Consider the following 258847-nt stretch of genomic DNA (forward strand, 5'->3'; position numbering starts at 1 on the left):
TAAGTTTCCCCCCGCATCCAGTAAAGGATGGAGATTCTCCTTAGTCCTCCTTTTTGTGTTGATGTATTTATAGAAACGTTTTTTGTTATCTTTAACGGCAGTAGCCAGATTGAGCTCCAGATGAGCTTTGGCCTTCCTAATTTTGTCCCTGCACAGCCTCGCTACTTCTTTAAAGTCCTCCTTAGTGGCCTGCCCACTTTTCCAAAGCTTATAAACCCTCTTTTTCCTCCTAAGATCAAGCCACAATTCTCTGTTGAGCCAGGCCGGTCTTCTTCCCCGCCAGCTCGTCTTTGGGCACGTGGGGACAGACCGTTCCTGCGCCATTAAGACTTCCCTCTTGAAGAGCGCCCAGCCTTCCTGGACCCCTCTGCCCTTCAGAACCACCTCCCAAGGGACTCCACCAACCAGTGTCCTGAGCAGCTCAAAGTCAGCCCTTCGAAAGTCCAATACAGCGGTTTTACTGGTCCCCTTCCTTTTGCTTAGTTGGATCCCTAGGTGATTACTGAAACTGGACATGCAAGGCAAAAATTGTGCCTGGAGTGTCGACAGCCTTGGTGGTGAGGCAGGGTAACTTGCACCTCTGTGGTTCTCATTCAGGATATCTTGTTTCAGATGGATCTCACCACTTTGGTAATTACACTTTGGTAATGCTCAAGAAAGTAGAGTCAATCTAAAGATGAAAACTCAGGTTGTTGAATGACAGCTGAGTGGCTCCTGCCAAGTAGATGACCAGATGTGCACCCATTCTAGGGGTGTTCACAAATATACAGAGATATTGTGTACCCTGTACCTGGATACCTGGTTTTAGATCTGGACAATCATCCGACTGCTGCAAAACCTTCCAGCAAAGCTATGTCTCTCACTTTTTTGGAGGAGAATGTGGGATATGATGTACAACATATAAAAGCCCATATTATAGAAGATGCTTAAGTCTAGTGTTGGCAGGTGGATCTTGTAAGCCTGTATGTTGTGAATTCACACCTTAACACCAAGCAGATCCAGCTTCTTGTAAGCCACTTCATGCTAACAATGACTGCAGTGATACTGCTTTTATAAACCAGAACAAAATTGTTTAGTTATTTCAACTTCTCAACTGTAATTCTGCACCTTTTAATTTAACCTGCTATGGCCTCAGGAAAAAAAAAGAAAAGAAAAACAACAAGAACAACAAAAAACACAGGAAGTGTTAAGTCCAATGTTGGTAGAAGGACATGCTCTAAAAGCCTGATTATCCAGATGGAACAGATAAATCTGTTACTCTTTCTCTAAATATCAACACTGCATAATTAGCAGCTGCTAAAATAATGGAATCCAATTGAAGAAAAACATGGCATGTTCTACATCCATTTATTAAATACCTTATGTTTCCAAACAGATCTTTCCATATTTGCTGCAAAACTCTGTGGCTTCATCCTCTAAACAACTGGGCAAAAATGACAGCACTGAAATGAGCTATTACTATTTCTATCAGGAAGATATGGGGAACTGTTCTGTATCTTTGAGGCAAAAATATATATTCATCAAATGGAAAAGCTTTAAAAAGCTGCACTATCTAAGATATCAGCATCCTGTCTCCCTTGGAGACAGCTAAACCCCACATTTATCTAAATTATCTTGGTAATATGACAGAGTGATTGCTCACTAATGGTCAGTAACAGTTTTCTTTGTCATTTTCCTAGTCATTACCTCCTCAGAATGAACTCCAGAATAAACTGCTGATGCATCGTGACTGGAATATAAAGCATGCTTTACAACAGAGACAATTTCTATTAAATTCACAAACCTGTACATTGGACTTCTGACATTTTCATTTACAAAAAATAATACCCCTCTATTACAAACCCTGATGAGCTTGGAGATATTTTGTGCTTAAAACAGAAGCAAAGCAATATTTATTTTGCACAGATGTCTTTCGTTTTCTTCCTTTTCTCCCCACAGCTATTACTACACAGGGGCTACATTCAGTGCAAGGTGAAGAGCACTGTTCAAAGAAGACTGGTTTTGTAGATACTGTATTTTATGGCCCATTCAGCTCCATGCTTTAATTTGGATGTTTAAGTCTATTTGCCCTTTTTTAGGAGCTAGAGAGAGTCACGCTGATTACAGAGTGAATTTCATTTTGCGTGCTGAGTCTGAGAAAAGCCCTTGCAGAGTGTTCATGCACATGGCAGCTGATTATCAGCTCCTTCTGCTCCTCTTAAAGGGTGGAGATTTTCCGTGCTGACCTCCTTTGCCTTTATTTCTAATTAAAAGGGGCTGATCTCCATGCAGGGAGGGAGGAAATGAAAAACTCCAGCAGAAGTAGCAAAGGAGCCAATGTGTGAAGCTGCATGATTGTGAAATACCACACCAGCCCAAGAAAGCTGATTTAACTAATAACATCACAGTGACCACTCAGGGGGACTGTATCTTCACCAGTGTCACAGATCCTTCAGGATGTCTGGGAAACTGTGTGCTCACTTTTGGCAACCATCGCCACAACCTGGCATTGCAAGAGGTAAAGCCACTGGACCTGAAAAGATGGAGGCCAGTACAGGGCTACCACAGAAAGCGTCACCACAGAGCTACCTCAGTGCTATTTATTAGTACAGATTCAGTCCTAAATGCTGAAGAGTTGGAGAAATGCTATGGAACATCTACATATGTCTTCTGACCTTCTCTACAGGAGATTCTGCCCACTTGCTGTAAAAATGGGTACCGAAAACATGGGCAAGCATGGGCAGTGACTGTGGTGCATCAGCCTGTGAGCATATCCTCACCTCACAGATCTCAAATGCACTTCCAAACTTGAAAAAAAAACACAAAACAAAACAAAACAAACAAACAAACAAACAAAAAAAACCACACATGCACAAATAAGCTATAGATCCAAAATATATATCAATACATTTTTAATCTCTGTTGTAATTAGGAAGGAGGATCACAGAATGATCTAACTCCAAAGAAAGTAGGTCATCAGAGCACAAGGTCTGGAAGATTTAGATCAAACTTCTCTTTTTCTTAAAACAAGCCACCAAATGACATAATGTCCCTCTTTTTACAGAGAATGCCATGCATATTTGCTAACCTGGTTTAACCACTGAGTTCAGGTCAAGACATCCATCCTCAGTTTAGCTAACCCAGAGGTGCACAGCTCAGAAAAGGAAAACAAGACATAGGTCATGCAATACATTACAGAGCCTTCTGAGATGCCTTTGATAGAGGACTCCTAAGAATGGGCAGCATTTATTTAATAGCATTCAAGTTCTTCCAAAAAGTGCCGGCCATTGTTGTCAGTTGTAAGGACATCCCTATCCCTGGAGAGCAGAGACTGGAGAGGAGCAGCGCCAAGCTGCAGTTCAGTGCTGAGCCATGCCCAAGGACTGCACAACCCTACCCTCATTGAACTTTTGGCTTGCTCATGGTGATGGATGGATGGATGCAGCAATTTGTTGCCAGCAACTTTCAGGTAGAACTTTCCAAGCAACCCAGTTATATTCTTCTTTCTCAAAAAGAGAGAAGGAGACATGGAGCTGAAGTCTGGCCATGTTTAGATGTTTTGAGTCGAAACTGCCTCTTATTTATTGCCTTCCCTGAAACACAATGCTGAGGATTTGCATATCTGTGTACATGTTAACAGCGGATCTCCTTGGCAGGAAATGTGTTTACCTGAGAGGACAATAAAGGACTGGCACAGAAATGAAACATTTTTCCCTGCCAAAATGTCAGTGTGTCACAGCTTGTCATGTCTATTCAAATTCTGTTCTCTTATTTTCAAAAAGCCACTACCTTCTGAATGGGATCAGTCTCCTTGAGGGCTGTGAAACAGAATGGTGCATCTGTTCCATGCACTGATAGATACATTGCAGGAGGACAGGGCTGGGGAGTCCTCCCAAACCATGTGAGCCCTGGCCCAGGGGGTGAGGGAGTTAAGCCTTTAGGATATATGGTAAGAATCCCCACTACATTAATGTTTTAGCATGGACTTAATTGTTATCTAGTATTCTGAAACTAGATGAAATTCTAAATTTTCTAGATGCAGAGTAAGAAATATACCAAGAATCTGAGAGTGTGAGAACCAACAGGCTGAGCCAGATAAAAGCTCAGAGCAGCTCATTATCTTATCCCCAGTGCCCAGCACTGCATGGACATTCACATTTGGCATTTTGTGGCAGCAACTGAGTTCCACAGTTTAATTAAGCACTTTATGTCAAATGCTTCATTCTTTTAGACTTGCTGGAAATGTCATTTAATGCCCTTTAAGTTTCTGCATGGTGAGAAACAGTCACTTAGTTTTCACCTTCTCTATACTACTCTATAAGCCTTTATTTCCCAAGTCAATTTTTTTTAAGCTGATATTATATGGAATGTATTCCCTTAGACAAGATTTGAATATTAAGTAACTGATTTGCAAATCAAGCAACTTAATGAAATGTTTTAAAAAATAAAGCTAATATCCCTAAGAAGAATAGCTATTTGAAGGTGGAGAACAGTTCAGATAGTACTGAGATGAGTCAGATTATTTTCACTATTTTATCTTTTACTCTTGAAACAAACTTAAAGCACACAGAGATTTGAAAATATATATATTGCTGTAAGGAAGTAGTATAAATATCAGCAAGAACCACCCAAGTATGTGGGAGAGGTGAGAGGAAGCAGGAAGAAAGGGAGAAGGAGATTAAGCTAGCATAGAAAATTCCTTCCCCAAAATCATTTGAATGCAATAAGAAATTAATTTATTGTATGTATTTCCCACTACAATTATTATTTATTTATTTTTTTGACCCAGGTTGCCAATCTACATGTATTCTCTTGATAAGGACCCCAAACCTTCAAATGGCCTGCATCATGCTCTTGCAGGAACTGAAAATCTGCACATAAACATAAAAGAGGGTTAGGATGAGATACAGCAAAACTTTGATAAATCAATTGAAAAGAAAACTGTCAATGGTTAATTTATAAGAAAGTCATTTAATTCTTCAAGGTGACTGAGTCTTTCTGCCACTTACCACCGTGCCTCAGAACTTGGCAGGCTACATAATTGTGATAGCTCTTTTCACTATGCAAAAATATCAGACAGATGTTTTGACCATTAGTGAGAGTTTAATCCATGCTGGGGCAATCTGAGACCCAAGACCTATAGGATCATAGAATCATTTATGTTGAGAAAGACCAATAAGGTCATCAAGTCCAAACACAGCTGTCCCATGGTCCTTGTATGAGGGACACATGGGGTAAAGGAAATAGTAATACTGCAAAGAACAGCAGTGGAAGACAGAGAGGAAGTCTGGTAAGAAACTAACAGACCAAATCATGTTCCATTCCTTTTGCTCAAACACAGCTGGGAGGCTAACAAGGACTGGAAACTGAGGACACAACTGGCAGGGCAGGAGCAAGCAGAAACATTGGGTGGTTAGGAGGTGAAAATGTGATGCAATTAAGAGGGGACATGGAGAGTGACAGGACCCATTCAGTAAGTAGATTCGTGGTCAGATGAATACCACTGAAGAGGTCAATCTGCTGCTTAATGGACTGGGAAAGCCTTCAAGTATTACAGGATTTTTTTGCACCAGGGTTCACTGCAGCCAAATTGTTATCACAGTTAATGCTTGTGACAAAAAAATGCTAAAATGTCAGCTTAAACTAAAGAAAGAACCATCTGGAGAGCATGGAGTTTAAGGGAAGAGGGGAAAGAAGGGTTAAGGAGTTTGGGTTCTCCCATTAACTGCTGTGCCATAGCTCAGGGCAGTGGCAGAGTAATGCTGCAAAGCATCTCCAGCCCTGCTGCAGCTGCACCCAGCCCATGCAGGATCCTTGCTGTGGGACCAGGCTGCCAAGGGCCTTGAACTCAGGAGCTGAGGGCTGGGGGCACCTCAGGACACCCCTCTGGAAGTAGGAGCTTGAGGCAGTCACTGCCGATCACGCACTGGGTAAGTCCCTTACCAGGCCATCCTCTGAAGTGGACTAAGGATAACTTCATTTTCAGTGTTACACATATACTTGCACTGGCGTGGAAAACAAATTTTTAAGAAAATTTGGTATTTTGAAAAGGAATGGGAGGCCTTTTTGACCTTAAATGACATGCACAGTTCTCTAATCCTCTCAGAAGCAACCTCATCACATCATGCTGACAATTTAGAGGAACTCCAGGCCACTCTAAAATCAGAGGGCATATGATTAGCATTAAACCGAAAAGCATTTTAATCCTGCCGCAAGATTAAAAGGGTGCTGGAAAACAAAGGAGCACTCCCGTCTGCCTCTAAGTGAAGTATTTCAATATTTTTCAGTAAAAGAAGGGAGTTATAGAGAAGAAACGCATTGGGTGGATGGCAGTGTGGTTTGAGTGCTTTCCAGATTTTACATCTGTCACCTTTGGGACATTGCTGCAGAGCCACACCAGTGTCTGGTCTGCAGCCCTCAGCCCTTGCTCAGTTCAGGAATGGCTTATCTGCAGCTCCCTAATGGGGAGGCTTACAAATAAGTGGCTCAGCCCAGTAAAAGCCACTTTATAAGCTGTCTGATACAATACAAAGCTTCCTTCTTTGATTAAAAGGAACTAGATTTATAAGAAGACAGCAGTGGTAGACCTTCCCATCAGTTAATGAGAGCACACTGTTTTACTAGAGCAGGGAAGCCAGTAAAAAATTATAGGTTTAGTCAAAAGTACTTTGACAGAGAGAAAAAAAAAATCAAATTTTGATGTTTTTAAATAATTAACCACATCCTGGATCTAGAGATACAAACTTAATCTGTCTTTTTTTCTTGGAGCAATAGGATCAAAAGTGCTCCAAAGGGTGCTTATTTCTTTAGGAGGACTGAAGGATCCTGGGGTGATGAGGCTCCTAATTTACACCACACATAAAAGTACCTGAATTTCCAAACTCCAGGCCATAGACTGAAAATACAAAGAGCTATTATTTCCATACTGCCATTCCTTCTTTGCTTTATTTGTTTAGTTGGGTCTTGAACCAAGACTGGACAGGATTTTCCCTTACCATCCATCTGTTTGTACAGCGTCTATCACACATGTAATAAGAAAGGAAATCCAGAGCACTGTGCTAAGATAGAGGACACACATTTATTCTCTCATCCACATTCTGTAGTTCATGGCAAATTTGCGTTCCAGCATGGAAATTATAGTATGTTGATAGAAGATGACAATTCAAGATCTTGAAATGGATGAAGCAGAGAAATCAAAGGGAAACTTGCAGATTCATTATCCTTATTACAATATAAAAATAACTGAGTATATTTTTTCTTTTTGAGACATTTCATTAACACATTACTTGTTATAGATTCTTGGACTTAAGAAAAAACATCTTCACCAGCACATGATGGGAAACGTGCTGCAAGAGGAGCTCTGATGGTAACTGAGTGGTGCACCTATATGAGCAGCACTGACGTGAGAGGAGTGAAATGCCAGCTCTGTTCCCGTCCAGTTCCCTGGGGAACTGGATGATTTCAATGGACCCATGATTTCAAGGGTCACAAAATCACTCCCTTTCTTGCTGTGTCAACGAGGGACAAGTCTTCCCTAGATATTTCCCTTCAAATTAAAATATTCAAGGGAATGAGCATACAAATGACATATATTGAATTAACTTATTTGAAAGGGCTTCATTCATTCAGGGTTGGTTGCCCAGATAGCTTCTGCTTCAGTTGCATATTAGTTTTACTCACATTCCTATCTCTGTGCTTTGCAAATAGTTTATGAAATGTAAGGCACAAAATACATATGCTAAAGATTGAATCTGAAAAACACATGCACATTGGCCTGCATTAACCAAATCTGCATTTCTAAGGACCGAATTCAAGCATCATACTGGGGGTGCAGAGTCAAGAAAGCAATTCCTTACAATTAAGATTCAATGATCACCACTCATTTCTGAAAATGAAAGCTGCTGACTTCATGTGTGGAAGTGCTAGTGGGTTCAAGGGCTGGTTGTGACTGAGAACAGATATCTTCAGAACAGTCCCCAAAGCCTTAAGGAGGTTGCCTGACTTGAACTATAAATCTCTTAATTTATTTCTCAATCTTCAGGTACTTTCACACCCTGGGTTAGTTTTACTGAAAACAAAGAACCAAACAAACCAAGGTTGCTAATTTTAAATTGATTGCAAATGCAACAGCGTGGCTAATTATATTTAATGTCATAACTCGATAAGTGGATCACAGCAGAGAAGAGGAAGTGTATCTGGCAGCTCAGTATTTCTAGGGTAAGCGTGCGGTAGATTTAGCCTTTGCTTTAGGAATGTAATTTGGGGACCAAGTCCCCAGAATTTTAGTTGGGGTTTGGCCAACTTGTCCTGACTTCTGTATCCCCGTGGAGGAAGGTGCTGGAGCTTGAGACCAGCATACCTCACTGCACTGGTCCTCCAGCTCCGTATAGAGGGCCATGGAGGAGGACGGCTGGGTCTGTCTGCTGTCTGAAGGGGTCGCCTGGGGGCCTATTTCTGGGCTGTTTTGCTCTGGTTTCACCCAAAGTCCCATGCAGCCTAGGACTCCAGTGGCAACCACAACAATGGTGAGCAGGAGATAAAGCATGACTTTATTGCTGCTTTAACACACCTTGTTAAAATGAACCTTACAACCTAATGATTTTAAAATTACTCTAGAGAACGCCTTCTTTCATCTACTGCCAGACAAGATAATGATTTTGCTGTTCATTTTTATTTGTGCTCTTTAAAAGAGGAAGCCAAATGCAGACAGTGCAAATAAAACTAATGCCCTTAAAAAACTGAAGACATAAATATTGAATCGATGGAACAACACTCTTAAGCATGTGAAACCCATCTCTAGCATAATAATAGAGACAGCTAAGAAGTGAGATTAACTTGAGATTATTATTTTTTTTTTTTCTGATAAGTTTTTTAAAGAAAATTAATCTATTTTCTGTTTGCAAGCTGATACTTCAGAGGTTCTGGCTAGGCCTGCATGCAAGGCAGCTTTCTCCTCAGACATAAAGTATGGTTCTAGTGAAAAGGTTTACACATTAAATCAGCAACATAGTGGGTAACAATGCAGAGGTGCAAGACAATAATAGAACATCGCTCATGAAACTTCTTTCAACTGTTTTTGTGTCATTATAGATCAAAAGTTCATCTCAAAGACTCTGGTGGGACTTTTCATTTGCCAAAACCTGAGCAAGTACTAGTAGTGCAGCAACAATCGGGCCCATGTAGAAAAAAAAATAAAAAAAATATATGGCATCTTGAAGATTTTTTAATGATTTTCCAGCATTTGAAATCCTCAGATGACTGTGGGATTTTCTTAAGAAAAACCAACATGAATTGAAGAACAAGCAGTGCTCTACTGCAAGGAACTTTCATCTCTAGGAGCACTCAGCATGACAGGGGACATGCAGCTGTTTTCCCAGAAACTTTTCCCTCAAGAGGGAAGCATTAATTCCAACGTGACTGTAAAAAAGTCAGAAGCATGAAGATCTTGCCCATTAAAACTCAGACCAGAACAGCTCATGCCTCCTCTGTCATTCCAAGTGTCATCCCTTGAGCAATCTTAGGAGGATTGGCACTAATGCTTATTTCTGGCTATGCAAGAAAATGCCTGCCACTTAAAAATATCAGGAGTAAGGTGAAGTAGAATTGCACGGTGGGGTTGTCCTTCAGTGCAGATGGCTAACTTCAACCATATAGAGAGCATCTGAATTATTTAAATGAATTAATTCCTTAGAAATTCCCCATAAAAAGCTTGCATGTTAACAACATGGATGAATAACTTTATAAAAGGCAAATCTCTGAAAATTAAAGCCAAATTAAAAAGGTATTGGGAGCTTCAAAATTAAGCTCATCAAGCACTTCAGTAAAGTTACATGATCTGGAAAAAAAAAAAAAAAAGGCTTCCCAGAGCTACAGAATTATTCACCTCTTTCAGAATTAGTTAAGAAGGGCAATTGAAGATTGACCTAAGCAGAATAGAAAATGGTTATGTCAAAAAAAAAAAAACAACAAAAAAAAACTAACCAAACAAAAAAACACCTTGATGTTGAATTCACAATGTTGGGTTCACAAGTAAGGTTGGTTGGTTGGTTGTTTATTTGTTTTATATTTTTTAATTAAAAAGAAAAAAAAATCTGATAAGGAAAGCAATGCCACGATGTTTGAGTGCTTATGGGAGGGTGGCAGAAGAGCAAATCCTTTGTATGGAAGCTTATGCCAGGCCCCTCCTGCTGCCATGAGCAAGAGGAAGAAATACCACAGGACTGAATGATTGTAGAGAGAGGGAAGGAGCAGGGCAGAGGAGAGCTTTGATCCCTTAAGGTCTCATTCAGTAAACAACATTCCCTTGCTTGACCATCCTCCTTTTCTTAGTCACTGTAGATTTAAGTGACTTTTTCTTATTAGAGCTACTTGGGCTTTTCAGCCCTGCCCATGTTTATGGCCAGGTGACTGGTCATAAACATATGTCATTTCTATTCCTGATGTCTTCAGGACCCCCCTTGCCCTACCCTCCTTTCCTCCTGCAGTGCTCAGGCATCCTTCCCTTTCCTGCCTTCTGGGCACCACATCCCCATAGCAGGCCACACAGATCTGCCGAAAGTCTCTTCAAAAAGGAGCAGCTGTGAGCAAGTTCCCACCACTCAAACATGAGCCTGATGCACTGATCTAAAAATAAGCCTTCACAGCCTGTGGGATGTGACAGCCCATTACAGCCCTCTCCTTTCCCCTGCTGGCTGCGTCCCCATGTGTTAGCAGTGGCACAGCTTCAGAGGCTGCACCCAGCAGACCAGGCTCCATGAGCCTGTCCATGCCCCAATATAGGAAGCAAGCAGCCACTGAAAAATGAAGGCAGATCTTTGTGTACCTGTGTGTGTAATGGCTCAATGCAAATAGTGGTCTAGACAGCAGCCTGAGACAAATCAATACCTGCACTGAGGCTCATCGAGCCCCAATAACTGCTACAACCTGCCTGGCGAGGCTCCTGCTGGACAAAGGGGGAACCTGTGCTCCTGAGGGAAAATGCACTCCAGAGTAAATTCTCATTAAGTGAAAATTATTTGTTGATGAAAGGTTAAGCCAGTTGGCAAGTGGACAAAAGAGGGATGTACACTAGGGAAAGAGCAGTGTAATGGTCTCTGATAGATGCAGAGCTGATGTTGTTGTGGTTCAGTGTCAGCAGCAGAAAATACTGCAGCGTGCTGCTCCTTCCCCATTAAGCACAGCTACTTCTTACTGCATTTTTAAGAGTGTGTCCACGAGTCCTACAGAAGAAATGGAAGAAATTTATTTTTTATCAGAAAATGAATGGAAGGATCTTTTTTCCATCTTTAATTAAATATTACAGAGCTAAACATTTCTGAGAGAAATTCTAGTCAAGTAACAGTGTGTCCGCCTCCTCTCTCCCCCCCCCCCCCCCCCCCATTAAAAAACAAGCAAACACTACCACCAACAAAAAAACACACCATATGATTATATTCTGATTTTCTTATCATATTAGATTCAAGAACATTCTATATAGATCTGATGAAGCAGCTTTTTCATTTACATTTCAAAGAAAAAAAAAAAAAAGGGGGACATGTGAATCATGCAAGAAAACAAAAGTAGTAAGACAATTAAAAAAAAAAAAAAGAGAGAGAGAGAGAGAAGAGCATCACATATCTATAGATATCTCTCAGAGATACCCTGGAAAGAAGAGCATTCCCATCTCACAGTAGCTTCACGCCTGACAAAGGCAAGCCCTTTCGACCATATCACTTCAGAAAGCAGAGCGCTCACTACCTCTGTTTGAAGGGTGAGATGAGGGCGGTTTAAAACCTTTTTAACCACTGTGTGCTGGCATCACCCCGTTAGTTTGTGCTTCTTCAGGTGTGTTGATGGAGCCCGACCACTGCCCCTGTTCCTGGGGAGGGGGATTGGAGGCAGACCCTGTCCCCCCTACTCTGCTGGTGCCGCCGATCTCCCAGCCCCTCGCTTCCAGCCGCCAGCAAGAGGCAGCCAGAAAGGGAACAGCCCAGCGGAGAGACAGCAAGCACGGCGATTTCAGCAGAGAAAGTCGGTCAGTTGTCAGTGGGAAGCAAATGGGTTGGAACCTAAAGGTGACTGAAAGAAGAGACCCAGATTACCAGCACTGTAAATTGGATTAAAATGAAGTCCTGCGAAGAAAATCAATGCAAAGCAATAAGGGAGCCAAACCGAGAGCTTCTGAGACAGGCACCCTTTGACAGCCGATTCCAGGGAACAGGTCAGACGTAGAAAAGAAAAATAAAGCGAGTCAATGCAAAACTGAATGATAGACAAAGGCAAGTGGAAATTGGAAGAGATTAGGGAAAATGTCAAAGGATTTTATTTTTTATTTTTTTATTTTTTTGAGACAGGTATAAGTCAGCATACAAAACAGAAAATGGGGGAAAAAGTAAAAGAAAAAGGCAATTTTATTTATGCCTTACAGTGAGTGAAATTAAGTATTTAATTGCTTAGGAATCATTTTTATACCATGAATTTCTTTACATGGAAATAGACTGATTGACGTGCAGATGTTACTTTTTAGAAAACAGGCTGATTTTTTATTTTTTTTTTCCCAATGCATGTGCACTCGCAAAACCTCTGAAATGCATGTGCTCCCACTACATGCTCAGAAGAAAATGTATTTTTTTCCCCTCTTTTTCCCCAGGCTCGTTGGTGCCGGCAGGCTGCGGGTGGCCGTGCCGGGAGGTGTCCCGGGGAGGGCTCTGCCTTCCCCCGGCGGCTCCCGCAGCACCGCTGGATGTCACTGTTGCTTCGTGGAAGACAAAATCTTGCTGACAGCCCTTTGACAGCTGACGCTTAGTAAACAAACGTAGACGTATTTATATTCCCTTCCGCACAACTGTTCTGCACAAGGATGGAAATTACAGAAAGACCGGGCAAACCCCCTGCCTCCCACACGCATTTCTGATGGATGTTTTGCAGTGATTGCAGTTATGGGTCCTTTTCAGGCTTCTTTCTGCAGTCCCAAAGCCTTTTTTTTTTTTTTTTTTTTTTTTTTTTTTTTTTTTTTTGTGTGTGTGTGTGTGTGTGTGTGTGTGTGTGTGTGTTCCCTTTCAAGTAGCTTGAGGTGTTATTCAGCTGGCCAAATGAATACACGTCACTCTCTTTAAAATCAGTAGAGAGGAACAGGCAATTCCAGGAAAGTGATTCATCCCACATTAATGAAAATTGTAGCACATGGCTCAGATAGGTGAAGTCTTGCAGGCTGCGGTTTCTCCCCACTGACCCTGCAGGAGCCTTGGGTGACCAACTGAAGGGCAGAAAATCAGATGAGATGAATCCCACCCATTTTACTTGATGCTGGGACCTCTGCAGCAGGGTTTTCTTGGAAGCAGTGTCTAGATCTTTCCAAAATAAACCTCTCTCTGCTATTAAACATCTTCTAGCCAGATTACTACACCTTCCAGGATGGGGAATGGTTTGAGAGAGCCCTCAGTATGCCCTACAGAAAACAGACCAAGAGCTGATCTGATATTTCAGTAGCACGGGCAGTCACATTCCCATGCCCAGCAAGGTTTCCATCACCACTTACTTACCAGTGCTGCAGCCTATGTTTAAGAAAATATTTCCTTTTGCTATCAGGTACATAAAATCCAGTTGGGTGTTAGTTACCCAACCCAACACGAATGGCCCATGTCATGAACTGGCAGAGGTGGAGCTCTGTACAGAGGCACAGTGACAAGTCCAGGTCCTCTTCAGAAGTCAAGCAAGTCTGAACAGCATAAATAAGGAGAACAAGAAATTTCCCATAGTTGCCTGAATCACTTCATGGGAGAGAACTAAAAGAAGATGTGGATCTGGAGAATTAAAATGTAATTATTCCCACAGGAAGTTAACAAATTTGGGACTAAAAGTCATGAACACATGGCCTGAGAGATTTGCCGATTTCAATTAAAAATGATGGCAAAACCACTAAGTGGAATAATGCTAGCTGTGCATAATGAATAGAAACACTCTTCAGTCCCTGCTATTTTTAGCAGTGCTCTTTTCATTTTGTACCCACAAATAAAGGTTGTAGAAGGACTGGTGTGGGACAACCGTCATTTAACATGGCACAGTCAAGTGTGTGAATCACCCAGTTAGTTTCAGGGAATCAGAATGAGTTTCCCAAAGGAAGGCTTCTAGGAGCAACCACCTGGAGCAGGGCTCCTCAGGGACATGACAGCCCATTTCCACATTTTTCCCCAGCAGAAACCTCTACCATTGCCTGAGTCTTTGGGCTATTGATACCTACAGGGATGGAGGAATGAAACTTGCCTCCCTGGTACATGCACAGACACCCCATTTGCATCTTCTGGCTCTTATTTCTTTGCTGTCGGTAGGTTTGTGCCTGCCAGTGTTCTCTTCAGCCCATGGGCAGCCAAGCACACTCCACCACATCTCCCAGCCCACCCTAGTCACCTGCCTGGGCTTTTCCAAATGGTAAGAGGCTGCTGTGCTGCCTGCCCAGCCAGGGCAAAGCTGCCCATCAGCTGTGGGCAAAAAAACAGAGAGTGCTCAGAGGGATGCTGCCAGGTGTGGGGAAGGATGAAATTACAGACCTCTGCCTCTTCCAGTGCTGGGGTGCTTGCACCAGACTCCACAGGTCCATGGACCTGAGTAACATCACTCCCTCCTGGGACTGCTCTGAGCAGCACGCAAGGCTAAAAATGTCCATTTCTGCAAATGGACCTTTATAAGTATTTTTTCCCCTGATTTGCTGCCTTTATTCCCATTACCCAAAATGTGACTGGTGATTTATAGAAGATGGGGTAGGCCTGCGTGGGAAAATTATGTCTGCTTGCTTTCTGAGCTCTTTCATGGCGTGTCCCTCTGGTGGCTGAGGAGAGTGGCCTAACTCATGCTCATGGCTCAGGCACTTGGAGATCACCATGGCAAGGAGCTGGAAAACATTTTTCATTCACGTTCCATGGCACAGGGAGGCTCGGAGAACAGCACAGCCCACCCCATGCCACGTGCTGGGGCACCCCAGTCATGCTGGAAGCACTTTGGGGAGGCAGTGACAGCCCGAGCAGCGAGATAACAGCATCACAGTGCGGCATCCTTTCAGAAAGCTTTTTGCATTTGCTCTTATCTCCGCGAGTTAAATGTATGCAAATTAAACTTGACTGGTAGCTGCTAAATAGGTATTTCTTGCCAAGAATATCTGCTCTCTGGGGTCTCCACCTCTCTTGCGTTTGCAAACTGCATCAGATGCCGCATAAGTCATCCTCCAAAATATGCTGACACTGATACCAATATCAGGCAAAAAGCTCCCAGCCCTCCCCGCTTTTTCCCTTCTATCTTTTTTTTTTTTTTTTTTTTTTTTTTTTTTTGCATGATTTCAGGCTTTGGCTTTTACATTTCTAAAGCAATTAATTTTTTGGCTGCTGTGCAGGATCAACAGGTGTGGGATGACTGGCATGGCCCTGATACACTCCATCTGTTTGCTGCTGATAAGGTAATCCTGCGGGCTGAGGGGCAGTATCAGCAATGAGCTTAAGAGGCAGCAGCCTCATCTGCTTGCAAGAGAGAGCAGGCCCCACGGCCAGCATTGTTATTCCACAGGAACAACTGGGTGCAGACTGCTTTCGCAGCACGGTGGGAAGGCTTCCACCCATGCATTGCCCCCCTGTGAGTGATGATTCAGCTGGTGCAGTTGTACCGCTCTGTCAGATGATGGAAAAAAAAAAAAAAAAAAAAAAAAAGCCAAAAACCATTTCTTTGTGAATCTCTTTCCCCCCAAACTGTGATTTCTGAATCAACCCAATCAGTTGTTGCTTTGCTTCTTTACCTCCATAGACACAGAGGTCATGATTTCATTTTCGTCGTTCAGTGGGAAAAGATGACTGCCTGCATGCACATTTGGATTTGTTGTTACCGCAAGGAATTGTGAAATTTCAGCCAACAGCTTTTGTGGTTTCTTCTATTGATTGTTTCTGCTCATAGCTTTCATTGTGTGCTCACCCAGTGCAAAGACAACCTTTAGCTTCCCCCCCAGCAAATGTATGCTCGGCCTTAAGGCACGAGGCAGACCTGACCCAGCTCCCTGGAAAACCACAGCAGTTATGAGCTCGTACCCAGCCCACTGGGATGGGGAAGGCCCAGAGGGCACTTCCAAGCCACCAAACACACTATAACCCAAGTGGGCAGCACCAGCAGCCACATCAGCTGCATACAGGACAGGTTTTCTTGCTGCCCCCTGAGGAGGCCGGTGTGAGGGAGCCGCTGCCATGTGCTGGATGTCGTGCCCCGAGCATGGGCACAGAAAATGACGCTGGTGAGCAGGGCACTGCTTGGATGAGCAGGAGTTATCAAACACATTGCAGTTTTGGGAGTAATTAAACGTGTATTTGTGTGTGCATGAAGGGAAAAGGAAGCTTTTTTATGCCTTGAGCAGCTGATGGTGCTAGAGACTGCACCATCTGCTGGTGACATGAGCAAAGGAGTTTCCAGCAAGGAAAAGTGAGGATTTTTCAGGTAAAAACTGGGTGCACACAGTTGATTCTCTACTCAGAGAAAGCTCCATGTACAATGCCTCCTCTCCAAGGTCCTGAGGCATACCTGAGCACCGGGTTAAGGTTCCTCAGTCAGGAAACCAGTAGTGCCAGTGCCAACATTTTTACAACTGGCTGCTTGGACACAAAAGTGACTCTTACAGCCCCAGGGAGAGGGGCTCCAGCTGCATTCACTGCTCTGCACTGCTGTCCTTGGGCCCCACTGACCCTCTGCCACCACTGAGCCTGTGCTCACACCAGGCACACAGCCAACACACTCTTGTTTGCACCGAGACGGGCAAGTAAGCAAGTGAGCACTGGTAATTACATGGAAGAGTTTACACGAGGCTTCCATACATTGCCTTTTGAACAAGCACAGGGCCAGCAGGTGATAGGATAGGTGTGAGTGCTGTCATCCCATCTCAGACACATCTCAGACATCTCAGATAAGCCTCAAATTCCAATTCCTTCTGTACTTGGGAAAATACATTGATGTTAATAAGTGGTGCCTGCAAACAGAGGATCCCTGTAAACAAGATTCATATTGGACACCAGTATTTAGCTCTGCTTCAGATCCTTACAGAAGTGTTTCACAGCCCTATAGGGTTGCTTCTGTCAAAATGAAGAATGAAACCCAGAAGGAAAAGCATAAATAGTGATTAATGAAGGACAGTCTGTATTTAGTCACAGCTTTCAATTCAGGCTTTATAATTTAAACTTCACTAATCGTCCTCATGATTTTGGCATCTGCTTGTCCCAGCCTACACACTATCTATGAAGTAACAGAGCGGCTTGTCTTTGCAATTAAGCATTCAATGTAGCAACAAATCTTCAATTTGATGTGAGTCACACAGCTGCTAAATCAAACAATGTGTCACTAAACAAACCAGTTTTCTCCTGACCTCATATGATGATAATGATGACTTGTGAAACTGTCTTGAGATTTCTTTGGTATAATTTGCTGGCACTTTCTGACACACTCGTTTTCATAAATATAATTGAGTCCTGTGTTGGAAATGGGATACAGCAGTACACAAACAGTTGATGATAGTCATCGTGGAAACGAAGACAATCCACCTCAAAATCAGTCACTGAGAAAGCAAAATAACTTTCTAAAAGTAATAGATGTAAGTACAGGGTAAGGCAAAGTTGCACCCAGATCAGCTCCAAGCATCACAAGCATCTGTATGTGCACAGACATTTTTAGAAATAACCCATCATCTTCAGTTTAATGCAGTCAAGGTGACCTTTGGTGACAAAACATTACTTAGAAACTCCATCTCTGCATTCAGGGACATAGGCCAGGGAAGAGCAGTGCTGAGGTAGCTGGGATGTGCAGTTCTGGGGCAGGCTGTGTTCCTAAAGCAAATACTGCTGTTACACACACTGTTATTTCACACTGCTAAAATTTCACAGAAGCTGGCTTTGGAGCCTTGATGGACACAGCCAGTTGCTTTGATGTCCACAGCAAATAGAAATTGGTGGTGCCCTTTTGTGTGCTTAGCCTTTTAGTGCTGTTCTGGAAGCCACCAGATCTCTGCAAGCCCAGCAAAGGGCACAGCTTTTTCCCAGCTGTAGCTGAAAACATACAGGAGCACTTTCACTTCAAAAGTACAAATGTGGACCATGAAATCACCTCTGTGCAGTCTTTGCTGTTAGCTGCTGACACAGTGTGGTCAGTGGTCATCCTTTCAGGCGGCAGAATGGACTGTAGGGTTGACCTGATGCTATCTCCTCCCACCAGGGTCTGTGCCCCCATCATACGCCTGCTGAGCCCAGCTGCAGAGAAAGCAGCTCTCCCTGAGCCACCCAGGGTAACTTCCCCTTGGCAGGGCTCTGGAAATCTTGATGATGTGTCCCAGCTGTGGGGACAGGCCAGCTGAGGTCTTCTTGGCTAGTTGGGTAATTTTCAAAATAATGGCCTCAACTTTCTGCTTCATTTCAACTCAGAGGAGGGGGCAGATGTGTGTCCCCTGCCAGCTTCCCAGCCCTGGCAGAGGCTAAACCAGCAGATACTCCACTGTAATGTCCTAAGAAGCTTTCACGCTCTGTAGCTGAAGGGGTCCAGCTAGAAAGTCAGTCACCTTCGTTCCCATTTATACCTCTGGTACACCTCTTCGTCCCTTGGCATAAGTTCTTGACCCTCTTGTAGTGAACATAACATGCCCAGGCAGCTTCTCATGTCCACGTCAGTGTCAAATGGATTATTTAGCACAAAATGAACTCAGCAATTTGAAAAATGGGACCCAGAAGCTGTGCAAGAGTCAAGATGTCACAGTCATGATGGTCTCCTGCACTCAGGCTAACACATTAATCTAATCATAGTATTTAATTAGCTTAATCAGCTTTTTCATTGTTCTGCACCACTTTACTTCAGTTCTAAAAATAATTTCCAAGGGTAAAAAAGCTCACTTTGACAAAGGAGGAACTTGTATGAAGCAAGAGAGGATTCAGCATTAGATACGGGTTGACCAGGGAGGTGGTGGAGTCACTGTCCCTAGGGGTGTTTGAGGAAAAGAGAGGTTGGATGTGGTACTTAGGAACATGTTTTAGTGGCTAATATAGGGGGGCAGTTGGACTGCATGATCCTGGATGTCTTTTCCAACCTTAATGATTCTATGATTTTATATGAGCCATCACCTGCCTGAATGGACAAATGAACCCTATTAAACAGGCAAGAGAGAGCCAAGTACTAACACAATTTCATGTTTCAATCAGTACATCAAAGAGAATAAAATAAAGTCGCTCAATTTTGACAGCAGTGCCAAGAGAAATAGGCTTCATGCTCTGTATTCTCTTTAATAATTGTCCTTGTCTGGCTCAGAAGTAGTAGTAGAAGTAGTAGTAGTAGAAGTAGTAGTAGAAGTAGTACACTTCATGTACTACATGCAGTACAATGCATGCTATAAACAGAGCTGCTGATCAAAAAAAAAAAAAAAAAAAAAAAAAAAAGTAAAATAAGATGCCAGCAAGGAAAAGACAATAGTCAGTTGTTTCTCACTGAAAGAAAACAGAATTCAGAATGGCATTTGCCACAGAAAGGCAACCACTTAGAGAAAACATGAAAGATTTACAAGCCTCACTGTTCATCTGACATCCCTCTGGCAGCAGAGGCTTTCCCACCCAGCTACTGCAAAGCTGGAGATGTGGCTGCTTCCAAGCTGTCTCATTAACAAAAATCAAAATGAACCAACCTATTCCTTTCATGATGAAGTCATGATATGTATTTTCAGATTTAAATCTACAGACTGTTCTTGCAACATACTTTCATGTCTTCACAACTGCAGTAAATTTTTAAAAGGTGAAAGCTGAGATGCTCTCATATCCTACAGCTCCAGGAGCTGGAAGGCACACAGCTCAATCCCAAGGCTTGTGGTAAAGACAGGTCACAGAGTTATGGGTATGTTCATACCATTGTGTATAGTCCTAAGGAAGGAGTAACACTTAGGAAGGAGTAATTCTAAGGAAGGAGCCTGCTGCAGAACAGAGACTGTGTGAGGGGCACAAACTATCTTGAAGGATGAAGCAGGATGTTCAGACACTCTCTAAAAACCCTTGCCATTGCTTGTGTCCCACTACTGGCATTCACTTATAAATATCCACCAGGAAGATTTCAGAGGTAGGCAGATCTCCCCACATAGCCAGTAAGTAAATGGCAGGCCTAATGCAACCATGTCTTCAGAGTGTCCCTTCCGCTGTTTCTTAAAAGAAAATTGGGTCAGATCTAGCAGCTGAAGTGTTCTGGGAGCTTGACTTTAATAACAGTCTAAGCTATCAGCACACCACCCTCACACAGGCTGCCGCACGTACAATGGAGTGGACTTGCCGCTGTTACCATTTCAGGATGCAAAAGCCTGGAGAAGGGAGCTCCTCTTCCCTGCCCACATATCTCAAAATACACCTAAAAGGCACTTTGAGCATTATGACTCTGTTCAGCTGATACATAAATTATGTGCCAGCTGGAATGATGCTAGCAGGGCTTTTCTTTACACTGCTGACCAGAAGAAAACTTCCAGGAGGGAGATACCAAGCAGGTTTGCCTCCACAAAATACTTGGCAGCCAGCCTCCTCGGAAGTACCTATGGGGGCTACTGGGTCACTGCAGGCCAGGGGTGAAACTCAGTCCCCAGCCCCTCAAAAACTGGTATTTCAGTACAAATTTCTATGGCAAATATGTAATAAATGGACAGCCAGGAGAAGTATGGGAGTGAAGTGTCTGAGGGCAGTGAAAGGCTGATGGGGAAGAGATGTGTGGGATACTGGAACTGGTATGGCAGCTTAAAAGATTTGAAACTACTTTGCACAATTTATTTTAATTTCTTACCTTGCCAAGACGGCACTTTTCTCAGCCTGATAAGTTACTATGACTGTGGGTGATTGGTTTTGTGGTATCCTACCTGCACACTATTAACTACCACAAGCTTTTTAGGGTTCTTTTAATCTTTTGTATTCTAAGGACTCATTTACTAGAGACAAGGGGCAAACTCAACATTTTTGTTCTGCTTTATTTTAAAAATCTTAGCTGAAACTATTTTCAAAAATCCTCAACCACAATATTTAGCATGCATTCTCATGATTTGCAAGATTGCTGCTTATTTTCCAATATTTGACCTTCAGAATATTATATTGATGCTTCAGAAAGGACTCAAATGCTCAGATGTTGACTTTCATGCCAAGTACAAGTTTCATACACTGGGTGGCATACACAGCCCTGTGCAAGCATTACTCTCTGTCTAGCCAGTCTGATCCAAATGTTTGTGATTGCATTGATAAATTTCATTACTCTGCAGTTTTTAATTATCCTAAAATTCTTCTCATTTTGAAGACCTTCATTAAATATATTCAACACTAAGATGTAGCAAGCAAGCTTGAGAGTGCCCACAAATACAGCAGTAAATGCCAATTTTCATTTCTTAGCCAGAGCAAAAGGGAACCACCAATAAGTCAGGACTAGCAGCAGCTGACAATAAATCCACCGTCTATAAGAAACATATAGTTAACTAACTGGAATAATCAGATATGTTTAGTTAATATGCAGTTAAATAACAATAACGTTAAAACAAAGTAGTAACTACAACACTGACTCTGAGATCAAGCAGGTTCAGGAAGGACAGGTTTTCCTGTAACTAGCTGAAAACCAGAGCATCATGTTTTTAGCACCATTTTATTTCTCCTTTTCTAACCAAGATATTTTCTCAACGTGCAGTTTTGACCCCTGATTTCTCCAGAAGGTTTGAGAGGTGCAGAGCTGCAGGATGGTTTTGGTCTCATCCCTGTGGGAGGCAGGATTTTGGCACCCTCAAGCCTGCTGTGAAATGGATGTGCCATGCCGTGCTGTAGCTGTGCCTCTGTGCAGGCTGGGTGCAATTTATCACCAATTTCACGTGCTCAGGAATCCAAACACATACGTATAATCATACTTGTCTGCTGTGGTTTATCTTCAGCCAAAGAGCAAACAGGTTAACAATATCAGCATACTGAAAGAGCAGCCAGCAAGGACAGCATTTATACACCTGGGTGGTATAATACAGGAAGAAAACACAAAAGCATCATAAATCCGCATTTTAGAGCCGTAAGGGACTCATGCTTACAGCTGGCACATTGCAGGATCTCAAATTGCTTATATTAAATACCCATGAGGATAAGCAAATTGGGGATTACAGCGTCTGGTTTACACTGTCACCATGCCACATGTCCTAGAACATTTAGTCACCTGCTTTCCACTTGTATAGACATGCACCATTTTTAGGAGCAAACATGTAAGATGAAGTATTTGTGCTTTAAGCAATGCAGGAAAAGGCACAGACTGTCAACAGGAAAATCTAACTAGTCTGGCTCCATCTTACTGGTAGCAAAGAAAATATTTCAAAGAGAAAATGGAATTTTCTATCTCTGGGAGCTGCTTTAAAATGAAGATTTAACAGCTTGCATGATCACAATGTACTTTGAGGCCAAAGTACATCATCCCTGAGGGCTCCCTCTTGGTCCCTTTAGCCCTGTACAGCATTTCTGAATCCAGCCTTGTTGTTTGTTGAGCATTTGGTGCCATAGGAGATTTCCAGTGTATTTTGCAGCTGGGATCACTTACACTCAGTTGGCAACTGAGTTCTGGCCATGCTGGCATCTCCTTGGGCTGGCAGCCTGCCTTGGTCTCCTTTTTCACTGCAGCTCTTCCATGAAGAAACAAATTGCAGATTTGCCACGTGAATGCAGGAGCATCACCAAGGCCAGCCAAAGAGAGCTCAAACCGTTATCCTCTGACCATCGTGCACCATCTGGAAGTGGGTTAGCATGCATTGTGCAGCACTAATGTGGTATTTCATGATATCCCAGTGACAGATGAAGCAATCATGATCTGGCGTATCCTATATCCTATGCAACAGAGAAAGCATGTGACGTAGTCCTCTAGGAGATGTCCTCAATGCAGAAAAAAACTGCTTTTATTGACTTTTGGTTGGAGGGAAAATAAGGGAGCCTTTACAGCTCCAAAAAACAGTTTCCCCATCCTTTAGCATGGCATTCAGTCAGACTGTTCTAGTATTCTCTCCCACATTCATACATAGCCCTGTAGATAAGCTGGAAGCCAGTGGATTTGTTGGCTTTGACCACATAGTCCTTTGGGGATTTGGGACTTGGTGAGAGATTTATACAGATACAAACCTAGATACCTATATACATGCATGTGTGTGAGCTAAGTATGTCAGCTGCGTTACAGCTGGTGGAATCAAAGTGTCGGTGAAGTGTAGGGGGACTGAGGCCATCAGCCAACTGGTTTCTCTGGTAGAGGGGGCTCTTAGGCTCCTCGGGCCATACTGCCTGTTATTGTGTTGGCTTTTGGGGATGGCGGTTGTGGAATGTATACAGGATAAGCTGCGTAGCTTTCACATTTAGCAAACAAAGCCTTTTGCCAAAAAGAAACAGTTTAATGGAATGATTTCAACAGCAAACACAGAAAATGCTGCCTAAGCAGAAATTAAACTATTTTAATTCTTTTAATGAACTTTGCCATCTACAGTGGTGCTTTCCCAGAGAGTCACCTCCCTGCATCATGGCTTTTATAGAATATTATATTTTGTGAGGAGCTCTCAAAAGCTGTGTAATTACCATAATTTTCTCTTCTGTTTCCCTGATGTTTGTTTAGCTCTTTTGTCAGTAACCAACTGGCAGTAAAATGGCCCGGGCTCAACTTCCAAGTATTCCAACTGAAAACACTTGATTGACACCAGCTCAAGCCTCCATCTGGTACTCGGGGAAACTCGCAGTATGCTGTCTGTGTGCTCATGACAGAGCAACACTGCTCACTTGCCAGCAAGGGCTCTGTTAGGAACGCAGCTGGATTGGGAGTGCATTTGCTGAGCTACTGCCCGCTCCCTGCTCCTCACCCATGGGGCACCAGCCATCACCTGCCACCCATTACCAACAGTGTGGATGGGGCTGCAAAGGCATAAATACCTGTCTGGCTCTGAGAAGGGATGTACAATATGAACTTTGTTTCCAGAAAGCCCTTATGAATTTCCCCTGATGGCAGGCAGATTCAAGATTGCATGACCTTATAACAACTCTGTCTGCCTAGAGCTTTCAGGGTAATTTATGCTTCCTACCAGACCAGGCTAAATGCCTCCTGGCTAGTTTGCTTTATTGTATCAGCAAAGCCTCCTACACTGCTGAGAAAAGCAATGTTAGCCAAAATGGCCTTTTTAGTTACCAAATCTGGACCTACCTGCTTCTTTACCTCTTATGACCCTTCAGAACAATCAATGTAGGAAGATGTGGCCTTGTTAAGTTCAAAGTGCCTACACTAAATTTTCAGATCAAGCAGAATGTCTAATGATATTGTCATCAACTAGTTTTGGAAGAGGCAGCAGCCAATGGAGCAATCTCATTGCTTGTCTAGTACAGGAAACCACAGGTATACAACTTTAGGATGCAATGGACCACTTTGATGATTTGTGCTGGGTGATGGTAATAGAAGTATGAACGATCACCTATAAATAGCACTACAAACATAAATATTATTTCTGTGTGTATTGGTTTGGGCTGGGATGGAGTTAATTTTCTTCAGTGCATCACATATGGTGCTGTGAATTTGTGACCAAAACAGTACTGATAACTAAACAACATTTTAGCTATTGATCAGCAGTGCTTGCACGGCATCAAGGCCTTCTTTGTTTTTCACGCTGCCCCATATGGTGTCATGTTCAGCAATAACAACTGGCGAAAAGAAGAGGGAGACAGTGTTCAGAGTGATGACATTTTGCCTTCCCAAGTAATTGTTAGGCATGATGGAACTCTGCTTTTCTGGAAGTGGCTGAAGATCTACCTGCCAATGGGAAGTAGTGAACAAATTCCTTGTTTTGCTTTGCTTGCGCATGCAGCTTTTACTTTACCTAGTAAACTTTTTAACTTAACCTATGGGTTTTCTCACCTCTACCCTACCAATTCTCTCCCCCATCCCACTGGGGGGAAGTGAGCGAGCAGCTTCATGGTACTTAGCTGCTTGTTGGAGCTAACCCACACCTCCTTGCCAGCCAACATTTCAGAGGACTCAGTTTCCCCACTGTGTGAGAGCTATGGTGTATATACTAAACCTTACCTGGGCATTGCAATCCATGCAAGACTGGAAGGCATGCTTCCAGTCTTCTTTCAGGTCTCTTCCTCTGGAAGAAACCTGAAACCAGCAGGGACCTGGGACTTCATTGTTCATGGTGATCTAGGAACAGGCAGGACATGAAGCTCTGCCACAATAGAGCAAGGCTGAAGTGCTAACAGGTGGATGCTACTGCTCTGCCTTTATGTGTTCAATACATACTGAGAGAGGCAGAGAGCCATCAGTACAACAAAGGACACATAAGCTAACATGGGCAAAATAAACTGCATGGAGAATTTCTTGGTCTTTACCAGCCATAAGTATGATCTACATGAGGCTGTGGCTGCCCAAGAGGAGCCTAAGGTACAGTTCCTAATGAAGAGGAAAGTAAACATAGTGAATTTTAAAGAAAAACAAGAGGAAAATGCATACAAAAAGGAGAAAATTGTTTTGACAGCTAGGGAGATAACTGAATATACCTTGGACACTGAATACCTTGTACAAAAACAATGCTGAAGAGATTGCTTCTTTTTTTTTTTTTTTTTTTTTTTTTTTTTTTTTTTTTCTCCCAGCAGAGCACTTCCAGAGACAACTTTTTAATTTAACTTTTCTGTTTTCCTTGGCTGTAAACAAACACTTCTGAATCAACAGCTGAACAACTTCTGAGTTTGTTCTGTCCCTTTCCAATTGCACCCATCACAGCAAGGTCAGACCACATCAATCTGTTACCCTCGCGTTTCCCCAAAGAGGACCACATCAACCTTATTAGCGCTGGGAGCTTTCCACTAGCGCTTGGCCAAAGATGTCCCCGAGCACTCGGGCTCACCATGGCAACCCACATTACAGAGGAGAGCCTTCAGGAGGGCACGGAGGATAAGTCAGGCATCGCCCTTGATGTATGCTTCTGCTCAGCAGTCATGCCAGCTTTCAATGGGAAGGGGACTAAATTCTGGCCTCATTTTCTCCACTGGAGATTTGGAGTCATTTTACCAGTCGCTAAGATTTTCAGTGTTTAATGAGGGATTTTGGCTCTGAGATCTAGGTCTCAGGTGCAGGAATTGATGGGCTGATCAAAAAAGAAAGAGAGACCAGATATATATCTCAGATGGATGCACTTGCAAAGGTCTGCTTGTCAACAAAATTATAACCTTGCACCTCTATCCACATTGACACCTCAAAAAAAATTAAGTCAGAAAATGTACTGAAACCTCAGATCTTTAACACTGCTGATAACAGCGTGGGTGCAGGAGGAACCCAGTGCTGGGGCTGCCAGTGACCTCAAGCATGAATAGCAAATGCTGTGTGGTATACATAAAATGCTGTATTGTATACAGCATTTCCTATATGGTGACTCCTGGACTTGCTGTGATCTGCTGAGTTTTATGTCAGAGCTTACCTTGTCATCAGTTTGTCAGCTCCTGTAAGAAAACTGGGGAGATGGATTTGATGGGTTTTGTTATGCAGGTTTTTTAAACTAAATAGAATCAAGTCAGTGTCAGCAAAGAATAGTCCTGTGCTTGCTGACATTAGTACAGTAGTGTGGTAACCTCTACTTAAAAGCATACAGTAGAGAAAATCAGCAAATATTCTAGGCTAATACATACTTTAAGATGTCACTTTATCTCAAGTCTGTGGATCAAGACAGGACTTCTTAAGGCAGTTCCTCTCACCTAAGGCAGGTATTTGTAGAGGACAGCTAGCTAACTCCTCACCACAGACAGTTAAGGTTTCGAGGACTAGCATTAGGTGAGATGCCACTCAACATACAAATGAGATTCACCCTGTCCTCCGCATCTTTCTCTGTTCACCCACTCATGAGGAAAACGTCCTCCCCCCTGAAAAAAAGAAATCAGAATGTGCAATTACATCTGAATTTTAATTCCTTGGGAGCCGCTTTGGGAATGGGAGGGGGGTGAGGCAGGTTCATGCATTGTGAACTATATCATTTAAATAGCTTCATTCACAGCAGCAGGAGACAAAGTTAATCTTCCCCAGGGGAGAAGAGGGCAGCAGATGTATTACCACAGCTCATTAACATCACCTTACAAGGGTGAAGTCCACCTGTGATGATAGAAAAGCGGATGAGGCATATATTGTTAGGACAAAACCATGTCAGATCTGGCCAGATTTCACCTTCTAAATTAGAATTTGCTGTTATTTGACTCCCATCTTTTCTTAACCATTGAAACAGGAAGGGTAGAAAATGGGCACGTAAATGGTATGGGGACATAATTTTCCCCTGATCCAGAGCACAGACAACTCAAGTTTTAAATGAAAACTAAAAGTAATTTTTAATTTTAGTTTTAAATATAGAAGATGACTCATTACAGAGAGAATTTGTCAGCCTGCAGAGACAATGGCAGATGCCAACAGGAGAGCAGTCTCGCTCACTTGCACAGTGCCCAGACTCACGTAGGAGAAAAAGTGAAAAAAACTCTCTGGAACATCAGAACTGGTAAAAGGGCTCTGAGGAGGGTACTTGGGCTGGAACCCAGCTACCAATACCAACTGGTCCCCCTGGTCAAGCAGCAGCTCTCCGGCCCTGTGCCACTGCCAAAAGCTATGCTGCAAGAAAGGAGCTGACCCTGGCACGTTCGTTCCTTCCCCAGGGCACTGCATGAGGCTCTCCCAAACCTGTGGAGAGATGAGACCTGAACTGGATACCCCAGATGGTATTTGCTATCTAGCATATGCTTCCAGAGCACACGTTGTTTCAGTCATTTCTCACTCTGCAGATTGGTGGAGACTGGCTTCAGGGAAACACCTTGCACCTTCCCTGAGTGCTCACACACATTTCAAGTACTTCCCCTGTCTAATAGCTGCCACCCATAAGGCCTGGGTTGTAGTGGTCATTTAAAACTGCTTTCTTCCAAGTATTCTTGTTTGGTGTCAGAATTCATAAGGGTGAAATATGAGGACTGTTTTTAGGTTATTCTCACTCCTACTAAACTTCTCAGCTGAACACCTCTCAAGGAAATCTTTATTTAAATTCATTTAAAGATGCTGTGATCTGCCTTGGAAACATCTTTGAATGCTGGGAGCAAGACAGGGAAACTATTCAGATCAACAACTGTGCTGTGGTTTCCATTTCTATGCTGTAGGTGTAGGACATTTTTTGTTGCAGCCTCCTGACACCCCCCATTCAACTTCTGGAAGTCCCTTCTTGGTGAAGTGATGCTGTGATTTTATGGCTGCTCAAACTCAGGCTTTTGTACACAACCCTGCAGCTTTAACTGAGCATTTCTTAAACCACACATCCTTCTGAGGTATGTTGATGCCTTTAGATTTCTTTTCATAAATGTTTCCTTGAATAAAACATCCCACAACCTTTATTCCAGTCACATACATGATTTATGCCTGCCTATTTCTGAGAGGAGTGAACAGATGCATTCTGTAAGGGGACAGGGAGGGCAACATTTAATGTGTCCTCCAGTGTATATTGAAATCAAATCTAAAAAGTGTTCTATATTTCGTTTACCACCATGTTACCTTCTAAATTGCATGTGCATGGGACATGTAGAGACTTCCTTCGCTTGTTTTAGTATCTTCCTTCCTCTCTTCCTGTAAACTAACGTGTCTTGGACACTTTGTTGTTTCCCCAGTATAGAAAATAGCCAGTGTATTTTTAACTACATTTTTGGTGTCTTTTTCTCATTACATGGTTTACATAACTCTGGGTGGGAATTTTCAATAGGGAAGAACTTCTACTGGAGGAAGCAGGCTCCAGCCAATGCCTGTTTACTAAAAGACAATTTACATATTAGTAGATAAATAAAAACTTACGAATGACTAATTTGGTGGCTTCAGGCCACCACCCATACCTGATGACCATGAGGAACTATTACCTTTGTCCTGGGGTGGAGCCCCAAGAACACTGTGGTGCCTCAGCACAGTGTAGCAAAACTGCAGGCTCTTGCAGGCCTCTTCCCAAGGCACAAATTTCCCTTGGAGGAAGAGACTCAGCAGAAAAAAAAAAAAAAGCTCTAGTCCCTATTCATATACCTTTGCCTCCACACTTTCTCCTTGGAGATATGGAAGGAGAGAATGAGACTGGCCCTGTATCTCCACCTCACTCTCACGCTATGATGGAAATGCTCCCAGAGTAAGCATCGACCTTCATGTATTGATGAATTTATAAAAATCTGTGTGCTGTGTGAGCCTCACTGGTTAATAAACCAGCTTTACAAAATGAGAGCACATTTTTAATCCTGTTCTCAGAGAGGAATAGAAAGGAACACACGAGTCATAGCAAGTCATAATAATTTAGACACTTAGGGACAACCAACAAAACAAACCATGCTGCAAATGCTATTGAATAAACTACTGGCATTGAAATCAATCAAGCAAGCTGGAGCTGTTCATAAATGGACAGCTGAAGGAATTAAAATTAGGATAGTGTCACAGGTCAGCTACCTCTTTGCAAGCATTTGGTCAGGAATAAACATTTTTTATCCACAGTAATGAGCAGTTCTCACTGTACCTGTATTAAATAACAATCTTCCCTCAGTGATCCTGCAGGGATAGGAGAATTGATCTGCTGAGAACAATTTGTAGATTTGGAGTCTGACTTTGAGGGCATACTAGAGGAAAGTGAATACTCCTCAGGATTTTTCTGTGGAAACTCAACTTGAGAGGTAACTGGATGGGCTCAATCCAAGCATGCAATTTTGCCTCAAAACTTAACTGAAACACAGGTTCCCTGAAAACTCATAATCCCATCATGTTCCGTTCACCTTCCTGAGGGAACCGAGACCCACACAGCAGGTCTTTAGGACAGCTATGTAAAATAGTCCCTGGCATGTCAGCTTATGATTTATCTACTTCTGTGTGCCCAACGCTTTAAATGCTTTGGTTTTGTCCTATGTGATGAACTGTCTTGGAAAGGCATAAATAATACTGATTCTTACATATTCGCTCACTTATCTTGCACCTTTCTTCTCTATTATTTTGCAAACATCACAGAAAAGAGGCATTTTCCCCTTCACAGCCATCCACTTTTTTTTTTTTTTTTTTTTTTTTTTTTTTTTTTTTTCCCCTGTTGCAATGGGCTTAAAAACCACTTGGGGGAACTTTTTACATTGCAGTTAATTATAGATAAAGAAATTGTGCTGTCATAAGTACCTACCGGTCTGACTCAGTTGCTTTTATGAGCACTGAATGTAGTAGAAATCCAGCTGATTTCACTGAGAGCTGTCGAATATTTAGGACACTTGAAAATAAAGCATTCTTTAGATTTTCTACTGTGGTCATAGGGTTTGGGAAAGTTTGGATTTAGCTAAATTCCCGATTGAACAGCAAACTGGCATTGAAACTAATTATTTATTTATTTATTTTAAGTCTTGAACTGTATATTGATCTAAAAAAGCTGGGAAATGTTATTTAGTTGCTAAACAGGATTTTGTAGAGCTGTTAAGATAACTATTGTGGACAGTTAGATTGAGGTCGTGCTAGAACTGGTTCAACAGATAGCAGCAAAAATCTTGCAGGACCTTCTCCCCTTAAAGCTCTTTCATTTAAAATAATGTTTGTGTCCTCATAAGTAAGAGCTGGGTGGGAGCAGAAACGAGCACAACAAACTTTCTCCAGCAGCCAAGAGCTGCAAAGCCGTTCCCTAAGCCCAGGCAGCAGTGGCAGAGACACAGAAGCAGCACCAGGTGGAGCTCGGCCACTCTTTTCGCCTTGAAAATCCTCCCTATAAATCTCACCTTCCATATGTAAGGCTATACATTTTACAAAATAGATTTTTTTTTTTTTTTTTTTTTTGGGGGGGGGGGGGGTAGGGGGGGAAGAACGGCCTTTGAATTTAATATTGAATGCTAAATAACATTACACTGTGTTATGGTGCTGCTGTACCTGTGCTGGGAGACAACACCATGTGCAGACAACCCCAAGAGTGGGGACAAAGCCCTAAGTGATGCTCCCGTGTCCCTCTTACTTACAGCCTTGTGACTCAGCCAGCTGTGCTGGGTTTTCATCACTGCAACTGCTTCCACCTGGTTCTGATGACCTCCTGGTCTCAGCCTGGCTATCAGGCACTGGGCACAGCTCCTTCATCCTTGGCCAGTTGATCAGTTTTGCTTCAGGGACGTTCTCCTCTCTCCCTGCAGTGGTCCTGGAGCAAGCAGCCCTCTGCAGCCAGGCTGCCCACAGTGCTCTAGGTAGCAGGACTGCAGCATTTCCCACACTGTGCTTTTTCACACAACACCGAGGCATTAATCCTGTGTGCTTCTAAGGATGCGAGAAATGAAAGATTACCCAGTGAGGGACACAGTTATGCCCTTTGTGCCTCAAACTGCATCTAAACCCAGGAGTACTTTTATTTAAAACAAATGGACTATTAGGGCTCTAATTTGTGCATTAAAAAAAATAAATGTCTGAAACCCTTTATCTGCGACAAATCATGGAAGAATCCGTTTAAGTCCCAGTGAAATCAATGGAACTGAAGTCCATATCTTAGTTTCATCCTGAGGCTGGTTGCCTTCCAGGCAGAGGCAGAGGCTGGTGGCAGGACAGTGACCAGCGAACACTGCCGTGCCCCCTGCTTCTCCTCCTCCTCACCCAGCAGAGACAAGGGAAATGCTCTGGGCAGAAGCATTTTAGGGAAGAAATGAAGCAAAGAGAGAAACAAAGCAGAGCAAGGAGCGAACAGAGCTATTCCCAAGTGACAAACATGAGGCCTGTGAGAAGGTTTTTTTTTTTTTTTTTTCAGATGCTAGAGAACAAACAGAGCACTTGGTAGTCCAAAGCATGCACATAGATAGCTGTGTGAAAGGTTGGTGGGGTTGTTTTGTTTTGTTTTTGTAATAAATATGATCTTGTGGTCTTTGGCAGGTCATTGGATAAACCTCAGAGGCTCAAAGTACAGATGCTGAGGTTATGCAGCTCCCCTCATTTAAAGGTCATCACTGGGATTTGTGGAAATTTACACTATGAATGCTTGTCTTTGACAAAACCATCAGGAGATTTCTCCCCAAGAAAACAGTAGATTGGAGTCTGGTATATCCCTGGTATGACACAGCTAACTAAAAATGTGATAGCTCAGAGGCACAGCATTGCCAGGTGAGCTCCCACTGGAGCTCTGGATTGCCCAGCACCGGTACTTTGGGAGAACTGGCAAGCAACCTCTCAGCTTCTGACTGGGACATCTTGGGAGCCTAAGGATTTATATCACCCTTTAAATATTTACGTTGCAGCGAAAGTTTTATCTATTATGACAAATTTTTAAATAGAGATTGAAATGATCATTTTTCTTCTTGCTGTAGGAGTACACGTTTTTCTTTGCCTCCAAGTCTAGAGGCTTAGGGTTGCCTGGTTACTCTGACTCAGAAGCTCTGTGAGGTGTCTCTTGATGAAGAAGCAGATACAATTTGGCAATTAGAGATGCTTGATTTGTCATCTAAATGTAGAAATCCTTAGGAAAAAATAACCATTTGAAGAGCAGTTGTACAGAACCAGCAGTGAGAAACTCTTATAACATACGTTGGTATTGAACATGACCGTGTCATTTATCATAGATGCAGGAAGGTCATCAATAATATATACAATAATTAGTTGTTTTTTTTTTTTCTTATTTTTTTTCCAGTGTTCAATTAATAGAATCCTGTTTATAGCATATATGAATTGCAAATGTGATCAGAAAAACATTTTTGTTGAAGAATTTCCCCACAGACTAGTACTATAAAAAGACTGTTCAGCTGGCAATCTATTCATCTCAGGCTGGAGTTAAAGACACACAGTGTATTCAGGTTAGGCCAGAGCACAACCATCACAGCAAGATAAAAGCATCTTACATGCTTAAGTGTGTGTGTGTACATGCATAATTGTACATACGTTATATGTATGTATAAATTCATCCAGATGTTCTCGTGACTACACCCTTGTGCTGATTTGGGAAATCTGTGGTTGCAGAAATGGTTTTATTTTGCAAAGTATTTCATTTAGAACTGAAGCCATGTTGTTTTACTCCTTGCTTTGTAGACATCCTTTCCTTGCTTGCATGTTGATGAATGGCAGCAAACAGTCTGAAAGCAAGGATGGGCATTTAATGGTGGGGAAGGTTTGCGGGAAGGTGCCATCTCTGGACCGAAGGTTTTGCTTAGAGGTCCAGGGAGCAGAAAGGCTCTGCCAGTGTAAACTCCAAAAGGTCAAAATTTGATTTAATGAACTTAACCTTCAAGAAAACAAACCTGTTTCAAGTAGAATATCCCCTTAGGCTTACTTGATTCAACTAGCAATAAATGCAGAACAAACACAATGAAAAAGTCCCATTTTGTAAATCCTGCCATGTTTTTAATCAAGTGTAACCAACTCGTTTTATAAAGCCTAAGATTAAATTTGGCTACATAATGCTAAATCTAGTAGAGGTAAGGTAGATCCATGGCATTATGATGTTTCCTTTATACACTTGGTATTATGCCTACCGCTATAAACCTACATCACCTATGTCTGAACAATCATTTGTAACTTGTATATCAGATGTGCTGCCATAGACTCTCTTTGGATACTGTCTAGTTAAATGGAGCAATTCGCTTAAATATCTCCATGCTGTAAGGATTTCCTACTTCTTATATTATCTTTTTTCAGCTCTTAAAATGCAATGGCTTTGAGAGAGAAACAAACAACTATAGGTGTTTCTTCTCTTGTTATTATAAAGGATAACTCAGGAAAAAACATATATCTCGCAGCCTTATTTTTGGTAATATATAACTGTCTTTAACAACCATTTTAAATATGAAACTGTGAAACTCTTAGCTATTAATGATATCTAGAACTTCTTCAATGAACATTGGTAAAGAAAAATTGCACCTCGCTGATCTCTTAAAGACTTTTTAAAAATTATTTTCATTTTTACCAGAATCAGCTGCATAGGTTATGAAGCAAACCATTAGAATAAATGCCAGTTTTCCTCAGGACATGAGGTGAGCCTGATGGGTACATCAGGAATGATAAGTAATTTACTTACTAATTGCTGAAGGAAAAGCCCACCCCTCCAAAAACAAACAAACAAACAAACAAAAAACTTGCATCAAAATATCAGGAATTGAGAAGATGTCTGGAAGTTAACACAGCAAAGCTGAAACAGAGCCAGAAAAAGCTTTCAGATCCAAACCCAAGTGCAACAAATTTGCAGAGGGAACAAAGATGACCCAACGTGGAGATGACTGCTTTCTCAAGCCCCAAGGGACTGATGCTGCGGCCTGAAGCAGGTAGGTACAGCTGCAGCAGCGAGAGTCTCAGCCACAGCCCTCAGGAGGACCAAGCTGGTGGCAGGCTGCGACTCGTTTCTGTGCTTCTGATTTATTTTTAGTACAAAGGAAAGGATTTCAGTATTGCTCCTTCTTGCCTAATGAATGATCAAAATTTTCCAGATCTTTGGATGGAAACATGCTGGGCCCAATTTTGTTATTTCCTGGTTTCCCATACGATGCATTCACAGCCTCCCAGTGGAGTGGCATTATTGGCAGCTCAGAGCAAGAATAAATAAATTGGTGAGAGACAGCTGTATGCCATATACTTCCACGTATCTCGCTGTGAGGTTCTGGGCTCATGCTCAGAGCTCCTTTTTGCAGGATAATCCATATTCCGTATCCCAGAACTCTTCTGGCTTCCTATTGTGAACTAGAGCAGTTTACCGCTTATTACTCACTTCATTACATATCTAGTGCATAATATTAATGATGTTGTCAGCAAATGAGAAGAATTACAAACACAAGTGAAGGCAGAGAAATAATCAAGGAGAAGAAAGCTTCTCATGGAAAAATGGAACCTCAAATGGAGAACTCTGCTTAAAACATCTTCTTTTTCTAAATGATAGGGCCCTTGGTGTTGGGGATGCTGGTGTTTTTTTATGTAATTTTGGTCATGAGGTCAAGGAATACTTAGATATCGAATGTGAAGTGTTTTTGTTTATTTGTTTCTTTGTTTATAGCAGTGTTTTTACAGACATTTTACAGACCCTAGAAATTCAGTAGCCAATGCCACCAATGCCTCAGCTGTGTGGGAAAGGACTGGGACAATACAGTTTTGTAACCTGAAATGGCCTGAATATTCACACAGCTTATATATTCACTTACATATCACATATTCACTTCTGTGTGAAAGAAAAATTGTGAGGATTGCCTAGACCCTTATTTCCCAGAGACCAGTTCTGCTGACAGAGGAGGGGAAGATGAGCAATGGGGCAGGTATAGACCCATATGAATATTTCTCAAACAAAAAGTGGAACAGACTAGGTTTCTGGGTTTTCCAGGCTCCTCTGAAGGATTAAGCATACCCTGCAGTGGATTTTCTTGAGCCTGAAGCTGTGAATGCAGAGTGACAGTATTCAGGCAGGACCCCTAGGGACCCCTGGATACATTGCTGACAAAAAGTAGGCTGTGTGTATGTGTTGCTGCACGTAGGAGTTAGCTGCTCCTCTGCCATGGAAGTATCCTCCTCAAAGATATTTTTGTATAGCTGCTCTTCCTCCCAGTACATGCAAAGCCTCGAGCTTTAATTGCCTTCTGATGTTTGAGTCTTCAGGCTTCATGTTTTTATGATCCTCTTTGCAGCTATTTAATTCATATAAATTGGTATAAATTAAAGCTGACTTTTTCTACCTAATAAAGTCCCTGCATTTAAATAAGGAAACTAAAGATACACATTTCTATCAAAGAGCTATTTCAGATGTTTTCCTGAATTATTATTTAAGGGTGTAGGAGGAGGGGGAGAGGGAAGAAATGCGTTTCTCTCTGATTCAACCACAGAGGTGCAAACCATAAATGAGGCTGATCCTCCAACTTCCTTCCTAGCAAACAATGGGTCTTGAGGCCACTTTTCCATCCTACGGTTTATTTCCTCAGCATTAACTTTGGGAAAGAGAAGTGATGCCATGCAGCATTCTGGCCTAGCAGGAGCTAGCAGCAGTATCTACAGGAAGCTTTTAAAAATCTTTCTGAAAGTATCAAAGGCCAAAACTAAGCTACAGAGGACACTTATCGAGATAGGACAGTATCTCAGATGCCCTTAATGGAGCTGGTTAAGGCTTCTTTTTTCCCATTAAGCTTTTTATACTGCTGCCAGAAGCTGACAGCTAGGTGAAACTTTTCATGGCAATGTACTGATGTATCTTTCCATAGCAAGAGCTTCCTAAGTCCTAACATACACCTGGGCAAACAAAGATGCCTCTCCACAGTGCACCAATGTGGTCATGATCTCCAGGCTGCAGTCACTCATCCTAGATTTTTTAATTAAACTTGAAAAGAACCACATAAGCAAGCAGTGACACTCCCCATGGAACAGAATTTTAATTTTCCAGCTTCCCTTAGTCCTCCCCTAATAGCAACACACTATGTGTCAGCTCAAAGAACATATGTCTTGGAGAAGCTCTGCCAGGAGGAAGGAAGTTGGATTGCTGTTGCTAGCGGGGCAGAGCTGAGGTTTCTAAGGTATTTTCTCTGTGCATTTCCTCACTTGCAAAAAGGCTCACATTTCTTTTAGATTTAAAATGGAAACTGAATGCATAAGTTGCTACAGGTTTTCTTGTAACTTCAACATTTTAGCTATCTGTAGGTTGCTGCCATATATGATGAAATTTAACTGTGTTTAATAAGATCTTGCAAATGTAGGATATTGCCAGCTTCAATATAGACTACAGCTGCAGTAGCATAGTCATCCATAGCACTCAGGTACAGAAGGCAGAAGAACATTGCACATCTGAAACCTCTCTTTGAATGGGAATATTGACACCACTAGAGCATTTCTCTACTCTGGGGAGAGTATTTCCAGATAGTAAAACGCAATAAGCCGAGAAGGTTTGGATTAGCATCTCATGTCAGGGCAGAATGGAGTAGACTGGCTTCTTTTTGTATGAAAGGATTTCTAGAACAAGGATGATGTTTCAGAGCTTCTTGATGTTTCATAGTCTCTTGTCTAAAGGTCTGCCTGCAAAGAGAGGCAGTTCACTCCATAATGACTCACTTTAGCAGATAGAGCACAGAAAGCCTCCTGATGGCACTTCATTCTGAGTCACATTTCTCCAGTGTGGCATCCATTCAATGTACATGGACTGACAGTCACCTTACACGATCAATTAAAATCTTCAGCACTGTATGAACATTGCTGGAGTGAAGGTATATCCTAATAGATTTGCAACTACAGTGGTCATAGAAAACATCTGCATAACAATAAAGTTAACACACAGCTCACTTATCCTTCTTTTAAAGCTTTTGTTTGTGTTTTTAAAATAACTGCTTTTATATGTCAGCATCCTAGGTGAAAAATCAGGGATAGTTGAGTATCGTTGTGCATTTGTGTCTATGTGTGTATTTAAATGCATACATAGAAGTTATGGGTATATATGGATATATAGAGACATGGAAGTTAAATGAAAGCTTAACAATTATAGTTATCGACAAACCTCACATACACAGGTTACTCATAGTTAAGTACTAATCTTGCTTAACACTGTTGTGGGAAGAAAAAATGGCTTCCTCAGCAAAGACAAGAGTGATGGCTCTCATCTGAGTTATATTTTAGACATCCACAAGGTCAACATCAATGTCTGAGCTAGTCACCTTGACTCCCTCCATATTCAAGAGAAATTAGTACTTTGGGGTGTGTGATTCATTTGATGTCTCAGATACTGGGTTTAGCAGGAGATGAATTGTGTCCCAGACTCCATCTCTGTTTATAAAGGGAGCCTAAGGGGACTAGCAGATAGAGATGTTGGCTTAGTCACATGAATACTATTTTGAGTAGTCTTATCAAACAAAGTTGCTGTTACTTCCCAGGTTTTCTTGATTCCCTCCTTCATCCCTCCCACACACCTCTCACAGTGGAGTTCTCTCTCACACATTTTCTTTTTTCCCCCCACGAACCACAGCAGTACCAGGGAATTGGGGTTCTTCTTAATTCCTGGACATGGATTTGGCTAAAATGTGGTGTGAAGGACAGTCATCTTGGTGAACCATTGTGATATCTCCTCTACGTGTTCTACAGAACAGGTATAATTTCACCTGGGCTCAACCCATTCATCAGGACATGGCCCCAGTGCCCCTGTGCTAGATCTCCAGAAGAGATGAGAGGAGACTGGGCAGTCACAGCTGAGTACCGAGATGAAGGAGCACACCCCAATCTGTAGAGTTGTGTCGTGGTTGGGAAACGCTGTGACATTACCGTGCTCCTGGATGAGGGAAATGACACAGGAGCAGCGTCCTTCACATTTATTTTGGAACTAAGAAACATGTGAAAGGTCAGGTCTCACATGTGCTTGAGTCCTGGTGTCTGTTTGTTGGGTCAAGGATGCCATCAAGGGGGACATGGGGTCATGGTGCTCAACCATAATGTATTATTGCACATCATTGCCTCAGTGATGGAGGCTATGGTCTACACAGTTATAATTCAGGGAAGAATGCAACATGCACGGAGAAATGTATGGATATTCATTTCTCAAAGAAAGGGTATGGTATTTAGCTTAGTGGTGTAAAAGTTTGGCTTCAACAGCAGGCAGGCCAGCTATGTATCTCGGGAGGTGTGATCACGCTGCATATATCACACCTGTGCGATGGCATATAACAGTTTTTGAGGAAGAGAAAGAACTTAAATGGCTAAGTAGATGTGCTGATTTAGCTCAGTGCTAAGTGACATTTTGGGGGCAGAAAGAAGGGGTGTGTAGATTTCTGAGTGGGTTGGGGTGCGATGTACCATTTGCACCCTCACCATTGATGTGGCAACTCAGGGACACACCTCATAACTACAAGGTTATTGTCCAGCTCTCTGCACTTGCTTGTGCACGGAGCACATTTTAAGACTCCCTTTGTGTAAAATATGACCTGCCACAATGTTAGTGTTATGATCAATACATTTCAAGGACACCCATTTTCATTGTCATACAGATTTCCAAACCTGGCAAATTATGGACGCCAAATTCATCGTATCCACATTTAATAGTTTCCAGTGCTGGAATACTTCTGTACTATCTAGCACTTAATACCTATGATTAATAACCTCATATTCACTTCACTTTACACATATATTTTACCTGATGCTGATACTACACTGCCACCTTTAATTTCAGTAATTTAAGGTATTCTATCAATATTTAAAAACTGTATCAGTTTCAAGTGAAATTACAATCCATATAATATTTAAATCATTTTAAGCATCAAGTCACTTTATATGACATCTTTTCAATTACATCCTTGCTCAATATATAGAGCACTTACTCATAAAGTAGAATGAGTTAGTCAGATGTACAGAGTTTTCAAGGTCACTATATTGTTAATAAAACTTGTTAACTGACACAGGCATTAGTCATAAAGCTGAGTAAATGTAATGATTAAGCCACTCATAGTTCCTCACCATTCTGTTACATCCTGCCTTCTAAAGAGAGAATTTTTATTTTGGGGCCTGATTTAAACCTACTTAAGTCAGTGCAAAAACTCCCTGTGGCTTCATTGGGCTTTGTACGAGAGTGCCAATAAATAACAGAACGACACTCACGAAAGGAGCAGACAACAGGTTGATAACTTGGGCAGACTCCTACATACCAGCTCCTGGCACAGTTCGGAGCTGTAATGTTCATCTCAGAGAAACAGATGGAGCTTGACCAAGCTCTAGGTGGAACTGTAATTACATTTTAGTCCTTTAGAGATCTCTTACTGTAGGAAGAAGAGAATTTCCCTGCTGCAGAAAAAAAAAAATGAATGCATTGAATAATCATTGCTTGGACTTGTCAGGGGCTTGTTGAACTTCCAGTGGTGAGCTGGTTTTCATTTGCTGGGTGCAAGGGTCCAAATGAGAGCATTCATGTAACAATACAAACTCTGCAGTAAATATAATGATCACTAACCAAATGGAGACACTGCACCTTAATGAAATCCCCACTCCTGCCTTGACTCCTTGAGGAGATAAAATAGATCTGCTCTTTTTAAATGATAAGGAGTACATTATCCCTGTATACATTACCACTCTATACTGAATAGCAGTGAATACTAAGTGTAAAATTGTAGCTTTTTGTCTGGCCTGTGTCTGCTGTGCCTTACTCAGACAGTCATCCGTGCTGTAAGATTAGGTATTTGAATGATTCTTGCCAGATGAAAAGCTGGGAGGCTGGAAAGGCAACTAAGGCATGGTCAGTGCCAATATGTACAATGCAGGCTGAGTCACATCATATGTGGGATACCACATCTCACCTAGTATGAAACAGCTTGGATACTTTGAAAACTGAGCCAGTCATCCTCATCTCCCTTTATGTTCAGTGGGAAGATAGCAACTTCAGGGTGCCTTTTAAACCACCTAGGGTAGGCATTATCTTCAGTGTGGAATGAACTATGCTATAGACTTTAATGACTAGCCTGAATAAATCTCCTTTGGCCATAGAGAAGACTCACCCATACATGGATTTCCACACAGTGAGATCCATCCAGAGCAGTCCCACAAAGCATCTGCCACTGGGAACCAGGAGGAGGCAGCTGGAAGACCAAGTTGTTGATACACTTTGCCAGCAACATGGGCAGAATCCCTGCCTGGCAATCCTGAAGCACTGCAATACATCCTCTTCAGATGCAGCATCTCCCACAGAGACTAATGGAGCTTTGGAATCCTCCATCAGGAGACTGTGCACTGCAACCCCACTTAGAAGCAATGGCCTGCATACAGGAGGAAATACCCAGTCAAAGAGAAATCCTGCTCAAGGAAAATGTACAAATTGGGTAAATAAGTTTGCTACAGTCCCCAGAGTGTGAGGAGTTAAACTGGAAAGTATTTGTGGGAAGTAGTATCTCATCCAGAAAGCTGATCTGGTTAGGATCATCAAGGCACAGAAGTCTTTCTCATCAGAGAGCTCTGGAGGAAACAGAGTGCATGAACAATGCACACCATGCAGCAGTGGGGTAAACAACAGCATGGTAAAAGGAGTCCTCCTCCTTTTATTATCTGTAGTAATAATAAGGGAGCATTTCATTCAGAACCCATGACACTAGAAGGATAAAGAGTATCCAAAAGGTACAATAGAATGGCAGTAAAGTCCTTAGTGTGATTCCTTTATTAACACTACAGGCAGAGCAAGAACTGGACACTGGGCATGCGAAAGGGCTTATAACGAAAACTGTAGCCAAGGGTTATAAAGAGGTGAGTCCAGGACACACCTGCACAGAGTGTATTGTTGTCACTATGATAGATAGTGAACGAGCTCATTTTGATTTCTCTTTGTAAGAGAGAGGAGAGAAATGTAATCTTTGAAGGAGATCAATAGAGAATGCTAGAAAGGAGGATCAGGAAAAGTACTTAAAGGTTTCCTCAAGATCTGGGTTGACTTTGCATGAAGAATGTGACAGTGACATTAGATACAAATAAACTGACTTTTTCATAACATTGATTTCTACATTGTGCCACAAATCGCCTCTCTTCTGAGCACATTCAGCTCTGTTTACAAAGTTAAAGATGCAAAGAGGAAGAGACTTTGATATTATTTCTTTGAATTTACCTGGCTCCATGGAATTAAACAGAGATGAAGATCTGCTGAAATCAAACAGACACACAAAACTGTACCAGACGTACCAGAGACACAAATACCAAAGACCGTCCCTGTGACATTTGGATAGTATTTGGAGAAGGAAGGAGGATTTTTAATTCATTCTTCATGTGTACACAGGAATGCTGCTATGGCAGCAGCAAGCTGCAAAGGTGTGCAAGGGAAATTCTGGAGGACTCCTGATGCCAGTGATAAAAACCAGTAAGTATTCATTTCCCACGTTTGAACAGCTCAGAGACCATAAAAACTTTAATGCAGGAAAAGGTCAGGACATTTCAACTTCTGATTTGTTTAGTTTTATCTGTTCCACTAAGAACTGCAGATTATAATATAAAAGAGCCAAGAAGAAATTTCACGTAGTACAAAGCAGCTTCCCTTTACCGAGTGTCCATAACTTGCAAAGTGATAATCATGTACTTTATAATCCTTTGGGAATCTGTACCCACTTGACTGCCATTAGACAATGCATAAATCCACTGTAGTATAAAAAGTGAGGAGCAGTATCATGCTTGTGTTTGCTAGTGCCAGCAACAGTATCTGAAGACCAAAAGATGTTTGGCTTTATCTTCTTTTATACCACCTTTCACAAGTAGCCATGTCAACCCCACACTGATGATGGAAAATTAGGGCAAAGGGAGCAGCACTTATGCAAAAACTCCTAAATCTACACATGAAACTTACAACTAGGCAGAAAATGGGGTGAGTGCTCTGGACTGGGAGGTGGTGGGGAAGTATTTTGACAAGATGGCTCTAGTCCATAGAGCGGTATGCGATGTTAAAATAATGTAGGGTGTTTGGAGAAGGTTAGAAGAGCGCTGCCAGGGTTTCAGCTTGGGAAAGTAACCTCAGGGGATCAAAGGGAGCTGAACAGCCCAGAGAAAAATCTGGAAAGAGCTTTAGTTTGCAGCACAATGCTCTGGCCTCTAGCTGAAAAGAAAGTAAAACCAAGCATAAGCCACTGTGACATTTCTAACAAAAAGTTGAACCTTTTGTACTGTCTGCAGGGTGGCAAAGAGCTGAAGGCACCTGGTGGGACCCCCCAAGGAAAGCAGGGATGTGAAAGAGCCAGTGGCAGCTCTTGCAGCAATGAATGTTTCTTTGTTACCAAAGAATTTTGTATTCAGGGGATTGCTGACTGCATATTTCTGTTTTCCTGATGTGAACGTGATCCAGATCCTGACTTAACACGGGCCAACTCGTTCAGTGGGTTAATTTAAATGAGTCTGTGGCCTCCCTATTCAAATCCAGGTGAAAAGATGTCTGTGTTGTCAAACATGTTACCTCACCTGTTTGGTTTTAACATCGCATTCCTGGTAGTCCTAAATGCATTAATTCTGGATATAGTTCATGTGGTCCCATGTGCTGCTCAAAAAAGCTTCCCATGTCAAGGATCTATCTGACTTAGCATGGGCCTGTTTCTGCAGGGGACATGAGGGCACAGACTCTGCTGATTTTGCAGATTTGGTCTTGTTATTTGTAAAGATCTGTCACACCTTCAAACCATTAGCTTAACTCTTTGAGAGTGGAGTTTTCAGAGAAGTGCTGAATTCATAAAGGACTGGAGACCAAATTCTCTTTTTTAGTGGCTTTGAAAATCATTGATTTCTGTTCTAATCATTAACCAATTAATAGTTTGCATCTCAATCAGTGAAATAGTACCTGTTTTCTTCCAAGTCTTCTCTTGACTCTTATTAATCCACGCTAGAAAATGTATTTCCCATTAGAGGAGAAAAGAAACAAGCAGAGGAAAGTACAAAATGTGCATGAATAACCTCCAAAACTGCACTGTTTGTTTTGTTTCAGTATATTTCCTTTTATAACCTCCTGCTTAATGCTCTAAACATGCACACACTTTTGATGAAACAATATCCAAACAATTTACTTCTACGGAAAGACAATTTACTGGGAGGTAAAAGCAGGAGCAGGTTAACAGCATAAAACTGTGTCTTATCTAAACACAACCATATGCAGGCTGTGGGTTCTGCATCTTCGATTGAAATCCCTCCCCCAAAGGTCAAATGCAACTATTTAAGGGCATAAGTAAACTTGAGTTTTGGGCAATAACAATTGATCAATGTTCTCAGACACATGGTCTGATTTTTGGGTGGTTCTTTGGGGACCCAGGAGTTAGAATTGGTGATCTTTGTGGGTCCCTTCCAACTTGGGATATTCTGATTCCAAGAACTACAAGATGTGTACTTGGGCTAACAATTTAAATAGGCAGAATGTACAAGGCAATATTTGATCAATCAGAAATGTAGTTTTCTCTGAGCTCCTTAATACTAAAAATAATCATTTTTCATGAAAAAGTAACAACAAAATTCTCATTGCGCAGAACACCAAAGCAAGTAATAGTTTAGTTTGTGTGTAAAACTATTTCTTATTCATTGATGAAATGATAAATTAAGAAAGAAAAAAGAAAAAAACAACACAATACCACAACAACAAACCACAATCTACCTAAGAATGCTAAGAACTGTATTTTTGTCATATTGTTATTCAACTGGGAATTCCAGTTGCAATGTAGACAGCAAACAGTTGAATAGAAAGACCATGCCGTGCACAATGGCAATCTATAATTAATTATAAATCCTGGAAAACAAAACAAAACAAAACAAAACAAAATATTCATATAGTACAACTTAGTAAGGAACATAGCATTATTCTTACTTATGGCAAGAATGGTCATTCAAACAGAATATATAATTGCAGAATATATTTTTCAAAGTTGTCTTTTAAAATTTTCTACTATTTTTGAATGAAAATTTCACAACCTGTGAAACTATTGCCTTCTTATTTCAACCACAAACCAACTTATGATGCTGGTCTTGCAACAGAGCAGCTGAGATGCAAAACAAAACTTTGTAGCAAATTCCTGTAAAATAATTGAAAAAAAAAAATCATAGAGATAACAAAACTGCCACCAGCAAAGAGAAACTGATATATTTTAAAATAAAAACATTGCAGCAAGTAGAAATAAAATACATTGGTTACAAAGCAGAACTAGGAATTTTTGTTAGCTTATACAAATAATGAGCAGTTGCCAAGTACCTCACAAAATGCAATGTGGGAAGAGTTGGACAGGTGTCTTCTTCAGTGCTGCTGTGATTTTCCCTTGATAAAGTCACCAAGATCATTTGGAATGTCATGGTCCTTACCACCCTGTAGCTTCAAAATTTTTTCATGCAATATAGACATCACTATACAATGCTATTTTTAACACTGAAGTGTGTTGCATCAGCCTGTTTCTCATCTGTAGCATGTAGCCAGCCTAAATTCCCTGTCAAGTAGCACAGCTAATAGCATTCAACTCCAAAGAGATCCAGGTGGCCTCCAAAAGAGGGACTGCCCCAATTGTCCCCCTGCATGTCCACAGCACACAAACCCATGTCTTCTTCATGGCTCTTGTCAACCTGTGTGAAACAGCAGGGCAAAAGACATGACAGAAAGCCAACACCATTATGGGTGTTTGCCAAGCAGATTTTTAAAAATGCAGGTTGTAAAATATACTCCATGATTCCCCATCAGAAGCAGAAGCAAGTCAACAGCAGGCAGGAAAGCAAGAGGGTGCACACGTGGGCAGGATAGCCCATGCCATGGTGAGATTGGAGAGGTGTCCAACATCTCTCCGACAGCCAAGAAGCAAACACATTATTTATCACACATTTTAAGCTGATAGATCTGAAAGACACCCAATGGGCTGAATTTCATCCCAAGACTCCCATTCACCAAGCTTAGCAATCCTTTCTTTTATTTACTTCTAAGGCCCATCTATTGGAAAATCTTTTCTTTTGCAGCTACAAAAGTGTAATGATTCTGTATATTTTTTGCCCCCATGAACAGTAAAAAAAAAAAAAAAAAAAAAAAAAGAGAGAGAAATAAAAATATCAGGAGAGGCCCTTTGTTCTCACTCAAATGAATGGAAAATTAATAAAAAAAAAAAAAAAAAAAAGAGAAAAAAAAAAGAATGGAAAAAGGAGAGTGGCAGCCAGAAGAGGTGGTACCAGCACCCTATGCTCACTGTTGTTTCCACAGAGATTTATAAACTGATTTGGAAGTAATTTATCATATGCAAACCTTACGCTTCATTTCATTTTGCAAATAGAAATGTGTTGATTTGTTTCTAATGGAAAAGAATGAATCACACTACAGTTTTTCTGCAGTGTAAATCAACATGTAGATAAACAGGTTATTTTTGTACATTATGAATAGTCGTTGAAAGTATTTAAATGGATTGTATATTCATGTTGGCACACTTGTGTGTACAATATGTATATCTATATTATGCAGAAGATCATAAATGCATACTTCAAAAATATATAGCTATTTTGGGTGCAATGTACTCTTTTCCATGCTTGAACACAATGAAAAATTAGGCCCAACTCAGATATCTAGAAATCTAAAATGCAGTGATTTGAAGGCAAAATGTTCAGCGTTTGATTTGTTTGTATGCTTTCAGTGACTTAAAAGAGCTAACATAAATGGAAAAAAAAATCACCTGCATAAATGGAGAAAGTTCAATTTTCCAAATATTAAAAAAACAGAGGATTGAATATTGCAACATGACGAAGGCCTGCCAAACCAACTGAAACAATCAATTATTACCTAATATCTTTTATTACATTTCTAGCACTGTTAAAGCTAATTTCTGAGTTGATGAGATTAGCTCTTTTAGAACTGAAAAAAATTAGCTCCAATCTATCAGAAATACTATTTTATTACGGGGAAAAAAAAAATGTTCAGATTGAAGTAATTTCTTTGCAGGTAGATATGCCACCATATAATCCTGAACCAAATCAAATGCCATTTTGAAGAGTTATAATAGAAAGAAAAAAATATTAAAAATTCTTTGATGGTTCCTCCATATTCTAGTATATATATGTGTATATATATATGGTGGAAGACACTCTTTCAGTTATGCAAAAGTTCAAGCACTCACTTAATGTACATAGCTAACCCTGTTCTCTCCAGCCAGTTCTGGTCAAAATAATTTTGTTCTTCACATTGCCACTATGATGAGGCTACTCTGCTGAGGGAGAAAAACTCTGGGCCAGTGCTCAGTGACTCAGACAGTAAAGTGCTTCCTGAAGTTTAGACAGAATCTCTTGTGTTCCAGTTTGTGCCCATTGTCTCCTATCCCGGCATTGGGCACCACTGGACAGTGCCTGGCTCCATCTTCTTTGCACCCTCCTTTCGGGTATTTAGAGACATTGGTGAGATTCCCCTCTGAGCCTCCTCTTCTCCAGGCTGAACAGACCCATCTTTCTCAGCCTCTCCTCACAAGAGATCATTTTGGTGGCCCCACATTGGACTCTTTCCAGTAGGTCCATCTCTTGTGTTGTGGAGCCCAGAACTGGATTGGCCTTACTCCTTAAAAGCCATGCAAGTGTCAGAAGTGGAGCTCAGAAGACCCAGCTAGTTATAACACCATGTCTGAAAGCCTTAGGTTTGAGATTAACTCCATGAAATAGTTCAGAGTAAAATGTCTAGGCTATATTTTCCAGATACCCAGAACTGTGCACAGTTCACTTAGTGAATGTACATAATTCCCTTCCCCTTCTCTCCCACTCATGGTCATGGCCCCATCACTCCTCGATATCATGACTCAGGATGATTACAGAAACTGCAGTGTTTCAACTCAGGAGGCACTCTGAAAGTTATAAGTGAATATGTGCCTGTGCAAGAAACTACTGGAACTCCTACATGAATAATGGGACAATAATAAAAATGGTATGACAACTGAAAATAAACTAATTAAGCCTAACTATTTATACAGACATAAGAATATACAAAGGCTGTGCTGGATGAAAGGCTCTCTTAGCCCCATATCCAGTAGTAGCTGATTATGGAAAGAAACCAGGGTGATTATGTAAAGACAATTCTTTAAGCAAACTGCAAATTAAGAGTTTTCATCCACCGTTTTCAGGCATCTTGATAAATCTCTCTTCTATGACCTGCCTAATGCTTTTTGAACTCCTGGTATCCACAGCAATCTGTGAAAATGAGCTCCGCAATTTAATTATGGCATATGTGGAAGAAAACTTCATCTGTTTTAAAATGCTGCATGATGGCCACCCTGGGTGTTCTGTAATTCCTGCAGGATGAAAACCAGCAAATACCAGTTTTCTAATCACCTTCAGACCATTTTTTATTTTATGTAAGTATCATCATGCTCTGTCATCTCTCTTCCAAGTTAAACAAGCTGCAGTTGATCTAGTCACTCCTTACACATCAGCCATTCTCTGTTTTTTGATCATTTTTATTACCTTTTCTACATGTTTTCTAAATTAGATAGGAATCCAGACATGCACATACTGTACAGGTGACCTATAGGCTTTTACAATGACATCATAGGCAGCCATCTATTTATTTCCTAATCTTTTCTAATGTTTTAGTTGTAATTACTTTCAGAAGAATGTAGTGCCAATCCTACAGTTTTGGTCTCTAAATTGTAGTGACTGAGAAAAGAGAGCTGTTGGTCATGCTATTTCTATAACCTGAAATCCTGAACACAGTGTGCAGCTAGTCCAACTGTTGATGACAAGAAAACGTAAGGAAAATCCTGAAAATGCTGATGTTGTGATCAGATCATATACCTGTAAAACTCATTTTTGATTGCTTTACAGGTTTGATGCTTAGTTTGTTTAATTTAGATCAGCAATGACTTCAGAAAAATCACAACACAAAAGGCTGTAGACAGATTTCATATAAATGTGCTTTATTGCAGAGAAGTTACATTATTTACATGCTGCAACACATTACAACATAAATCTATCAAGTAGTTCATGGTGGATGCTGTTGGTTGCCAGATAACATTGTTATAAGAACCACATTATAAAGTGAAGAGACTTACAGCTTTATATACTCTACAACTTGGAGTAGCTAAAATGTTAAAAGTCAAAAGGCAGTGTTTTCTCAGGCCTGCCTGTTGTCATATGCATGCAAAAGCCTAAGGAGAGCAAATATAAAAGTATTGTCCAGTTTCAGGTCTATGATGCCACCAAAGCTGATGATAGGTGTGTACTGATTTATATTTTAAAGCGTATAATCTTGCATAAATTATACAAGTCTAATAAGATTGGTATAAATCTAATTATTTATAAACCATGGCTTAGAAATAAAGGAGAAATGCAGCTTACACATGCATTTAAAAGGACAACCTAGCAAATGTTTGTGACTTTAGTGTTTATTATCTTTTCTCTTAACAGATCTGCTAGAAAACATCTTAATTCTAGAGTTGCACTTCTCTTGGCTGAATAATGACAATGAAACTCCAGAAAAAGACAACTAAGCAATCTAGCCAATATATGCTGGTGGAGAAAAATCTATGAAATACAGAACATTATTTATGTCTAACTTAGTATGTCTTCATTAAGCAATGTTTCTAGCAGCATCATAGTGAAATATAATAGTTGAGTGAAGTTTGGCCCCTCTTTCTTAAGTGCAAAATAATCTAAAGTACCAATTGAATCTGTAGCCCAAATATCCATTGCTAAATAAACTGGGGAGAGCTTTGTTGCTTTCTCAAGGAAAGTTCTCCAATTGTATCAGTCTTAGGATATGTGACTACAACAAGCCTAAAGAACCATAACAGACACTTTTTAAGAAGTGAGGGAAAGGGTCAGGATGAAAGAAAACAAAACCAAACAAGAGTACACAAGCCAGTGCTTTCCCTGGTCAACCAGCCTTCATTCTTCTGCTGCCAGTGCAGCTGGGCTGATGTACACCAGCTAAGGAATGGACTTTGTTTCTGTGTTTCTAGTGAGGATATCTTTAAAAAAGAAATAAAAAAATAAATGAGTAAGGAACTGTAGATACAGAACAGCGGCACAGATACAGTCATGCATGAAGGGCTGGATCCTGCCAGTGCAGCAAGGGACAGTGGTGCTGGGTTGCTGACATGGATGCCCTCATTCCTGGTGGATGCTGCAGCATCCACCAAGCAGCAGTGTGTCCTCGAGGTAAAGAAGGGAGATGAGGACAAGGGAGGGCACCAGGGCTGGTGCCTGCTCCTTGTGAATGTCTTCTCTAAGAGGCAGTGAGGATGTACAAAAATCTCTTTTCATGACACCCCTACAGATGCCCACTTCTAACCTCAGCGCCTTTGTGAGTAAGGGCTACCTGCCGTAAGCTGCCCTCCTTCCCCAGTCATACCAACCACCTCCTGAACGTGCTGCAGGACCTTCTTCCAGGGGTAGGAGAGGCACAAGGTGATCACCGTATTCAGCAGGTTTAATTGTGTATCTCTCTGGAAAGGGTCAACGTGCCCCCGCAGGACTTCCAGAGAGCTGTGTTCTCAGGGTGGACTTCTTCCCACACAGGGTAGTTTAGAGTTACTTTCCCTCTGATCAAATCCCACTGAAGCTGATGGAAAAGTTACTGCCAAATTTTGTGAGTGTCTGGGATTGGGGAGGGGAAATTTGGGCACACGGGCTCTAACCCCAGCTCTTTTCCAAACTAAATAGCAAGCTGAATTTGGGCTGTACATGGGTCACCACTGGCACTGTTTGGGCAAAGTGGGTGCACAGATGGCCAAAGTAAGGGTCCTGGCCAGATGTGTCTTGAAGGTAGAGACCAGGTCTCCAAGGCCATGACTACATCCTACAAAAGAGGAGTCGGGGAGTCAGACTAGCCCAGGATAGCAAAGACCTAAGTCAGCATGTCCCCACGGTGGAATCGAGCACCATCCAGGCTCACCAGGTTGTTTGGGGCAGTTTGGCCACTATCATCTAGAGCTAACAAGCTCTTACTCTTGGTAGAATTTACGAATGAGGCCAATGTGTTCAGACAGCACTGGGACCTGAGCTGACTCTTTTCCAATTGGCTTAGGCTTCTGCATGTCCCAGCTTTGGGCTTAGCAGAGGCAGTAGGAAGATCAGGTCTGTCTTGTTCTGTCAGCGTAGATGGGCCTGTATTCTCCTGTCCTTTCCAAAGGACAAAAATATCCTCCCCATGTCCAGCTTGTCTAAGTCCCTCCAATTGTTGCATTTTATCTTAAGCCACTTTTTCTATGATGCCACAAAAATCAGTTTATACTACATACGTGTATGTGCATGTGTGTATTAGATATGACATGTTATATATATATATATTAAACATATATAAATATCTATTATATATATATATTATATATATATTAAACAACACATTCTATTCAGTCATCCTCATTTCGTGTTCTTTCATTGAATCCCATCACTTCTCTCAAATTGCACAAGTTCTTTAGGACTGAGCTGTCTTTATTTTGGAGTACTGTATGTACAGCCAATTCTAGTGAATAGCACTTCACTGGTACTACATTCAGATGGGCGAGGGTGGAACCTAGTTTTTATTATTAGTGATGCACAGATTCTCTATGATACCTCTTAGGCCCTGGTGGTATACCATGAGTGTTTCTGCACTAAGACTCATAGTTGTAAATGGGCCACCTTTGAATTAAGCTCATATGCAGGATGAGGACTGTAGCTATTACTGAAAATTAGTACTGTATTAAATACTAACTTTTACTGTAAATGTATGTATAAATTAAACATAAATAAATAAAATATAAACTTTTGGAGAGTGGGAGAGAGATGCCACCATTTTAATTCCTGCTGTATATTACAATTGCATATATAGGGGAAGAGAAATATTTCAGATTCTCTCTCCTCACTTGTGTATCTCCAAAGGCCAATTTCTGGAGGTTTGCCAACAGGGATAAACAGTAAACTGTTGTTCCATATGAGCTAGCTAATATATTTCCCAGGGTTGTCTGGTTTTAGTAAAAGCAGGTCATCATTTCTGGGGTATATTTGTTGTCATTCTTGCTTGTCTCATTTAGAAATATATCCTCAGTATGAAATACTGAACAAGATCATCATTATGGATGTTTAAAATTGGTATTCTGGTTTCTTAGATTATATTTTCCAATTTCTAACAAACAACAGATAAGTTGTCCTAAGACTTACCAGAATATGCAGCTAAGACGACTGGATTTCCACTATTAACAAAGTCTATGAGCATTAACAGGGAAGTGCATAACAAATAACTTGCTGTGTATAAAACCCCTGAATAATACAGTATCAAACTATAAATTTAAGTAACAGAGAATAAAACAAAAAGTTCACTATATAAATCACAGGAAAGGAAAAAAAAATCCCCAAAGCCCAAAGGAATTTCCCAATGAGAGTTACGGCTTCCACAGCCAGTGGAAGATTACTGTAATTCTATATATTAACAAAAAGTCTATAGCAGGTATTTTAAGTTACAATAAGAAGAAAATATCTGCAGATTGCATAAATGTGTTGTTGTGTCACATAATATCAAAGTTATTTGCAAAAATTATACAATCTGGAATGCTTTAATATGAGACACAACAATGTACTTAAACACACAGTAATAAGAAAATGAGAGCAATCATTATATAAAATGTATTTTTGGGATGCATTGAGTTAGCAGTGCTATCAAGATTAAAATATGCAAAGTGAAAAGTCGTCATTTTAACAGCTGCTCATTGATACCCCTTTTTGCCATCAGGACATTTTCTGTGCCCTACTTCTGTTGGATCTCTAAAGTCCCAAGGGCAAGTTAAAGCCAGTTGTGGCATTCAGAAATAATTCTGTTAAGACCTAGTGTGCATTTTTTACCACCTTTTTTTTTTTTTTCCTTTTAAAGGAGAAGTGATTTCACAAAGGCAGGTTACTTTCATTGACACAGTACAATCCTTGGAGTTGGGAACACATTCTGGGCACTGCTAATCACATTGTTGGCACTCAACAAATAAATAATAATAATAATAATTTGCTTTGTTTAATTCCTACTTTTTTGTTGTGCTGATTCCTTTAATTAAAGTGATGCTCCTTAGGAATTTTCAGATCCTTTTGGCCTAAGTCCCCTCTGTCTTTCCTGTTGTCTTTCTTCTCAATGTTGCTACTCTCCTCAGTCCAAAAGCCTCTTATTTTCGAGGTGTTGCTGTTTTATTTGCACTTATAGCAGAGGTGTTCGATAAAGCTACACTTCTTTCTGCATTTGGTAAATCTGGTGTATCATACTCCCAAGGGCAGACTTCAGCTCGAGATGCTGAAGGTTGCTGTAAGTAACTACTTGGCTTACGGGAGTCAGATGAAAGCACATTTCCCTCAGAAGAGGCATTTTTTTTCTGTTCCACCAATTTATTGATGTTTTCCACTGCTTTCGGGGGTAGCTCATCATGCTCCCCAGCACAAATATTCGGTGCATATCTATTAAAGTTCTCACACTTCAGCCCAGGTGAGACCTGAGGCTTGGAATTTGACTGTTTTTTCTCATTTTCAAAAACCTGCTGCTCTTGTGCCTCCCGAGTGGCTGCCTCCACCCTCTCTGAGCTCTCTTGATGTGACTGTTGATACCCCTCAGGTGTCTTCTGCTTATGATGAGATTTCCCCTTTGGCTGGGAAGGGTGATTTTTCTCTGGCTCTGAGGAAGCAATAGACACATGTTTTTGAACCTTAGAGTCAGAAGGCACAGGACCAGGAGTTTGGTCATATATCTCCCAAGGACAAACTTCTCCTATGTCAAAAGTGTCCTTGTGCAGAGACTTACCTGGGCCTGTGTCTGGATTTGTGGGTGTTTGAGCAACCCTTTGCTGTTTCATAATTCCAGACTTATGGGTTTTCTTTGCTTCCTCAGAGTGGGTAGAGTTCTTCCGATGAGAATCCTTATGCTCCCCTTTATCAGAGGCAGAGTGCTTTCTGCTGGCCTCCTTACCCTTCTGCTGAGATTTATGAGATTTAGTGCTCTCTTCTAGACTTTGCGTTTTACCCGTTAGTCCCAGAGTCTTTTCCTTGGCACTAGCAATAACACTGAGGGATTTTTGTAACACGGACGTTCTTGGATGCAGAGGCTTCTTATCTGCACTTAAATTATGTGCACTTACTGATTTGCACACCAAAGGAACCGATTCAGTGGACACTGCTTCAACCTTTTCAGGAGCTTTTTTGGTTACATCATTACCAGTCAAGGAATCCAGAAGTGAATTCTCAGCAGCCATAACGTCTGTGCTTTCTGTAGTTAAGCTGTTAGGTTCTCCTGTTTGATCCCTAACATGATCGTAAGTGCTGTGGGACTTTTTTAATGAAAAGACTCTGTTTTTGATAGTCTCTTCTTTTGGCTTTACAGAACTGGTGGAATCCTGTGGGTTTTTCTTCAGTGTAGACGTGTTCTTCACAGCACTATGCTCCAGCAGGTCCTTCTCGTCCCTGGAGCACTGCCTGGTGACTGTCTCTGGGATTTCCGTAATACGCCTCATTATCGAGCGACCCAGGCCCTTCTTGGAGCACCTTTTTTTCTGAAGATGTGGGTTATTAGCAATCATCTTCTTCCTTTTATAGATTTCAAGCTGGGCATATAGTTTCTTCAACTCATCCTGTAAAGTAAATAGCAAAAATAGTATGTAGAGTGAACACAGTCAAACAAGCAGCCCAGTGAATGCATTACATATTGCTCTAAAAATGACATTAAACTTATTTCACCCTCTTTTCTAGTTCTTGAATATGCCATTTCTCCATGAACTCAAATTTCATGTTCTTCTACCTTAAAATTAAGTTCAACCTTGGTGCACAAACCAGTTACCTTGCATAGTTGTGCATCATACAGCATGCACAATTAGTTACATTCCTACAATACCCTGTGCAAGCTTTCCTGCTGACCCCTACAGATATTTAGTATTCTGGGATTGTAAGAAAAGTTCCAGGCAGAGTTGCCCTTTTACTATTTAACATAGGAATAACATAGTTTTGTTTCTATTTCCTATGTTTGTTAAAATTATATGTTATATAGTTATGTATATATTATGTACAAACAACTAATCACAGTGACACCAAATGCTGTTTCTGCTTCAAGGTAATTTGAAGAGTCCACGTAAACTGATAAACAACTCTTGCTGTGGATGCTTATTCCTCCTCAGCCTCCAGCATGACTTCCACTACAACTAGTAATGTGGCTTCTCTTCACACTAGTGAATTCTTCCTATGATATTTTACATGACCTGATTACCAGAATCATTGAGAGACCTAAGCTGACCTGTTTCATCTGGTATCTGCAAAAAAAGTTACACGGATGTGATTCAGAGTTTACTGACAGGAAAAAGTGTTATTGAAATAAATGATATTTAAGTGAGTTATATATACCCGAATATCTTCAGGATCCAAACTGTGCTCGCTCCATGCTGAATTGATACTGCTGTTCAGATAGGATCCAGATCGACCCATATCAAGCTCATCTTCATAAGCTTCTGTAGCTATATCATCTCTTGGGTTATTGCTTGAATGTGAAAACTGCAATAAGCATTCATAACAAAGATGTTGCCATCAGTGCACTGCAAAAATTTACATCAACAGTTTTTATGACATAGTCAATCACAACAGATTTCATATGGTTTTCTAAACTCAAAATACTACCCATAAGTTCTACTGGTTTAAGTAGTGTCCTATAGAATATCAGCATTGTATGGAAGAAACTCATATTCATGGTGAGTTAACTTCAAAGGTTTAGAGATCTGTGTTAGAAAAAACACAACACCTTTGTACTCATTTTGATGCTTATTTGAGCCTCTTTACAGTGCATTTATATTAAGCGAGCATGACAAATATATGGGAACAGTCTTTCAGTGAGAATTAGCAATTAGGCTGCTAAAATCATGACTGTATTTTATATTCCATGCAGCTGAATAATCCTGCAGAAAGCAGTTCTCCCATTTTAGATCCTGACCCTGGAAAAGAAGAGATAAGGTGGCCAACGTAAAAAAAAAAAAAAAAAAAAAAGGAGGGGGAAAAATTGAAAAAAAAAAAAAGAAATAAGATGATCTTTCTCTTGTAAGTTTTAGCAAATGCCCAGATCAAGCATTGCAGGGAGAGGTTGTGCAACCTTTTTTTTATTCATATGGATTCATTCATCTGTGGTTACTATTGCCTATGTAGTCATCTGGCCTCGGGACTTTATGAATGGAACTAAACCTTGTGAATCTTCTAACTCCTTCAATTCTTCAAGGTGCTGGAAGAAAAGTCTGTATAGTGTTACACAGAAAATAAGCTAAAAATTGAAATGAATATCCTTAGTTATGAGTCAGTTTCAGAAAGGTTAACAAATTTTCTAGGCTAGTCTAGAAAGGTATGTCTGAAGACATAATAAAGCATATGGATAAAAAATAAAACTATTGCTAACGACCAGCTGAGTCATTAAAAAAGTAACAAGGATATTCAGTATTAAGGCATCAGTGTGTCCCTTGCTTATGACTGTTTAGTATACATATATTTGAGAGTTTATCAGCATATCCTCTCCTGACAGAAAGGCAAAAGATAGGAATAGCAGCTTCATTAAACTGAAAATTGCATTAACTTGAACTGCTTAGCATTCTTCCTTCATATGCAACTTTCACCTTCATTGTTCTCTTTGACTCTTGACTTTTTGATTGATGCTATTGGTCATTCCAAAAGCAATTATAAAATCATGTGTTTGCTGGGGTATTGCATTAGAAGAAAGCTACATTCAAATGATTCAGACTGGTGCTAGGGACAGGTGGAGCTACCTGGGGTTTCCCTACCCTGGTGAGACTGACATATTGTCATTTCATTCTCGGAGCCTGCTGGGAGCTGAGCCGCAGTGCTCAAAGCTCATTCTGTTCTCCTCCCTGCACCCTGCCATCCTGCATCTTCTCACGTCCGGCACACATTCATCTTCTCACCCTGGCTCCACATCATGGGCCAAGTCTCTCCTGAGTATGCAGGACATGGATGTCCCAGGCTCTGACTTGCACAGAATTTTCCTTTTCCAGCCAGTAACAACTGCCTGGTTGAAGTCCCAACCACTTCTTCTCATGGCTAGTCTGAGCTCCTTATGCCACTTTTATTTAACAGTCCACCCTAGTCTTTTTATCCCCTTGGCCAAACTCTTTGTCTGATCACCAATAGCACAACAGCACAGTCACCAAAGTACATGAAGTAAGCATTATCAGGCAAGATCCTTTACTTCTCATATGAATCAAATCATTTTTTGTTTAATTTAAATTAAAATTAAAAGTCCTCTAAATCTCTGGAATTTTGAAAGTAGAAAGAAGGAATTTTTCAAAACGTGTAAGAGTTTTTAAAGAAAAAAACATGTTTTTAGGCATTACAGCCAAATTTTACATTTTCTTTTTCTACCAGTTGCTTGCTAATTTTATATAGAATTACTTCTGCAAGACATTTATGTTCCTTGGTCTTGGCAAAAGAAAAAAGGCAGGAGAACCAAATACCTTAGGGATCAGAAGTAGGCCAACAGTGACAGTCACAGTCAAGTGTGTGTGTGCAAAGAACAGCATCAGCATCCAGTCAGACTGAAGTCTCGAAGCAAGAATGAATCTGAAAATAGAATTGTGTTGCAATTCACTGCTTTTTCTCCAGTGCATCAGATTTAACATTTTTAACATTCTTTAGGATTCTTTTCACTGAAATGCCAAACACAACTATTTTTGTTCTGTACAGCTTCATACAGACCAAACATTACATGCACATGCTTTACCTACATACCACGATTTCAAAACGAATCAGAAAAAAACAAAAAAACAACAACAAAACAAAACACAAGATGGAACAAAGTATAAAAAGAAACAACAGACCTTTGAGGACATTTCTCAGTCTCGTGTTTTCCCTCTACTTAGCTGGTGTTTTTTTGGATGGTGTAAATCATCAGTTTCTTTAGAGTGAATTGAGTTATGGCAGTTTACATTAAGGATCTGAACTGATGATTTTAGGTTAGGTAAGCACGTGTACTATGAAAATTTGCAGTGCGCTTTGTAAATACAAGATGTCCAGAGATCACAGCTACAGAGTGTGGCTGATAAGCCCTCAAAGACATAACTAACTGAAATGCATTTTAGTGGGGAGAAGAGAAATGGTCTTGATTGTAGGACCAGTCAGGGTCTAAGAGCCCCACAAACCCTAGGAAATGAGTGGCTGAACGTCCTACATGAAGCAATTCCTTGCTGAGCTTTCTAAAAGAGTGGCAGGACAAACACTGCAGTTAAAGTTAACGGAAGCATGCTTGGCTTATCTGCTTTACTGAGCTCCCAAAGATATCAACTGTAAGCAATGCAATGGATGAACGGATTCACCACTGGCTTGTAATTTGCAGGTCTACATAAATCATTCAGATCGAAATGAGATTTGCAACTTACCCAAGCCCACAGAAGCATATTTTGCAGAAGCTTTTGTTAACAGAAATAGTCTGGCATGAAACACTGCCTTATATGCCATAATAATGTATTTATCATTTCATGTTTATTACTTTGTAAATGCAGTGCTTCATGAGCACAATAAAATGTTATAAATTCTTCTTTCTGACAGACCTGTTGCTGTTAAGGTGTGCAGGCAGACGACGAGGCTCAAGCCTGCGGTTTAGCTATCTGAACACATCTTGAGAGCTATTGGAGATGACATGAGAGACTGCTGGATATAACAAATGACAGAGCAAAAAGCTAACAAAAGTTACAGATTGTGCCGTGAGGAATGGCACGATTGGACAGGCAGTTAAAGGGGAAAGACAGCAAAACTGCAGAGGTAATTGAAGGGAGCACTGGGGGCTTTGGGGGGAGCAGAACTCGCAAGGTCAGGGGTACCAATGTAAGGGCTTGTGACTACCTAGGTAATGAAGCCAGAAGTACCAGATTGAGTACTGGAACCAACAGAAATGACAAAGTAATGAGGGGTGTGTTGTTTACTTGGGAAAACACAATGACAGAGAAGGGCTAAGGTGGATGGCAGAAGAACAAGCATGGAAAAAGAGAAAGAAGGGACAATAAGAGGGGGTAGTGACACATATGCAAGTCACTAACTGAGCCCTGTATCTGATCTCTGTGGAGACAGAGTTTCTATTCAAATGAGATTTTCCCCATTTACATTTTGTTCTTCTCAATAGTACTTTTGAGAAGAACATTTTGAGAAATGTTCTTTCTCAATTTTCTCAAGAAAGAGCAAGGCAGGAATTTAATAATATGCTGATCTGAAAACAATCAAGAATCCTCTGTTTCTGAAATGGGAATCACACTTTTAAAGAAGAACAAACATAAGCAGTTTGAGGTTTTATTTAGTGCTCATATCAGTCTTCTATGAGCTTCAGGGTTTTTCAGACTGGATTGCTGCCACATAATAGTATATGTCCTTCAAGATTGTGGCACTTTCAACTTCATGACAACTTAGATATAAGTCTAACATTACAGCTCTTTCAGTTTCATGCAGAGCTTGGCAGGGAAGACAGAAGAAAAAAAAGAAAAAAAAAAAACACAAAAAACCCCCCACACACAACAAACTCACATAAGGAAAAGTGAACTTGAGACCAGGTTGGGACTTGTGTATAAAGATATGGACATAATCTCAGGAGGGATCATGTATTTACATGTATTTTGGTTAACTTCAGATACTGTAGGAACATCTTGGAAAAACGAATAAAGTCTGGAAATCTATTACTGAAAACAAACAAATCACTGGCCTGATCGGAAATGCAATAGGACCAAGTCTATAAAAGAGAGCTCAATCCCTCCTTTTCCTCCAATTCCGAATGCTTTCAAGTAAAATCCTCATGGTTGAAGGGAATGAAAATGTTGCATTTTCCCCTTTCCCCTTCCCTTCAATCCAAGGTTTCTTTCATCCTGTCCTATTGCTAAAAGAAATTTCTTAGCACACCTCTCCTAATGCACTGAACTGTATCTTCTACCATAGGCCAAAGTATAGTTTAGGAACATCAATTAATGGGGGAAAAGTTTGACTGAAGGGCTACCATATTGGTTATAGCCAATTCAAAAGTACTGCAAGCAAATTTTATGTCTGCTCTATCAGAAATTGAAAGATACTTCAACCAAATACAAATTTTAAAAATCGTGGGTTTCTTTTTTAGATGTTTGTGTTAAGGAGTAAAGAAGATTTTGAATGTATGTGGATGATACACACATAAGGGGCTAGGAGAAGGTTAAGGAAATAAAAAGTTGCAGAAACATGGAAGAAAACATCAAGAAAGCACAGAGAAACATGAGCTCCAAGACAGACCAAGAAACTGAGAAGAGTATTTGAAGACTGTCAGTGAAGTGCCGTTAAAAAAATATCTGAGTAGATATAGGATAGGGTCTGTCAGGAGGCAAAGAAAGGTGTAAGAATGCCATAAGAAAGTCCTAAGAATCTCTTAGAGAATGAGATGAAATTAACGCTATCTTGCTATTCTGAATTTTCTAGGACCAATTCCTTATTGCAAAGTACTCTGCAGCAAAACATATATGGTAATTATCATGTAGCTCTGGCAAAGACTGTTATTTTTCTGTTACTATTCTAATGATTTACAAGTATGAAACATAGAGCTCATTAGGAGTTTTATAAGAAACACATGCCTTATATGATTGCTGCAGCATAATGACTTTTTATGTCAGCATATAAACCACTATGCTGCATGCACAAACCAGTGCAATTATCTCAACATACAGCTGCACTTTGCCAATCTGTTACACACCAGGACAAGTTCATATAAACCAACATCCTTACCTGCTGCTTTTCTAGGGATACAAACCAATGAGCAGAGTGTAAATGATTCAAGACAGACAGTATTTCTGCTACCTTTAATTTATCACATATACTGATATGTACATATATCTAATTTATTGCATCTACTTTCATCCAAGATCATATTAGCTAGCAATACTGAAAAAAAACAAACAAAACAAACAAAAAAAAAACCACTAAATATATGATTTACAAGTTGACTGTACATTTTCTTGAATCCTGTGGGAACAGTTTTAAGTTTAGTAGTTACTTAATTTGCAGAATTAAATATTTATGAGACCTTCCATTCTTCATCCTATCCCATTTACCCATTTTAAGTTGCACCATAAGAAACCTGAAAGATAAATAGTTAATTACTAGATCTACAGATCACTTGCCTAATTGTATGGAATATAGCAGAGATAATGAGCTCATTGTGAACTGCAACAGCCATATAACGTGGCTCATGAAACGCTGATGGGACTGTCCGCACTGCATAGCAGAGATAAACACCCCACAAGAGGAATAAAAATTCAGCTGTGAGAAGAACAAAAAGAAATAATTTGCAATTAGTTTTATAGATGAAAAAGGAAGGAAATTTGAAGCACTATAGTATCTTCTGTATATATGAGCAGATAAAGACAGTACACACTTGTAAATTTATATGTGCACACACACAGAAGCAAACACTTTCAGATATTGTTACTGTGCATCATGCATCTGGTTTTAATTTTAAACACCTCTTTTTTCCAGATCAGGAACCTTTGCATTCATGGTGTTTCAGTTTTTCAATATACAATCATTAAGACAATGTCTAATAATTTCTCGCTCATTTTTCAAATCGGGACTATAGCAACTTGATGTTATTTAAAATAACAAAATATGTTTATCTGTAGCTTTAGTTCTTGCTATAGAGGCAGCTACTGGTGCTACTACTAGACTACAAGTTTCTAAGTCAACAGTTTCATTTCAAAGGTTTGTAATTTAGATTAAACAATACATTTTGGATTAAAAATTTTCCACTGTTCATGACAGTTAATTCTGCTGGTGCCCATAATATTATGAGTCATTTCTGAGGGCTTAATGTAATTATATGAAATGACGTGTTTCTCTCTGTTAGGAGAAAAATGAGTAAAGGAAGAATGGAGGAGTAAAGGGTCAGGATCAGTTCAAACTATCCTGTTAGAGCTCATTCATCTGCACTCACTAGTCCTCTGGCTTCGTTTCCAGTAGACAGTCTGCTGTGACATCATTCAATTTGCTTTTGATATGAATGAAATAATTTCATATCCATCTCGAAAAACCTCCCCTTGCAAAAAATAAAAGCCTCAGCTCTGCCACATAGCTGTGAGTACAGCTGGCACCTTTACCTCTTGCCTTGTACTCTGGGCTGATGATGGCTGGAAGTGGTTATGTCTGCCCAGCAAGGTGCAATTCCCTATCAGACCCCTGCAATAATGGCACTGCTCCAGGACAGATTCAGAAATTGACTGTGGTTCTGTTGTTACTCATACACTGCTTTAGGCTTGGTGAACTTTTGCATCTAATCCAGTGACTGCTGTATTTTGTTAGTGACCCTCGCCTACATTCAGTTCTCTTGAGAGCATGTTTGTACATGTACTCGAGAGGAAAAAGAAGAATGGGAGGGATGGGATTGAACTCACCTATACTCAGCTACCGAGTAGTCAGGTGTCCAGCTCGGCCAGTGATCCTCCTGCTGCCTATGAACAACAAGCCAGCTCTGCAATGCAAATCATCACATACTAACATGGCAGGAGGTGCTGTGTCTCTCCTTAAAATTGAAAGCACTCCAATGATTACCCTAAGTATCTAGACTTTAGATGTCCTGGTAGGTGAGCTGAAGCCTACCATAGCTCCTCTGCTCTGAAATGAATTCGATCAGCTGCCTGCACTAAAGAAAAGTTCCTTATTCATCTTTTTGTTAGCTGGAATGGAAATTTGGAAATTCCATACTTTGTTGCTAGATCTTAAATTGCCACTGATTGTATGTAAAGAAACAAATTACCTTTACAGTAAAAATACAGTCAAATGTAATATAATAGAAAATCATTTCTTCCTCACACCTCTTTTCACAAATACATCTTATTATACTGTAACCAGAACAGGAGACCAGCAATATCACCCGATGGTAGTGATCATCAAATCATTATTGGTCTGGTTTGGATAAATGTCCAAATATTTGTGAACCCCCCATTATCAAAAGATTGAAGTAAAATATCTGCACTGTATAACTTATGAGATCAGTTCCTCTGGTTGCTTCTACTTATAACAGCATGTAACTGCTGCAAAGTACATACATTATCATAGTGTTACAGCATTTCAAAGCTTCTAATATCATATATGTAGTTAGATATGTTACCAGTGGAGTCTATTACTCTAGCTCCTTAAAAACACCTATGCAGGAATCACCTACAAAGCAATCTTGCTCCTGAAGTCCTCTCTGAGCAAGTGGAATACAGATTTTGCTTCAATGAAAAGAGATTAAAGGCTCCTTTACAAATGTTAGCAGTTTTGTTTTCTCGAGGTACACTTGTCTCGCATATGCAGAATTGTGGCACTGAGAGGTACTGCTCTTCAAAGTAATGACATTCCTTGCTCTAATTGCTCTGTATTGATTTCAGAAGAAATTGGAAAGAAAAGAATGCATTCACAGGATTAGGTTGCTAAAGCCAAATCACTGTATTGCACTGTCCTATGTTCTACGGATCCCCATATTTCAGCAGGCATCACAGAACATGCCACATAGCACATTACCTCTCATTTTGCCTTTCATCCAAACTGCTCCACAGTGTAAATTAATAAATGAATAAATAAATTATCAGTAGAGTTGCATAGATAATATAGGAGCTAATTATGAAGTAAGAGGCATACTACCCCAAAACACAGTTCATTTTTCTTTCTCTTCTACAACTGAAGTGAGAAGAGCCCCATGTCTCTTATTGTTAGAAATGACTAGTTACCATTGCTAATACAGGTGGAGAGTTTGAAAAAGTTGGGCTTTTAATAGCATGAAAATCCATGTGCTAAAAGTATTCCTACTTCAAATAAACAGGATGGGACAAATTTTGCTTATTTTTACCAATAAAAAAGAAACAAACAAACAAACAAACAAAAACCACAACACTGCTGCAACCTTGAAGATGTACGAGAATTATTATTTTTTTGTATGCAGACTGAAAAAAAATGTATTATCAGTATTTCTCAGAACACAAATGAAAGTGAGTAAGTCAGACCCAGATAGCAAGATGAATTACAGTCAGTGAACTGCATTAAGTAGGAGTGAATGATTCCCAGATCTGATTGCAAATTTCCCTGTTTTCATTTTCAGACTCAGTCACAAGGAGTTCCTAAGACAAGAGGGGATTTCAAAGCATTAGCATACTGGACCATAACAGTAGTTTGCACTGTTTAATGCATAATGCTTTAATGCATAATGCTTTGCACTGTTTAATGCATAATGCTTTACATTTAGAGCAGAACTGGCATTCCTGTCTGCAGATAATAATTAGTGTGACATCTGGTAACACAGATAGGAAATAGCTTTTGAAACACAAGGTAAAATAACAGAGTTCCTATAGTTGCTAAGCCCAATGATACAATAATTTCATTAGCAATAACAAAAAAAATCTTGCTTGAAAAACAATTAATTATCAAAACCACTAATTACACAGCTTAAATGCATTGTGCAGAAGTTGTGCTTGAGGGGGAAAATTGAATTCATATAATTAGCTACGGACTACTAGTGCATGTTGTAATGAGAAACTGAAGATGTTATAAAATTTTGCTGTATTATTTTCCAGTTGGTCTTTCTGGTTTCTCAACATCAAATAAGTTAGTTATATATTTAGTATACTTATGACAAACACAGGTGTAGCTAACTTTAAATTGGTAGACGGGATAGGCAGACAGTTAAATAGGTAAGAGCAAGATTCTTAAGCACCACTCATCTCTGAAGTCCTACTAGTTTTGTTTGTGGCACACTAATGACTCTCTTGCACAAAGTATCTTTTATGATTAAAATCTGGCTTGCTGAACAATTTTTCACCACAAGCCTGGTGTGAGAAAAGTGACTTCTTGACAATTAAAGGACAACATTAGCATAATGCAAGCCCACCAAGACCAAACTCAAAGCTCAAAATGCATAATCTTGTTCCTTTAAATATGATTTATCAAAAGGCCTAAAAAATATTCCATTTTTACTTATTAAGCAGAAGAACAAAAAATATCTTCTTTTCTTACTTTGAAAAATGATGGAAATTTCTAGGAGAGACAGCTGTCAACCACTATCTGGACAGGAAATGTGAAGTAAAAAAAAAAATAATAAAAAAAATAAAAATCAAGCTTTTAAAATACTCAGAGTAGCTATTTTGTAACTGTTCAAACCAGGCATTTCAGATTTTACTTACAAATCTGTGAGAGATAAGAGACTAAGAAAAGGAATAATTAAAGACACAAGTAGATGCACATATGAATGGAAGGTGAGATGAAAACATAATATGGCCTCAATATGCCATGTGCAGGGATTAATTAATCTTTAAATATATCTCTTGCTAGTTATCTATTTCTTATCCTTAGAATATTTTATCTGGGCTTTGCACTATCTAATGAACCTACTTATTTATATTTCTTGTTTTTTTTTTTTTTTTTTTTTTTTTAAAAAAAAGATCATTCCTTTTGTTTGCAATGTCCATCATGTTTTTTAAAAAATGGAGCATTTTGGAGCACTTAGCTCTGTTACCCAACACACCAGATGACACTGGATACAGCTGGCCTATTACTACTAACAGTGCACTATGTCTGCTCACCTGGGATTTCTTTGGGTCACTGTTCATACTCCACAACTTTTGATAATGAGGGACAATGATACGTTCACAGTATGTGATATGTTTCTGTTCTGTAAAGAAGGACACGCTCACAGTTGGTTTTACTGACTTAAATTACCTGAAGATCTGCAATAATATATGTACTAGGTTTTGGTAAACATTCAGTTGTCTGTGCTGTCAATTATTCTTTCATATTTAAAGCCAGTACAAAGCACAGCTCTGTCCAGAGACAGTCACAGAATCACAGAACTATGGAATCATTTGGATTGGAAGGGACCTTAAAGATCACCCAGTCCCAATGCCCCACGCTCAAAGCCCCATCCAGCCTGGCCTTGAACACCTCCAGGGATGGGGCACCCACAGCTTCTCTGGGCAACCTGTGCCAGAGCCTCTGCGACATCTTCTTGCATATGATGCAGGCTGCCCCACTCCTGCCCAGCCCCAGCATCTGTGAATTCTCTGTCCTCATTCACTGTGTACTCTGCAGATGTCTGTACTTCAGCTGACTGTATGGGACAGTGGAGTGAGATATGGGGAACTGAAAGCCATGATCAGAGTGCTGTTCCTGTCCTTTAGGATTTGGAAAAGTTAGACCTTCCTTACACTTGAATGGGCAACAGAAAAACACCTGCAGATGGCAAAGGGAGAAAGGTAGTAAGGGCATGACATCAAGCGTGGTAAGAAAAAACAGATTCAGAAAAGCAAAAATCACATAAGAAAACCTGAAAAGTCAAGAAATGTTAAACTCCTGATTTTTGAACTGGGACACTAACTCTTATTAGAGGCCTTAGGAAAGTAATCCATCTTTACCTCTCCACCTTTGTCCTCTCTAAAACTTGGACAGCACTAACATAAAAATATGTAGTCTTTATTTGCCCTCTTTTGCATGTGTAACCTTCAGTTAACCATACCATTTCTTTGGAGACCAGACTCATTTACAGCACTTAACAGAGCAATTCCAGAGATAAATCAAGGATGGCTAATAAAGAAATCTTTATAATTTGTTGCAAATGACATTTGGATGCTTAGTGAAGGAGAAAAAAGTATGCAGAGGGAAAAAGAAAAAAAAAAAAAAAGTGGTCTTGAGCACATGCAGAACAACTGAATTTTAACTTTGCACCTCAGTACTTCAGAGTTAAATGTCCCACTCAAGCCATGCTTCAGAGAGATGATCACAGAGCATGTTTTTCTTGCTAGCTGGGGGCCAGCTTCGAAATTTTTGCTGCAACTGGCAGCAGAAGTGAGCACACAGGGCTGTATTTGCAGCCAGTGAGACCCTATATAACATGTTCTGTACAGATTTGACTAAGCTCTGTAACTGAGCCAAAAGCATTGCAAAATGGACACCCAGATTAAATGGACCACATAACCCTAATCTTATTGCGCCTCAGTGCTGGCTGTGCAGAATGGGGATAATGCCACCTTGTCACTGAAGAATGGCAGTGGAAATAAATTTACCCAGATTTGTGAACATCTTAAATCCTAAACTGTGAGTTTCCTCCCTGCCCTGGTCTGGGAGGAAAGAGTTATTTTAGGCTGTCCTGGTTGATGCTCAGCCCTCCTCCCCTGACAGCAACATTCTTCTCTTGTGCCTCTTCAGGCCAGCCCCAAGGTAGATGCAGCCATGGCCTAGAGCTGCTACAAGGAGCTCCCTTGAGCCACCATCCCCATCCCCATGCTCACTTGCACTCTGTTGTCCAAAGGCTGCCTGCAAAAAGAAGACAGCCCTGAAGGTTTGAAGCCAGTTTTCATGACTTTGTATGATGTTCCATGTCTGACCATGCTGATTTTGCTTAAAAAGCACTACCACAGGACAAGAACATGACGCTGCTCTCCAGAGATGGTGAAATATTTTGCAGGCTTTCATTATAAGTATTTAAGAAGGGAGAGCCTTTTACAACTATGACCTTGACCAAGTCCATTTGGCATCCTGAACTTTACAAAACAGTATTGTTCCACAGCTGCACCATTTTTTCTTCAGATTTTGGATACAAACTATAACTCTCACTAAATCCACAGCATAGACAGGCTACAACTCATCTTCTTCTCCATCCCATTTCATCTCATCAAACTAATGTATACATTTTAAATGCCCTGTACTGAAACAAACTGCTCTGTAGATCTGGAAGCACAGCTCTTCCATCCATTTCCTCACTCTGAGTGCCTTCCGGAGCTGAGAGAGCTCCACTGTTAAACAGAAAAATCATGTCCTAGATTGCTCTCAATTTCCAGCCAGTGCAGTCTCTTTCTGCTTCACTGCATTCAATCTCCCACCTGGAGAGCTGTGCCATGTCATAGTAGAAGCTTTTTTCTTAGGCTGAAAGGATTTTCCTATATTTCAGCAAACTCTGGTTACATGCATAAGTCTTCAGTGCTGAATTATTCAAAGCAAGTTATAAATTATCCGTCTCTCTCAGCATACCTCAGGATTATTTCAATTAGCCAGGCACAGCAATAAAGAGACTTCTATGTGGAGTAAGAGTTGGTGTCAAATCCTGACATTTTTTCTCTACCAGAAGTTGGATTGTCTGTGGCTCTGCATGGTCCCCATGGTTTGAGGGTGACCTAGAGATGCCTTTTCCTGGCAATGGAGACATTGGAGACATATCCAGTGACCTGAGTGTGATATATATCCATGTGCCCCTTCCATAGGTGTCTCCCCACATGAAACTTAAGGCCTACAGTTTCCAGGAACTCCTCTCGTTTCTGCATGTTCCCTCTCTTATCCTTTATACTCCGTTTTATTCCTTCCTCTACCCAGATGTGCTGCCTTTCCTCAGTCTTTCCACAGGCCGCTGTTATTAAAGCCAGCTGACCACTCTTCTGGGCCTGTCATCCTCTTCACTTTTGTGTTGGTGAAAGAGGGAGAATTAGAATCAGAAAGATTTACCACCAGCAGCTGAAAGCAAGCTGAGTGTGGGACCTCTTCTCTCACAACTTAAAGAGGTTGCGATCGAATGCCAACAGGATCCAAAATACTTGAAGGTCTGGAAAGACTTCAAAGTACAAACGAGTGCTGCAAAGACAAGACGAAGTCATGGCATCTCCCAGCCTCTCCCAAAGCCACATCCTCCTGCAGGTGGTTCTGAAGAATCTTAAATGTGGTTAAGAGAACCTGTACATGGTTTCCCTAGCAGAAACATGTTGTAGAAATGGTGCACAAACAAAGGCTGTTGGCTTTCATCTGTGATGTAGCAGGTACAAAGAAAAAGCAGTGTTAGAGCAGGTGGCAATGCAACCCAAACTGCTCCAGCCATGAGTTCCAGCTACTTTTGAGAAAGGGAAACTGAAGAATGATGGCTGCTAATTGATAAAAAAATACAAACAAACAAAAAATGTACTTAAACAATGCACCTTCTGAGTATCTAATACGAGAACTGAAGCCAGATCTTTGCTGGTGCTGAATTCTAGCAAGTTCCTCCTGGCTAGGCTTTCCACACAGAGGAGGCTATAAACACTACTTGGAAAAATCAGTCCCTAGATGTCTCTAGACAGCACCCAAAAGGGATAGCTGCTCTTGACAATTTTGGCATTAAACTCTGTACATTGATGTTAAGGAGAACATGGCTTAAGAACACCCATTTGGAAATTAACAATTCTTCATTCATTGCATACTCTGAACAATGTACCCTAAATATGGCATAGGGCCACTTCTGATGGGGATAACAAAAAGAAATAATAATCACTCATTTGCTGAATACAGCAGAAAGCCTGTAGAAAATTTAATAAAGGGCTTTGTAAGGCTGTATTACAATGCTCTAACTCGGAACCGTATGGATGGTCTTAATTCCCAATCTGTCAGAGCCCATCCTGGCAATTCATCCCGTCTTTAGATGCAAAGATTATATAGGTTAAATATTATTAAATGAACAGGAGGAGGGAACTCTTGGGAACACAGACTGAAATGCTTACTTTGTTCCTTTTCCTGGCTGAGGGCATTCAGTAATCATGATAGAGCCTTGTGTTTGAAACTCTCTTTATAATGAGGACCCAAATCCTGAGCTCCCAATTAGTGTGCTGGTGCAGCAGCTGAGCCAGAGGAGCACAGCTCCTGCCAGCTGGGAATCACACAAGTGCCAGGGAAAAATACCTGGCTGCATTTGGTTAATACCTGCCTTTTACTTCTTGTTTAAGTAAAACATTGGAAAAAAAGCACACAAGGTGTATGTGGGAATTTTTAAAAACTACAGTTTAAATGCTATCTGCTTTAGGTAATACCCTGGCTCTAATGAAGTCAGGATCATTCACCTGCCAAGACCACCTCTGTTTTTTACTGGTGTTCGTGCATGCATGTTTACCTCTCTGCCTAGCTTTCCCTCTTGCCAGGGGCTTTGCACATTAAACTTATTTTGCAGTTCTTCCAGATTGTAAGAAACTTTTTCTTTTTTTAAGGACTGTGCTGATATTTGTTTTGTTTATATGTATTTTTCCTCAGGATAAAGAGTAATAGTCTGATTTGTGACACTGTCACAAATTACATACCACAAGTTTTTAAGCCGCTTTTTTCTAATTTGGAGTCAGAAATCAGGCTGTGGCAGGTAGAGGTGTAGAATATACCCAGGCCATAACAGAAAGGCTTTGTGGATGAGCTTTTTCAGGCCCTCAGGTCCTTCTCTAAAATCTGAGGTTGTGATCCACGCTGCCATGGCTTGTCAATGAGACAGGTGCCACAACCTCTAAAGTGATGCACAAACAAATACAAAGGAAATAAAAGAATCTAGGCAAGTGACAAATAAAATACCCACAAGCATCCAATCTCGAGGAAAATGCATACTGACTTACATTACATTACATAGATAAAATAAGCATTTACTGAATGCCTATTTCTCTCATCGGCATAGCACAAAGCACAGAGGGTAATGTTAGAAATGGTGACAACCTTTATGTCTAAGTCCTTACTTCACTCAAAGAGAGCATCCTCTCAAACTTAATGGAAATGTAAATATAAAACATTCACTGCCATAAAAGTTTCTCGAGATGGAGCCTAAGTAGTGTGATTAGTATGGAAAATGCTCCATAAATCCTAACTCAAATAATCTCTGGTAGCATAAAGGCTTCATCTCATTATGACTTTTTAACAGAGCCTTGTTAATTCTCACTTCACTAATCTGTGACCTTGAAAATTCCCTCTCCTCATTTCAGTGAGACATTGACAGCAGAATGAAACAGTGAGGTATTGGAACCGGTATTTGGAATATACTCCAAAATATGCAATAGTTTTGTATAAAATCTTGTGCCTGGCTAAATTAAATGAGATAACAAGCCTTTCATAAATTAACAACTGGCATTTTTATTTTGGTATTTTAAATGAAATATCATAATCTATCAATTAATTTGTAACATAGAATCTTTTCCTAGGCTGCTCCCAGTCAATTGCAGAAATAAAAGGAGTTTTGCATTACATGTATTTCTCCTGACATCTCTTTGATATAAGTACCTGTTTTTGGAAGTAGATCCTACTGTCTGTAAGCTTTTCAGACTGCTGTTAACAATAGACACCTGAAAGTGCACATGCACAGATATGTGTAGAGGCACACATATGTCAGTACAGACCTGTAGCTGTACAAATCCTGGCAGCACTCATGTGACTCTGCAGTTTACTGAAGACTTGCACAAATGTAACTCAACTCTGCTTATAAGGTAGTTTGGGTGAAAAGGCAAAATGCCAGAACAAAAAAAGCTCTGTCCAATTTTGTTCAGGCTTGAGAAACAGTTTTGCCTCTACTACCCCTGAGTATATTTTGGAAAAAAAAAAAAAAAAAGAAAAAGAAAAAAGAAAAACACTTTAAAAACCCGTCTAGGTGTAAATAAGTCTTCAAAAACAGTCTTTGTTCTTTCCAACACTAGGCATACAGCAATTTACATCATTTCTTACAATAGGGGACTATTGGTACTACTCAGCCATTAAGATCTGAGTTTTTATTCAGTTTACTAGCACAGCTGTAAGATCAAGAGAATAAAAAGATTTGTTTGCCATTATGCAACAACCACCAGTATCAAAGTTTTAATAATACTACACTGCATTACTGGCTGTGAAATGCAGTAAAATTTTCATCCAAAATGGCTCAGTGCAGATGACATCATGTTCTACATTTAATTCTCTCCTGTTATTAATTTTACAACATCTCTGGTGATTATACTGTTGCATTACAGCAAGGCATAGCTATATTTTATCAGCATACACCTACAAAAGGATCCAGATTGAGACACATTTCAAGATGTACTCATTTATACTCTCTGTGTGGTTTACCCATGAGTACATTCACAAATGAGGTAGCCTGAGAGATCTTACATGAAGGAGGGAAGAGCAGAGCACAGGGATGAGAGGGGAGACAGAGCAGCTTAGACCCATGGAAAGTCCTTGGGGAAGCTGGAAGCAGTGGTTTGTCCTTTAAAATGGCTGTGTGTTACTACGCACTGGCCTTCTGTACAGAACTCAGAGAAAATACCCCAAATACCCACAGGCTGCTTCTATCCATCTCGCCTTCACTTTCACAAGGAGGATACCCCATTACCTCTCCCTCATCCTCAGCTGCAGAGATCTGTCAGTGGGATATCCATAGGGAGGAAAGGAAAGGGCAGAAAGGTAAGTTTTCACTTCAGATTTCAAAACATTGACATATTTCAGATGGTGGGTGGCACACCTATGTAGTACTGGAAACGAGGGCTCTAGGCGCAGATGCTCTGAAGTTGTCCAGCCACCAGGAAAGGGTATGTTACGCCATATAACTGAACGCTGGCATGGGGAAACCACTTTTAAAATAAAGGAAACAAAGGTGTGTCATTTTTCTCCTTGGTATGATGGATTTCTGCAGGGTGGCATTTTTTAGCTCTTGCCTATCCCAAGCACTGACAACACTTCTAGCAAACGTGTTAAGTTGGGAAGTTTGATGGGCATTTCCTATTCCTGTTACTTCAATACTAATTTCTGTGCAGTTATGAAAGAGTGCTCTAGCAAGTTCTTCTCTCCACGTGACAGCTCTGTCCAGTTCTGTGGTGCAGAAGCACAAGGCCTTTGTTATTTCTGCCAAAGTTTCTCATGTGTAATAGTGTAGAATAGCTAGATACATTCTGCCTTCAAAGATGACAGCTCTTGAGCACCACTTTGTTACTACAATCCAAGTTACAAACCTTTGAAAGTCATAAAATTCTCAGTATATTTTAATTATACTTCTCAGACCATTTAAAAAACACCTATGCCAATATTGCATTCTCCTCAATGTTTTTCAAGTGATGTTATGCATCCTGATAAAGCTTTAAGATATTCTAAAAGAAGGAAAATGTAAAGAAAAGGCAACTAAACCTTAGTTTAGACATTAGAGGATAAGCTAGAAAATGAACATACCAACAGCCATCATGTAATCCCAGCGGTCTAAGAGGCACATATTGAAGATCAGGTGGTCAGATGTTTGTCCTTGGCCAATGAGTGGAATGTTTCTCTCCAAATTTTGGGTTATTGCAGAAGTCCAGCCAACGAGGAACCAAAAGACTACCAGGAGAATTACAGCCAGCATCCTCATCACTCGCCCACCTGTCATGTATGGAATACGCTGAGCAGTTCGGGACAGGAATACCTTTAAAACCCTGAAAAATTCAGACATGGCAGAATTAAAAAGAGAACTAACTGTGTTGCAGGAATTAGATTTTCATTTTATTTCACTATCAGACTATTAAAAAAAATATATCAACATTCTCTCCCTTGACAGTATATAGAAGAGTAAAATTTGAAACATTATATAGTTTCATATTCATCATATTTAAATGGAACAGATTGCTGCCCAGAGAGTGCTACAGAGCACTAATAGAAAATATTAGCTATACTTATGCTAGAGGCATGGATTCACATGCTGTGTTGTCAGGCTATTTTCTACCTTCCAGCTCCCAGTGGAAGACTTCTGTCTTTGGAAAAGGGAAGGTCATATCCATAAAACAGCAACCATGTGTGAGATTTTATTTTGTTATGATGCTGTCTGTCTGCTCATCCCAAATCATACAATTCCCCTATTTGATATTCTTCCCATAGACTCTGATGCTTACAAGACAACATCCTGTTCCTTGTAGAGGTAACTGTGGAAGGCACTTTCAAAGTGAGGGGTGAACTGTTTCAGTGATTTTGTCCTCAAAGCCACTCCACTTCTAGATTCCTGAGCATGAGCATGACTACTGAATACTCTTGATATCCACATGGAATTAATTATCACTGAGGTTTAGAAAAAAAATAATTTTTTAATAAAGTTGAGTTTTTAAAAACCCTCAAATATTTGCAGTGTACCAAGCTCCTCAGCCAGATCCCAAATCATTTCATGGCCAGGCCTGCACTTTCAGCAAAAAAATCACACTCCAGTTCAATATTTATGCTTATTTTTGCCTAAAAGGAAGCAGAAGCAACCGGCACTGTCTCTCAGACAAACAATAATGCAATGTCTTTTAAGGCAAAAGCACAAAGTCTTTTCTACATCCATAAAATGAATCAGCATTTGACTACAAACACAGCCCTCACAGTGTGCGTTAGGTGAAGCCAGAGATCTGAATATGTTCAACATTATTCAGCTGTTTCCCTCCCAACAGTCACTCCACAGGGAGTCACAGGTTTTGATCCTTCCACGTCTGATTGATGTTCTCCTCTCCCTTCCCAGATGCTAAGTGTTTTATATCTGAAGTAGGTTCCCAAAGACTTTGGGAAGGACAGGCAGAAAATTCCACAGAGGCGAGGCAGACAATTTCCTTCTGCCTTTATCAGCCATAGCACTGTTGTTCCAGGCAATGCCAGTAAATCCTCATTTTTTAGAACACTAAAATTCAATATGAGCAAAGTTTTTCTCCTCCATGTTGTGAATGACAATCAATACTTAGCCTCTTGGAAGGAAGGAAAGAGATACTCTTTTTGTGATGAAATCAGAAACATCATCTTTTCACTGCTGTTGTTTGCCATTTGAGAAAAACCTTACCACACGTTTACGAAGCTTTAAGAATTTGAGAAATCATACAAGCTATCTGAGAACAGCAATAAACTCCTAATTCCTTTGTATTTTGGCTCTCCAAAGGCAATTCTTGGTGATTCTACTGAACTGTGAACCTTTTCTGAACATAACAAGCCTGGGCTCATTAATTTTTTTCCAGTACTAGCTCATTAGCTGCTGACTGTGAAACAGCTTTCATGGGGAGTGGGGTGGCCTGTCTACTTATTGATCTAAGTAGAGTGAAACAAATAACGTGCTGCAATAGAGCAGTCAAAAAACCCTCCAATTTGCGTTTCTTTTTTTTCCCTCATCTTTTTCACAAAAACAGGCATCCATCACCACCACCATTTATATCTTCAAAATATAGGCCTACATGTAACCTAACCTCTAATTTATGTAAAATATATATATATATTTCTGAAGAGCTATCAGAAAAACTGTGTTAGACTTGCAATGTTGAAAATCTCCCTTCCAAAGGCTGAGGCGTGAAAGTGCTCAACCAGAACACGAGGTCCAGTGTTGCAACTCCCTTGTCTTCCTGTGGCAATATGAATCCAAACCCACATCGCTCACCACCTCATCACTGCCAGACACATCCTCAGTCTCCCCTACATGTTACTGAGCCTGTATTAAAGCAGAGACATGTACCCAGGAAGTTCCCCTCCTGAAAACATCCCTGCTCACCAGGCTGGAGCACCATTCTCCTTCCTGTACCTCTGACTCATATACTACCTAAGTTCACCCCCAAAGTTTAACTGTTGTGATATGAGACCAAATTGCCTGGGAACTGTGTGTTGTCTGATGACTGGTGCTTTCCATCAGAAAGGTGGTTCAAATCTCTGCCCTGAGTTCTTGGTAGACAATACTCAGTCCTCCTTTTCCACACTGTATCTATATATTGGGTTGAAAAAGTTATTGAGCAAATGAGAGAGATTTCTCACAGGGAGGTAAGATATAGAGCTTCTGGGCTACATCTATATTAAGAAATTAAATATGCCCAGATGATGGAGTTCCAGCTCCCAGAAACATTTTCAGATGCCACTTAATTTATGAATATGTATGTAGCCATGGATTCAAATTCCTGAACAAATTGATGTTTAATCATGAGTATCAAGTAAAGCAATGCCAACTGAAAAAACTCCTCTTCCTGTCTATCCCCAGAACTCCTGATTGTTAGAAGCATTGGACACTGTTTGAGAGGTATTGCCTCTGATCTAAGGCAAAAGAGGAAATATAAGCATCCTCCTCAGCATCTTCTAGCTCTATTACCAGATAAAACTGTTCAGCACATGCGATGCACTTTCATGCACTGCTGTTGAATAATCCAATCATCATTTTCAGTGAAATGTCGTCAGCTCTGTTTACAGGCAGATCAGACATCACACTGTGATGTGCTCTATCTACTTTGCTGGAAGACATTAAAAGCTGCCTTTAAGCAAAGCTTTGACCTACAGACAGTACAGACAACATTAAAGCCAGTTTGTGATAGCCATCCTTTTAACAGAGTAAGAAGACAGTTCAGGCTGAATGAACTGTCTGGAAACTACTGAAGGTAACCCCCAACTCTGCTGCCTGCACCACCAAGTCATCTGGGGAGAATTAAGCTCTGTGATCTGAGGCCTTGGGCTTGGGCTTTTTGTTTTTTTTTTTTTTTTTTTGGCCTGGATCTATATAGCTGGATGATGTGAGGGCTTGATTGCAAACATTGAGAGCAGAGAGGAGCGGGCAGCCCAGCAGACAGGAGGAGAAGAGGAGAAGTGACCAGAAATGGAAGGACAGAGCACCCTGGTTCACAGATCCAGCTGGGATCGCCAGCATAGGGACTGCAGCCAAAAGCATGTGGCTGCTGCTGTAAAAAGTATGTCCTGAGACATAATGTATAATCTTAGAAAATAAATAAGATCATACTGAATTTTCAGGTCATATCAATAATTCACCCTGTGAACAGAAAGCGTGGTCCTCAAACCATGAGCTGACTCCATAAGTGGAAGGAACAACAGGTGAAGGGTCCTGCTTTGACAGCAGTGACCTGGCACGGTTTGTTTGCTTTTTATTTCTAGTTATCTGTCATTTTGTGGCTTTACTGAGTCATCCTGTCAAACTGTTCTGTTCCAGACTGATGATTTTTATTGTGATATGAAAGCTACATCAGAAAGATTAAGGGTCAAGAGCTCTTATGCAGTATATTGACTTCCTATGGGAGAGGGATTACGCCTTATCTGCTTCTTCTGGAGTAACAGTGAACAGGAGACCAGTTACTAGAGCTTGCAAACTGATGTGATCCCACTGAGAACAGAGAAGAGGTACCTATGGCCCATGTACGGCACCATGCCAATGCAAAGAAAACTCACACCTTGCACTTGACACATACATCCACACACACAAATACTGAGTGTGGGTTTTTTTTCCACATCAGGGAAGATGACTAAAGGAAGAACATCAACACTGAAGGCCCAAGACCTCACAATTTGTATTTAGATGCACTCATACCACAAGTCACTGTCTCTTGGCTATAAAGGATAAAATCTTGCTAAGAGATCCAAATAAACAGCTTTTTCAAACACACCTCAGCTCAAAGTCTCCAAATCAGTCTTGTCTAATTCCCAAATAATTTCTCAAGCCCTTAGCATAAAATAGGCATGAAGCCCAGCATGGAATAAACTTAATGAAATCAGGGTGATTTTTTTCTTTATTGAATCTGGCCATCTTAAACCTGAGCAACCTGGGCTGAGAGCTGCACCATGTCAACAGTGTGACAATGGCATGGTGAGACTGTGTCATACACACAAAATCACAGAATCACAGAATCATAGAATGGTTTGGGTTGGAAGGGACCTTAAAGATCACCCAGTTCCAACCCCCTGCCATGGGCAGGGACACCTCCCACCAGACCAGGTTGCCTAAAGCCCCATCCAGCCTGGCCTTGAGCACCTCCAGCGATGGGGCATCCACAGCTTCTCTGGGCAGCCTGGGCCAGGGCCTCACCACCCTCACAGTAAAGAACTTCCTAATGTCTAATTACTGATTGAATAGTCTTGTGTTCTGAGTGATCAGAGAAACAGTGATATCCTTTTTTCCTTAACAAATTATATTTACCTTCAAAAGTGCAATTTTGAAAATATAGTTTCCTTGATACTTTCCACACAGTTTTAAAGTAATTTTCTATTACAGAAAACCACTGTAATACAAATAGTTCAGATATATGGCTAGAAAACAAAGCTGTGAAGAACTGTGAATATGTGTTAAAAATATATTTTATGTCAGTGCCTGCTAAAAACTACCATTAGTAAGCAAAGCAAAGACCCATAGGTCATGACATAATGCTAACCCACTCAATATAGTACTTTCCTAGATTATTTTTAGATTTTAGATTATGTATTGCACTGTGCCTTTAAAAATAGTCATATACCACATGGAGGAAGACTGGACTATATATAATGTGCCACTGAAATGTTATAAAGGTCATTCGCCAGTGCTTTGATGAAAGTCCCAGTGCTGGATCAATATATAGGAGATAAACCGTGCTGCCATAATTTCCAAGAGTTTGACCAGACTGAGGAAGGTCATAAATTACAGGAGGGAAATCACAGGCAGTTCAAGGGAAGGCTCAGGGTATGAGGGGCAAAAAGCAGCCCAATAGTTCCCCGCTGCAATCAGAACCACTCACTCATTCCCATATGAGCACCACTGGACTCTCAGTATCATGTATATTTAATAATACAGAAAGAGTCTAAAAATATGACTTGTTTTGATGAAAATGTATTGAGTTGAAGTAGCTTTTGTCTGTCAGTATGTGGGTAAGCCTGGAATGAGCTAACTTAATTATTTGTGGTTTCTTTAAATGTACCCAGATTCTAACACTTTTCGTGCTCTACATATGCTATATTTTCTTCTTTCACCTGCAAGTCTAAATTCCCACCTGAGGGAAGCTCAGTTTCCTGGCAGAACATAGATCAAAAAGTTTTGTCTGTCTGTGGCTGATTCCAGGGATTGTAGCTGGAGTCTTTTGACAGATCAGCTGGCGCTTGCCGTTCCCCTGTGCCCCCTCGCTCCCCAGCTCACTGCCCTGCTGCGCGCATCTGTTCTGCTTGGCTGCTGGCCCCCATACCAGGAGGTGCTGCAACTGTGTGTGTGTGTGTTGCTTTTGGAAGTGCTTTTGTTCATATCACCATTCAGGTAGGTCTCATCAGCCACGGCAATTCCTTAGCTGGACTTGCCCATCCTGGTGGATGCACCAAGCACCAGGAGCTGAGAAGTAAGAAGGCTCAGCTGGGGACTTGCCGTGTCACGTAACCAGGCTTCAGTGATGCAGACCAAGTCTCCTTATTTACAAAATCCTCAGCTGCTTTGTGCTAATTATCTCTTCTAATAAACCACTTAATGCACTAATGCCCCCAGGAATCCTGCTGAGATTAGCAGAACTGCAGAGTGCCAGGGAAGCATCTGACCCTCTGCTGTCAAGTCCTGACCACGCAGAGCTCCTACAGAGCACTGTGACAGTAACTACGTATGCTATAAGGGCCCATCTCTCTGACCCCAGACAACTAGCGGTGGCATGTCTCGTGTTTGCCAGTTACTCATGTTTAAGGTTATGTCACACAGTTACATTCAGGGCACCAAAATCAAGAGCTCATGACCACGGAACCCTGTGTGAGATTCCTAAAATGCTGAAAATCCAGGATGTTGGGATAGGGATAACACCACCTCTTCCTGAATCTGCTACTGAATGGTTAATAAAACCATTTCAATAATTTCCTCCTGGTAGACAGGTTTAAATAATTACATCCCTCACTTGTTAAAAATGAGGTCAGCTCCTCAGACATTTTTCTCCATAAGCAAACCAACCCCGTTGAGCTCTTCTTCATTCAAATTCGAGGTGATTCTGTGGCAGAAACGTTAATTCATATATCGTTAAGACTCCTGCCGCTAGGACTTGAGTCTGGAGATCATAAATCCTTCAGGCTACACAAGCTTTGGCTAAGCTAATTATTTGCTTCTTAAAAATCATCAAGTGCTTATTAACTTTTTGTAAATCTAAAGCCATTCAGTTCTTTACTCCTATCAAAGACTTTCAGAATAGGCAGCAGAAAAGATCTCAGAGTCACAGTTTATCAGGAAGCTTATGCTGTGAAAACACATTCAAGCACTGCCTGCCAGTAATCCTCTCCTACAACAGGTCAAGCACATTTTCAAGACGATCATTACAAAATTTGCTTCACAGGGTGTTGTGGAGTTGAACTTACAAAGCCAACGCCCCTCCTGCTCCAAGCTGACAATGTTTGCTTTAACAAAGGCTGATGAGTAAAAGCAGTGGGGATGGCACAAATCCCCTTCCTTGTTAGTGCTGCTCCACACAGGCATTCACTCCTGCTGAAAACACTCACGGACGATTTCAGCAACCTCTCTGAATGTCAGAGGCATTTTCTAGTGACCAACAATAAGGTAGCCTATGTCAAAGCTTGCATTTTAGTTCTCAGATAGGCACACTACAGATAGCAAAAGTCTTGCCATGGATAAAACCCAAATCCAGACGAAAATAAATTTGGGGGTGGTTACATGTCTTGATCCAGAAAGACCTTCTTTCCTTTCTGCTCCTTCTTAGTTCACTGGCAAGCACTACACTTCTGATTAGAGAATGATAAGCCCAAATTAAAAAAGACAGTACTTTTTCAACATTTCTAATGTGGTCATGAAAGCAAAATACCTCCTTCCTTTTAAGCTAATGTCAATAGATCCGGTGATCCATTTGCACAATTTGAAGAATTGCTGCTTTAAGAAAAACAGTACTTATGAGATCTTCAACTGGACTGGACAGTTTAACAATCAAGATATACACTACATGTTACACCACTCTTATAAATTTAACTGATTTGATTATTTCATTGAAGTAATATATATGAAGAATGCATGGCTTCTCCCTGGATCAAAAAACAGTGAACAAGAATCTGCCAAATTTGAGGGAATTACAATTCACTCTCTTAGCAGTGTTTTATTCTGAAGACTGGACTATATATTAATAGCATAATTACAGACCACTATATACTTTACTTTTTGAGCAATGCACTAAACAGTAGTCAGCAACTGAAGAAAACAACATAACCATAATTTCATAAATGAAATATCTTACTGTTCAAAGATGGAGGTATCATTGTTTTCCCCTTTGTATCCCATGGAACATGTGGCTACTAACTCTCTTCTTGAAACTATTAGTTCATGTGTGCTACACTGTGGATTGGAAAAGGTTTTCAATAAAAAGACCTCATTAATTTATTGAGTTTTTATCTCTAATTTCATAGCAAATTTCTATACTAAAGCACCAGAAAATCAAATTTCCTTTTATGCGATCTCCTCCATCTTACTAGCTACTTTAACAACATTAAAAACTTTTAATAGTGCTTTTGCAATAATATCATGTGATTCTGTTATGAATTTTCCACTGCAGGATCTGAGATCCCATAGCCTGAAGGCCAGATGTGGCTCTCTCTCCATTTCACATGGACTGGGGCAGTTACTGGCTACCATCACTGGGAACCCATTAATGTGCAGACCAGTAGAGGTGTTTGAAGCATCCCCAGCCTCAGCAATGAGAAGGTTTCCCATCCCTGCTCTAAAGGAACAAACTAGTCGACTTCCAAGATTTAAGAAGAGAGTCTGAGTTTGGGTTTGTCATCAGTGACCAAATGACTTCTCTGAAAACTCTTCTTGTGGGGGGAGATGAAAATTAATTTCCCCTTAGGAGATGAATTATTTTCTCTGTAGACAGCTTCTCAAGCTGGTGCAATTTTCCTGAGGATCTTCATGCTGTATGTCATATCTGGTGTTAGTTTTACATGTAAGATAATAAACATACAATTATTTAGGAAATGTTGATGTTAGTAGACTTCTCTGATGGAAATTACATTGCTCTGTCTGTCAATGAACTGCTGAGCAAGCTCAGGAAGAGACCTGAGAGACAGCAGGGGGTGAAAGCAGGAGAGATGGAGTAGACCTGGGAGCCCGAAAACAAAATTTCCAAGAACCGTTGAAAACTGTGGAGAGCATGATGCAACTTCAAAACTCACTAGGTTAGATCAAATCTAGACCTCCCTGCAAGGACACAGTACACAAGTGAAGAATTAGGTATAAATACTGCTCTTTCCAGTCTTATTCATCTATTTGTCTCAATTTTTATTTATTTATTTATTTTTTTCCATTTAAAAAATCAGTCACCTCAGCTGTTCAGAGAGAATGTTAATTTTCTGACTCTTCCCTTTGCCTTTTTGGAGAAGGTTCCTGTAGAGAAGGTGCGTGGACTCAAAGCTGTAGCTGGCTGTTGGTTTAACTGCATTGTTGGAGGACATTCAAGAGAAATATTTTTCAAAATAAACTGGTTCTCTAAGATAAAAAGCTGGCAACAGCAAAACAAAGGATCAAGTTTGCTTTGCCTGGATTTGGCATCAACACATTTGGTTTTAAGTATGTTGCCTTCAAAAAAGTTTCAGTGGGAAGAAAGAGACGAGGAGAGGTGCTGTGTCTGTGGAGTGCTCACTAAAGCACTCTGCAGAGCATTGTTTCGCACAAATCTATCTCCTCAAATGACTTGCAAGCACTTGTTTCCTTTTGGTTTCTGAAATTACGTTAATAGGCACCACTTAAAAATGACAATCCATTATTAAAGATGCAGGAAGCAAACAGCAGCAACTGAAAGGACAGGAACTTCTCCTATCTGTATATACATCACCATTTTTTATGCCTCCTATTATCTTTTGCAGCATAGTTTTCTCCTTTCTCTTTCTCCTTTCTCTTTCCTTCTCTCAAAATGTTTCAGGGCTGAAAGTTACTTTGAACTGGCTGAGAGAGGCTCACAGAGCTGCTTCCATGTCAGATGGCCAGGAGCATGTGTGCCTTTACGTGTCCAACCAAAGCCATAAAAATGTTGACATTTTTCATCATGACATCCTCCCAGTTTTATTGCTTCATCACTGATCATATGCAGATATGGAAACCTGGTTTTCTAAAGAAGAAAAGTTCCTGATTTCCAGCTGACATTAATGAGGTCTACATGAGTACAACTTCCAAGATTTATGCTTTTCTCACAAATTAATACAGTTAATATCTGGAAAAAATCTCTTTTCCTACTAGCCCATGTAAGCTAATCATGCAAAGTTCCTACATATCATCTCTCAGTTAAGTAGCCACGAACAAGAACAACCCAAAAGAGCATTTCCTTTAACCCACAATGTGGACACTGAGAAGGAGACCTGACAGTACATTAAAAGGCCCAGCCTCTGTGCTCTGCTCTCATTTACATACATTCACAACGATGGCAGGCAGTTAAACAGCCCAGATGTAACAAAAAGAGCCTGTCCTACTATATTTTACTAGATACCTTGAGGCATAAGAATGAGTAATCACACCCACTGGACACAATTTCCTACTCAAATCCAAATAGCAGGATTATTATATGGTGTAAAGCTGACAGAGATTAATAGAATGTGGTATAGAAAAGCCTGAGGAGAGAGTTGGTCAAAAACTGTCAAAAGAAACACATCTGTAATACTTAGAAAATATTTGTTGAGGGTTTTGTGCTCACTTTAATAAAATCAATGTTAACCATTTTATAATATGATTGACAGGTAGCAGTGTTTTATATCAACTCTATTGAAAATGAAGCTCTTTATCAGCATTATGTTCTCCTTCCACTTGTGGAATAAATATTAAATTTATCTTGTGGTCTGTGCATGCAGGTATCACGGCTAAGACCTTCATGTGTATTTGAAAGGAAAGTTTATTCTTCAGCTTGTCTGCAAATGATAAGATTCAAACCATTCTTACAACAGATTAAATCGGGAACATCTCCACCTGTCATGAGATACAGCAGAGTCATCACCAATGGAAACTGAGGCCATAAACAATGCTAACTTCTTTGGATGAAATTTCCATGTGATAAAATATTGTTATTATTAAAAACAGTCCTGTGCAAGTAGATTACACTGAAGGGAATGAAAATACTGGCAAGAGCACAAAAGCCCATCAGGCCTCTGGGGAGTTATTTTTGCTCTGGTCGATTAATTCACAGGATGCCAGAATAGCTGAGGTGTGAAGGGAGAGGTTAAGAAATTGTCTAATCCAACCTTCATGACTGAGGCTGCATCCACTACAGCAGGTTACTCAGGACCTTGTCCAGATGATTTTGAGTTTCTTGTCTTTATTAAGCATCTCCCACAGCAGGGAGAGGAAGAGCCCAGTTGCTGGCATGGAGGAGCAGTGACCTCATATAGAATAAAAAGCCCAACATGTGAGTTAAATGCCAAAGGCTCCTGCAGCAGCTTCCTGTGCAGTTCCCAGGGTTACAGGAGATATTTAAGATGCAGGAACAACATCAGATATAAATCTCCCTCAATATAAAGGTGTAGATATTTGGCTTTAAATGTTGCAGTACTACCTGCAGCCCTCCCCTCCATTGGTAGTCTTCTTATTTTACATTAGCAAATTCTCCAGTCTCAAAAAACAACAATGAAATAAGGTTCCAAGCCTTAATTATTTCAAAACCACTCTTTTCTTCTGAATGCTGATGATGCAGGGGACAAACAGACATTAGCTGGTAGCCAAGCTGCTACTCACATAAATTCCCTGCCATATTGCCCAACTTATTCATGCTTCCCTTTTAGCATTCGTTAAGAACATTAGAAAAAAAGGAAATTCTACAGTACAGGCAAACAGACCAAAATAGAATTTTTTAGACCCAGCCTCATTCACACTCCAGTATTTGAAAAACTCCTACTGGTAGAAGAACAAGTAGAGCGATGACTGTGTAAGAAATGAACATCAGCATGTGCACAGCAGTTTCTTAGCTAAAGCAAAAAAGAAAATCTGTCCAAAGTCAAATACAGAAGAATGAGAAGAATGCATCTCTTCTGTTTATAATAGTAAAATAAAGGAACAAATAACTAAAAAAAAACCCAGCAACTAAAAAGCCCCAGCTGTATAAAATAGACATCTGATAAACTGTTGAAGAGGTATGGAATCTTCTGCTCTGATTAGCCTCAGCTTGGCTTGTGCAAGCAGCACTGCACACAACAGTGCAGAATGTCCCTGTGCTTTTCCATATGATATTTCTGTATGAATCCAGCATGCTACTGACTGCCACTATTGTTATTTAAACAGATCGGTTATATTCACACTTTGGAGGAGATAAATTACACTATGGATGATCTTTTTCCAATGTTTCTGTTTTAGTTTTGGCCAGGATAGGGTTAATTTTCTTCATAGAGATTCATATGATGCTCTGTTTCGGATTTTTTTAACAAAATACTGGTAATCATTCACTGGGGTGTTTTTAGCTGCTGCCCTGCCAGCTGTGAGGGGACACAGTCAGGAGAGGTGACCCAGGCTGCCCAAAGGGATGTCTCACACCACATGGCAGCATGCTTGGCTGTAACAGCTGGGGGAAAGAAGGAGGAAGGGGGGAACATTTGGGGTGATGGAGTTTGTCTTCCCAAGGAACCGCTATGAGTGACGGGCCCAGCTCTGCTGGGAGCGGCTGACACCTGCCTGCCGGTGGGAAGCAGCGACTGGATTCCTTCTTCTGCTCTGCTTGTGTGTGGCTTTTACTTTACCAGGTGAGCTGTCTTTGTCTCAACCCATGAGTTCTTGCACTTTTATGATTTTGATTTTCTCCCCTAACCTACCTAGGCAAAGCCAGCAAGAGGTTGCATGGTGCTGAGCTGCCTGTTGGGTTTAAACCACAACAGGTTCATGTAAAATACAACATCTAATTAAAGGAAGTTCAAATAATTGTAGTCCAGAATCCTTGTAAAGTGTCAGCAGTATCTGAATAAAATTATTATTTTCATAAACTTCCACATTCTATTGCCAGGTAAGTGCTCATTCAGTTATGTTTACTCTCAGTATGTGTAAATATGTGTGGCAATCAGAAAAAAATGCTAATTAGGTCAATCATGAGCACTTCTAAGGAAGCTACAGCTTCTTGTAAACTAGCTTCTGAATGTCTCTCTGGATTTAAAATTTGTGAAAACAATTGAATATATTGCATGTATTGAGAAATACATGCTGTGGGTGACCCCCCACACTCAACAACCTCACTTGGTGCCTTCCCAGCCCTGTATAATACCATACTGCTAGGAGTGTGCCTCAACAGCTAGAACTGCTTCCTGAATTAGACATTGTTAATGGTGTCCTTAAAAATGACTGCTGATGACTGAGAACAGAGCTTATGGGTCAGGAACACCAATGTGGGTGACACTTTAGTGGGTATCTGCTACAGACCACCTGATCAGGAAGAAGTAGATGAGGCCTTCTTCAGACAACTGGCAGAAGCCTTCTGTTTGAAGGTCCTGGTCTTCATGGGGTCTTCAGCAACCTGCTCAAAGGGCAACATAAGAGGGCATAGCCAATCTAGGAGGTCTCTGGAACACACTGATGATAACTTCTTGACACAGAAGAGCCACAGAGGAGCCAAGGAAGGGAGGCACTCTGCTGGAACTAATACAGACAAGGAAGAACTGCTGGGGCCATGAAGGTCAGGGACAACCTTTGCTGAAGTGACCATGAGTGGTGATGTTCAGGATCTTGAGAGAAGGGGACAAAATTTCAAGCTCCTCCAAGCTCAGGAAGGTATCAAAGGTGCAAGAAAGGTATCACAGGTGCAGGAAATCAAGCAAAGGTGGCAAGAGGCCTGCATGGATGAATAAGGAGCTCCTGACTAAAGTCAGAAGAAGGAAGTGTAAGAGAAGTGGAAGAAGGACCCAGGGTACCCAAGCAGAATACAAAGACACTGCTTGAGCATGTCTCAATGCAATGGCATTGGGATTAGGGAAGCCAAAACCCATCTGTAGTTGAATCTGGTAAGGGACATGAAGGGAAACAAGAAAGACTTGTACAGGTGTATCAGCAGCAAAAAGACTAGGGAAAATGCAGGCCGACTGTTCAATAGGGTAGGGATCTGGTGGTGACATGGAAAGGACTGCAACACTCAACCCTTTTTCGCCTCAGTTTTTACTAGTAGGACTTGCCTTGAGGAATTCTGGGTGCCCAAGACCACTGGGAAAACCCATAGTAAGAAAGATTTAACCTTTCAGGAATCAGGTTAGGGTACATTTAATTGAACTAGACTTACTGATGTCCATGCATGCAACATGGTAAAATGTCACTGACATCATTGTGAGGCCACTCCCAATACTTTAAAAGGTTGTGGTGACTGGGGAAGGTTGCTAAGGACTGGAAAAAAAAAGCAAATGTCACTCTGTCCTTCAAGAAAGGCAAGAAGGAGGATCCCTGGGAATACAGACTGGTCAACCTAACCTTATCCCTGGGAAGATGATAGAAAAAAAGATCCTACTGGACACCATTTCCATACACACAAAGGAACAGAAGGTGATTGGGAGCAGTTTGCACAGCCTTAGGAAGATGAAATTGTGCCTGCTCAACCTGATAGCCTTCTGCAAGGAGATGGCTACCTTGCTGGACGAGGATAGAACAGCGGATGCTGTTTATCTTGATTCAAGAAGGCTTTCTGTAGCATCTTCATAGACAAGCTGATTAAATACAGGCTAAATAGTGAGTTCAACTGCCAAGCTGAAAGGGCTGTGATTAGTATCAAGAAGTCCAGGTAGAGGTCAGTTACTACTGGTGTACCCCAGGAGTCAATACCATGTCCAGCACTGTAACCTTTTCTTTAACAACCTGGACAACAGAGCAGAGAACACCATCAGCAAGTTTGTAGTTGACACAAAGCTGGGAAGAGTGGCCGAGAGACCAAATGGTTGTGCTGCCATTTAGGGGGGACAAAAACAGGCTGGACAAATGAGCAAACAGGAATCTCAAGCTTCAACAAAGAGAAATGCCAGGTCTTGCACCTGGGAAGGAATAACCCCAAGCAGCAGTACATTCTGACTAGCTGGAATGTCACTTTGCAGAAGAAGACATGGGGATATTGGCAGATGCCCAACTGACCATAAGCCAGCAGTGTGCCCTCAATGAAAAGAAGGCCAGCAGCCTCCTTTGGCAGAGTATGACTAGCAATTTGAGGGAGGTGGTCCTATCCCTCTACTCGGCACTGTTGTCACATCTAGAGTGCTGTGTCCAGCCATGAGCTCCCAGTACAGGAGAGACATGGACATACTGGATCTGAGTCCAACAAAGAGCTGGTAAGATGATTAAAGGACTTGAGCATATGGGACTGTTCATCCTGGCTCAGGGGGATCTTATCAAAGCGCATAAATGCCTGATGGGAGGGATTAGACAAGATGGAACTGGGCTCTTCTTAGTGGTGCCCTGTGACAGGACAAGGCAATGAGCACAAACTGAAATACAAACAGGACATCCATAGAATCATAGAATGGTCTGGGGAGGGATCTTAAAAACCATCTAGTTCCAACCCCCCCCTGCCATGGGCAGGGACACCTCCCACCAGACCAGGTTGCTCAAAGCCCCATCCAACCTGGCCTTGAACACTTCCAGGGATGGGGCATCCACAGCTTCTCTGGGCAGCGTATGACACTGCCTTTATAGTAATACAAATCTAAAATCTCATCTAAATCTACCCACTTTCAGTTTAAAGCTGTTACCCCTTGTCCTATCACTACAATCCCTGATAAAGAGTGCTGCTCCAGCTTTCTTGTAGCCCCCATAAATTCCATTTAGACACAATAAAAAGCTTACTTTCTGTGCATGTGGTCAAACACTAAGTTGCCAAGAGAGTTGTGGAGTCTCCATCCTTGAAGTTATTCAAAACCTGACTGTACACGCCCCTGAGCAACCTGCTCTAGCTAAGCCTGTTCTGAGCAGGAGGGCTGGAGTAGAAGACCTCCAGAGGTCCTTGCCAACCTCAACTGTTCTGTGATTCTGTAAACTTTGTGTAGTTAATATATAGTTGCATAGATGGATGGAAGAAACAAAGCAGTCAGTAATATTTTCTTAGTAAGCTTTCTGCAACAAGCTTTTTATTCAGACCTTAAGATTTAGCATGCTTGAATATATTAGGATTAGAAGCTTTTTTGTGTAATTTGTTCTATGAACTTCAGAGCTTTGACTGAATATTCCACAAAGTATCATAAATTCTGATCTCTAGGGCCCCTTAAAGTACACCTTTTTAGTTTTATTTTCAAAATTTATTATTGGACAATACCGTCATCCATTCTAAAGAAGCAAAGCAAAACTCACACTCCCCTGCAAGGGTACATATATATCAATGCAACATACAACTTCAATAAATATGAATAGGTAAGTAATGATACATTTTGTTTATTTGTCATTCAGAAATGAAATGTTCAAGTTCAAAAAGTGAACTGTAAGAAACACTAACTCTCATCTATGCTTCCTCTCAGAAGCACAGGAGGAAATATCATCAACTGACAAGCTGAATTCTGTAAATGTTTGCCTCATGTTCACCATAAGATAATGAAAAAAGTGACAGAAGCATACTTGATCATAAACTAGTGAACGCCAACAGGTACAGGGAGATGACCTGGAGGCTGTTTCTCTTATTTTTGCAGCACAGCAGTCTATTCTTCCTGTTCATTAACTTAACCTGGCAGTTGACTTCTACAGCACGATGGAAATGAGCTGAAGGTAATAGTCAGGGTTTGGGTCAGAAACTGCTTGGAGACATTTGTCCTTGTATTGGCTTGCTTTTGATGAAAACATTTTCTCCTACAAATTCTCTCTGCTGTTGCTTTCACTGAGAAATGTGAGGCACTCAGCACCCCTGAGTAGTAGATCATTTATACATATGCTGAAATACAAATTTCAGAGTGCTGTTTAAAGCACTCAGTGTTGTGAATTTTTGCTAGCACACTTGTCATACTGAAGACAAACAAAGTTAAAACTCTCAGTGTATTTCACTCAATTTTTCTGATATTCAGATACCATGGAAATGAACTTCAATTAAACATTAAATCACTCAGCTTTTCACTGATCCATGCAAAACTGATCTGACAGTAGCTGTTGTGGACACTAACACTGGGGCTGTATTGCAACTGCCTACTTGGAGTTCTCTGTATCTAAACATTGGCAAGTCAGTCTACCTCGTCCTCAACGTGAAAACAAAGGCTTGGTATATCCGTGTCCTAACACAGTCATGACTTGTGTTACATAATCACAGAATCACAGAATCACAGAATTTCTAGGTTGGAAGAGACCTCAAGATCATCGACTCCAACCTCTGACCTAACGCTAACAGTCCCCACTAAACCATATCCCTAAGCTCTACATCTAAATGTCTCTTAAAGACTTCCAGGGATGGTGACTCCACCACTTCCCTGGGCAGCCTGTTCCAATGTCTAACAACCCTTTTGGTAAAGAAGTTCTTCCTAACATCCAACCTAAAACTCCCCTGGCGCAACTTAATGTCACAGACCATTTAAATTATGGTCAAAGTCTTACTTGTCAAAGGTTCAAAGCCAAACTAGAATAATGTGTCTATTTTAAGATAATCTAAAATAAAATATTTTTCCTGTTCTGACAGAGTGTTGCAAAAAACAGAGGAGAGATAATATAAATAAATAAATAAAAATTCAGGAAGAAAGAGGGAAGTTTTATTGCTATCAGACTGATGAAAAACATTTGAGATTCTCACCCAAAATCCAATGTAAAAGATCATCCTTGTAGACCCACGTAATCTAACCTCATACAGCAATGAAACCCTACTGACAACAAAATTAGTAGGAAACACAGTAAGTTGAAAACTCAGTAAAAACTGTGAAGATGAAGCAAGCAGAAAGAGTCCCAGCTCCACTCTGAGGTCACATACATATTAGAAAAGTGTGGATAATTGTGATTATTTTTAAGGAGAAGTTGTTTAAACAGAAATGCTCCAAACAGTGGGAAATCAAAGAGTGCTAAGAAATGCCATGGCTGTGGCTTTTCTGCACAACTAAATAATCCATCCCCAACACCACCAAAAAAAAAAAAAATAGGGGGGGGGGAGAAAAAAAGGGGGAAAATTAAAAAGATTTCTTTCCAACTAATAGTCAGATATTGACCCAATTTCAGACTTGGTGACAAGCATGGAATGAGAGCTAATCACAAAAGAAACAGATTTGGACTCTGGAATATAGAAAACAGCTTCAATGTTCTTCTTCATATACCATGAAGGAGATAAAAGAAATCAGCACAGTCTAACTGAAGAGACAAAAGGGAAGAGAAAATGTGTTTTTACTTAAAATAGTCTTGGGATGCATCATTTGGTTTCTGTATTCCTTCTGACAAGTCTTGTAAATGACATTGATGATTGTGACTTTGCGTGGTAATGCAGATGCATGATGACAGACCTGAGGCTTTCCAGGGCAGGGCAGGCTGCCAGTTCTTCCTACATCCGACTGTGCTTGAGCTGCATGCAGGCTGCAACAAGCTAGAAAACAGATAAGCTCAAAGGCTCCTTGCTTTCTGAGAAGATGGGTACAAAATCTGACTTCCTAATTTTGATTTTCAGTACCCTTTAGGTCACTCAATTACGCTAATTGTGACCTTCCTATAATCATTATGGATGTTAGGAACCCACACAAGGAACACTTTTGGGATTTGGAATAAATAGTAGTATTTGGATTTGCAGGATGATCTCTGTCAGTGGCTTTAATATAATCACTGTGCTTTCAGTGACAAGGTGTGGAAAACAACTACCAAGTTCACTGACTTGGTTTATAAGCTCTACCTTCTTTCTTATAAAAAAACTCACAGATGGAGACTAAAAGGGCATGCGTTTGGTTGTTCCAAAGTTTATACAATTGCTGGGGTGCAGGTTTAACAGATACAAAGCATTTTAGCTCCTAAACAAGTCCTTTTATGAAAGTGCTTGTGGGAAAATGCAACTTAGGAAGATCTAGCAGAAAGTGCCTGGAACTGGCATTTGTGCCACTTGCGCTGTATGATGCTGGTTGGATTGTAACCTCTTAAGTAAAGCAGATTTGGGTTCTGTATGGTTTCTGTAGAACTTGGTAGCATGGTTTAGTGGTGGACTTCAACCTTTCGGTTAAAGGTTGAACTAGATGATCTCAAAGGCCTTTTCCAACCTGAGTGAATCTATGATTCTAAGTAGTTTAGCCATTCCATGGTTCCTGGAGTTGGAACTGGCAAACCCTTTGCATCCAGACAAATGGCAAATGCAGCCCGGAGCACTGAGGAACAAGCAGCAGGCAGGGACAGTAATAAGCCAGCTACAAAATTTTTACGCTGAAATTTTAAAATATGGGACTTTTTTTCCTAACAGAGAAACACTGATATTTTAAACAGACACCCAAAAGGAGGAAGGAACAAGAGAGTTTATGATATCCATAATGAATAATTGGTCTTGTCATTTCAGGTGGACTAGCTGGTTAGTAGATCTGGTTGTGGCTGACACCTAATAGAAAAAAAAAACAACAGGGAACCACTGGGATCCCAGAATTAGCCCTTTGAAAAGCCACTAAGATTTGTTTATCAAATAAACCACCTAAACGGATCTTGAGATAGGTAGTGGTTCATCATGTATAAAATATAAAACACTATGAAAAAATTATGGGACAAAAAGGCATCTGGAGGTCCCAGAGTACCTACGATCAACACCGCACTGTACCTAGTGGCGCTACACGAGATAGTGCCTTGTGTTTGAAAAAAGGCTCAAGTCTGCCAGCTCCAGGAGAGCAATCCCACCATGCCCACATTTTCAGTCCAAAACATAAGAGTGGTTTGTTAGCACAAAGAACATTAAACTAGGTAAGCGTAATTTTGGTACAGGAAAACTAAAGAACAGTTTTCTGAGGCTCTCTGTGTCTTTGATGAGAGCAAGGGTTCTGGGCAACAAATAAATGAGTATCAGAATGACAGGTAAGAGAAAGAGCAAGCCCAAGAGCAAAGTTCAAAGAGGACATAAATAGACAGTGGCTGTCACCACCATGTTTCCCACCCTGCAAATGAGAAAAGGATATTAAAAGTGACAGAATGGTGAACAAGGATTTTGTAGCTCGTCTCTTGCCCATGTCAGTGATCCTGATGTGAGTGCAAATCTCAATAAAGAATGTGAAAAACTGTAAGAGTTTGTTCATTCCCTGAGGAATCATCATAGAAAGCATACAAAATGAATGGAGCATGAGCCACTGTTTCCGAGGAGAAGGCTCTGACAAAGTTTTCTTACAAAATATTGAGTCACAGACAAAACTGAACATTACACAATGTATGTCCCTGCAAAAACCCTGAATTTTAATACATTAAAATGTAAAATGGCCAATGTCTCTTTTTCATGGGTGTAATAGGTTTTTATTCATCAGAGGACAGTGTTGATACTCAGCAGAAGCCATCAATTGCTATTTCTAAAAAGAGTTTGACAGTCACCACCTACAAGGTTCTCAGAGCAATATCTAGGCAATTTTCTCAACTAGCAAAGTGTGATTTGCAAATTGAATAAAAACTTGGAAGAGATTTGGTCACTGCAGCCATATTCTCCAAAGCATTTGGAAAAGTGCAGGAAAACAAAGTCCAGAGCTGGATTATGTTAATTCGATTTAAAAGAAAAAAAAAAAAAAGTCTGTCCAGTCTAAGATAGAAGGCAGACTATTGATGAGGAAAGATCCTGCATAAAATAATTAAGGCCGTTACTAAGGGATGGATGGGACAGTGTAATTCCAGCCCTTTTATCAGTTTTAAGGCTCTCAGCACTATATGGAGTTGTGTTCAAAGCAAATAAGAGAATGATTTCTGAGGTACCAGAGAAATGTGTCAGAAGGAATATATGGTGGTCATTTAGGGACTGAAAGAAATCATAGGAGAGCTGAAAACCACACGGTTTAATAAAAGCTACTATGAAATACAAAGTTCAATACACAACTTCACAAAACAAATATGAACAGTGGCATGGAAAAGAAGTTCTAAAAGCTTGTCACATACGCCAAGGCTGCAAAGATAAGTCAAGCAAAAGGACAGAAGATCTCTTGCAAAAAAGGGGACACAGATTTCTTCACAATATCTGGGAAAAATAGCTGATACATTTTTAGCCTTATTTCAGTGAGACAACAGTACCAAAAAATTCCACACTTATACACATATCAGCTTGTTTTTTAATAGCCCTGGTGAAACAGTCGTGGTACCTTCAGGCACTGGCCCTTATCATAGATCATGAATTAATGTAGCTTGAACTGAAGGATGATTTAGGATATTTAATGCATTTTGCTTTATTCATAATTGAACAGTAGAAAATTATGTTAAAGTAATGTTGAAAAACACAAAAGAGAAAAGACCCTGGACCATGTAGAGCAACAAGGCAGGACCCATGCATCCCTGGCTGCCATCTGATGTTCTGTACAATAGAAAACTGAAAACAAGCACACCTGCACTGCTGAAAGTTGATGCCAAAGTCAGACGGGCCTAATGGATGTATAAAGTGATAGGCAAGGAGAAACAAAAAGCCTAGCAAGATCTGTAGCCACAAGTTAGCTGCCACTTCATAACAACTCTGCAAACAGACACTAGGAGGCAAAGGCTTCAAACAGCAGGGGCTTCACCACCAGCAGCCCTGCGCTCACATCAAGTTTTAACCTGCCTTAGGAATATCCAGGAAGAATATGTGGCATCTCCTTAAAATCTCAGTAGGGGAGAGGGGGATTTCTTGGCTCAAGAAGATCTCAGAAAAGTAACATGTTGCTGTTGCAGGGGCCAAGACCAGAATATGGCTCAACCAGAACGACTGCACTGCTGTTATCTTCCAGAGCACAGCAGCAATGATGGCTGGGAAGAGACCCAGGGCCCCCTGAGTAGCTCACCACTGCGAACTGATTTAATTCATACATAAAAAATAGGCATTCAAAACTTTACACTGATTATTAACTGCTACTATTTTTAGAGTTGGCTAGACATAGAGGCTGCAGCTTGAACCATATAGAGCTAATTGCAATTACGTACACAGGCTCACGTTGTGCACATAAAGGGGCAGAACTCAAATCAAGAAAATCCAAAACTCAGCTGACTCCATGTGTCAGTGGTTTTATGTGGCATTAAGCCATGTAAAACCTGCCGGTCCACTGGACTAATCATCTCCAATAGTAAGGGTTTTATTTTTTGATACAAACATTTTGTGGTAATTCTTAATTTAAAATATTACAGATTAACTCTGAAATCAATAGCTTGATACTTTCAGCTGAGTTAATAAATAATGAAGCTTGCTTCAGGACCTATTGTCTATGCATTCCTGAACATATAGAATCATAGAGTCATAGAATGGTTTGGGTTGGGAGGGACCTTACAGATCACCCAGTTCCAACCCCCCTGCCACAGGCAGGGACACCTCCCACCAGACCAGGTTTCCCAAAGCCCCATCCAGCCTGGCCTTGAGCACCTCCAGGGATGGGGCATTCACAGCTTCTCTGGGCAGCCAAGACAGAGCTGTCTTGACCTTCCCAGTTCAGATCATGGACTTCATTATTGCATCTAAAGTTCTTAGACAAACTTGCCTCTGTTTCAGAGAAGTGTGTATGAGGCTAACCCATACATGACGGCTCTGTGTTAACTCACCAACGTACAGACCAGCAGTACAGTGCTGACAAACTTTATCCTGTATGTGTTAAAGAGTGGTCACATTTCCCAAAGAGGTTAACTTACCATAGTTACATGATTTCCCATCCATCAGCTGAATAGCCGTTAATTTTATATACTTGCTTAATTATCCCCAGTTGCAAAGTAAAACTGGATCATTTAAGTCACTTCTATTCTTCCACCTTGGCAATTAGGTCATGCTAACAGATCATTCACAGTCAGCTGCCATGGCATAACTCAATTGATCTAGTGATTACATTCACGAATGGCAACATGGTGTTTTTTTGTTACGAATGGTTTGTTACCGCTGGTCAGATGAAGACTTTTTTTCAAGCACATAATGGCAATTTTTAGTCTTCAAGATAATCCAGAAAAGAGCAGCTCATATCTAAGAATATTTAGTTCAGGCACCAGTTATCCCAGTACTAAACATCTAAACTGATCCATACTAATACGGATGCTATAATTTCTATTGCATATATGTGGGGAAAAAAAAAAAAAAGAAAAAAAAAAAAAGGTCAAGTATGGGACTAAATCCTAAATTATATACTTTGTGTAAAATTATATAAATAATTATATATAATTATATATTTAAAATTATATCCATTGTGTAAAAAGATCATTGCATTTTTTTCTATATAAACTTAAGTAATTTGCAGTTGTACTTAACTAAACCGTATCTTCCAAGACAGGATTAATTCTTGATTTGAAAGCAATACAGAAAACTTCCCATGTTTCTTGTTACGTTTTTCAATGGCTAAGCACCTTTGCTGAGAAGAATCTGTGCCAGATTACTTATTCAAATTTCTCTGCCTTTGGCTTCCAGCTACCAGATCCTACTAAGCCTCTGCCCAACAGATTAAAGAGTCTTTCATGTCTGCTTTTTTTCTTCCTGCTTGTTTATACACCACACAAGAAGTCTTCTCTCGGTCTTTTTGCTTATCTAAACAACAGATTAGGTTTTACAGTATCAAACACTTTCAGTAGCCCTCAGATGCTTACTGAATTATATCCATCTACTGCGTACCTCCCTTAAAAAATGCATCTCAGGAAGAGGGCGTAAGGCAATTGTATTAATCTCAAAGATGCCACCTCCTACAGCAAAATGAATTCCCTACTGATAACTTTTGAAACTGAATTTGGTTTCTCTAACTAGTCCGCAGCCATAATTTCTTTTGACTGCATTCAAGTGTATCTCTTTGACTAGGCTCAAGGTATCAAGCAATAAATACTGTTTTTCATTACTATCCCTTCTCAAACAAAATTTACCGTTTCACCAAGCTTTGAGTTTTCCACAAATTTTATGAGTAATCATTTTGTGTTTGGTTCTTCATTGCTATTGAAAATGCTGAATAGTATCAGGCTTACTGCCTGATAAGACACGAGCCCACTAGAAGCACTCCCATGCAGTCATGATTTTTCACTGACAATCAACGTATGTGATCTGCAAATCCCTCCTTCTTCTTAGCTGTGACAAAGCCCTGTGTGTGGAGTGTGACTCATATACTTAACTCCCTCTTCACACTCCTCCACAAATATCCTGTAACTCACGTAATGCGGAATGATGCCTGGCTTCTCTGTCATGCCATAATCCCACCCAGCAGACAGCTGGGCAGCAGGTACCTTGTTTTATCAACCAATTCTGTTATCCCCATGGAAAGAGAGATGAAAGAGATGAAAGAGAAAAAGAAAAGGAAGAAAGGGAAGAAAAAAAGGAGGGAGGGAGGGAGGGAGGGAGGGAGGGAGGGAGGGAGGGAGGGAGGGAGGGAGGGAGGGAGGGAGGGAGGGAGGGAGGGAGGGAGGGAGGAAGGAAGGAAGGAAGGAAGGAAGGAAGGAAGGAAGGAAAGCCCGTAGAGCTAGTTTATTTGTATCACAAATGTGCACATGCCAGCCTACCTGGAATGAAAACGCAGCTATATTGCACAGCAGCACAAAGCTTTGCCACCTGATGGGGTCCTGTACTCAGCTGTGGTCTCTGAGATGCTGTGTTCCAGCTCCAGCTTTGAAGCCCTCCTGCCATCATGCAATCTGATGTGCAAAACCAGTCCTTTCTCCTACTCTCTGCCATGGGGCTGTTGCATGCCATCAAAACGAAAGAGATCTGAAGGGTCTTATGACACCTGTGGATCACTGCAGAGGGCCTTCCCAAACACTACTTTTTTTCCTAATCGTGATAGCAAGATAATTTAATATCAAAATGACATCTTTTTTATTCATCTTCTCTTGGTCTACTAAGATACAGCAGAATGTGCATTACCTTAGGTGATTAAAAAAAGCAGCCCACGGAACTGTATAGCCATACAGCTGTATCTACATTTTTTATATAAATTAAATATTAATAGGAATATGGACAAATAATATTTTCAGGATTATAGTTGTCTAATAATCTTATGTATTTTAAATGTTGCTGATATTTGTGCTCAAAGATAATGTTTAATAGTCCCATTTCTGTGCTGTGCTCCGTCAAGATTAATTGTGTTCCAAGTGTGTTTATAACAGTTGTGCTACATTTTATTAGTTTATACATATAAAGTAGATATTTTAACCAGAAATATGAAACAACCATTACGCTGTCTAGTTAAGGCTAGTTATTGCTTGAAAAAGGCAGGGATATAAAACATCTAAATAGGATTTTAATAATGCAGATTTTATTGGGAAAAAGAGCCACAACAAAACAGAATATGGCTCTGTTATTTAATCTAGAAGAACTACCAAAACAAGAATTTCATCTTGAAAGTGCATCATACAGGAACACTATACGGAATTACTTAACTCTTAAGCCCATTTTTTATTTATAACATAAAATAAATAGCAAACAGGCAGATTTGCAGGAGGCAGGAGAAATTAATTATACTCAGGAAGTGAATGAATTAGGTTAAAACATGGTAACAAGAAAACAGATTTTTCCACGACCAGTTTAATTAGTGAAACTTAGTTCCTTTTTTACTGTGTGTGCAGAGATTTTCTGCAGCAAGTCCAACTCCCTTTCTTCCTTGCCAAACGGTAGCACCCAGCCTTTCCCTCTGCCCCCAGCCCTCAAAGCCCCCATTTCTCTCTTATTTCCTCTAACAGCCTGGCAGCATGGGGGTGCTGACTGCTGGGGCACAGCAGCCAGAGGTATCTGCTGGTGGTGTGCCTTTCAGCCTCCTGCCCTGTGGGACCACTCAGAAGACCTGTTTTCTGTCCCAATAGCATTTTTCACAAAGCTTGGTAGGATTTCATGTGTATAACCTCTTATTCTCTGCTATCTTTGGCTGAATTTGGCTAATGGGTTTCAAAACAGAACTGAGAGATAAAAACAAATCCCTGTTCGTTTGGCATTGGATGCAGCAGTTGACGGGGTGCTGCTTTGGAAGTTCCCATCATATATACCAACAACCTCAAACAACCATTTTTTCTGCCATATACCCAAGACATCTTTCCATAGGACTAGAACTACCTCTTTTCTTATAAAAGAAATACCACTGATGTGAGCTACAAATAATGCAAGTGACATAGAAATCCACATACGTTTTCCACGCACTGCTTTACTTCTTTTTTAAAGAGAGGTAATGCATTTTTAAAGATAGGTAATGCATATGGCATCGAACTGCTACATGTTGGGGGGAAAAAACACTGGAAGAGGACACAGATGTATTGGTCTCACTGATTTACTTTGTCTTAATTAAATTAAAATCATAATAAAAATAAAAAAGTACCCAATTCCTCTCCTTTTCCCTCATGTCTCCCTTTTAGCCAAAACTAGGTGCCTCCCTCTCATCCAAGTCATCACTACCAGGAAATGAAGCTCAGAGTGAGGTGATACTAATGCAGAAAGGCTCTTTTTTAATCCTTATAGATTCATTAGTGCTGCTGGCTCTGATATTCAAAGCAGCATTATGGAGCTCTTACATGAACACAAATTGAAGAGGAGAGACAGAAGAGGGATGTCTGTGAGAGGGCTGGAGAGGGATGGAGCTCCAGCAGCCCACAGCAAAAGCTGCACGGCTGTGAGTCCCTCTGCCAACCACTGGCAAATTTTGGAAGCTTCTTGAGTTAATTTTCCCTTTAGAAGAGAAACTGGCAGTACAAAATAAGTATCTTCTCAGTGCAGGATGTTTATTTTCAAAAGTCCAGCTGCCCTTTTCCCTGAAGCAGGAATGATAATAAGCAGTGCTCACACAACCCTGTTCAGCCAAAGCTTCAGACCAAGCGTCTCTCCCTTCTCCAGAAAAAAAACATCTTCATGTCTTCATCTGCCTCTCTCCAGGGATCTGCACAGAAATGTGTGCCAGACGCTGCACTTACTGCTTCTTTTCAAGAGTGACTGATGGTGGCTTCATGTCTGACCACATACTCCTTCACTTCTGCTTAAGACAACGCAGACAGAGACCAGGCAAACTGCACATCAAACCTTCCATGAGGATGCATGGAAGATACAGAAAGATGGTGTCACTGAACTTCATTTGCCTTATTAGGAGGTAAAGTTAATGAGGAAACCGAGATTACTCCTCTGCTACATAACTGCACAAAATTAACAAGAGTTTTTACCTGTTTAATCCAAACCTGATTCCTGTAAAAAGACATCTCACTCAAGACAGGAGTACTCCAAAGTTTATGAGTCTTGGGTCAAATCTAGCCCAGGCTGCAGGCTGTCCACTATAGGGAGGATGAAGCAGTAAATCACTCATTTGCTGACGGTTCCACAAATCACTTGGAAAGAGAGGCAGACAAATCCTCCTTCCAGGGACTGGGGGAGATTTATAGCAAGTTTCAGCACAAAGAACCATGGAATACAACATAAACCCATCGTGTTCACAGTAAGTTTGTCTCAGGGTGGTTGGTCTTTAAAATGGAGTTCAGAGTGACAAGCCACTTGACTTTTTAGGCTGATGCTATGATTTAATGGGAATATAATAAATGGGGATAGCTGCCCCCAAGCATTTTATAATAAAATCACATGAATTGGATTCACAAAACAAACAGAGATCCACAAATAGAACACAGATCAAACTTCTCAGCTGTTAACCTGTAGTCTTCCAATGAAGAAATATACAGAAATGGTCAGAATGGTTATGGAAAGCCCCTGAAGTGCAACCGGCTGTGTAGATTGATTAAACCATCCCTTTTCTTGCCTACAGGCTCCAACTGCCACAGCACCGTCTGTACCTTTCTGCCCCATATTCCCACCAGCCTCTTCTAGATGGGATCTGTATGTTCCTTCTCTCACCTAGCTACAAGAGGAGGTTTCGCTATGTCCTCCTCCCCTTCTTTCCTGTTCTCACAATCAACACACACCTCCTCCCAAGAGCTTCAAAAAAAGCAGCCTGACATCTTTCTTGGTTTCTCTGCTAGTATGAGTTTCCTCTCCTGTAAAATACTGAACCATGACACATGACATGCACTGCCCACCGCTCACACTCTTCCCTCTCCTTCCGTTATCACCTGCAAAGATCTGTAGGAAGGGCCACCGCTTGCTCAGATGCCTTAGAAGTGTCACACTGTACCAGACAGCAAGGCACAGCAATGTAATTGTAGCACAACTTTTAGACGAAGTGCAGAATTGCCTCACAGAGTCACATCTTCCTATCCCCTCACTAATGCCCCCATCCCAACTAATAAAAAAGCCACTCTGTGTTATTGTCTTGTTTTCTCTACCTGGAACAACACCTTCTCCACACCTTCATACTCTCCTCAGCTCCTCACTCTCCTCTTTTGCTCTTAGTAATATAAGAAAAGGAGGCTGCTGTGAACTGGAGATCCCATTCCTAGACTTGGAACTGATAGCCTAAAGGAAGGAGAGTCTCTAACTCATCACTCTCCTAAAATGTCTAAAAGCTGTCCTAGGTGTAAAGATAAACACATACACACACACACATATATATACATCTATTGTATGTATTTACCTATAGCTTTCTTCCATTGTTATGCTTTAATACAGAATTAAGGATTCTGTATTAATCCTGAACCCAAATTGGCAGAACCTCACAAAATTTTAAAAATAAGAAGATAACCTGTTTATAAAATATAGGGTTTGAAAAAGGATACAAAGTGTCTTCAGTCAGAGCAATATACTGAAAGATACAAAATCAGCTGCTCTTTTAAGCCTAAAAAGTTAAATTTGAAACATCATTATTTCTTGAGGATTACTTTGAGGAATTCATTACTGAGGAAAGTACTGAGTCTTCTGTTCATTGCTCTACAGTTAGATTTCTTAAATTAACCTAATTTGCTTACCCCCACCCTCCCACCCCCATAAACATCATCTCATTATTTTAAAAATGCACAATGAATAAGAAAGAGGCAATTTAAGATGAGGCACTTTAGAGATTGACTGTGATGGGTGTTCAAAGAATGAATCAGTACATGAGTTCCCTGTTCTTTTGCTCTTCCTTAAGTATCTGATCTTGGCTACTTTCCTGATTTTTCCCTGTTTTCTGACCCTAATAAAACCTCAAAGTCTTCCTTGGGAAGTGGGGAGCCAAGGGAAAAGAAAGCCACAAAGCAAGAGTTTCCAATGCCTCCTACCTAGCTCTGGATAACTAACCTTCATGCTCCAGTGCTATTCAAAGCACCTCATTTGTTGAGAAATACAGCTTTAGACTTTCTAGTTATCATTAATAGCTGCTTATAAGCAACACTGGTATTTCCATTAAACTTAGAAAAATCACCAGTTCCTTGCTAGCATCCAATTATTCCCCCAGGCAAGACACAGGCTATCTGCAGGAGGGAATCAGTGCTTGTCACGAGTATTTGTGGTGTCTACAACAAGCAATTCTTCAGCCCTGTGGTGACTGCAGATTAAATTAGATGTGCCAAAAATTTCTACTAAATTTCTACTAGCATCATATTGTTCTTAATTAGCATAATTGTTGCGAATATATACAATAAAACTTATCTAACTTGACTCAGTCTTTTGCAAGGCACACTCCCTAAGTGATATATTTAGTACTAAAGTAAAGTATCATGAATGTAAAGAATGAAAAGGAAATAAAGAAGAAAGGAAAAGAATGATCATGAAACCTTAGTGGAAAACAAAGATTCCTAGAGAACGTAATTCTAGATTAGTACATGAAATATTTATTTTATTTTCATGTATACATGAAATATTTATTTTCTTTTCATGTTTCATATAGAAATGTAGAATCAATCAGATTGGAAACGGTCCCATGAGGTCATTCAGTGCTAAAAGCAAGGTTAACACTGAATTCAAACAAGTGCTTTTTACTCAGTGCTTTATCAAACTGGGCCTTAAAATCCCCAAGTATGGATGTTCACAGCCTCACTGGCAACTAATTCTGCTGCTTAATTACCCTCGTGGTGAAAACGTTTTCCTTGGATAAAGTTGAACCTGAGGATAATACTGTATAAAGTTGAAAGCTCCCATTTCAATTTCTCAATGTCTTTTGTTGTCCCAACATACGTCACTGTAAAGAGCATGGCTCCGTTTTCTCAGTAAAATCCTTGTAGCTGTTAGCTAGCTACTGTTGTGTCCCTCCTAAGTCATCTCTTCTCCAGGCTGAACATGCCCTGTTCCTTCAGCCTCTCCTTGCACAGCAAGCGCACCAAGTCCTGACCATGATGGTCCTTCACTGAACTCACTCACTCAAGTTCACTGATGCCTTGGGTGATACCAAAATTGGACCCAGAATTGTGGATATGGCCAAGGGGAATAATCACTTCCCTCAATCTACTGATTGGGCTCCCTCGATACAGCCTAGTCTGCTGTTACCCTTCATTGTACGGCACTGATCAAGGATGAGGATGTAGTTCATTCTTGGTTTCTTATTCAGTCGTTGTCCCATTTACTGAGCCTGTCAGCACATGTGCCAAGAAACACCAAAGAATGAACAAACCACAAGTGCAAAATTTTCTGCTGAATTTTCCAGCCTTTTCTCGCTTTATATAAGCAGAAGATCAACTACCCTGTTAGGACACTGCTTCCGCACACTATGTAAAATAATAGAAACAACCTGCTAGGTTAGCAGAACTGCAGTTATGATAGGAGTCTCCCATGGTCTTAAGACTGTTTCTGTCTGTATGTGAGCTATAGATAATGAATCATCCAAGCAAATCACCAGTTCTATCCTATCTTTTCTATAGTGTTCTAGTTATTCTTTTTTGCATCAGAAATTGTTCGTCCTGGAAAATACCGTGAGTGTGTGGGATTTTCTGGATGAATTTCAATGAGAAGACGTGGCCAGACATAGTGTTATATAGTCAGGGTTTACCAGCCAAAGTGTACACTTGTAACCAGGAACACAAATGCAAGAAGTCCAACAGGATAGCAGGGGTTTCCACCTAAAATGTGACAAGTCAGTTGTGCACCATGAGCAAGATATTCTTAGTCCTCTTTCAGTTATGAGCATAATATTGAACCTTACTTATCTAACATGCCAAAACTACGATAAAAAGATGAGCAAGCTTACTTCATCCAAGGTGTTTAAGTACCAATAGATGCATATTGTACTTCTCTTTACTTCTACAAAAATACTTAAGGAATGTATCAGTAGTTTTTCTCCATGGAAAATTAAAGAGGGAAAAGCATTAGGATTTTATCCAGCAAAGGTTTCACTTTTTAAATGGACTGCAGAAATGGGGTTTTAAGCTGGAACTCCGAATCTTAATGCCTGAATCGCATTTGAATGCATTGCCAACCCATTGGAACCTCCCCCAGTGTAACCCAGAATTTCCCACACATTTTTTCTGGCAGGCACCAATGTTCGTGAGTGTGCAGCCTGTCAGCTGTGATTGCCTGAAGAAAGCAGCCCTTGACTTATGAGCCGTAAGAAATCAGAGTATGTATATTCACCATAACGTATTCTATTTCACCCACCAACACTGTATTTAAACACTTAGAAACACAGAGTATCTCTATGAACACTTTAAATGGAAAGCTTAGACGTTTTACTTCATCCTACGTTCAAGGAGAATATATTCACCTTCTTTGAAAGGTGGCTCTTGCACAATTTTACAGTTGATGTACATATTCTTCATCAAATCCTGCAGCTCCAGCTCTACACCTCTCACACTCAGCCCCATTGAGCAGCCATCGTTATCTCTGTCTGCATTCACAGCTCTCTACTGGGATTAGGAGCATGCAATTGCAGCAGGAATAGTGTGGAGAAATACACAGTGGCTCAAAAATCAGAAACGGCACTTGTTTATGGTAATATTTGCAGCTCTTCAATCTAAGTACCCACACAGATTGCACATACTCCCACAGAGATGGAAATTAATAACATGTGAAATACCTGTGTAGCTTGAGCGTCACAGTTCCATAAACAGTGGCAAAGCCCAGAAGACGAACCCATCTTAGGAGAACACAGCGAAATACACTTGGCTCAAAATACAAAATGACAACCTATAGAACAGAAAGATAGAGAGAGCTTCAGTACCTCTTTAACGCGAAACTAGATCTTCAATCAAATGCAGAATAGTTGCAAAACAGGACAGCAGACATATTTCAGTTCGTCCTGCTGTATATTTAGATTTTCTAGTAAAGTGACAAGATGATCAGATCAACCAGCTGGCACAGTTCTAGGCACCAGCTCCTTTTGAAGGGAGCTGGCAAAAGCCCTGTGACAGACTGTGAAGTGACAACACTTTTAAATGCAATTCCTCTGACTTTTCTTAACTGAGTGAAAACATGTACCCAGAGAAGATAAGAGAACAGACAAGGACGTTTTCCTTGAGCTATTCCAGTAATAGGCAGCTGGCCTAATTCTGGTTTGATGGACTGTATTTACTAGGTTACACTTCAAAGTTCCTCCTTCTAATAAACCTAGCAAAAAGTGAGCTGCTCTTTTTTTCTCTCTCAACCACTTTCTGTCAAAAACGACTGCACTAGCCTCTCCCTGTCTGAAACCCCAATATCTCAATGTCATATTTGACTTTTTCCTCTTCTTCCCCATATGTTTTCACTGAGCCATACCAAATCTGTCTATACATCAACACTTTCTGAACAGGAATAACATTTTTGTTCACTTATAGATTTCTCCAACTGCAGCAACAGGAAGGTCCTACTGACTGAGTTCTGTTTCACTTCCCTCTGCTTCCCAATGGATGCTCCTCAGTACTCCAGCCACACCTTCTTTCTTCCAAATGCATTGCTGTTTTCTTCTTAAGTATTTCACTAATTTCTGTTTTGTTTTTGTGTGTTTTGTTTGTTTGGTTGGTTGGTTCCCATCTCACTATCAAGGCAGTAATGTATAACCCAGGCTGTGGCCTATCTGTCTAGGATTCCTCCCAGACAACCCATTGAAATTCTCCTTTCAATGCTGCCCTGGCCATCTTCCAGCTAGCAGATCTTCCATCTTTCAGCTGTGCTTGTAACTTACACTTATGCACACATGATGCTGCCTGTTCTCCATTCTCCACCCTCCCCCCTCCCCCCCCAGCTCATTTTAATGTTACAAGAAAAGCTTTCAATTTAATAACCCAAGAGATGGGTAAAAAGATCTGTCACACTCTTAGGCTGAATTCTCAGCCTTGGTGCTGAGCATCACATGTATGCAAACCGTAGCATCTGGATGTGACCTAGACTGCTCTAGAACTGCTTGTAAACATGAAGGAGGCAACACTGGAGACAGAAAGGCCTTTCTCTGCATCTACCATGTACCACACATGAGGCCAACACTCAATAAACAGGAACATAACACCAATTCTGCAGGTGTCCTATGCCATCATTATCAAGTAAAATGCCACCCTGATCTAAAGCAGGGCTGCTCGGATGGAGGACTCGGACACAGTGTGAACCAGGAGTACATTTCTGCTGCCTTTAACAGATGTTGTCGCTTGTAGGGATGATCCCATATTCCTTCCCACTCTCTTGGCATCACCAGGAGCCCACTGTCCCAGGGATTTTTTGCCTTTCCCCACCTGCAGACCCTGCTTGGTCCAGCAAAGCTAGAGACGATGCATCCCACCTGCCTGACCAGAACCTGTAGAACACCACCATGGACTGTAGTACAAATTAATTGCATAATCCTGATCTAGAGAAAGAAAGCGCTGAAACATTTTCGGCCATCTGCCACAGCCTCATTTAGAGTCACTACATTCTGGCAGTAGAGGTAGTATTGTGACTACCGGCTGCCACATGATATTATTTGCCTAAGTAAATGCTTTTCTATGTGGGGATTCAAGCCCAGGATATTGGCCAAAAGCCCAGGACTAGGTCCTCTGGGTGACACAGACATAGTTAGGAGAGCGGGGGCAAAAATGGCAGATGTGAGCTGAGACAGAGTGAGCTAGGGGAAGCTGCTGTGCTTCACTGAAGTGTTTGTTTGTTGGATGGATGGTGAGTTTTTGCAGCAGAATCAAGCTATTTCTTTAAAAATAAAAAATAAAAAAAATTGCTTGTTGAATCAAACCGGGTTGGAAAATTTCATCTGCTTTTTTTCACTGCTGTAGGACTGAACATGTTTCAAGGTAGGCATTTTCTGGGAATCTGATGAATTCTGCATGCAGCAAAAGGCCCGCCTCTTGGAAGATCAGATGGAAAAACAAATTACATCCACACACCCATGGACACGCTTGTGTAAATAGAGCATCCAGCAAGAAGTTGCTCAGAAAGACTTGAATTTTAGTAATGACCTCTTCTCCTAATATTCAGAGCCAAGTCTGAAGCATTAACCTGCCTCCTGAGGTTTGCGAAGGGGGTAGAAACCATCCTGTTTCATCTTTGATTCTTCCAAACTAGAAAAACAATGCCAAAAAAAGACAGACATGCAGGGACTCTGAACATTTCAAAGTGGATCTGAAAGCAGAAATTTTCAGATGATTGAAATGGGAAGGTCTGAAAACTTTCCAGGCACACAATTTTCTGAACAAGGGCAACAGCTCTCTCTGCCATGAAAACTGACACAGCAATTTTAGCTGCAGTTGCTTGTTGAAATATTAACTGCTTGTGTCTAGAAAACCTCATTGATTTGCGCTGAACCATTTGTATGAGCAGCTGAGGCATTTGGCTAGCTATCAACCAAGAAAGAAGCACTTCAAATGCATCACGGTGGGAGCTGGCATGTGGCAGCCAGCTAGGAAGGCTGCAGAGGCAGGATTCTATTGGTGAAAACTGTTCTCATTTCCCAATTTCAATGTAGACGTATTTGAAGTACTCCTTTGTCCAGTGGTCAAACACATTGTGGAAGTTGACAAAGATTCAGCTCAAGCTCGACTCCCTTTTGGGTCTTTTGAAACTCTCTTCCTATGTTTGTATGATGGACAACAGTCACAGTGCTCTCCCAAGCTGCCAACATCCATTTCTACCTACTCTTCTGTAAGCTACACGTGGTCTGGTATGAACCAAGGCTTTGAACAGCAAGAATTATTGCACTTAATGTTTTTGCTTGCTTAGGCTTTCCAGAAAGTTATTCTAAGAAAATGTCAGCCCCATTTCCATCAGAGCTAATTGGGATGTTCAGCTGACTACTGTCTCTAAGCTTTTGTCAGCATTAAGTCTCTTACAATCACAGTAAATTTTGGTGGCACAATATTAAATTGGATAATCTTTAAAGGATCAGAGCCAAGGGGCTACAACAGCACTGTCCTGAATGCTCAGTACACCAAAAGCCATGCTCAAGCTTTTGATTCAAGTGGGATCACATTCTTTTAAAGAATATATGTCTGGTGAAATGTCTGGCTGCTGTAATCCATCCATTGCTCCTTCTTGCTAAAGCAAACAAACAAAAAAAGAAACATAACACAGGGAAGCCTTGGTTCATTTCATTACAGCCTTTTCTATCTTCTGATTACCAAAACACCCATTCCCTTGTGTTCTTCCCAGAGACATGCCTTCCTTACCATGACAAACAATATGCAGCAATGGCCTGCTTAGCTCCAATGAGAGGTATAGGATAAGCATAGGATTCAACCACTTGCCCAGGCTGCTGTCAACAGCGGAGGGAATCCCTTTGCAGTTCTAAAAAACTACTCTGCCCACCAAAAATCTAACAGTAATTCATTTCACTTTTTGCTTTTATAATGCATCACACCATGCTGGCAGCAAAAATCTCGCCAAAAGTGCTGTGATTTTGCTGATGGATGCCACAAAACCTATTTAAGATCCATAAGGAAATGTGATATTCTTTGTTTCACCAGCTCCTGAAATCTATTTAAATACTAGACACCAGTTTCTGTTCATTAAAGAACAAGGATTTGAGGAAAAAATATTCAGAAACCAGAAGAGAAATCAGACAGTGCTTGTTCATATACTAGATACTGCAGCTGTGCATGAGACTTCATAAAGTCATGTGGCTCACGTTTGCCATTTGGACAAATGGATTCAGGTTTTTGCTTTTAACCTCAACATGTTTTGAGCTTTTATTACCCTTGCCAAAACATTGTCATACTACTAACATCGTCAGTAGTCATACTACCACTTCTGAAGTAAGAGATGAAAAGATTTTCTAAGGTCACCAGGCAAGAGTCGAGAGCACTTAGAGATGGAGAGATAGAGACATGGAAGAGAGCCTTAGCTTGCTGACACAGCACTCAGCCAGCCCAATCATTCAGCTGGCATGATGAACAGATACATGCACTGTCTAAAAACAATGCCTAAAGTCAATACAGGATCCTTACCCACTGCGGTAACTTTTTGTTATCAGGACAGATAGGAAATAGCAGTGCAAAGAGAACCTACACTGAACAATTTAATCTTCAAAAGCATACTAGATGTGGTCCTTATGAAAAAAGAACAAATACATGAGTTTATAGCTTTAGTGTCATTGTTTCTTGAAAGAAAAACAGCATTTAGAAAGATTTGCTAAAACAAAAGAAAAAAAAATGAAGAAAAAAACCCACCTTATAAGACCTCTGCAATGGTAACAGTGAGCAATATTTCTTTTTTTTTTTTTTTTTTTTTCAGATTACCATTACTGTGCACATTGTGAGAAGACTAACTTTGCTTTCACCTGGGGTACCAGACCCAGGTGAAAATATTTTAATACTGTACAGCTCCACAAGGAACACTGACTGGGAATCAGGCATAGATTTTCTGCCAAAATTATAGGTGACCAGCAAATCAAAATGCAAAAGTCCCCTAGATAACCCATGGATAAACCTGGTACCCTTGAGAGCCTTGAAGAAATTCAGAACTTCAGTTTCTTGGACAGAATCTTGACCTAAAGGCTTCAGATACACATCTCCACTGACTAGAAAGGTACTTCAGCATTTATTTTATAAAAGTTGCTTCATTATATGTCAATTAAAAGCCTATACTAGAAGGACTGAGATTATTGTAGATAAATTGCATTTTACTTCAGTTCTTAAGCCATAAAAACATCATGGATAGATCAAAAACTCATTTTCCTTTGCAGTCATCAAATTTCTATCATTCCTGTTGAGAAAGAATGTGCAATACCATAATAACTCAACTGATCAGAAGTCATAGAACAAATAATTTTAAAAATATTAGGAAGTGACAGTGCTATGAAGCCTGAACCTAAATATTAAAAATGTTGAGTAGGACCTTAACTCAAAAACTCCAAAGAGAGAGGCTAGTTCACCTTTCAACTATTCTTATTTTTGCCATGTTAGATACATTAGATACATGGAGATAAGTTATCCATGTTAGTTACATGAAAATGAGATACAGAGCTTAGAACATAAGCTAGAGCATCATCTGGTTATGGATCTGAGGTGAAGGTCACCTACTTTAGAAAAAAAAATGATGCAAAAATATATTTTTTTCTTATTTTCAAATGACCAAATTTCTCCTGTGTCAAGTTAACCTTTACAAAAACCCTTACCGGAAGATTACCTATTTTTATTTAACTTTTTTTTCTTTTTCCCTGAAAGTAGTCTGCCCAGTTCAAAGCAGGATGTGACACAGCCATTTAAGATAATGCCTTTTGGGCTAATTCCATTAACAAGCATCCAGGAGAAACTGTGAAGAGATCTATCCGATCTGTTCCACTGCCCAGCACCATCTGCCCTTGCCTGGCCTGTCTCTAGGCAGTTCTGCAGCAAAACAAGCCACCAGACACTCCAAGAGCTCTTTCCGGCTCCCACACTTGCCTTTGACACGCAGCTCATCCTCTCAGTATCCTGTTGTGTCTTTGAGATTGGCATTCTTTTTTCTTCTGCCATGTTTGAATAGTTTCTTTCAACATAAAATAACCTTTGGGATAACCTACTATATCAAGTTGTCTATTAATGCTTCCGTGCTAATCGTGAGAAGGGATTTCCTGCATCAGAGACACTGTTTGCAATATTAGATAAGCTTGCCATCCAAACTCATAACAGTCTGGCACTATGCTTTCTAGAAAAGGGACCCATCCACTTGTATGCAGGCAAGTTGCCATCTTCACAGATGGGCATGAATGAAGGCATTCATGAGCCTATGTACACTATGGGCATCACATACCACTGTTCAAAACATGATTCACAGCTCAGAGCATCTGCTTAAATATTAGTGAATGCACAACTCATTATCCAGTCCTGGACTACCAACAAATATTTCCGGTGCAACTACACAAAACGTTTTAGGGGTAGGATAACAGCTGAATATTTTCCTAGGCTAATTAAATAAGTGCACTTCCTTCCGTCTCTATCCCATTTTTCTTAAACCACATGTACTTTTTAAGCCATAATATTTTACTCTACTAGACCTATGGACACACAGTACCATAAAACCCTGTTATCCTTGCAAATCTATAATTTGAAAGCAGAGTTGTGCCAGATCATTAGCTCAACGTCTCTATAAAGCACACGGCTGCTGCAGGAAACCACAATTACTACTCAGTAGGTTTTCTTCTTGCCTCTGAATTGGAATGGAATCAATTCCTCAGTACAAAGTGTTGGAGACACTCTGCTACTGGGGGCAATGCATTTCAGATAATATGCACATCAAAACCAAAATCCTTATGGCCGTGTAAGATGTTTTGGTTTTCATAAAAGAAGACAAGTTCTTCCTAGCCACCCACACGGTCCAGCTTGAAACAGTCTACTGAAATCCTTTCAGGACACTTTCAGCTGTGGCTGTTTTTTCCCATTTCCTGTCTTAAAACATATGAAACATCGAGCTACATTTCAGCAAAGACAAATCTTGCCTGTATAGTCATTTGGAAGACCATGATGCAGTGTAAGTACATGTATATAACTACCAGCACCAGTGTAAGATGCAAAGACAGACTTCTAGAACTTGAGTCATCAGAATGTTTTGCTATAACTAATTTTTATCATACTTCAAATTCATCCTCGTCAGGCAGTAACAGCAGATCTCTAAGGCTCTTTATGGAACTTATTTTTTACAGTGAAGCTCATTCTGCTTCCTGAGAGATTTATTTGGTGATTAAGTAAACAGAACCTTCAAGAGAATTCTGATTTGACACAAGACTGTATACATAGAATATCTTTTTATTGAAATTTATCTTCAATTATTTTCCTTCTGTTTTCCCCCCTGTTTGTAAGCCAAATCTCAGCTAACCCTGGACATGACACCTCTAAGTTATTCTGAAGAAAATAGATGTCCATGTGAACTCCATGTGCTGCCATATCTTTCCTCCAATTTGAAAAGAAACAGTGGAATGCCACAGATCCTACCAGGTCTGGAAATATCTATATCTAACCTGAATGTATAGTATCACAATGCATTCATTTGCCTCGTGTTCTTTAATACAGTTATCCTAACAGCAACCCAAACAACCTCAGAAGTCATTCCCTGAAGGTTTGAGAGTTGTCTACAGCTCAGAGACTGCGCTGGCAAGATGTAGACTTGGCTGAACACGTAATCAACATATAACCAGAGAAAGTTTAAAATCTATTTAAATGAAGATTTTTAATATGAGAAACAATTATTTTGTCTGAAAACGTAAAGCCCTCCAGAATCCATCTAGCTAAATGTGCACTGGGGAAAAAATAATAAAAATCTTACATATGTAGGTTACACACACAGCCTTGAAGCACAAAATTAACGTATAGTACAGTAAATATTATAATTGAGCTGGTTCTGTAGGTATTTAGGAGCTAGCCAGGGAGGTAGGAGCTTATGACCTCACTGAAAGGCAACTACTCGAAAAGTATCTGGCTCCTTGCCTTCAAAAGAGGAGTTTAAAGTGTTAAGAGCAGTGTGGATCACATAGAAGCTCTGCACTCTTTTATTTGATGTTTCTTCTTCCTAAGACTAATGCCCAAAGGCCTTGGATTCCTTTCCAGTTAAATATTGCAATATATGTGAAAATGTGGGTTTCTTGGTCAAATTGTCAGATTTTGAGTGCAGATTATTTGACACACTGTTAGCAGCAACATCAGTAAATAAATAAAATAACCAGGTGGGACACTTCCACAAGAAGTGATAAGCAGGCAGGAGCAGGAGCTCCAGCCACATTCATTCTAAGGATGAGAAAAGAAGCACAAGTGAAGTGTAGAGAAGCTGAACTTCTTAGCCACTCAATAATTCTATTTTTATGGGTTTGCATTACATTCAAAAATATAATTCAAAGTAAATAGAAGTAATTTAATCAGAATGCTTTATATAGGCAACAGGTATGTATGTACAGGCAGGTTTCAAAAATTGTTCACGGCAATACAGAATTAAAAAAAAATCAAAGGAAGTTGCAAAGTCAAACTATCATCTAACTAAACTAGATGTTCCCTCCACCAGATAACTTCTGCAATCCAATGATTTCTTTTATCTCTTCATATGCATTTTTTTCACTGTGACATGCCACTTGGGTACATGACAACAGTAAATTGAATGCCCTAGTTTACTTACTTCATATGTGAAAAAAATAGAAAATGTTCTTATTGTATACACTGCTCTAATCTTTTCTTACCAAAGATCTGGTGACCTGAGAAGCAGAAAGAGAAACATCTTAAGGAGCTGAAACGTCTCAAATGAAAAAGCCATCTATTCAGCATAGTCATCTGCCAAATACTTGACACGCATTAACAACAGGGTTAAGAGTATACAAGTCTCATTTTATGAATTAAAAAATGCACCATGCAATACAATATTTTATTGAAAACAAGGAAAATCTACCAATTCACTCTAAGAATTGAATCTCTGTGATTTTAAGAAAAAGGAACCTTTTAAAAACATAATGGTAAAGTAGCCTACATTAAAATAAATCTTTCAGGAGCTGCCGCTATCTTAAGACATAACAGACTAAATTATTCAGAGTAACTTGCCAAGTATACTTAATGCAAGACACAGGTCATAAAACAGACCTGCACAGATTTTGCATTTCATTACAATAGGGCTGAAATCTCTACAAATCTAAGGAGAAGAGTTTTATGTGAACATTTTCAAGTAGTGACCTCTACTTGGGAAAAATTAAACATGCAGCTATTTAGAGTTCCCAAATACCTTATCTCCTACAAGAGTGGTTCTAATATTAATCTAACAGGTCAGTGCAGCATTTAACTCCAAGATTGTGAGAGGACACTTCTGGATGGTTTTAGTTCTTCAGGAACTCCTCCTTCCTGGCTGCATGCTCTCTCTGAATTACACCTTAGGCAGGTTTACGAGTCCAGGCAGAAATTTTATTGACACACAGTTTTAAGATGGTGACTTGGAAAAGATAATGGGGGCAGAGCAGGTCTTCGAAACATCCTGTTAAACCACAGCAAAGAGGAAGACACAGGACTGGCTGTTACCCTCTGCAGCAAAGTTTTTGTTGGTATTTATTTTGACATTAATTTAGAAAACCTCTCTCCACAAAATACCAGCCGGACATCTCCAGCCAGCCAGCGCTGATTAGTTTACTGCAGACATCACTGCTGGAACTATTGACTTTTCATTTTCAGCTTATGTATCTGTAGCGAGAACAGCAGCGGGGACAAGCCAAAGGCCACAGCGTAACAAACCACCAGAGGAAGCAGCGGGAACATTCCTCCTCTTTATGTTCCCAAATCAAGAGTGGACACCTGTCTGGGAAATCTGTGTCAGATAAACTGCAGCTATTGGCTTCAGTAGAGAAGTTAACTGGGTAAATCGTGAAAATGAGTGACATATAGCAGCTCAGATGACATGATCTATGATAGCACTGGTCTTAAATCTACATTAACCTTTTCAAAAAAAATCATGTCATTAAAATTCTGTGGAATTAACAAAGTCCAGAAGAAAGCAGCCACAGCTGCAAACTCAAAATTCACACCATAACAGAAACAATAGAAATAGAAAGGAAACACAATTTCTCTTCCCATTGACATTCTTTTCTCATATCATAATGATATGAACATTGTTGCCTTTCAAAAAAATTGCAGACAAATGGCTTTGCTAAGAGGGCCAGAGCACTCAGGCTCTTTAGCTCTAGCCAAAAGGAAAATTTTTGTTTTGAATAAATCCAAACAAATATTTATGGTGTGTTGAGCAGATACTGAAAAATTATTATGATAGAGAAATGAAAAGAAATTTAGAAAATTAAATTTCTAATTGATTCAAAATATCAGACTCTCTAAAGAAGCTCCACTCCTCCCTGCAGCACTGGTGCAGAGCAGCCTGCAGAACCAGCCCTCCTCTGCACAGAGCGTAGGCACATTTGATATCAGTCCTCTTCTCTGGAAACAAAACCATCCATAGTAAGCAACCACATACTTATGGATGGCTCAGGGATGCTGCAGAGTAGCAGTTCAGTGGTGGCCTAATAAAGGAGAAGCCAACATGATAAATTTATTATTGGGATTAATACCATGGTGGTCTGAAAGAGCTGGGGACTGAACTCAGTGATGGAGCAGACCTTTCTTCTCATATGTTCCCAAGACAACTCTTCTCCAAACTTTCATTAGCATTTTTTTTTTTTCACAGGGTTTACGTTCTGTGATGTATTACTGCCATTCTGGTTTTAAAGTGTAGAAAGAAAAGAAAAACAATCATCTCTATAATTAGAGTGCAGCTGAGTTTCACTGGAAGCACTATAGACAGAGCATTTTCAAGGAAACAGGCTTCTCACCTCCTTACTGCATTTAGGCTACAGAGTGCAGGTAAATGAAGACTAGAGCACAATTCCTGTCTTCCTATTTTCATTGTCAGTAAGCCATTGAAAACATACTAGAAATAAATTCTGTCATAGCAAGTTTAGTGTTTGTAAAGCATCCAGCACACACCTGACCATTGCTTTTGCTACCTAAGAACTGCTGGGATTTTTAGACTATTTAGGAAAGTTATTTAATTTCTCAGGTCAGAGCTTCCAGCTCTTGGCATATCAACTTGAATACAGAGATAGCTGGCGCCTTACACTCCTTGCCATCCATATGCAAGATACTGCCGGATCAACTTATAAATAACATTTACTCTTTTAGGGATAGGATTTCCTAGCTTTCATGAAGTTTAAGCAGCACACTTAACCCTTAACTGGAGAAGTCTGACCCACCAGCCTTTTAAGTCCTTGTGTTAAGGTGAACAAATAAGTCTCAGGAGACCTGAGTTCTACTTTTCCACTTGTCATGGAGTTTCTGAGGAGGAAAGTATTCTTAATAAAAGCAGTGTAGAAGCGAATATTTGGATGGCACAAAAATCAATGCTTTCACAAAACTTTGAGATCCTATAGATTGTAGATATATATAATGATACTCTGGTGGTCCAGAATTTGATTCTGTGTGTATGGTTATGTGTTTGCTTATGAGAGGATAATTGTAAATAAAGCATTAAATCTTTTTTGATGGAAGTTCTACATGTATAAATGTTTCCTACTCTTTTTTCCATTTTATGCACTTCTGTTTTTCTACATATAAAATTAATCACCTACTTGTATGAATAATTATATATCACTACATTCCCAACAGAGAAACAGCTAAACTGTACGAGATTCTAACCCGAATCTAACAAGCAGCTTCAGTCAATAAGATAGAGAAATCATGTGTTAGCTCATCAGGTAATAGCTAATAACTAGGTAATAGTTATTATTCACAACACTAGAACAAGGAACACACACACACACAAAATAAATAGATTTATAGATTTTATCCATTTTAGTTTGTTTATCTAGCTTAGTTTAACAGTTACTACTATTTTAAACTGTGGGTCTCAAGGGAAGCAAAGACCTTTACAAGAATTCAACTGATGAAATAAATGGGCCTAAAATACAACATATGTTTTGTAGATTTTAAGTTAATAAGGAATGCAGAAACACAAAAATAAGATGGCAATGAAGGTAACACAGATACTAGACTATCAAGAGCTTTGCTGTGAATGGAGAGGTGTTTGTTCCATTAGAGACGAAAAATGCAAAAATCTAAAAATGTAAAGCAATGATCTCAGACAAGCCATGCTGAATACAATCTGTCAAGAAGCTCCCTAGTGTAGCAGCAGAAGCTATCTATCAGCAACGTACCTGGATAAACTCAGAGAAGCCTAAGAAGGATTATTTACAGATCTCAGGAGGAAAATTTCTTCAATAGTACAAGAAAAGCACACTCAACTCTGAAAGAGCAGTCTTCAAAAGCTTCAGCACATGTAGGTGGCAACCAACTAAAGAGAACAACAAATCAGAACAGAAACCTTCCCCTAGGAAATGCTGTGTTTAAGTGGAAAGTAGGAGAGACGGATCTCGGAGCATATCTTCAGGAAATTGTGTGTGGACTTGAAAACCTTTAAGGAGTCTGTGGAGGTCACCAAGTAGTTGGTGAGAAGTTTGAACTATAATTGTGTAGGAAAGATGGGAGTGAGATGAAAAGGGAGTTGCAAAATTTGAAATAAGTGACTGGGGGAAAATAAAGGTGATAAATTCTCCTCCTCTGGAAAACAAAGTTTCATTACACCTCAACAATTTGTATTGCTGCTCATCACCTGAAAAATCAATAACCGTAAAATCCCTAAGGGATAATAGGCACATCTCATCTCCCAAACATCGTATCTGCTAACCTTTGCATGCATTCTGGTTTTCCATAAAACTGTATTGGCAAATGCACAAGTGAAACATATTGATGAATTCTTTATTCTCTGACATAGGCAATTTCTTTTTTCAGAAACAGATAAACCACAAAAACGTTTGAGATGTAAGGTTGCATTTCATGGGCCTATCTTTGATCTTTAATGTCTTTTTCAGTTGTCATTAAAAACTTAAATCCTCTCTCTCACATGATATGAAGCCTTTTCAGGCCCTACAGATTTGAACCGAAAAACCCAGAGCAGTACTAGCACCTGAAGATTTTCCTGAAATGTGCTTTCTCTTTGCATAGGGTTTAGGGTTTTTTGATTAAAATAGCTTTTTATTTCAAAGATATAAAATAACTGTAGATAAATAAATTGTGGGTAAGACAAAGTAACTCAGAAGAACCATTTTTCATTTTTAGGAGGTATCTAGGAAAGTGCTTGATAGTTAAGTCTGTCAAATTGTAAAATAACCACATTCAAGCTATGCTGTTCCAGTGATAACTCTTCTTGTTTGCTACTCCAGGGTTATGTACCAGTTGTTCTGAACTTTTACTCAGTTCTTCATTTATTTTGTGATTGATCTTGTGCATTGGTGATCAATAATGCTTGGGCATTACTTAAACATTCATTGGAGCAGGTATTAGAAACCAGGTCTCCCCTTCCTCCATCTAAGTAACCTTGCCAATAGGTAAAATACCTTCCCTACTACACTGTAATATTAATATTTATGTTGTGCTTATAGCTGTACCCTCTACTGCTTAGTGAAGAAACAGAAAAGAAGCAATAGCAGCATAAGAGGCTGAAATGCTTCTCATGCTTGAACATCTTAAAACCCTAGTGCTAAGACTTTTGGCAAGATGGTAGAAGTTGGTATCTCCTGAGACAGTGAGGGGAGCTTAACTCGAGTGTCACATCAAGAATGAAAATACTGACAAGTGGGACATTAGGTAAAAAAACCTATATACTATAGGTTGAATTTTACCACCCACACTTAGCAAAAAAAAGGGCAAGGTTTGCACGGTTCACCAAAAAAAAGGGCTCAGATCTGCATGCCTCTGTGAAAGAAGGCATCTTCACAAAATCTAGGCCTTGTCTGAGAGGCAGATCACAAACTGCAGATCTTTCTTCAGCGTGTCCAACAGCCTGAGTTAGCTAGCTCCAAAGTAGGCATGCTGGCTTCTGTGTCTCTGGCTCTGAGCACACACCTCTTTACCATCAGGAGTACACAGGCCCCACTGACCTCAAGGCATAAAAATTAGGTGCTGCAACCTGGAGTTGCAAGGCCTAATGCCATCGGAAGTTGAGTCCTGAAAAGACTTTCCCTGTTAAAAACTGAAGCTGTAATAGGAAAACAGTCCATGCAGATGGCTCAACCATTCAACCTTCTTGGTCTCCTCCTTTCTGAAACACTGTACAAAATAGCTCAAACCAGTACCTGCCAGGTTCTCACTTTTTGTTGTGGCTGTACAATAAAGCTTAGAAATAGCACTCTTCCAGCTCTTATTTGCAGTCCTGACACATCTCACTTGCGCAGTCCACAAAATGTGCTCATTAGCAGATTAACATAAAACAGCAGAAAGAGAATTTCTTCAAATGTTTCACTCCTTTCTGAGCACAGGGGGAGTCCTCCAAACAGTCCAACAATTTATCAAAGAAAAGGTCCTTCCTCTACCATGACGGACATATTCTGCTGCGTTTTGTTGCTAGGCAGTCCTCTGCATTTTTATTAGTATTAGTATTAGCATTAGCATTAGTATTAAACACGAGCCAGGCTGGTAAAATAGATAGTTAGAAAGATAGTCAGAAAGGAGATAAAATACCCACGTATGTAATATAATACCCTATACCTCAGACTGGCCAGAACAGACATCTACAGACCTGCATTTACAGGAGGTGCTGACAGTACTCAGAGGGCCATGACCTCCCTTTTCTTCAAGGTTCTTGAACACTCACTATATATATATATCACAACTATTTATGATTTAAAACAAACTCATTCAGGCAAAATTTGACAGGATTGTTTGTGACATGTCTGAGAAAAATGCATTACTTCAGACTGTCTAAGGAAATGAACTTAGCAGACTGCCCTGTGTTACAGTACAGTATTTAATCTACTATAGGAAAGACATGCATGGAGGAAACAAACAAACAAACAAACGAACAAAAACAGTTATTTGAATTTGCTTAGGTGGCCACAAAATCTCAAGGAAGTGTGTCATGGTCTCTTAGACTTACACAGACCAGTTACAACTTTCTTTTCTCCTGTTTTCTAACCTACTTCTCAATCAGTTAAAACTAAACCTTACTTGAATTTAGCTCAAGGTTCCACATTTCTTTTCTTTTCATCTGTTGAAAATAACACAGAATGACTTTTCCCAAATTTACTGTCTTCTCAATAATTCATCCTCCATCAAATTGCTTGTTTGTTTCATCTGAACAGTGTCGGGGGGTTTGTCATAATGTAAACAATAATATATTCTAATTATGGTATAAAAATCTGATTAGTTACCTCCTATGAAATTAATTTCAAGTCTACAAGTTCTTGATCACCTCTGATGTCTGCTATATACACTGGAGAGTCAAAACAGAAATGATAACATTATTTGATATGAAAAAGCTTTTGACATTATCAGGTTAGCAGCATTACTAGACACTTGAGGAAAGCCTAATATACTGGAGGTATCTTTTCCAAATACAGTATATATTGATGGCACTTACCCTAAACAGAGAAGATATCATGCCTAAGAAAAGAAGTGCTTGTTATTTTTGTGCTATTCTCACAACCAACAGCAGTAACAGAAAGTCATCTCAGGGTTGGGGTCAAAACAGATCAGGTCCCTTTGCCTGTAAACCTAATAGTGTTCTGTGTCTTTTGGTTCCAGAAAAGTCACAAAAAGAACAGCTAAAAAAATAATTTAGACTTTATTAAAATTCTTGGTGACATCTGAAATTGGCAGATACCTTTATGTTACCAACATAATAAGCAAATGAATATATGTTACTAAATCTACTAATTTAAGATTTATAGTGTAGGCATTTTTGGTACTTTCTGATTCAGCTATCTTCCAAAATCCCTGGGCCTTCATAAAATGGAGCATACGTGCATAACAGTGCAAATGTTGAATTGATGGTTGATACACTTAGGGTTTAAAAAAACTTGTTATGGCAGCATTTTGCCTTCTCTTTTTGTAGCAATGACTGGTGATTACTTGAATATAGAGTGCCTGCTACAATGGTACTTGAATATAGATTGCCTGCTACAATGGCAGTAACTTATTTGGATTATGATTTCAAAGATGTAAATATGCCTCGAGGCTTGGAAAGTAGATACAAGTTTAATAAATATGGATATAAATAGCTAACTAAATAACCCAGCACACAGATTTTTGCAGATTAGCTCTTTATAGGTTTCAAGGCAATGCCATCAATAAAGAGAGAAAAAAAAGGATCAGCTGACTGCATGGGCCAGGAAACTCTGCCAAAGAGTTTCAAAACAGCATTTCAATGATTCAGCATGCTGGTGATTTCAGATTAGAAGTTTGAGATAGTGAACTGAACATTAAGAATACTTGATCTGTACCCCAATACATGTTATATTTGAGAAGGATTAGGCTAGTTAACAAAATAAACAACATTAGCAGATGTAATAATGGACTACTGTAATATATAAAATTATTTTGGACTCTGACTAATCTGACAACTTGCACACTTGAACGGTCATGAAGAGACCTGAAGATCAAAGCTACAAGCTAATTTAAAACTAGTGGTTATTTTAACAATTTTCTTACAGAAAAATCCCAAATTTGGAAGGAAGATCAAAATTCTGAACAAGATTCAATACTTGAAGGAAAAGTGTAAAGGACTTGCATATGACAACAAAAAGTCCTTTTTCATGAATGTCATTGAAGCCTGTATGCATACCAGCATATACTATACAAAATGTACCTGCTGAATATACAGATAACAGCATTAATTTCTTTCAGTGAAAATGGCCAAAAATGTCTTGATCACCCAGGAAAAGAAGTAAAAATATGCTCTCATAAAAAAAAAAAAAAAAAAAAAAAAAAGCCAAACCAAGAACTTAAGATGTCCCTTTCTCCAAAAACGCTTCTACTACCATAGTTGCAGAGGCTACAGTTTCTTGTGACAGATTCCTACCATAACTTTATTCCACCACAAACCACAGGGATTTCAGTACGTCCTGCACAAGCTGCATTCACAGTGGATCTGCACATGTGCACCCATCTGATGCACCCAGAAAGGTCAGAATTAATGTGTATGGACATTATGGCTACGTTTTGCATTTCCACAGGCATACTTTTAACTTTTTGGCTATCCACAAGCCAATCTCACACTGAACATACAAAGCGAGGACTGTCTACTGTCTGCAATACATAAAAGGAAAAAAGACAAGTAGCTGGTAGTCCTTTATCACCAAGGGAGATAAGATATTTGAGGAATTACTTTAACTTCAAGACTTATGCTTTACTGTTAAGTTTAACTGCAGGTTAAGGCTCTCTAGTGAGAGTGGTGGATTTCCTTCTTACTCCAGCATTCCTCACTGCTTTGTTCACCACCTAACTTCTCATGATGAACTAGATAGAACTTAGTAGAGTACACCTGAAATATAGTCCTTGTGGGACTGGAATCTGACATTTTTGTTAGTATAATCTGACATTTTTGTTAGTATTTTTATGGTTTAATCTTCCCCAACCTAAAACAACTATCCTCAGATCTTTCCAAAAGTATACCTAACTTCTCTAGCGATATAAAAATACTTGCATATTACCAGACCTTTGGGAGGATAAGAAATTTACCATCAAACATGTCCTTCCTCACACCTTTAATAAAATATTTTTAAACACTTTCATTGTTATTATTAGTAACAGCCATTTGTCATGTGATTCTTATTCATTGATCAGGACCCTGCTTTGCAAAGCACAGCTAAGTCAAACAACCCTGGACCAAGGAGTTCATAATTTAAATATGAGATGAGAAACCACATGTCAATACAGTGGAAGCACAAAGAAATTATATAAAAAAAATATCTTTTACAATTATGTAAGTGGTGGTTCAGGAAAGGAGAAGAAAGCTTGCAAGGAGCAGGGAGAAATAACTGTATCTACACGAGCAAAGAACAAACACATAATGTACAGTATTTAGGTTTACAGATACCTTCTATAACGTGTTATTGTGCCAGTGAAAGAAAAACCAGAACTGTATCAAGGTACAAGATGTAATTTCCATCTTGCTTTCATTTCTATACTATTTAGTTACTCAATTTTTTATTAATTTTCCTGTTGCTATGTTAGATTTTCAATCATGTTTTAACTCTGAAAGTTCTCTACTCTGTTTTCTCGTTATTATCCTTTCCTTCTTCTCTTTATTACATTGCTTTAGCTTACCAAACAATATGCAATAAAGCTAAGAGTTTTAGCACCCTGGCCTATATAAAGATTAACATCAAAGAATAATGAAACTTGTGGATGATCTAAATAATTTAATATAAACTCACTAAGTGATACACTGTGAGAGAACCGTGTAAAAATGTTATTTTTTCCACATGCAGTTTTGTGAGTGATGAAAGAAGGTCTCATTTCATCCTCTTATTTTCAGTGTTCTTGGAATTGCTTTAAATATTTTGGTTTTGAAATCCTCCCATTTATTTCCAATTGAGCTTTGATTGAATTGACATATTTCTCTCTTTGCTCCTTTTTTTCTTCCTCAAGAACATGCAAAACTTAGTGTACTGTATCATGCCATTACAAGAAGTCTAATTCAGATTCGGATTTCAAAGAAAGAACACTATGTGGATGCTCTATATTGGCTGTGAAGGACATGATATTCCGTAACAGCCTCCTCAAAACTTGCATATATTTGCAGACCTGTGCTTAGTCCCACAGATACAGAGGATCTCAAAATGAAATAGTTTGTATAAAACAACTTTTTTGGAAAATACTATTGCTTTTTCTATGTGGTCCTAATATACAGTGCTATGCAATGAATCAGAAGGTTTGCATCACATAGCAAAAGGTTGTTCCTTGCAAATACCTTATTCTTGTGAACACTTTCTATTCCATCCTCAGTACTACTGCTATTTCTATGAACACAAAGCTAACCTCTCCCTTCTTGGTGTGGTGTAGCTTTAGACCCAGGGGCTACTCTATTCAATGTGTCATTTTCAGAAATCAAATTCAGTTACACGGTGAACTTTTTACCTCTTGAACCCTAACTCTCCTTTTTTTTTTTTTTTTTTAACCCTGGCAAAGATGTTATACACGAGTACTTGCTGATGGATTTGGATCATTTTATAGTGCACCTTCTATTTTATGTTGTAAATTTGTCCGTGCTCTTTTAAGTATTTATGTTATTTAAGCTTTTAAAAAGCTAATTTCTTATTTACATCAGATGATAAGTGGTTCAGGGGCACTGATTTAAATCCCACAGATCTCTTGTCCCAGAGTTTAGAAGTTTAATTACAGTGCTACGCTGAAATGAAAACTTTCCACTAACACCATCATAATTCTCTAAGATTTTTTCCATGTAAAGATTTCACTAATTATCATATCATATTGCCTGTATACTGGAAATTGCTTAACAATGTTTAGCAGTTGGTATTAAAAAAAAACCACACACATTATATCACTATCTGCATTGTCTGTATTCACGGCATGCAGAATGACTTGAATGAGAGCAGTCTCATCATTGATGGATGAAATCTCCCTTCTTAAGAATTTCTTCTAAAAGCATCAACTTTTCTCTTTCTATTTTGTAATGCATTGACTTTCTCAACTCTTGTAATCATTAACCATTTATCATCCTGAAATCATCACTTTAATCATTACTTAAAGTAGATGGTTAGGAAGTTTGTAATACATTCACATGTTGAAGAAGAGGGACTGAGGAGAAAAACCCAGTGAGAAAAAAATGCATGTCTGCTACTGTAATATACACAGTAACAGGCTTTGAGGTGGAGATTCTTTCTGTTTTCCTCTGTCTTGACTCAGAGGTCTCTGTCAAGCAACCTGGAACTTGATAGGTAAAATACAGTGTTTTAGCACTCAGTTGTACATATCACACCCATTTGTGCCTTACCTTCTATATCTCAACCTCATGTTCCAAGGCATGGTGGATTACCACAGCATGCTTTTCACTGGCAGCACAGGTTTATAACTGCACTCAATTTCATGTAAGATTCAGTTTGGTAGTATCAGATTATCTAAGCAAAGTCTACCTTAGGCATGAAATGCTTCTGCTTTCATTTTCCTCCAGATTCTTGTTAATGCAGACCACAACAGCTCTGAACTAGGTAAGCAGACAAGAGCTGACTTGTACAGGACTTTCATTGACCACAGCTGTTGCTCCTTTGGTCTTAGGCATGAAAACATGTATAAACAATGAGAAAAGACATTTGGTGGAAAAATACAAACATGCCCCTGGCTTTCACTGAAAGACACTTGGGTAAGTGAAGAAGAATGACAGAAATTTATCTCCCACCAACACAAGGTCTCTCAGGTGCTAAACTAATTAGTGAAGGTAAATCACTGACATCAAGACTGTGTCCTACTGAGAATACGTCAAATGTTGATTACAGCTTTTAATATTTTCCTTTCTGGCACAATTAATTCCTGGCATATCTGTAATATCAAAAACTCTTGACTTTAGTTTTGCAGTTTAATAAAAATGTAGTATATTACTTTTTATCACCTTTTCTGTAAATGTTGTCACATTTATATTTTGAACTAATATACGAATTAATTCATGAGAACCTTTATTCATGTATTGATTTTTCATATGCTTAAATCACTACAGTAAAATTTAAGCATTTTCTAAATAAACATTGTGCATACTGACTCAGTTCACCTGCCACCTGCCCAGTCATCAGTGTGATCATTAAACTGTTTGCCTGAGAAAAATGGTTCCTATCATTTCTAGCCTATACTCTACTGAGATTCAACAAGCGTTCAAGTGTTGTATAAAATAATATGCATGATCCTTCAATAATACTTTTTTTTTTTTTAATCTACGAGATATTATTTGGTATTTCTTTGGCTTGCCTATGGCAGTGTGGTCTGCCACCCAAGTACTAGCCAAGCCTCTAATGGATTCACTTTGGAGAGCAGAGCAAAGACAATGGGTTTATTATAGCATGGTTCTAGGCAACGGTAAGGTGCATACCATGAACATTCCCAGTATCGTTTTCCTCTATACAAATTTACCCACATTTTACTCTTTGATCATTTCTGTATCAACACATTCTATGATCATAAATCAGCTCACCACAGCTTTTACTTTTCAAATGCAGCATATTTTTAACATGTGCACATGGTTATACAGTTAATACCAGTTAAAAAGCCCTGCTGAAATACTGTGCATTGTTTTTCACAATTGTGGTCTGTTTTTATACTAATTTGAAGCAACAAGACAAGTGACAAGTAATGTGGACATTAACTTTGGGTCTTTACCTACAAATTCTTACATATGCAAGTCACTGTATTCATGCGAGTGACAGTGGTATTACAAGTAAAGGGAAAGGCCTTACCATTCTGACCACAAGATTGATGTCAATGAATGAAGGGCTGACAAGACTGAAACACTGAAGTCCAAGAATCCAGCAAGAAAGTCACTTAAAATAAAAAGACTGAAGAAAATCCAATGCAGCAATTGGTTCAGGTCACCAACTACTGCCTCTTTCTCTCTAGCTCTCAAGCCTCTGCAGACACACTTGACTATTCAGTGAAACTAGATTCTGACAAATGTGTCCTTCAAACTCAGTTCTCAAAGAAGCTTTCAAGAGTTGTAAAAATAACGTTGCCCTCTTGTAATCCTGTACTGCACCTTTGGATTCACAGGAAGAAGAGACTGGGTTTTGTCTTGGTATCACAGCCAGTGCCACAAGTATGAGCATGGGAATCGATGACATGAAAGAATTGCAACACTTCTACCTCTGCCATCACTGACCTATCTACAGCCTGCCATTTACAAAACCCACTCAATGTTCCAACTGTGTCACATATTTTACACCATAATTCAAAAGTTACAACCACATCACTTTTCAATAAGCCTGCACACTGCCTGGATGGATGATCTCTATCTATGTTTTTAAGACCTATTTGGATAAAGTCCTTAGAAACCTTGTCTAACAGCCAGCCTAATTGCTGACCTGCTTTGAGCAGTACATTGTACTACAGCCCTCCTGAGGTCCCTTCCAGCCTAAGGTACCCTATGAACACAGCACACAGGCAAGCACAAACACACAGAACAGACTCCTCACTGAGTTCCACCTGTGTATTTCCTATGATTTCCATGATGTCATAGCTCAGCTGAATTTCCAATACACCAAACATTTGTTATCTACATGGAGATACCAATCATGAGACATATAGCTGTGGCTAATCACAGTTCTAGATGTGGATAAATATATATTAAACAGCTTCTAGTTATATCCCTGAGAGTAGGTACCAGATTTTTTTAGGTTATCTATGTAGACTAGTGACAACAGAACCATGAAGAACTATTTCCTTCTGCATTTTGTTTTTGTGCTATTTCAAAAAACAGTTATTCAGAATGCAAAAATTTTTCAGTGCCTGCTTCCAGTTAGTAGAAAGCATCATAAACATTTGCCTTAAGAACACATCTCTTCTTAGCGCCTATGGGTCTTCTGTAATTTGAAGCAAAAGCTTGTAATGTGGAAGCTGCATGAGCTCCATTTGGGCTTTTGCGTTCAAATCAAGCTGTCTCTCTCAAAAAAAGCTGTTGCTTTATTGGTTACATGTTAACTCCAAAAAGTATGTTTGTCTGCCAATTACAGGAAAAAAATATTGGATAAACCTCCACCTGGTTCCCTCACTCCTCTGCCCAAACAAGACAATTTACATATAAAATCCTCATAACATGATATTTTAAATCCACCTTTTACATTGGCTGGACTTTTAACCTACTGTGATCCAAGTAAAACAGGAAGACCCTTTTCTAGAGTACTAGCAAAATTTGTGGTGATCATCCCAGAGCAGAGAGCTATGCTGTGCCCTTAGGCTTAAGTGGCACAAATACTATTATTTAGCAACTGTGAAACAACAAAAAAAATGATGCATGTTGATTGTAAGAGCTTTAAAAACTATTTTATGAGTAAAGAGGATGTAGAATATACTGAAAAGCTAAAACACCTGAGGTATGAGAGAGAGCTTAAAGCCTGAGATTCACCCCAATGCATCAGCATGAGCAGAGCTGAATGTGAAAAAGGCAACATCTTTCAGCTAGCCTCAGTGAACAACATGTAAAGAATAAATAAACAGTCACTGAGCTCTTGTAATGGATCACTTCTAGGCATACTTGAGGGACAAATGCATAAAAGCATTACACATTAACCCATTTTCACATTCATTAATATCAAAAACTGAGCTCTCCAGTGACCTTGTTGCTCTGCTCAGGGCTATGACTAACAGAGCTACTGCAGACTAGACCCCACAACATTCATGGCTCACTTCTCCTGTGCTAATGTGCATACAGATGATTTGAGGGGAAAAAAGCCCACACCCACATCAATGTTACAATACTTCCCACTTTCTATTCAATCTCATAACACTAAAGTCAGTCTAGCTCAAGTGTGAAAGAGGGAGTAACACAGTCCCCGAAACAGATCCTAATACCTACTACATGCATCAAGATATCTGAGTGTAAAGAGTCTGTTCCAGGCTTCACTACTCACCTGCTTCATGAGTGTCAGTGCACTGCAGCTCAGCGTCTCTGTTCCCCTAAACAGAAGCCAATGCTGCTTTGCTATAATTAGAGGTTTGGAAATACAACAGACAGCAGGAAAGACAAAGAATTTGGATTTTTGAGCCAAAAGAAGAGAAGTCTGAAGGAAAAAATCCAATGGTCTTCAAAAAGATGCACTACAGCCCCTTCAACTAATCCATCTTATGGCCTAATGACCTCACTATTATAAAGTCACCCCCTCACCGTCTAACATAACTTTCACTTGCTAGATTTTAAACCCAGTGCCTCTCTTCTGTTATATCAAGAACATGGAGAAGATATTCCCTGACTCTTTTCATCATGGTACCCACTAACTTTTATCACTGGCTGTAGGAATGATATCATAATATTGCATGGATTTTGGAATGCATTCTAGTGTTTCATTTTAAGTACACTATCAGATAACCCACAGCTGCCTGGGTAGAATTCTTCACCATTCAAAACATTTGATAAATATTGTAAACATTACACTATTGGAATAGAGCAGCCCTAGGCTTCCTTTATAGTCAATGGAGCTAAGACCATGATTCACCTAATCCTCAAGCTAAAGTCTAAAGTGAGATGTAAAAGGCCCAGTTTCTCATCACCAACTACTTGGTGAGCACAGGATAACTTTTATCAGCTGTGGATACACACATTAGCAACAAAGAATACTAGAATAGTTTAGGTTGCCAGGAACCTGCAGAAGGGCTACGAAGCTGGTGAAGGGCCTGGAACACAAGTCCTGTGAGGAGCAGCTGAGGGTTGTTTAGTCTGGGGAAGAAAAGGCTCAGGGGAGACATCATTGCTCTCTACAACTACCTGAAAGGAAGGTGTGGGGAGCTGAGGGTTGGCCTCTTCTCACAGATAACTAGTAATAATACTAGAGGGAATGGCCTCAAGTTGCACCAGGGGAGGTTTAGTTTGGAAATTAGGAGATATTTCTTCTCAGAAAGAGCAGTCAGGCATTGGAATGGGTTGCCCGAGGAGGTGGTGGAGTCACTGTCCCTGGGGGTGTCCAAGGAAAGGTTGGACGTGGTGCTTAGCGACATGTTTTTTAATGGGTGATATTGATAGTAGGGTAGTAGGTAGTAGGGTTGGTCCAGATGATCTTGGAGGTCTCTTCCAACCTTAATGATTCTATGATTCTAAGTCATCTAGTCCAAATCACTGCTCAAAGCAGGTCTAATTAGGTCAGGTTGCTCAGGGCTGTGTCCAGTCATCTTAATGCTTCCAAGGATGGATATTCCACAAGTACATGTAATATGGGCATTCTGTTCCAGCACTTTCACGTAGTGAAAAAGTATTTCCTGGTATCTAACCAGAATCTCCTGTTTTCCAAATTGTGTCCATTACAGTTATCTAAAATCAGCTGATATCTCATCCCTCATGAAATTAACAGGCTGATCTATTAAAATATTGTAATACTTACAATATTTATGCAACCTATTACAATTATTATCAAGATTGGAGTTAGGAAAGGTCTAAAAGCTTCATCATGGTATTTCTGGAAAAGGAAAGTAATGAGAAACCTCCCTTCAGATGCCAAGTATAGAAGTTAAGAGACTATTGAAAAAGACATTCAGGTTTTGGCCCCCTCTTCAAAACCTAGGAACAAAGAAATATAATGAAAATCGATCAGAGAGCACAGCATTCATTTGGAGGAGGTCTATCAATAATTGGAAAGACTAATTAAAGGAAAGTCAGAGATGATACTGTGAGAACTACAGAAAATGTAAGAAATTAGAGCCTCGGAAATGACAGCTGCCCAGCAACCATGCATTTGTAATAGACAAAGCTCCTCTGCCTCTTTGTAATTCAGGAAAGATCAGTGTGTTGTTATCAATATAGCAGAATTTGAATAATAAATTTTGGTGGAGACCATCATTTGCACTCCCTGTTTGGTTCTAAGGGCATTATAACAGCTGTTTTTCTCACCAAAGGCAGCTGGCTGGTGATACTATTTTTCAATTAATGACTCTATACTATGAATAGATTACAGCATGTAGACATGTAAACAGTAACAATTAGTGAACGAAATTAAGCGATAAAACAAAACAGGTTTTGGTTTCCATTTAATTGGAGGGTAGGGAAAGGCAGAGATGCAATAAAGCTCTTCTGGACACAGTAAAATTGGTATGCTGAAGGCTCTCAAAGCAATCTAAGACAGACTGTGTGAATGGATAAAGAAAAAGACAGAACTAGGAAAGCACAGGGAAGTGGAGAATAAAGATACAGAAGACTTAAGCAGCGTGGAGAAAATCTAAGTGGAAATTTTCATTTTTACATGAGAATGTGATTTTGCATTGAATCCTTAAATGAACAGAGATTTGAGTTATTTAGAATTGAAATTCTGTCATTTTTTCTCTTTACATTGTATACGCACTAACACAAGCTTTCTAATTCTGCACTTATTTGAGCATGAAAGTTGAGCTTTTCAGTTTTACATTCCAAGTCACAATAGAAGAGGAGATGGGACAAAAAGAAAAAAAGCATTATGTTAAACAGAAACACCATGCTGCAGTGGTGTCTGGACCATATTGGTGAACTTCATGTCATATTTTAACTTGCATCTCATGTCAGCTGTGGAAAACATATTTGAACATGCTTATTTAGGATGTATAAAAGGAGAGATTTATATTAGCACAGCATAGCATAGAACAGAACAGAATAGAACAGTTGGAAGGAACCTACAAAGATGATCAAGTTCAACTGCCTGACCACTTCATGGCTAAACAAAAGTTAAAGAATGATAATGTGGGCACTATACAAATGCCTCTTGAATACTGTTAGGCTTGGGGTACCAACCACCTCACTAGGAAGCCTCTTTCAGTGTTTGACCACCCTCATGGTAAAGAATTTTACTTTATATCTGATCTGACCCTCAATTGGCACAGTTTTGTGCTGTTCCTCCACACAATATTCAAGGTGAGGCCACACCAGCGCTAAATACAGCAGGAGAATCACCACTTCTGACAGGCTGGCCATACTGCACCCCAAAATGGGGTTTGCCCTCCTGGCTGCCAGGGCATGCTGTTAGCTTATACTGAGCCTGCTGCCAGCCAGCACCCCCAGGTCCTTCTGCTGAGCTGCTCCCTGGCCACTCATTGCCCAGTCTGTGCCTGGGTCTTACATTAATTACTCCTAAATCTCTAATGTATTCCTCTCATAAAATGAAGACCAATTCACATAGGTAAATCAACTCTACCTCTGTGTACATGTTACTACATTTTTAACATCACAGAGTAACAGAATATTCCCAATTATTCTCAGAAACAGATAAAAACACCAAACAATGGGAAGAGGTAAATAAACAATGCACGTGACCCAGAAAAATTAAGACCTGCTCTGCATGTATGTGACATACCAAATATCATAATCCATAAACTGCACTCATTGAATGAACATTTGTGTGAATGTCAGCTAGTGCAAACAAGACTCTTAGTTCAGAGCTCAGGCTTTCTTTCCCACTCCATTTTGCTCTGCTTTGTGCTCCTTTTTCCAAACAAGATGCGGGTGAGCACGTTTAGATGCTATTCACGTACAGCAAAATGTTAAGAGTTCCCATTTCAAGGACCCACACCCCATAATTCATACCTTGCAGAAATGCAGTCTTTTCTTTCTTAAAGATGATATAATGGACCTCTCTGGCTATGTTTTATGTGTGCTCTCACACTTCACACATTTATTGTTCAATTTTCTTGCCATGGATCAGAAAGTGATGAAATCTTCCTTGGAATAGAGGGACAGGGATATTGCAATCCTGGTATTTCTTCATTAGCTTCAGTTTTCTTTTTTACAAAACCATATTCTTGCAGCTGGTGGAATTGGTTAATTTCTCTGTCTGAACATTAATATGACCTCCATTACCACACTAAGTCCCTCTCCTTAGACCTTTAAAATAGAAATGATAAAATTACTTTCCCTTTTCTTTCAGCCTGTGGGAGTAATAACCCAATGAGTAATTACCTATGTATGAAAAAAAGAGAGCCCTACCAAAGAGTGTGGGAGCATAAACCTGCTCTAACAGAGAAGTCAAGTTGTACCCTTTACATTTTAGTTTCTAACAGAGCGTGTTCTCAGTGGGCAGTTTAATATCATATGAGATGTGCAGAGACAGACGAGGTCCAGTCAAGTATTTATTTCCCACCTGGGATACAGGCTCATCAAGACTTTTCAGCAGAACATTTTTCCTCAGACAATGTCAATTTGTCATTTTTGACTTGTCGTACATTTAACATTGTTAATGTCAATGAAAAAAAAAAAAGGGGGGGGGGGGGAACGTTTAAACATCAGTGAAAAACAGTGGGGAAGCTTTGGTCTTCTAATGCCCCCTCCGAGCTCCACTGCCTTTCTTTTCCCTCTGCATTTAAAGGTTACAGATGACCATCTCTTGCATCTAACAGGTTACTTCTTCAAGTCAGCTGGTGCCAGTAAACTCCATTGCTATTATCTAAGCTTCTCTGATACTGAGCTCCTAAAGTCTGAGGACAGCCAGCCACCAGAGGACATGACACCAGAGATGCTCTACTCTGTGCTGGTGCGCCCTCACCTCGAGTACTGTGTGCAGTTCTGGGCACCACAGTACAAGAAAGACATTAAATTGCTGGAGAGTGTCCAAAGGAGGGTGACGAAGTTGGTGAAGGGCCTAGAGGGGAAGACGTATGAGGAGCGGCTGAGGGCACTGGGCCTGTTCAGCCTGGAGGAGAGGAGGCTGAGGGGGGACCTCATTGCAGTCTACAACTTCCTCGTGAGGGGGAGTGGAGAGGCAGGTGACCTATTCTCTGTAAACACCAGTGATAGGACCCATGGGAATGGTGTTAAACTGAGGCAGGGGAAGTTTAGGCTGGACATCAGGAAGAGGTTCTTCACTGAGAGGGTGGTTGCGCACTGGAACAGGCTCCCCAGTGAAGCAGTCACTTCACCAATCCTGTCTGAATTTAAAAAGCGATTGGACTGTGCACTTAGTCACATGGTCTAAACTTTTGGGTAGACCTGTGCAGTGCCAAGAGTTGGACTTGATCCTTATGGATCCCTTCCAACTCGGGATATTCTATGATTCTGTGATTCTATGATTCTATAGCATTTGTCCTTTCTGGAAGACAACAATTACAGGATCAAGACAAGCACTGGGATAGATGCCGAAGAACCAGTCACAGGTGAGCAGACTGCAGGCACAGCACACCACTATAATCAGGCTTTTGGCAAACTTGGAGCCAGTGTGGTACAAACACCAACTGGTTCTGATAGAGCCTCTGCCTTGGAAAGACATGGCTCCATGGCTCTCTGGGAAAGCAAGAGGGGACAGCCATGGAAAGGAAATCCCCTATATTATGCTTTATGGTGTGAATTTCCTCACACGATTTACACCATTTCTATACCAGTTGAGGGAGCAGTGCATGGCCTTCCTGTTCTTCTCACTGGAAAAGAACATGAAGGGACCTCTGGAAACCCAGGGGAGAGGCAAAGCAAGTAGTAAAAAGCATTTGTACAATATGGAAAAAACAAAACTTCCTTCTTCCTGACGTCTGGAAAGTCAAGGATGAAAAGACACATAAAACCATCCAAGAAACGCACACACGTTTCTTTAGAACTTGAAAGGCCAACAAAATTCCCAAAATAATGCATAAAAATTCCACCAGGATTTGTGTTTATTATAGCATTCTTTACACTTCATTCTGCTACAGTTTGTTCACTATCTGTTCCACAACCACTAAGGAATTTTGTTTTCCAGTAGTCACTCAGTAACTGTCTGCAAAAGCACAGAAGATTCTTACTACTGAGGAAAAGAGAACATAAACATATTTTAAATCAATCCACAACTACATCTTTGCTTCTGTCCCCCGATTTGCACACTTTCAACTCACTTCACTTGATTTACTCTTTGATGCCTTGGTTTATCTAGGCTTTATCTTGGGTTTATGAGTTCATTGGGGGATTTTTGAAAAAATAAAGTATATATATTTCATGGAGTTTTGTGATACATTCCTCATGTGAATGTGAAATCACCTTTTTTCCCATTTAAATGGATAGCATCACATTTTCCCAAATACCTGGTATTGCAGATGTCACGAGGCCTCAGAAACACTTACTGAAATATATACCAGCAATAATACACTAAAATAATCACCTTCCCTTGTACTGCATTCCCAAGAAATATACGGTATAATCAGTGTCTTCCTTTTACATACCCTGTACATTTTTCCCCTGACAGAGCAGAGAGGTATCTTCTTTCAAGGCTAAAACTCAGTTTAGCGCAGAACACCAATAAATAAATAAATAAATAAATAAATGTTCTTTAACCGAAGATGGAGAATTTCTTCAAATACAGTAAAACATCCAAGTGTTCTTAACATATTTACAGAACATAGCACATTTTATTAAACCCATTAGACAATCATTACATAACTACTTTTGATAACCACATTTGTTACCAATGTGACTCATGCAACGTTTTTAAATGTTGGCAACGATATAATTTTCCAAAAAAAAAAATCATTTTGACTTACTGGAAAGTACAGAAGAAGTGATCCAAAAAGAATGGTTTCCAACAGCACCAGCCCTGAAGCCCTGATACTCTAGGAAACAAACAAACAGAAGAAAAAAAGACAATACAAAATATTAGAAAATTCTCTGTGTGCAGTTTAGATTCTGAGTTCTTTGCAAAAGGCACCTTCACTTCCACCAGTATAATGCTTCCACAGTAATGCTTATTAGCACAGTATTAAGCTGTCTATCATGTTGTCACGCTCCACATTCTTTAATTCACCAGCCCATTACAATAGCTGTGTTTTACAAAATCCAATTTCAAAAATCACTCATTCCTATGTTAAATATTATTCAACACATTACCTGGATACATTTTCAAACTGCTAAAATGGCTCTCAATTGTGAGGAATTACAGATCATGGAAATTACAGATATGAATTTAACTGCAGAATTTGTTCTGTACTATTTAAATTTCAAGAAGCCCTTTGAACATTTTGACCTGCCTATTTAATATTGATGACTTGGCTTCCACTGTATGTATAAATAATCTACAATTTTACTGAATACAGAATGTACTCTTAGATTGAAAGCACCTTTATTTTCCTTGAAATTTTGTACAAAGACGTTGATTTAGACATTAACTTGTCAAGATTGTAAAATATTGTGCCATTTCCTTACCAATTCTAATGCAGCCTCCATCATAGTTTTCTTCCATTTTAAAGTAAAAAAAATCAATTCTTTTCCTTAATATAAAGATTATTCCAGTAAGTTTGATGATTTATGTATAGTGCATCTGCACCTTATCTTAAAGACAAAAGATCAACACTGCTTCCCATTTCTTTAGCTACCTCCTTCCTCTGAGAGGGTCTTTCATTCACTATTCTGGATGTAGGCAGCGCCATCCTGACGGCAAGCAATGCGGTCAGATAAGACAGCAAAAGAGGCTTTGCCAAAAATCTTTTGAAAAATCATGCATTTCATGCAATTTCAACCATTTCCCATCATAACATCCTCTCATGGACTGGAATCAATGGTCTGTGGTACTATCTCTAATGGGTTTAGATGGGAGAAGTTTATCTTTCATTAGTAAACCAATCATTAAAAAAGAGCCCTATGTGAGTAGATTTACAGACAAATTTTTGGTGCCCAGGAGTCCAGTTTCAGCTTGCAAAAACTGGTGGATTTTTGTTGATGATCTTTTTTTTTTTTTGCCAGAAAGAAAAGTGCATGTGTGCTTTCCTATTCCTAATCTCCACTTTTAGAAAGTTCTTCCTAATGTTTCTTAAGCTTTCTGTAGTGCAGCTTTAGTTCTGAAACTTAGACTTTCTTAGTAAGAGTTACATATTAAGGATCACAAAACTATTCTGCTAACTCACTCTAAAATTACACCCCGAACTTGAAACATACATATTTCTAGCAAAATTTTCCTATAACATACATGCTTCCACAAAAAGTTTCCTAAAAAGCAAAGCAAAGCAAAACAGAGCTCCACCAACAGCTAAACTACCATAACTCTATTTCCAAATAGAATGCAATGCCTGTCAAAGCAATTGCAGAAACTTGAAAATTGACCCACAAGCAGAGCTCATATTTACATTTTCATCACTGGTCTCCCGCAATGCAAGATATTTGTTTCAAAAACCCAAATTAAAGTGTGTTTTCTTTCTCTCTCTCAGTTAATACATTTTGATGTTGGGTAAAGTGTAAACTTAATCCCAAATACAAAGAGCTAGACAACGGGTAACTGAAATGTCACTGTAAGGTTCTTTAGGCTCACGCAATCCAATCTATCAGTGACATACCAAATTCAATTGAATTAGCACTTTATGTAATTTATTTCTGTCATTTGGATAGAGGGGGAAGTTCACCCACTAGTCTACCAAGGTAAAGATGGTCCCACATGCCCACACTGCATTTCTTCACAAAACAGCCCTGCCTCATTTCATCTGCAAGGATGCTCCAGAGACATACAAAAAGCATATATATCAACAGACAAAAAATGTCCAAAACAAAACGCATTGATTCTGTATTCGCAATACGTTTATTTTTTTATGAGTGTCCCAAAACTATAAACAAAAAACAAATGGATGATATTATCTTTTATGGTTGCTGTATTAAAATTGCTTATGTATTCTTATTTATGTATTCAGATATACATTCAACTTATTCAAATGGCACTATAAAAATCAATACCTCTAGACAACATTTCAAGACTGCTTTCTGCAGACACTTTTGTTCTGATCCAATATGACACCAAAAAGCTAGAAGTAAATGTTTAGGTGCCAGTTATGAAGCCATTAAATAGAATAATTTCACGTTATTTTAATTAAGAAGTGACTAAACTCTCAATTTTTTTTTATAGCTTTCACGTTTGAAGTTAATGGATTGTGCACACTACTTTGACATGTAGAACAGAAACTTCATATATTTTGCAAACTATAAATGACAGTACGACTTAGTTCACGTTTCTAATGAACACATAACTTTAGTCTGAGAAAGGCGTAAAACTTCTGTGAAGTACACAAGGAAGAAAAGATTAGAAAGATTAGAAAAGGTTAAAATCTGCCTCCAATACCATTTCCTACTTTGTGATGTAAAGTTCCAATCATTACATCATAAGTAAAAACAAGTAGTATCTAGGACCAGAAGATTCCTTATGTAGTCCTGACTCTGCACATTTTGATAAAGTTTTTTTCACAACATCTTTCTAAGACAACACCAGTTTACTCACTGGGAATTAATGCAGAGGGGACTTGACCACAACCAATGAACTCATGTCTCCCACTATCAGTCAACCCTCAAACCCTGAAGAAGCTTTTTTTTCATTTTATACTATGCATCTCTATATGGCAGAATGACCAAGAAAGTAGGTGAAATGGGTATCTATAGAGAAGATGAAAACATTCTTTAAAAATTGTTCTTCAAACAGCTTCTGTATGAACATCCTTTTATAAATAAGTCTTTTGCACCCTGATCAGCCTTTTCTTATCAAGCTTTCTTCTGGATGGCAAGATGATAAGGTAACCTGCAGGGGCACAGAACTGCCACATTTCCAGCACTTCTCCCAAAACAATAAAATCCTATATGATTTCCTTCTCACCTGTGTTCCTGTAGCAACCATTATCTATGAGTTCTGACCATGTACTTCTCTTCTGTGCCCTAAAAGAAATATGAATTCCACAACAACACTGAAATTCAAAATGAACTTGAATCCAGGTCGTGACTGTGGCTTTATCTCAGTCTTTGGGACTTAGAAAATAGAGGTTTTAACCCTACATTCACAGCTTTTTGTAAGAAGATTCTTCAGAAATTGGAGTAGATATTCTGACAGAGATGAATGGCATCCCTATTGATGAAAAACATAAATGTTCAAATAAGAAACAGCACCAGCAAAATTCTGTTTTTGCAGTGTAGAGAAAATAAAAAATTGGGAAGGAAATGGAAGCATGAGAACTCTCCCAAACAACAAGTTTGAAATTCCATTTTTTTAATTTTCTTTATTGTAAAGAAAAGTGTATATTTTAACAAGAAAAAGGTAACATGGAAGCTTTCAGTTTATAAAAGACAAGTATATTTATTTGAAATATTTATATTTAATTTGACTCATTTTTTCCTCCAGTGACACTACTACAGCCCAATAAGGTGCAAGAAGCCTTCAGCCAGTACCAAAGCTTTAACAATAGGGAATAGCTAAAAGGGTAAAAACCAAAATAAAAGGTTTTTTACTTAATACATGAGATAGAAGGTATCTTATGTTAGATAGATAGCATTTCTATCAGCCTTGGAGCACCATTTTTCCACCAAGAGTTGAATTTGCCACTACGCAAACTTCACAAATACAGGCACCTAAGGCAGTATGTGTACCTGTAGGCAGCACCACAAATATTTGATTCTTTAGGACTCTCAAATGCACAAAGCAGTGAATGAGTCCACATATGTCAGGACACAGATCTTTACTCTTTTAAGAAAGTAAATGAAAGAATGGAAGCAAATGGCAATATACAGCCTCTGCCTTTTGCTCTCCACCAATGCTGTCTGTACAATTAAAATCCTCCTTCACAGAAATCAGGGCATTTTAGGATAAAGCCCAGAGGAATCTTCTTCCATTTGCATGTAACATCATGTCAATATTTCTCTTTTCCTTATCAGCTGCCTGGGCATTTATTTGAGTTTTTGTTTGTTGATTATTTATTTCTCTGGCTGTTCAGCTTGTGTAAGGTCTGTTTATTTGCTGTTTTGTCTGTTTGCTCACTTCCCTTTAAATGATTTCATTTCTGTGTTTAGTTATTTGTGTCAGTAAATCTGTCCTTTCTGGTTTTCCCTGTCTCACTTAATGGTTACACATTGCAGGCACCTAAGTGACACTGCAATTTATTTTGCTTCTAGCTTCGTACTAACTTTTATACTTACCTTACCTCTTTCATACTTTTTCCACATTGTTTAGTTTTGTGTGTTTTTTTTGTTTTGTTCTTCTGTTTTGTTTTGTTTTTAAATCTTCATTAAAAGTAATTATTGCTTTAAGCTGAAGGAGGAAAAATAATGCTTGAACTAGAAATTGGCTTAACTCCAGCCTCCATCCAGAAATTCTGGAATCAAACCAGAAGGAAGCAACTGAAATATTATGGCACGTATTACACTAAAGATGGAGACCAGGTTATGTACTGGTCTCTACCATCTTATTAGTCTTGAGCTTGAGTTTCTCTGAAAGAAGTTACAATCCTTAAATCCTGCAATGAACAAAATGCCCACTAAGACAATTCCAACAAATCCAGTGCAAGTTGTCAGCCGTAAGAGACATTCAGGAGAATTGCAGTCAGGTGTTTCAGAGGAAGCTATCAAAAGGACCAGCTAGAAAAATGAAGATAGCTTTAGGTAGATGATAGCAAATAACAAAATAGTGCGAGGACATAGGACATAAAGGCCCCCAGTCAGTGCGTGGGCTTGATAACTTTTGAATCACTGAGTATGCCATGTTAAATCTACACAGAAAAAAACACCGTAATAGGATGGTAAAACATTTTGCATCTGCATGTTAAATACTTCAAGGGGCATTTATGGAAAAACTGAGTTCATGTGTGACTTAGGCAGTGGAACAGGACTCACAGCTGAGGACATACCCTTGTGTTATACAACTGCTGCAGAAAACAGACCAGCACTCCAACTCAAAAAGGATAAAACTCGAAATGTTCACAGTTTCTCCTCTCAGCTGGGATGCAGCTACTAGCAGTTATGAGATGCCACTGGCCATTTGCACTTCGGTGACTGCTCAAAGTCACATGGCTGTTAGCGATTTCAAGTAAGAATTACAAATATTCACAAAGTCCAGAAATACTCCAGGTCGTTAACAGCTGAGAGGTTAGTTATCACCTCCATGTGAGACTCAGGATTTGACTGCAGATCTGCAACCCAGATATAGGGGCTACGGTCATGCCACATGATGGATGTCACAACATCTGATGTAGCATGTTTATTCTATAAACAAGTCCAGGAGCAGCTACAGTGAAATTGCCTTTGCAGGCTTCCCCTTGGAAGCCAAGACATAATAGTGGGTCAAGGTCACCCATAGCAGATTATTTTGGTTACTTTAGCAAGATGCAGTGATGGAGAGGAGACAGAGCCTCGGGGCACGGATGAGGAAAGCAAAGTCAGGATGCTGGGGTCCAAGGCAGCCCGCTGAGAAAGGAGACCTTGCCCCTGGGTGTGGGGGTGGTCCAAACACAGAGACAGTCAGAGACATCCTTACTAAAACTCTGGTTTCAGTACTGAAATCTCAGTGCAGCACATACAGTTATTATAAATTAGGAAGGCACGGAAGTAAAGGCTGGCTCATTACTTCTGCTGTGAAGCAAACATTCTTGTCTCTCTGGAGCAATTCTTTTATAGAAAGCCTCACTCACTGTTTATTAGAGAAATATAGCTATTTTTTAACTTTCTCATATATCTTTTCTCATTAATAGAAACAAACAAAAATGCTATTACAGAAAGCAAACATTTATCATAGTTTTTTGTTTTTCTGTGAAGCAATGAGGACTGCAGTCCAGCTGAGACAGAAGCATCCCAACAGCTATCTTTAATACAGAGTAACTCACAGAACTAATCCAATTAGATGCTTTGCATCTAATCAATAAACATTGGAATAATCCATAATGAGCATAATGAAACCTAACTAGTCTCAAAGAATTACTGACTGACTCATATAAATGTTTGCTGGAAGGAGCTTCTACAGGTTATCCAGTCCCATCTCCTGGTTCAGGCAGGACTACTGCCAACAGCAATTGGGTCAGCCATAGCTTTGTCTTTCAAAGCCTTCAAAACCTCCAAGAATGGAGTTAGGTAACTGATGGGTATCTGACCGTGGTCTGGCACTTTTTTCCTAGTGAGAATGCTTTTCCTAATGCTCAGCCTCAAGTTCCCAAGCCATAATTTGTGATTGTTGTCCCTTGTTACATCTCTTGACACTACTAAGGAGAGTTTGGATCTGTCTTTATAAACACCCTTCAAGTAGGCTGCTACTAGATTGCTCCTTAGCATCCTCTTTGCCATCCTATTCAAGCTTAGCTTCCACAGGCTTTTCCAGTAGGTTATATGCTCTAGTACTCACAGGATGACTACTGTCATCCTCAGGGCTCTCTCCAGTTTCCCCACATTTCTTGAACCACAGAGCACAAAACTGGACTCAGTATTCCAAGAGCAGCCCCACTACCACTGAACAAAGAGGAATAACAGCCTTCCTTCACTTACTGGGTATGCCCCTGGTTTCCTTAATTGTGGTGAGAGCTCAGCATTGGCTCATAGTCCTCTTCAAATTCCTGCTGTTTTTCAGCCAGACTGCTTCTCAGGACATTTGATTAATGAAAAGATCAGAATAAAATAAAGACTTAGAGATAAACCATATGAACAGATGCCTTTGGTAAGATGATGGTATCAAGGCGATGCATCGACCTTCCTCACCAATCTCATTCCAAGACTGGGTTTCAGCCAGTTTTTCTATCCAATTACTGCTTCCAGTTTTGGATCTGAAGGAGCTGGAACTGCATGTGTTTGAAGCAATAAAAACAGTGTTTCGTTCTCTATTCTAAGTATTATCTTCATCTAATTCATAAAGAAACTGACCAGAAGAAGAGGGCAGCTTCTGGAGGAAAACTGAAGCAGCAATCACAAAAGCTGAGGAGCAAACACATAGTGTAACTCACATATCATTGGAGAACAGCATGTAAAGCCAGATGACATTCATGTCATAACACTTCAAAAGTGGTATTTCGGTGTTACTGCACTTTTTGGTTTGCTCCCGAGCCTTTCTCTAAGGTAGGAAGGAAATCTTCATCAGTTCTGTACATGCTAGTGGCAGTCCCACTGTTAATTTAGAGCTTTACTGCAGATTATGAAACTAATGAGAAGGTGGGGAGTTCCTAGGTAGCACAGGCCAGGTATCCCCAGTCTTCCTTTTTGTTTCCCCCTTACCAATATGCCTTAGTAGAGCACATTTTCTTGACCAGGGCTGAAAAAAATGCTTTTGGATTTGCTCACTCTTTGGTCCATCCATTCTATGTTGACCACATCAACAGTCTTTGAGATAAATAATAATTTTCTATCCTCAGGTCTCAGGAAGTAACACAATTTCTGTAGCAAATCACATTAGGAAACTCAAGTCCTACATGCCTTTTCAGTACTGGTAGTGGGTCATAAATAAATGCTTGACAATTAACTGCACAAGGACAATTAAAAAAAAAAAAAAAGTGTAGCCATCCAAGTTGCATCAAGTATAACAAAACCAAAAGCTAAAATGATGTATAAACAAGCACAGAAGATGCTGCATTACAATTCTCTGTGGTCCTAAGCAATCCAGGAAATACAGCAGCCTTAATTAACTTTGAATTTCTGAATATTTTCACACAAAGTCAGTGATATGAGTGTCAAAGTATTTTCAGAAAGGAGAAAAATGAAAAACAATTAAAAGCCAAAATAAAATTGAAGTAATTCTGTATCTGGTACACTCTATATTAATGAATTAACAAAACTGTAGATTTCTGGTGTCAGTCCAGGAAGCCTGCAGATTTCTCCATGGCCACATGTCACAGTGGATTATATGTAGCATGGTACCATGGAAACATAGTAAGGGGATGACTTGGCATAATCAGATTTTTTTTTCTCTTTTATTAAATAGTTCTGCCATTTTTATAACATAACAAATGACTGAGTGGGGCTGTGATTAAAAGAAAATTTCCTTTGGCAAAGGTGGCTTACCACCAGGATGCGATCTTGCCTTCCAGATAAACAAGGCCTTAAGAAAATCATTAGAAAAAAAAAAAAAAAAAAAAAAAAAAAAGAAGATAGATTTCCTCTTTGGTCTCAACTTTGCATACAACATACTCATATTTCTTAAACTGTAAAGGGTACCTACCACTCAACATACAGCTGCTGGCAAGCACGTATTGATGCATGGCAGAATGGCCCAGAAGCTAGGAAACAGAGAACAGACAGAGGTTTGCTCTGTTATGCTAAGCTGATGCATTTGAAGAGACTAGATAAATCACTAAGCAAAACTGCCTCAGAACAAGTGAAACAAAAACCTTAGCTAAAGGTATGCATGTCAGCAGTGCGGTCACTCTTTGGTGCTTCCAGGAGGAATACTCTCACATGTCCCTTATGTTGCACGTCTGGCAGGTCCCATAGCTGAACTATAGATAACGTACATGTGAAGGCACAGTAGATGTGATGAGAAGCTGTTGGATCATGATTCTGAATTGCTCTCCTACTCTTTTCAAAGCCCTTCTTGTTCAAATTCTTGTTTCCTGCTATTGGTGTTTCTTTACTTCTGCCAAATGACTAAAGTGAGTGGAGATTTTGTCAAGCTCAAAATATTTGGTCTGAAGTGGAACTGGTTGAAATGGTTTATTGCCAGTTCATTATCTTACTAAAAAACACCTTCCCAGCATATTGTGGGTTTTGTTTTGTTTTGTTTTGTTTTGTTTTCATTCATAAATGTATTTTTGCTTTGATTTCTATCCACTTTTTTTCTAAAGCCCATTGAACCTTTTTCCTCTCCTCTCATCCTATATAACTTTTCCCAAGTACAAACACATTTTTATCTTTTTCAGTGTGTGGAAAAACTGAAGAACTAATTTTCAGAACTGCCATTTCACTTGAAATTTACCTCTAATAAATAGAAAACAGAGATTCTTCTTTAAGTCCCTGAGGCTGCACTAGAGCAAGCAAGATGTTTGGCTCCTTTGTTAGAGACAAAAGCAGTAGCTGCCAGTCCGCAGAAAGCCTGTGACATGAAGAAAATCAGAAGAGTGGTAACACGTTTCATTGTGGATACAAAGGAATGGACACAAAAGCAAGTGGAAAGAGACCTCCAAAGCCTCTGTTACACATACCAGAATGGCACTGTCTGGAAAACAATTCCATTCCAAAAATAAATAAATAAATAAATAAAAAGAATAAGAAAAAAAGGTTTCATAAATCCACTTTCTTCCTGATCCAGATGCCTTCTAAAAGCATTGGTGAAACAGGAAAAGATACCATATGCTCCCTGGCACAAGGGAACTATCCTAGCACAGGACAGATCTGTCCACATGAAGGCAAACATTTTGAGGGTTGATGGTCTTCCTCATCCCAGGACAAATCACAGCCCGCTACAGCAGAAAGAATAATTCTAGTTTAACAATGTCAAAAAAAAAAATTAAAAATGTATCTAAAAGGCTTTCCCCAAGTGCACAGGCTTGTAAGGAGTTAAAAAATTAGAAGAGCGCTGCCATGAAATAAACAGAGAAGTAAATCATTGTTTTTTATCTTCTCTATAATAAATTCAAAGACTGAGTAGGACTGCTACCCAGCAAAAAGGGAATTTTCAAGATCTCATTTCATTAATGTAGGTTGTCTTACAAAAGTCAAGCAACTCTTTTGCACAAAATGCTTTTCATTTCAAAGTGGAAATGGTTGTGTCTCTTTTGAAAATTTCTTTGCAAAACATTCAATGTGAAATTCTATGCCCTGTTCAACCTCCTATCACACTGACAAATACTTTTAATGATAATTGTTCTCTTTGAATAATAGCCTTCTAATAGAATATGGATTGCAAATACAGTAAATTTCACAGCAAAGGCCAATGTTCCAAAGATAGGCTTACAGTTCCATGTTTCCATTTAAGCTATATTGGCACGTTGTCAAAATCTTCTGGTATTTGCAGTTTTCTGCAATATTCCTAAACCAAATAAATATAATCCTCATGGCTTTTATATTCCTCTTTAAAAAATACTTACAAAAAGGTCATTTTTTTCTATTACTAGTTATAGCTAAGCCCAAATAAAACATAATCATTAAATTTACTTTTTACTTGGAGGAAAAAAACAAAACAGGAAAAGCAAAGGTCAAGCAGCCATCAATCATAAACCAATTTCATTAAAAGTGCACATGATGTCAGGCAGCCGAGAAATCCCCAAATGCTTTATTTTTCAATTCATGTGGCCCTTGATCTTTTCTATTATAGAAGTAATGAAAGCTGTTATGATATATCATGAAGATAAGTTGTTCTACATTTTGAAGTACAAATCCTGCTGCATAAAAGTTGCACTATGCCACCTACAATCCAGATACTTGAAAAAATACTATTGGTGAAGAACCCTCACAGTAAAACTAGTTAATGTCCCAGAGACATCTTTGTTATAAGACCAGGAATTCCTTCAGCTTAGATCAAGATAGCTGGCTCTCACCAAATTGTAATAAATGTGAGGGTGAAGGAATATCAATAAGGAGGTAAAGCAGGGTCCAAGTTCAGTTTCAATCTATTCACATCCTTATGGTTAATTTAAAGGTTGAATATGTAAGATGACGATTATCAAAATTCCAGATTGCCTAAAGAGTCTGCTTCACTAGGTATGCCTTCGATTAATGCAGAATGAAGAGAAAGGAAGACAAAAAGGCATTATGTTCTTCAAGAATAAAGTATGCTTTTAATATCGATAGTTGTTTAGCCAGCAGGAGATCAAACAATATATATAAAAAATCTGGTGGATTAAAAAAAAAAAAAAAAAAAAAAAACACAACACATTTCACTAGCAAGTACAAGGCTCATTTTGCATGTTCTCCTGGTCCAGTTTACAAATAGCTTTGGATCACCTGAATTGGATTTCAGCTTTCTCATTCAACATGGCATTGCCTATTACTGAAGATAATGCCACAGCTCACTAAAACAGTCTGTATAAATTGTAGCTCAATCATGTGGAAAGAAATAGTTTATGGTGAATTACAGGAGAAAAAACAACCTGTTTGCAAAGCTCAAGACCCATGATATCTCAGAGGAAACAAACTGGGCATGATGTAAGAAGAGAAGGGTAGAAAAAACTTGATAAAGAGAAAAAAAAAAAACAACTCATTATTCACATGACTAAGAAGGCAAATGAACTTTGGATGATGATCATTACACTAATTTCAAATCAAACAAAACCTCATCATTCTGAAGGTTTTAAATCCAACTCCGGTTTATTTTATTCACTTTTCCTTTATGAGAGCCAAATGGCTAAACTGCTCCAAACTAATAATTTATCTGAGAAATGCTGACCCCCAAAATGGTGAGACTGTTCATCTCCTCAGAATTTATCACACTAAATGATCTTGTATTAAAAAAATTAATCATGGGTTGTATGTTTCACTGAAAATAAAAGCACACTTGCCTTTGAAGGAAATCTTGCTACATATTCCTGCTACCACTGTATGGTGGAAAGACCCAGCCCCATGTCCTCCTTAAGTTATTGTGGACCCTGCACAAGGAGAAAGTAAGGAAGACTGCCCTTGCTCCAAGAAGTGAGAGTTTAAGCTAAAGGAAAACAGATGGATAAGGGCAGATGGGACTGACCAAGGGAGAAAAGGGACAAGACCAAGGGAAAAACAAGGCAATATCACTTATTGTAATGAGCCACCAGCACTCCCAGCCTATCAGTATCACACACTTTGTAAGTTGCTGAATCTGAAAACATAATATGGAGAGCAGGGGAGGCTCTCATAAAGCCCCTACCACGTATGAGGAACATATGAAGGGAACAAGGGGTGTATTTGAAAAACGTAACAAGATGATGATGGAGGCTGGTGTTGACACTTTTGCATCAAATAAATGGCATGAGTAGAGAGGGAAAAGCTTATGAGGGATCTTGAAAACAAGAAGGTATAGCTTATGTACGCTGCCAACAGAGAGAAGCAATAAGGACAGCACAAAGTGGCAGGATAGGGAATTGTTTGCAGTATCATGTTGAAGAGATACAAACAAGCCACGACTGCGCTTGCCAAAGCCAGAAGAAAGCATTGCAGTAGTCAAGGCACAAGGTAGCAAGATGAGGCAAGGATTGGCAGAAGGCATGTAATAAAAGGGAACTCAGAAAGAGTTCAGTGAGACTCTGACAGAGCTGGAGGCAAAGTGAGCTGAGTCCAACAAAATGTTAGATAACAAGCAGATTCCTACCGTAACTAAGAAAGCAGTAGCTGGGACATCTTTGAGGGAACCAGGAGGAGATGACGGTTTCTTTTCAGGTCTACTGATATTGATAAGAAGTTGTCAGAGGAAAATGTCAAGATTTTACCTCAGAGGGAGGGAGGCATGTCTGGGACAGAGAAGGCAGAAAGCAATCTGACTGTTCGCAGCACAAAGTCCTAAAGAGAAGCTGACAGTATAATGCTGCTGCTTGTGATCTACGAACCTTCAACTTTCACCCAAAGAAATGATGAAAAGAATGAGGAATAGGCATATGTTTTAGTCTGAATGATCTGAAGAGGCTACAGTCAATTACAGTCTCCAAATCTGTGCCCTGTCTATTAGCCAAAGACATGTCAGCTCAGGGAACCCTGTACAAAAACTTCTTCCATAGACAAACATCTATGATTGTCGCTGCTAAAATTTCAAGATTTGTTGGTTGAAAAGTCCCTTCATTACAAGATGGGCTTTTACTTTGAATAGTTCTTCTTAGCTTACACTAAGGTGGTTATAATAAAAAGAAAGGCCTAGTTCAGATGGAAGTCTGCTCTTGGAGAGGGAAGCATGCCAAGGACACCATGCAACCCACCAGGGACTTAGCTATTGCTATTGATTGTACAAGGAAGGTTCACAGCAGCATACAACTCCAAGACAAATAGCAGGATAAATAAATAATGCCACTGTCATTCTGCTGACATGACAGGAAGTCCCCTCCCAATAAACCTGTAAGCGTCCATTCACAAATCCAAATGAAACTGCAGGTAAATGCAACTGTCCTGAAGTTACTGCATCAAAGAATCAGTGGTAAAAGCTTATCATTGTGTGAATGGCCATCTAGTTTACTCAGCTTCCCTGAAAGGAGCATACATATGAGATAGTCTTCAAGAACCAAAGACCAACATTAGCAGATGAACAAAAAGCTTAGCAGTTTAGTTTAATTTCTAGCTCCAAAACTGCTTTGGAAAAAATATTTTATGCTGTACTAGTTCTCATTGTTGGGAAACATATGCTGAGATTCATGGATTCAATTATCTTTTTTTTTTTTTAACATTTATTTTAAAAGGAAAATCAGATTATTATACAGTTAAACTTATATATGCATTCAAGGCTACTACAGCCTTGTCTCTCCCTGGTGACAGCTATCTTCCTAGCCAGGATCCTGTATTAGAAATACTCTGTTATCTGCTCCACTGACTAGAACATTGGGTCTCTATGCTGTAGAGTTTTATGGAACATTGAAGGAATAGAAGGTGACAATGATTCCGAACTGCAAAGTTTTGAACAGTGATACATAAAGGCTAAGAAAGTACACGCCATGAATCAGTCTGAAAGCCAACATGGAGCAAATGCATCCTAGTCCACTGGTGATTCATGTCACTTTGAAGGCAACATACTGCCCTACAATCTTGCATGTTTTCTGGATGGCCACTAAGAAAATGTGCTAATTCAACATTGCAGAGACAAAAAATTGGCTTAATATAAAGATACAGGAAGAAGATTGTGAATTTTGGATCCTTACAGCTATTGCTGAGTATTGATTAAAAGTCTTGTTTAAGACCTACCTTGTCCATTAGGGTAGACCCTGTCTAGTGAGCACCATTGCGTAGCCTAATTGTGCCTCCTATTGCCCTGCTCATTCCATTAGAAGAGCATCCATTAGATATTCTTTTTATACATTTATATCTTTATTTTCTTCACACATCAGTTTGTCCTGGGGCCTACAATGTCTAAGGTGGAAATAGATTTATTTTTCTGTTTGCAAGTACTCAATTTCCCTAAACCACTTATTATAATAAATGGAAATACACTCAGATGTGAAACCTGTGGGCTTATGAAGTGAATGCCACAACACCCTGCAAATGAATGGCAATAACAGTGCTGCAGCCATCGTTCACTGTCTTTGGGAACCACAGCAGCCACTATGTCATTTCTGATTTTCAACTGCTAACAGAGCCTAACAGCCCATGCACTTATCTTTTCAATATGGCATTCTGCAATTATTTATGTGAGAATTAATAAAGGTACAGCATCCCTTAAAGGCATATCTTAACTATGCAGAAAAATAGGAAAGGACATCTTATGAGTTCTGTTTTATGAATGGAGGAAATGAGAATTCCACTAAAAGTAACATCTGTTTTGAAAACATCATCAACGTCTTTAAAGCTGCACACCTCAAGACTCCAATAAACTTCCCCAAGAAATCACAAGAAACTAGGTTCTCACCCAAGGATGTAATGAAGAAAAGGTGCATAAAGCACTGCACAGAATATGTATGTGCTGAGTGAACTGTTGGGTATGCCCACCAGCACAGCATGTAAAGGCAGCTGCTCCATCTGCACAAGATCTTTTCCCTCTATCAAGTTTCCACTTCAGCTGAAATGTCAGCAATTGGTGTCTAGGGAGAAAAAAGCAGAATGTGCACCAAAGATTAAAGGCATCCAGGCACAAGCACATCAAGATGCTGCTGTAGTGTTAAAAAAAAAAGAGAGAGAGAGAGAGAGAGAGAGAAAGCACTGGCTGATTTACATTAGAGAAAAAGGTATGTTTGCAAAGCCAGCAAGCTTTAATATTTAAAGATGTATCACACATCAATAGCTTGTGATTATCTCATTCTGAATTATTGCATCCTATCATGGTTGCAGTAAGGATGAAAAGAAATTCTTGATTTCTTAGTATTAAAAAGAAGAACTACAGCATTCATTTGCATGTTGTCTTTCCATCTATGTGGAGTTTTATGCAGTGTTTAAAATGTCATTGTTTAAGGCCGATCTTCATGGTTTGGAAATCATATTTAGCAGAACATTTAAATGCATTTACACTAGAGAGTATAAATAGGAAACTGGTGCCATAAAATATCTAGTCATCTTGAACCCCAGTCACTGGAAATCTATATTCAACAAAGAGTAAAAACAATATAAAAACAGTCAGTTGCTGTTATTTACCACAGTGAAAATGATTCATACTTGTTGATGATTAGCCAAGTGGTCTTGTTAACTGCAAGCTTTAATTTGATCAGTGTTCCATATATTTTTTTTCTTCTCTAATGCATTTTTGTGTTTGTTTGTTTTTTTCCAACAGTATCCATAAATGGGAAATAAAATATAACACAATAAAATGAGGGTTAGTTATAAATTTCTACTATTTGGAAGCATATACGTTTTTGAATGGGGCAAAGCCCTTCATTTCAATGGGATCTACTGCACTTCTTTATCCTTGTTAATGCCATATGACAACACCCTTCTGAACCACTGTTTTGAATATTTTATTCTAAGCACTTTTCATGTTATTTTTAAGAGCTGAAAACAATATTTTCCAAGTGTTGTGGTTGCTGTCAGTGTGAGCAAAGGCTGGTGTCATGTTCTCATCTCTCCTTGATCCCTGGGGCAGAAGTAGCAGCTAGCCTCTTCCACTCGAGGGCTGAGATCAGCATCTCTGTTCTCTTTGCTAGTAGAGTTCTTACCATTTGTAAGGGCATTTATGACTCCTCACAGCAGTAGTATTCTACCTGATAGCTCCATGTTTGCACTAGTATGCCACTATGAAAAGATCAGTTATTTTCAGCTCTTCATTCTGATCCTTTTGATGGCAGTCTAATAATTGATGAACTCTTCGGCTTCTTTGTAGGTGATGTCTTTCCACAGCCCAGTACGTTTGGAAGAACTTGTTTACAAGGCTGCTGGTTTTAAGATTTTGGTAGATCTTTAGTCCTTTAAATCATATGTTAACTTTGAATTAAAAAATTTTCTTAAGCTTTCTGTTTCTTCCTGATGGTGTTTTGCTCCGCTGCCCTCACATTGCATTTAGTCAACACTGCAGTTGTTTGCTCTCTGGTTTGAGCTCTCCATTGGTTCACATAACACTCCTTACACAGATGAATTCTCTCCTACTTTGTTGGTAAATTTTCTTCTAAAATCACTGTTTAGCTTCTCAGTTTTGAGAATATTTGCTTTACTATCAGTGATTTCTGTCCTTGCCTATCCAGCTACTTCTGTTAGGTTAGCCTCATAATTTATCCAATCAATAATAATGGCATAGCACACAACAATGTTTGCTACTGTTCACCTTGAGCTGATTTGTTTTTTAGTTGTTAAGACTTAAGAGAACATTTTGTATCTCTGTACACAGCCATACAGATCTTATTCCATGGGGCTGAAAGATGTTCTGCAAGATCCTTTCAGACAGTCTGTCAAAGCCTTTTGAAAAGCAAAGAAAAAAGAGGAGCCTATTAGTTTATATGCTCCTTTCCAATTGCAAGCCTCAGTTTAAGCCTGTTCCCTGTTTTGCATCCACTGTCGCTTCATCTTCCTTAGTATCACACTTCAGAAGCCTGGATGTCTCCCCAGTTGCAGTATTCAGCAAGATCATCCTGTTGGGGCCCTCTAATAACACTCCAATGTTCCCACTGTTGAGGAAAAATCTCCTTTTCCTGGGCTCCACTGCAGAAATCCTTCAATGCCATCAAACTGGTGCTGTCAGGTGCTGTCAGCATTTCTGATGGGATTTGATCAATTTTCATCTCCTGGGAGTTTTTCTGCCTCTTGTAGCTCGTGTTAATGTCACAGTCAGGCTTTCCAGCTTTCGTTACTGTTTGGCATTGTGGTTGTCTAGAATAGTTAGAGATTTCTTTCAAGTGATCTACACATCTGCTTTCCCTTCTGTATTAGTTGTTAATTATTTTTTTTCCTTTTTGGCTTTGTTTGGCAAACTTCCTTCATTCACTCCCCTGCTGAAATGCTTTGTCTTTTCCCTCTATAGCAGCAGCATCTGCTCTCTCTCTTATATTTCTCATCTTTCTCTGTCTTTCCCTACAAACCTTTTCATTAGTGGCTTAGCTTCTGCTACTCCTTCTGTGCATTCCTCCGTCATTTTGTTTGTTTGTTTGTTTGTTTGTTTCTTACCACTTCTCTGCTTTCCAGTTCTCCTTCTCTGCTTTCTTTTCTCTGCAAAGGGCCACATTTTCTGCCTGTGATTTTCTCCAGTTATGACTCTTGCAGTTTATTAACAGTGCTGCTGAGCTAATCTCAGAGCTGCTGCGTCACTTTCACCTGTGTTTGACAAAGCCTCAAATGAATTCCTCAGCATCGATCTGAGCTTTCTCACAGTATCTTCCCGTAGTTCCATTTTGTACTGTTTGCCAGTGCTGACTACTGCTTCAAGTCACTAATTTTCAGTTTCATATATAGGTTGGCAATGCAAAATTTTGGTCAGTGCCATCAGCGATAGCTTTCCGTAACTGCGTCTTGGACAACTGACTTGAATTTTGATTCATCCCTCTGATATTGGTTTTGCCATCTATCAAATACAACTCTGCAAGTCTAGATGAGTAACTACAATGTTTTCAAGATCAAAAATAAAGTCTAACTTGATGACTCTTTGACAAAAGTATGGCTTTCTAATTCGACTCCTGTGTCTTATCTCAGGGCGTGGTTTAATATGGAGAACAGCAGAGAGTTATCCTTCGTGGTCTATCCTCCTCACTTCCAACAATAAATAGTATGTACTTCCAGAACCAGATGTTTCATTAAAAGCACTGTGACTAAATAACTGACAATGGAGAGAACCTTCATGATTCCTGATAAACTCTTTTTGAATTGATTTAGACTTTGGGATCCTTATTGTTTTGTGCCAATAAAGCAACATAAAGCAACTAAAAATTGTTCATAACATGCAGTTTATTTATTTGTTTTACTACTTGGGAGATCTGTTGAATTCCTTTTAGTTACAGATTAAGAGGAACAGTAGTAATATTTGTTTCCATGTCACCATTTCCCTGCCTTATATGATTTTATACCATATTTGCTACACTGTCTTTTACTCTGTCTTCTCTCAATTACCTACAAGAAGCATAGCTCACCTAGCTCCTTGAGATCATCATTTTTAAGAGCTTTTGTTGGTTGTCCTTGGAAAAAATACCCTCATCCATATGGAATAATCCACCTTCACAGAGATATAAATACATCTGTAGGGACATCATATTCTCACAAAAGTCTACTTCTCACACTTATTCACAGACCTAGTAGTTCTGTTCTTTATTAAAATTTCTATGAATTACTTAGTGTGTAAGCTGGACCTACTGATCTTTAGCTCTTGTCATCATTACCAGCAGTCTCTATAAATGCAGATGTCACATTTCCTATCTTCCATTCCTCCTCTACTGCTATTAATATAAGCAGTGGCTTACTCCACAGTAAATAATTCAGCAACTTGTTAGAAGAGTTCTTTTGGAAGTCTAAAGAGGACTCTTTAGAGGATCCTTAAGAAGCCTCTCAAGTTCTTTCAGAACTAGCTGACTTTTAGAAGATTGTCATCTGGCTTTGCTGATTTATACCCATTCATTTTGTCAAGATCCTTCAGCCATGAAACCACCGTTATTGATATTTACCAGGTTTCCCTGTAGATCATTATTATTACACCCTAGGTTAGTAATAAAAATCATGTCAGAAACAAAATTGTACCTTCACATTCTGTCAATAACTCTTTGAAAGTAATTGTTGAAAACATCTCTCTTCCCACTGCTATGATCTCCTCTGGGAATGGAGCAGTAGATCTATTACCAGACCTATATCAACCATTTAGTAACTGGCTTAGACCTAGCATATATTCCACACTGTTGATGAAACCAAGTAGACAAGTGACTTCCAGTAGCTTCCACTATGAGTATCATATCTTGGTCTTAATATGTATAACCACTGTGATCTGAATAGTTCAGATTTTTCTTTTCTAAAATACTTCTGATCTGCAGCTGCTCTTCCTGATATGCTAGCTTTTGGAGACCAATCTTGACACCTCCATTGCAATTTGAAGAGTCCTTTTGGACCTTTACTGTTCTTTGTCTCAACTCCTGCAACTCACAAAGTAACAGGCTGGGTGCCAGGGATGTTTTTTCCCAAGACACTTTTTGTTGCCAGACAAATTTTTTCAAGACCTTGGCTTTTTGAAATTAATATTTATCAGGAACGTCCATGAAGTACAAGCACTGAGTAGTGTTCTCTTATGCACATTTCTACCAGAGTGGTAACCTAACCCCACCCAGTTTCCCATTTTAATGAGCATGTTTTACTAGTCAACTACTACAACAAAATGCCACCTCATTCTTTTCAACACTGGGGTGTTGAATCAGTATTTTTATATTCTGATCACTCTATTTTGCAGTTGTAAAGACTTTGAAGACTATTTCTTAATACCATAGCAGTATATACTTCTTTCTGTTAAAAAGCTATATTAAAAATTACTTTTTCTAACTATTTGAATATTTTAATGCCATATGTGGGAGGGAACCCCAAAAATGTTCTTCTCTGACACCCACCCAGCACAACAGATATGAGCAGTTTAACACAGTTAAGTTTAATCACAAATGGATATACTAATCCAATTGAGGCTTGTTCCACTAACAGTTGGAAATTCTCAAAATCCCGGTATTTTGAATACTTTAATAGCTGCTCTTTAATTTCTGTGACTTTTCCCCCTTAGTGGAGAGTAGACAGTTACCGGTTTTCTTCATTCACTCCAATTTTCTGTCATTATCGAATGTAACCAGCAGTTTTCTTATGCAAATACTCACTGTTCTCACTATGTTTGCCCTTCATAAAGCTTCTCATTTCATGTTAATCATACAAGATCTTTTTCTTTTTAAAATCATGCTGTACCAACAAGATATTGAACATAAAAGGAATCCAAGAAAGAAACTCAGCTGACTGCCATGAAAAGCAATGGAACACCTATTTTTCAGTTTCTGTTTCTTGAAAACATTGATCATAAAGGAAAGGATTTTTAATCTCCACATGACTTTTTTGTCTCTCTTTCCTTTGTGTTTTCCTTGTGAAATACGCATTTAAAGCAAAGTCAAACTTTCTTCTAAGGTAGCTAAATTATAATTGAATCCATTTCTGTCCAACTAAATGAAATGCTATGTGTCAAAGACATCTTTTTTTCTTTCTGGGAAAAAAGGAAAAACAAGTTCGGTTTTATGTCTGGTTCTCATGTTCAGATGTCGTAATAAATCTCTCAAGGTAACAGGTAATCTGGAAAAGAATAGATTTATGGTTTTTCTATATAAAGATTGGAAAGTTCTTTAGAAACAAGGAAAGGTGTGTATATGCTTCTTGGTTTGCCTTGGTATTAAACGTTCAGACCCTGTCTGGTTCTTTACTCATAGCTTACTTTGAAGGAGTTGCTGATTGTCACAAAAGTAAAAAGGTACCTGGCATAACTAGCAGGTTTTGTGAAATTCAAGATTTCTCTAGTATGTTTAATAAATATATATATATATTTTTAACAGTAGTGAATATGATATCAAAACTTACGTCAGTGTTCAATTGCAAGTTTGTTTCTGTAATTTCATTCATATCTGACCTCAAACTATTTATGAACAAGTATAGAAATTTCTTACAAAACCATCAATACTTTATTGAGAAAAAAATCAGGGGAAACTTGCAAGGGCTGGACATGAAGTAAGCTGTTCTGCTCACTTTGCAGAACTAGAGAGAAAAGTTTTACTCATGAGGAACACTTCTTTCATCATGATCTATTTTACACAACCATTAAAATCAAGCAACATTACTCTGAGGACTAAAACCTCTCAGAATTGAAATTAAGTTCTTCTGCTAAGTTAACATTAGGCAACTAAATAGATGCCTACAAAATACTTTTCATAATGAAAAACTTTATAAATACAATTAAATCTGTAATTTGAATCATTTGATGCAATTTCATTAAATGCAAAGACTCTGTCAGAAACAGGGAAAAAAAATAATAATGTTACTGTTCATTCTGTGATTTCCTGCCAGGATATTAAAGTCTTTCAAAATGAGCCACACATTTGTAATACAGACAGTGTAGGATTAGGGAGATTGTGGGATCAAGTGTTCCAAAAACCAAAATGGAAATGCTTATCTAGTTATGGAAAATGGATGAAGCTATTAATTTCAACAATGTAGCATATTGTGTGCACACCTACGTCTTCCAAATGTAGGTAGTGAATATGTGCCAGCTTACATCCTTTTTTTTTTTTTTTTAGTAAATTGGAAGCTTCATAGAATATTCTGTATTTACTGATTTACTGAGCCAACAGTGAAATTGCATGAGATATTACATGTAAATATATTTTGAATGAGGTAAAAGCAGAAAGTTTATTATCCAGCTAGTGTCTCAAATATATTGAAACCAAACATCCTTCCTAGCAGTGGTAAAACAGCCAAAGACTTTCAAGACCTAGAGTGTATAAATACCCACATACCTTCTTAGATACCTCCATTATTGGCCTCATTTTCCAAAATGACTTTGAACACAATAGGTTTCCTTGATTTTTACAGACCATCTATAAATGTAAGCAGACTTCACTGGAAGACAACTTGCTCAGCTTTTTTTTGTTGTTGTTTAATTACATAAACAATTTAGGTACCTCCATGCCTACAGGAAAGCATACCTGTATGGAAATCCAATCCTCTACAAAAGAGTTGTGCTCCTTACTTGAGAAGTTGAGTGTCCTCCAGATGAGAAGCTATTCACGTAACATAAATGAGTCTCTACTACTCAGTGAGAAGGAAGATTAAAGTAAAACAAGACTGCTTACCTTTGCCTTGCGGAAATGGTAGACTACCAGCATGCTTATGAAGTCCAGCAGCATACAGAGTGTTTGGAATGAGATGATAGCAAGCCGTAAATACTTGTCCTCCTGTGCATAGCAGGGAGTATCATCTGTACAGTACGAACATCCTTCCCTGCAGGGCAGGCAGGTGTAGACTTCCTCCGACAAGTCACCTCCAGAAAAGCGATTATCTGTATCCTTTCCTGAAAGTACCAAGTGGGGCAAGGGAGGGACAACTTTAATTGTACAGTATGCACAGCTCTTACATACAGGAGCAAAACAGTTCTCTGCTGACTCCTTTTCCTTCCTCATTCTACTCTTTCATTGAAGGATGAAATAGTTTGCCAGGGCTGCTTTTGTCATTTCACTCTCTTTTATCACATTCAGAAAATGCAGACCAATTTAGACATGAGGGAAAGTGAGCTTATTAAATGCTAAATACATTCCCGTTGTATTTAAGAAGGGCTAAATCTGCAGAGGAAATTATTTTAAGGAGACTTCTCAATGGGGGAAAATTATATCAAAGATTTAGGAATAAGGAAACAATTTTATACAGACACATGAAGAGTAGATCCATTAACTACTTAATGTTCACTGTACAAGCTCTGATCTTATTTAAGACAGTTCCTCAATTTCATAAAGATGCTATCTAGCAAAATAATTAGTTTCAAAGACAAATATACATATATATATATATATATAACTAAAACCACCTTCTTTGTTCAGCAAACAGTTGCAAAATCGCACTGTTCTGTGCTCAAATCCAAACCAGCACATTTACATTGAGTATATTTTTCTACAGTTCACATAAACACACTAGAGAACCTCAAAATCCCATTGGCAAGTTAATATCTTGTCAATGAAAATCAACTGTCCTTGAGATGACATTTGTCCCATCAAAGTGAACCCACCAAGAGAGCATACAGGAGCATTTTCTGCTTTTTCTGATCCATGAACACTTGCATGTAACCCCCTGCAAGACTGCTTACCCTACAGTCAACTAATGGAAGAAAAGATTGAAAGAAAAGGGGGAAAAACAGAATAATGTTAAGTAAATAAAAAGGCAAGCTGAATTTGCTTAAAGTTATTAAGCAAGGAAAGTTGTAAATCTTGCATTATCTGCTCTAAATTCAAGAGACAGTGTAATTTGGTAATGTTGCACATATGCATGTTGGTGTATGAAACTTCTTCAGACTTTTAGGTTGAAACATTAGAAACAGAAGGTTATCTACAAGGATAATTACTTCTTCCTTTCTCAAATGTATGCGTGAATGTGCAGGAACATGTCTGTTGATGGGCAAAATCTAGGAAAGGGACAAACCATTCATACATGCAAATAAATAAACATTTGGTGTGCTGTTCCAGCAGCCCTCTACTCCTCATCTTCAGTGAAAGGTGATTCTCTCTCACATCCCATGGTGAGAATAGTCTGCATTTTTCATGAAAATTGTGGATTTCTCTTTGGTGCTTTATTCTAAACAAAGATGTTGGAAACCTGAATATAGCAGAGAAATGCTGACTCATGCCAGATTTCCTCATACGCCAAGAGACAGTAAGAATAGATGTAGTGTCTTTTTGACCCAGATTATGGGAGGTAAGAATGGAAATGTTGGAAAATAACTGTGCTTGGGCATTCTATGAAAGTGGAGAACCTCTAAGAAACATTGATCTTGAAGACATCCTTGGACTAAAACTTTTTGTCAGACTTAACACCCATGGACCTCTACCCATTATCACTTCAAAAGCTTTGCCAGAGCCCATCTTCTCTGCATCTAATGTTACATCTTTATTTTCTCAGTTAACATATACAGAAACAGAGCCACACTGTCCTCTGTCAAAGACAGAATTGACTGTCTTGTACATCCCATCTCAGTAGCCAAATCAAGAATGCACTATCTACTGCTTGAGTTTTCAGCTTCATTTCCATTTGTGCTCATATAAACCTGCTTTTCCACCACCACCTGTTCCTTTGTCATTTCCATAAGGAGTCACCCGTCAATCAGTCCATTTCCTAGAAGATTATTTAATCTCTTAAAACCTCACATTTCTAAGTCACATATGCACCACTCTGTGGTAAAGTGTTATTGTGGTAACTATCTAAAATAAAATATTATCAGGGTAAAAATTTAAACACTGAAAAAAATGTAAGTTAAAAACTAAAGTTAGGAGATTACTTAAGTCACGTGTCTTGAAAATGTTGTATGGTCCTAACCTTGATATTGTTCAACCCTGAAAGGTGCTGCAAATACATTCAAATCTATTTTATCAAGTATTTTCTTATCAGAAGTTTATTCACAGAAGTTTATTCTTTCTGCACAGAAGTTTATTCATGTGAATGCTCAGCATGTACTATGGGGATAATTGCTGATAAACAGCTGCATGTTATAGTAAATATCCCAAGGCTATGACTTCATAATGCAACAGCAAACCTTTGCTTAGGTATTTCTGGTGTAATGATTTCTGCAGTGTATGAAGGAAGATCATCAATATGCACCTCCTGTGCTGCCAGCTATGACTGATTATCTGGTGATCATCTTTTGACTCTTCAATGATTCTTCATTATGGCTTATATAAGAAAGATTAAAAAAAAAAGAAAAAAAGGATTGACTTGAGATTTCATACAATGTGATAAGAAATTGTTTACAATCTCCACTTTTTATTTCTCCTTACTAAAAAGGAAGAATACTTTTCAGACCCTCTAAAAGAAGCTCTTGGCAACTGACCGACCATTGTATTAACCACCGACTGGGAGCTTGTTTGGAGAGGGAGTCCAAGTCCACGACACCCCTGCCCTGGTTCTCTGTCCCAAGGCACTGTCAGACATTGCATAGTTGAACCACTCTGCCTTTTATGTCTGGCACCATCCCTTCACCAAAGTCAATATAACATCACCTCAAGCCATAGACAGCCCAAGCTAAGCGTGATGTGACTGCCTCATACAGCACTGCCAGGCCAAGACTGCACCGTGCTGTGCCTACCCCTGTTTCAGCTGCTCTTTTAGATTCCACAGGCCTCCTCCAGTGAAGAAAATCACTTTTTCCTCCCTAAAAGATGGCCAAATATTTTGAACACTTGTACAATAGACAGACATAAGCCAATTTTTCTCCCTGTAAGGCAGCAGTAGTTTTAGCACTGACATAAGTGAGACTGCATTGAACGCTGAAAGACTTTGTGCCACTGTTAGACCTAAGGATGAGGAAGACATATACAAGTACCTCCCTCAAGAAAAAAGAAATGCAGTAACAAAAAAATAAAAGCATAAAATGGACAGAGAAAAGAAAGAATTGGTAGGAAAACAGGAATAGGAGCACAAACTAATATGAAACGTAATAAAAATAATGCCTGAGCACTATATTTTTCCTAGTTCTTCTCTCTTCTATCCCAGTCTTCCTTTTCTGTCTGATCTATAAGCACAGAGAGCACGGGGCATGCTGAGCAGTGAGCAGAACAAAAGACAGATTCTGCTCCTGTTTTGTAATAATGTGGATTAGGAACAACATTAGAGTGATGCTGCAGTAACTTAAGCAGCATGTATGAATGGAACTCGATCTGGTAGCATCTTAAAGTTGCAGCAAGCCATGGTCATCATCCTCACCCTGGAAATGTATCCCTGAAGTCAGCAAGAGATTCCATACACACAAAGATGTGCACAAGTAAGTCTTGTTGAAGAATCAGAGATAAGGGGCAGGCTTAAAGAAGGGAAGTTCTAGTTGAACTGGAAATCCCTCCTGGGACTTGAGGTCATTGCACTGGCAGAGACATTCCAGTCTCATATCCAGACACAAAAGGTGTACCAGTACCTTTTTGCACAGGGCAGGTTCCACATCCAAACAGCAAGAGCTGAGGGGAATCTCTGCGATTCATTGTCAATGTATTGTTAAAGAATGCAATTTTAGGTTGAACAAACGACAGCAGTTCTATTAAGGATTTTCTAATGCATATCTGATTAACCTGTGAGGCAAAGAACATAAGTTCATAGTGCTTCCTAAAAGCAAACTATTAGGAAGTGCATAACCAGGTATTCAAGCACTTGCAAGTTAAAGCAACTTGCATACCTGAAATAGGTCTTTTTCTAAAATCAGTTTCTGCTGAGATTACTTGAGTCACAAATCCTATGTGACTGTGGCCTGGCAATTTTGCGTGGTCATAATTTGTATATTCATTACTTCTGCAAAGTTCAATCTTGAAAGCTGATCAAAAGAGACACTGGAAATATATGTCAACGACTGTGCTCTGTTAGTACCAAGAGTCCACATTAAACAAATCAGCAAAAAGAGAATGATTTTACATATTTTGGCACTGTCAGTTCTGAAGAACAAACCCAGCCTTGGGACAGCTCACCTTCCTGGCTTCCCCATCAGTATGAGACTGGCCCAAATTTCCCTGTCCCATCTAGAATCTGCAACACAAGCTGCACAACCTCCCTGCGAGCAGCCAAACTGGACTGCTCTAAGTCAGAAAAACAGAAACTTTCCTACTGAGGACATTGTTTATGCAACATTGCATCTCAGCATTAGGTCTCCAGCTGACTTTGCAGAGGAGGTAGATAAGCAATCTTTTAAGCCTGCCCACTGAGCAAACTGTGTAGAGACTCAAACATCCCTGTAAAGCCATTTATACAGCTATCTTTCAGTCTCAACCTGAATGTTCATCTGGACCTAAAGCAAAACCTTGCCCCTGCTTAAAACATTGTTACTTCAGGCTCAATGTGCAATTAATGTGCAATTAAACTTACTTTGCTATGGTGCAGAATCTAAATATCATTAAGAATTACCATCATTTCAAGATACAACCCTGAATTCAAATTTCCAATCAACAGAAGTACAAAACTGGTCATTTTTAATTTATCTACCTACTTAGATCTTATCTTGAGACCTGCAAATCTTTTCTGCCTCTTGATTTTCTTTCTCTAGGAATACTTTCTAAGCCATTAACATTTCTATACAGTTTCCTCTCTCTTTTCATCACACCTCACCAACCTATCTCCGCAAAGAGATCTTCAGGTCAGACAGTTTCTGTCAAAACTTGCAGGAATCATGTCTAGAATCCATGTATTAGTATCGTATTGAACCTTCAAATACACACTACAGCCATTTTAACCTTGTTGTCTTTTCTAGTTTTGTTTTTACAGAATACAGTTGGGTGACAGGGCTAAGCTCCTTTGAACCAGTGATTTTTCTTCAATTATTTCAGTCACTTCCAGTCTCCCACTAGCACATTTTGAAGTCATCTCTACAGGCTGGCAAATTGAGCTGCATCTAGATGAATTAAAAGCAGTTCTTTATTAATGACTTTTTCTAACCTCATGCTTATGTTAGCTCACAGTAACACATGGCCAGACTGGAGAGGCCACAGATCATTTAATTCCACCCCCTTAAATATCAGTATATACAAGCACTTTTGTGGGAAAATTTCACTGTATGTTAGCTATTTAGAAGCAAAATATCCAATATAAGTTAGTCATGTAGGCTCCTCCTTCTGTCGTACACGGAGGGAAAAAAAAAAAAAGAAAAAAAGACTGTTTGCCTAAAGAGTTACTTCTCTCATCTAAAGGTAAGTTTCCAAAGCAGCAGGATTACCCTCCAGGGGAGCCATGCTCTCCCTACTGACTACAGTGTAAACCTAGATGACTAATATCTGCCATACATCTGCACTTCAGACAGCTGTTATAAGATAAAAATGAATCTTGTCCCTAATGATCATTGTTGTTAATGTCTAGCCACATTGTTTTTCTGTGGTCTATGACATTTGGTATGATAAAAAACTATGAATGTTTTGTTGTTGTTGTTTGTTTGCTTTTCCATATGCTCATTCAAAGAGTTAAATCCCAACTCCATCATAACTCACTGCACTGCAGGAGCAACCAAGCATCATCCTTTTTCTATTAAAAGATTCATAGAGAGCCCAAAGAAAAAGCACTATCACAAGGCTGCCTTCTACAACACTCCACAATATGAAAAGGGAATGGAAACAAACACCACGTAATTTTTTAAACAAATACTGTGCTATTTATGCTACATATATTTACAGGAGATATAATACAGGCCGAGTAAGGGGTGAGATACTTCGGCCAATCTATATCCGAACCAGACCAAATCAATAAAAACGGGCCATCCCATGACACAGGTTAAATGAATAAATCTCTGGAACTTGGGGCTGCAAATAAACAGGGAATATCCGTTATCACACAAACAGGAATATCTATTAAAAGAGCTACCCGCCTTTCACCCAGAAACCCAGAAATTTGGGAAGGAACTTAGAAGCTTTATTTCCAGCTCTTGAGTTAACACCAAACAGTGTATCTAACCCAGTTCTCAGGTACACTGTACCATGGGGCCAAGAAGCTGGGGATGGGATTCACTAGCAAAGTCTGCACAGAGATCACACCTTGGTCATATGATAAAAGTAACAGTCACCACCTTTGGAGATGCTTGTTCTTTTATTTTTCCTGCTGTATATCAACCGAATTCTGTTTCCCTACTTCCTTTAACTCACTGTGAGTACCACACAGCATGCTTTCTTGCAAAGCATAGGCTATATGTCATCCATAGCATACTGCCAACCAGACTCAGACCTCACCCACCTCTATTAGCCTGTTTGTAAGAATGAGAGCTTCGACATGCTCCTTTGGATTTTCCTTTGAAAATCAATTAAAATTAAAACAATTAAAGCACACACAAAGCCAGAGGCTAGAACATTCCAGTTTGAACTAACAACAGAGACAATTATTAGATTAAATTCCTCAATACTTGTGCTTGAACACAGATGTCAGAAGTCTTTATTTCCCTATAGCAAGACTTCTTTTCATATTTTTAAATTTATTTACAAATCAAGTGTTCTTAAAGTGGATACTTTTTACAGGATCTTGAAGTGTATCACAAATGGCAAACCAAAGGGACAGAACTCCTTAAATCATTACATAATCCGAGAGTTGCAAACCACTGGGATTTCACTGTATAACCCTGACTAGAATAAAAAGGAGCTCTGCATTATTAATGATCTCTGTTTCCTTTCTTTGTTTCTTTTTCTTTTCCTAAGACTCAAGCAAAGACACTTACTCTGAAAGCTGTTCACTGAAAAGATGTTGGGATGATAGAATCCAGTCTTGCAAATACATTTGTAGGCTCCAAGCACAAATCCAAGGCCTTTAATTGGCATGCACTGTGAGAAAGGAAAAAAAAAGAAAAGTAATGCAGATGACTATACAACCATATACTGAGATATACATTGAAGCATAAGTAAAACATTACAAGATCCTGTGAGCAGACTTCTAAGAATGAACAGGCACCCCTTCCAGTCTGACAATATTTATTTTCTCAGGGACTCTTCCCATAGCCATATTTTACTCCAACTTGTTGGTTTTGTTTGTAGTTTGTGGTTTTTTGTTTTTGTTTTTGTTTTTATTTTCATTACTATTGAACAGCACAGTTACAAACAAGCCTGTCCCATGACAAACCAGCCAAGTGGAAAATTTGAGATTTGTCCCTGTGAGGTGTCCCATTGCCAGGCTCCGTCCACACTGCATCTTGAGCATGGCCCTGAACCTGAGCCCAGGCCCCAGATCCCACTTCTACCATGTGTTGCTTAAGTCCAACGTGAGGAACACCAAAACAAATTTATGATGGTGACAGAACATCTACTGTCAGACCGCTTCTGTACAAGAAATAGGCTATGGCTAGCACAGAGGAAAGATATAGTTTGGCAATGTGAAGGCAGAAACACTGGTAAATGAATTTTCCCAATAATGCTTATTTCACTTTACCATATCAAATTAGACTGCCATCCTAAATGCCTTTCCCATCAGCATAGGTACTAGTATATAGATACTATACCAATACAGGTACCGTAACGATATGCCTCTGTGAATAAGAACTAGACAATCATATTTCTTCAGTGAGCAACTGAGTGATTTAACTAAAATATCCTCTGCCCTCTCAATTCCTTAAGTGTATGCTGCTGTATGCTTGTTTGCTGCTGTCTGTGGCTTCAGAATAAGTATAAATCTCTGCCTGCCTGTGGCTGGGAGGAAGATGCAGGGGACAGGGCTAAGTAAATAAGACACAAGTTTTAAAAATCAAATGCAAACCGTGAGAGGACAGTCCATGCTGACATTTAATAAAAACTCCAGCATTCATCTCAAATTTCAGTTTTGTGACATAATCCCTCCTGATACTCGGAAAACCACTTTGCTTCTCGTGCCCTCAGGTGGGCTGAGCAGTCTTTTCTCATGTGTGTGTGTGTGCAGTGCCAAGCTCAGCACCTCAGTGCAGGCCAGCAGGTGCTACTGGAAAGCAACAATAAGAAGGAAATCAGTATGCAAGAACACTGAAAATTCATTCAGCCTTTACGTAAACATGAGAGGAGGAAAGAAAGGAAAAAAGAAAAGGCGCAAATAATTTTTCTTCTCACTTCATCTTCCACAGAAATGTGACTGTGACAAGGTGAGGGACAGGAGACATCAAAGTGAGATGAATGTGTAAGTCCAATGACAGCAAAACCTCTTTAGCCATGAACAAAAAAGCAGCTAAAGAAGGAAAAGAATGTGCAAATTCCATCATCTCCAGCCCCTTTCAGTCATCGTGCTTCAGAAACATATTTCAAGGGAAAATTCTGTTGTGGTTTTCTGGCTTTTTTTCTTTGTAAGATGAATGCACATGCTGCTAAAGATAACACATTTGCTTTTGGAAGCCAAGGAAGAAAAGAGCTAGCTTCAACTGAATCCTTCAAACACCAGAGCACCCACAGGACCACATCTATAATCTGTTCTCACTGCAGAAATTCTTCATATAAAAATGTGGCACAGCCTCGTGAATCTGCTCTGCATTAAAATAAATGTGTTACTGATCACACACATCCAGTAATCACACCAACAGAAGTTCATAACCTTTTATTGTTTCTGACCAGCCAACAACCTAAAAATGAACAGAGGATTTCAAACACCGCTGTCTTCCTTTGGTGTAAGATATTACCCATGTTTCTTGTCTTTGGCAGCTGTAATGTACAACTTAAGAACCATCACTCAAATTCTATTTCTTGCAGTCCATAAAATTCCATGCAAAGGTATAAAAAGGATCAGTCTGGTGAAAGAAAAGGAGGAGGGAAAGCAGGCTTGGATCCCTCCAGAAAGCAGATACAGTTTCAAACTGTGAAATTGCAGCATGCTCAGAGATTACCAACATTTCATGGAAAGAGAACTATTTAAAGTCTTTTTTCTCTTTTTTTTTTTTTTTTTAAAAAAAAAAGAAAAAAAAAAAAGAAAAAGAAATTTCAGCAGTGAAGCACGAAGAACGCAAAATACCATGTGACCAAATAAATAGGAACTATTCCTAGAATGAAGAAATTCCTCTCTTCTTGAAAATATTTTATAAATTACTCCTGTATCAACCAGCAGGGGCAAATGTGACGGAGATTATGGTCTTCCTGAGGTTCTGCAGCCCATACAGCCCAGCCCAGCAGGTTCCACCTTGACAAAACAGCAAGATCATTTAATGTAACTGGGAATAGGACTGCATTTCAGATAGCTCCTGTGTTGCTCCTGGGTGCTGGGCACTGGGAGCATGGGGACTGAGCAGCTCGCAACAGACTTTGTGGACGGTGCCAGTAAGATTAATCTGCTGCTAGGTCACACAAGATTTGATCCATATAGAACTTAGCAGTGGAAAAAAGCAAGCCTGAAAAATACCTACCTCCACATAAGCAAAAAAGGGAAGCATAAAGCTGACCTGGTTTCAGATTTTATCATGAATGAGAAAGCAAAGCTGTGGGAATAAAACCACTGTATTTCTGAGTACTGTTCGTTCATCAGTGGTCATCAGCTTTTAAAAATTATGCCTAATTTAATTCTGTCTCTTCTGTGTGCAACAGCAAGTGCCTAGGCAAACAGTTAAAGATGTAGAATCACAGAATCACAGAATTGTCTAGGTTGGAAGGGACCTCCAAGATCACCGAGTCCAACCTCTGACCTAACACTAACAGTCCCCACTAAACCATATCCCTAAGCTCTACATCTAAACGTCTTTTAAAGACCTCCAGGGATGGTAACTCCACCACTTCCCTGGGCAGCCCATTCCAATGCCTCACAACCCTTTCGGTAAAGAAGTACTTCCTAATATCCAACCTAAACCTCCCCTGGTGCAACTTTAGCTCATTCGCCCTCGTCCTGTCACCAGGCACGTGGGAGAATAGACCAAACCCCACCTTGCTACAGCCTCCTTTAAGGTACTTATAAAGAGCGATAAGGTCACCCCTGAGCCTCCTCTTTTCCAGACTGAACAATCCCAACTCCCTCAGCTGCTCCTTGTAAGACTTGTTCTCCAGGCCCCTCACCAGCTTCATTGCCCTTCTCTGGACTCCTGTAGGACAGCTACAGTGTGCCTTCCCCTGATACTCCTTTCAGGACATCCTCCTATGATTGGCACTCACATTGCTTTAACTTCCAGCCATTAGTTCTTATAGATTGCTTGGTAACAATTTACAGCAGCTTTGTAACCTTTGCTAAAAAAAAAAGTTACAGTTGTCTATTTATTCCAGCACATTTATTCCAGCTGTCTGTTCCCGGGTTTGCAAGATTTTATTTTCAGCTTTACAATATTTGTATAAGAAAATGATCCTAAGTTTAACATACTATGCTTTTAAACTATAGTCAGCTCAAAGAGTAAGATATCGATTATGTACCCTGAAATTTTTTTTATAAATGAAAATAAATGGGTCCTGAATCAACACAGACACACCATCTAAGCCAGCAGAAAGAGCTTGCATTGGTTTAAATTTTCTGCTGATTGTTGTAAATGACAAAGTTGGAGAAATCTAACATGATAAAGAATATATTTGTTTGGAAAGAAAATTGATTCTTAGCATAAACTGTGCAATTGCTTTGGAAGTCTAAGCCAAATCTTCTGGCATAAAAGAGGCAAAGCCATTCATCAGATCTGACTGGACAGAAATCAAGTGACAAAGTATTCAGCAGATGCACAAAGCAGACATCACATCCATGCAAGAAAACAGAAGTGGAAATGACAGCAAAAAAAAAAAAAAATAAAAAAAAAAATTAATAGCTTAAAAGAAAGTATGTGGCATCATGTGCTATATCTAATTTAGAAACTTATATGAACCACCAAACAAATGTAGCCTGTGACATTCTCAACCTGAAGGATAAAACCAGTCATTTTAGAATTACAAAAATTAAAAATTAAAAGAAGACTAAAAATAGAGCCAGCCTTGGCTTGGGTGCTTCAAATTTTTCAAAGCACGTGAGCAGCTTTTTCTGCATGCACAGAGTGATGAGGATGTCTGCCTTGGGTAAAGTCGACTCCTTGTTCAAGAGTAAACACATGATGGATAAAATTTAACAGAAACAGTACAAATAAACACATTTCATCACTGGGGTTTGTGGCAGCATGTGTAAATTCTAGAAAATACTCTGTATGTAGAGGTCAATTTGGGTCTGGCATATAAGAGCTGCTGAAGCAGAGGGGTGTCCCACGAGACCCCAGGAGCTCCTTTCCCATCCTGTTTGCCATGTGTCAGGCACGTTCATGCAGGAAAATAAATGAAAGAAGATAAAAGAGTAAAAATCCATCTGCTGAAGTCAATGACAGTTTTGTCATTGAAAAGGCTTTACCTATTACATTCTCTCACTTCATTTATCTGCCAAGAGCAGGGTTGCATTTTTAAATGTGTTTGCAGCCTCCTCTGAAGCGCACAGCATCCTTGCACCCCAGGGCCTTGTGCACACACCTGGGAGCTGGCAGCTTGCCTCCAGGCAGCTAAGCCTTCAGTTTAGCTGCCTTCAGCCTGCTAACAACAGTATTCACAAGGTTTTTCTCTTCAGATACACCATTTCGCTTCAAAAGGGAATGGCAGGGCTGGGCACTCCATAACCTATATACCAGGGTTACTTGGTAGGCTCCCGTAACTTTTTCTCCTCAATGACACTGAATTGTTATATACCAAGTCAGACAAAGCACGCCAACAGCTGATCTGATTCAGCTTAAAACAAAGTTAGGAGTCAGGAAAATATCTGTCTCAGGTGAGTAACCAATGGCATGAAGCTTCGCTAAAAACTCCACTCTGCATTTTAATGCAATTTCTCATTATTCTGATTTTGTTCAGCCATGGGACCAGAGTGAGCAGTGATAATGAGGAGTCTCAGCTCATTCATGCCAATAATTATAAGCTACATGTGACCATTAAGGCTCTAATGCCTGATTTTTGTATTAATCTTAGCTATGTGTCAAAACAATCATAAAATGGAAGAAGCTATTCATGTTACCTTTTTTTATTAGGACACTTTGGCTACTACCAACAAGAACCCCAGCCCTAAGGAATGGCCCTATTTGGGCTCTGACCATCACTCCCGAGATGCCAATGCTAACAGCAAATAACCGGCCAAATGTAACAAAAAGTGCTAGTGAAAATGGTAGAAATGGCACATTTTGCAAAGAGAAATATATTTTATAATATAGATGATATTACAAATCATGGTACTTGCTTAGAAGAGGGTGAGAAGGGAAAACGGTGAGCACAGCAGTGCTTGAAAGCAGGTTACCTGCAGGGGGAGGGGGCTAAGCATCAGAAAACTCATCTGCAGCATTCGTCATACGTACGGGGAACCCAACCTCAGCCTGCAAATGATGCTTTCCACAGTCCAGATCACAAATACACAATTACAGCCATTTTCAGAAGATGTGTAGTTTATACACTCAAAGGCTCTGAAGCAATGACAGTGTTTAAGGCAGATTTTTCATTAGTGCTGAAAACAACTGCGCAGGCAACAGTCAGGCTACTTTTAGGGGGAAAAATATCTCTTTATATAACAGATTGGAATTGCCATTGGTAACCTGAATATCATTTAAAAACATATCAAACTTTGCTTCTGATGGATACACTATACAATAAAATTACCATTTTTTCCTCTCCTAGAAAACTAACCTGCAATTACAAGGGAACCTGTTAACAGACACCATAGGGACTGATAATTGTATAGCCATTAAATAATGCAGCCTGATTACCTCGGAGACGTTTTCTCAGGGCCAGGTTTCATTCATATTGTGGATAAATTAAGCATTTTTACTGGTAGCATGGGTTAAAGAGAACTAAGAGAAAAGTCTAATTCGCTTCCTTATGGTCTTATCTGCATTAAAGAGAATTCTCTTAATACTGAATCTCTTCCCAGAGTTTTTTCCCATTGTTAGGATAATTTCATATTTTACACATAAGCAATACTGGAAATGCCAAACGTTATCTGCAGAAGACCTTCCAGAAGCTGTCAAGGAATACACCAAAATACACACAGGTCCTTCGCCTCTGGACTTCTCATCCTGCCAACTGCTTCTGCATTCATCTGTGACTTGGCAGCAAACATCACAAAAGTTTGCTTGGGAGACGGGCCACACAGTAACACCGGGGAGTAAGAGAGCTTGCCAAATTCTGCAAGAATGTGAGGCATTTCCAAAACCCTTTGGTGGAGGAGCAGCTGGACCTGCTTCTGATTCCCATGCAGGGTGGACCAGAGCTGTCTCTCACTTACTCATGTTTTCCCAAATTATTAACAAACTAGCACTATTTTGCAAAGTCTTAAAAAAAAAAAAAAAAAAAAAAAAAAAAAGCCAAATAACTCCATTTTGTATTATTTATTGATGTTAACCATTTTAAATCAAATTTTCACAGTTGGTCTACGTCTGCCAATAAATGCCATTATCTCCCCTTCTATTACCTCTACAACAATAAAAATGACTTTCATTATGAAATCCATTTTGCACATTCAAAGCCTCGTTAAAAATATTTCTTTACAATTTTAAGAACAGCCATTCATATTCTCTTCTACAGGCTGATAAGAAGCACTAGAATAGTCCGTCCAGGCTAGTAACCCACCATGAGAATTGGGCAGTTTTAGCAAAGAAAGCTCAATCAGAATAGGAAAGAGTAATAGAGGGTCCACTGGAATTGCACTGCTCATCTCACAGGACTGAACATGTCCATCTACAAGATGTTCAACTGAACATCTTGTAGACTGCTCAATTCTTTTTTTTTTTTTAAGAGTTCATCTCTTAAAATTCCACCAGTGTGGATAGCCTGCTGGCCCTACTTTTTGGAAAGGAAAAACATTTCTTACAGTTCATCCAAAAGCTACTAAATAGCTGCTACAATAAATCATTAATTTAGATGCTTAATTCAGACAGAGGAATAAAGTGGTGGAAAGTAGCATACAGTGTTTTAATAAGTTAACATGGACAACATTACTGATCCAACACTTTCCAGCCAGCTGCTACATCTGTCCCTTCTATTGCAATTCCCAGCAACCACTACAGCAATTGTTTCTTGACTGTAAACATTATTTTTAGGCTGGTTCCACACACTAGCAAGACATATGTGATCATACTGGCAAGGTGTGGAACAGTTGTATGTGTTTTCCCAATCCACAATAACTTTTTGAACCTTCTGGCTGACTGCAGGCAGCGTGGTAGGGGTGAGAGACTTCCTCAGTTCCCACAAGCTTCGGCAGAGTGACATCCTGGTAGAGAAGAGCTAACTTACCCTTGTCCCTGCTAAGGGAAGAGCTACATCAAGAGGACATGTTCTATTAAACACTAGAGAATGTCCTTACCAACGCCACAGGCACAGGAAAAGGTTTGGCTGCCACTGGTGCCCCTAGACGTCAATTAACAGCAGAAGAAAATGGATTAGAAAAACAGGCTACAATAACCTGATGCACCGCTTCTTTGGCATTCTGTCCATCTTTAGGTAACTAAGAAGCTGGCTCATTTTTCCAGAGGGTTTTACCACTCAAGACTGCCAGGAGTCTTGAGATGAGTCCAGCTATGTGGAGTTGGATAAAGGATGCTCCTTTCATCACAAGATCACTTCTTCCTGAAATTCTACTTCGGTGTTCTGTGTGCAACCTGACCAAGAAGGTGGCTTTGGAAAGGATCTGAATTTTAATATCTTTGCTCGATTTTGCATTATTCTTTCCTTTATATTAGTGCCACATTACACAGCAGTTGAAGGAAAACAGCCACCTCACTGACTGATAAATGAAGACACAGCATTATTTTTCACAAAACAGTCTGACACTGTCTGCTACAGTCTTTCTGTTTGCTTGGTGGTCACTGGTAGAAGAAAACTCCCAGCTAGGTTCTGCCCATTGCCTCTAGAGTTTGACAATGAGTCACCTCACCAAGATAGTTAATTTTGCTTACAGGATAGTATCAGGATTTGAATATTTTTACTTGTCAAACAATATTTTCCACTGTTACAGCCAGGTTTTACGTCCTCAATATTGGGATGTCTCTCAGAACTGAAGTTAAGAGCAATTTAACCTGTGACCTGAGCTTAGATAACTACAAATTCTTCTTGACTACTTTCAATCTCACCACCAGGCTTCCTTCGCAGTTTCACATACTAAAGGAAACGATTTCACGACAAAGTCATCATTCCTCTTCTTGCCCAAGAGCCATGCAGACAGACTGGTGTTGAAGCCCCATCACAAGTTAGTAGCAACACTTCATTACTGCTGTCAGAAAAACTTCCCCTCGAACTCTCAGCACTCAACAGCACCAGCTCCACTTTGATCTCCCCAGGTTAGTGCAGCATCATTGAAAAATTGATGCTGCGTGAGCGCTCATTACAAAGCACAAGTCCTGCAGAGGTGCTGCGTGCCCCACTGTCACAATGAAAATCCAGCACCCAGTATTTGCCAGCTTTACCTGGCTCACTCAGCCTTTTCTTTAACACTAGGCAAGCTTAAAGGGTTTAAAAAATGTTTGGGAAGGACTTGCAGTCATACCTTTGGGTAACAAATTGAAGCAAAAGTTGATAACACACCACAGGCTAGCCCTGCTGGGGCTCTGTGTCAGTGCTATGCCAGGAGCCTCCAAGGAGCAGCCCAGACTCATGAGCATGCCATGGTGCCCTAAAATCTTGGTAGCACCCCCTCCATGGGGACCTCCAAGCAGGGCAGCTTTCTTTTGGAAAAATCTTCAGTATAACTAATCTTTACAATAGAAATATATCTACATTTAGTCAATCCTCCAAGATGTACAGCAATATGCATGCCAAAATCCAAGTTAAATTCAAATATAAGCTGGAAGGATGAAATACATATAGCTCTAACTGGTTCAGTACTCTGCTTTCCCCCAGTTCAGTGATACACCATTTTTGAGTCAAGGTCCCAGACTGGCTGGTGGCTTCACCAGTTCTGAAGTGAGTTAACCCAATGGCAGATGGCAACACCACAGGGATAGGAGAGATGTCTCCTCTTCTCCGGAAGAGACAAGCCAGGTGTCCTCAGCCTGTCCTCACAGGACCCCTTCCAGCCCTTTTACCAGCTTTGTTGCCCTCCTCTGGACACTCTCAAATACCTTAACATCCTTTTGTTATTGTGGAGACCAGAACCAGACACAAAATTCAAGATGAGGCCATACCAGTGCTGAATATAACAGGAGAATCACCTCTTTTGTCAGGCTGGCCATGCTGTCTTTACTGTACCCCAAAATGGGGCTTGCCCTCCTGGCTGCCAAGGCACACTGCTGGCTCGTGCTGAGCCTGCTGCCAGCCAGAATCCCCAGGTCCTTCTGCTGAGCTGCTCCCACTCACTGCCCAGTCTGTGCCTGGGTCTGGCATTGCTCCATCTGAGGTGCAGAATCTGGCATTTGCTGTGGTTGAACTTCAACTGATGACCCGGTGCTCCAATGTATCCAGATCCTTCTGCAAGGTCTCTCATCCTAAGCCTGTCAGTGTTCAAGAGGCATTTGGATAATGCCCTCAGTAACGTGCTTTAACTCTTGGTTAGCCATGAGGTGGTCAGGCAGTTGGACTCAATGATTTTTGTAGGTCCCTTCCAACAGAACTGTTCTATTCTAACCTATCCTATCCTATTCCATCCTATCCTATCCTATTGCATCCTAGATTCCAGCTTGCAGCAGGAAACCGAAGCAAAGCATCAAAAAATCTCTGGAACCAGGAACTCTGCAACTTCACATTCCTTTTCACTCCTGGCAGGGTTACCATGAGTAACGCTATTTGAAAAAGCATGCGAGTGCAAATTTGGAAGCCAATTTCCCAGGGATCATTAAGAACGTCAGAAAATTCAGCAAGTTTATCTGCATTGTAATTACTTCTTTCTCAAGTACTTGCAAGTGGCAGCAAGGTAACGCTGAAACACATGAATCAAAGTAGCCTCTAGGCAGTAAGAGGCATGTATCACCCACCCATTCTATTTAATGAATCTGAATGAAAACAGGGACTCATGAATAACAAGTAACACGGTATATCCGCTGGAGAGGACACAAGCTGGAGTTTTCCCTCTATTATTCAGCAGCTGCCAGAAGCTGGTTCACAAAGCATGATGGACTGGATCTCTTCTGACATCGTTAAAATTAAAAAGGAAATTGTTTTCTATTATTAATTATGGAAGCGTAACGCTTGTTCTCAGAGCTCCCAGAAATGGTGAAACGGCATCTGGTAGCAGCATACCGTAGATGTATAAACCTCAGCAGACGATAAGATGCTTGGAAGAGTTTGCCTCAGACTCAACTAAATGTCAAGTTTATTCTTCATCTGCAAAGCAAGCCACTTTTATTGAAAGCCACTACAGAAATAGCACCAAAGGCCTGCCAGCCTTAATGGGACACACACTTGCACACGCAAAAGCCCACCCTTGCTCTGCATCATCTCACTTTTTAAGTCTCATTTTGAAATCACTTGAAGAGTCTGCAGCACAGTCATCAATTCTCTTGAGTGGATAAACTTCCTGAGACCAGGGAAGTTAAAGCCAGGACAGATGAAGGCAGAATCAGGCTCAGTCCCAAATTCACATATTTTAGTTGGTAACACATGGATATTATAAAGGTGACAATGGAAAAAGAAACAACCTTCAGATTAAGAAATAAATGTTTGGTTAATAATTTCACTAGTCTGCAGCTAGTGGAATCAGATTTTCTTTCATATTAAAAATAAATAATGTGTGTACTTTTTTTTCTAGGCAAACAATTCCAGAAGAATGATGACATTATAGCACACATGGCTTTACATTTTGTGTTATCACGGTCCCCTCTCTGTCCTTTCTACCCTTGTTCTGTTGCAAAGCACCATGTCACCAAGGAAGTGAGACTTGTGACTCACCTCCCCAGAAAAGTCTCTCACATCTCCCCCAGGGACAGGGGCTCTCCATTCAGCTCACTCCCAGCAGAGAAGCTTCATTCACAACACTCAAGAAGCAAGAGAAATCTAGGCACCAGCCTATTTAGTAGCCGAGGCAGTCTCTTCAAATACATCGACCAGTACTTTTCCTAATCTAACAGCACAGATTGGGTCTTCCAGATTTCTGCTCTGGGACTCCTAAAACTCCATCTCGACCACTGACTTCATTAAAACAAACAAACAAACAAACTCCTGAAGGTAAATTGTATGAAAGCGTTTCTGTACAGTAAGTGAATTATAAACTAGCCAAGTTTGAGGATGAGAACTTCTACTGAGCTTTCTTGAGTCCAAGACAAACTCTCCCAAGTACTGTCATTGCCTTATAGTTTTCAGGAAGTTTCTGGATTCTGTATCTACAAGTTTTGGGATATAGTTACCATATTATAGGATTGTATTCACTAATATAGAATTACAAAGCTGTACAAATAGACTATGGCAGAAGCTTAAGGTGAAATTCTACTCCCACTCACATCAGCCTTCCAAGGAGTTAACTGTAGGAAATGTACTGAAAAGCCTAAAGCCCAGAAGCAATGTTTTGAAAGCCCTCAAAAAGGTCAGAAAGGTGAAAAAGCCAAGCACTCTTTATGACCAGAGCCCTGGTAAATGAGAATGCTGTTGACCTGCAGACTCTGTAGGCTCCCAGGTCAGGTTTGGAGATTCTTGATCAGGTTTGAAATGCTCAGAAATTCACAGGCATCTGCATGGCCGCTCCAGGACAAATACTTCAGCAGACTGTCAATGCAACTTACCTACTAACAATTCCTTACATTTCTCTTACCAAGAAAATGTTTCCTTTGCTTATCTACAAACTTTATTTCTGCTTGTCTTACAAAAGATAAATATTTTTCTTATCTATGGACTTCTTCTGGGGGGAGAGGAAGGCTTCCTATTTTGATCCAACTTGCGTATCATCAAAGAAGGTCAAGATTAGGTATTTTATACAGCTTTGCATCATAAGAAATGTCTTGGTGAACCAGTGTAAACACCAGGATATTTAGTCGGTATCTTACCCAAAGGGAAAACAGAGAAAAAAGATAAATAAATAAATAAAATAAAGGATCCTGCTCTAACAAGTAATAACTTGCTGACTGTAATATAGATACTATTACAGTATTGCTGTGACCACTGAGAAGGTTACCTGACAAACTAAATCCTATTTACCTTTTGCTATAACTCTTTGCTCTCCTTATTAGCTCATTTGAGACTGGTATGGTGCTTATAATTGCCCTGACCTGTAAAAAAATCCTGTTAATATTGGCAGTGGTGCTGGTACTGGCAGATTAAAGACACTGAAGTTAATTATATTCAGACTAAAGTAAATTTGGGAAACGTATCTGGATGCGCTCAGCATTTGGCTAACTTTCAAATTAGAATCTACTGTAAATGCACAACTTCATTTCCCCAGTGAACTTTTACAGGCTTTTGTTACAACAATTAGCCATTTTGTGAAGGAAAAGTTCCCTGTGCAGGGACCAAATGTAAAGAAGTGAGCGGGCAATGAAATATCCCCATCAAAAGAATGCATTCTTCCACCAGCAGCAAAGTCAGTTCAAGTGCCCATTCATTCACCTTCAGCTTTCACATGAGAGAAAGAGGAATGACACTCATTTATATACTGCACTGATAAACCTTTTTCTCATTACAGTTTCCACAGCCCCAAGACAGATGATTTAACACAAATACACTTTCACCTGCATTCTTTAGCACCTTGAAAAACTTTACCCAAGTATTCACAGGAACTAGTAGCATCCTGAAAACCTAGGACGTCTCTTTGTTTTAGCTACAAAGAATGTGTAGTGCTTTAAAAAGCTTATCAGATTTACTTATTAATAATGCCCTTTTTTATTTTTACAAAAAAAAAAAAATTATTTTCATCATATTTTCATGCTAAAATATGCTACTATAGCAGTCACTTTGCAATACAACATGTCATCACAGAATCACATCTTAATGTGTATATTCCTCACGTTTTGATTCAATACCTCTGGTTACAAATTGCCAATTTTAAAACTTTTTATGAAAGTCATTGTTGACTTGCTCAGTTAGTCTAATGGATTATTTCCAGTTTTTATTTAAATTAGGATTTGGATTAAAAGATGGCTTATAAATGAGATAACTCTAGTTGTAAGAGCACAATGTAGAATTATACCAAGCAAGATTCCAAGAAAACATAGACACAATTCAATATATCAACGAAATCTGGGAGCAAGAAGGTGGAAATGGGCCCATGGCCAAAAGGCAGCCCTCTGGAGGGCCCAGCCATGCTGAGGTTGGTCTAAAATCTTCTTATTTTAGTTTCTCTCAATGTGGTGCAGTAGAGGAATTTTAGTAGATCCCAAGGACCCCATCCAATATCTTTCTCCCTCATACTTCCCCAACCTTGTAATCTCTGAATCTTTCAGACAAAGCCATTTATCCTCACAGGCAATTACGCTGCTGAACCTCTAACTACAGCTGAAGAATCACATTTGAAAGGCAAACCAGCTTTTAGTGGCATAATGTCAAAAGCGGATGAAAATACACAGTGGTGCATCCAAAAGGACAATTCTTCAGGAAATTATTAGTGGTTATTTTCAGAATCACAATAACGTGCTCAGAGCCACACAGAACAAAAGATGTATGTGGTCTCTGTCACATGAAGTTCATTGTAACAGACACTTGCAAGACAGAATGAGAAGGATCCAATTCAGTTCTCATTGGCCTTTCTTTTAAATAAACACAATTTCAGTGACTCGAGTGCTTCCTGTCACCTCATTGATATTACCTGCTAATGGTGCTAGAATCAAATCCACTCTGCTTCAACCTGCTTCTATGCTTTAATTTATACTCATTTTCTTTAAATCCATTTTTAAGACTGATAAGAAGTTATGAAACCTGAAGAGCAAAGACCCATGTAGCCTCAAGGGCCATCCATGAGACAGGAGAGCAGCAGAATAGAGAAGGACCATACGGTAGGGCCATTTTTACACTACTCTGATTCAGCTTCTGCTGTTATTGCCAATTAGCAAATAACATTCGTTTAGCCACATGATTCCCCAGGTCCTCATCAAATTCCAGCTTTAGCAGTGAATTCTTTCCTAAATGTTTAATACTCTAATTCTCTGTTTTTCTTTACCCACAGCTTCAGCAAACCTCTCTCCCTGCATTTTAGAGTAAACTTGCCTCAGGATGGCAACCAATTGTCAAGTGTTACCACAGAAACTGCTGGATTTCAGTGTTAGCAGGTGAAAAAATCCCTGAGCTATGCCCGAAGTCAGTAAAGTGGCCTCTGGGGTCTCTGAGGGAGGAAAAGAGTTGCCTAATTGTTCAGACTTGAATTATTTTTGCTCGATACTCTATCCATCACACTTGGTGTCAGAGAGATTAGGTACACAGCCTAAACTTCACTGGCAGGACTAACAAAGATAAGATCTTTCCAAGAAAACTGAAGATCATTTGGAATATGTTTGTAGCATCACTTGAGAGTACAGAACATGGCAGTGCGCTGTGCCCTAACCAGTTCACATCTTCTTTAAACAACCAACACAGCTATTACATTGCAAAAAGCTCCTATGTCAAGAAAGCAGTTTTATGGCAAAACTTCTGACAGCCCAGAGATATTTTTCTGCTTTCAGTAAATTAGTCTGCCAATTTTTACACAGCAGTAACCCATATCTGAGCTGTGAGAACGTCACTGTCTCAATAAACATCCAAATCTCTTTGCAGACCGCATCCTCTCCCATTATCTTGTAAACCCACCATACTTTTTAATTCCTTATCTTTCCCACTAATTGCCCAGTGGATTGGAAATGCCATCTGTCAAAGTACAGGCTGTTTGCCCTTTCCCCCTTCTGCTTGCAGGTTGCTGCATCATTTGCTGTGCCTCCAAGCTCCTTGCTCCTTCATCGATCTATCCACACCAATGGGAAGCCTCATGGCAATCCCTGCCACACTTCTTCAGGGGATTTCTTTACCTGTGCAACTTGAAAAGGTGCCAGTTAAAGCTCTCTCTTCTCTGCCTTGCTTCACATACTCCTTCATTCCACTTTTCTTCCTGGTCTAAGACATTTCTTAATTTATAGAAAAATTGGGGATAGGTTGCTGCATGTTTTCAGGCGGTCATCCTGGCACTCAGGCTCATTGCCCAGTAACTGAATGTGTCAGTGGCTCCTTAGAAAGGAAAATCATTAGAATGCTATCCCTATTACAATCATGCAGACTTCAACCAAGATGTTTATTATAAAATCTTGTTCTTTAAAATAACTTCGTAGGAATTCTATTAAATCCATTTTCCAAACACATTACCTCTTCCACAGAGGTAAGACTCCCCACATTAAGACTCTTAACATCGGGTTTGTTTTCTCACTGTTTTCTCTCAGAGGATGCATCATAGCTTTTTATGTCTTAAAGCTAAAATTGAAATTGCTTCTTTGCATATGAGATTCTGTTGTCTTCTTTATATGGGCTTGCTTCTTACTCTGAAACCATCCCACCGACGTTCATGGTAGTTGTGTTGAAGTAAGAAACTACCAAAATGCGCAAGATAATCAAAACAGAGCCCTAAAATAAGGTGCATTAAAAAAGCTGTTATCCTGTTATCTGTGGCAACAAGCACTCCTCAGCTTTTTGAAGACTCATTTACACAAATATTTGAGCCCTCAAAGCCAACACATTTACAAATCATTTAGACATAATCATCCTGTCACTTACATACGGCTCAACAAACATGTCATTGGGGAAACCCTGCAATGTAATTAATGTTGGGTTGAATGACAACCGAAGAAAAACATTACGAGCATTTTCATTCAAACCTGAAAGGAAATATCTCGTATGTCAACACTCACTTCACCAGGAAGATTGATTTTCCCCATTATTATTCTTAATTGTACACATGTAGCCTTCAATTTAATTTCACTGAGAATTTTAATGGTGGCTTGGCAGTAAGGTTTTCTATCTGGCAACGCAGGCAAAAGTTTTAGTCTCAAGAATATACAAGATTAAGCCACATGCCTGGCTGCACAGTTAAAAGACCTAGTGGTCATAGGGGAAAGAAAAGAAAGAGAAAAACTTACTATAATTTTTATGAACCTTCAGTTTTGTGGGTAAGATATAAAACAGAAAGTGCCAGTCCCATTCCATTAATCATATTTTCCTAAATACACTGTCCAGTCTTTTGAAGGAACCATGGCCACAGAAGGCCTTATTTTGCTGTCAGCACTGTAAAATTTCATACAGTAAAACAACTTGCAGTCACATTTACCTGTGCTATATTTCCTCTACACTGACTGCAAAGTTAAAACCAAAGACATCTGTTGGTGTATCATTTTAAAACACAGACACAAGTGCTCTGGAAGCAGAACAGCAGAGTGAGGCTCTGGATGCAGCACAGCCTCACCAGCACATCTGAACTCTGAACAAAGTGCTATTAGCATTTGATTAAATATTAATTTCAAGAATGTAGTTGCACAGCATCCAACTGAGGAAAAGCCATTAGCAAATCACAATTTTTTGCCAAAAAATACCTAGCACAGCACAATTTTTCTTTCTGCCCTATTTAATATGGATCACGAGCAGGTAGTAAGTGGCCTGAAAGCACCGGTCCCTCCCAGGGGTGAGGGCTGTGGCCTAGTGTTGTCCCCACTTTTAAACAGACAAAATCCAGGTTACAAAGCATGCCTGGGAGACATGGGCACTACTTGTTTCAACAGGAGCAGGATGAAAACACTCGGTTTGAAGGCGCAGGCAACATCCTGCTGGGAGGGGGCTTCAGGTGCCTGCCCTCCTGCCCCTGCTGACCAGGGATCAGGGCCCTCCTTCACCAACAGGGAAAGGACTAAAAGCATATACATCCTTTTTTCTTTCACTTTGCCTTGGATCTTAAGCTACAGATCAGCCTGAGAACCTTTCCCACCTGCCCTGTCTCACAGAGGGGCTTCACACACAACACTGGCCTCAAAATCTGCCACTACGCTCCGGCAAGAGCAATTTTCTGCCACTGCTGACCGGCTTCTCTCTGGGATTCACTTCGTGCTTTAAACACCCACACACCACGGAAGATTTATTTGGTCATTGTCACAAACAATTCCCTTCACATCCCGCTGAAGTGAAGTTGTCCTAAATCCCTTAGCAGCGACACAGCCTGTTCCCCTAACAGACTTAGGTTGTGTGTTCAGTTCATTGCCAACACGTGGGTTCCTCCAGCTGAAGAGCACAGGTCTAGGGCCTCACATATAAAATTGGGTTCAGCTGTATTGAGACAATACAAGGTTAAAGGAGAGCTCTAGCACTACCATGGATAGGTCCGAGCAAATACTTTGCAACTGTTATTTGCAAAATAAAAATCGTTCAAGTCATATTTAAACTATTTAAATACCTGAATTCAACCTAATGAAAAATATTGGTGAGGAGAGAGAGAGCTTAAATTCCATATGTTTAAAATATGCATTCAACAGTGACTGCAGAAATGGTAGTCTCCCACTTAACATTGAAATGCAAGGAGTCCCTACACCTCTTGAGATACAGTGGGCATCACAGGTTCTGCTGCTTTCCTTGTTTTTCCTGACCTGAACCTGGGATGAACCTTCCCTCACAAGGAAAGGACCTGAGCTTGCATCCCAAATCCCCAGAGGATGCTCTAGCACTCAGCATCATTTCTGAGAGTGGTTTCTCTCGGTCTCTGCCAGAACAGCGCAGCAGCATTGCCAGCAGAGATACTGATCTCTGAGCAGTTTAGCTCAGGTCTCTGAAGGAGCCTTGGAAAATGCAGCACCCTTTAACTACCGGGCTGCCGATCCATTCATGCTCCCATGGCTCCCAGCAGCAGTCCACTTATGTGATCCATTATGTGACATTGGTGGGGTCACTGTCAGGGGCAGAGGCAGGTGTAAAACTGACTTGCCATTTTCTCATACCCAAACACCAAGCTTACCTTTTTTTTTTTTTTTCTCCACACATCTCTCCTGTTCAAGGTGCCCTCTAGGCTTTCACATGTTTCATCAGAGCACTCTAATATTTTATAGCACTCATGAGAGCACCGGATGGCAGGCACATGATCCCTGCCCAAGGATCTTACAGCCCGAAGAGGCCAGCGAGGGCGAGACCAGCCCTGTGCATGCAGATGGGTGATGTGGCTGCTGGGCTCTCAGACGCGCTCAGCCAGCACTTCCCAGCTGCAGCTGGCTCCTTCCCGTCTGTCTTCCAGAGCCCTTGCCTTTACGAGACACCTTCACAGCACTCAGCTATGCCTGCAGGAACATTTCTGCTGTGTTTTTTTTTTTTTTCCTTTATCTTTCCTTCCATGTCTTTTTTTGCTTCTTGCATTTCGCTCCTTCTCCTTTCCTTTGTTAGGTCAGCTTAATATGCCTAAAATTAAATCTGTTTTCTCTTTGGATTAATGAATAGAGGACAAGCCCAATTACACTATTGTTGCTAGTAACACAAGACACACGAAATACTCAGGAACTACAAAGTCATCAAGCAGGTATATGTGAGCTAACTGTTGTTTCAGAGAAAGTTGTGTAATCCAGAAGGACACCAACTCAGGACACACCTTTACATCAGCTGGAGAAGGACGATCCAGCTCCCTAAAACCCCATACACCTTCTGTCAGCTTCTAAAGACACTTCCTCTCTAATGATTTGTGTTACCATAATTTTCAGCAATTTTTGTGTCTTCAGAGCAGTTGGTAACGGAAAGCTGCTAACCTCTGAGCTGCCTGGCAATGCGGCTCGCAGACTGGTGGAGCACCGTTACATGAACAGCTCCCAGGGGCGCTGCGCAAAGTGCTTCTCCCACCTGGTGCCTGTGAGAAGCAGCACCACAAATAGCATCAACATGCCGGAGGATGAAGCCACGTTTAGTAAAATAACGTTCTCAAATCCTGCCACCTCACCCACTCTTTGTCTGCAGTTTCCTTACATGTGAAATTGTTCCATGTGGTCCGACTTCCTCAGTTTCTGTGCTGAATTTCTGAGTAACTGAACTAGCCGGGCTTGGCATTTTTGCTGCAGCTGTTGCCTCTGTATTAAATAAGTTACACTTAATGCTGAGGGGGAAGGAAGAAAACAGATTTCCCCTTCCTAAGCTTTGTCACTGTGGGATTAGCCTGTTAGGAAATGAATGACAAGGAACCTCTCACTGAGCAGCCAGGATTCAGGCACTATTTAGCTGCAGATGTCCTGCGAGAGTACAGGCTTTATTTGCAGATATAGTTGATCCTAGCTTACACTTGTAATTATTTGTCACTGCTCATCTCCATAGAAATGAAAGGATTTACATCTTTTAAATAACTGCTTTAGAATAATAGGTAAGATGAGTTTTCAGACGTATCTGACAATGACAATTATAAACGTTCAGGCTGCATCGTCTGAGCTGTTAAAGCAGAGAAACAAACAAACCATTATGATTTCCCTTTCTTTTATTAATGCATTTTTATGTTCTGCATACCTCTATATTTAGCTATGCACTTTTAGAATTGATAAATGAAGAGCTGCAAGCACTGTTCTAACGTTACATCCAGGATTACTGTGCCATTTCTCAGGAGTCCCAGAGAAGATTGTAATACATTTCCTCTGTGGTGTTGCTCTCCTCTCCGATGTTTTTTTCAACTTTCTACTGCAGTATTTGAGAACAAAACTGACCAAAAAAAAACAACAATTAATTCTAGCAGCAGCACCTGCAAAAGAACTGGGTAAAATAGATTTAAAATAGGCTAGTGCTTCAATGCTCTGGCCTTCCGCGGTCAATAGTCATAAATCCTAACTCATTCTTTGAAATCAGAACCAGGCTGCTGATGCAGACAGCTCCAGTTTCACCTGGGAGGTAATGAGGTGAAGCCACTGAATAGGAGAGAAGAAAAACCCAGCCAGCTGACTCTGCACCATTTAACTCAATGGCTCCCTAGAGAGAAGCATCAACAGCAGGGGTGCAGCTGACAAGTGAAATGTTGCTTTGTGTAACACTTCACTATCCATTTGTGCCCTATCAGAACGGCAAGAAGCTAAAAGGCCACAGAGGAACAGAAGCACATCAAAGCAACCTGCACAGGTACTCTTTGTGGCTACTAGTCAAGAATTCAGCAAGTCTGTGGGTTGGCGCAAGGTTTTGTCCCCTGAATTCTGTTAGAAATTAGTCTTCTCAAAAATATCTCCCTGGACTGCATAGAGCTTTATAGTTTTGACAAAACAAAATCCTTGCTTTCAGACCTTGGGTTATATAAAGGGTGGGAGACAAGAGCATTTAACATTTTTCAGTATCTCTTTGCTACTCTGGAATGCTTTTGTTACCATCAAAATAATAATTAAAAGAAACCTGCAGACTGTACAATGAACAATGAAGGACGTCTGGTTTCTTTATAGATATAGCTCATGTTTCATAAAATCATTTTGTGTGGTGGGGACACATAACCCACCTCATGTGATTTCATGTGATTTCTCTGGTATAAAACAGATGACGTAACCCCACATCTTTCTTCCCATGGTGAGCTTTCTCCTGCCTCTGCTCCTTTCACAAAATGTGAGAGGCATATTTTTGACCTCCATCACTGTTTTTTATGGGCTTTTCCCAACCACAGAGGATGCTCAGCTGCAAGATGTGAGAATCTGTCCCAAAATCTAAGGTCCAAAGCTGCTAAAACAATCCAGTGAGCACCAATGGCCTGAGCAGAGCCAGAAAACACTGGAGCATTTGATCCATCATCTGCCACGTTTGTGACCTTGATAGCAAGCTGCGCAGCCTGAGTCTGCTTCATTTCAATCTGTGAATCACTGGAAATTTTCTCTCAGCTGGGGGGCGGCTGGACCTTGTTGAGACAGACATCATTAATCAGACTGTCCCCAGCCTTAATCACGGCTGCAGTTGTAACACCATGGATACTAATATGAGGACAAAATACAGAGAACTGCTTACAAAAATATGTACTTTCTAATCTCATTTAGATTCTAAAATTGTTATATTTAAAAGCAAGCACGTAACAAGGAACCTAGATTGTTTCCCCACATACCAGGAACAAGTTTTTGCTGTCTTCCCTTGGCTGTCTTGTAAGCATTGGAACAACAGTTTGAAAAGATTTCCAGGAGATACAGGAGTAAAAGTCTAGGACACAGGCAACATTTATTTTCTTCTTCCTCTTAGTAAGTCTACAGAGTTTTAATAATAATTAGATGCCTCCTCTAAAAAGGAGTTGTCAGAACACAAATGTATAAATAGCAAGAAAATGCAGGAATTGAACCGTCAATTCACTAAGATCATTTTTGCATTAAAAAAAAAAAAATCAAGTTTGAGGTGAATAAATAACTGCTATTCATTTTTGTCATTATTGTTACTGATAAAAACGTCTTTGATTTGTGTGCAGCTACTCTTTCCAGTGAAGATATGCATACACATTTGCATATGTGCTTAGCCCTTTGTTTGAATTTAAGATTTGCTTTTTGGTGCATTGGGAAATTCTAACACTCTAATAAGATTTTTAATTAGCAGATATGTATTTACACTTTCAGCTAAATTAAGGAAGAGTTTTGTCTGGGAATTACATGATTTTTCATTCCATTTCTCAGCGGCTGCAGACTGACTGCATGCAACATTGATATTTCTCTCCACATAATCTTACTTAGAAAGCTTTAAATTTTATATTCCTTCTTCATCTGCAGTTGTTCAGTTCAAAAACTCACTTATCTAGAAAATAATGAAGTGTTTGTATTAGGATTATTGTATTGCTTTCATACACAAGAAACCACGCTTTCTTCAACTATCTACCAGTATAAACAGCTGTCATTCCATATATCCATGATCTTTAGTCATAAGAATTGTTTTAAACCGCTGACTATAGTATCTTTTCATCATATTTTTCACCGAATACTCTGGAATTAAAAAAAGTTTCAATGACTCTTCCCTTATCCAAATTACTTATTACATTCATTTTTCTGGTTTTACAGGTTGGCTTTGTTTGATATATAATCAGCCAAGCAGTTTACCAATAGAAATAATGGTAAAAACAAGGAAACCTGAATTCAGAAATGAGAATACCTCACAGCTAGCCATTCATAATATAAATAAGGTTACAGAACATATCAGGGGTAAAATGTTTTCTAAGGAAGCCAAAGGAGATGGCTTGCGTTTGGAATATTACATTGAAGAGAAAAGCTACAATAAACCGAGAATAATTCACCAAAATATTTTGTGAACGTCTCTGAAAAAACATGGCTGAAAAGTCAAATTCTAGTTACATAAAACCTGACACAGAAGAGGCAGAAGCTTACCTGGGAATTTTTCAGCTTTCTCAGTTCTAACCAGCATACATGAAATATCAGAAAACAAAAAAAATGCCAAATTTTGCAATACAGAATTAAGCCAAAATATATCAAAGTCAGTGTAAAAATTCCTCCTGCCTTACATGGTTTTTGAACCAAGTTTTAAATAAATATCAACATGAAGACACTATTCTGTAAAAATATGCATATATTTCTGAAGAAATACAGTCCATAGCATTATAATCACAGTTTGTTTTGTTTTAGTAGATAACTTGGTGGCAGAGCATCTGTTGCTTGTCAGTTACTGCTTCCCCACCTCATCATTCCCTTACACCATGAGGCTAAGATTACTTGAGTAGTGTTTTTTCTTTTTTCCTTCCCTCCCAAGACTAATTGCATGTTCGTATACTACCACAAGTCTTTCCAAGATCATATGGGAATAATTTCAATCTCCTCCAAGATCATTTCTGTCATAACCTACTATTCATTCCTATAAGAAAATGTTACCCATTTTGTTATTCAACATAAAAATGAAATCCTGTATTATCTGTTCTGTGCATTATAACGACACCATGGTTCACCTCTTGCAATTTGAACAGTTTGTGGCAGCATCAGCAAGGCTACCTCTCTTAAAAAGTTTCCAGAGGCTGCTCTGCCAGTTCAACAGCTTGTGCCACTGAAGGCAGCTCACTCACAGGCAGAGCACACCTAATTCTGCCGACAGCATGATTAGGCTGTCAAGAATGGCATTACATACTTAAACCATTCTGTATTTGACAGCAAAGACCTCAGATGAAAAGAGGTCAGTGTTTACAACTCCACCAACATTAATAAATAATAAATGGAAAAGATTTTTTGTTAAGTTTCCCTGGTAAAAATATGCAAGTGTTCAGCACAGTGAAGCCAGGCAATGACATTGCTTCCCAGTGAGTAGCTGATCCCAGAGCATGCAAACCTGACTTTCTCTCCAGAGAACAGTAAAATGACCTTGGTTTGCAGCAATTCAGGGAAGCAGAACCTGTAGTGAAAGATCCAGGTCACATAATCATAGAATAGCTTAGGCTGGAAAGGATCTTAAAGATCATCTTACTCCAACCCCAGTGCCATGGGCAGGGATGCAACCCACTAGATTAGGTTGGCCAAGGCCACATCCAACCTGGCCTTGAACACCTCCAGGGGTGGGGCATCCACAGCTTCTCTGGGCAACCTGAGCCAGTGCCTCACCACCCTTACAGTGAAGCATTTCCTCCTAATGTTTAATCTAAGTCTATCCTCTTTTAGTTTAAGACCATTCCCTCACTCTATCCACTGTTCTGTCCTTCAGGATGGAATGGAATGGAACAAAGGAATACTACTAGAATAGCATTAAGCAGAAGACTATGGAAGGACAACTTTTCATTTTTTTTCTACACCTCCACTTGTAGACGAATTAAAATCCCTTTCCCAAACTTTGAATCTTTGCTAACACTTCCCTTGGAAAAGACATGAGTCCATCCAAATGAAATATACTCTTATTAGATTTTATTTCAAAAAAACAAACAAACAAACAAAAACCATAACATAAACCATAAGCAAACCATCTGCTGCAAGCTCAGACCAGCTCTGCTGCAGTCTTTGGCTGATGGGAAAGAGCAACAATCCAGGGGATGGTGTCAGCCCCGCTGCGGTACTGTACGGTGGCTGCTGGAGCCCTGCTACTCAGCCCCAGCTCCTCCCTAGGGGCACCTCAGAAAGGTTGCTGCTGGTAAAGCTGGGGACAGTGAACTGTGGCCTCATTCCCATCTTGGCTTTCCCTTGGCTGTCTGACTTCTCCAGTTCAGCTCACCAAGACTGACTGACACCATACCAGGGACCATGTACAGGGACCGTTCCCAATCAGCAGCACCCTGAGGCGCTCCTGGTGGCACTGCAGGCCCACCTGTATGCCTGTATGGCTCCAGACACAGACTCTCCTCATGTGTCCATGGCATTAGCTGTGTTTCCAAATACCCCACACCAGATCCTTCCTCTACCATCTTATCCAGCCATGTACTGTAAGTATTACACATATACTTACCTCTAAACTGATGTGACTGATTGTTTCATTTCAAATCACACCCTGGCGCCATTTCCAGCTAAACCACCTGACCTTCTTTTCATTTATCTTTGAACTCAGCAAAAGACTTTCTGGGCTGACTGGGCTGACATTTGAAAGCCAGCAGTCATGAGTCAGAGACTGCTCTAAGACACCTGACAACAAGCTCCTCTGAAACCCGTATAAGCTTCCTCTCCTGACACCTCATCTCCAACACTTTACCCTCTCAAGTCCCGTGAATTCCCCTCACCGCCAGAAAAGATTTTTGTCCTATATTTCCTTCTTTTTAGCTCCTTTATCCTTGTTAACATACATGTGTCAAACTGAAAGAAAATTCAAATGGAAGTAATAAACTGCATTAAAAACTTCAAGCCTGAACCTTTCCCTTTCCCAGCACCTCATCAACATAATCCTCCGTATCCTCCAATTTTCCCCAGACATGTCCAAGTCTGGGTCATTTACATTTCTAACATTCAATTCTAATCATTTATTGTCAAATCTTACAGTAATTTACACACAGTGCCTCTATCCCTTTGATCAGCAACATGCCTTTCCCTAGGCAGTGCCAAGCAGAAGGAAGGGAGATGACCCAAGAGCAGAGCTGTGGGGCTGGGGCAGCACAATGGGTACGACGGTGCAAACTGGGGCTGCTGGCTTAGCTGAGGCTTTCAGAGAAAGATTTCAAAGCTGCTGCTTTATCTTTTGGCAGGGATGAGGACAAATTTTCCTTGCCAGCAGTCTTCTGTGTGTGCTACCTGCAAAGATCTCTCCTGACTACCTCCACCAAGCTTTCACCAAGTGCTTGAAGGGACAAATCCAGGCCTCTTGGAACAAAGGACAGGGTGAGCCACCCCTGCTCAGAGCACGAGTTAACACAGGTCTGACCATCAGCAGCCAAACCACAGCCCTTGGCGGTTGTCTGCCTCCACTAGCACCTGCCCAAGCGCTTCTAAAGCCAAAGGGAGACGTGGCACACATCCCCACCATCCTCGCTGGAGAGGGCTCATGTTCTCATACAGTCACAACCACACACTTTATAAACAAATATATCAAAACAGTAACGTTTCCGTACGTCTGCCACAAGTATTATTGAAAAACAAAGCAACCTGCTTTTTTTTTTTTTTTTCATTTACTGCTTTCTTCTCTTCAAGGGATGTCACATCTGCAATTGCACCGCTGTTATCATAGAAATGTCAGCATTTCTTTTTTCTGCTATCACTACCTAGCTATAGATTATTGTCAGTTTGAAGAAAAATATCATAAACAAGATGAATAGCCCCGCCTAATAACTTTGCCTCACAGTCCCTACACTAAATCTTAGTTTGACTATGAAGTTTTCACAATCTCAAGCACAAATTTTGATCTTTCATTAAAGCAGTATGCCTGTTTCTCACAACATGAAAAATGTTATTTGACTGTTAGAAAAAAAAAAAAATCCTATATTTAAATGTCTCTACCTCCACCCCAAAGCCCTGAAATTCATATATCTGAGACCTTTATAGCATTGCTTTGTCTGACATGGGAAGCAAGGTAGGAACATAGGGTGGCTCAGCAAGCACTGAGATAAACAAGAGAACGACAGGTTACTGCCTATAATGATATGATCCAAGGCTCTTGCCTCTTCTTCATTCAGGACACCGGCTTGATCTCACGTGGGACAACCGGGCTCCAACCTGACACAGTCTGCTGCCTGTACAACCCTGGCTTCAGCTGTTGCAGCAGCTGAGCAGTGCACTGAAAATGAGGCAGAGCTTTAGAAGACTCCCGGGAGGATTTCGTGGTTCAGGTAACTACGTTATCTGTTTCTATCCCTGCCCACACTGCAAAGGGATGTGCAGTCAATCTGGTAGACATGACCTCACCCTGCCCTTTCTCCAAATCAACATGAGCTCACCCTGCCTGAGAGATGATCCAAGACTATGTACTGTCTTAGCACAAAGCCCAAACCAAAATACCCTGCGCAGGAAGTCAGGCACTCCAGCTGCACATAGGTGCCAGAGGTCAACGCAGCACATAATTTACTTAGGAAGAGAAGCAAGTGTGTGAGCTTTTCTACGGAGGTCAAGCCCAAATACGCACTGGGACAGCTCAGCAGCTGCCAGGAGGAAGGTGTGCTGCTCAGACGGTTTGCAAAAAAAGGAGCACGGCTTCGTGATCCTATCAAGACAGCAAGCAAAAAAACATTTTCCAAGAAGTACAGATCTGCTCACCCCTGGACACAGTGAACTTCAGTTTAACCAAAATCAAGGGAAGGAAAGAAGCAGCAAGCAGAAGAAAGAAGTAAGCACCCAGCATTTGACATTGGCATGGCGTGTTTTTGCTGTTGGGTAGGGAAGTCAGCTGAAGGCGGCCAATAAGCACACATGGTACAATCAGCGCTTCCACGGCTAGCCATATGGGAACAGGAAGACGAAAAGATGGCACGGACATAAAGCCTGTGAGTAAATAATGGAGACTAACTCCAGAGAGAGCTGCCTTAACAGTACATCTAAAACTCAGTGCAAATAGTCCTGTAAGGCTGCTGCATGGGAAAGCTGAAATAAATCCCAGAGTCAGAGCACTCAGCAACCTGCACCTATTCACAGGCTGGAATCATCCTGTGCATCTCACACACCGCCTTGCAGACTCACCGAGGTGGCCGTTCACTCAGCTGAGCTCCTGCCTCACGGCCAGAGGCAGGATCACCACGCTGCTCGGCTCCAGCAGCCGGAGCAAGCTCTGCCAGCTTCACTGCACACCCACCTGGTCCCAAAACATCCTGCGTGCTCCATCTGCATCATGCGTGGAGGTCACCTCTGTCCCTGGCTGCCTTCTTTGTCAATGGATGGTACCTGCAGCAGTTCTTTCTATGTATTTGTATGCAATAAAAATACTCCACGTATCTCTGCATCGCCTAGCAAACACAAGGTGTGTTGCACGCTTAATTTTACTTGCATAACGCTACATCTAAACTAGTATTCCCAATGGTGTTTTATAGTTCAATTAACCTGTAAATATTCTAGGACTGGAAACATTAAAAGGATGCCAACTGTGCTGTTTTATTTTTAAACAGGCAACAACTGCATTTCATTGTAGAAAACATTTCCCTTCATTCCCATTAAAGGGAAAAGCTGTTTTCACAGAGGTTATAGAAACAAAGGAAAGGATATTATGTCTTAGGAATCCTATGAAATTCACAGCATTCAGAATTAACAAAAATAAGAACCACCCAACGAACATCTTACATAATTTAGCCCCAGAATCAGAAACAAATGTTGGGGGTTAGTATGCTCTGAATGACTCCAACAACCTTAGAATAAAGCTCTGAGCAAAGAATTTGATGATCAGATGGCACAAACCAAGGTGACAAGAAGCAAGTGTCCTCAGACACCCTGCATTGTCATTTTCCTGCCCCTTCCTATGATCTCTGACCCCAGCTCTGCAGTTAAGCTTCAGCTTCTCTTTTATCTAAAAAAATCCTTGAGAAGGTCGCAATAGGTGAAGCAGTAATACTTAGATATAGCCTCCTCCTGCTTTTGTGTGGTGCTTCTCTGAAATACTCATAAAATATGCATGTCTTAAGCTTCTTCGTGGCACTAACTATTGTGCCACTTAGATTAACGAAAGCAGTGAAGCAGTTTTAAAGGGACACTGCCAACTGGTTTGAGGCTTTAACTGACTCAAACGCAGCATGTGTTTGGAGGAAAGGGATGTTAAACAACTCTAATAATTACAGTAATGCATGTTGCAACAATTAAACTTTAATCGGAATAATTTGAATTCTTTCAAATTATCTTTCACAAAGTTATCAGGCTCCTTCCCACACAAGACTGTGCTAAAGCAAGAAGAAAGAAGCTGATCAGTTTTGTCCTGCTCAATTCTGCAAATTCTGTAACATCAATCAAAAGGAAGTATTTTTGTTTAAATACTCTAAATAGTCATCTTTTTTTCAAAAACATCACCAAGCAGAAGTCTTTGCCTATGTCACCCCTGCTATCTTCTAAAAAAAAAAAAAAAAAAAAAAAGAAAAACAACTCTAAGGTAAAGATAATACAGCCTTAGCACCTCTTCTGTTGCTAGACTTGATAAAACCCACTCACTCACCAATGCCCTGCAAAAAACACAGGGTCACATAACACCAAAGGCTCTAAGCCTGTTGACAGGTGTCCCTGGACAAGACCTAGCCAGGCTTCTACACTCGCTGAGCTGCTGCTACCCAAAGAGATGCAGAAGCCAAGTACCCAGGACTTTCCCCTCCTGTGTGTGGGCACCCCAACACTGCCAGAAGCCAGCTCCTGGCAGAGTGTGGCTGCTGCAGTGTGCTAGCTGAGCATCGGCCCCTTTCCACGACTTACAGAATAGTTTGGGGGTTAGAGCACTTGCACTGGGTGTGGAAAAATGGGAAACCTCAACAAGGTGCAAAAAAAAATCAATCCCAAGAAAGAGAATTACCCACGAGACACTCAACCCAGCATGCATGAATGGAGCTGAAGGACAGGAGGAGGTGGGAGCACTCCTCAGCCAGGTATCTGAGGCATTATCTGACAGAATTAAGGATTCGTTGTACAAGACAAACTCGCATGTGATTGCAGCCCTGTACACAATATGGAAACAGTGCTGGGAGCAGCAAGAGAAAGGCAGCGCTCTTCCCCATCTCGTAACATCCCTGACCAGCTGAGCGCAGGCCAGTGCTTCCTCCAGCCCTTTTCTCCTGTCCAATCCATCCTGAACCCTTGGTTATGCAGTGCCATCAAGTCAACAAGGACAGAGACAAGCGTCCCAGCTAAGAACAGTGTTATCCTGGTGGCACATAACTCTTCTGATTTGTGCAGATCTATATTCACTCAGAAAGAAGAATATTGGAATCTGGTCTCCTTCATCCCGGGCAGGAGCTTTAATTACTGAGCCATTACAAAGTAAGGTTACCAGCAGCAGCTCTTCCTCCAGCTGTGTTTTAAATTAAAAGTCTGAGGGTCTGAGGCATGGTGTGTTCCACAGGAAAAAAAAAAAAAAAAAAAAAAAAGGCACATATGGTTTTCTATAATGAAGAGGGTCTCAGCAGTGTGTAGAGGAACCTCTCTGCCACCTTAGGTGATTTGTCAGAGGTCCTACAATGGGTTGGCAGCCAAGCAGGGAATTGAATCTAAATCCACCTCCTAGTCCAGTGCTCTTTCTGCTGCATCTTCTGTGCTCCTGGATTTTGGTGTCAGAGCTCAGCCACCCAAGATACCCCAGTTTTACAACAGTTTTTTCCGCTGGGTGTTGAAGTCCTTCCACACATTTCCTCTTGGATAACAATTCAAGAAGATAGACACACACTGTTCTTTCCCTGCTGGTTTTATCTCTAGGTGCCATTCCCCTGCTTTAAAGAAAAGGAGGAAGTGAAGAAAAAGCAAAATGGGGGAAAATTCAGAAAGCCAACCTGCCTAGGCCTCCAAGGGGCCTTCTCAGAGTGCCTGTCTAGAGGCAAACAATAGAAGTACAACCATTTTTGCTGTTACCACTTTCCTCCTCTTTTTAAAGAAAAAAGCTCACAAAAAATGTGAACATCTAATCTTGCATTTTACATATCATGCCATCACTATCCAGCTTCACAGTTTTTTGTCACAGCTGCTAACACCCTTCCTATACCTATTGGAGGAGGTGAAAGGCTCCTTACTTTCCTCCTTACTTTCAGGCATCAGCTATCTCAGCCTCTCAGTCTTCTCTCTCACAGTTCAGTGGCAAAACTCTCTTTAACATTGTCTCCTGAATGGTTGTCCATGGAACTTGGCAGTCAAATGAATGACAGCTGCTAATGCCACCAGAATAATCCATGCTTTATCACACTCTTCTTCCACCTTCCCCCGTCCCCCAAAAGGAGAGATCAAACTAACCATCACTTGCTTAAAGATTCTCCCTCTCTTTTATTACTTATCTCTAATGCATACTTACAACTGTGTGGCTCAGAACATTTTCTCAGTGTACAGCAGATAACGCACTGATAGATAGTAGGATCGCCTTAATGCCAGAAAATTTGGAGTGACTCATCTCCATGAACGCAAGCCATCTGAGTCACAGCCACGATGACTCAGAAGCCCGAGGAGAAGGCACCTTTCTGGGAGGAAGAATTGAAATTGTCCTACTTTTCCAAATACATGACTTAGAGAGGAGCTTCCCATTGGGATAGATTTTTGTGGGGGGAGAGAGGAGGAATTACATCGTACAGAAGAAAACCACCAGGCACATGGTGAGTCACCGTATTTTCATTATTAGAGCTTCTATTTAATAAATAACATCATTCTTCTCTTGTTCTAGCAAATGAAATCGTGCTAGGCTGTTTATTGAAGTGCTTGATTGCCTGACTTCATTGACCATTCACTAATGATTCTGGTCACATAATCAAAAGTGACCACAAGGAAAATAAAAGTTAGAAGATCCCTGGTTCATTAAAGCTGTCAGCAGGAGTCGATAAATATGACACATTGAATGATGTACTGCAAAGTTTCTGGATGTAAATGTGATAAGGCATTTATCCATCATGCATCACTCACTGGTAGCAGAAATATCACATTGGATCATCTGAAAGAAACAGAACGAGCTCATAAATCCACTTATATATAAATTATAACTCTGTTTATCAGAAATTGTGCATAGATCGAAATTAGCAAGCAGCCAAATGTGATGGCAGAAGTTCTGCAGATTTCTTTCTATGGACCAAATGAGGTCCAGGCCACGAGAGTCACAAGGCAAGGCAGTCTTTGTCTACAGGGGTTGTCGGGGTTTCCTTTCAGTGTCTTACACAGAGCTAAAGAAGGGAGAAACTTCATTCCACAGAAAATTCCAGTAACTACAGAGATGGATAAGATGGAAAACTGCAACTAGTTAACTGTCTTGGTCCACCATATTTCAGCTAATTACCCACCTGGCACTGATGTAGGTGCCTCAGAACAGTATCACATACACAGGACCTCACTGCCAGGAGGGATGGCGACATGCCAGGGCTGAGGGCACACTAAACCACACCTCACAGCTGGTTGAGTTCATTTTGGTGCCTAACTGATGAAAGCACTCTGCTCCCTCATGGTTTTTACCCTTTTTGTCTTTCTTCCATTTGCTCTTAAACAACTCTCCGGGTAGTCTGTTCCGTGATCTCACCTTCAAAGCTTTTAGTAGTTTCCTTTTCTAATTTTTTTTTTATTTATTTTTTTTTTTTTACAAATGCAGTCATGCAATGGGATCTGCACTACTGTTGAGTAACTGCTTTTGAGTGCTTCTAGTGTTAGAATCATTTTCTTCAGCTTTCAGCCCTTCCTGCCACATTTGGCTTCAGAAGTTTGATTTTCTTTCTTCAAATTGACCATCCTACTTGTGGCTGCTCTGGCCACGACCTTGAAAAGATGGCTATTGCATGGAGCAGGCTGGCTGTCTCTAAATACTTTCTCTTCGACCTGCTTTCCATTCCCATGAAATTCTTTTTAGATTTTTATTTCCCATTTTTGTCTTGGAATTCTGAAGTAATGCAGCTTAACTTAAAACCTCAGCAGAAAGGTCTACGCTAATATGTTTATTCAGGCAGACTAGAAGCACGGAAATGAGCTTGGTCCATATGAACTCCTGAGGTTCCTTCCAGTCTGAATTACTGTGACTTGATGAAATCAATAGCTGCAGTAGTTAAATGAAGAGCAGGCACTTATTAGCCCCATCATAACGTAGCTGTTTGGCTGAGACTGCATCGCCATCGGAAGACAAGTTTACAGCACACACCTATCACACATACAAAAGGAGCTGTTCAAAAAGAGAGCCCCTTTAAAAGACCATCGGTGTTGAGACGCTTGACAAGGAGAGGAAGCACCCAAGAACGAACATGTTGTAGATTGCTTCGGTTATTTGGCCTGCAGGCTCTGGCAGGCAGCAGGGCTAGTTTTGGCTGCTGCCCCAGGTGCGTGTTCTGCCTCCGGCACGCCTGAGCAACTCAGCGCACACCCAGCCTCCCAAAACCAGCTGATATAGATGGGTTTGCACTAAAACTGGAGTGTAAAGTGGTGCAGGCGATGGATGTACTCGTCCATAATCCCATCTCTCTGTCCCATAGCAGGGGTGGGGGTCTCTGACAGCAGGGACACGCAGACAGCTGGGGGCAGCAGCGTTTCAAGCTGCAGCATGAAGTTTTGCCAGCAAATGTCTGCCACAGCCCGGAATTTCCCTTGACTTAAAGTCAGATAAATTGTTTCTCTTCCTATAGATGCAATGCTCTCCTCTCGCGTTTCTATTATTACTGCAAATGTATTTACAGATCTTGGCAACACTTTCCATGGTGGCCAGTTCTTGTGCATATTCTGATTTCTGGATGTCTCAGCTTGATTCACCTGAAAAGGCCTGATTACCGAACGCGCTAAGTGCCAGCTCTCTTGAAAATCAGGTCACGTTAAGGAGGCTCGGATTGCTCGTCACTCCTCACCATCACAGCTTTTGATCCGTCTCCCCGGCTCTTCCTCTCCCGCACCATCAGGCCAGACCTGCGGCGGGTGTGAATCAGCAAAATTCCCGCTGGCGAACAGAAATTGTAGTACCAGCTCCTTCCAGGTTTTCTGCTTCGGTTGTTACAGACATATTGCCCTTCAGCTTTCTCTTGGTTTTCCTATTTTTTTCTCACCTCTTAGAAACAGATTGAGGTCACACCTCAAAGTACTTATCTTGAAGCAGCAAGGAGAGGCAGCTTAGGAGAAAAAGCATAAAACGGAAACACAAACCAAGCCAATCTGATTTGCTAATCTGTGCGTGTAGGTGATGATGTGGCCATGGCTACTTTTCCTGACATATACTATCATAGTCAGCGCTCTGGGGATTGCTTTCAGAAAGAGAAGCAATTGATCAGACTCACAAATTCCTCTGACACGATTGTGTTTATGTTTCTAAATAAATCCTATTTCCCTGAACACAGGAGAAACCAAGCAGCAGGTGTGGCTGTGCTGCAGAATGCAGCCTGGAGGTACCAGCCTCAAACAAGGCAGCTTGTGCTCTAGGAAACCTTTCTCCTTTCTCACCTGGCTCCTAGCCGCTGTGCTAAAAGCCCAAGAAAACGTTAAAGGAGCAGGTTGCGGCAGGTCACAATCCAGCTGCTCCCAGCTGGCACTGGAAGTCGCATTGAAGAAAAAGAAAGCAGGATGGCTTCCCAAGTCAAAATGTCTCTTCCCTAAATTGGGGAAGTACCCCCTCATATTTAAGCATCTCCAGAGCAGCTGCAAGGCTTGCTGCTATTATTTTTCGCCTTCAATAAGAGGAACTACAGTGGTTCCAAGAGCTAAATCACAGGGTAGGCGCAGAGATGTCCAAACTCCTGTGATCTACCCCCCATCTCCCTGTGCACTTGCACCTTTGCTCTTTCCTCAGCCCTTGTCATTCCCTCTGAGGAAGATCACTCAGAGATGCTGAGGGAACAGGGAGGATGTGCATTATCTCCTGCACCACAGCACACCTTTACAGGCTGTTTACGCAGGCAGTTGATAAGATCCCGAATTACATCAATGACAAAAATGGACGCTGCTGCATAGCAGTGTTAATTGCACTATGAATTCACAGCCTCAGGGAAACCAAGGCCAAGGCTCCCTGTCATCACATACAGGAGACTCCAGGCACAGCCCAAATCAGAAGACATAACAAGTTATGTCTACCAATAAGGTATTGCTATTATTTGACATTTAAATTACTTCAGAACTTCAACTCACAAAGCCTATATATTTTAATTATGAACTTATTTATAGCCTTGATAAGAGGATAAAACTAAATCCCTTCTGCCTATCCCTGGTTGCTGAGCAAAAGGATGTGAAAGATCCCTTTGCAGTCAGTGATCAGGATAACCCTACTTACTTTTCCAAACAGTTTTGCCCTGAAAACTAATTTCACGAGTGCTGGCTTTGTGCTTGTCATCATGTTTGAACAAAAATTAATACTGTTAGGGACAACTGTCTCTATCTTAAGATACTATGCCAGTGTAACATTACATCAGAAATAAAAATTAATTGTTCAGTTTTCATTGGTTAAAAATAGAGTTCAGAATACAGAGCAATAGTTGTACGCATAAAATATATATAACTTTAAACATGTCCTGACCTAAAGACAATTCAAAGACATACTTCTTTATAAAATATTGTTTCCTACAGAAGTGCAGTAGATTCTTTTGCTTTTTCATGTGCACACAAACAGCTGAAACACAATGCAAAGTTATTTGGAAAAAGAAGCAACGTGCTTAGATTTCCCTCTCAACATCCTAGTCACAATGCTGCAGCTCAGCTAGAAGAACACATGGAAGCCAACAGCATGTCAAATTCAGAAATTATCTCTATGAAAGCACTTGTAGAGTTTAATTTTGTCAGGGTAGCTGGCTGATCCGAGACAGCCAGCATGGCTTCACTAAGGGCAAATCGTTCCCAACCAGCCCGGTTCCTTTCTGTGATGGAGTGATTGCATCAGACAACAATGGAAGACCAACAGATATCATCTACCTGGACTTCTGTAGGGCCTTCAACACAGTCCCACATGACATCCTGATCTCCAGATTGGACAGATACAGGTTTGAAGGGTGGACCATTCAGTGTATCCACTGAACTGGATGGATGGCTGCAGCCAGAAAGCTGCGGTCAGTGGCTCTGTGTCCAGGTGGAGGTCAGTGATGAGTGGTGTCTCTCAGGGGTTTGGTTGGGACCGTTGGGACTGGTGCTGCTTAGTATTTTTATCAATAACACGGACATTGGGATCAAGTGCACCCTCAGCAAGTTTGCTGATGAAACCAAGCAGAGTGGTGCAGGTGATCCCACAGAAGGAGGGGATGCCATCCAAAGGGACCTGGACAAGCTTGAGAAGTGGGCCCATGTGAAGCTAATGAGGTTCTACAAGGCCAAGTGCAAGGTGCTGCACCTGGGTTGAGGCAGTCCCAGACGCGAGCACAGACTGGGAGAAGAACTCATTGAAAGCAGCCCTGCGGAGAAGGACTTGGGGGTTCTGGTGGACAAAAAGCTCAACACGAGCCAGCAGTGCTGCTTGCAGCCCAGAAGGGCAACTGCATCCTGGGCTACATCAACAGAGGGGTGGGCAGCAGGGGAGGGAGGTGGTTGTGCCCCTCTGCTCTGCCCTTATGAGGCCTCACTTGGAGTCCTGCAATCAGGTGTGGGGCCCCCAGCACAAGAAGAACATGGAGCTGTTAGAGTGTGTCTTGAGGAGGACCACGAGGATGATCAGAGGGCTGGAGCACTTCTCCTGTGAAGAAAGGCTGAGAGAGCTGGAGGTGTTCAGCCTGGAGAAGAAAACCTCTGGGGAAACCCTGTTGCAGCCTTGCAATACTAAAAGGGGCCTTATAAAAAAGATGGAAGGCAACTTTTTACATGTGTAGATAATGATAGGACAAGAGGGAATGGGTTTTAAACTACAAGATTAAAAGTAGAGAGTAAAAGGGAAGATTTAGATTAGATGTCAGGAGGAAATTCTTCACTCAGAGGGTGGTGAGGCACTGGCACAGGTTGCCCAGAGAAGCTGTGGATGCCCCATCCCCAGAGGTGCTCAAGGCCAGGCTGGATGAGGCCCTGGGCAACTTGATTTAGTGGGTGGCATCCCCACTCTAGGGGGTTGGAACTGGGTGATCTTTACGGTCCCTTCCAACCCAAGCCATTCTATGGTTCCACATACCATATTGCAGGCTGGCATTACAGCACAACATTCATTTCTAATCAGATTTTAATGTATACATTGAGGGTGAGAGAGATGGGTGACATTTGAAAAACAAACACCCAAAAGCATTTCCCATTGCAAAGCATCCTTCAGTTAAGCATTCAGCAATTTTAACTGCTTGTTCCCAAAGACTTATCACGTAAGCAGATAAGAACTGGGGAGAAAGCACAAATTACCATGAACAGCAGAAAAGGAAGAATCCTACTAGACCAAGAGGTCAGAGATGTACCTTTCAACACCCAGCCTTGCTATGCCTCCCTGAATCATAGAATAACTTGGGTTATTAATTTAGGCCATTATTTTTCCTGAATTAATAGAGATATTCTACATACCTTCCTATCATACACCCTTTCCACAATTCCCACTTCAAAACATAGGTTGGTTGTGCAGTCTTAAATTCCCACTTTCATGGCAAGAACTAATGTCTTCCTCCCTATCCAAGAGTTTTGCAAATAGAGCTTCAAGAAATACCCTGCACGGCAAGCAGAAGTGTCAGAACATTTGGATGGGGCTGCTTAAATAAACGTTGAGGACATCTGTTCTGAAAACTACACCAGCCTTTGTGGGTTTTTATGAGTAATATGCTAAAAATGGATCATAAGTGGCCAAATTCTGTTCTCAATCAAACTTAAACAACTTCAGCGATTTCAGCACTACTACCCTAATTATCTCAGCTGATATGCAGCACGTCTGCCTGTTGGCAAAGCCGCTACAATATTCACCATATTACAGGACTAGGTGCTTCCTGCAGTTGAAATTCTCTCCTTTCATTGTCTCTTCAACAGTGATTTTATTTCCTGCTAGACTTCTGCCTCCTGGAATTGAGTCATTTCATCTCACTTTGCACATTTTTCATCAAGTCGGGAATTGCAATCTGAAAAAGGTGCACAAGGAAGAAGGTGCAAATGGAGAAAGGCTGGCATTAGCATACATTTAATGGGCTCCAATCACACCACTGTTCAGTCTAACAGAAGAACGTGAGCGATCCCCAGCCGCAAGTAACAAAGTGGAATAGATTTCCAAAGAAACTAGGGAATTTCTCATTGATTAGGCTTTAATTTCAGATTGCAGGTTTCTCTCAAAGGCATACACAAGTTCAGTTACAGCTTATCAGACTTGACAGTTTTTACTTCCATACTAGATAAATGAATGTCTTCCACAGCAGGAATTACTGAGTGACATTTTGTGCTTTGAATTATGCAGGTGATCAGACCAGATATTCGCATCTTCTCTACATGGCCTTGGAATCAATGAGTCGTGGCAATCAGTAAGGCCACAATATCTAATTTGATGTGCCCAACACTTCCCAAATGAATACTTGCCTTTACAGACCAGTCTCCATCTGAAAGAATTATAAGGTAGGTGGCACATTTCATCAGGCTGTCAGTTCCTGATTGATTTCAGCTCTTGGTATTCTTGGTTAAGAACACTTTTCTCAGCTTTGGTTTAATCCAAGTCCAAAATCAGGAAATATTTAATGTATGCACAAGCTACAACCCTCATGTAAAGTAGCAAGTGGTTTTAGATTGTATTAAAAAGAAAAAAGCCAATATTTTCTTTCAGCAACATTAAAACATTAATTCCTAACTTTGCTAACTTGTGGTGATTTTCAGACAGAGGAAAAGTAAATGATTTTGTAATATTTACTGTATTCTTTTTATACCTTTGAATAATTCAAAGAATAAAAATTACACTAGAGTAAGACTCGGTGAATTCCAAATCCATAGCTCCTCACAGAAAATTATTCAAACCTGAGGAAGTTAATAGCCCACAGGCCATCACCAACAGGAACATCCCTTACTGCAATTCTCAATTATCAGGCTGTAGAACGCATTTTATTCTATTCCTAGGAAGTGGCATAATATCAGACAAGAGAATCACATAATTTCATTTTTGTAACCTTTTTCACTTTCCTTCCCCCTCATTTCAATTTGGATGTAATAATAGCAACCAATAATTCAAGAGCAGCTAGAAATTGAACCTTGCACTATCCCAGAATAGCTTAGTGACCATTTCAAAGGTTATGAAGCATTAACCTTCTCCTTTACCTTAAAAAGAAAATGCATGACTAGAAGCAGGCATTAAGCGGTCACATCTCACAATTCACACAGTAAATAAATATTTTAAGACATAAATAATACACGGTTATGTATGAATTTCCAAGCATTATTTATACCCTTCTGGTATGCTTTATTACTGTTAATCTCCTTCAGTAGCACCATCATAAAGCACCCTGCAAAAGACTGAGATGTATTCCTCATCAGCTTTTCACACTGCAGTAACCAGTGTAATGAAAAAAAATATATCATTAAAGCTAAATTTGACCAGAGGAAGCATTCAAGGACCAAACTCAATTCTTCTCTGGGTGACACACTCCAGTAGCATCAAGAGGGGATAAATGTGCGGCTCTATTTGGGCCTGATCTAGAACAAATTAAAGTCTGTTGAATTAAATAAAATTTTCTTGCTTTCTGTCACAGTCCAGAGGATTCTCAAAATTGACACAAAAAAAAAAAAAAAAAAAAAAAAAAAGATCAGAAACTTCAAAAAATACTTTTAGGAACAATACAGAAGTTTTAGCAAAGTTCAAGTGATACCAGTGGTTCTGACAGACAAAATTTGAAGTCTCTAGTGATTTAGAGCCTACATAGAGATTTTTTTTTATTTTTTTTAATGACAATTTTTCATTTTAATGCCTTCACTTTAGCAGTCACTGGTCTAGAAGGATATTCTGAATTTTGTGGTCCTACAACTCAATCCAAGCTATCGTAAGAAACCATGCTCAAGTCCTCCTTCAACTACAACACAACTGCAACACTGTAGGAGAGACCAGACCACTTTTCTCTATACCAGAGTAAGGATTTGTCACCACCTCTGCATTACCGCAAGGACTGCTTCATGCAGAAGCCCTCACCTTTCCACAGGCTGCTAAATCCATGCTACAGCTGAGGGTCTGACCAACTGCAAGCACAACTGTCAGCAGGCAAAACTGCTTTACACTTGAAAGGGAATTCACTCATTGCACAAACCTGTACATGAGTTAAACAGCAAAAATGATGATACCAGTGCTACCAACAGGGTTGAGTAAGCAGGCAGAACTGACAAAGCTAGGAGTAGGAGGCTTTCAATTAAATTCACCTTGCTATTTCTGGGGTTTTCACTGGAAACAACTATGTATGGAATCAGGCTGCAAATTACTTGCATACCATACCAAGAATTTGAAACTGCTACAGAGTTGTGAACGTTGGGTGGACACAAAGCGCAATGGAGTAAAAGGGGCAGACTCTGCACCTTTTTGCACCATGCATAGATATTCATGTGGTGTGTAAAATCTATAATAAAAAAAATGTAGCAAATGCATGACATGACAGATTGGGATGTGTACTGCATAAAACAGGAGCTCTGACTTCAGCTGCTGGACAGCTAAACTCTACCTGGGCTGGCTGAGGTACTGCAGGAGTGAGCAATAATTCTGCTGCTGAATCAAATCCATGGCTTAATGGTCCTGAAATCATGGAGGCTGGAAGACAAAAGCAAGCTCACGCCCTGCAGTGGAAAGCTGTATCTTGCAGCATTACTGCTCTGCTCCAGAAGCAGAGTGTCAGCATGCATGGTGTGGTGCAGGCAAGTTAACAAGGCTCCCTTGTTAGCTGAGTTACTAGCTCAGGACAACCAGGCTGGTTTGGCTCATTCTTACAAACAATACGCTCAAAAATGCAGATAAAGCAAACTGTTCATCATCTCAGCTGTTCCCCCTGTGAAACTGGTGTGGCGTGACAGCACCTGTGTCACCTGCAGCACAGGGCCAGAGCAGCCCCGCAGGGCAGGCAGCAGCAGAAGCCACTCCTGAGCTTAAGGGACAGCACAAACTGTCTGCGACAGAACCCAGGGAGCCATCAGCCAGCCACAACCAAGAGATAATCAAATAGAAAGTAGACTTAGCAGGAAAGAAAAATAATAACAAGTCAGCAACTGGACACAATTTCTTTGTGTCTGTGTATTTCTCTGGGAGTTGTAAATTGTATAGATTTCCCGTTTTAGCACTTATCTTTATAATTCTTCAGTTTCCAGAAGATCACTGTACAGCTAACGTGTCTGCACAAAAAGATGCTTATAAGAGGATCTCTTGGAAAAAAATATGTAAGTTTAGGACTCAGTAATGTATGGCAATAGGCATTAACATATGAAAACTGTTAGCTTCCATGGCATTCTGTTAAGAAATTTCAGTCTCAACTACTCAACACATGAAATAATCCTTTCTTCTGCTGTCACCTGCTTGTTCCATTTGGTGTCTTCCCAGAACGTCACTACTAAGGACAAAGAAAGTATCTCAGGGACCTAGTCACAACTTGAGGTGGAAAGAATGAAATTAAAGTCAGATGGACCTTGACCTCCTTGTATACAAAAAAAAAACAGTGCTGGAAGAGGTCGATAAAGGATGTGCTCTCCTCGCACCCTGAATAAGCAGAGCTCTTCTCCCCAAGATAGAGGCTACAGCAGACTGTGAAAGATGGATGGCATAACCACAGCCAGCAGCCAGCAGCAGGGCTCTGGCTGCTGGGACTCTTGTGAGGAAATCCAGTCATTGCCACAAGTATTGCAGCTGGTGAGGAACATGAATTGTTTCTGGATCTGTCAGCTTGTTTGGGAAGGATGGTAGATAACAGCAAATATGCTGAACAGGTTAATCAATAAAAGTGCTCACATTCATAGGAGTTATGTGCATTATGCAGTGTGTATTTACATCCAGCCATTTAACAAGATTTTTGTGTAAATGTCAGAAGAAGATTCTTGAGTGAAACAAATGTACAACCTATTACCCCAGAAAGCTCCTTACGTATGCATCTCTCCTAGGAAGATGGCAGGCAATTACATATATATGCAAGGGTCAGTCAGCACAGACTTAGGCAAGTTAGTTACCATACAGCTGGTCCCAAAGAAAACAGCTGAAAGTAATGGGAAGACAGCCATCCTACAACAGGAAAATTTCAGAAGTTTTGCCACCACAGGCAATCAACAGCCATATAATGGCATATATTCCTGGGGGACAGACAGTACACTGCCATCTGTGTGAACACATCGTGAGCAGAGCCCGTCGGTACCGGAGAGCCTGCGGAAGGCACCCTTCTTGTCCAGCACAGCTGGTAACAGGCAATGCACTGCAGACTCAGTGGTGGATGTCAGCAGGACCAAACAAACTTTTCAGTTAACCTTTCTTTGAACAACTGTTTCTCCAAAAATGCAAAACTTCAACTTATGTCTATGTTATAGACATATATATATGCACCCAAAGTCATGTCTTGTGACACTTACTGGTTTAAAGACAGCCCTCAATCAAAATTAGGCACTTTCTCAAGTTGATTTTCAATGCTGAATCTATTTTTAAAATTTATTAAATGGATTGTTTCCACTAATACAAACAGGAACACAGATTATTATTTATTACAGCATTCATGATTTCTTCCTTTTTCTCTCATAAACCATTTCACTTGGCTACTAGCTTATTCACCACATCACACTGTGTAAGTCATGGCTTTGACTGGGATAGAGTTATTTTCTTTATAGAGGCTCACACAATGCTCTGTTTGGGATTTTTGATGGAAATCATGGTGACCACACACAGGTGTTCAGCTGCTGCCGAGCAGTGCTCTGTCAGAGCCAAGGCCTCTCCAGTTTCTCATGCTGCCTGGTCAGTGAGGGGCTGGGGGTGCACCAGGAGCCAGGAGGGGACAGAGCCGGGACAGGTGCCCCAGGCTGCCCAAAGGGATGTCCCACACCACACGGTGGCATGCTCGGTAGTTACAGCTGGTGGAAAAGAGGAGGAAAGGGGGGGACATTTGGGGTGATGGCGTTTGTCTTCCCAAGGAACTGCTACGGGTGATGGGCCCAGCTCTGCTGGGAGCAGCTGACACCTGCCTGGTGGGAGCAGCAACTGGATTCCTTCTGCTCTGCTCGTGCGCAGCTTGTGATTTACCAGGTGAGCTGTCCTTGTCTCAACCCATGAGTTCTTGCACTTTTACGTTTCTGGTTCTTTCCCCCACCCCACCTAGGGAGAGTGAGCACGTGGCATCCTGAGCAGCCTGCTGGAGTTACCCCACAACAATGCTCCACCCATACAAAATGCAATCCAACACTTAAATAAGAAATAATAATGAGACAGCCATAAACAGAAAATCTTCAGACACTTCAATTTTTTTCCCCATTTGGTTTAGTTCTGATCACTGTTTACTTTTTTTTTACCGTTGATTGAATTTGGGAAGGCTGCTTGCTGACAAATCCCACATTCTGCTTTTTAAACATCATATCGTGCATTCTGCTGGTGTTTACAATACCAGGTGTGCGTCTTCCAAGTCCTGCTTTCACTGACTTCTCTTTAAACTAGAAATATCATTATATGAAAATTCTATTTAAAAAACAGTGTTAAAGTACCAGCCTTTATACTCTAAGTCCTTTTAAACATTAAAGATACCTTCACTGCTGTATACCGCCCCAGCAGACTACAATGTAAGGGTCAAAGCAGGGTCCCCAGCCCATAGCCACTACACCACTGGCTGCAGGGGACTGGTACCAGTACCAGTCCAGGCAATGCTTTCAAGGGGGCAATGGGAAGAAGTTATAACCCTTTTAACCTTAGTTCTCACATATGTCCACAGTCCAATACTTAGGTAAGGATGCCAACCATAAAATTGGAAGCATTTTATAGCTCAGATTATACTTTCAAAATTAAAATGAGCTATGGGATAGCTACTTCAATTTTAAAAAGTGCCTCGCTTCTTTACACTATATAGACTATATTCTTACAGTGGAATGAAGTATATTGAGGTATACTCTGAATAATAATACAGACATCAAGGAAACTGCTGCTAATTGCAGCCAAAACTCTACAGTACCTCCATAAACACAAAACCAACACTCCAGGGAAGCCAAGTGAAGCATAGGAAAAGCAATGCAGAGGGAAGCCTTTTCTCAGGTGGGACACAAGTTTGCATGCAAGTCCAAACAAGAAAAGAATGGAAATACTTTGGTCCTTGTGGCCCTGCTGCTGATGGAGAGAGCAGCAGGTGCTTTCAGACCTGTGCTTCCCACTGGACCTGACAGCTTCCTAATGCCAAAAGCAACACTGACCAAGTTAAAAGAGAAATTAAGGGGAAAATGTATAGCAGTGTGCACAACTGAACCCACTGGGACTCTCCAGCTTGGAAAAGAGATGCTTCACTAGAGGTATGATTAAGTCGATAAATTGAAAGCCATGGAGAAGCTGAGCAGGGAGGAACAATTCACAATTGCTCGTAACACAGCTGGAGGCAGAAAGACTACTTTTTGTCACAAAACATAGTTGACTGCTGGAATTTGCATGTTATGTCCAAGTCTAAATGCACTTGAATGCAAACAGACATTTCACTGGAGTTCAGGCCTACCAGTGGCATTGAACACAGAGAGATAGAGCCCCACTTGGACTCAGCAAGACAGGGATCACCAGAAACAGTGAAATTTGCTGGGTTTTCTCTCTTCCCAAGGGATCTGCTGATTCTCACTGCCAGAGAAAGGAAATAAGCTAGATAATATTAATTTTACCATATTTATGGCCTGTAGGTTCATCTCATTTAATCAGTGTATTTTTAAACAGTTTACAAAAGCTGCAGCATATCTACTACATACAACTACACCCCCCAAAAAAAATTAAGGACCCTTCAAAGATAATATATGACACCTCAGTCAGTCAATAGACAGCACCAAAAGCTATACTATATACTAAGCAGTAGCAGAGATCTGTGACAATTCACCCACGTGAAGTTCGCATTCAACTCTGATCAGCCCCTTGAGATGTTCTGTGCACAATCACAGTTTTGAACCAAAGTTAATAGTTATGTTGTTTTCAAGATAGTGGATCAATGCTAGGAAGACTTCTAGAAAGCAAAAGTTCACAAGATTCAGAGGCTTTCATTTGTTCTACATAATTATCTATCTTCTGTTATGTTAGTGACAGCCTAAGTCGTTCATGTTTTGCTTTTCTGGTGCTTTGAAATTTATCTATCAAAATCCATTAGCACAGCCACAGCCATTCCTACTAGATGCTGTTACCCTTCAGGAACTCACAAAACTGTTCAGACACAAGCAAGAAAAATAAAGGAAAAATTAGAAATCTGCTAACACAAGACCAAGCTAAATTTCTGAAAAAGCTGAGAATATTTTTGAACATCACAAAACTACTTTTTTGTGCTAATAGAGGAAGATGCGCTTCTCCTAGGTCAACAGCCACATCAGCACAAAGAGCCTGTCCCTAAATGTATAGTCTTTCCTTCAAGTTTATTACAGGATTTATTTTGACTCACCAAGATAGCTCTTTGATGATATACAGCTATAATCACAGAGGAAAGAGAGAAGCATTTTACTTTATAGTTAAGTTCTCAGGGCAGAAGACGGTCAGCAGAAACATGACAACATCTTCAATGTAACAGAGATCCAACTACTTTATTTTGGAGTGCATTGGGTTAAGACATCTGAATGTTTCACTGGAAAAGATGCACTCCTACCCTTGTGAACTGTTCCCACTGATGACCACAAATGGTTCAGACTGATGGAGTTTTAACCAGTTACTCTCCACACTCTAAACGCAGAAGCAGAGTAGTAAGACAGGATGCAAAGCAGACATGAGAAACACATGAAAACACAGCCTTGCTATGGTACAGTAGCTCTTTAATTCACCATTCATTGGGCTGGACCTTACTAATATGTAGCTATTCAAAAATTAAGTTCTGTTACTTAAAGGACACAGAACATGATAACCAGTTTCATCATGAAAGAATTACAATGGATAGTAATAGCTAATCTTTAGAGGCAATTCAAGCCTTCAATGAATAACCTTCAGAATTTGCAGCAATATGCAGATATTTCTTCTGTTTTAAAATACCTGCTTTTTTTCTGCTTGGGATTTTTTTTTCTTTTTTTCTTTTTTTTTTTTTTTTTTTTTTTTAATTAGGATTAAGAATTAGTGATCAAAACTCATCACCACTTACATTTGATTGTTAAGAGGGCAGAGTTGATCCTGGAACATATCAGGAGGGGAATACTGCCAGTGTGAAGAGACAATATTAATACCACATTATGGCATTCACGAGGCCATAATTAAAAGGCAGTGGCTTGTCTGTCCAAATTTCTGAAAGTACACAGACAAATAAAAGCAAAATGTCAAAAACAGCTACAGGAATTAGTCAAAGGTTAGGAAATACGCACAAATACTTCCCTGCTAGATTAACTTTTAGTGCTGGTTGCCTCTTTATTTAAAGAAAACGGCCTGACTAGTTCCAGTTATTAAAAGCTGAAGTGACACAACCTCATAAGGGAAATAAGTTTATTTCTGCCAGCTAAATTAACAACCTTCTGGAACAGCCTGTGATCTCATGTGGTTGGTTCCAAAACATTTGAAGAAATTCAACCAAGATCAAATACTTCCATAAAGCCTTACTGGAACTGAAAAAGAAATTACAAGCATGCTGGAGAGACAAATGAAATTATATAGCAAGAATTATAAGAAGACAACGGTTCCTCCAAGCCTTGGTTGACCAAGCTATTTAAATACGTTTCAAATTTCAGTGTATCACAGCAACTCCATTGATTTCAGTTAATTTACCCAAGACTCGCATCAATACAGCTGACATTATACACTGGCATGGTGATGCTGAGCAACACATCAAAAATTACAGCATCCAGTTCAAATTGAAGTAAATACATTTGGAACATTTTAAGGAAAACTGATACCTACGCATTGTTATATTGTTGAACGTTGCCTTTGAAGGGTGTACTTCCTTAAATAAAACCATCTGGTATTATGCCAACTGCTATTTCCACGGGCATGTTTTTAAGTGCTGATATAATAAACCTATCAGTGATGCCAACCTAAAAGACTATGGTTGGTTTAAGTAACCAACACACTTAGGGAAGAATCCTATGTAAATACAGAAGCATCAAAGATACGCAACCATAGTTCACTACAAATTTCATTTTTTTCATATTGTGCAGAGAAGGGCGACGAAGCTGGTGAGGGGCCTGGAGAACAAGTCCTACGAGGAGCGGCTGAGGGAGCTGGGCTTGTTCAGCCTGGAGAAGAGGAGGCTCAGGGGTGACCTTATCGCTCTTTTTAGGTACCTCAAGGGAGGCTGTAGCGAGGTGGGGGTTGGCCTGTTCTCCCACGTGCCTGGTGACAGGACGAGGGGGAATGGGCTTAAGTTGAGCCAGGGGAGTTTTAGGTTAGATGTTAGGAAGAACTTCTTCACTGAAAGGGTTGTTAGACATTGGAACAGGCTGCCCAGGGAAGTGGTGGAGTCACCATCCCTGGAAGTCTTCAAAAGACGTTTAGATGTAGAGCTTAGGGATATGGTTTAGTGGAGGGCTGTTAGCGTTAGGTTGGAGGTTGGACTCGATGACCTTGAGGTCTCTTCCAACCTAGAAATTCTGTGATTCTGTGATTCTGTGATATCATTTACACATATAGAAATACAATACTTGCATGTGTTTCACATTTCAAATTCTCAATGGCAACAAAAAAGCTAAGCTAAAATATCAACGCATATGAGATTTACTAAAATTATTTCCTATTTCATGACAGGCTACAGTTTGGGTAAAGATACCAACCCCTTTTTTTTCTTTCCAAAATATTTGATCTACTCAGAAGCATAAACATTCAGAAAGAACAAAGGTAAGGATTCTGTTTGCCTGGAAGACTAAAGAAATTATAATCTTTGAATACAAGACCAGGCAAAATATCAAATAGTGAGGTAGGGAGATTATATCACCTGTGAATTTAGCAATGGTGAAACACTATCTGGGATGTCTGCCAATTCCTGGTGTATAGGGTTTGTGAAGGAAGATTGGTACTTTGGAGTAAATTCAGGAAAAAATCCATAAAAATGAGTTGAATTCCAGAAAATGTGCTTTACAGGAAGGCTTCTTCATGATAAATGAGAGGATTGAGTTGTTCAGATTGAAACACATTTACACAAAGAAAGCAAATTTGATATGATTACCATCCAAATACCTACAGTGGAAGAAGTTAACCAGTAGTAAAGCAAATCGTTAGATGAGGATGATGCTTACATGGTATCTATGAACTGGTGTATAATATTATATGATGACAAAAATGATTTGAAGCTAGAAAAATGCAAATATGGAAAAAGAGACATTTTCACTAGAAAAGCCCATCATAGGGCCAAACAGACTATTTACCATTTGAAATGCAAAACCAAGAAGGGATCTCTCCCTCTCCAAGTCATGGCCTTGTAGTCTACTAATTTCAGTGCAAGAATTCATGGATAACTCTATAACCCGTGCTGCACAATGTCTTGGTCTTTTGGTTTCTTTGCTTAGGAAATTACTACACAGAATTGCTTCACAAAAGATGTAACAAACAAATCCTGGGGTAATCTCTTCAAGTAATAACATAAAATCGGAAGGACTCTTGTTCAGTTTATATACCTGCTACTGCCATGTTATTTTTAATTCTATCAGTTAGTAATGCAGCTGGTGTCTTTAATTTTTGTTTGCTTCACCTTGAAATATTTACAGTCTTGGCAGACTGCAGAGATGGAGATTAAAGATGGAAGGACAAAAGAAAAAATGCTTGAAAATAGCTTTTAATAATTTTTCATTGAATAAAAATGAATGTTTAAGAATATGCTTAGAGTAGGTGACAAAGAAACAATGACTCCTAGATTGTATGGCTCTTGCATTTAACAGCACTTTTTTTCCCTAATACCTTGCTATATCCATTGAATTGAGGTGTAACGGGAGTAGGGTGATAATCATCCTTCTCAGAGAATGCAATGGTCCTGTATTTCATTGATCTTATATTCATCATGCCTCTAACAATAGAGTTACAATAAAATTTGCACATCATTTCCTCCTTCTACTGACATATAAGATATGCAGAAAATAAAAAGATTTCCCTATTTCTCCTTAGTGCTCAGGGACCTATGCAATGATCCACATCAACAAGAAAATTCCAGTACTGTCTGGTCTATTAAAACTAATAATCAGTTCTACTGCTGTGGCAAAACTGACAAGTTAAAAAAAAATTGATTTTTACTCAGTAGGGAAATCATCATTTTTGCAACAGAAGAGAGAATGAAGAGATTCTTCTCATTCAACAAATGAGATCCACAGGGCTCAACCTACCTGTTTTATTTCCCCAAACCTCATTTCTTATCCCTCCCCATCATGAAACAAACCCCATATACACATAATTTTCTTTGCCTAGGGACTTTTACCAGCCTTGCTAGGTGATATAAGCACAATTAGTATTCTTTGTATGCCTTTATCAGTCTTCAGAAAAACAAAACAGCCTGCTTTCATTGTCAGACCAGAGTCTTCTAGGGTTCAGTTACCCAGACAAATGCCAATATGCCATTTTGATCTCCCCAGGCAACACCCGTTGTGGCATCACCCCAGCATGAGCTCAACCCGGGCACTGTGGTAACAGATAACAAAAAATGTTTCTAGAAATAGATTAACAGGTAGAGGAGTGCCAAGGAGAATCTCCATCCTTTACTGGATGCAGTGGAGAACGTGACTCCTGAGGATAAGGAAAAGGCTGAGATTCTCAATGCCTTCTTTACACCTGTCTTTCATAGTCAGACCACTTATCCTCACACAAGCGTAGGTTGGAGTAATCTGTCCCAAACTCTATTATCTGTCTTCACTACTGCTGCTGTTCAGGCTAGGAAGTTGAAAGCTGTCTTATTGATCAAACTCTGTCACTTTTACTCTTATTTAAGTGTGGAAATACCTTGGAGAGAAAAGAGTGACATGGGATGGCCCTATAAAACAACCCCGTCTGGTACTACAAGTCTCCTCCAGAGGTGTGCAAAAAAAATTCACTACAAAGAAGGGTACCCCAAACATGAAAAGAGAACAGTCCTGTACTCTACTCTGATTGAGGACCACTTTAACAAGGTACTGACCTAATTTCATCAGTCACTTCCAAGCCAGGAATCCAATCAGGAATGGATTTCAGCTTTTGCTGAAAATTAAGCAGCACTTCAGTACCACTGAGGTTTAAGTCCTTCTGTCCTGTTCCTGCTGCTTTCCTGTTCTCATATTGGTTGAAGGTCCTAGAACAGTTTTAAAATTAGAGCCTTCAATTTGAGGGTAAAAATATTTTGACTTTAGACACTCAATGTATTTCTCTCGTTGTTTGCAGTGTTATATAGAAATAAGGCTCTCGAGCCTTTCTTCTTAATTTTTGGGGGTTTTGTTTTTGTTTGTTTTTATTATTTTTAAAGTAAGGCCATTAAGGTCTAGCTATCCTACAGCCACTGAAGATAACACAGGTTGTGTCATTAAGTTCCCTGAGAATGTGCAATTCCTCAATTTGACCTCAAAACGTCAAATACAAATTTGTTTCAGTATTTGACTATTTCAAACAAATTATCAAAGCTTTCTTCACTATATTCTTAGGAAAAACACCTTTGGCATGCTCAGCACCTATCAGTCACATGAGAATTGAGCTTTCAGTCTCTAAGGGCTGAGCCCTACTTCCAAAAACCACTTGTGTGTTTACATTCATGCTTTCTGACCTGCTTTTTTTTTTTCCAGTGGGAGTACACAACATAAAAAAAAAATATATCAGTATTTATTTATAGTAATATGTCATAAATAAAAATGCCATTTTATTACAGTGAGCAACACAGGGTAAGTCCTGGAAGTCTTTTCACAGACTGTGTGTGAATACTAGTTTGCTTACCTTTCATTATCGACATTGTTACCTACCAATTAAACGACAAATATTGCAGACACAGTGCATACAAATACTTGGGACAAGGTTAAAATAACATTTAAACCTGAAATTTTAACACACAAAAGGTGCCTGTCCAATGCCTTAAAGACCAAGTAACTTAGTTTCAACTGGATCAATGAGTTACTTTCTTATTTCTGAAATCAGCCATTTGTATCTACCTAGATGATGAACAAATGTGGTCAGATTTAATCCACTCAGATATTAACCTGATTTTGTTTCCTAAAAAGAAGCAAGAGCCCATATTAATATTGAGATTTCAAACTGAGATGGTAGATTTGGAGATCTCCAGTTGGATTTGTATGGGTGGATGTTAAAATGAAAACATCTGTTAAAAATCATGAATACAGAAATTAGGTGGTAGCTGCAAATATAAAACGGCAAAGGGAAGGGATAATAAAAACAAACAGAAAACTGAGTCCCGTTTTGGAAATTTGGGGAGAACTAAATGCCTTACATGTGGCAGTTACTAGAGCCAGGTCAAAATTGCTCAAATATACAAGGCTTGCTGATGATTGACAGTCAGAAACAGTTCCTTGGACTCTATGCAATACAGGCAAAAAACAGTCCAAACAATAAAAAGTAACCCTTTATTAACTGCCAATTAGCATTTAATTAACTTCAAATATACTTCCCCCCTATCAGGGGGAAGTATAATTAAGATGTGAATCAAGCTGCAAGATATGCTTCCTTCTGCACAGTATTTAAGTTGCACTCTTTCTTAAAATACCTAGATCTCAAATAAAAATACTTGTCCTCCCAGACAGGCACGCAGCTACATAAAAACAAACTTATCAACTATAACAGTAAAATAATTATCAAAAATGATGTACTCTTCTAGAGTTTCCAGTTTTAAAATTAGATCCAGCCATTTCACTTTGGGTAAACTGGACACCGTGACCTGGCTTGTTACAAACCAGCACTGGCAGGAACATTTTTATTAAAAAAACTGAGGATACAGGATCAAGTTTTGTTTTGTTTTGTTTGTTTTTTTGTTTGTTTGCTTTGTGTTTTTTTTTTTCCTTCATTAAATGGAAGGAAATATATCATATACAAAATGCATGAGCTGGGAGCGACAAAGATGAATAATGTATCCCTCACTTGTTTGCGTAATGGAGTTAGATCTATTTTGACTTCTCAGGCAAAGCAAAAGTAAAAAGTAATGGTTTTCACACCTTCTTCCAGAAAGTCCTCACCAACTCGTGTCCTACTGAAGGCCAGCATATTCTAGAGAAAACTAACAAACTTCCAGCTAATGGGGGCACCCCTGTAAGAGAGCATTGCAAATTTTGCCAGTTGCATGGAGAAGCTACAGGAGAAACTCAAGGATGCAGGCAGAAGGTGGCAGACAAACATCCATTTCTGCTCTGACGGCAAGACTTTGAGTGGTGGAGTGACAAACAAAGGTATTTCAGAGAGGTTTATTTTAACAGATTTAGGATCCTTTTACCCATAAACAACCTTATTCAACTTTTAATATTGTAGTTTCTCCCCAAATGAGCATTTTAGAAACCTCTGGGAGCTTCTAAATACCTTCAAAGCCTTAATCCTGAAACCAAAGGCTGAGTTGTGCATTTCAGATTGTATCTATGTAACTAGAAAATGCCAAAGTTTTCTCTTCCAGGAAAAAGAGAAGTAATAACCACAACAAATTTCTTTAGCAACCTTTGTACATGACTGAGATATAATAACTTGCACAGTACTTTAACTCCCTCCAAGTCTGACACCTCTTCAGCACCCACAGGGCAGGGCTGTGCAGCGAGGAGCTTCGTCCTACACCAAAGCCATGGCAGCAATGCCCAGCAAGGAGCAGAGCTGCACAGCTCCGAAGGCTACATCGGACCAGCTGCTCTTGACGTGGTAGCCAAACTTCTCCATGTACACACGCCACTGCTGACTCGTATGGTTTTGGTGCAAATTTACACCAGTGCTCAAAGGTTTCAGAGCTACAGGTCTTGAAGAACCTGCATTTAGATCTCTGAAGATGCTTTTTCACTTCGGTGTCTGAACCGAAAGTATTCTGTTTGGATTGACTTGAAATCTTTTTTGGGCTGTGGAGGGCTTAAGGAGGATGTGGGACACTGCTTTTCTTGCTGAAACAAAGCATCCCAACTTTCCACCACCATCCCAAAATAAATAAAATGTGTTAATTTTGTTTAATACACCAAAAAAGATCAAAGCAAACACCACAAAAACAAGGAAGAGATTACCCTTTTTTTTCCCCCCAATCTTTTAAGCTACTCTTGAAAGGCTGACATTGACCTCAAAACCAAAAGACATTTCCTCTCTGGCTACTCTGTAGGAGTATTCTCCTAGGACATTCCTGCAGAGGAGAAGGGATTAGCTTCTCAACTAACATTACTCCACTTTCACATAAACTAACATAAAATTTACGTAGAAATCTGTCAGCAATACCAAGGCATTTCTATTACAGAAAGACCCTTTTTGGCAAGAGGAATTTCCCCTGAAATTACAGACAGTTTTTCTCTCCACCAGCACTTAGTTCAATATTTTCTTCCTGAGCTCCCTGCACTTGTGGGGACTTTCTCTTAAGATTATTTCTGTGCAAAGATTTTGACAGTAAAAAAGTTTCCAATTTCAAATTCAAAGTGCCTCATGACAAAATATCTCATTCTTTCAGCAATAATGTCAAGTTTCTGTACTACAAATAGTTCTCTGCATTCTTTTAGACTTACACAGTTGATTACTTGCTCCTAACATCTTCAGCCACAAACCCTGAGATTCATAAATGATGTAGTAGTGTGAATTTTACAGCCAAGCATCAATGAGAAAATAGTAAAACAAGACAACTCTTCAACCATGTCAGTTTTTTTTTTGTCCTCATTTCATTCAAAAACGTATCAACATTAATAGCTGCTGAATTTCTGCAGTCCTTCAAATCGTGCCTGAAGTCATTACCAGGTCCCTCAGAGGGTTTGGTCCTGCACCTGAAGAGGCTGGCATGCCAAAACTGTTACCATGGCTCTTGTAGGAATTTAAGGTGCGGGCAGCCCCAGTGTACTGGAAAGCCTTTAGATCAGCTGTGAACAAACCAACTTTTTAAGTGGTTAATGAGCACTAGGTGCTCATTATTGTCTTTATGGGAACAGCTTCTTGCTCTGTGTTTTCTCAAGATTTCACATGAATCCTCATCTCCTTTAATAGCTGAATTATACTCTCTCTTACTAGGTTAAAAAAAAAAGTCTTGTAACAGAACAGCTTTGGCATTTCCTTCTTTCTGAATAATCTAAAACTAATATTAAAAACAGGGATTTTTCTAAAGAAAGAACTGCCTGGTAGAGGTTTATATACAAGAGCAGTCTGAATTTAGAATCTAAAATATATTAGAAGTAACTTATCTTACTTGCTAATGTAACTTACTTTAACTTACCTTACTTGCTAATACTTACTATGCTTCCTACATAACACTCCACCAAATAAAAATGGTTCACTTACCACTAATAAAATCAATTAATTTAACAGGCCTCCATTTTTCTGTTTACCTATGATATTTAATAAAAAGTCTTTTTTTCCACCATCTGATTTGTTTAGTCAATATCCTCACCATGCTCTCTCAAATAATTATATCCTCAAGTAATAAGCTCCTGTTATTTATCTTTCATTACACTTTTTTTTTAAGCTAAGAGTCCTGCTGATCTCTTTTCTTCATTACTTCTTGTGCCTCAAAGCATTTTTTTAATCAATTGAACACTGTTGTAATCTTCAAGTTCTAGGAGAAAAAAATAAAAATAAGAAAGGATCTCATTATTATTGTGACCTAAAAGACATTTGAGCTGTGTTTTACAGAGCAACAGCACTTAGCAAGGTGTACTGGCAACATGGCAATAGCTCATGGCTTCTCTATCAGAATTCACTTGTGTACTGACAAGTAGGGCATAAATACTTTAAACACTTCAAACATGACTGTATAGGGACAAATACAACCCAGTTTTAAAATTACTGTCCTTCCACAGCTAACTTAACAGCACGACTTTCATGGACAGAGATTGACAAAGGAGTTCAACAACTGTTAGCTTTAATCGTTGTAACTATTTTCCTTAAAAGCCATAAGGAGCACTTCATTTCCAAGCTTCCTATCTAGCACCCATGACTACAAACCAACAAGAGGAAATTGATCATTCAAAATTGCCCAGACGGGTCTAAATCTATCCCATCATTAATTACTGCCCTAAAAACTTGCTTTGCTATTGATAATCTGATTTGTTACAAAAGTTACTGGAAAACCAAGTGCTTTTCCCAGTAAGTGCCATGTTTTCCCTATCATCCCAGCCCTTCTCCTTGACTTGAATATAGTCAACTTGATTGCAACATCAATATTTTTTGCAAAGTCAATATTAGTCCTTATATCTGCTACATAGAACCCATTACACATTTTTCCCTGTGTAAGTGATTTGTTTGGAAAAAAAAAAAAGTTAATACTTGTCCTCAGAAGAACTAGAGCATCTTCAGTATTCCGTATCCAATTGCAGAGCCTACCCACGTTGCCATCTCTCCTGAAGAAGCTACTCCAGAGGCCCTTACCATGAAGATCAGATTACGTCTGCCTCTAAATTCTGGACTATGAGATCTGAAATAGCAGTTAACGGCATTTTAACAGAGACAAGAAGAAGCACTATAATTCTTTGTGAGAAGGCAGATAAAAACAATCCAATTTTGAAGTGTTGAGAAATATTCATTTTGGAATCTACGTTGGAAATACCTCCAGGTGTTTTGAGAACTCACCATCCCTCCAGCATGCAATTTTTCACTCAAAGCACAGCCTCTTGGGTTCAGTCTCATGAGATCAGTGTCAGCAGTGGTCTAAGGGACAATCTACTTTGTTTTTTTTCTCCTTTTCACCCCACTTGTACAAAGTTAAAGTTCAGGTTCATAGCAGATATCATTAGACTTTTTCCTTCAACTTCTTTCCAGCTACCACATTTTGGGGTAAATCTGCAAACTGTAAATTGCTTGTTTCAGCCTATTTCTCTAAAAACCTGTTGTCTTCTGGATAAAGATTGCCTAAGTCTCTTATTATAAGGCTCCACACTTCTTACATCTATTCTAAAAAAGGTTCACTCTGTTCACGTCTGTAGCTTTTCCCCTCCAAATGCCAAGCAGGCAGTCTCAGGCAAGCATCCAAACTCTCCTTGTTTTCCTTCATACAGGCTGTTTTCAGGGAAGAGAGAAATGTGACCCGTCCGGTGCTTCTCCCCACCAAGCTTGCAGACTTCCGCAGGCTGCAAAGCGTTGGTTAGTCTCTCTCTACAGGATGTGATGTGGCAAATATACACAAGATTGATTCTGTAATCAAAATGCAGCAGGGAAGCTTAAGAAGGCACAAGGAAAATTGTCAAGAGGCACACTGGACATCCTTCACCAGCTTTCACTACAGAGTCAAGCTTAACAAGAATTAGGCTGTTAACTGTCCACTGAGTTAACAAATCTGCTAAAGACACATGAAGGAAAAACAAAGCATCTTCTACTACACCTCTATTTTTGTTCCAATGTGTTAAGAATAGTTTTCACATGTGAACAGAACTGGTTCAAAAATAGACACAAGCTGTTGCTGATGCAGTGAGCCAGATGCTGCTACCTCTCGCAGCAGAGAGGCAGGGATCACATCATCATGAATACAAACCCCTCATTCCTGCACAGCCCCTGGACTGCTCACAGCTCTGCTGTAGAGTTGAGCCACGAGCAGTTTCAAAGCAATCATCTTCACTTGAAATTCGTTACAAAGTAGTAAAATGTTTTAAGGTTTTTAAGTTTTGTTTTTCTCATGTGCATTAGTCAAGTTGTTACTGGTAAAAACTTCACAAATATGAGTGGCTGAAGCAGACGAGAAACCAGCTCAGAAGCAGAAAGCTCACTAATGGGGTTAGACTAAATAAAATCACACTGCACTGTTGTATAATTGTCTGGGTTTGGAAGACTCTCAGCCAATTTAGTTTACAAGAGACATCAAAGAGGAGGAGACAATTTACTATACTTCAAAAACCCTCAGCAATTGAAATAGTAACAAGATCAAAGGTACACACGATGAAATGATTCAGCACTTCTGTGACTTTATAGAATAGATTTCAAGCCAAAGGGGAGTATTAGATAATATAATCTGATCAACTCTATAGCACAGACCACACTGCTTCAAACGAAACACCTCTGCCCTGAGCCCAGGAGCATGGGAATGACTAACACACATCTTCCAGAAAGGTTCCTGGTCTGCAGCCATAAGCCGGAGAGCACGGACTGGACTGCATTTGGATTTGGGTATTTTATTAGGTAGTCAACCTAGAGAGGAGTAAAGCAATTGAAAAGAGGAATATGTCATTTCTTGTTTTAAAATTTTATATTGAAATACACATCTATACACTCTGAAAATTTAAGCAAGAGCTAGGGAAAATTTAATGAGACGTTGATTTCAAAGTCAGTGCATCATCTAATCCATGTATTCCAACATTCATCATCTAGCACTGTGATAATCAAGATATAGAAAAATAGGGAAAACACTCTAAAATTTGGTGCAGTGCAATAGCATGACAAGGATACAAGATGGGACTCCTTATAATCATGTACTCAAAGAAAATATTTTTAGGTTACACTTGTAACAAAAATGACATAATGCATCATCTCTGTTGAATAATGTTAGAAAGTAGCTAAAATAATCTACTGATATATAATTACAGGCAACTCAATCACCTGTGGAAAAGAAACATAACTGAAAAATGCATTAAACCTCTAAAAATAATAATTCTTTAAGTGGCTAAGTAATGTTTCATAAAAATCGCTTTTCATAATTACATAGACCATAGCAATAAAGTGGTCCCTTAGAAAGCAATCATCATTATGTAGTCCCATCCTGCAAGAAAATGCAAACTTCAGAATTAAAGTTCACTAGTACCAGGAGGAAAAAAAAACAACTAGGTTTTTTGTTTAAGAAATCTTCCAAAATATCCGTATCGAGATGGTTGAAGCATTTTATTTAGACATTTCAAATAAGCGTCCTCCTAGCTATCCACAGAAGTCAGTGTAGGTGAACCACCAAGAAATGCTTCCTTCAGGTAACATAATGCAGTATTCAATTTGCAGAGCTCTAGAACAATATGAAATCAGGAATATAAGCTCTACAGGGCAAATATTTGCTCTGTTTTTGCAATGTCTCATATAACAGGGTCCCAGCCCACAGCTAACACTCTTAGCCAGTACTGGGACACCAACTTATATGTAGTCACTAGATTTTATTTCATCTAGAAACACATATAATTCCTCAAAACATGGACTTTACAAATCAAGGTGTTAGAAACTTATTTTCCTATGTTTTCTGTGGTATATACAATTCCATTTTGTGGGAAAATGATTAACATCAGGGTAACAATTTATGACATGCATAAAACCAGCTTGTGCTATGTCTTGGACATTTAAAAATATAGGTGTGTTTTATCATGCCTCGTAAAAGTTTACAAGTTCTGGAGTGCCTCCGACTTCCTTTCTTGGAAGAAAGATGTTTGGCCTATGCTAAAATAGCAGCTGTTTAGCCCCCAGAGCCTGTAGCAGAGCACGGGGCCACATGCTAGGCCAGGAGCAGCATCTCCCAAGCCTCTGTTACATCTCATCACGGAGCAGTCACCATCTAGTGCAAACAATAATTGTTCACATTCCCTATACGTCTGCACACAGAGGCATGCATGCCCATGCATACGATGTGTATACACAGACAGATGTAAATGAATATGCAGACACAAAAACTATTCAAATAAGTCACCACTAATTCAATTTCTCAGCTCTAGTGAAAGCTAACCGTGTTAGCTTTATTTTCAAATGTTTTGGATGAAAGTTACAGGACTCTCTTCACCTAAATCAGAATGCAGAGTTATACCACTCCATGAATATTACTTTTTTCCCAGATAACTATATTCGAAAGATGAAAAAATAAACAATGATTAGATGGAATAGGGGTGGAAAGCAAATACTGTACTCTGGCGGAGTAGAACTTGGTAAGCAAACCCTACTGTCTATTTTATGCAAGTAAATAGAAATTGATTTCCCTGTGAACAACAGTTGTGGCAAATCTAGGGGCTGAGTTTAGCCGCAGAGGAATTCTAATCTTGCTACAAACAGAAAACAGCATAACATTACAAATAGAAGACTGTCTCATCTGTTTCTACAGTAAAATCTACTTTTCCTCGCCATCTCTTCTGAGTAAAGGAGGTATCCAAGACAGTAAATATTGTATTTATCTTCAATAGTTTATGTGTATAAGATGTTGAGAAGTATTTTTTTTTCTCTTTTTCTACTTATTCACTGAAGAAATAAGAGTAAAACCCTTGCATGAGATGAATGAAAAAGAAAGGCATTAATAAGATGAAGCTCAGTAATGGATTATAAACTAGCCAGAACAAAAAAGAAAACAAATATTCAAAAAGATAAAAAGAGTAGAATCAAACACTCTGCGTTCCCGTATTAGGGACAGTGTTTAATACATTCATGATCTGAAACAAGATAGGGTGACAAAGCAATGAGGAGGCATCAAAAAAAAGTAGTTTAGCAAATGCAGTGCCAAATTTCTAGATTAGCAGCTGCCCAGTGATTGGGTGACCTGATAGCCATCAGTTTGCGGTACTGGAAAATGCAAACAAGAATAAATGATGTGAATTACTGGCAGCTAAACAAAAGCAAAGACAAACAAAAAAACAGTTCTGCATTTGCAAAGAGACATTGAGAAAAGAAACAATTCACCTTCTACCAGAAGTCACCAACAAAAGTATTTTAATATCCACTGCTCTAAAAGCTATGAAAGGGCATTCAAAAATAAAGCTATATGAGTTTCCATTAAAGCTATTGCTATAGCTTTGAATATGAAAATTCAGCAGCTACTTTCTTTAGTTTTTCATCTTGGGATCTTTAATATGTGTTCAATCTAATTTTATAGAAAAAGTAGAATAGTTACTGGAATAAAAGGAACGAACTTTCTCCTCAAGGCTAAATTAAACTTGTCTCTTGTGCAGGTATCATGAAGTATAAAAAAAAGCAGGAGAAGCAGTTGCTACATTTAATAAAAATGTTATGATAAGGGAGACAATCTTTTTCCATTGGTTTAGTCAGAGCATTATCTACTCCCTCAAGCCCATGTTTTTTCAATAAAAATAATTCGCTGTAGAATACTTGCACAAGCAGAATTTTTGTATTTTTACAAACAAAAAACCTTCCGCATTATATGGCCTGAGTATACAAATAGCTAAGTATCCGATTCAGGAGCCGTCTGTGCAGTTCACATGAAGTTGGCACCCTCTGCAATGACAAGAAGTGTGGTAGTACCACGTTTAGCTAAGAGGATTTTGGGTGGTTTGTTCATTTTTGACTATTCTGTCAGAATGGAAGATCAGTAAGAAAATCTGTTCAGACACAAGTTTACAAAAATGCATCAGGATGCTTACTCATCCTGTAGGCATCTGGAGTGTGGGGTGGATGCGTACCATCCACACCCCAATACCCCTCTCCAAAGACAACCCAAGACTGGGCCCTGGCTGGAGAGCAACTTGACTCCCTTTCAACTCACACACTCTACATAACTTCGTGCAGAAACCAAACTGGAGAGAGCAATTTGCACACCTGGAAGTAACACGTCAGTTTGAGCGAGCAGGAGGTCTATCAGCTGAGAGAATATTTTTCCTGTGTCCCAGCTCTACGATGTGGGTAACAGTCTTTATGTTATCTCACAAGATACTGGAGCACTTGCATGTCCTCAGAAATACGCACATCCATTCTCACATAGGAGGGACCAAACACTTTGGCACCAAATTAGCATTCATTTATCTAATCACACTCATTACTTAGGGACAGGCACTTCTTTACTGTGAGGGTGACAGGGCACTGGCACAGGCTGCCCAGGGAGGTTGTGGAGTCTCCTTCTCTGCAGATATTCAAAACCCGCCTGGGTGCCATCCTGTGCAACGTGCCTTAGGTGATCCTGCTTGGGAAGGGGGTTGGATTAGATGATCTTCACAGGCCCCTTCCAACCTCAGCCATGCTACAACTGTGATTTTTCAGATATTGTACAGACCTCTGAATGTGCTGGTAATAAATGAAAATCCTGGATGAATGAAGTTCTGCTGCATTTATACTAGATTTGACAAAGCTACCATCACTTCATGTGTAGGAAAGGTAACTCAGCCAGTTTCCCAAAGGAGAATAATCCAGCCTGGCTACAGTCCCCAGGCTCCTGCTGTAAGGTTTTCTGTGGCCACGGGTAGACCTTGACCTGCAGTTTCATGCCCCAGCCACAGGACAATAGTTTGCCAGTCTCTCTCCAAGGATGAGCTCCTGTGCCCGTCCTCGCTCTGTGACTTCTCCTTTGCTTCTGCCAGGCACACTTTGTCCATGTCCCATCAGCTAACTAGGTACCTGGGCCATCACCTCTTTCCTTCCCAAACACAAGGGGAAAACTTATTCCTCCCCCACCTACTGCTGTTACACGAGCTTTTTCATACTCTCTCAGATTCTCTCCAATGCACATCTGTAAAAACAGAGATAAAACCTGTAATTTGGAAGGATTTGGAAGGGGGGGTGAGAAACACTCCTATCCCCAATCCCTTGAGCCACCTAACCTCATACAAGTGCCCCTTCCTATAGAGTTTGCCTTTATTTTTATTTTTTTCCTGACAAAGTTTAATCATTTCACTTCAAGGAAGAAAAAAACACATAGCAGTAAGAAAACAAGAATCTGAAGACAAAGACTAAGGGACCCTAATTGCTAGCTACCGCTGCTTCTCCAGAATGAAGGTGTAAGGATCACTCGATTCCCATATCCACATGAAATGAAATAAGCATACAGGGCCTAGACCTCCTTGAGGGCATGTCAGTGTTCTGCAAATCCAGCAAGAGTAACTTCTTTTTACTTTATTTTTAAAACAGTTCACCTTATCCTGCAAGGACTGGTTCAGCTAATCAGTGTTGTCCCACGTAATGATGGTATGTCCAGCAGAGAAAGATCTGAAAGCTGTACCAACAGATGTGAAAGAACTACCAGTAGCAGATGCCATGCAATGATTGCCTATCAACTAAAAAAAAAAAGCTACATCTCTGCTATTTTAATTTTTGTCAGACAGCACTCAGTCATCTATAGCTTTTCACTTTTTAATCTGGGGAAAGGAAAAGCACTGCAAATAGAACTGACTTGGACAAATTTAGATGCTCGTTAATACTGCTAAGATGAAAGGAAACATTACAAAGGTTTTCTTTAGAATAACACAGAAAATCAAGAGTAACTCTTCAAAACAGAGTCATCTAAGATTTTTTTTTCTGAAAAGGCAAAGATAGCTGTAGCTAAGCAACCTGGCTGCTCTTTACACTGAAAGTTGGTTTTCATAGCACCTTGTTTATCACTGAAAGCTCTGACAAACCTTTATCTATGACAGGACAGACACTCCTTTCTGCTTCTGAAAGCAAAAAGCGCTGGCTATTTTTTCTTTACCTGTGTACTAAACTGAGCTGCTCCCTTCCTACCTTAGATTTCCCCTTTGGCCCAGGATTTGATGCCATATTTAGTAGTTATATTCTACCACTTAAGATCTTGTTTTCTTCTAAGGGGAAATATCACCTCACATACAGCAGGAGAAGTACCAGCATAGAGAGTGTATCTTGAATGCAATCTGTAACTCCAGGGATGATGATTGCTTCCAAATTAAAAGTTAACTATATCCTGTAAACCCTGCTCACTGTCAGACTGTATTGCCAACACACACCTTGGTTTTTAAATTCATCTCATTCTGACTGCATTTTTCCTAATGGACAGAAAATTCATGTAAGTAGTAATCAAAATCAATGTCACTGGATATGACCCACAGGCTTATTACTTTTAACTTCTTGTCAGGCTTCCCCTCCCATGGAGTATGTGCATTAAATGGCCTTTTCCCACTTTGACAAAGGCATCTGCTTGGAAAACCTGAAAGCACTTTTGTTTTTCCTTTCTCCCAACTCCCATTACACTTGTATTGTTAACCACACACACCCCTCGCCACCCTTTTTGTTGGTTGCCTGTAACACTGTGTACACTGTAGTAAAATGCAATGGTCACCGGTGTTTTTGCCTGCTAAACAGGAAAAAAACCTGACTGTATTGTTCCCATATTGTTTCCTTCCTCCATTGGTTGTGTTTGTGCAGAATAAATACACAGGAGGCCTGTGCATCTTCCTACAAACATAAATATACACATGCTATATACAGACAGGAGTGAAGCTTTTTTTGTTTACTCTGCCTCCCTCATTCCCTCTAGATATTTTTGCACGCTGTCATTTGTGGAATACTGTTGCAACCCAGAGAGATGTCAGCTGAGCCTGCCTCACAGTGCAAGCTGTTGGCAGTCTCATTAAGGCTGTGGGAACGGCGTGGAAGCCACTGCAGTTTTCACAGGCTGATGCTGCTGGCTGCAAGTGTTCGGCCAAGCTCGATGTGCTATGCCAGCTGATTTCTTCAAACATTTCTCTGCCTTGATTTTATCGTCAGTGTCCCAACAAGGACTCTAAAGTCATTACCAGAAGTGGAAGCAGTTACCGACAGAACGTATGGGGAGATAACCTTGTATATTAAGAGAAAAATCTTTAAATCTTTCAAACACTAAAAATGCACGCTTTCTTACCCTCATACCCAACCTTGTCTGTACAATGAAAGCATATTCTGTTTGTTATTAGGAAACTTTTTTTCCTGTTAATTTCAGAATTATCTTTAATATTTTGTTTCCTACCCAACTCATTTGATTATTTCTTGTCTTGCACATATTACCCACCTCACCCACTGCAAATTACCTGTGTATTTTTTCCAGGGAAGTAGGCAGAAAGGCGAGTGCAGCTCTGTGCTTCACCATGGGTTGTCCTTTCTTACCCCAGGCCAAGAACAGAGCACCTGGCCACAGTCCCCTTCCTTTTTGGCTGATATGGTTAAAAAAAAAAAAAAAAAAAAAAAAAACTGAAGCAGACTTTTATCACTTTTACAGTTTGGCTTCACCATGCAAAGCCTCACCTAACTGCCTGCCTCATCATCTGAAGGTTGAAGGAAGCAATGACTGTTCTCCCAGCTCATCTAGGCTGCTATGAAGTCAGGGATGGGCACAAAAGAGAGCAAGTCAGGAAAAAAAAAATATGACTGTATACTAGGGACCTTGATAGCCAATTTAAAAGTGGTGGAATCTAAGATTTCAGTCCCTGTTCCCAGAGTTTGCTTTTAGAATTCAATTTGAGTGCACCATAGAAAAAGCAAGGTATTTAAGAGTCAACTTTCCACGTCCTAAGGAACACCTAGGAGAGAGAGTGATTAAAGGAGAAATAGGATGTCTAGGCATTTTCTCTATTTGAGTAGTAATAATCTTCAATTCCCCAACCACACGCTATTTTTCTTTCAAGCAAGGAAGAGCACTACAATTATTCCATCACACAATCAGGTTAGATTTGAGACCTCCCAAAGCTAAATCACAGTGTCACAAATTAGGATCATTTTCTAATGATTCTGTGCCAGAGTGCATAAAGGCAATACAGTATTTTGAGTAGAAACATCTGTGTTTTCTCTTAGACATTAGGAACCATACTTTTTTGTTTGTTTGTTTGTTCTTGATGTTTTAGCCTTAGCACATAAAGACCTCTGGTTTATTCAGCTCCCAGCATGTTTGCGTTTGCCATAATGCACCTCCTCCTCTCTAAACTCATTTTTGTTTGGAAGAAAAACATTTTAGAACAGTACAGAAAGTAGGAAAATTTACCTGAAGCATCTGGGAAATATTAGCCACTACAAAACTGAAGTAAGACAAAATAAAGAAGCCTCTTAGTAACTTGTGAGCTGTTTTATTTTCTCCATTCCCTCAGTCACCTCCTTTCCCTTTTCTCTATCACTTGCTATATTTTTGTAGTGTTAGACAAGGAAAAAGAGATTTCTCTCTGAAATATTGAGCTTTATGCCTTAGACTTAATGGCACTGGTACCTGGCCTAGCAGTAAGGGCAGTGCAGTAACCAAAATTCCAGAGAGAACTGGGAACTTGACTAAGCCAAAGGCTTACCAAAAGGTCTGTGGAAAAATAATGCACTGCTGAATGCTCGAGTCATTCAAAAAAAAAAAAAAAAAAAAAAAAGATGAAGCAGGGTCTAACAAGCTTAAATCTGTGCCCCCTTTCTTTATTCTGCTTGAGACTGACTTTGTAACCTGGGACAAAGCATTCCAGCATCAGCAGGTATTTCTGCATCTTCATCTAAGAAGATGAAAGCAAGGATGGGCAACATCATTTCAGTAGCATTTATAAGACATGCTGTATGGAAGGCATTACTGCACAGCTATGTAACCTACCCTTACTCTACAGTGCAGATTTTGTTTAAAAAAATTGTAAAAAGCAGCATATGAGATCCGTTTTTATAAAAAAAAAAAAAAAAAAAAAAAAAAGACCCCTCCTAAAGCGACCACAGAGGAAAAGGAGATGGTCCACAGATTATTCCTAGCAACTACCTATCCGCAATGTCACTGTTATTAGGCAAGGAGTCTCATCACCTTCAGATGCAATAAGGAAAAGCACTCCCTGCTGACAAGCTGCATGTTGGTCTGGGGGAGGTTGGCATTACCTTCTTTCAGCCATGAGACCCTTGCTGATTTAACACTAATAAATGTCAAGGGCAGATGAGAGGTTTCTGCTCTACGTATGAGTTGAAAAGCTGTTCATGCAGTGGCATTCGTTTCCTTACCCACATTATTAAAACCATAAGCTGTGAACATTAGCCCAGGTCACATATTACAGCATCACTCATTAAACAACTCCTGTTCCCATGAGTAACACTGCTTATCTGTGCTTTAGTAGAGAAAGGAGGAATTCAAATCTGAGGTTAAGACACCTACATTTAAGTATCTACATCTAGGTGTCACTAGATGCCTAAGAGGCTTTGATACACCATGAAGGTCTAGGTAGTAAAATTGGCAGAGCAGCCAAGGACATTCTTTTTTCTTTTGTAGAAGTAGAGCAGAAGCAGAACAGAAGATATATTTTATTTATGCAGTAAGCTTACTAAAATAAAATCATGCATCTTTCCAGTATGAAAAATAGAGCATCCTTTGTAACATCAGCCCAATATCCCAGCATGAAGAACTAATCTGTAATGTACATCTCACATCTTAAGTAAAATGTTTAAAAAAAAAAAAAGTTATTCTCTCCCTCAGCAGGTAAGAAACACTCACCATGCTCTCAGCAGCAGTGTGAAGCCCAGACTGCAGAGAACCCAGCCCTGGCTCATATCTTCTGGAGACACCGTCCCTGCCTTAGTAGTCCATGCCTTGCACCTTATTTCAAGAGGGAGTAGCTTTTTACATTCTTCTGTGTGCAGGACACACAGTTAAGGACTTCGATTTGGAAAAATATATATATATAGTTTTGAAATTACCTCCAGTGTGGTTTCACATGGATTATGTTTTGCTTAATGTTAAGAATACAGAGCATGATTCAGAACCCATTACAGCTAAGAGTGGGCTTTGAACCAGTCCAAAGGTACATTAAAGCTTGCCGGTGATACTTCTTCATTATTTCCATTGTACTTTTACATGTGTTTTTCTTGGTCTTCTCATAAGATTTCTTTTCCCCCTCCCTTTTCTTCGCTGCAGGAAGAAACGTAACTTACCATCCCACCCCTCCGCTGACATTTCTACTCATAAGACATTAGGAAAAGGAGGAGCACTTGTCAAAACACATAGTCATGTACAGGATAACTAGCATACACTAAAAAACAAGGTTTATCAGATCTCAGAACAGTATTTTCTTCTAGGAGGAAACATGAGACATCGAAAATCATTCCCTTCAATTTAGAAGTCAAAAACTAATTGACAAAGAAAAAAAACATTTGCAGAAATATTTACATTTAGTTTTTATTTCTCAAACAACATTTGATTTCTTATTTTTTTCTTAAAATATATACAAAAAAAGTGAAAAATACCAAAAAAGGTGTTCACAGCAATTCCGAGTTTTTGTTGCTCAAAAATGTTAACCAATGAATTCCTCAAAACAAACTTTTCCTAAATTTAGATTTGGTTTGGATAGAACTGCATTTTATGAGTAGTTTGGTAAACAACTCCAAATTTCATTCAATTTTCAAATTTCTTTCAGCTTTCAATTTCCCCTGTGCTTTGTGCTTTCTGAAAGTACAGAAGTACACGAAGAACAGTCTCACAGATAACAAATGTGCACCTTTGAAAACAACATTATATGTAATCAAAAAAATCACTGAATATATTGTAGCTTTAAGTTTCATTGCGTACATGTGATTTGCCAAGCTGAATGATCTATGATACATTGACAGACGGAGCCAGACACAGGCCTTCAGAAGAAAGGGGAAGCAGGAAGGAGTTGAACGGAAACATTTAGTCAGCTCTGTCAAAATGTTGGCATTTCTATTAAAAAAGAATTATAGCATCCAATTTTGTTATTCTGCATCATTCTTGCAAGAGACCAAACTTCTCTGAATAAACAGTACCAGCATTTTAGCCACTTTTACTGCATTTTATAAGACTGTCCACTCAAAAGAGATACTCATATTAAAGTTTATTTTAACTTTGAATGTAAAATAATGGGTTTTGATTGACTCACAAGAACTTCATTAATCATTTCGCAGATATTCTTTGTTCCTATAGCTAATATTTCTGCACAGTAACTTAACTTCTGCTTTAATGCCAATATTCCTAAACTGCAGGCATTCCTGAAACTCATGCATACCATAACACCTTGCACAGGAAGGTCTGTCCAGTCCATAAACCACATTTAGAGTCTATAGAACAGCTAGCACTTATACTACAGAAAGTTATTCATAATGGAAAGACTCCCTGTTGAGGTTTAGCTTGGTTCCTTACAAACATACCTCAGAGTTGTTGAGATGACATCTGTGTGTTCCCGAGAACCACCCCTCACTCGAGCACTGGTCGATATCCACCTTCTGCAGATTTATGTCCACTTTAACGACACCTCTGAAAAAGAGAAAACAGCCTTGAACACGATGACTACAGAAATACACCAAACTTCTTTACAATGCTATAACCTGCCAAGCAGAACTACATTTGTCCTCTAAATATGGAATTTGATATGTCTGAGAAGAGAAATGTGGAGTTTTGTGCTCCCAAAGCCATGCTCGCAGAGACATATTCATATGTTAGAGCTAACTGAGTTGCATTATGGCATGAAAGCTGCAAATCTCATGCACTCGATAGATGTAAGGTGGCAGGTATGAATAAGTTACACACTCAAATAATTTAACACCCTTCACATTTTACGATGCAGAAAAGAACTAAAATAAGCACAATGAGTGACCTGCTCTGTCTCAGACCCCAACAGCCTCACCAGCCAACCCAGAGGGCACACTGAGCACTGAGGCCAGGGAGTACCCAGAACCATACGTGACTGCCATGCCAGGTGACAACATCCTCCCTTTTACCCCAGGGAATGATGTTTGCCAAAACCATTGTGCAAAAATTCACACCCAGACCCCCCTCTCTGCACATCTCCTTGACTACATTGATATATCAGCAATTTAATTCCTCTCACAGAGATGCAAGCCACTACAGAAGGGCAGCACAGTCCAGGAGTAGGCCACTGATGCCTACAAAGCCAAAAAAAAAAAAAAAAAAGGTTCCTCCATACACAAGTCCTTGATGACTGTCTGAACTATTTTAGTTGGACACCAAGAACGTTTGTGTTTTCTTCATCAAAAGTTCCCCTTAATTTTTTATAAATGAAGAGCTAACAACCAATTTCAAACCCAGTGCTCCATTTTATAAAAAGAAACTCAGAAATCACCACAAGAAAACAAAAGCTGTAAGTTTGGAGTCACATTTCTAAAAAAACCTCCAACAATTTCCTCATTTTCTCTAAAATCATCTCCAAGATGACTTCAGATGTGGAACATTTATAGCATCAGCTTGTGAAAGTAGCTGTGACTGCTCTGGACTTGGCAAAAATGTTGCCATGCAAATTTTGGTAGGTCATAAGAGACTCACTCAACTGATAAATGCTCTCTACTGATTTTCTAAGTCTAGGGTACCACTTCTTAAAAGTCAACAGTTTCAGCCACTTCAGACTAAAGCTTTGATTTCCACCATGTGACCTTGCATGGCACAACAACCACCAGCCCCCTTTCAGGCAGTGGACTACCCTCCCAGCTACTAATCCTCACCTTTACCAAGGACAGAAGTGGTGCGACATTACCTCTTAATTTCCTAATGTCAGATTTCAGAAACAAATAGCCTAACATACATGCTGTAGTTACATCAATGGTACCAAAATGCTTCTAAATCATTTCTTAAGATACCATTCTCTAGGTCTTCCAAAGGCACTGTACAGACTGTTCTTCACTTTCAGAGCTTTGTCAGATTCAACATACCATAGTCACACTTTTCAGAGATCTCCTCTTCAGGCCTTGGGATGCACCAAAAGCTTTTCCCAAGAGATCTCAGAGGACCAAGGACATGGTCACCTTTGCTCACCTCAAAGCATGTTGACTCTTTTAACTAAAGTACAATATATGTAAGAATTGTAACAATAAATAATAGTGCTACAGAGCCATACATTTAAGGGGTCGCTTGTGAACGAAATCAGAACATGGGTAAGGGCAAGCTTGCTCAAAACAGGACAATACTGCTCCCTCTTATCTAACAGCAGTATGACCAAGAGCAAAGTGTCCACACCAGCTATATCTGGACATTTATCCTCATACATGCTAGATAGTCATTGGAGAAACACAAGGAATCAGAGGAAGACTGCATTAGGAACCTATGTGCCAAAATAAGAAGTTCGTACAGATGCTCTTCATCCCCTTGCCTCTATCTCCTGCTAAAATCTACACAATCTGATACTGGACACGCTTTAAAATCTCTTGAAATATCTAAGCATAGGTTGTGGCAAATTCAGCTGGAAATAGCACACACCATGCTTTTGGAATACACAAAAATATTTTTAATTCATAGCTCTATTTCCAGTCTTGTTTTGAACATCAGCCTCCTCAGGGACTGCTAAAACTACAGTTCCTCCCCTCCCAATTTCTTTTTCCATGGTTCCCGGTAACCACTGGCCTCAGGGGAAAAGCTGCCACACTGTACACACTAATGCTCCCTAAAATGTTTATGTTGGTGGGTTACAGGCTTATCTTAACGTCGTGAGAAGACACCTGCTTCAGTTGTTCCTGGAGTACATAGAATAAGCAGATGTAACTAACTCCTCAACAGGTCACACGCAGACCCCACCAGGTAGATTTCTGGTATTTTCTGGACTTTTCTGAACATAAATACTAATGTGTAGGCCAGGGACAAGACCTGCTTATTAATGATTTCACTTTAGCTGCACACAGGTGTAAAGAGCTCAAGTGCATGAAGCAAGCAGCAGGCCCAGGACTAGGGCAAGTCCCTGCCTTCTCAGTTCATCCTATACACAAGGGACTTTGGTAAGGGTCTCTCAAGCATTAGGTTGTCACTGACTACTCTAAAGAAACTAGTTTATGTGGTAGGAAAAAGAGTGTTGATATATCCTTACTAAGGCTGCAACAGGTTCACCTGGGAGACTCTCCAAACACCTTAGGAAAGTAGGCCTTCAGTTCCTTTACAGGGAAAGCTTTTCCCTTGCATGCATTTATTTTTTAACTGGTCAAAGAGGCAACTCTCCTTTCCCTCTACAAAGGCTTCTGGAAAGAGACAAAATGAAAATGAAGGGTAAACTGATCACTGCTGGGGCATGAGGAATAGTTACAAAGCACACACACACAGCTAGAGTTTGCCAAGTGGTATCACTGACCATTTCCATGTCCTCCCGTCCAAGGTCCAGCATCCACTTCAGCAGCAGGCCCACCTTTTCCCCTGCCCTAAGTTTGCTAACAACATGCTTACAGAAGTGTTTCTTGTTGCCCTTCATGTTTCTTGTCAGATCCAACCCCAGATGTGCTTTGGTTTCCCCAACCCCATCCACACTCAAAGTCTGCAGAGTAGGATTACCTGAGCCTGCTTCCACCTCTCATGCACTTCCATTTCATGTTTGAGTTTTGACAGTTTTTTGTCAGGCCAATGTGGCTGAACAGCCACAATTACTTATTTTCAAACTATTTCCACAACGCTTTATCCAGAAACACTACAAAGTACTTTGATTTTAAACAACGCGTTTTCCATTTGAATTCTCATGTTAAAACTTCTCACAAGAACACTTGCCTTTCCACAAAGCCCAATCTTCAAGACCTCGGTACAGATATTTCTATCCTTTCTACCTTCTTGTGTCTGCAGTTCTGTAGCACAACCTGAACTTCTGATACAGTTACGCTGTTCTGCTTTGTCCTTTTCCCAGGGCTTTATGAGTTTGTGGTGAAAATCCACAGGAAGGAAGAACAGTGCAGTCCAGAAGCAGGACTATGAAGATCTCTCCTGAGTGTTAAAAAATACTACAGCTTTCCACTGTCTTCCCTCACGGCACATTTTAACCCTTTTTCACTGTACCTCTGCAATATGCTCGTCTCATGGTAACGTCACAGTTCTGCTGAGGTAGTACCAGGCTCTTGCAACTACTTGATGATACATAACGCTTTCAAAGGAAAGAAGTTTAAGTGTACATGTGGCATTTACGAAAGGCATCATGATGGTACAGACTTATACTGCATTCATTTGGGACGCTTTGCCATTTGAAAACACCATCTCAGACTCATACCCTACCAACATTACGCATAGGGTACACCAATATGTACGTGATGCTGTATTTCTGAAATTCATCTGTGATTAATACAGTAGCTGGCACAGCCCAGCTAGACACCCACATTTTCACTTATTTTTGATTCAGCATTCGGAAAATGGAACATATGGAAGAACACATCCTCCTATTATGTATACAGACCAACTACCTGTAAGTGTTACATTTATTGGACTAACTGGAAATAATTGCAGAAATAATCTGCTCTCTCAATAGAAGTGATCAAGACAAACGTCAACTGTATGACAGTCAACTCAGTTTGTCAGCATAACACATTCATCCACGCTGACAGTGCTGCCTGGCTGAACTCAAGCCACTGTGATAAGTTAATAACAATATTACTGGTAATTGTGGACCATCTGGCAAGTAAGTATATTTTGTTAATCTCCTTATAACTATAAATATTTGTTTTCTGCCACAATTTTACAGTCCTTACACACACAAAAAAACACTAAAGATTAAAGTTTGTGCTTAACATTTTGGACAACTATAGATGAAGAATTGGTTGAATTGTACATAACAGATAATCATTGAAGTATGTCATCAAGGATTTTGTCGGGTCAGAGGTTTGACTTAAGAGGCTTTCATGTCTGTCTTAATTTCCAGTACCACTGTTTGTTGGCATTCTGTTTGCCTCAAAATCTGTGCCAGAAATTGATTTAAGCTTATTTTCTCAACCTACCAGCTATCTTGATAGTTTCAGTAGTTATAATATTTCATTGTAACAACTTGTTGTAAAACCTGTAGATACAGAAGATTTTTTTGCCTGTACTGTCTCACTATAAAAAAAAAAAAAAAAAAAAAAAAAAAAACACAGATGGAACATCTTCCCTTTCTCCCATCCAGCTCAAGCCAGAGCTGCACAGAACAGCCTGCCTGCATTCAAATGGTGACAAACAATGTCTTTGTCCTCTAGATCTTCAGAAGCTTTTGGCACAGAGGTCATCGTAGCTCAGCTAAACAGGCATTCAAAATTTGTCTTCTAGGTTTGTTCACTTAATGCTGTGTCTGTAAGCATCGCAGGCAAATAGGAGAATCTGATACCAAATGTATGAATAAGATCCTTACAATAATCAGTTCTGTAATAAACAGTAAACATCAAGGGCATTAAAGCCTATTAATTGAAGAATCAGAGAAACCTTCTGAAATTTAGACGTAAAGAGAACCAGATACAGTAGCAGATCCTTTAACATTAAAAGGTTGTAGAGAAAAATCTCTCCAAGTTATAACGAAGCCTTTCAAAAGCACCAACAATACCATATATATTTCATCTGACTGATGACAAATCCTGTCTAAGCATGAATCCTGCATGCCTCAGTAGAATGTAAACTTCCTCATGATGTGTTGCGTTAGAAACCAGGGGAAAACAAAATCACTGTGGTGGGTTTAAAGAGACAAACAAATGGCCCTCACCAGCCACAATTAAGGTATCAGGCATGGTTACTCCATGCCAAAGCAGACATCATCCCTCAAATCTAAATGCCTTCCTAGGTTCTTAGTACCATATTCATTCACACCCCACAAGTTATCCTTGAGAAGTCTTCCTTACCAAAAAAAAAAAAAAAAAAAAAATGAAATGAGAAAAATGAATTCTGTACTGATGTCCCAAATCTGCAAATCTACACACCTCTAGATAAATGCATACTGTAATTAGCATAGCAAAGGTTTTCAGGTTGGAAACCTCTGTGCCTTCTCATTTTGCAAACTGGCTCATTCAAGAACATTAGCTTTCAAATGTTGCACCTGAGTCCACTTCAAAGCGTCTTTGGCCATCCAAGAAAATCCCGCTGTCAAATTCACAGGTGACCTTCAGCTGTAAAGATCTTACTGGTAATCAACAGCTTCTGTGTGTTCAAAGTTATTTTCGAAAGTTCAGATTTGGGATTCCACATCACCTTGATGTCCCTAGAATTATCACCACCTTTGCACTGTAATGTAGCCACCAGATTCATACAAACCTACTGTGATATTACATATAACATGATTTTGATTTGGTCACTCAGTTATCACTAATTTCTTAGTGTCAGGACAGACAGACTTGCCTGATTCCTTAGCCATAGCATGACTGCTGGTTTTCAGCCCACTTTCACAGAAGAAACAGCTTTCACTAAAAATAAATTTAACTGAAGAGTGCAGTATAGCAGTGTGGGCACACGAATTAGGATTCACCTGCAAAGAAAATCCCTGTAGGCCATTTGGAAGAGCACTACAAGGGTGGAATACTTAAAGCTGACTCCTCTGTTGTCTGCAGAGTTATTTCATATTCAATTCAGCCTTCAGATTTATGGCACGCAGCACTGCCTGAGGACTTCCCTGCATTTTAGTTAAAGAATTTCCTAGATGCTTTGAGGGGTGGTGATATTTTTGCTGGAGGATTTGTGTTTAAGGACTGCTAGCGTCTAAATTCTGTGACCAGGCACCACCTCATTGAGGAAGGGTGCAGTGTCAGCAATGGCAGGGTACCACTTGCATTAGATTCTGCTTATGAAAAAAGGTCTTGGAACCAAGTTTAGACAGTTCAATAAGAAACAGGCATTTTTCAAATATTCCCATTACTATCCATAGGGTCAACAAGACAGGTGGAGAGAACAGACAGTGATATGAGGAAGTTAGGAACAAGAAGAGCTCTGAATGAGAAGGATCCTACACAGGAGAGATGACCTCAGCCTAACTACAGCTGCACTTCTGACACCAAAGATTTACAAGGTAGTAGGGGAATTTTAGAAATGAAAAGTGGAAGCCAATGTTCAGAAAAAGGAACCTGGAGGAGCATAAACTCAAGCAAGAGGGCAAGACAAAGAATAAGAAATATTATAGGATCAGCACGTTAGAAGCGTAAAATCTAACCAAAACAACCAAAAAGTTGTCAAATATCTCAGAAAAAGGCAGTCCAAAATAAAATCCGTCAGGCCAGTAGACAATCATAATCTGAAAAGAACTCAAATGACAGAGCCTTTACAGAAAGCAAACTGTTTTAATCACTACACTCTTTTAGAGCCAAGGAAGCTTCCACTGCTCAGCCATTCTGGAGAGCATCAGTGTGACAGGAGGTCAGCTCTCACCTGTAGGGATGCTAACAAGCTGGGCACCACAGTTATGCCTGCTTTGCTCAACAGGTTTAAAAGGGATCAAAACCAGGTGAACCCTGACAAACTTTGCAGGTGATAAAAATATACAGCGTACAACACAACTAAATCTGACTGGCCCAGAGAAGTTGAATGCAGAATGCTGGAAAAGTGTTTTTGTAAGACAAGGATCATGGATGTCCAAATAAATTTATCACACAGCAAATTTAAAAATAGAAAGTAATAATTGCTCTTTAAACAGCTCAATTATATTATGGAAAGCAAAGCTAAATTATATTGTAGAAGACAAAAATGGGTTAAAAATACGTTTAAATTACAGATATCAGTTTAATCCATACCTACTATCAATGCCCTTTCAGATGCAGTCTGAAAGGCAAAGTTTTTGTATTGCTTATTACTTGTAAATGGAATATAACCAAGATACTCAAACACTTCTTATATTGCTTCCTAAGTGCCTGCCAGAAGCTGCTTTTGGAGACAGAACTAGATAAGCCTCTCATCTGACCTAACAGCGCAATACTTTTGTTCTTATCTTTGGGAACATTTCTCAATCTCAGCTCAGGTTCATGAATAGACAGAATAGGAGGTGACAGTCCTGGCGCTGTATCTCCGATAGTGAGAACTGTCACATGCCCACTCCCTTCAAAAGACCTTTGATAGCCTGCTGTGCTGGAAGCCTTACCCAAGGAGGATAGGGGCAGGGAACAGAGGATTGGAAGTAGCAGTTTGACCTAAAAAGCTCATTCCTTTTATTCCAACTTACCACATGCTACATAAGTGTTGTCACAAACACATGTTTCAGTCCTCTCCTGGTCATATTTAGCTTCTTTCTTCAAATACCCCACTGTTTCTCCAACAGGGAAGAAATCCAAAGCATGCTTCCAAAAAGAATTCCTTACTCCTTGTTCCTTTTTTTTTTCATTATCATTTAGTTTATTCTCAGCCATGGCCTAATACGTAAAAGGCACATACATCACTGACTGTATAGAGAACATTAAAAAAAAAAATACTGGGGAGGGGGTTCTTTAACCAACAATAAATCATGTTAAGTAGACATTTCTTTGTTCTCACCTCTTTTCAGGAATATAAATCCAAAACTTTTAGTTTGAGGAAACAAATTATTCCTTTTCATTTTCAAAATCCATTCTAAATCCGCCCACACCTTCAATCATGTTGTATGGGCCAGGACATGGTATAGAAGAAGATGTCAGCCTCACCATTTTAAAATATTTTCAAGATTATACAGCTAACACATCATGCCACAACACTTAATATCCCTCCTTAAAAAGTTAAACTGAATTTTGTTTTCCGAGTTCAGTACTAAGACTAGATTGAAAAGAAACGGGGAAACTTTTTTTAAAAGAGGTGGTTAAAGTCAGAACTTGTAACTTTTTTTCTTTTAAATGTGATTCAAGTTCTGAAAACTCTCTTTTAAAGTCTATTTTTGTGGGTATTTTACCAATTTAACACCTGTGAAATATTTAGCAGAAGCATATTCCCTAAGAAATTACTTGTCATATGTAGTTCTACCTTTATGGTAGAATTTGCCTTCAGTAATGTTTCCTTAACTAAGCACCCCATTATGGGATAACCCTAGAGTGGTTTGAGTAATTTTTAATAGTACAGTGGAAATCATTACATTACACTGCCTTTAGGGAAAAAAAAATAGCTGAATTGAACTGTGCAATAAAGATTAATCTTTGCACCAAGGAATACATTTCAAATAATTAAGAGAGAAGGAATAAATGTCAGGAAGAAAAAATATTAGGAAACAACAGTTGATTCAGCCAAACTTCAGAACGAAGGTACCCACAGCTGTTGCAGAACACAGGATTGTTCAAAAACCAAAAAAACAAAGCTTTACTCAGCTTGTTGAGTATGTTCCTTTCTGCCAGAACAGCCATTATGCCATTGCATCCTCACAGCAGTCCTTGAGGCAACTGATTGCAAATGCTGCCCTGTATTTGGTGAAACACGGCCTGACTGGAACACAGAGAGGCAGAACCATTCCTTCACCCTAAAGGGATTCAGGCCTGCTAGATGAAAAAAGTAAGCAATGACCACTTCCCAAAATGCTGACATACTTCACGACAACAGTAAAGAAAATGAGAGCAGCACACGAGAACGTTCTGAACTGCAAGAGCAACAGCTCATACATCAGAGTTTGGGAGTAATTGATGTCATCGCACGAGGCTGAAACACTGCACACAAATCTGACTAACCATATTCAAGGAATGCTGGAACAGGACTTGAAAATAGGGACCATGGCAACAGAGAGCTCCTGACAGGAGGCTAGAGAAGGCTGGGTTCTTTAGCCCAGTAACCAAAGGTGGAGAAGGACCTGCTGCTGCCTATAAATAGGTCAGGGCAGTAAACATCTGCAGACAGCTATTTCAGCCAGAAGGCAGTTCTGGAGCAGGAACAAATGGATATTTAACTGAATAAATTTAGATCAGAAATCAGAAGAAGCTATCCCAACCATCAGGCTGGGGAAGTGGAGAGCCAAGAGGGAAAACTACCTACTTTAAGATGAAGTTGCGTCAACTGATTACATTAAGCGGGCTTTGGTGAGCAGGAGATTTGGCTCAATAACTGAGGAGAATGGATTTTTTTTTTATTATTATTATTTTTTAGAAAAAGGAAAAAATCTCATATGCTCCTAGTAGGAGACTACTTGCACACTTTCCTTCCAGATCAAGGAGCAATCCTCCCCACCCACCCACTGGAGTGCTGAAGCAATGAGAGCCTCCCATTTCCCCTCTAGAGGCCGAGTGAGTGCTTTTAGCAAATGGACCACAGCCATGAGGTGAAGCTTTTCACACCCTTCTGCTTCCACAGCAAGGCTGCAGAGTCCAGCTGGATCTTCGTGGGCTGCAGAACGTGGCTCAGTGTCACTGAGCAACAGAAAGTAGCAGAGGAAGGTCACAGACTAACAACAAACACTACCAATGCTCTACCCTGTGCAGCACAAGAGCTGTAGAGCAATTAGACACATTAGATGTTGAATTCCAGCTGCGTCAGCGTAGACTTTGGAATGAAGAAGGAATGGTTAATGTCACCAACAGATGACTTCCAGTCTCTGTGAATCCCCTCCCTGCTTCAAAATGAGCCTGCACTGTATTCACTAAGCAGATGGGAGCATCGCCTCCCTTCCTTTTGGGCAGAACAAAGGTCAGGGAAAGCAGATGAGACACCAGCAAGCACTGCTAAGAAGCAGTGCAAAGGCAGCACCACTGATATGGTCCCACTGGCCTCAGACAGCTTGCGGTACGTTCATCAGCACAACCAACATGTCTTTGGTTTCTTCACTTATCTCAGTAGTTGGCCTACAATAACCTTGTCAAGAGAATTAAAAAGACATTCTCCTTCTTGGCCTTCACTTCACAGTTTGTCTTCCACCTCATGTGAAGGGAGAATTATATGGGGGAGTACAAAATTAAAGGCCAATAGCAAGCTGTTTGCAAGAGCCCCGTGCCTGTAACAGTCACATCCTTTGACTGCAGGCCCAACCCTTCACCACATAGAAGTGATGCTTTGCTTGCAACTGCATTTGCAGAACCTCATTGATGACAGTACTGCAGTAGTAGCACGTACTGAACAAAACCAGTAGTAATTATTAGGCTCATCTTCTTAAAACTCTTCCCATTACTGTATTGGGCAGTGTACCCATCTGTTACTGGGACAGAAGATACACCAAAAGGTAGGGGCAATGGCTTTTCCTTCTACAGCCTGAAAAGATGCTTCTCCATGAAGAAAATGAGTTCATGATTCTGTTACTCCAACATGGCACACCATAAACCTAATGTCAGCAAAGAAGAAAGTACATGAACTGTAAGAGGAGCATTAAAGGGGCACACACTAAAGTACCGTCAGTGATCCCATACCAGGCTATTAAATGGAAGGAGCATGTAAGCTGAGCCATTAAGTGTTCCTAACAGATGGTTCAGGGATATTTCATTGAGAGAACCAATGTGGCTTTTGAAAAAGATGGAGTCTAAAATACATGCTGCTTTTTACCATATGGGCCTTAAATAGGAATTTAAAGTTAAACCATTGTGTCACTCACAGACAGATGGTGAGGGGAAATAAGGCTTATTTCATGAGGGACCTTGTAGTTATTAGAACACTAGTACTAATTGCTGTATTAGATCTTGCATTTTTATTCTACGTGCTTATATTTCAGACCGTTTATCCTCTTCAGAACTCACTCTGAGGCTACACACCTATCAGGTACTAAAAATATTGTGTAACTACCAAGATGTCCCGCAAGTCTTGGAAGAAGTTTATTTTGGTTTTAGTATTTTCTATGTAGCTGCAGAGTTATTTCCTCAATATCACACACGATAAGCGTATTAGAGGCCATCTTTCATGTAACATATCTCAAACTAGAAACACTGGAACCATCATTTAACTTTGCCAAGATATATACATACACACACTTTTTCACCTGCTTTCTTATGGAGTTGCAAGTTGTCTCAGAAAAACATCCTGAGATTTTCTTAGAAGTGTTTATCAACACCTCTCTGGGTTTGATACAAGAACTTTGTCCAAACTGTTCAATTCCACAGCAGTACAACAGTAATACAACACCTATAATACCCCATTGCAACATCTAAATGAAAATTCAGTTCTCCAAGCTTAAATGTGCCTATAGGATGCCCTCCAAAATATCTGAGTTGCAACAAATGATTGTTTTCTTAACTGAGGTGAATCCCACACAGTAAATGGAGGCCGGGAAGATCAGGAAACCTGGCAGTGCTCTGTACTGCGCCCAGGAGGACCCCTACTGGTAGCCTTGGTTGGCCAGGGTTACTGCCAAGTGGACCTGGTGTGTCCTGTGCATGAGCTACCACAGCAGAAACCTACACCACTGAGATGCTTCCTGGCATCATAGGAGCTTGGCACAGAGCTGAAGTTGATGCTTGGTCTCTGCTGCTGAAGAGACCTGCTCTTCTTTCAGCTGAAGGTAACAAAGGTTTGTTAGATTTCATATCAAGATCTAATTTCTCTGATACTTAGTTGGTGGCTGCAACCCCACCTCCAGCCTAAAGGTTCTTCAGGTTACATGAATTTCTGTCCCCAACAGGAGAATCTCTGCCTACACTAGCTTTCACCTGCATCCTTAAGTTTGTTCAAATATTTCAAACTACAGGAAGTTCCCTGAACTTGTCTGAGTCCCTGCTGGGGTCCAGGAGAGCTCTGCAGTACAGCTTTTCTTGGCTTTCGGTCTTGAGAGGAAGGAATTCAGCAACAGACTGCAGATGAGCTCATTCTACCCTAAGCCTACCAGCCCCAGAAGTGTGAAGAGCAAAAGGTAATTTCATACATAATCATCCTCTCTTTATTCAACTTTTTTTTTTTTTTTTTTTTTTTTTTAAGATGAGAATACATGACTGCATTCATACCTACTTGATCCCACCAGATCTCAAACTAAGCCAAGAAAGCCACTGTTCATACACACAATTGTCTGGGCACTCGAGTGTGACAAAACCTCTTCCATTTCCACTGTGTTGTTAGATGTCTTCACCCACCACTCAATCACAGCACAAAGCAAATTCTGTGCTCTTCCCTTACTTCCTGAAAAAGGAAAACTGCTTCACTAAAGCTGCTTTGAGTGGGCATTCCCCGGCAGAATTACACATGATCCCCACTACAAATGTGCCAGTGCAAAAACCGGACATCTCATACCCCACAGGTTGCTCTCATTCCTTAGACACATCTTTTTTTTTTTTGCTGTTAAAACAAGTTATAAGAGCCCTTCCGTATCCTCCTCTCTGCTAGTCACAGCACAGTGGCAAACTCCTAGAGATAACAGCAGTAGAAAACAAGCAATTCTTCACATGTGCCAGGTCTCATTTATACAATTTTGCAATGGGGTGGGGATCCTACAAACAGTGCCCTAAAGAAAGCTTCCCAACTGCTGGTTTAGGCTGTAACCACATGCACTATGAGAAACCTGCAGTGGCAAACAATCACCTACACACTGACCAGGCTTGAGCACCCCACAGTGGATGTGCCCTGAAGACCAGGAACTGCAGTTTACCAGGGTGACAACATTGTTTCCCAGTTGGTTAAAAAAATCACAGCTGGGGTTGAGCTACTTTTAGTTCTGCAGCAAAGTAAGAAATAACAGCTCGGTAAAGATCGTTTGCAAAGAAATAACCTGCAACTGGCAGCTCCTGCTATCTCCTCTCTTCCAGAGAGATGCCCTGCACATAGTCCACATACACACCTGTTTCAGTGAGAGCAGTTAAAGAAAACACGGCTTTACGGACTGAGATAGAAGCAATCCTCCTGAGCAACAGCTCCCTAAGACACATGAAGGTGACGCTCAACAGGAAGGCCTGAGGTTGCACTGCGGTGTGACTGAGCAGCCAGCCAGGGAAGGGCTGCTCAGGTCACACAGCAGAGGCACAGCACAGCCTTCCTGAGGAGGGGGCAAGATGGGGAAGCCCACCTTACCCCCTTCCGAACAGGCAGCGAGCAGAGGAGCCCCCCCTCCTACCTGAATTCAGGGAGAAGGTTTGGTCGCAGTCCATAGAAAGCCGCCGAGAGAGTCACTAACCAGCCGGGTTTGTAATTCCCATTCTCGCACTCCAGGTAAGGCGAGGACCACCTGATGTGGTTCTTATCCGCCGTGAAGCTCTCACGCCTCTTCCAGCTGTTCTCCAAAGTTTTGGGGCCTGCGTTCAAGACCTTCCTGTGCAGGTGGGGCCTCCACTTGCGCTTCAGGCTGTGGAACCACTCTGTCTCTACAGAGGCATTCGCCAGGCGATGAGCCGAGGAGGACAAGTCCTGCAGGAGGATCTGGCTCTCGTGCCGGCTGGCCTGGAGGAAAACCTGGGGGGTCGAGGAGAAAGGCTCCGTGCTGAAGGTGATAGCTGCCCTGGAGATGTTGGGGTCCCCCTCCAGGAGGCTCCTGATCAGGGCTCGGTACCACTCCAGGTCCTCCTGCAAGTTCTGCTCCCGCGACTTATTGCTCTGGAGGATCATGTTGAGGAAGTTGGTGGCGTGGGTGAGGGTGTCCAGGGCCCCGTGCAGGGACGGGTGGGAGGTGAAGCGCGACTTGCCGGCCAGGCTGGCCAGCTCGTACCTGCCGGAGCAGTTGGCTCGCCGCAGCTCCCGGGAGTCGCCCGTGTAGAGGAACGAGGCCACGTCCTGGGGCACCTCCTCGGCCAGCCGCTGCGCCAAGATGGTGCTCTCCGGAGAGCGGCTCCGCGGGGCCGGGGGAGGCTCCCGGCTCTTGATGTGGTTGTAAACAGCCTGCCTGCCTCTGGCCGCCCGCTCCCGGCCCTGCGCCGCCTGCCCGGGGCTGGCCGCGGCGCCGAGCCCCCGCGGGGCCAGCAGCAGGAGCAGCAGCAGCCGGAGCAGAGCCATGGCCCCGGGGGCAGCGCAGGCACGGCGGACTCACTCAAGCCGCGCTCCGCAGGGCTCCGGGGCTTGAGGGGGGCAGCCCCCGGCCCCGAGGCACCTGTGGCGGCCCCCGCCGCCGGCTCGGAGCGGAGCGGGGCTGCTCGCGGCTCCTCCGGCGACGGGAGCTGCAGCAGCAGCAGCAGCGAGCCCGGCCGGCCGCGGCCACGGCGCTCACTGAGGCGCTGCCCAGCGCAGCGCGCAGGGGCGGCGGCGCCCGGCGCAGCAGCAGCGGGTCCCCCCGCGGCGCCCCGCCGCCGCCCGCGCTCCGCCGCTCCGCATCCTTCGGGCGCCGCTGCCGGAGACCAGGAGGAGGAGGAGGAGGAGGAAGGCGTGCGGGGTGCGCTGCGGGACTGCCCCCTCGCTGCCGGCTTCACCGGGACCACAGAGCACGGCGGCTGCTGGCAGCGCTCGGCTCCTCCCCGCCGACCACCAGCGCGGAGCTCCGCCACACGCAGTCCCTCACCGCCGGGCGCCCCCTTCCCTCCCTCCCCGCCGGTCCTTATAGGTGTGCGCCGGGCGGCTGCCGCCCCGTGTGGCCGCCTCGGCTGCCAGTCAGCCGGCAGCCATTCGCGGGGCGGGAGGGAGGAGGAGGAAGAGGAGGAGGAGGCGCAGCGGAGAGGCGTCGAGGCAGCTCGCCTCACCTGCCGCCCGCTGGCCCGGCTCGGCTCGGCTCGGGGCGGAGGCGGAGGAGCCGGAGCCGCCCGCCGGGAGGAGGCGGGGGGCGGCTCGGGGCGGCTCGGGGCGGGGGCTCCGCCGCGGGGAGGGTGGCGGCGACGCCTGGCGGCCGGGCGAGGAGCGGCCGCGGTTCCCCGGGGGGAACGGCGGGGCTGAGGGGAGCAGGGGGCTCCCTCAGGTGCTGCCCCGTCCCCTCGTGTGGGGATGCTGCTTGTGTCACCCAGCCCTGCTCGGGCACTGCCCTTCATCCTCCTCCGCAGCGCTAAATCCTGCTTCTGTCTTCAGAACGAAGCCCGCAGGCCCCTGGTTTTCAGGGCTGACATGAAGGGTGCTGGCTTTGAGCAGGGGCAGAGCTGGCCAATCACCCCGCTGTCCTCCTGCTGCCCCAAAAGTTAGTCCTTGGGAGCACCCGAAAGTATTGAACGTGCGGTTAGGCCTTTCCAAATAAACCATCGGCTATAGGGCTGGCATGATCAGTAGTACAGATGTAGCACCAAAATAAATAAATAAATAATAAACCCTGCTTCACTTTCCATTTTCTTTGACGCAAAGTTACTCACCTGCTTAACATCTTTTACCTTAGGTGTTCGTGACAGGAGGCAGTTTGCAAAGGGTGAATTTCAGAGGAGACTGTCCACAACAAAACCTCACGATTACAATTAATTCCCTTCTGGTTTAATCTAAAATTCCCTTTCGGAATTGAAGAGTGCAGATGAGAAGAGTAGTAAAAAGATCCTTTTCTTTCCCCTCTCCCACACACACATGTGCATGCACATCCTATAAGGAGCAGATTTCAGTCATGCAGAATATATGATCTAATTTTAAGCCGCTGACAAGATATATCTGCTCCTTAAAGCATCATCTTATTTTAGAATTATTTGAAACTGTCATCATTCTAATACAGCTAAAGGTAAATTAATTTTGTGGTCCGTGTTTTTGCAGTCAATAGTCACTGTTAAAGAATAATTTACGTGTAATGAACTTTCCCTCGAGTGAATATCCTATGAGATTATTTAGAAACCACACGTGCTGAGCAGCTCAGAAACTGGTATTTACAGTTTAGCACAGCACAGGGAGTCTGTGCTTCGGAGTCTGCACTGAACAAATACCTGAAGATGCATCATTTGCTGCAGGTAGGTGAGAAATGGGGCTTATGAAAGGAGCAGCTGCCAGGACTGAGCTAAGCTAACATGGAGTCGTTTACTTGGTGAGGTATCAGTGACAAATAAATAAACAAGCTTTTTTTTTTTTTTTTTTTTTTTTTTTTTTTTATCGGTGTGCCTGTGCTGATTCTCTTCACTGCCGCGGGCTGCTCTAAAGGTCAGCTGCCTGATGGGAGTGCACTTCCCCTCCTGGAGCCTGACCATTAATACCTACTGAAATTGCACCTGCTAAACGGCCAGCGATAATCAAGTATCCTTTTAATGTACTTAACATATTAAGTTCCTTGTACTTCCCGATCTCCTCACAGTCCTCCTCCTCACACCCTTCTCCAGTAGCACCCACGACTCCCACACCCCCTTTCCTTCACAAACACCCCCCCAAGCAGCTCTTCTTCTCAGCACACAGGTTTGCAAGGAGATGTATGGGGGCACAACTCCAGCTGCTGCCTGTTTCCTCCTCTCCTGGGGACAGCTGGAGGCAGAAGGCTTCAGCCTTCCTCTTCCCCCGGGTGGCTGTTTGTGCTGCCCATGTTCATGAGGCATGGGGAGAAGATGAGAAGTGGAGGGCCTTCGTGCCGAGGGTGTGAGGGCGGCTGTTCTGGTGCTGCATCAGAGAGGGGTCAAAGAGCCTTTCTCATCCCCCAGGGCCTTCTCCCACGTCCATTCAGACCGGCTCCCAAACAGCTCATGTGTACAGCCACATCTAAAATGAGATGCAAACAGTTTTTAAGCCACTGCAAGCGTGCATCTACTTACAGCTTTGTAAAAACTGTGTTGCAGGACTCAAAGGCTACCCAGATACAGGGCACAGGCAGGATGGAAAGACAGCATCCTCTTAGATGAAGGAAATGACCAAATGTTTTATTTACATGTTTATTTCACGTTACATGCAAAAAAAAAAAAAAAAAAAAAAAAAGTTTTACATGTTTTTTTTTTTTACATGTTTAATTACATGTTAGAAAGGATTGGAAGAGATATAGGAAACTATGATCATTGTATTTTTATTTTAGTATTAAAACACAGTAATGGCTCTGGCCTGTCATTTGTAATGTGTTGGTAGTGTTAGAAATCTCTTCGGCTGTGACCAGTACAACACAAAACCGGACTGGGAGTCCCCAAGATACACAATTACTGTGCCTGAAAAATGTTTGCTGTGCTTCTGTCTCAGCTCTGCCAGCAGAGCTGCCTCAGGTCATCCACCAGTGGGGAATCAAGAGGCATCTGACCGCTGTCCTGCTCGTCTGAGTTGTTACAACTACCACGGCTGTTGCAAACAAAATGCCAGTATGTGAAGGGTCTCAATTGATTCTATTAGCTATTGAGCTAGGAGTCTACATTTAGATATTGCATGAGCTCAACCTGAATCTAATTACAGTGCAGAAAAAATAGCAGTGCAAAATGTTAGTGGTTTTTAATAGACTACAGTAACTGTAACCTACTTTTTCCAAATATGGCCTATACACAAGATCTTGGTTTATCTAACTATTAGAAATGCTAGAAGTGTTGAAAGTATTGCACTGTTTAAACAAATCAGAATAAAGACTTTATTAATTTCTGTCCTAAGCTAATGAGGTGATATTCAGACTATGCTCAATAAATGCTGAAATGTCCAGAATAATGTTGTATCTCTCTCAAAACAGAAAGAAAATGTTTATCAGCATCATTGATTGTGCAATCAGAAACATAAAATATAGATTTTTTTTAACAAAAGTATACTTACTTTTTGCTTGATTAACTAACGAAATAATGCCCTTGCAGTCAGATTTTTGTCTGTCTGTTGAATCCCCTCTGTCTGCCAATAACTTCCGATCCCATTAGTAGATTTCAGCTCTTTGACAGAGGTGTGAAGGTCTGAAAGCTTCCCCAAGTTTCTACAAACATTGTGAAATTCACAGCTGGATCAAAGAAAGAAACGCACGTTGATTTTCATATTCAAGGGAAGGCTGCGTAGTGAATTCCACAGGTACCTGTTCTCTTTGGTCTTTGGTTCTCTTTGACCACTCATATTGGCCAATAAACGTCAATATATCCCAAAACAGCTGGATCGTGTGCTCTTCCTCAGTGCACAATAGACAGGGAACAGTAGAGGGGGTGGAGGTGGGGGCTCAAAATGACAGGACAGAGATGGAGGTACTGGTGGTGGTGGTGGTGGGCACCATGCCATGCGGTTTTAATATACAGTGCAGGGTGTGTGGGGGCTAGGAGTGATGCTGAGTTTATTGTAGTGGATGGCAAGAGTGATAGTAATGTATTGGAAATCAGGTTTCTTTAATTATCTTGTTTTCACTCACAACTGAACTAAAACCACCACCTGAATATTGCAGGGAAAAGGAAGGAAAGAAAGAAGGGAGGAAGGGAGGAGTAGCCAAACTGTACATGTGTTGTTATCTAGAACTTTATGGCAAAAGCAGCAAAAGCTTACCTGTTGACTACTGCTCACTTGCAGTGAGAAACTCAACCCCCCTGGGCATTTCCTTAGAAATACTGGGCTTGAAGGAGTCTCAACAAGGTTTCCCAGTACAACCCTTCTGCACTGGAGCAGGATTGCATACAGCAAGTCCATCTCTGGCAGGAGCTTTTCTACCTTTCTCTCAAAGAACTTCCAGTCAGGTAGACCCCACAGCCACCCTCACTACCTTGTTGCAGGTTGTCATCACCTTAGCACCAAGTGTAGGGTGGGTGGATTGCCTTATATAATCCAAGTCTTCTTTGGTTCTTTGGTCCTTTACTTTCTTCCTCTTAGAGCACAGTCACCATTGGATGTGTCTGTCTGAAAAAGACCACCTTGACTTGTTCTCTTTTTTCTTTCCTCTGGGCTGAATTAATCAAATTTCCTAACAGACTACACTTCCTAGAACTGTCATCTGTCCTGGTGCTCCAGACAAAGCCCCTTATGCATCTTCTGCAGGCTACAAAAAATTCTCAGTCAATACCCCCCACATTGAGGTCAGCCTGCTTTTTCACCTTCACCACAGTATTGACCAATATTTGAGTTTGTAATCCAATATAATCCTCATGACCTTTCAAAATATTTTGCTTCCTTGTTATCCACTGTCTGTTTTTGTTTAAGGATTTGATCTCTCCTTCTTCTGGGTAGTGCTTTGCGCTTGTCTTTGTTGAATTTTATCTTGCTGATTTTAGGCCATCTTGTGGATTTTTCAAGATTAACTTTAATTCCAGACCTGTTCCTCAAAATGCTTTAACTATCTTGTTTCTCAGAGTCATCTGCTAATTTTACGACTCTTTATTTCATTATTCATTTTGTTCATTAGCCTATTTAATAGAGTGTAGAGACCAGATCCCTTCAGGAACCTACTTGAAACCTCCTCCCAGTTTCATGGTACACAACTGTTACTTACATTTTGAGAGTGGCTTTAGTAGCAAATACTTACCCACTTCATGACCTATCTATACAATATTTTCGTAGCTTACCTCTGAAAACCTCATTCTAGGTGTGTAATAAATGTTACTGATGCAGACACATAGCACATCTGCTGTTTCATCACTATTTCTGAGGCCAGTTATGAGTCAAAGAAGAAACTTAATTTGTTTTGTATGGACTTTTCTTGACAATCCCACATTAGCTAATTTCAATCAATTAATTATTTTTAGGTGCTGACTATAAAGTAGTTTAATAGTCCTTTTGGAGATATTTATTCTACGAGCTCCACTTTGTAATCCCCTCTTCTTAAAACATATAATATGATTTTTTTCCAACTTTAGAATCTTCCTCCCAAACACTTGAAATGCAAAGTGATAGTGTATGTTTGAAAGATCACATCTTATCTCTAACAGAAAATGGTTTTTGTAGATTAGGAGCAAATTGTCTGGCAGACAACAAATCCATGTCTTTGACTCCTAATTGTTTATGGAGAACTTGCATCTGATATGCGGATGTATCTAATATGCAGATGCAGACTCTGCATTTTAAATAAATGCCATTCAAAAACTTTGTCAGCTTGCTCACAGTCGGGAAAAGATAAGGGAGTGCTGAAGTTAGGTTGCAAACACCAACTGTTCTGCTTGTACCTTACAGAAGTGACTTTAATGTCGGGAAACGTTCACGTATGCTAAGGGCTGCTGGTGCCTTCATAGTCTGCTGCACTCAGAGTGATGCGCTTACACTGCTGCAAGAAAAATCACAGCTCAGAACACATACCAATAACAGTCAGATCCCTGAGCCCGTCTCCATGAATTATTTTTATTTTTAATTAAAATAAAGGAAAAACAGAAATGTCTTTGGCAATGAAGGCAGAGAGCAGAAAACTGAATAAATGACAGCAGTGGTACCTGAACTGCCCTCGCAGGATGAATCCCACTTCCCCAAAGATCATTTCCAGTACAAATGTTGTGCTAATATAAGGACAGTAAGTGTGCAACACCCCTAGTAATGATAAAAGGCTCAGCTCTGTATCCAAAAGGAGAATGTGGTGTTTGAATCAGAGTGCTACACCTAAGAGCCAGCCTAAATCCCCAGCCTGTCAGCAAAATGCAGAGCTGAATTCAGCGCCTCAAGCACAGCTTCGGGAAGGCAGCCCAGCAACAGACTGGCAGCTGCTCAGAGCCAGGGCAGAGCAGGCAAAAAATTAATAAAAGCTAATTGCACAGAGAAGGGTAAAGGAAAAAATCACCCAAAAGGCAAAGTTTAAAATAATTATAAGTATTGGGAAAATAAGATCTCGGTAGAACATGTAATATTGAGGAACTAAGTTTCCCGTGAGCACCTTACCTTCAGTAATGAGCCAATGGATTACAGTGGACATCTTAGTCAATACAGGGCTTTCTAACAGCTTCATAAGCATCCTTCAGAACTAGCAACTGGGAAGAATAACCTACAGGGTAAGAGCACAGACAAGGTGGGTTTCTTTGTTCTCTTATGGCAAGCATAACATCCATAGCATTCCCAATAATATCTCAACAAAACTGGGATATTATTGGAAATTTTATCAAGCAATAAGTCATGAATCCACACTCTCCTGCTGAAGTCTTATCCTCCTGTCCTAACCCAGGATACTGGATAAATGCTGATAAAATTCTCTCCTGTTTTATTCCTTCTTTTCTCTCTGCTTAGGATTTACAGCACTTTTCTGAACTTTCACAGGTGTGACTCACCATATGATGGCACAGTAACTACTTGGGATTTGACTGTGTGTCTGGATTCAGTTATTCAACCTCCCAGTTATTCAACCAATTACTTTTTTTCAAATACTTTCCAAAACTAAAATCATCTTGCATTCGCTTTCAGCTACATAAAATAGAACAAATTGTCATCTGATGTAGATTTGCATATCTCTACTGAAGCCAATGAAATTATATGGATTTATATAGATAAGTATTTGCCCACTCGCCTGACATGCAGAAGGCAAAATCCAGAATTCCTATTAAAATGTTTCAAAAACCTACATCCTGTTACATTTTGTACTAAGAATCTGCAGATGTCAGCTAATGAAAATAAGCTTCAAAGGGAAGAATCATCTGAATTAATTGGGAGCTAAATCACAATCTCAAAATAAGTTCTGTTTGGAAATGGTTGCTGTATGCTGTGCTGTTAAGTGGGTATTAGCCTTTTAACAGCTATGCTGTTTGATGCATCTTTCTCTGGCTGTCCACTTGAAATAAGCAATAAATAGCAGAAGCTTCTGATCATGGACCTCGACGTCTGAGGCGGCCCTCACTCCTATGTTGATAAAGAATTCAAAATAAACTCTAAGATGTTGCTTTTCATTTTTCTTCTTGGTTTTTAAGAGACAGATAACCCTCTCTCTTCCTTCAACAGTGAAGTAAAGCCAGAGGTGAGATGTGGTAGATACTCTGACTCCTGTTACCAGTGAATGAGAGAGAAATACTGATGATATCAAAGAAACAAGAAGAAAGAGAGCCAAGGAAATTCCCAGTTCTGAACAGTTTTTTTAAATAGTTTTGAGGATTTTTTTTTTAAATCATTTGTAAAAAGGGAGGCTCTCAATGTCAGCCAGACTACAGTCTGGAAGAGAAAGGTAATATGCTGGAAGGCAGTAGAGTGAAAATAATAATAAGAAAAATATACAGCTTCTTGTCCTACATAAAAGGCTCCAAAACACCTATCTTTGTGTTTTATGAAAGCTGCTTTAATGGACTAGGGAGCACATGGCTGGATGACCCTAGGGCAAAGTTTTCAGTAGTTACACCAAGCACATAAAGCAAAGCCAGCGGAGGAGCAATATTTCACAGCCATTGCCACAGCAGTGCTGGGGGGGAACTCAGCAGGACTGATCCAGCCTCAGGAGTCCTGGTGCTGAAGAGAGAGGCACGAAATGCTATGGCAGATACTGGGTAAGAGCAGACCAGATGTATACACTTTAAAATCTCCACTGTCACCAGTAATGCCCATTGCTCTCAGCTGTAGTGTTTGTGTTTCCTGATGGGGATCACTGGTCTCTGTGCCCTGGAGTCATTAACGATGCAGAGAGCTACACCCTTCATAGGGATGGTGAAGAGGCCTTGTGGGGAAAGGAGTTTTTTTGGTGTCTGAACTCAGAAAAAACTCTGTGGATGAAGTAATCTTTGCAGTCAATCCTTCGTTGCCCTAGAATCCTCATCAAAATGAACGGCAGTTGAAGAGCAGAAGAAAATCTCTGCAAATTTCTGTAAAATTGGAGACACTTGAGTCTATGGCTCAACCGAGCAAGGATGACACTCAGGAGAAAGTGTTTGGTCCCCATTGCTTCCACAAATCACCGGTTTCCAACAAGATTGGACGCTGATGTTGATGAGGTGGAGGGAGGATTCAGCCATTATTTTCAAGAGGAAAGCTATTTCAGAGGAACATTTCAATTTACCTTCTCCAGAAAGAGTAATGATTTCCCATGAGGAAAAAAAATAAAAAAGCTACTTCACAGAAATAGAAAAGAATAACAGTTTTTCTACTCAACATAACCTCATTCTGCAGCTTGTCTCCCTAAAAAAACATTATAGTCAGTGGTTCATTTTTTGCATTCATTATCTCAATTCATTTTCTAAGGTAATTCAACTAATAAAGTAAAACCAAAAGTATGAGTTGCATGTTAAATTATAGCTTCAAAGATATTTTGGTGGCACACAGTTTTAAACTGATGATACAAATTGTTAGTTTTGATGTGAATAAAATCCAGGTATTGTGTACATGATGTTCACAGTCTGTCTTTTGCAGACCAGAGACACGCTATCAAGTTCTGCACTGGACTGATGTTGTCCTTCGTAAATACATGTTGAAAGAACATGGAAATTATGGATAGCTCTCAGCACTGTAAGTTGTAAGTCCCCCACCTGGTCTGCCCTTGGTGCACATTACGTGGATTGAAGCAGCAGCTGGGCAGTACTGCAAAGGCAGCTCGGATGCATCCATCCCATGCTGCTGGACAGGAATTGTGGATATAAGTGCCCTACATGTGTTGAGAACGGTTCATGTCAATGTGTTTTTTGATTATTTGCAAGAGAATGTCTTCTAGTTTTATCCCGCTGTGCCTACAAGTTACATAACTTTCAGCTTTGCTTGCGGTATCAATTATTTGGGGATAATTTTTTTCAGCAAGTGTAAGCAACCTCTGCACCACTGATTCATTTGTGTTATAAATCATCTTGGGAAGTGAAACTTGGGCTCCTTAGACTTGGACAATTCAGAACATTTTACTTTTTTTCTTCACGAATCTCAAGGATCTGTTAGAAAATATGCAAAGCATCCTTTTTTTTTTTTTTCCACAAGCAGGAGGGGAGGCATCTTCTGGTGGATAAGCCAGAACTTATCAGCCATCTTATCCAGTCATATCTGCTATTTATACTGCCCTTCTGTGAATGTGTTATCACTGCCCTGCACACAGTTCTGAGCCATTTTCCACAAAACCTACAGATTTCAAATCCAAACCGAGCACAACACAGATCAGATTTGTACAGAAGCTGGGATTCAGCCTTCGCTCGGGATGGCTGCTTGTGGGAGTGCGTGCATGCATGTGTATTTGTGTGGGTGTATCAGCACTCATTTCTTATATTTTGTTCCTGCTGTAAAACTGACTCGGAGCGATTTATTTTAATACCAAATTGCAAGGTTAGTTCATCTTACAAGATGGCAGTTTAACACTTTGGGAGGAGGAGGGAGGAAAGGTTTTTCCTGAGGTGTGCAGGGTCTGTGATACTCTGCAACAACCAGAGCAGAACAAAATTCGAGTGACCATCTTGATGAAAAGGTGGATGTGCTCAGTGAGCCAACAAGAAGCGGTAAGGGAAAGCAAATGAGACTCGATAATTTTTTTCCTCTTCCAGCCATTCCATCTGAATTTCTGTAGTTTTATTTAAGGCAGAAATATTGTACTTAAGGGAGTTTATTTTTTTTTTTTAATTAAATATGCTCAATTAGTTTGTGAAGAAATGTTTCTCTGTAAAAATCAGCTGCAAAACTTGGTGAGTTCATTCTTTCCCTAAAGCTAAAATCAGCTTTCCTAGCCTTCTCCCTGACTCTAAAAAAAACCCTGTAACTTTGGCATTTTAATCTCCGCAAAGGCCATATAGAAACAATCACAACAAATGATGTTTGAAGAATGAAGGCAAGATGGCTTTAGGGCTCCATCACACTAAAAATGGGAAGAGAAAGGTTGTCTTCAGAGCCTGCAGAGTGTTGTAGCGTATGCAAACAGTGGTGGCTCTCACAAAAATAAAAATCAGCTGCCTGCAGCTGGCTCATGTCCGACCACCTCTGTGATTTAAGGCAGCAGGAGTTTCCTTGCTCAATCTCTGTCTGAACCAAAAAAAAAAAAAAAAAAAGCATGTCATTTCAATGCCTGTTGGGTAAAATTCTCATTACTTGCACAAAACCCCTTGTACTGCACTCTGCAGGCTCTCAGCATCCCAGAGCCATCCCCCCCCAGGCTCAGCCAGAAGGGTCCAGTCTTTGGGAGCTTGTTTCGCAGCAGTCCCACCGTGTGGTGCACCAAGACCTGTCTGAGCCCCAGGCACTGTTAAAGGAGGGCGGGACACCATACAGGGTGACACAGACACGGTTTAGTGTATCTCCTAATACCCATTTCTTTGTTATGAATGGCAAAGCTTTGGTACTAATGAAGTGCCACGCATCAAACGCACCAGGTAACTCTTGAAATATTGCATGCTACAAAAGTAATCCAACACTTAAAAAAAAAAAAATCCCTTTTCTTCCCTTATCTTCATATTCTGTTTAATAGCTCTGATCCTCTGATACTGATCTGGTTGCCTGCTTTCCTCTCTTCCATCACACCCCTGTGTGTTCCCGTGTGCACACACATACAGGCATGCACTCTGCACCCATGGCACTGTCCCTGCCATGTTTCTCTTGTAGTCAACCCCCTTGTCCCACCTACATTTTTAATCCACGAGATCCCATTGCTGAGCTGTGGCAATGTCACAGCAACCCTCTGTGAGCAGAAGAGGAGAGTGCAGGTGGCTCACACAGCTGGGAAGGAGCCTGGGATGAGGCTCCTCCAGCACTCCCGTTATGCCCAGGTCAGTGCCTGCTGGACGTAAAGAAGATTGCAGTGCTGAGAGGCAAGGGTTAAGCCAGTTTAGTTACAGGATGCATTTTCTGACTCAACCTTGTGATGCTTTTATTTTTTTCTGCACACAGTGAGCACCGTAAAGGTGGGTAGCTGCTGGCCAGCTCCGCTGTGCTTGCCACGCTGCAGATGTTCGCCTGTCACTTTGCTCTGGGCCATCAGACTCCCATTGCAAACAGAAGACAGGCTCCATATTCAGCAAACTGGAATGAAACAAGGTATGTTTCCATTGCTGCTACCCCAGGAATATGCATTATGCCTATATTTTACATTTATGCCACTTGCACTCAGTTCTGCATCCTCTTGTTAGCTGCAATGATTACCTTTGGTTTTGGCAGCAGTGTGATGATGCTGTATTTACCCAAAGAGGATTTCAACTCACAACCCCGCTCAGCAGCTTAGCAGGCCATATCTTGCTGGAAGCCACCTTATTTGTAGTGAGGATGAGGAAGGTGGTGGTGTCCTCTCAGAGCCCATCCAACATCCCCAGCCCTTGGAGCTTTGGTCCTGCTGGGGCTGCCTGTGCAGGGCAGGGGCACATCCTGGGCAGCAGCACCCAGCCCTCGCTGGTAGAGCTGGCCCTGGGAGGCTGCTGGGCATTAATGCCAACCTGGGACTATTCCCAACAGGCTTTCAGGACATTGTCACCCTGATGGGGTGAAAAGCATTGAAAGCATTTAGCACTATGGCTGCAAGCAGCCAGCCTCCCTGCGACACTTTCCAGTATGTAGACTTAGCCCACAGCTGTCTTCTGGCTTTGTTCCTGTCTTTCTCATTCTCACCCCATAGGTTCAGCCACTTCGAGCTCAGCCATGCTTTTCTAAGCAGGCTCTCTCTCCCTCCCTGCATTCTCATTTGCAGCCAGCTCTTGGCTGTTTCTTCTTTGATCCCTTTCCTGCATTCAGTCTTGCCAGCCCACCACCTCTCACCATCCTCCGTTTCTTGCCATCTGAACCCTTCAAGTCTTTTATAAATTCTTGTGTCCTTCAAGTCTTGCAAATTCCTGGTGCTTTTCCATCTTTGCTGCCTCCCTTCTTTTCTTTCCTTCTGATGGTTCTGGTAATGGCACTTTTTATTGTGAAGAGATAACTTGTGATAGTCAAGGTTTGAAATCTCATAGTTCTTTCTTCTTCCCCTCATTCCTTTTCCCTTTTCCTCTTAGTTATCTTCTCCACTGACTTCCTTTCCCTGTCATTTCATATTAATTTCCCACATCTTTAGAATTCACCAGCACCCTGCATGCTTTTTTTTTTTTTTTTTTTTCTTTATAAGCAGCGGCCACTCTTAATCTTCCCAGGAGCTATTCATCTCTGTGCAACACCTGTCATCCTCCATGCCACCGCTTCTCATTTTACATCTGGTCTGCATTTGCATAGTCTGGTCTTTAGCTGGGCTTCCTGGTGCCTTTCACAGCTTTCCCCACATCATTTTTAATCTTTTCTATACTGCTTCTCCCTTCCTTTTTATCCCAGAGGCAAAAGGGCCCCGTTAGCTAGTTCTGTTTCATAGGAAATTTTCTTTCAACATCAAAGAATACCAGATTGCAAACAATGTTAAAATTAGTGCACAGTTCTCTAGATCCTGGTGAGTTATAGCATTGAAAGAGATTTATGTCCCAGAATTTCTTATTCATCCTTGGGTTTAGTGCCAGTCAATTTTGTCTAGCCCTGAGGCTATGGTGCTCAGTTCATCTTTTTCCATGTCTGTACTTCTGTGTCAGTTTTGAAAATCATTATTTCTCTAAATCCTTGCCCTGATGTTCTCGCTTTTGTCACTCAAATGCACATTGAATTTATACTTAGTGTTCCTGGATTAAATCATTTCTCACAGCCCCTTTGTGGGTGAGCTTCCACACCCTTCCCAAGCAGCCTGATCCCTGTCCCCTGCCCTTGCTATCCCTTGCAGTGTCTACCTGCTTTTCTTGTGCCAGTGGACATGGAGAACTATTCACTTTGCATGTACCGTTTACATTTTGCACATATCCACTTTCAGCCTTTCTTTCTCTAGATTGGGCTAACAGATTTACCCATTAGTATTTCATTTCCAGAATCTCCTGAAGACATATAAAGGGGCAAACACACAAAGTTCAAGGGTGTATTTCCATTTGAAATATAGGACTATAAAAATCCACCTACAACCAGTGACCTTTCAGGATGTGCAGCATTAGATCACATTGAAAGCACTGGCACAGGAATAATGGGAGTGTTAAGGAAAAGTAATATCTGGGATCCCTGGTGTAATGTTTGCAAGACAAGATTTTATAGCACTTATTTTACCCTTTGATTTGTTCACACCTTTTGCATCTTTCCTCAGGCTGTAGTGTTCAAACCTCTCCATAAAAAAATTCCCATTTGGACAGATTTTTTTCTGTCATCAGATGCCTTTCTCTCATCAGATAGCCTTTTCTAAGAGTCCTGTCAAAGCTTTTCTTGTGACAAAGGTTGCAGCTAATGATAAGCTTGCAATTCCCTTAAAATAACTTCATGGATCCTGGCGGTACTGCTGGAGATGAGGGTGCTCCAAGGGGCAACACAGCAAGTTGAATAGCCCCTTGTGAGAACTTGCTCTGAGTGGTAGGTAGGACTTGTCAGGGTGGGTATTCATCTCCAAACATACACATAAACACACACAGAGGGTGTTAAAGTCACAAGGTGAACATTTGCCCTGATGTTGATTATAAATCTTACCAGCGAGTCTTTTCTACTTTGCAAAACCAGTTTATAAATGAATCTGAAAGAACTATAAATGCTTAAATACCATTTTTATCATGACAGATAAACCCAAGGGAATAAGCAACACCAGTTCTTTCTCTCAGGATTCCCTCATCTCCAGCTTCAGTTCAGGTTTTGCTCTCAAGTCACACAAAGTCAGATAAGTCTCTTAAAAACTTGTCTGGTCTCCTTCTTTTGGTAGGTCCCATATTGTCATATTTACTCAAGCCATTAGTGCTAAGATGAGCATCCAGAATTTATTGAACTTTTTCTTCAGCTGAGGGTGCTTAGTCCCGGGGGGGTGTTACACTGAGCCCCACAGCAGCCCTCCTCTGTGTGGGACACAGCAGGGACATTTGGCTGGAGTGTGGTGCTTCTACCTCGAGACATTACTTTTGGGCTTTTCTTAAAAAGTCTCTGCAGTATTTCTCACCATGCAACAGTATTTCAGAACAAGCTTTGCCAACAGGCAGTGTAACTCTCTTCATTTACCCAGCCAGCCTCAAAAGCCACACAGAATTTCACCCACCCCACAAGACACACAAATTTCTTAAATGAATCTGTGCCACATCTGTCTTTTGGGCTCTTGTAAGCCTTTGGACCTTTGCATGGAAACAGAGGTATTCCATTAAATAACCTTTATCTGTCAAAGGATTGTGCACTTCCAAGCTGTTCACTGAGCATTTGAGATAGGTGCTTGAGTACATGTAAGATGGTGGATTTTATTCCCCATAAACAATGACCTTTTCATATCTTCTTGTGGAAGCAAGTTTAAAATGGAAATATGAAGAAGAAAAACAGAAAGAAAAAAAAAAAAAAAAAAAAAAAGGCTTCTTTTTGCTTCTTTTTACCACATAGTACCCAGGATCTGCCATGGGGCTCTCTGGTTATAATAAAAGCAGCCATCCTGCCTGAGATCCTCGAGGCAGATTAAAGAAATGTTACATAAAGCTACCCTCAAAGACTAACAGAGCAGCTGAAAAATTCTACCTGAGCCATAACCCTGGGACCTTCAGTGGTGAAAGACCTCTGGCATGTCAGTGAATGCAATTTGCCTTTAATCCTTAGAGGTGGACTAGAAATACAGCTTCTACTTTGTTCCTGTTTTATAGTTAGCAACCTGGGTAGCCATGAAGAGCTTTTCCTAG

General features: G+C 40.3%; 1 protein-coding gene across 1 annotated transcript; it reads right to left on the bottom strand.

The window, feature by feature from the left end:
- Positions 1 to 52469: 52469 nt before the first annotated feature.
- On the bottom strand, positions 52470 to 243578 carry GPR158 (G protein-coupled receptor 158; the record flags this gene model as incomplete). The annotated part of the gene is made up of 11 exons (XM_084282726.1): positions 52470 to 53918; positions 54682 to 54828; positions 56784 to 56889; positions 60450 to 60588; positions 72241 to 72479; positions 103588 to 103697; positions 133394 to 133462; positions 155411 to 155628; positions 162484 to 162586; positions 229262 to 229367; positions 242707 to 243578. 11 exons carry the CDS (start codon positions 243576 to 243578, stop codon positions 52470 to 52472), a joined length of 3558 nt encoding a protein of 1185 aa, XP_084138852.1.
- Positions 243579 to 258847: the final 15269 nt, after the last annotated feature.

This window comes from Netta rufina, assembly GCF_964035555.1.
Source record: "Netta rufina genome assembly, chromosome: 2".
NCBI lineage: Eukaryota > Metazoa > Chordata > Aves > Anseriformes > Anatidae > Netta > Netta rufina.